The sequence below is a fragment of the Podarcis melisellensis genome, assembly GCF_964234715.1.
Source record: "Podarcis melisellensis genome assembly, chromosome: 8".
Lineage (NCBI taxonomy): Eukaryota > Metazoa > Chordata > Lepidosauria > Squamata > Lacertidae > Podarcis > Podarcis melisellensis.
In genome coordinates, this window is record NC_138540.1 from 7,358,849 (window position 1) to 7,593,432 (window position 234,584).

At 48.8% G+C, this 234,584-nt stretch overlaps 10 protein-coding genes, 1 long non-coding RNA gene and 1 pseudogene across 31 annotated transcripts; 5 read left to right on the plus strand and 7 right to left on the minus strand.

Moving 5' to 3' along the window:
• Positions 1-7,653: 7,653 nt before the first annotated feature.
• MRPS24 (mitochondrial ribosomal protein S24) lies at positions 7,654-12,471 on the minus strand (the record flags this gene model as incomplete). Its single annotated transcript, XM_081921718.1, has 4 exons — positions 7,654-8,212; positions 9,779-9,890; positions 10,945-11,043; positions 12,355-12,471. 4 exons carry the CDS (start codon positions 12,469-12,471, stop codon positions 7,929-7,931), a joined length of 612 nt encoding a protein of 203 aa, XP_081777844.1. The 3' UTR covers positions 7,654-7,928.
• A 5,602-nt stretch (positions 12,472-18,073) lies between these two features.
• Positions 18,074-52,232, minus strand: NPC1L1 (NPC1 like intracellular cholesterol transporter 1). Its single transcript, XM_081922944.1, has 19 exons — positions 52,108-52,232; positions 47,726-49,269; positions 43,543-43,643; positions 41,430-41,602; positions 39,503-39,631; positions 38,993-39,175; positions 37,595-37,709; positions 35,473-35,600; positions 35,183-35,320; positions 34,031-34,120; positions 32,605-32,795; positions 30,586-30,713; positions 29,596-29,725; positions 28,323-28,378; positions 27,879-28,029; positions 26,892-27,123; positions 23,334-23,447; positions 22,542-22,704; positions 18,074-18,839 (listed from the first exon to the last, which is right to left on the minus strand). The coding sequence occupies exons 1-19, from the start codon at positions 52,159-52,161 to the stop codon at positions 18,643-18,645; spliced, it is 4,017 nt and encodes a 1,338-aa protein (XP_081779070.1). The 5' UTR covers positions 52,162-52,232; the 3' UTR covers positions 18,074-18,642.
• Positions 52,233-52,709: 477 nt separating this feature from the next.
• Positions 52,710-53,783, plus strand: LOC309375704 (ATP synthase F(0) complex subunit B1, mitochondrial-like; annotated as a pseudogene). Its single transcript, XR_014173501.1, has 2 exons — positions 52,710-53,333; positions 53,569-53,783. The product of XR_014173501.1 is annotated as an ATP synthase F(0) complex subunit B1, mitochondrial-like (transcript).
• Positions 53,784-56,390: 2,607 nt separating this feature from the next.
• On the minus strand, positions 56,391-67,759 carry DDX56 (DEAD-box helicase 56). Its single transcript, XM_081922978.1, has 14 exons — positions 67,673-67,759; positions 67,418-67,579; positions 66,334-66,494; positions 64,673-64,843; positions 63,741-63,831; positions 62,637-62,881; positions 62,255-62,383; positions 60,000-60,113; positions 59,497-59,594; positions 59,211-59,284; positions 58,070-58,159; positions 57,842-57,947; positions 57,338-57,417; positions 56,391-56,709 (listed from the first exon to the last, which is right to left on the minus strand). The coding sequence occupies exons 1-14, from the start codon at positions 67,727-67,729 to the stop codon at positions 56,605-56,607; spliced, it is 1,683 nt and encodes a 560-aa protein (XP_081779104.1). The 5' UTR covers positions 67,730-67,759; the 3' UTR covers positions 56,391-56,604.
• Positions 67,760-68,684: 925 nt separating this feature from the next.
• TMED4 (transmembrane p24 trafficking protein 4) lies at positions 68,685-73,026 on the minus strand (the record flags this gene model as incomplete). The annotated part of the gene is made up of 5 exons (XM_081923017.1): positions 68,685-69,964; positions 70,843-70,989; positions 71,271-71,396; positions 72,608-72,708; positions 72,834-73,026. The coding sequence occupies 5 exons, from the start codon at positions 73,024-73,026 to the stop codon at positions 69,815-69,817; spliced, it is 717 nt and encodes a 238-aa protein (XP_081779143.1). The 3' UTR covers positions 68,685-69,814.
• On the plus strand, positions 73,025-80,833 carry LOC309376576 (interleukin-36 receptor antagonist protein-like; the record flags this gene model as incomplete). Of its 2 annotated transcripts, none has more annotated exons than XM_081923028.1 (5): positions 73,025-73,106; positions 77,105-77,150; positions 77,997-78,085; positions 79,250-79,374; positions 80,580-80,833. In XM_081923028.1, 5 exons carry the CDS (start codon positions 73,025-73,027, stop codon positions 80,790-80,792), a joined length of 555 nt encoding a protein of 184 aa, XP_081779154.1. In that variant the 3' UTR covers positions 80,793-80,833. The 2 variants fall into 2 exon arrangements, with proteins under 2 accessions (XP_081779154.1, XP_081779155.1); XM_081923029.1 differs by lacking the exon at positions 73,025-73,106 and adding an exon at positions 76,157-76,383.
• A 6,273-nt stretch (positions 80,834-87,106) lies between these two features.
• Positions 87,107-116,692, plus strand: LOC309376543 (uncharacterized protein). 3 transcript variants are annotated; one of them, XM_081922962.1, is made up of 16 exons: positions 87,107-87,227; positions 90,216-91,406; positions 91,928-92,000; positions 94,155-94,578; positions 99,799-100,005; positions 102,460-102,540; positions 103,545-103,657; positions 106,710-106,768; positions 106,969-107,061; positions 108,039-108,082; positions 109,536-109,705; positions 109,958-110,028; positions 110,900-111,045; positions 113,118-113,262; positions 113,462-113,605; positions 116,014-116,692. In XM_081922962.1, the coding sequence occupies exons 2-16, from the start codon at positions 90,321-90,323 to the stop codon at positions 116,275-116,277; spliced, it is 3,120 nt and encodes a 1,039-aa protein (XP_081779088.1). In that variant the 5' UTR covers positions 87,107-87,227; positions 90,216-90,320; the 3' UTR covers positions 116,278-116,692. The 3 variants fall into 3 exon arrangements, with proteins under 3 accessions (XP_081779088.1, XP_081779087.1, XP_081779086.1); XM_081922961.1 differs by lacking the exon at positions 87,107-87,227 and adding an exon at positions 87,863-88,016; XM_081922960.1 differs by lacking the exon at positions 87,107-87,227 and adding an exon at positions 88,143-88,294.
• Positions 116,693-125,642: 8,950 nt separating this feature from the next.
• PAX8 (paired box 8) lies at positions 125,643-161,609 on the minus strand. 6 transcript variants are annotated; one of them, XM_081922990.1, is made up of 11 exons: positions 161,526-161,609; positions 161,132-161,236; positions 143,713-143,878; positions 141,857-142,057; positions 141,572-141,660; positions 137,122-137,250; positions 134,905-135,071; positions 133,462-133,585; positions 132,452-132,553; positions 127,784-127,873; positions 125,643-126,016 (listed from the first exon to the last, which is right to left on the minus strand). In XM_081922990.1, exons 2-11 carry the CDS (start codon positions 161,154-161,156, stop codon positions 125,946-125,948), a joined length of 1,164 nt encoding a protein of 387 aa, XP_081779116.1. In that variant the 5' UTR covers positions 161,157-161,236; positions 161,526-161,609; the 3' UTR covers positions 125,643-125,945. The 6 variants fall into 6 exon arrangements, with proteins under 6 accessions (XP_081779116.1, XP_081779117.1, XP_081779115.1 ...); XM_081922991.1 differs by having other exon boundaries at positions 161,132-161,233; positions 161,526-161,575; XM_081922989.1 differs by lacking the exons at positions 161,132-161,236; positions 161,526-161,609 and adding an exon at positions 146,241-146,358 and having other exon boundaries at positions 134,905-135,068; positions 141,857-142,054.
• A 17,798-nt stretch (positions 161,610-179,407) lies between these two features.
• Positions 179,408-181,801, plus strand: LOC309376582. Of its 2 annotated transcripts, XR_014171242.1 has the most exons (3): positions 179,408-179,534; positions 180,637-180,766; positions 180,817-181,801. It is a non-coding gene; the product is annotated as an uncharacterized lncRNA (long non-coding RNA). The 2 variants fall into 2 exon arrangements; XR_014171241.1 differs by having other exon boundaries at positions 180,637-181,801.
• A 1,224-nt stretch (positions 181,802-183,025) lies between these two features.
• Positions 183,026-190,073, minus strand: VPS29 (VPS29 retromer complex component). Of its 3 annotated transcripts, XM_081923023.1 has the most exons (5): positions 189,972-190,073; positions 186,114-186,125; positions 184,711-184,902; positions 184,175-184,410; positions 183,026-183,441 (listed from the first exon to the last, which is right to left on the minus strand). In XM_081923023.1, the coding sequence occupies exons 1-5, from the start codon at positions 189,972-189,974 to the stop codon at positions 183,324-183,326; spliced, it is 561 nt and encodes a 186-aa protein (XP_081779149.1). In that variant the 5' UTR covers positions 189,975-190,073; the 3' UTR covers positions 183,026-183,323. The 3 variants fall into 3 exon arrangements, with proteins under 3 accessions (XP_081779149.1, XP_081779150.1, XP_081779148.1); XM_081923024.1 differs by lacking the exon at positions 186,114-186,125 and having other exon boundaries at positions 189,972-190,061; XM_081923022.1 differs by lacking the exon at positions 189,972-190,073 and having other exon boundaries at positions 186,114-187,551.
• Positions 190,074-190,179: 106 nt separating this feature from the next.
• RAD9B (RAD9 checkpoint clamp component B) lies at positions 190,180-206,554 on the plus strand. Of its 9 annotated transcripts, none has more exons than XM_081923005.1 (11): positions 190,180-190,200; positions 192,260-192,330; positions 193,166-193,229; positions 193,645-193,759; positions 195,224-195,323; positions 196,556-196,662; positions 198,498-198,604; positions 198,977-199,041; positions 199,869-199,991; positions 202,268-202,406; positions 204,120-206,554. In XM_081923005.1, the coding sequence occupies exons 2-11, from the start codon at positions 192,299-192,301 to the stop codon at positions 204,243-204,245; spliced, it is 978 nt and encodes a 325-aa protein (XP_081779131.1). In that variant the 5' UTR covers positions 190,180-190,200; positions 192,260-192,298; the 3' UTR covers positions 204,246-206,554. The 9 variants fall into 9 exon arrangements, with proteins under 9 accessions (XP_081779131.1, XP_081779126.1, XP_081779127.1 ...); XM_081923000.1 differs by lacking the exon at positions 190,180-190,200 and adding an exon at positions 190,378-190,405 and having other exon boundaries at positions 193,080-193,229; XM_081922998.1 differs by lacking the exon at positions 190,180-190,200 and adding an exon at positions 190,418-190,637 and having other exon boundaries at positions 193,080-193,229.
• Positions 206,555-208,866: 2,312 nt separating this feature from the next.
• On the minus strand, positions 208,867-228,885 carry PPTC7 (protein phosphatase targeting COQ7). The gene is made up of 8 exons (XM_081922995.1): positions 228,840-228,885; positions 228,297-228,535; positions 227,104-227,332; positions 217,217-217,396; positions 214,286-214,484; positions 212,691-212,814; positions 210,587-210,716; positions 208,867-209,159 (listed from the first exon to the last, which is right to left on the minus strand). Exons 1-8 carry the CDS (start codon positions 228,868-228,870, stop codon positions 209,101-209,103), a joined length of 1,191 nt encoding a protein of 396 aa, XP_081779121.1. The 5' UTR covers positions 228,871-228,885; the 3' UTR covers positions 208,867-209,100.
• Positions 228,886-234,584: the final 5,699 nt, after the last annotated feature.

Sequence of the window (234,584 nt, forward strand, 5' to 3'; positions counted from 1 at the left end):
GAGGGTTTGCTGGGGAGGGGGGAAAGGGGGGAAATAATGAAGATGATTTATTTTGATAATTTGTTATGTTGAAATTGTTAATTTTTTTTTTTTTAAAAAAGAAGAGACATATCCCTATCTAAACACAACCAAGTAGACGGAAAGAAAAAGAGCCCTGCTGAATCTAGCCCACTTCCTCTTCTATCCATGGCCAGCTAGATGCCCCAATGGCAAGACCATAAGCAGGTAAAGGTAAGGGGACCCCTGACCATTAGGTCCAGTCGTGGACGACTCTGGGGTTGTGGCGCTCATCTCGCTTTACTGGCTGAGGGAGCTGGTGTACAGCTTCCGGGTCATGTGGCCAGCAGGACTAAGCCGCTTCTGGCGAACCAGAGCAGTGCATGGAAACGCCATTTACCTTCCTGCCAGAGTGGTACCTATTTATCTACTTGCACTTTGACATGCTTTCGAACTGCTAGCTTGGCAGGAGCAGGGACCAAGCAACGGGAGCTCACCCCGTCGCAGGGATTTGAACCGCCAACCTTCTGATCGGCAAGTCCTAGGCTCTGTGGTTTAACCCACAGCGCCACCCATGTCCCAAGCAGGACATGAGTGCAAACATGGCACCCTCCCCACTGGTGATCCCCAGGAACTGGAATTCAGAACCAGACCACCACTTAAAGCAAAATCATGGTGACTATTAGCCACCCACTTCCAGAACACCAAGCAGTGAATGCACGTCAAACATGGTGCGTTCAGATTCCGCCGCCCCTGACCTTCTTGCTTCTTCTTCCACACCACAATTTTAAAATAACACTGTGCCTGGCATAACAAGCCCTGGAGTGAAGATTCTCACCCTCAAAGAATGTTGCTTTTAACACACACATAATGGCAAGAAGAGTCATGCAGGAAACACTGAATTTATTTAGATGTAACCCGACATTTAAACTGTCTGAGCTTAGAGAGCTGCAGAGAGGATTGCAACGGCCACAAAGCCTGAATCTCTCTGCTCATGCACCCAAGCTGAATCGGACACCATGAGGCCTGTCAGGCTCAAAGGCAAGAGAGGATTGGGTTTGGGGTGTGTGTGTGGAGGGTGGCTGCTTGCTTAAGCCTTGTTGGGTCTGCCTCAGGACCAACCAGTGACAAAACGTGAACCTGGGTCTTCTGTGTCCCACCATTCCAGACGCTGCAGTATGTCCAGTTGAGCCAGCATGCCTGGTGAGGATGACCCAGTGGCCAAAGGGCTAGTAGAGACCAAAGAGGCTTGCCAAAGCTACCTTAGCCTTGGCATGTTCTGCAACCTTGTCCTTTCTCTGCATGGGCTTCCATAGTTTGCCAAGCGGGAAGAGGCACCAGCCACCCAATGAAATTTTGCTGGGAGGAGAGAAGCAATCTTAAGGCGCACCAGTCATGATTCTGAATACCAGTTGCGAGAGACCACAGGAAAAGAGTGTTATTGTGCTTTGAGTCCTGCATGCAAGCTGGAGCCAGTGTGGTGTAGTGGTTAAGAGCAGTGGACTCGTAATCTGGTGAACTGGGTTCGATTCCCTGCTCCTCCACATGCAGCTGCTGGGTGAGCTTGGGCCAGTCACACTTCTTTGAAGTCTCTCAGCCCCACTCACCTCACAGAATGTTTGTTGTGGGGGTGGAAGGGAAAGGAGAATGTTTGCCGCTTTGAGACTCCTTCGGGTAGTGATAAAGCGGGATATCAAATCCAAACTCTTCTTCTTCTTCCCACAGGCATCTGGTTGGCCACTGTGAGAACAGGGCGCTGGGCTGGATGGGCTCTTGGCCTCATCCAGTAGTTCTTCTTCTGTTCTCAGGCAAAAGAGCATCTACAGAGGACTTTTCATGAGACCACTGAATGTTCGAGAATATGGTTCATGAGGAAGCTTGACACAGAAATTCCTTTTAGTCAGTAAGGGAAATGGGTTTGTTTATTTATTAGTTTCTTCTGTTTACATCTTGATGATCTTAGAGCAGGTTACATTTTAACACACTACTATAAAACAATACAGTGCTATTTTTAAAAGATAAAGTAGAACAAACATATCTGCAGTGATAAGATTGCAGCGGAACAGCACTAGCAGCCAGTGGAACATTTGCTTGGCTCTCCCCTCTTTGCATATGATGATAAAAATATCTTTTGGGGGGAGGGTTTTGCATCATATTCAAAGCAAGTTCCATGGAAGAAAGGAAGGAAAAACTTATTGGCAGCTTTGTGGGAATGCCTGGGGCCAAACTACAAGTTGAGTCTTTTTCAGAAAAGCAGCCACCGGAGGGAGCAAGTTTGGATTGGAAGGACGATTTAACCCAGGGCTAGGCAACCTAAGGCCCGGGGGCCGGATGCGGCCCAATCACCTTCTCGGGAATCAATGTGTTTTTACATGAGTAGAATGTGTCTTTATTTAAAATGCATCTTTGAGTTATTTGTGGGGCCTGCCTGGTGTTTCTACATGAGCAGAATGTGTGCTTTTATTTGAAATGCATCTCTGGGTTATTTGTGGGGCATAGGAATTAGTTCTCCCCCCCAAAAAATTAAATATAGTCCGCCCCCCCCCCCAAGGTCTGAGGGACTGTGGACCAGCCCCCTGCTGAAAAAGTTTGCTGGTCCCTGATCTAACCATTTGCCCCAACGCAAATCCTCTTCCCTTGCCAACTGCTATAACATGTGTAGGAGGAAAAGTACAGTTTTAAGAGGTCTGGGTTGGGAGAGAATTTTGGCCAGGGCTGTGGCACAGAGGTTAGGCTGCTTCCCCTGTTCCCCCACAGCATGGCCAGGATCCAAATTGTCTCTTCCAGTGGGTTGCTTTTGAAAACAGAATACAGTATTGCAATATGCAGTTGTGGAGCTTCCAATACCATGTGTGGTTTGTCCTTGAGATTTCGTGGGTTATAAAATATAAAAGCACAAAACCCAAAAGTTACAACAAAGTGCTACTCTCATTCTAAGAGAGTAATACTGGCTGCTCCCCAACCAACCTGTGGTGGCAAAAAGACTGCCTTTCCTCTAGTTCACTTCTGGGTTGCAGACCTGTGAATTTCAGTTCTGCCTCCTGTGACAGCCATGCTGTATTGGAAGAAGCGCTGCTGCTGGTGGAATAAATGAAAGTAAAGAACCCCATGTGCACATCAAATTGTGGCATAGCTGTCAACCTTCCCTTTTTTGGCGGGAAATTCCCTTATTCCAGCGCCGTTTCCCGCTGCTATCCCAGATTGTTAAGACATCCCGTAGGCTGTCCCCAGGACAGGTGAGGCTGCTGATCCCTTATTTTCAAATCTGAAAGTTGACAGCTATGAATTGTGGTCTTTGCAATCTGAATTCCTGCAGAATCTGGTAAGCTTATGTTTTGATCAGAAGCCCAGTAAGATAAGCAAATTTTGTTGTTGGATTGCCTTGTGCCTGCTGGAATTTGTGTGTTTTAAAAGCCTGCTCTAGATGGATGTTTGTACCCTCTTAAGCAAGAGCACATGCTCAGGATAAAAGATTTGCTTACTCTAACAATGATATTCAGGATATGGACTCATGTTCTAAGTTTGTAACACACATCAGTGGGTCTCAAGGAGCCGTGATTCCTGCCTCGCAGGGGGTTGAATTACGGAGTTGGGTCCTTTCCAACTCTGTAGTTCCGATTCTATTCCCCCGCCCCCTACAACAAAGAGGGCCTGCCAATTTTGCCACAGGGATGAATTCCCACTGGCAGCTGAGAAATCATTGCAAGCAACACAAGGCCTCCTTTGACCTCTCCTGTGCACATTTGCCAATTCGCTTGACGGGTTTCCACCTCTGTGAGGTCAGAAGCTGGGCATCATTCGAGGAAATCCAAAGGTGCCAGAGTTACTTCTGTTCAGCGGAAGCCAGGCAACCCACCTAAAGCCAAGATAATTATCCATACACAACCGCTCCAACAACCCACTGCTTGCAGACCTCGTCCTGGAAGATGACAGGTGGTATGCTGATGGGGGGGGGTGTTCTGTGCTCCTGTTTGCCCGACTTTCCTTTGGGGCACATGGGTGGCTGCTGTGAGAACAGGATGCTAGTCTAGATGTGCCCCCATTAGGCTGATCCAGCTGGTACTGGGCTCTTCTTCAAATTCCCCCTATTTGAGTTTGTGGGTACCCATGATTTGCTAAACATCAGATTACTCCGCCAGGAGGGAGGCAAAAAGAGAAGCAACGGGACTACCAGGGGCTCAAGCACTCCTGGCATTCCTAAACTGCTTTGATGTAGTCGGTGGGCTGCAGAGGGTCAGATCTCATTGACGTTAATGAGCAGGCTTTGGATTGCAGTCTGAAAGTCAAAAATGTCCCTGCACACCGATGCAGAGGAGATATGAAGGAGGAAGCGCAAAAATACCCCACTGTGGGCGAGGGTCTGCTTACATGTGGAAAGGGATGGATCAGTGGGAGAGGACTAGACTGGCATACAGGTCCCAGCTTTCATCCCAAATGGATTCTCCTGTTGGGGCTGGGCGTGTCCCCTCCCTCAAACCTTGGAGTGTCAGTCACCAATGGCCAATGTGGAAAAAAAACAACAACACTGAGCTTGATGGAGTCAGGTCACTTCTGCCTGAAACCCTAGATGGACAAATGGTTTGATTCAGTATTAAGGCAGCTTCTATGCTATGCTCAGAGGACCAGCTTCTCCACAGGATTGGTGGGGGGCTGATATGATGGTGCAGAATGTCCAGACCTGTCACGAGGAACTAGGGGGCAGAGCTGAACAGCCTCTGAAAACTGAGGGGGGGGGGCTGGCTCCCTCAAAAACTAAATGGGGGGGGGGTAATTGTCTCGGCCCCCAGGAGTCAGCGTCTATGGCTATGCTATTATGTACAGGTAACATAAATGTGTATTTTCTTGCCGGGGGGGCGGAGCTGGTTACAAATTTGCTGAGTTCCCCTTACTCTGCTGAGAAAGTTCCCACCCAGGCCTGAGAAAATTGTCCACACTCTTCTGAGAGGAACAATTTGTTGCTAGGCCTGTAATCCATCAGGACAGGAGGACGCTGGTGGTGGTTGTTCCCACTTTTAGGAATATCAGTCGCCACAGACTGAACCAAAGCACAATGAGCAAGTGGCCATTCAGGCTTCCTCGGCTGATCCAAACCTCCTTCATCCACAGATCTGGAATCATCCATCCATCTGAACCATTTCCCTGTTCCAAAATCAGTGTTTGTGAATACTTCAGTGCTGGTTGGCAGACCCTCCTGCTTTTGGAGGTGAGCTTTTGACAGCCATAGGGCTGCAGTCAGCATGACTCTCTCCACATGCTCTCTGTCCAGGTATGTTCAAGCCAAGGAAGCCCATGCCAAGAGTGACCAGCTTCCGCACTTGCCCACCTGTCAATGATTGACTCTCTGCAACTGCCTCAAGCCAGTTTCCTGGCTGCCACCTGCCCTCCATTGGCACCCAGCCTGGCCAGTCACTGAGGGCAGCTGTTGAGATGGTGGAGAAACGGAGGCCAAAGCTCATATTCAAGGCCCTCCATCGACCCACATCCAATCGGGGCTAATGCGGAACATGCAACTCAAGCTCAGGCACAGTCCCCTGGATCCCTTGGCTGTCAGGGCTCTGCCCACAAACCTCTCAAATAACACACAAGAGGATCTGAGCATGTGCAAAGCGACCTGCCTCCTGGATATAGCAGCAGGGAGGCATCATTACGGCAGGAGTGACAAGATAAGATCTGATGGGCCTCTTCAAATACAGTGGTACCTCGGGTTACATACGCTTCAGGTTGCAGACTCCGCTAACCCAGAAATAATACCTCGGGTTAAGAACTTTGCTTCAGGATGAGAACAGAAATCGCGCGGTAGCGGCGCAGCAACAGTGGGAGACCCCATTAGCTAAAGTGGTGCTTCAAGTTAAGAACAGTTTCAGGTTAAGAATGGACCTCTGGAACGAATTAAGTACTTAACCAGAGGTACCACTGTACCTAAAGGGCTGTCACATGGAAGACCGAGCAAGATTGCTTTCCACTGCTCCAGAGGGGAGCCAATGGATACAAATTATAATAAAAGAAATCCTGACTAAACATTAAGAAAAACTTTCTGAAGTTAAGAACAGCTTGACAGTGGAACTGAATCCCTTAAGTGGTGGTGGACAACCTTTCACTGGAGGCTTTTAAACAGAGGTTGGAAGGCCATCTGAGAGTGATTCTTTGGCTGTGGTTCTTGCTTGAGGGGTTCTATTAGATAGCTCATGGGTCCCTTCTAATTTTTCTATGATTCTATGACCTTCTTCATTGTGAGGACAGGATGCCCCCAGGAGTATCCACAACCAGTAGGTGCAGTGGAAAAAGCACAAAGTAGGTGAGGTCTAACCCCGCCCCCTCAAAATGCCGCCTCCCCCCTCCCCCAGCTGGCAAGGAAGGAAGAAGCCTCTCTTCCACCACACCCAGCACAGAAAACAGGCAGTGATGTGGGCCTACAAGCCAACTGCTTGCATCGTTCTTTCAGCTCCCTAATTTTTAACAAGGTCAGTGGCTGGGCACTTGCCCTATTTACCACTCCGGCACAAAAGTGACGGCATAATCCAGACCGTTCTCCCTCTCTTTTACGGAGGAGAGCCAAGGACAATTGCTTTATAGCGCATCAAAGACAGTTATTACTCATTTGCTGCCCAGGACCCAGCTGCCTTATTCTGCTCCGGGCAGTTTACATTTCCTGTATCTGTTCTGGGAAAGTACAATTCTCTGCTGTGTTGGTGCTGGCTGCACAAGTATGAGTGGCCCCAAGCAAAGAGTGATGTCACCGTCACTGATGACAAAGGACAAGGTCCACAACCCATCTATCAGAAGAGCAGGGTGGGGGGGACCTCTCCAGGGTGCAAGTGTGTATGGAGGTCGTTTGCTGTCCAAATGACAAGACCACCCCCCTCAGCCTCACTGATGTGGTCCAAAGGAAAGCAGAGAAGTACATTTGGCACCAGCTTGGCTGCAGGAGTTGCCCGAAGGAGGCGTACAAGGTGCCATAAAACCGTCTTAGGAACTCCGCTTCAGATTTGTATAGGGTTTACTCCTTAGCCTTTTCTTCTCCCAAAGAAAAGCGGCCCAGTTCTCTGAACAGTAAAGTTATCCCCTGCAGAAGGAATTCACTGCCACCCACTGCCTGTGTGAGCCAGATATTCTGTAAAGGTAAAGGGACCCCTGACCATTAGGTGGAGTCGTGGCCAACTCTGGGGTTGCGGAGCTCATCTCGCTTTATTGGCTGAGGGAGCCGGCGTACAGCTTCCAGAGCAGTGCACGGAAACGCCGTTTACCTTCCCGGCGGAGTGCTACCTATTTATCTATTTGCACTTTGACATGCTTTCAAACTGCTATGTTGGCAGGAGCAGGGACCGAGCAACGGGAGCTCACCCCATCACGGGAATTTGAACCGCCAATCTTCTGATCAGCAAGTCCTAGGCTATGTGGTTTAACCCACAGCGCCACCCACGTCCCTAATATTCTGTAATTGGCACCAAACAGAAACCTGCAGGACCACCGCAAAGAGGCTGCCATATAGGAGGGGATGCTTTGAGCAGTTTCTTCACCAAGGCTGCTATAGCCACAAAGATACTTCAATCCCCTGCCTGGAAGCAGGGCTAAGCCCAATGGATGTCAACAGCTTCTGGGATGCTCCTGGCATATAAGTCAGGAGTCCAGGAAAACAGATCTGGAAAGAGCCACGAATAAGGGGCACAAACATTCTGTGTTTGGATTTCAACAAAAAAACCCCAAACCCCAACTCCTTTCACAGCAAGAGTCCAGGGCTCAGTCATTCTCTGAGCCTTCAAAAGCAAACTGAGTGTCTTCCTTACAAGGTGGCTACCAAGCAGAAGTTCCCAGGTGCCCCTAACTCCCTCTGAAGTCCCTGGCTAGAAGGCTCCTGTTCCTGGCTCAAGAAGCAGGAGGCCCAGCTGGGTCTTGGCTCAAAGACAAGCTCTCCCCAGCAGGGGCGGCCGGAACTAAATATACTTGTAGACCACCTTCTCACGAACCGTCTGCACTTCCATCTTGACGGGGCACTTGTACAGGAAGGAGAGCAACGTCTCTGTGTAGCCAATCAGGAAGTAGAACTTGGAAGGCCGCAGCTTCTGCAGGAAAATGGCGCAGATGATCAGCGTGTTGGCACGGCGCTTCAACACAATATCGCTGGCCAGGCAGCCATGGAAGGTGCCGTAGATTAACTTGCGGATGAAGACATCCTCCACAGAGCGTTCAGCTGCTCCTCCTTCGCCACTCAGGTTACCTACAGGGCAGACAACAAGACAAGGGGAAGGGGGGAGGTCATTAATTCGTTAATTATTGTATTTCGATCCCACTTTTTCCTCCAAGGAGCTCAAGGTGGTATACATAGTTCTCATCCTCCCCATTTCATCCTTACTGTGAGGTAGGTTAGGCTAGTGTGACTAGCCCAACATCACCCAGTGGACTTCATGGCTGAGTGGGGATTCAAACCCTGGTCTCCCAGGTCTAACACTCTAACCACTATACCACACTGACTTTCTGTATCAGGGAGCACCATCCTCACTGTGCTCTGCATTCAGGAGGGTCATAGCTAGCGCTGGTGGTTTCAACCAGCCCTTTGGTTCACAACTTCACTGGGTGGCAAAATGGCCGAGCCAATGAGGACACGGCTCACAGCCTAGGTCAATTCCAGGGGAAATTATTATGCCTTTATTGAATTGCATTAATTGTTTTGATGAATTGGTGGTTGTCTTTTTGCTTTATTTATATGCTGCTGTGTTCAAATATGATCGTGACTGCAATGTATGTTTGTGATTTAAGGCTCTTGTGGTTGTTGTGAGCTGCTTTGAGCTCAGCATCTGTTGCTGGAAAAGCAGAATTACAAATATTAAATCAAATCAAAGTGACTGAGTACCCTTCCAAGGAGGCCAGGTTTGGAAGAACTTTGTATGCAGCTCATAACAAGTCCCAAGGGAGTATCTATACCTACCAAGAAAACCACCCATTGCAGACAAGAACACCGAATGAGTTTCTCTTTTCAAGACACAAGCAGTGTGGAAGATGTCAGGAGTGATGACCCCCCCCCACCTCCTTTCCCCAACAATAGTGTCCTAGGCCCTGTTTGATGACAACAGCCCCAAACCCAAAACCTTCCAGGAAGGAGTGGCGGCAGACCACTTGCACATCTCCACCTTTTCCAAATTTTTAAAAAAAAAAATTCTTCCAGTAACACCTTAGAGACCAACTAAGTTAGTTCTTGGTATGAGCTTTCATGTGCATGCACACTTCTTCAGATACACTGAAACAGAAGTCACCAGACCCTTCTATATAGTGAGAAGGTGGGGAGGGGTATTACTCAGAAGGGTGGTGGGAATGGGTGATTGGCAGATAGCTGTGATGAGCCTGTTGACGACTCTTAACGACTGCAATAGGTCTTACAGGAAAAAGCAAGGGGTGAGAAGGTGAAAAATGGCTTTGTCATGTATAATGAGATAAGAATCCAATGTCTTTGTTCAGACCAGGTCTCTCCATGGTTTTAAGTTTGGTAATAAGTTGCTATTCAGCAGCTTCTCTTTCCAGTCTATTTCTGAAATTCCTTTGTAGTAAAACAGCTACTTTGAGATCTTGTATAGAATGTCCTGGGAGATTGAAGTGTTCTCCTATGCACACGAAAGCTCATACCAAGAACTAACTTAGTTGGTCTTTAAGGTGGTACTGGAAGGAATTTTTTTTTGTTTTGACTATGGCAGACCAACACGGCTACCTATCTGTAACTCAAATTAAAAAAGTTTTGATTCAAGTGTCAGAACAGCCCATTCCCTCCCCCCCCCACTGCCCCCCAACTCACTTGTGTGCTGGGAGAGCCAGCCCTTGCGGTGTGCAATGAAGTGGGGCGGGTGGGCTTCCTCATAGGTTACGGGCTTGTCTCCTTTCCCAACACGAACCCGAGCTGCTCGGTTCTGCAAGAGAGATGTTGCAGGAGGTGTTTACCTCTCTCACACAAGCAGCGTGTGTGCGCACAGGAGAATCCTATGCCATCTTTGTAATAATGGAAGGCATCTTGCCCTTGCCTGCAGTGCCACAATACACAGGAAGGCAGGGGTGGGCAGAGCCTCACAGCCCTCTGGGTGATTTACAATACATCCACAAGGACCTTTGACTCTGGATTTGGCACCAGAGGGAGTGTTTTTTTTCTAATGCAGATTGCTGTACAAGGAACATTTATACAAGAGAAAGAAGACTCTTGGGGAAAGAAGACCCAACCCCCACCCCTGCTTGAATGCTGTGGTGCTGATTATGATCCCTTTCCTGACCTGGCCTTTCTATTGAAAGGTCCTGACAGGGGTGGGGGGTAGAGGCTCCCTTGAACCCAACTCAGCTGTGGCATGCTCAGAGCCCCTCACAGGCCTAAAAGGAAAGGTAAAGGGACTCCTGACCATTAGGTCCAGTCGTGACCGACTCTGGGGTTGTGGCGCACATCTCGCTTTATTGGCCGAGAGAGCCCGTGTACAGCTTCCGGGTCATGTGGCCAGCATGACCAAGTTGCTTCTAGCGAACCAGAGCAGCGCAAGGAAACGCCGTTGACGTTCCCGCCAGAGCGGTACCTATTTATCTACTTGCACTTTGACGTACTTTCGAACTGCTAGGTTGGCAGGAGCTGGGACCAAGCAACGAGAGCTCACCCCGTCGTGGGGATTCGAACCGCTGACCTTCTGATCGGCAAGTCCTAGGCTCTGGTTTAACACACAGCGCCACCCGCGTCCCTGGCCTAAATGTAAGGGGACCTAATTCATGCAGAAAAATCCTTCTGCATATAAAATGAAAGGTGCTCCCAACACCTTTTAGCATGGTATGTGGTTAGCTTTCTGCAGCAAGCAAAGTCAGAGAACCCCATTTGAAACCCTGGCCCTAGAAGGAAAAAAAACCAGTCTTTCCTGCAAAAAGGCAGAGTGCTCCACAGCATTCCCAGGACAGCAGCCACCCAAGTATCTTTTGGATCTCTCAGGCTCTTACCTTACAGCAGGCAACACTGGTCCGGAAATCCCGCCTTGCACAGAGGTGCCAGGAAGTAGTGCCAGGACTCCCTACAAAGGCCTGAGAACAGAATGACAATCAGCTATTCATCTGACACAATGGAGAACCAAACCAAGCACTTCTATGCATATTTTTAGGTTAGCTCAACAGCTCCCCTGTAGTGTAGGGGACACAAGCACACACCACACTTTCTAGGTCCCTTGCTCCCACTACTCAGAGATGCTGTTGGCTCTGAACAAAGAGGTGCCATTTAGTTATCAAGAACTAACAATTTTGGCAGTACTCAGCCTCCAAGAAGGTTATGTCCTCAAAAAAAGAGAGAGAAGAAAACTAGAATTAAGGGACTGGCTACAGAGATGGTGGAAAGGTTTGAATTGTTTGAGAAATAAAGAGGATGGACTCAAAATCTAAAAACAGGAAAGCAATGCTGCTCAATAGCCATTACTGAAACCTGGTGGAATGAGATTCATGAATGGAATGGAGGAACTGAAGGGCTTAGATTATTTTAAAAGAACAGATCATTAAAAGGATGCATACACAAATGAAGAAATCTACAAACCTAAACACTTGGGTAAATTTTTTTATAAAGAGGGAAATAACAGCTACATCTTTGTGGGAGCATGCTGCAGACTGTCATGTCAAAAAGACGACTTGAATGATGCCTTGCTAGATCTAGAATCATAGGACCCTCAGGGTTATCTAGTCCAACTGTCTGAAATGCAGGAATCTTTTATCCAAGGTAGGGCTTCTGTTCGAGGACCCTGAGATTAAAAGTCTCATGCTCTACCGACTGAGCTATCACAGCCAGATGAGCACATTTTCAAAGAAGAGATTTCAACTATCCTGATATATACCGGAAGGCAAGCTTTGCTGAATCTAAAATTCCTGATGCCAGGCTGACAACTTCATCTTCCAGAAGCACTGGAAGCTGCTTGCATGTGGGCAAGACAATACGGGCTATTTTTAGGTGATGGACTGTACCAAAGAGTGGCTTCTGGAGAGAAGAGGCAAGTTGGATGCCACAGGGTTCCATTCTGGGCCTGGCATAGTTGAGCATATTCCTCTATGGCTTAGATGGAGGATGCTCATTAAATCTGCAGAAGACACCAGACTGTGAGGGGTAATGAATACCTTTGAAGACAGAAGAAGGATGCAAGATTTATACTGACAGGAGAAGAACAGGATGGGTGACACCTGGCTTAGCAGGAGCACGTGTGAAAAGGAACTAGGGGTCTTAATAGAACACAAACTAAACAGGAATCAGGAGTGCACTGTGGAGTAGCTTAAAAGGCTAATGCAATTCTATGTTGTACCACCAGGAATCATACAGCGTTTAGACTGTGAGAAGCAATGGTTCCAAAGCTCTGCTCTCCTTTGGGCAGATCTCACCTGGAGTGCCCAATTCTGGGCCACACACAGTTTAAGGATGATGTTGACAAAGTGGGACATGCCCAGGAGAGGAGGAACAGAGATGGTGAAGGTGCTATGAGGAAAAGTTGAAGGCATTGCGCATGTGCAACTTACAGAGACAATTAGGAGACATAAAGGTCACCTTTATGTCTAGACAGCGTCTTAAAAAGCAGAGACATCACCTTGCCAACAAAGGTCTGTATAGTAAAAGCTATGGTTTTCCCAGTAGTGATGTATGGAAGTGAGAGCTGGACCATCAAGAAGGCTGATCGCCGAAGAATTGATGCTTTTGAATTATGGTGCTGGAGGAGACTCTTGAGAGTCCCATGGACTGCAAGAAGATCAAACCTCTCCATTCTGAAGGAAATCAGCCCTGAGTGCTCACTGGAAGGACAGATCCTGAAGCTGAGGCTCCAAGACTTTGGCCACCTCATGAGAAGAGAAGACTCCCTGGAAAAGACCCTGATGTTGGGAAAGATGGAGGGCACAAGGCGAAGGGGACAACAGAGGACAAGATGGTTGGATAGTGTTCGTGAAGCTACCAGCATGAGTTTGGCCAAACTGCGGGAGGCAGTGGAAGACAGGAGTGCCTGGCATGCTCTGGTCCAGGGGGTCACGAAGAGGCGGACAACAACAAAAGGTCACCTAGCTGGGTCTGATGGCTGTTGCAGCCCAACATCTGCCGGCCACCACCCTAGCTGCCCCTGACGCACATGAAGTTGGGCAGGGCCGGAACTGAAGGTAAAGAGATTTAGACTGAACTTCAGGAAGAACTTCCTGATGGTGAAAAGCAGCTAAAGTTTCCCCGCGCCTGTTCCAGGCTTCGTTGGAGGCTTTTAAGCGAAGGCCTCTTCAACGTAATTTGTCACGTTTATATCCCGCCTTTTTCCCTCCAAGGAGCTCAGGGTGGCGCGCATGGCTCTCCCCACTTCCCTCAATTAATCCCACAACAACAACAACCCTGCGAGGTAGGCTGAGAGGCAGCGACGGCCCCCCCCCCAAGGTCACACGCTTCCTGGCCGAGTGGGGGCATTTGAACCCTCCGCGGTAGCGCGTGAAGCCCCTTCCAGCCCCCCCCCAAAAAAACGACTTCCTGACCGCCCCCAGACTCGCCTCCAGGCCCCGCCGAGCAGCCACCGCCGCCCTCCACCAGGGGGCCGCCATCTTGGGACGCGACGTAGGGAAGAAGGATGAAACGGCCAAGTCTCGCGAGAAGAGGGCGAATGTGCCCGGATGTACTCAGAGACTAGAGCGGGGGGGGGAACCCACGTTATGGGTCGTGTCCAAAGAGAGAAGCCGAGCACGTGCCGCCTCACAACTTCCGGTCGCAGTGCGACACCTCCTGGACCTTGCCAGCCCTGAATTCCAGTGACTTCATCTAGATTTAAAACGGGCATCCAGTCTCTCAGTGACTATTCCAAGGGTGATCGGAGCTGATGCGATTTCACCCGCAAGTTGCAGGAAAAAATATTTTGTCCAGAGATCTGTCTGGGAAGGATGGCTATATCCAGAGAGGAAAGGGGCTCTTGTTTTTTTGTAATTTAAAAAAGAAATCCAATCGAACAGCAGAATATATACAGTGGTGCTCCGCAAGACGAACGCCTCGCAAAACGAAAAACTCGCAAGACGAAAGAGTTTTCCGTTTTTGAGTCGTTCCGCAAGATGAATTTCCCTATGGGCTTGCTTCGCAAGAAGAAAGCCGATAGGGAAATCTCCGGGGACCTCTTTTAAATGCTGGCGGTGGGGAGCAAAGCCTTTCGCCCCCCTCCGGCCTTCAGAAGAGGTCCAGGAAGGCCGGCGGGGGCCGAAAGGCTTTGCTCCCCACCGCCAGCATTTTAAAAGCAGTCTGGGATAGCAGGGAATTGCGCTGCGCTTTCCCGCTATCCCGGACCGCTTTTAAAATGCTGGCCGTCGGGAAGGCTTCGCTGCCCCCCGCCAGCATTTTAAGATCGCCCGGGACAGCGGAGGCTTCGCTGCCGCCCGTCAGCATTTTAAAATCGCCCCGGGACAGCGGAGGCTTCGCTGCCGCCCGCCAGCATTTTAAAATCGCCCCGGGACAGCGGAGGCTTCGCTGCCGCCCGCCAGCATTTTAAAATCGCCCCAGGACAGCGGAGGCTTCGCTGCCGCCCGCCAGCATTTTAAAATCCGCTGTCCCGGGGGCTTTTAAAATGCTGGCGGTCGGTAGCAAAGCCCTCCTGTCCCCGGAGCTTGCGGGGCGGGAGGTGGGGAGAAGGGCTTTTCTTCCCATCGCCAGCCTTCAGAACAGCCTTCTTAAGGCTGGAGGTGGGGAAAAAAGCCCTTGTCCCCCCCCCCCAGCCTTCAGAAGAGGTCGGGGGACAGACTGTCCCCGGACCTGGTCTGAAGGCGGTTTCCATAGGAATGCATTGATTGATTTTCAATGCATTCCTATGGGAAACCGTGCTTCACAAGACGAAAAACTCGCAAGACGAAAAAACTTGCGGAACGAATTAATTTCGTCTTGCGAGGCACCACTGTAACTTGGAACCACAGAATTGTATACAGTGGTACCCCGCAAGACGAACGCCTCGCGAGACGAAAAACTCGCAAAACGAAAGGTTTTTTCGTTTTCGAGTTGCCTCGCAAGACGAATTTCCCTATGGGCTTGCTTCGCAAAACGAAGCTTGCCCCGGGGACAGCGGGTCTTCTCTTTTGAAGCAAGGGGCGGCGGGGAGATCGCTTCTCCCCACCGCCCCTTGCTTCAAAAGAGGTCCGGGGGCAGCTCTTCCCGCTGCCCCCGGACCTCTTTTGAAGCAAGCGGCTGCGGGGAGATCGCTTCTCTCTGCAGCCGCTTGCTTCAAAAGAGATCCCGGACCTCTTTTGAAGCAAGCGGCTGCGGGGAGATCGCGTCTCTCCGCAGCCGCTTGCTTCAAAAGAGATCCCGGACCTCTTTTGAAGCAAGCGGCTGCGGGGAGATCGCGTCTCTCCTCAGCCGCTTGCTTCAAAAGAGATCCCGGACCTCTTTTGAAGCAAGCGGCTGCGGGGAGATCGCGTCTCTCCGCAGCCGCTTGCTTCAAAAGAGATCCCGGACCTCTTTTGAAGCAAGCGGCTGCGGGGAGATCGCGTCTCTCCGCAGCCGCTTGCTTCAAAAGAGATCCCGGACACCTGCCCCAGCCGCTGGGCTTCGTAGCGCTGCTGCGAAGCCGGGCGGGAACACCTGCCCCAGCCACCCCACTTCGGAACGCTGCTCCGAAGCGGGGTGGGGGGGCGGGAACACCTGCCCCAGCCGCCGGGCTTCGTAGCGCTGCTGCGAAGCCGGGCGGGGGGCGGGAACACCTGCCCCAGCCACCCCGCTTCGGAACGCTGCTCCGAAGCGGGGTGGGGGGGCGGGAACACCTGCCCCAGCCGCCGGGCTTCGTAGCGCTGCTGCGAAGCCCGCGCCCCCCAGCCTTCAGAAGAGGTCGGGGGACAGACTGTCCCCGGACCTGGTCTGAAGGCGGTTTCCCTAGGAACGCATTAATTGATTTTCAATGCATTCCTATGGGAAACCGTGCATCGCAAGACGAAAAAACCGCAAGACGAAGAGACTTGCGGAACGAATTAATTTCGTCTTGCGAGGCACCACTGTAGTTGGAAGGGACCGTGAGGGTCATCTAGTCCGACCCCCTGTAATGCGGGAATGTTTTGCCCAACTTGGGACTTGAACCTGTGACCTTGAGATTAAGAGTCCCGTGTTCTACGGACAGAGCTATCAGTTGTTAAAACAAGAGGGAAAAGGTTGTGTAATTTTCTCAATTGGAATTCTTGTATGGGTAAAGAACATAAGAGGAGCCTTCTGGATCAGGCCAAAGTCCAGCCTCTGGTTCTCACTGTGGAGAATCTCATAAGTAGAACCTGAGCACAAGAGCACTCTCTGCAACTGGGATTCAGAAGCATTATTTCTGCCTCTGACTGTGGAGGTAGAGCATAGCCATGCCGGCTAGTACCCATTAATGGCCCTCTCCTCCCTGAATTTGTCCAGCCCTCTTTGGAAGCCATCCAGCTTATTGGTCATCACTCTCTCCTGTGGCAGTGAGTTCCATAGTTTAACTGCACTGCATGAAGGACTTTCTCTTACCTGTCCTGCTTCTTCCAGCATTCAGTTTCATTGGACGTCCGTGGGTTCTAGTGTTATGAGTTTCATATTCATCTTTATGCCCCCACCCCACCCTCAGATGTAAGATGGGGCAGCTGCTGAGGGCCGGCCTGGTGGTAGCATATGTTCTGTCCCCAGGCCCAGACGGGGGGGGGGGCATATGGACCACTTGGCCCAGGCCTCCGATTCCAAAGTGAACCTCGGTCAGCATATTCACAATTGCTAGGAAAGCATTTTTAAATGTAAATACTTAAAATAATCCTTTTCCCTATGTATTTTTAAAAAGCACTGTTGTATAGCTATATTTTCCATTTTGTCTTTATATGCAGATACAGTTCAAGCCTTGAAAGAAAACTACTTGTCAGCATAACTTTTGTGAAAATTATTTATATACTTATTTATATGACTTCGGTTATCCCCAGGGTAAAAAGGAGGGAGCACATTATCTATCTGGCCCGGGCCTCTGCCTGGCTCTGCAAGGCCCTGTCTGTCCCTTCCTCATGGGCTTGATGTCTAGTGCCCAGTTTTTGACACGTTGGCACGTTGACATCAAATGGTTCCTTTGCAAGCCCCATCAATCAGCCAGTAATCAGCCTTGCCTTCCAGCCCAGCCATATTGAAAATGAAAACGACCCCAGCACTACCCAAGACACCCGATGTTGGGCAAGCAGGTGTTGTTCTGCGGGCCTGATTAGCCCATGGCTGCTGTCTATACACACCCTGGATCCACCATATAGAAAGGGGGGGGGTGGAATCACTAAAGCAAAATAATATTTTATTTTGTGGAGGAGAGAGTAAAACAGGGGAAGAGGGGTCTCTATGTCTTCTCCTGTGTTCTGGAGGAAAGAAGGCACGGTGACATCTTAGCAAAAGCCCTGTTTGCTGCCCTTGGAGCAGTTAGCCATTTCCCTCCCTCCTCCATACCTGCCCTGTTTTATATGGGGTTATGCCAAGTTCTGATGGCACCAGATGCTTCTGACTAAACCAACCAGTCCACAGAAGCTTGTGACTCAAGGTCACCCTTTGCTCTCGGTTGCCCCAGGGAGGCAGACTAAGGTGAAATCTATTTGGTAGGTTATGGGATGCGGGTGGTGCTGTGGGTTAAACCACAGAGCCTAGGACTTGCCGATCAGAAGGTCGGCGGTTCGAATCCCCGCGACGGTGTGAGCTCCCGTTGCTCGGTCCCTGCTCCTTCCAACCTAGCAGTTCGAAAGCACGTCAAAGTGCAAGTAGATAAATAGGTATCGCTCTGGTGGGAAGGTAAACGGCGTTTCCGTGCGCTGCTCTGGTTCACCAGAAGCGGCTTAGTCATGCTGGCCACATGACCCGGAAGCTGTACGCCGGCTCCCTCGGCCAGTAAAGCGAGATGAGCACCGCAACCCCAGAATCGGCCACGACTGGACCTAATGGTCAGGGGCCCCTTTACCTTTACTTGGTAGAGTGGCTTCAATAGGAGGGGGTCAAAAACGGGTGTTGGGGACGGCACATTATTATTCCCCCTCCCGCCTAGAGCCACAGCTCTGCAACTCTGTGCAACCTCTGAAGCCCCCATCGTTAGAGGGAAGGGCAGCTTTGACCAAGAGACAAACCACCAGAGAATTGCCGAAGAACACAAAGAAATGTGTTTGTGCTGCTTTTGATCTTTATTCCATTTCCACCCCATCTTTCGCACACGGAACTCAAGGGAACGTCCATGGGGTTCTCAGACAGGCCCCAACCACCAGAAGCGCAGAAGCATTGGCAAGGCGGCCCCATCGCACATCTGTCCCAGTCTTATGTCCTGGTTCTCCTTCCTCTTCAGAGGAGCATCTTGTGGAGGAAGAAACACCTGGAATCACATCCTCCACCAGGTTGGTGGCTGCAGAAAGTGGGGGACCACAGGCGACCAGTTCGTGGGGTTGTCCAGCTCTTCTTGGTAGGCTGGGACAAGGCCAGAACTCTGGTTTACAAATCTACCCACATTCGGCAGATTCTTGCAGTTAGGAACCAGGTTCTTACAGATAACACTGTATTGTTGCCCTCTTGCTCGCAGGGATGCGGGCTGGAGAATAATTATTATTTGGGGTGTGCGCACAATCACGCACACACACGGCACTCGCTTGCGGGGGCTGCTGTGGTTGCTCCCCGGACTGGCCAGCATCCTTGCTTGCCCAGAGCCTCTCTCCTGTGTCTGCCTAGATGCCCGCTCCTTCTGGGCAGCTGCCACCCACTCCTTCAGATCCCTCCTGCTTGGGCCTGTCCTTTGGAGCTTCACTGCAGCCACTAAAGGCTTGGTTCTGAATCCCATTGCTGCTTTCAAGAGCAAGGCTGTTGGCGATGACCAGGCTGCTTTTTGTCTTCTGCTGCACATTCAAGTGGATGCTATCAGGCCCTAGTGGGGTGGGAGAGAAAGAGGTAAAGTCAACCACTAGACTCCTTAACCTCACATGAAGCACCCACACCACAAGTGAAGGAGAAAGCGGGGGGGGGGGGAGTCAGCATGCAGACCCTTTCTCTGAACGAAGAGGGGCTCATAGAATCATAATATGGTAGAGCTGGAGCAAATCCCAAGGGATGTCTAGTCAAACCCCTTGCAATACCAGCATCACAGCTAAAGAATCCCAGGCAGGCAGCCACCCAACCTCTGTTTAAAAACCTCCGGTGAAAGAGAGTCCACCGCCTTCTCAATCTTCTCCTGTGGGAACCTGCTCCAACAGGAGGCTGGGATGGCCACCGACTTGGATGGCTTTAAAAGGGAATTCACCAAATTCATGGAGGAGCAGGCTATCAATGGTGACCAGCTATGATGGCTCCATTCTGCCTCCACAATCAGAGACAGTGATACTTCTGAATGCCAGTTGCTGGAAATGACAAGAGGGGAGTTGGCTCTTGTGCTCAAGTTCTACTTTTGGCTTCTCAGAAGAGACATCTGGTTGACTACTGCAGGAACTGGATGCTGAAGTAGATAGGTCCATTGGCCTGATCCAGCTGGCTCGTCTGATGTTCTTATTTTCTTATGACTTCCACAGAAACCCTCTCAGCACCTCTGAACAGGCTCAGAACCACCAGCATTAAAATAACTAAGCAAGTAATAGACATCACCCCAGAACTGGTCCTACTAAACATCTTCCAAGACAACAATGCCCATTTACACCACAAAGAACTCATAACCCACCTACTCTCAGCAGCCAGAAACACCATAACCAGACACTGGAGAGACCTGTCAGGAGTAAGCATGGACCAATGGTACCAAATAGTATGGGAAACAGCTCTACTAGAAAAATTAACCAATAAACTTAAACTGACACGGCGACAAACAGAAGAAGACGCCTTCACCCTGGTATGGCCTCCCTTTATCACATACACAGCCCAACAAGACAATGACAATAATCCACTAACAGCATGCAAATCAATATGGCTAACCTGATCCAAAACACCCACCCACCCCTAGTGGGGTGGGGACAAAAAGAGGTAAAGTCAACCACCAGGCTCCCTAACTTCACATGAAGCACCCACACCTACATGGCAGGTGTTATGTATTGAAGTGCTTACCCTGACCACCAGGGGTATTGTGTATACAGTGGTACCTCTGGATGCGAACAGGATCTGTTCTGGAGCCCCGTTCGCATCCTGAAGCGAACACAATCTGCGTCCGTGTGGATCACGATTCACCGCTTCTGCGCATGCGTGTGATGTCGTTTTGAGCGTCTGCGCATGCGCAAGCAGCAAAACCTGGAAGTAACGCACTCCGTTACTTCCGGGTCGCTGCGGAGCACAACCCAAAAATACTCATCCTGAAGCTACTTCAACCCGAGATATGACTGTATAGTTTTCACTCAGGTCCACATCAGTTAATTTATGCGGGATTTATGTTGTTGTTATAATGTTGACAGCCGGCTGCCTATAAAAGCAGGCCGGCTGAGCTGTTCAGTTCAGTTCAGTTCCAGTTTACTATAAAGAACCACTTGGAGAAATCTCTGTGCCGTCTGCTTTGTCAACCCACTACAGTGGTACCTCGGGTTAAGCACTTAATTCGTTCCGTAGGTCCGTACTTAACTTGAAACTGTTCTTAACCTGAAGCACCACTTTAGCTAATGGGGCCTCCTGCTGCCGCCGTGCCTCTGCAGCCGGATTTCTGTTCTCATCCTGAAGCAAAGTTCTTAACCCGAGGTACTATTTCTGGGTTAGCGGAGTCTGTAACCTCAAGCGTATGTAACCCGAGGTACCACTGTACTTAATAGCAGCCATTCTGGAGGACAGTTGCTGTCTCGGTCAAGGAAAATGCACAGAAGAGATGCGCTGACCGCCATGATTTGTTCATAGCTGTGGTCTGATTGCTGGGAAGAAGGGAGCTCATAAGAATATAAGAAGAGTCTGCTGGATCATGGCCCATCTAGTCCAGCCTCTTATGCTTACAGTGACCACCCCAGATGCCTCTTTTGGGAGACCAGCATGTAGGATCTGAGCACAAGAGACCTCTTTCCTCTTGTGGTTTCCAGCAACTGGGATCCAGAAGCATTGCTGCCTTCAACCATGTAGGCAGAGCAGAGCCATTGTGGCTAGCAGCCATCGATAGCCCTCTCCTCTGTGAACTTGTCTTTTAAAGCGATCTGAGTTGGGGACCATCACCAAGTTGGACAACCATTGCTGCCTCCTGTAGGAGCAAGTTCCATAGTTTAACTCTGTGTGTGTGGCATTGGGGGGGGGCTTAATAATAATAATAATAATAATAATAATAATAATAATAATAATAATAATAATAATTTCTACCCGACCCATCTGGCTGGGTTTCCCCAGCCACCCTGGGTGGCTTCCAACAAAAAATACAAATACATTAAAATGTCACACATTAAAAACTTCCCTGAACAGGGCCACCTTCATATGTCTTCTAAATGTCAGGTAGTTTATCTCTTTGACATCTGGTGGGAGGGTGTTCCACAGGGCAGGTGCCACCACCAAGAAGGCCCTCGGCCTGGTTCCCTGTAACTTGGCTTCTCACAGTGAGGGAACCGCCAGAAGGCCCTCAGCACTGGACCTCAGCGTCCAGACTGAATGGTGGAGGTGGAGATGCTCCTTCAGGTATACTGGGCCGAGGCCATTTAGGGCTTTAAAGGCCAGCACCAACACTTTGAACTGTGCTCGGAAACGTACAGACAGGCACTGTGCTGAGCGAGTGGGGACTTGGTACAGAGCAGTGCTGCCAACTCTTCCAAAGTGGGGTGTATTCTAAATAAGCAAGTTAAAGCAGGCACTTAATCCATTAAACTGGATTAAACAGCTTACATGTGTTGTGCTGTGCTATTAGGAAATTCTTTTTGCACGGTTTGGTTTTGAAATGCATTGTTTTCTTTGCTGCAAGCCACTCTGAACATCTTTTTGTGTGGGTGTGAGAAAGTGACATTTAAAAAAGGGGGAATGAATGAAAGCTCAGCTGGATTTGCATCTTTCCGAAACCCTGGAGAAGAGAGGAAGAGATGGGCCTGCTCGACAGGAACGAGAAACCAGAGTGAGGTCTCATGGAGAGAGGAACCCCCTGCAACAAGCCTAGAGTCCTTCACGAAAGAGCAGTCCTTTCCCACCCCACCCCACAAGCAATGGTGGGCACCCACCCCCTCCTGTCGCAGGCAGCCTGAACTGTGCCTCCATCCCTCTGTGCCCCTGTCCTCTTTGCCCCTCATTACAGGCTGTCTCGGGACGCAGGTGGCGCTGTGGGTTAAAGCCTAGAACTTGCCGATCAGAAGGTCGGCGGTTCAAATCCCCACAACGGGGTGAGCTCCCGTTGCCCGGTCCCTGCTCCTGCCAACCTAGCAGTTCGGGAGTGCATCAAAGTGCAAGTAGATAAATAGGTACCACTCCAGCGGGAAGGTAAACGGCGTTTCTGTGCGCTGCTCTGGTTCGCCAGAAGTGGCTTAGTCATGCTGGCCACATGACCCGGAAGCTGTACACCGGCTCCCTCGGCCAATAAAGCGAGATGAGCGCCGCAACCCCAGAGTCGGCCACGACTGGACCTAATGGTCAGGGGTCCGTTTTACAGGCTGCCTCAGCAATGGCCCCTCTTTGTAGGGGTCCGGCTTGGGAAGACAAACTGGCTCACCGAAATAACTGAGGGCCACAGGCAGGAAGACGAGTCCATGGAGCATCCCCAGCAGTGTGATGATGAGGTTGAGACGGAAAAAGAAGATCTGTATCAGCTGGGCTTTGGCAAAGGCCAGGACCACGATGCCCGGGAGGTTGGTCATGGCCACGCCAGCAAACACCTGGAGGGAGAGCAAGCAGAGAGCACAGGCTGGTTATACCCAGAAATCTCCAAATGGGGGAGAAGGGGCAGAGATGGCTCACACAGCAGGGACTGCCTCTGCAGGCAGGCGAGGAGTGCTATGGCCTTGGCAGCCTCACCAACACAGCCCAGTGCCCAGATGGGCATAAACAGCTCCCAAGAGTGGAAGTTGGAAAGTGGAGGGAGAGGCTGAGGAGCTCTCGTGCCAATTTGGAGCTGGTTCTGGATGACCAAAAGCAGTGTGTTCATTTGTGGGGGTGTGTGTGTGAGAGAGAGAAGAGCACAACTGATTCTGGAGAGGGGGAGCAGAGCTTGGACAGCCATCCCTTGGATTTTTTAGCTGTGATACCTGCAACGCGGGTGGCGCTGTGGTCTAAACCACTGAGCCTAGGACTTGCCGATCAGAAGGTCGGCGGTTCGAATCCCCGCGACGGGGTGAGCTCCCGTTGCTCGGTCCCTGCTCCTGCCAACCTAGCAGTTCGAAAACACGTCAAAGTGCAAGTAGATAAATAGGTACCACTCCAGCGGGAAGGTAAACAGCGTTTCCGTGCGCTGCTCTGGTTCGCCAGAAGCGGCTTTGTCATGCTGGCCCCTCTCCCCACGACTCACCGCACTCCCCATGTTGACTGTGGCCTCTCTGGCTCTCTCCACTTTGGTGGGCTCCGTGCTGATAGCGAAGGAGCGGGTGATGTGGGAGACAAACTCCACCGAAATGCCCACAGCCTGCCGGGAGGAACAGAGCCCTTGTCAGAAGAATGAGCAGCTTTATAATTATTATTAAATTATTTGCTGGGCCAAAAAGCCCCAGTTGTTGTTTTTTGTACCGTGTGTGGCAATTTCAACGTGATCAGCACAAAAATTGCACCTTGCTTCTGTTGCAACTGAAGGAGAAATATGGTCTAACCTAACCTGGGCATCAGCTCCGTTTTGTCCAGTCGTTACAATGCTCGTAGATTAATTGGTAAAGGAAATCGTTGTAATCAGGAAAATGGAGAGGGGGAAGAGAAGCAGCAGCAGGTTTTCCCACCATTACCCTTCAAGCTGCTGTGTCTCTGCCAGAACAGGCACACAGCTTTGCAACTCAGGACCAAGGCTGTCTAGGGTGAAGTGCCACAAAGCTTCTCCTGAATGCTAGGAAATAAACCCAGCTCCCTGATAGTTTTTGTTATGGTGGACAGAAACCTCTGTTTCGATGCAGTCCAACAGAGCTCTCTTTCAGGTGTCTAGGGTTTGGCACCCCCTTCAGGAAATTCTGAACAGAGAGCTATTTGGAGTTTTATTTCAGAACACCCATTCGCAGGTAAGTCCCTTTTTTCGCAATGACTTATAGAACTCAGGTGGGCATCAGGTGCTCGTGGGCATCATCCAATAATGGGCATCTGGCTGGCATCTTTGAGAGCAGGGTGCTGGACTAGATGGGCGCCCTCTGGCTTGATCCAGCAGCAGAGCTCTTCTTATGTTCTTAGTTAATAGCCAACTGACCTGAATTGGATAGTCTTTTTATGGTGGAAGTCCAGAATCAATAGGGAGGTGGAATCAACCTTTAAATAAATTTCTGTTTGGCTACCTCAAAGGCTTAGCAGTGATGGAGCTTCTCCTACCATTGGTCTCAAAACCAATCAATTGCCATCAAATGATCCCCTTAAATTTATGCAATCTATCACAATCACCTTAGAACCATCTAAATCAATGCTCTCTCAGAACATTTCCCCCCTGAAAGTGCTGCATTGCCCCAAGTTCTGTGCAATCAGGTAAAATATAAGTGACGAAGTTCCTTTCCTTTATTCCCAAACAAATATTCTTACATATAAGAACCTCCTGGCTTCCTTGTTTTCTCACTAAAATCTGTGCAACTTGCCATAATGTATTATGTCTACCTCTTTGTGTTCTAAGGATACTGCACGAATGTGTTGTTGAGTTCTGTGTCCTATGGGCTCTGGGGGAAGAAAACCAAAGTTCCTTACGGCTTAATATTTCTAGAGCTGGCCTCAAAGGGAGGGGTCCTTGCTAGTTGTGCTTAAAAATCCCCCTTTATTTAGGATGATTCATAGACTACTGAGAAAACTCAGTGGTGTACATGATAAAATTATCAATAAAACACCTAAATTTAACAAAACTGTTTGAAAAAATATGTGTGTATAAGATAACGTGTAAAGGAAACAGAAAAATATTTTTAAACAAATATGGATAACGACATTAAATTTCTGGGTAGGCTTGCTGAAATAAAGTGTTCGGCAAGTATCAGGAACAATATAATGAGGGCACCTGCCTAATGTCAATAGGCAGGGAGTTCCAAAGCATAGATGCTGCCTATCAGATTTGCAGCTCTCTTGGGAAAATGCAATAAGGAGCATTGCTTTCTTCACTTGGCCGATGCTCATCTCTCCCCATGATCTTCATTTCCTGTTCTGCACCCCACAAACCTGTCGCCCCAACTACTTCTCATCCATCCAGAACTCCCAATTTGGTTGCCGTGGATGGAATTCCTTAAAAAAAAACTGTGATGGAAAGCAAATATTAGCATATGTGTTTGACAAAGCACGTGTGCAAGCTGGATAATGTGTGCAAATAAGAATGTGCTTCCATGTGCCTCACATCAAATTGCATTATTATTATTAGTATTAGTATTATTATTATTATTGATTTATACCCAGCACATCCAGCTGGGCCTCCACAACCACTCTGGGCAGTTCCCAACAGAATATTAAAAACACAATAAAACATCAAACATTAAAAACTTCCCTAAACAGGGCTGCCTTCAGATGCCTTCTAAAAGTCAGATAGTTGTTTATTTCCTTGGCATCTGATGAGAGGGCGTTCCACAGGGTGGGTGCCACCAGTGGCGTAGCATGGGGGGTGCAGGGGGGGCCGGCCGCACCGGGCGCAACATCTGGGGGTTAGGGTTAGGGGGCGCAAATCCACAGGTTAGGGGGCGCAAATTACTTGCCTTGCCCCGGGTGCTGACAACTCACGCTACGCCACTGGGTGCCACTACCGAGAAGGCCCTCTGCCTGGTTCCCTGTAACCTCACTTCTCGCAGGGAGGGAACCGCCAGAAGGACCTTAGAGCTGGACCTCAGTGTCAAGGTAGAACAATGGGGGTGGAGACGTTCCTTCAGGTATTCTGGACTGAGGCCATTTAGGGCTTTAAAGGCCAGCACCAACTCTTGGAATTGTGCTCGGAAATGTACTGGGAGCCAATGTAGGTCTTTCAGGATAAGTGTTTATTCTGTGGGGTGGGGAGGATTTTGTGTAGAATTTGCAGACTCACAAAGTCAGAAGGCGGAATCCCGTTTTGAGGCTAGACACCTTGGAAGGAACTCCACGATGACCCTTGGAAAACAACCCCCAAGTTGGGAGATTCTGGGGTGCCCTCTCCTGCCGCCCCCACCCCCCAAAGCCAGAGCTGGGTCCCAGAGCGATTTACTTGTCTCAACTGTGTATGACACTGTTACTATATACATTATTGGCAGAGTTGTGCACTAGTTGACTGTATGTCTATAAGTATCTCCAGGCTTTGCTATGCACGTTGCAGTGGCGTAGCGTGGGGGGTGCAGGGGGGGCCAGCCGCACCGGGTGCAACATCTGGGGGTTAGAGTTAGGGGGCGCAAATCCACGGGTTAGGGGGCGCAAATTACTTGCCTTGCCCCGGGTGCTGGCAACCCACGCTACGCCACTGGCACGTTGCACTTTAATTTGCTGAACTGTCAAATTTTGGTGCTGGAGGAGACTCTTGAGAGTCCCATGGACACATGGGAGAGAGAACACATGGACTGCAAGGAGATCAAACGTATCCATTCTGAAGGAAATCAGCCCTGAGTGCTCACTGGAAGGACAGATCGTGAAGCTGAGGCTCCAAGACTTTGGCCACCTCATGAGAAGAGAAGACTCCCTGGAAAAGACCCTGATGTTGGGAAAGATGGAGGGCACAAGCAGAAGGGGATGACAGAGGACGAGATGCTGGGACAGTGTTCTTGAAGCTACCAGCATGAGTTTGACCAAACTGCGGGAGGCAGTGGAAGACAGGAGTGCCTGGCGTGCTCTGGTCCATGGGGTCACGAAGAGTCGGACACAACTAAACGACTAAACAACAACAAGTCAAATTGCCCTTTATATTTGCAAGCCGGTTTGGTGTTTTGGTTTTGTTGCATGACCGGGGCTGGCTTACCGTCACCAGGTTGATGAGGGAGATGGCGTTGAAGGAAATGCCCCAGAGAGTCATAGCTCCCTGGGTGTCCACCAGGATCATGATGATGGTGAACAGGTTGATGAGTCCTGAGCGCAGGTCCATGCCCAGCAGCACACAGCAGACCAGGAAGGTGGGGAGCAAGCAGACGGCCAGGTTGATGACTCCCGCGAGGGCGATGCTCAGGAACTGCTCGTAAAACACGTAGGTGATCCTGCAGAAAAACCACAGCGGCCGTGGGAACACCAGCGAGGCACAGAGACTCACTTTGCCGCTCTCTCTGGAGCCTCGCTGACCCCAGGGGTGAAGAGCCAGGAAACGAGAGACAGTTCCTCCCAAAAAAGGACAATATGCCATTCTTAATCGGGATCTGCCATTATGAGACAGACTAAGTTGCGAGACTGATAGTCAGAGGGGGAGGTGAGCCATTGCTTTGTTATCATGTTTGTATTGTGTGTTTGAGTGGGCAAACCCTCCTCTGGAAAGACTGATTTATGGTGCAACTGGTCTGGGAAAATTAATGAGCAGACGCTTAGACTTTATTACATCGGAACAGACTAAAATGCCGCCTGCCGCTTGAGCAGGACTGTTGGATCAGCGTGTTGTGATTTAAGGAGAGCCTGACAAAGTTCACACAGAAAAATAACAATGTTTGGTTTAACTTGCCTGCGGAAACAACTTGGAGGTTATTAAGAAGAAAAATGATAACAACTAGAATACTGGAAGGTGGGATTTGTGAACATCAAAAGCAGCAGAAATATGAGATGATTGGACCCTCACATGGGAACCCCCAACAAAATTTAAAATTTGGCAAAATATTCGGACTACATAATATGTATTGGTATAATTCGGAATAATTAATCTGATATGATTGGATTGTTAAATGGAAAACTTAATAAAAATTATTATATATTAAAAAAGGACAAGATGCCCTTTCCGGTCCCTCCCCAGCCTCTCCCCACATCTTACGTGTAGGGGAAGACCGTGAAGTCGGGGTCCGTTCCTGGCACCTGCCGCATGGCAGCGGTGATGTTGGCCGCCAGTTCCCGGGCCGCCTTCAGGGCTGCTGTGTACTCCTGGGAGTTTTTGAGGGGCGTGTGGTATGCCATGAAGCGGGATGCTGTGGAGAGAGGAGACAGGCACTGCAGTGGCCCAGCCACCCAGAGGGGCTGCAAACCTTCGGAGGGGCATTAACTACCTCCCTACTCCTGCAGCCTCCCACCTCTGAAGTGGTGCACCAGGGGAGATGGCTCTGGACTGTATACGAAGCCAGAAGCCCACCTCCCCGTCTGCATATCCCTCCACCCACCCTGGTTGCCACAGCAAGAGAGTCGCTGCCCTCCTGGCAGGGCAGCAGAATTCGCACCTGGAGCTTCTTCTTATTCTGGGGGATGGGAGGGGGGAAACACTCACCTATGACTTCCCCATCTGGCCCCAGACGCACAGACGTGTCATAGGCACCACGACCCCTGGAGAAAAAGATGGGGGGGGCACGTTGAGTGTCAGAGAGAAGCACTCCCCATGGCAGACCCAATGCAGCAGGTGCAAACTGGAAATGGCCCCAGAGGCCTTTTTATTTTATTGATTTATTTATTGCGATTATTATCCCGCCTCCTTTCCCCCAAGGAGCTCAAGGTGGTATACATACTTCTCGCCCCCATCCCGGCATTTTAGTCTCACCACAACAACAGCTTTCCTGTAAGGCAGGCTAGGCTAAGAGACACTGTGACTGGTCCAAGGTTACCCAGCGAGCCTCATGGTAGAGTGGGGAGATTCGAACCCTGGTCTCTCTCGGGTCTTAAATCCAGCACTTGAATCACTACACCACACTGGCTCAAAGCCCAGGATAGGAAAGACTTAGGGCATCCCAGCTGGCTAGCAGGCAGCCAAGCTGTTTGCTGCCTACAGTTCCCCAAACGGCTTGGAAACAGCCAGCCCCATGGATGTCTCACACATCAAGACCTTCCTCAGAGGTCCCTCCCTCAGGGCCTGGATTTGGAGCTCTCTCCCCACTGAAACGCGGGTGGCGCTGTGGGTTAAACCACAGAGCCTAGGACTTGCCAATCAGAAGGTCGGCAGTTCAAGATGGGGTGAGCTCCCGTTGCTCTGTCCCTGCTCCTGCCAACCTAGCAGTTTGAAAGCACGTCAAAGTGCAAGTAGATAAATAGGTACTGCTCCGGCGGGAAGGTAGACAGCGTTTCCGTGTGCTGCTCTGGTCCGCCAGAAGTGGCTTAGTCATGCTGGCCACAAGACCCAGAAGCTGTACACCGGCTCCCTCGGCCAGTAAAGCGAGATGAGCGCCGCAAACCCAGAGTCGGCCACGACTGGACCTAATGGTCAGGGGTCCCTTTACCTTTTACCCCACAGAGGTCCAGCTGCCCCCAGGAAAAAACTATGGGCTCCATACCAATCTCCAACCTCCTTGTGTACCATTTCCTGCAAAGTCCACCTGCAGCCTGCCTACTCTGGCCTGGCCTCGTGGGCTCCAGTGGCTCAATCCGGCTGCTCCTCAGCCTCGGATCACCAGCTGGCCCCCCCTTCCGGAAGGGGTGCCTCGGCAATGCACAACCAGGCAAGAAGACCCTCTCTGGGAGGGGGGAATAATTCCCTGCTGTAGGAACAATCACCCAGACCCGAATCCTGACCCACACACATACACACACACCCTGGTGCTTGCAGTACTCACGCCTTGGGGCATTTCAGGTTGGGCATGTCGTGGAGGAACCAGGGCAGGAACCGGTGGAACTCCTCGACACTTGGCCGGAGGGTCCCGCTCATCAGAGGCATGCACTTTTTCAACAGGCAGGACAGGGAAGCTGGGGGAGAGAGAGGCAGAGGAGAGGCTGAGCCCCAGGTCCAGGCAGGAATCTCTGGTCCCCTCCAGCTGCAACCTTGTTGTGGTTCTGGACAGGACAGCGTTCTTATTCACGGGGCGCATTGCCCACATGAACCTGGGCATTTTCCTTTGATCTGCGCTCTCTGGGGGCTGCAGAGAGCAGTCTGTCTGAGAATGTGAGCAGGGTAATTTCGTTTTTGTTAGAGACAGAACGCTGCGGACACGCAGCTAGATTCTGTAGGTTTTCTTTTCTGTTTGTTGTGCTTCTAAATAAAGAGTGTTAGATTAGAAGCACTGGTGTCGAGCTGAGTTATTGAAGACACCACGTCGACACAGACAAGCCAGTGGCGTAGCGTGGGTTGTCAGCACCCGGGGCAAGGCAAGTAATTTGCGCCCCCTAACCCGTGGATTTGCGCCCCCTAACCCTAACCCCCAGATGTTGCGCCCGGTGCGGCAGGCCCCCCCTGCACCCCCCATGCTACGCCACTGAGACAAGCCATTTTATGCTGTGTGTGAACTCTACTATCATCCAGCAACTGAGAAGCATGGCAGCGCGTGAGTGGAAGCGTGTAGGCGCCACTGAAGTGTCGGATTGCTCGTAAATCAGATATATTGCAGTGCCAATGCAGCAGACCCGTGGGTCAAAGGATTTACGACCCACAAACTTTAACAAACCTTGGGCAGGGAACCCACCCCCCCAGGGGATGTCCCACCACCCCCTATACTTTCATAGAATGATAAAGCTGTAGAGTTAAAAGGGCTCCCCAAGGGTCATCCAGCCCCACCCCCTGCAATGCAAGAATCGCAGCTGAAGAATCTCTGGCGGGTTTCTCTGCTTACTGTCGGTGGAGGGGCAGAACTGGTCCTTGTCTGGGCCGAAGCTGTGGATGCGGCAGCAGCTAGAAAAGGGGCTCAGCCAGTCAATGAAGTCGTCCACCCAGGAAGAGGCAGGGATGGCCAGGAAGGACCTGGGGGGAGAGACAGCGGCATGGAGGGGGGCCAAAGAGAGAGCGCAAGGCTCAAAGAGCAATAATAATAATAATAATAATTTATTATTTGTACCCCGCCCATCTGGCTGGGTTTCCCCAGCCACTCTGGGCGGCTTCCACAGAGACCACAAATACACTAAAATGTCGCACATTAAAAACTTCCCTGAACTGGGCTATCTTCAGATGTCTTCTAAATATCAGGTAGTTGTTTATCGCTTTGACATCTGACGGGAGGGCGTTCCACAGGGAGGGCGCCACTACCAAGAAGGCCCTCTGCCTGGTTCCCTGTAGCTTTGCTCCTCGCAATGGGGGAACCACCAGAAGGCCCTCAGCGCTGGACCTCAGCGTCCAGGCAGAAAGATGGAGGTGGAGATGCTCCTTCAAGTATACTGGGCCAAGGCCGTTTAGGGCTTTAAAGCTCAACACCAACACTTTGAATTGTGCCTGGAAATGTACTGGGAGCCAATGTAGGTCTTTCAAGTCTGGTGTTATGTGGTCTCGGCGGCTGCCCCCAGTCACCAGTCTAGCTGCCGCATTCTGGATTAATTGTAGTTTCCGGGTCACCTTCAAAGGTAGCCCCACGTAGAGCGCATTGCAGTAGTCCAAGTGGGAGATAACTAGAGCATGCGCCACTCTGGTGAGACAGTCCAAGAGACTGGCAAGAGAGCAGGAGGCAGGCACAGGGCACTTGCTCCTCCTGGGCTGCCTCGGCCGTCTTCCAGGCCTTAGGCCCCTCCAGGAGCACCACCTGTGGTCTACGGGGTGGGGGCAAAATGAAAAGCCGCAGCGGCACTCGTGGACTGGCTTGCCAAGCCCAGCCTGAGGTGCCACTGGTGAGGTGAAACGAGGAGGGATGGAGCTGATCTTGCAGTGATCAAATGCAGCAAGGTGGGCTCATCCTGCCAGGCACCTGATCCTGGACCCGATGCTGAACCTCAAAATATCAGGAGAAGCTGCTCAATGTTTGTCTGGTCCTCAGATGGTTGGGGGCTGCCTTGGTTTTGAGCTTATTGCCCTCTGGAGCCCCACAGACCACTAAGAATCTCCTGTGCCTCTTCTAGAGCCTGGAGGGCCAGACCACACTACCTTTCCTGTATGAATAATAATAATAATAATAATAATAATAATAATAATAATAATAATAATAATAATAAATTATTTGTACCCCGCCTCTGATTGTGGAGGCAGAACATAGATGCTGTGACTAGTAGCCATCAATAGCCATCTCCTCCATGACTTGGTCTGTTCTCCTCTGAGGTCTTAATAATTATTATTAATTATTATTATTATTATTATTATTAACTTATTATTTCTACCCTGCCCATCTGGCTGGGTTTCCCCAGCCACTCTGGGCGGCTTCCAACAAAGATTAAAAATACATTAAAATGTCACACATTAAAAACTTCCCTGAACAGGGCAGATGTTTTCTAAATGTCAGGTAGTTTTTTATCTCTTTGACATCTGATGGGAGGACGTTCCACAGGGCGGGCACCAGCACCAAGAAGGCCCTGTGCCTGGTTCCCTGGTATGAAGCAAACTCCAGGCTGCTTTCTAGTATCTGCCTGGGGGTCTGCTGCTCCTTCTCCCCCAGGAAGAGTCAGGGCAAAAGAGCTTCAGCAACTGCTCTTTTACCACCATGCCCTCCCCAGTCAAAGCATTTTTTTCTCTGCCCCTCTAAGACGAACCCTCCAGGAACCCTTCCTCTCTCTATTTTTTCTTATGTTTCCTGGCAGGTATGTGGAGGAAAGAGCATGCAATAATATTCTGGCATGTTTGAGGGCAAAACTGGGGAGGGGGGGTGCTTTTGTACACCCACCCACCCACCCACCCCCTTTTTACAGGAGCAGAACGGCTCCTCCGAGCGACTTACACATTTGGGAACTGCACGGCGGACTGGATCTTCTGCGTCAGGGAGTTGTCATCGCAGCCTGAGCTGGAGCAGACACCATTCATCCCTTCCACCGTGGAGAAGTTGTAGCCTGGCGTGGTGACAAAGTAAGTTGGGGCCCCCACCATGAAGTACGTGTTCAGGTACTGGAAGTACTGCAGCATGTAGGAGTCCTGGGGAGAGCAGAGCATGAGAACATAAGAACTGTTAAGTTGTGGACGAACATATCAGACGACACAGCGATTCTTCAAACAGCTCTTCTTTATTCAGAGGCCAGATCAGAACTGAACTGAGGAGCTCAGTCAGCCTGCTTATATAGAGCTCCAGTACAATGTAACTGTAGCAACGTTCTAAAACTATCCAATCACTGAACGTCACTTTTCGATCCTTCATTTGCATACAAACTATCCAATCACTGAACGTCACTTTCGATCCTTCATTTGCATAACTATCTACAGTATCCCCCTGCTGGCCCAGGGTGAGTACATAACAAGAACCACCTAGGACATGTGATAAAATGAAGGGGGGAAAATTGGGAACTGATCTATAATGAATTAAAAAAGATGCTTAAATATACTTTCCCCAAAAGGCCTGAAGCTTTTTTGCTAGGCTTGATGGGGGAAGATATTAAGAAAGTAGATCAAAGATTATTCATGTATGCTACGACTGCTGCCAGAATCTTGATAGCCCAAAAATGGAAAACACAGGAATTACCAACTGTGAAGGAATGGCAGACAATGATGGTCGAATATGCGGAATTAGCAAAACAGACCCACAGGATTCGCAATCAGGGGTAAACAAAGTACCAAAAAGAATGGAGTAAATTTATGGATTGTATGAGTGAGAACTGTAGAAATTTGAAGGCGTTAGCAGGACTGAAATAAATCTTATGACATGGCTTAGATATTACTAAGGAAGTGTGGATTTGAGACTGGAATAAGAAAACCTTCGGAAGGGAAGGAGGGAAGTTAAATCGCTCTATGGAGCGTAAAGTAAGACAGATGTATAAAGATATGAAATATTTATACTTCATTAAACAGGAAATACTATTTTTAATGTTGCCGTCATTTTGCTTGCTTGCTGTACGATAGAACTGTTGCTCATTGGACCTGTTTATATTGTCATTTTTTTTGTATTCATGTTTTTCTGTTTCTTTTTATTACTCCGTCCCCTGCTCTGGGACTGAAAACATTCTATGAAGAGCGAGCTATAAATCCTGCAAATAATTTAATTAACAAAGCTACTGGAGGAAGCCAGGTGGAATTAAGCAGCTCCCTTCGTTAAGGTGCAGCGCACCCAGACTCAGCCAAGTCCTCAAGTTCCCTGAAGGAACTTCCTCGTGGAGAAGCCCCTTGGGGAACCATCATCATCACTGCCCCAGAAGACCAGCAAGCCAGCCAGCTCTTACCGTGGGCATGGCGAGCTCCTGATTAAGCCCCACTTCAACATGCAACATCAGGAAGATTCCAGCGCAGAACATGAAAATGAAGATCAGCATCTGAAGATAAGAACACAAGAAGGTCTCTGTAGGTGAAGCAGCAGGATCAGGCCAAAGTGTCTAGTTCAGAATGCCCAGGGACCAACTAGAGGCTCCCAGGAAGCACACAAGTCTCACCTGAAGGCCATTATTTTATGTGTTAGATGGATTTTTCCCCCTCTCTCCATTCACTCCACCCGTCATGGGTGGGTCTGTGGGCTTCCCAGGTGGTGTCTCATCCTGACCACGGCCTGCTTAGTGGTGGCCCCCCTGGACCTTCAAGTCACACCCTCTCCCACCTCTGATCCTGGAGGAGGTAGATATGGACTACAATAGCTTGGACTACTGCAATACGCTCTACGTGGGGCTACCTTTGAAGGTGACTCGGAAACTGCAATAAATCCAGAAAGCGGCAGCTAGACTGGTGACTGGGAGTGGCCGCCGGGACCACATAACACCAGTCTGAAAGATCTGCATTGGCTCCCAGTACGTTTCCGAGCACAATTCAAAGTGTTGGTGCTGACCTTTAAAGCCCTAAACGGCCTCGGTCTAGTATATCTGAAGGAGCGTCTCCACCCCCATCGTTCTGCCCGGACACTGAGGTCCAGCACTGAGGGCCTCCTGGTGCTTCCCTCCCTGCAAGAAGTGAGGTTACAGGGAACCAGGCAGAGGGCCTTCTCGGTAGTGGCACCTGCCCTGTGGAAGCCCTCCCAGCAAATGTCAAGGCAATAAACAACTATTTTACTTTTAAAAGACACCTGAAGGCGGCCCTGTTTAGGGATGTTTTTAATGTCTGACGCTGTATTATTTCTGATATTTGGTTGGAAGCCACCCAGAGTGGCTGGGGAGACCCAGTCAGACGGGCGGGGTATAAATAATAAATTATCATTATTATATTAGATATGGCTTCCAAGACTAACAGCCACCGAGGGGGAGTTGGTTAAGAAGGCTCAGAAAGAAGGATTCTTCTCCCTGCACCCTGTGTTCTCTCCTGCCTCCTTCTTGCCACCTTGCCTGCTCTCCACCTTGGATTCACACACACACCAGAAGACCACCCTCTGCCACCTAGCCAGCAGCACTCACCACCATGAACCGGACGAAGCTGTTGAGCAAGAAGGGAGCATAGAAGCGTTCTATGAATGTGCGGAGGAGGCTTCTTTGCTTCTTCTCTGGGCTCTTCTCCTCCAGTTGGACGCAGCAACACAGGTCAAAGCGAGAGGCCTGTGGGAAAAAGGGGCGCCAGCTGAGGACCCCGTTGGAGTGTGGGGCTGGGGAGGAGGAGGAGGAGGGGTGGTTGTGGAAGCCTGCAACCCCAGTCAGTAAGGAAACCCTTCCGCCTCAAAAATCCACTTTAAAAGAAAGGCCCCACCCACCTTCTGCCTGCGGGCATCCAGAGACAGCAAGGCCACAAACATGGACACCTGGAGCAAGAAGTCAAAGAGGACGGCCAGGGCAGCGTTCAAGGCAAAGGTCCGGACAGCCGGCATCTCCGACAGGCCACCTAGAAGCAGGAGGAGAGGCGTAAGGTCCAGCAGCAGATCCTGGCTGCTGGATCAGGCCAAAGGCAGAGGTCTATCCTGCCCTCACAGTGGCCAACGAGCTGCCCTATTGGGAAACCCATGAGGGCCCTGCCCCCAACTGTGGCTTCCAGTAACTGGGATTCAGAATACACTCGGAGTCGAGAGTGGATTGCATGCTCTTTATTCAGCTCATAGTGGCGAGGAGGAATGGAAGTTCCCCCACAATGTCTGCTTTATATACATTATTTACACAATGGGCCCCATGTGATTGGCTAATTCCAGGATTCACCTGTAGGCCAATCAGGTTACGGATTCATTTCCACCTGGAGCTGGATTGGGTGGCTCCTGTGGACCAATCAGACTGCTGCTTCTGGATCCTATTGTTCTAGGACCAATCAGACTGCTGCATTCTGAATCCTATTGTTCTAGGACAGTCTGATTGGACTGCTGCTTCTGGATCCTATTGTTCTAGGACCAATCAGACTGCTGTATTCTGAATCCTATTGTTCTAGGACCAGTCAGACTGCTGCTTCTGGATCCTATTGTTCTAGGACCAATCAGACTGCTGCATTCTGAATCCTATTGTTCTAGGACCAATCAGACTGCTGCATTCTGAATCCTATTGTTCTAGGACCAATCAGACTGCTGCCTTTTGGATCCTATTCAACTCAGTACGTAACACTGCCCCTGACTGCGGAGGCAGAACAGAGCCATCCTGGCCAGTTGCCATCAACAGCCCTCACTTCCTCCATGAATTTATCTCATTCACTTTTACCTCCATCCAGATTGGGAGCCATCACTTCCATCCTTGAGAGGGAGACCCACTGTTTGGCTATGCACTGCATGAAAGTCCTAGCTTTTACCTCTTCTGAATCTTCCAACATTCAGCTCCATTGGAGGTCCATGAAAAAAAGGCACAGGGTGGACCTCCTGGACTCTCTGGCCACAGGGTGAGTCAGCATCAGCTTTAAGCTTTGGGTTACTGCCACTGCCTTGTTTTCTTCTTTTCATCTCTCAGGGCTGAGCCCACATTGGGTTCTCCTGGATTTTCAGGACCCCAATCCCCTTGCAGCTTTGACTGCTCACTCCCAGGCAGGCAGGCCTTGTCACAAGGCTGGGATGAGGGCATCCCTACAAGGAAGCCTCTGGCCCATTCAGCAGTCCTGCCGCCATCACAGCCTGAGTTGCGGTCTCTGTCCATGCAGCTAGACAGCTGCCGCCAGTCAAAGGGCCACAAAGCAGCTCTGCATTCTAGAGACTCCCAGGCTCGAAGCTTTGCAAAATCAGATTAGTCAGGCATTTCCCAAAGCCTAACTGAGGGACACGGGTGGCGCTGTGGGTTAAACCACAGAGCCTAGGACTTGCCGATCAGAAGGTCGGCGGTTTGAATCCCCATGACGGGGTGAGCTCCCGTTGCTCAGTCCCTGCTCCTGCCAACCTAGCAGTTCAAAAGCACGTCCAAGTGCAAGTAGATAAATAGGTACCACTCCAGCGGGAAGGTAAACGGCGTTTCCGTGCGCTGCTCTGGTTTGCCAGAAGCAGCTTTGCCATGCTGGCCACATGACCCGGAAGCTGTATGCCGGCTTCCTCGGCCAATAAAGCGAGATGAGTGCCGCAACCCCAGAGTCGATCATGACTGGACCTAATGGTCAGGGGTCCCTTTACCTTTAACTGAGGGATCGTCACATTTCCACATTCTATGCAGTTTTCTATCAGCCCTGCTCTTTCCCCAGCAAAACCTGCTCTTTAGCACTGAATCAGTGCAAACATCCATCTGCAGAAAACCTGCAGATTGACATTTGCTCTGAGATTGAAAAGCAAAGATGGGCTTTTTCCGGAGAGAAGTGGCAGGATGAGCAGAAATCTAGGTGAGCCCCGAGAGCCCTGCCACCCTTCTCTGCCCAAACCTGGCTGCATTTGGCCACCAGGGTTTTGTACCCGACTCCATCCTTGGAGAAGGAGTGGCTTTGCTCACCCAGGAAGAAGCAGATGACTTCGGAGAGGCTGCAAAGGAGCATGCTGGGCGCCACGTCACCCAAAACCCGACCGATGTGTTGCTCCGTCGACTCCCCAGGCCGGGGCTCACACCGCTGCAGTGGGAGGCAGAGGAAGGGGGTCTGAGAAACGGGGGGTCCTCACCCACAGAGCAGCAAGACAGAGAAGTCGAGGTGTCTTCCGGGGTTCTCAAACAGGGGTGGTCTGGCCTCAGCTGTGTGCAAAGGTGTCCCTGCAATCTGGGCTCTGTTAGACCCCCCTTCTCCTTCCCCAAGGCCCAGCAGTCCTGAAGTAGGGGAGCTGCTCTGTTCCGGACAGGACCAGCCTACCCAGAAACTCCAGCGGGTGCAGAATGCCGCGGCGAGACTCCTTACGGGGTCCTCGCTGTGAGATCACATTCACCCGGTGCTATACCAGCTGCACTGGCTCCCGGTGGAGTACAGGATCAGGTTTAAGGTGCTGGTTTTAACCTTTAAAGCCCTATATGGCCTAGGACCCTCGTACCTACGGGCAGTGGCGTAGCGTGGGGGGTGCAGGGGGGGCCGGCCGCACCGGGCGCAACATCTGGGGGTTAGGGTTAGGGGGCGCAAATCCACGGGTTAGGGGGCGCAAATCCACGGGTTAGGGGGTGCAAATTACTTGCCTTGCCCCGGGTGCTGACAACCCACGCTACGCCACTGCCTACGGGACCGCCTCTCCTGGTATGTCCCACGGAGAACCTTATGCTCTTCAAACAAAAACATCTTGGAGGTCCTGGGCCACAGAGAGGTTAGGCTGGCCTCAACCAGAGCCAGGGCTTTCTCAGCTGTGGCCCCAATCTGGTGGAACGCTCTGTCACAAGAGACTAGGGTTCTGCAGGACTTGACATCTTTCTGCAGGACCTGCAAGACGGAGCTGTTTCACCAGGCCTTTGGCCAAGGCACAGTCTGACCCCCTCCTTTGGTAATCCTCACAGAACTCTAGCCCTATTGATTCGATTTGAATTAATTTTATAATGAACTGATTTTAGAATGTTGTATTATTTTGTTGTTGTTAGCTGCCCTGAGCCCGGCTTTGGCTGGGGAGGGCGGGATATAAATAAAATTTATTTTATTATTATAAATTTATTACCCATGAGGCTGGGTGAGGCAGTTGCCTTGGGCAGCAGGCTGGGGACAGTTGGTAGGGGTGGAATATCTGGCCCCCCAAGCAGCATGCTGCTTGCCGCTTCTTGCCCCCGTTGCCTGTGGCTGCTGCCTAACAAGAGCAGGCCCATGGCTGCCTCTGTTTGTGCCTCTTTAGCCTCCGTTGCTCTTCCCGCTCAAGCAGCAAAAACACCTTTGTTCTGGCCATGCCAAGCCTTGGGAGCCAAGGGCACCCCTCCCGGCATTTCTCGCACCTGGTACTCCAACACAAAGATGAAGATGTTGTCCGCACCGACCGCCAGCACCAGGAAGGGGACGACCTCGATGATGATGAGGGAGGAGGGCAGCCCTATGTAGGAGTAGAAGCCCAGGGACGACAGCACAGCCCCCAGGACCACCAGGATTCCTCCGAAGCCCAGCGTCACCTTGGAGTCCACCTGAAAAGATGAGGCAAGGCGTGGTGACGAGAGGATGCTCCTCAGCACAGAGACGCACGGAGGCAAGCCCAGTCTTTGCACCTGCTTCTACACCCAGAGAGGCATGAAGCCGCTTCCGGTTGTTGTGCTGGGTCCAGGAGAAGAGCAGGGCTCTCTCCGTGGTGGCACCAAACTCCTGAAGCACTCGGAAAGCAGCTGCTCTTTAAGTATTGGAAGCCTTGATGCTGCAGGAGGGACTGGAGCTCCTCTGTCCCCCCCCCCGCTCCTCCTCCTCCTCTTGGGTCTGGCCACCTCCACCCGCCTTGCCGTGGGGCAGCCCCTTCATACCAGGATGCGCTTCCAGCTGGAGTACTCGCCCAAGGCCAGTGCAATGTACACAAAGATCACCAGGTAGCTGACAGCAAAGATGGGGAGGTCCTCCCAGGTGGTGCGGTTGATCTCGTCCTCCAGTGAACGCTGCAGGTATTGTTGGGGGGGAATAAGAGGGCCTTAGAGTCTATAGGGAAGACTTTCCACCTGCCTTCCGCACTCCCTTCCTGGCGGATGGGGGCAGATATTGCTTTTGCTGCTATTTGGATGTTTGCATTTTATTGTTTTTAGTGTTTATTAGCATGAGATGTTTGCCCTAATGATATTAGGCATGACTTTTTGGTTCAATCGTGCTCTGTTCCGTAACTGTTAATGCATTATCTTGAAATGTATTTACCGTATATTTACGTTGTACGCCCTCCATAATATTCTTAAGAGGGTCCCTTCTCCAGTCTTCAGAGAGCAGCTGGAAGTGGGGAGGCAGAAAAAAGTCCTCCTTTCCTTCCACTCTGCAGTTTTAATCCGAAATCTCAGGGGCAGCACTGCGCCCAGAGCTCGTGCTAATGAAATTCCCTGTCGCAAAACAATGGGAGTTTCGAATACTGCACCTTGAGCATGGAAAAGCAGTGGGGGAAGGACAACCAATGGGAAAGGCCAGCTCAGCATTGGCTTCTCGGGCACATAAGATACTCAAAGCGCAGTGGCGTAGCGTGGGTTGTCAGCACCCGGGGCAAGGCAAGTAATTTGCGCCCCCTAACCCTGAGTGAGCCAGGTAGAGGCAGAGAGATGCGAGCGCCCCCCAAAATGTTGCGCCCGGTGTGGCCAGCCCCCCCTGCACCCCACGCTACGCCACTGTCAAAGCGCATAACTCAGGCCAGCCCTTCTCATTCCTTGCACCACCCGAGAGATGCCCCTGATTCTGTGCCCGCTCAGCTCAAGCTCTCCAGGCACACAGGAATGAGAGGGACATACAGTGGTATCTGGGGTTAAGAACTTAATTCGTTCTGGAGGTCCGTTCTTAACCTGAAACTGTTCTTAACCTGAAGCACCACTTTAGCTAATGGGGCCTCCCGCAGCCGCCGTGCGATTTCTGTTCTCATCCTGAGGTAAAGTTCTTAACCCGAGGTACTATTTCTGGGTTAGCGGAGTCTGTAACCTGAAGCGTCTGTAACCTGAAGCGTCTGTAACCCGAGGTACCACTGTACTACTTGAAAAATCCCAAAGTTTAAAAATGATGAACATCAGGCTGTCCTGGAAAATTTTTCTCCTCTCCTCCAACACCGACCTGACTGATTTGGGCAGCGAGGCCAAAATAATAAGAATAAAGTAGGCACAGCACAGGAGGGGAGTGGGGATGGAATATAACCCTCTCCAATCAGCCTAGCTTGGGACGCGGGTGCTGCTGTGGGTTAAACCACAGAGCCTAGGGCTTGCCGATCAGAAGGCCGGCGGTTCGAATCCCCGCGACAGGGTGAGCTCCCATTGCTCGGTCCCTGCTCCTGCCGACCTAGCAGTTCGAAAGCACCTCAAAGTGCAAGTAGATAAATAGGTACCACAGTGGCGGGAAGGTAAATGGCGTTTCCGTGCGCTGCTCTGGTTCACGAGAAGCGGCTTAGTCATGCTGGCCACATGACCCGGAAGCTGTACGCCGGCTCCTTCGGCCAATAAAGTGAGATGAGCACAGCAACCTCAGAGTCGGTCACGACTGGACCTAATGGTCAGAGGTCCCTTTACCTTTTAATCAGCCTAGCAGGTCACTTTAGGGCTGGCTGGACACCTGGGGTCCACTGGTCAGTGGAATGGGCTGGTTCTGGCCGGCAGATGTTGGGCACCGCTGACCGCAGTGGTGTGTGGTGATCCCTGCCAGTAGCCCCAGCCCCCAATGGCAAATGGGAGGAATGAGGGTCCTCAGTAGGGACGCTGGTGGGGCAGTAGCAACACCCACCTCTGCCATGTAGGCGACTGTGTAGCTGTCTTCATGTTTCCGCTGGAATTCCTGCACGATCTCCAGGAACTGCTTCTCCCACAACATGGCAAAGTCAAATCGAGGGTCACTGGGAGGGAAGTTGTTCAAGGAGAATGTCAGGATGAGGGCCTGGCCTTCCGAGTACTCCTCCTCTGTCAGGCAGAGAAGAAGGAGGTCACAGAGAGGCAGGTTGGGGGTGGCACATCCGCAAGGCTGCAAGACCCCCCCCCCGAAAGCCACAGTTCCCTCACACACAGCCCCCCCTTTCTCCCTCAAACCACAGGTATGGTGCTTTCGCCAGGCCCCTCAGGTGCCACTGCTGTACCTGACTAGGTGGGGCATCTTGAGGCCCTCAGGAATTTCCTCTTTGGATAAGTATAATGATAGAGGGCCTTCTTGGTGGTGGCACCCGCCCTGTGGAACGCCCTCCCACCAGATGTCAAAGAGTAAAATAACTACCAAACTTTTAGAAGACATCTGAAGGCAGCCCTGTTTAGGGAATCTTTCAATGTTTAATAGGTTGTTGTATTTTAGTGTTCTTGTTGGAAGCCGCCCAGAATGGCTGGGGAAACCCAGCCAGGTGGGTGGGGTATAAATAATAAATTATTATTATTATTATTATTATTATTATTATTATTATTATTATTATTATTTTATTACAGTACTTGGAATGAGTTTATACATAATATATTAGGTGATGGATAAAGATACACATCTGGATACAAATGTGCAGAAATGTAATTTCTTTTATTTTCATTTTCATTTGTGTTTTTTCTCTCTCTCCCCCCCCCCCCATCCCTCATTTCTAAAAAAGGAAGGAAGGGGGAAAGAAAAAAAAGGAAAAAATGTGAACAAGTTATTTTCTTTCTTTTTTCTTTCTTTTTTAGAAAGGAGCATGGGTGTGGTGCTAGAACTTGTGGACGTCCAATGCAGCTGAATGCTGGAAAATTCGGAATAGATAAAAGGAAGTCCTTGACGCCCTGCAAAGTTGAAATGTGGAACTTGGTGTATGTGAAGAGTTGAAAGAATATATTTAAACAAACTTTTTTATAAAGAAACCAGAAGCTTTCCTATTGGGCATATTAGATTCAGATACCCCAAATGAAAATAAGAGCATATTCTTATACGCAACAATGGCAGCAAGAATAGTAATAGCTAAACATTGGAAAAGTGAAATAGTACCAACAAAAAAAGAGTAGGAGGACAGACTATTTGAATATTTTGACATGGCAAAACTGACGGATACAATTAGGGGGCAGTCTAACCAAAGGTTCCCAAAAGTGGGGGGAGTGTATAGAGATTACCTTAAAAAAAAACCAGTGTCCTCAAATCAAAACCTGGACTTGCATTGAGTAATTTTCGCAAACCACAATATGGTCTATAACTAAGTACAGTAGATGGAGAAGGGTAGGAAGGATGAAATGGGAAAGAAACAGATTAACAAACAGGAAAATGACCCGCTTTGAGGAGGACAGAAGTAATACCAGAAAAGAATAAGAATGTGCAAGAGCATACGGATTTATGCTTATATGAAGAAGAAGAAGGAGGAGGAGGAGGAGGAGGAGGAGTTTAGATTTGATATCCCGCTTTATCACTACCCGAAGGAGTCTCAAAGCGGCTAACATTCTCCTTTCCCTTCCTCCCCCACAACAAACACTCTGTGAGGTGAGTGGGGCTGAGAGACTTCAGAGAAGTGTGACTGGCCCAAAGTCACCCAGCAGCTGCATGTGGAGGAGCGGGGAAGCGAACCCGGTTCACCAGATTACGAGTCCACCGCTCTTAACCACTACACCACACTGGCTCTCTTCTTTTTAGTTTGTTTCTTAATTGTCCTTACATGTTAGTGTGTGTGTTTATGTGTTGTAACAAAAAGTTAATAAAAAGCATTTTTTTAAAAAAACGTAAGCTGTGGTGGTTGCCACAGTACCAAAATAGCACATGTGCATGTACACACACACCTTGCACCGACCTTAAAAAATGTCTAAATACCACTTATAACCACAGCCCCTTGCGGCCTGGACAGCCCAATCTGTGCATGACCCAAAAGAAAAGACCCAATTATTTCTTCCCAGGGGGTGGGCATGCCTCTTACCTGGATACCCCCCCACGGCCAGGAAAGGGAAGACAGGCCCTCCGTACTCTGCCATGCAGCTCAGCTCCAGCGAAGTGATGTCTTGGAAAGAGAGAGGTGAGCTGCGAAGGCAAAGGAATTGAGCGCCCAGTGAGAAATCGGCGTTAAGGACCCTCCTGATTTCAGAGGAAAAGAGCCGCTTCGTTCAGCAGGGACAGCAGAGGACGCTGCCTTTGCCAGAACCGGCCCATCAAGCTCTGCCCTGTCTGCTTCAGGCGTGGAGAACCTCCTGCCCACAAGCCAAAATTGCCCCACCAGGAGTTCAGCTGTGGCCCCCCAAATGCAGTCACTTGCCCCACACCTGAAATTGCAGGTGGAGCGGGAAGAGAAGCAGCAGGCAGAGCACAACTAGGAGCCCTAAACTGCTGAAGGATGGGAGGGCCAAAGCCTGCTGAATCAGCTGCACACACAGGGAACTCGCTTGAGCAGCCACTGTCTGAAAAAAGAAGGGTCACTGGCTGAGGTGGAGATGTGGGGCTTGCAAGGTGCTTTGCGGCAGACCCTGTTTCCCATTGCCAGTCCTGGATTTACAGAAGCCATCATCCCAGTTCCTCATTTGATCCCAGAATGTCCCACTTTTCCTTAAAGGTAAAGGTACCCTTGACCATTAGGTCCAGTCGTGGCCGACTCTGGGGTTGCAGCACTCATCTCGTTTTATTGGCCGAGGGAGCTGGCGTACAGCTTCCGGGTCATGTGGCCAGCATGACTAAGCCGCTTCTGGCGAACCAGAGCAGCGCACAGAAATGCCATTTACCTTCCCGCTGGAGTGGTACCTATTTATCTACTTGCACTTTGACGTGCTTTCGAACTGCTAGGTTGGCAGGAGCAGGGACCAAGCAACAGGGGCTCACCCCGTCGCAGGGATTCGAACCACTGACCTTCTGATCAGCAAGTCCTATGCTCTGTGGTTTAACCCACAGCACCACCTGTGTGCTTTGCAAGGTGCTTTGCGCCAGACCCTATTTCCCAGGGCTAGTCCCAGATTTACAGAAGCCATCATCCCAGTTCCTCATTTAATCCCGGAATATCCCGCTTTTCCTTAGGACGTCCCTATTCCATTGGAGAAATGCTGGAGGTTATGGAGTTACGCCACCACCGAGCCAAGGAGGTAAGTAACTATACAGTGGAACCTCAGTTTTCGAGCGTGTCAGAAGCCAGACATTTTGAACGCCAGACGCCAAAAACCTGGAAGTACCTGTAATTGCTTCCGTTTTTGAACGTGCCTCGGAAAACAGACGGCTTCAGCTGCGTGTTTTTCTTTTTTTCTCAATGGATTTTGCCCACCGCCAGTTACTCCTCAGTTTTTGAATGTTTCGGAAGTCGGACAGTCTTCCGGAACGGATTACATTCGAAAACTGAGGTTCCACTGTACAACCTTCAGAAGATATCTGAAGTCAGCTTGTATAAGGAAGTTTTTTAATGTTCACATATGTTTTTAAAGGGGCCGCGGGTAGCACTGTGGGTTAAACCACAGAGCCTAGGACTTGCCAATCAGAAGGTCGGTGGTTCGAATCCCCATGACGGGGTGAGCTCCCGTTGCTCGGTCCCTGCTCCTGCCAACCTAGCAGTTGAAAAGCACATCAAAATGCAAGTAAATAAATAGGTACCGCTCCGGCGGGGAGGTAAACAGCGTTTCCATGCTGTCAGGGTTTCAGGGAGAGAAGAGCAGATGGGGGAGGAGACAGAGAGCGAGGGGGAAGAATCCCAGAGAGATGAGGAGGAGGATGACGATGACCAAAGGTCGTCCATGAGTCTGTCCAGTGAGTCAGAGGACTCCCAAAAGGGGGCCCCCCTGGTCAGACCAAGGGGAGGCCAAGGGGGAAGCAGTCAGGAGCAGGGGAGCGAAGGGAGAACCCCCAGTGGGAGTTGGACACCGGAGCCGGCTTCTCAGCCGGAACGGAGTGAGGGGGGTGGAGTTACCAGTGTGTCAGAGGGAGCAGAGCAAGAAGGAGACAGGGGGAGGAGATCGGAGCAGGACGCTCTGCCAGAAGGGGCGGAGAGTAGCACCGGGAGCAGTGTAGCGGTCGAGAGAAAGGTCAGAAGCAATGTACGCGCGCCAAGTTCAAATGTGGAGGCGCGCGGAAGTGAGGAGAGCCCTGGGGAGGAGCCCGGCCCCAAAGCGAGAAGGAGGGGGGCAGAGGCGTCAGAGGATTCAGCCTCGGGCGAGTCCCGGCGGGGGGGAACCCAGGGGGGCAGAAAGACCCTGCGGAAAAGGAAGGAGAGGAAGAGGTGGTCCAGCACAAGCCTCTTAAACTGGTGTAGGGGCGGTACGGATTCAGAGGGGACTTCAGCGGTCTAATGTTACAGACGTGGAGCCACGGAGATGGAATGTAAAAGGAGCAATGATCTTCAATAAAGACTTTTGTAAATAAACTGGATTGGACTTGGGTCTCTTGTGAGCTGGGACCAACGGGTGGCTCTGACACATGCGCTGCTCTGGTTCACCAGAAGTGGCTTTGTTATGCTGGCCACGTGACCCGGAAGCTGTACACTGGCTCCCTCGGCCAATAAAGCGAGATGAGCGCCGCAACCCCAGAGTCGGGCACGACTGGACCTAATGGTCAGGGGTCCCTTTACCTTTATGGTTTTATATGTGTTGGAAGCCGCCCAGAGTGGCTGGAGCTACCCAGTCAAATGGGTGGGGTATAAAAGAGAATATCATTATTATGGAATAGGACATCCCTATTTTCATGCTGTGTTCTGATTGGTCTCACCACCTGTCCACGTTGGCATGGAGGGGTGGGGGCCACAGAGCCAAAACGTCGTCCCCCAGTCAACCTCAGTTTGCAGCGGCTCTCCAGGTTCCCAGGCCTTTCTCAACCCTATCTAGAGATGAAGCTGGGACGAACAGAGGACCTTCCACTTGCCAATCAGGGGCTCTAAGCCTGAGCCACAGGCAAAGGGGCAATGGCACTTGTGGGAGGAAGGACTCTGCTGTTGCTGGACTGCATGAGCAGAGACTCGGAGCCAGCAGGAGGTTGCCAACCCTCCACTCTGAAGGCCACCCCTGGGCGCTGCCAACAAAACCAGGCTCCCGGGAAGGCCCAGCCTCACCTCCCGCCTCGAGGGCTGTGCCAAGATGGCGCAGGAGGTACCATATTTTTTGCTCCATAACACTCACTTTTTTCCTCCTAGAAAGTAAGGGGAAATGTCTGTGCGTGTTATGGAGCGAATGCCTACGGATGGCGGGGGGATCTGTTGCAGTCGTGAGCAGAGGATCCCTGGTTCCCCTTCCTTCCCTCCTCCGTGGCTCGCTTTGACACAGCAAAGCGGGAGAAGAGCCGCTGAGTGGGGAGGAGAGAGGGACAGAAAGCCTGCTTGCTTTAAAGGAGCAAAGCAGGAGAGGAGAGGAGCTGCTTACACGAGTGTAAGCGGCCACTGTCCAGTTGGCTCCTTTAAAGCAAGCAGGCTCTCTGTCCCTCTCTCCTCCCCACTCTGCTCGCTAAATAGCAGCAAAGTTTTTCAGCTCGCTAAGCCGGGAAGGTGAGAGAGAAGCAGAACCTGCTTTCTTTAAAGGAGCAAAGGAGGAGCCTTCTCCCCTTATACCCAACTTCTGCATTATTAGCAGCATCCTTTCTCCACACACCCCACGCGTGCTCCTTGTCCCTTGAGTGTTTTTCCTTCCCTCCCCACTTAAAACGTGGTTACAAAGCACGGATCCACATGGATCCTCAGGAGTTTTGCACTGGGTCACCCCAAATTCACCATCAGATCGCATAACATGTCCACGGCTACAGCTTGCACCAAAAAAATCACGCACCCACTGTTGCCTGGGGCCTCAGTGGTGCAAAAATGTGGTTTCAAAGCATGGATCCACATGGATCCTCAGGATTTTTGCATTGGGCTACCCCAAACTCACCGTCAGATCACATGTCTGTGGCCACAGCATGAGCCACAAAAATCATATATCCACTGTTTTGTTTAGAATATTTTTTTTCTTGTTTTCCTCCTCTAAAAACTATGAGCGTGTTATGGTCTGGTGCGTGTTATAGAGCAAAAAATACGGTAGTTTGTTCCTGACTCCAAACATAGGACTCAGCCAGATGCACACCCCCTGCTCCAGCTCAGCCTGATCAAAACAAAGGCCGCTGTCCCACTAAAGTGTATATTCAAAAAAGGGGGTCCCCTGGGGACCAGGGCTTACTTGACGCAATAGAGGAAGTGGTCCCGCCAGTCCACAGTGCCATTCTTGCCCCTCATCGTCTGGTTGGCCGTCATATTTAGGCGGGTCACGTTGTTCTGAAAATACTGCAACAGGCTGTTGACGCAGCAGTCAGAGAGGGTAGAATTCTCAGGGTTCAGGGGGGCATAGCAGATGTCCTTCAGAGAGATGTTCCTGCCATACTCCGCAGACCAGACCTCGATGGCTTGCAGCCTCTGCTGCAGGTCCAGCAGATCCAGTAGAACCTCCATGGAGAGGATGCCGCTGAAACTCTTATTGCCCAGGACGAGGGAGTCATAGGTGTAGCTGGGACGGTCCTTGGCGGTCATGATGACCTGATTAGTCCTGAAGAAGGGCCCAAAGTTCTCATCATAGAAGGTCTTCTCCTTCCGGGCCTGACTGTCGGGTTTGGACCACAGCTCCACAGGGTCTGTGGTCAGCTGGATAAAGACCAGCCCGCTGGAGAGCCCTATCACCACCACCACCGAGATGGCGATCACCTGGATGGGATAGGAGGCCACCAGTGTGCCCCACCAGCTGAATATCCTGGCCAGGAAGTCATGGGTGGCCTGGCTCACTTTCTGAGAACAGGTTGGCTTGGGCATGGCTTTCTTGGGACCTTTGTCCTTCTGTTTCCGACACGAGCAGGAGCACCCTCGCTGGATCAGGAAGGCCACAAACAGCACCATCAGGAGGCAGAAGAGGAAGATGCACAGGAACAGGACCCCACCCATTCCCCCCACTTGGAAGGGCTTCTGGGCAGGGTGAGGGTCCAGGGCTGCAGGACATGCCTGGGAACAGTCCTGGCAGGAACACCTCTCCTTGGTCCCGTTGCCCACTGCCTCGCTGCACTTCCAGGCCGTTCCGTTGAAGGGCACGATGCCACCCTGAATTGGGGCAGAGCCTTCGGGCACCAGCTGGAAGGAGATGGCCAAAGGGGCCACCCCATTGCTTATGTCCCCCTGGAAATCCAGCCACCTCTGACTGTTGCACAAGGTGGCCCCATATTTGCCACACATGGCGCTGATGGCGTAGCCGCCCGTCGCCGGCATCCTCACCCCTTTGCAAGAGTCGAAGGACTCCTGAGCAAAGCGCTGGCTGTAGTAGCACTGGTACTCCAGTACCCCTTGCTTCTCTTCCCCCTCGATCGTGCGGTTGAAATAGCGGGTGATGTTGGTGAAGAGGCTCTGGTCCGGGCTGCAAGTGCTCTGGCAGTAGATGCTGGCAAAGTTCTCCGAACAGGACGGGCAGCGAGACAGAATCGCCTGGGACATGGACAGGCTGGTCTGCAGGTCTCGCAGCTGAGCCTCGGAGCAGCAGGCGAAGGTGTCATTGGCCCCCGTGAACAGCATCGGGCAGATGGTCTGGAGGAGGTTGAGGTGGGAGCCGTTGACTTTCCGGGCCGGTGTGTTGGAGATGCAAGGGACAACTGCTGGGAGAAGACTGGAACTGATTTCGGGGTTCTTGCCGCACACTCCGTAGAAGGAACAGTATTTTGCCTGATGGATTGGTGTGAGGGCAGCCGCCTTGGTCCCATAGGAGGGGGAGGGAGAGATGTCATACAGAACCGATCATTTCTTAGTATTTATTTTGTCAATTAGGTCTAGACTTTTTGGTCACCACTATTGTGCTTCAATTCCTCAAACTTCCTTCCTGTCAAAGTCTCTTCTATTGTGAAGACAGAAGCAGAGAATTCATTCTGCTTCTCTGCAGTCACCTTATTCTCCTTTGGTACAAATTTCACCCCCTCATCACCCAGACACTCCACTGCCTCCCTAACTGGCTGGCTGGTAAAAAGGTAAAGGTAAAGGGACCCCTGACCATTAGGTCTAGTCGTGGCTGACTCTGGGGTTGCGGCGCTCATCTCGCTTTACTGGCCGAGGGAGCCGGCATACAGCTTCCGGGTCATGTGGCCAGCATGACTAAGCCGCTTCTGGCGAACCAGAGCAGCGCACAGAAACGCCATTTACCTTCCCGCCTGAGCGGTACCTATTTATCTACTTGCACTTTGACGTGCTTTCAAACTGCTAGGTTGGCAGTACCTTGGGTTAAGTACTTAATTCGTTCTTAACCTGAAACTGTTCTTAACCTGATGCACCACTTTAGCTAATGGGGCCTCCTGCTGCTGCTGCGCCGCCAGAGCACAATTTCTGTTCTCATCCTGAAGCAAAGTTCTTAACCTGAAGCACTATTTCGGGGTTAGCGGAGTCTGTAACCTGAAGCGTATGTAACCTGAAGCGTATGTAACCCGAGGTACCACTGTACCTGAGAGCTTTCATTGCTTGTGGTCTCTCTGTTTTTAGCAATTTGCTCCTCCAATACTTATCTTCTTCTTTTTTGCATTCCTTATTGTCTGCTTACTTTTCTATGCATTTTCGTGTTCCTTTTTGGTCTCATTTGAACAAGACTTCCATTTTCTAATGGAAATCTTCTTGCCTCTCTAACAGTTTATTTGACCACATTGACACACTGGCAGTACCTCGTTTGATCTGCAGTGCATACGTCCTATCTAATACTGTAGTTTTAAACAACAACAACCCCAAATATTTGGAGAGAATTGACCCTCTTGACTTGACCTTTGCAACTTCCTTTTTGTCACAGTCCTCTCCGTTTTGAGAAGTTTCAAATGTGACCGCTGGATTTTCTTTGCAATTGTCTACTTGCACATACACTGAATCAGATAGCACTATGGTCGCTGTTCCCAGTTGGTTCAAGAATACTTGCACCATGTTCTGGTGCCACTTAAGATTAAGTCCCGGGCACCCTGCTTTGTGCAACTGTTCCTGGGGCACAGACATTGAGGGCATCTAGAAATGCCATCTCTACGTGTGATGTGTACCCAACAGCCTAGACCAGGGGTCAGCAACCTTTTTTCAGCAGGGGGCCGGTCCACCGTCCCTCAGACCATGTGGTGGGCCAGACTATATTTAAAAAATATATATATGAACCAATTCCTATGCCCCACAAATAACCCAGAGATGCATTCTAGGACACATTCTACTCATGTAAAAACACACCGATTCCTGTACCGTCCATGGGCCGGATTGAGAAGGCGATTGGGCCGCATCTGGTCTAGCCCTGGTCTAGACAAGCGTAACTGAAGTTGGCTATTACTACAGCATTTCCTCTTTCGGATGTTTCCTTGATTTTGTTCTCCATCCGAATACCTCCCTGAGCATTTTTGCCAAGGGGATAACATGTCCCCAATACAAAGTTACTCTTGGGACCCAGCATTACCACACACAACGATTATTCGGAGCGATGATTGTCTGTGTCCTCTTTGACACAGTGCAAGACCTCCTCCAGAAAACCCTCTGCCCTATTCTTCCTATTATGTTTGCATCCATAGATAATTGTGTCTCACCGGCCCTCTCTGTTCCACTACGTTTCCCCTTGGCTGTGAGAATCCACACTAAAATCCCTGTTTCCTCTCAAAACACACACATTAAAATCAGTGGCGTAGCGTGGGTTGTCAGCACCCGGGGCAAAGCAAGTAATTTGCACCCCCAACCCGTGGATTTGCGCCCCCTAACCCCCAGATGTTGCGCCTGGTGCGGCCGGCCCCCCCTGCACCCCCCACGCTACGCCACTGATTAAAATATATTTGGAGGCCTTGTTTTTGAGCCAAGAACTGCACTGGAACTGTGGGGAACTGTGAAAGTACAACTGAATTCTGATCCGTCCAGGAGGGTGGATTTCATCAGACTGATTTGGAATTTGCAAGAACTCAGACTCCTCAAGATGGGGGAGGCACCTCTTCCACAAGGCTGTCAATATTGCTTGCTGTATTGTCTCCTATGTATCTGCAATGATATTTTGTTACTGATGGTGGAAGCTGGTTTTCCACCGCTCTGGACGGCAGGACCCAAACCAGTGGATTCCAGTGACAAGAAAAGAGATTCCAGCTAAACCTTTCTGACAGTAATAGCTGTTTGACAGCACAACAGACTCCCTTGGAAGGTGACAGACACCACTGGCGATTTTAAAGCAGACATTGAATAGCCATCTGCCAGGGATACTTTAGCTGCAATTCCTGCCCTGCAAGGATTTGGACTAGATGACCCTTGGGGTCATTCCCAACTGTATGATTTCTGCCTTCGTAAACCAGTGTGAACGTCTTAGGAAAGCAAAGTTGAACAAGGTCTGTCTGTTGTTCCCTGGCAGTCCAGAGATATAGGACCCATTTTCTGTGGGCAGCTGAAACAGGACAGAGATGGACTTGGGCTGCCCGTTTAGTTCCATCTCATCCTGCTCCCCTAAGAAACAGCTCGGTTGCCCGAGGACCTTCGAAGGCTGTTGTCTCCTGAAGCCCTCTTGCCCTTCCCTCCATCATCCACCCCCACCAGGCCCCTGACTTCACTCACCAGGCCCAGCCCGGCCCTGGAAAGCACCAAGGCAAGCAGGATGGCGCTCAGCATCCTGGCAGCTTGTCCTCAGTCCCAAACAGAAGCTTCAGAAAGGAGGGAGTGCCCAGGACTTGATCTGCCAAGGTGCCTGTCTGGAGTCCACCCGACGCCCAGTTATTAGCAGACCTGGTCTGACATCTGAGGAGCCAATCAGGCTGCGCCAAGGCTGTAAAACCCCTGCTATCATTAACCTGAAAGTGGAGCTGAGGTTCTTCGGACTTGCTTCGGGGAGACCTACCTGTTGTACGCTCTTCAGTCATAAGAATATAAGAAAAGCCTGCTGGATCAGGCCCATGGCCCATCTAGTCCCAACATCCTGTCCTCGCAGTGGCTGGATTGGCACACCAGAACCCTCCCATCCTGTGGCTTCCAGCAACTGGGATCCAGAAGTATGGCTGCCTCGCCGAGCCATCAAGGCCAGCAGCCATGGATGGCTCTCTCCTTCTCCATGAATTTGTCCAACCTTCTTTTAAAGCCATCCAAGTTGGTGGCCATCATTGCCTCCTGTAGGGGCAAGCTCCACACTTCAACTGTGTAGGGCGTTGACGAGACCTCCTCCATGGAGGCTGCCATCTTGAGTTCTCTTCGCCGGGAGGGTGACAGGGATGGAGAGGGCGGTGGCAGCAGCAGCAGCAGCAGTGATGTTGTCTCATTTGGCCGTGCGTGCCCTGGCCCTGGCTGGTGGCCTGAAGAGCTTGGCACCCGCTCTGCCCGTGGGGGCAGTGCAAATATGAAGACCACTTCACACAAGTCAGCAACGCTTCGCTCCTGTGCCACCTCTTCCAGAGACAGGAGGAAAAGTCCGCCATGGAATATTCCCTGAAGAAATTTTCCAATTCTTATACCCTGAAACATGAGTCACAGGACCCTGTAGGCTTGGGACTGGAATTCTGCTCTATATGGTCTCTAAGGAACTTTACATAGTTAACCATGAAAACAATAGCTGGAGGTGTTGTGGAAGGAATTCCCATCTACATAATAAATAAGTAAGGTGCAGATGTAGCAGCTTTTGCTGACAAGCTCAATGAGGATGCTATAGCACAAGCAACATCTGTGAAAAATGTGATGATGGAAAGAGCAGTGGAGAGTTGAGGGTTGTCACTATCTCTTTGATACCAAGCAGAACAATGTTGCTATAATGCTTGAGGCAAACTACAGAGAGAGGCTGTTTACTGTATACAGTGGTACCATATGCTTCAGGTTACATACGCTTCAGGTTACACACTCCACTAAGCCAGAAATAGTGCTTCAGGTTAAGAACTTTGCTTCAGGATAAGAACAGAAATTGTGCTCCAGCGGCGCGGCGGCAGCAGGAGACCCCATTAGCTAAAATAGTGCTTCAGGTTAAGAACAGTTTCAGGTTAAGAACGGACCTCCGGAACGAATTAAGTACTTAACCGGAGGTACCACTGTACACAGAAGTGAAGAAGTGCCTGGATTATCACGTGGCAGTACAGCATCTCAAGCGGAATATGGAACAAAATCACATGATCAACTAGGTTGAGCAAACCGTTAGGCAGAGTATTACAGCCCAACCGGAGGAGAAGAGCATTGCTAAGCGCATCTTGGACCTGAAAGCATTGTCAAAGTCTGCACAAGCAACTGTTTAAAAACAATTGTGACCTCTAAAACCATATGATGACAAATCTTAAATAAAACATATATACCTTAAAAAAAACAGAACTGTGCAGGATGTTAAGGACTTCCTTTTATATATCCCAATTCTTCCAACTTTCAGCTGCACTGGATGGTTCTAGCATTGTGAGAGGTGATAAACTTCTCTCTCCATTTTATCCATGCTGTGCATTATTTTACAAATATACATTATGCTGCATCTTTACCTTTTCGCTAAACTAAAATGTCCGAAAAGGTACATTTCCTTGCAGGCGAGTCGCTCCAACCCTTTGATCATTTGGGTTGGCCATTTTGGATTCTCCTCCAGCTCCACAATATCCTTATTAAGGTGAGGCGACCCACACTACATATAGTATCCTAAATGCAGTTGCACCAGATTTGGTATACTGGCATTGAAACAGGCGAGCTATAAGCTGCCTAACACCCCCCACAGCATCCTGGCTGCCCAGAACTCCCCACCACGGCCCCTCCAGACTGACGGTGCTCTTCAGGTAAGATGGAACACCTGGTGGACTCTGCCCCACCACCCAGCACCCGCTCAATTCTCCCTCCAGAATCCCCTGCCTCAAGCATTTCACTACAGTCATACCTCGGGTTGAGATTGAGTGCTTTTGGGTTGCGCTCTGCGGCGACCCAGAAGTAACAGAACATGTTACTTTCGGGTTTCGCCGCTCACACAGACGGTCAAAATGACATCACGCGCATGCGCGGAAGCGGCGAGTTGCAACCCGCGCAGACATGGGTTGTGTTCGCTTCAGGATGCGAACAGGGCTCTGGAACGGATAATAATTTATTATTTATACTCCGCCCATCTGGCTGGGTTTCCCCAGCCACTCTGGACGGCTTCCAACAAAACACTAAAATACAATAACCTATTAAACATTAAAAGCTTCCCTAAACAGGGCTGCCTTCAGATGTCTTCTAAAAGTTTGGTAGTTATTTTTCTCTTTGACATCTGGCGGGAGGGCGTTCAACAGGGCAGGTGCCACTACCGAGAAGGCCCTCTGCCTGGTTCCCTGTAACTTGGCTTCTCGCAGTGAGGGAACCGCCAGAAGGCCCTCAGCGCTGGACCTCAGTGTCCGGGTAGAACGATGGAGGTGGAGACTCTCCTTCAGGTATACTGGACCGAGGCTGTTTAGGGCTTTAAAGGTCAGCACCAACACTTTGAATTGTACTGGGAGCCAGTGTAGCTCTTTCAAGACCGGTGTTATATTGTCTTGGCGGCCGCTCCCAGTCACCAGTCTAGCTCCCGCATTCTGGATTAATTGCTGTTTCCGGGTACCCTTCAAAGGTAGCCCCACATAGAGCGCATTGCAGTAGTCCAAGCGAGGGATAACCAGAGCATGAACCGCTCTGGCAAGACAGTCTGCGGGCAGGTAGGGTCTCAGCCTACATACCAGATGGAGCTGGTAAACAGCTGCTCTGGACACAGAACTCACCTGTGCCTCCATGGACAGTTGTGAGTCCCGTTCGTATCCAGAAGTACCACTGTATTTAAAACAACTGCAGAAGGTGCTATTTCCCCCTTCTGGGGTCACAGCCCCCCAATACACTGTAAAAAACAATACAACCCTTCAGGGTTGGTGGGGTGGGTGGGTGATATTCTCAGGAACAGCTGAGCTTTAACAGGAAATGGTGTACCCAGCTGAGGGGTGAAGAAGGCAGGCGTGGAACCTCTTTGGAACCAAACTGCTGTTGCAGCCCAGATGGGGCTCATTCGTTTTGCCACATGGCAACAAAGAAGGTGCCCGTCTCCCTCCCTCCCTGTGGAAAGAGCAGGCCTAGTAGCCCGCTCAACCTGCCAACCCACTCAAGGCAAAGCCACTTGATTTGCCATGTCACACCACGCCTGGCTTTGACCCTTGCAAGTGCAAAGCCACGTAAGCTTCTTGGGGAAACATGCGAGGAGGAAGCAGTGCGGTTGAAGGCAAGGAAAGCCAGGGGTGGGGGGTTGAGGAACAGGACAGGGAGTTGCATGTTTGTTGCTTATGGTCCAAGAGGCTCTGTCTGCTGCCTCCACCTTGAGCTGCTTATCTTCCTTCCTCCTCAAGGTTTACAAGCCTGGCCTTGACGCCTGATAAGGCCAAGGGAGCCCGGGCAATAGTCCATTAGTTGCCATTATTGGCAGCTGCTGGCACAGGTAGCCACAAGCAGAACAAGGGCCACAGGACGCACCACGGAGGCGGGGGCCCGTGCTGTGAGCAGACCTGCTATCACCCTGGAAGAGCCTTGCTCTAGACCCGGGGAGCAAAGGGCTGGGGTGGGGCGCAGCTGGCGAGGGCAAAGGAGTGCGATACAAGAGAACAACTCGGTTTACAGAAACCAGGTGAGAAGGAATTGCAGACGGGGCATTTGGCACATCCAAAAGCAGGGGGTGTGATTGAAGGCAAAGGATGTTTACAGAGTTTCAGGAATCTCCACAGGAGAAACCCGGCTTCCAAGACAAAGCACCTTCCCCCACACAAGGAAGCCAATGGGAAGGGGGACCCTGCACCACCCACCACCTGGCCCAGAGAGGCAGGCGCAAGGGGCCCAGAGCTACTCCCCAGGCAGTGTCTCCAGGACAGAGGAGGCAGCTCAAAGACAAAGAAAAAACCCACAAAGACTTGAGACTGCAGGAGAAGTTGCTCCTGGCCTTAAGGCACTGCAATGGCCACGGGAGGTCAACCCCTTTAATGTTCTTCTGAGGAAGGCCTCCGGACCCGACAAGACGGTGGCCGAGCACAAACACCTGTCCTTTATTTACATCAAATATCCTGGCCCCAAAACAGGGGCCCAGCACCAGCCTCCTCCCCGACACAGTTCAGCTATAAGTGGCGGTCAGGATCCAGGCGTTCCAGCGGCCGTCCGGTGCTTGGCTGACCGGTGCTTGGCTCCCGACCTCTGCTTCGTGCACCTGAAGCTCCGCAGGGGGTTCCGCTGGCCCTATTGGGGGGGGGAGAGACAGTGTAGAAGTGGATCTCACAGGGGGAGGGAGGTTGCCTGACCACTGGGCTGCTGGGTCCCTCGCCCTGCCGCCACAATCACAGATCCTAAGGGGCTCTGGCAAAGACTCCTGAGCTTTCCGCTTGGGGATTGGGTCTGCAAAGCCCACCCGTCCACGGGCCGCACCATTTGTCCTCAGCACTTGGACTCCCCCCATGAAGCACCACAGAAAGGGGCAGAAGAACTGCCCAAGGCCCCCCATGGCAGGTCCCAATCTCAACCCACACCCTACGTAGCCAGGAGTGGAGATCCCGGGAAACAGCAGAGGTGAGATTTTTGCTCTTGCACCCCAAGGAGTAAGGGGGTGAAGGAACAAACACAGAGGAGGGGGTCGAAATAGGGCCTCTGGAGGAGCACAGAAGGTCCCCCAACTTTACAGGACCCAGCGCATGATCGACAGCAGCTCCACAAACTTCCCAAGCAGAGGCTGGAAAACAGGGAGCCGTGCCCGGTTCCGTAAAGTTTTGCCAAGAAACCTCCCCTGGGCCCGTGCCAGGGTGTGAGGAACGGCAGGCCAGTCCCCGCTCCCCCTCCAATTTGAGGTCAGCAGCAGGGGAGCAAGACATACCCTGGTTTTGGGTTGCAGCGGCTTCCGTCGTCTGCGCTTGCTGCCCAGGGGCTGCGCCACAGCCCGGAGGGTGGGAGGCACTGGGGAGAGAAGAGGAGCGGACGCTGGTGGTTACTGGCCCAAACAGGAGGCGGAAGAGCCCTCTCTTGCAGCCCATTCTCAAGAGGCCTGCAATGATTTTGCACTAGCTCTCTCGCCCCCCCCCCGATACCCGGCCCCCTTTGCTGCACTTTTTCTTCCGCCCCACAGCTGAGAAGCAAGAGCTTGCCCTCGCACAGCTTAAGAAGCCTTGGAGATTTGCATGGACAGTGGCGTGTGGACTCCAAGGTAAGGACTCTGCAGAAGAACCAGGGCTCCCTCTCTTTTCCCCTCAGAGGAGGGAAGCCCAAGTCCCGCCCCAGAGCTCATCTACAGGGCCTGCTGCTGTTCGCCATCCCCTCAAGACACGGTGAAGATGCAGCATTGAGCCCCCCTGCTGAGGCCACAAATGCCGCCCCCTCCTACCCAGGTACGCTGGTACGTTCCGCAAGTGGGGCTTGACAATGGCTGGGTGAAGAGGCTTGTCGTGGCGCAGGAGGTCCAGGTCCCGAGGATTGTCCTCAAAGTACGTCTGGCAGGAGAGAAATGGAGGTCAGCAGCAGCTCCTCAGCAGCCGCCCCTCCCTGACGGCCCCCTCCCACTCTCTCGGGTCCCCCTCCCCTCCCCACGCCCAGGTGCTGCGCAGGCGAATACCTTCAGCTTTTCAGAGTTGAGCAGCTCCTCCTTAATCTCCCGGAGGCGAGCTTCCTTGATGGCCTGCTTGGTGACGGACCGCATGGCGTCCTGAGAGCAAAGAGCAAAGGACCCAACTGAGGTGGGCGGGTGGTTTAAAAGCAATGGGGAGGGGGGCACAGGATTTACTCCATCCCCATGATTACCAAAAGCAGCAGCTGAGTCGGGAGAAAACAAGAAATAGCGGGAGGAGGCAACACCTCCGAATCACGCTGTGGCATCCAGAGAACTGGATCCGGTGCTTTACAATTCCTTGCCAAACGTTCCTGCCGCCTCTGAGATTTTCCCTCTCTAGCGCCTGGCAAAACCGCTCAGGGAAGGGTATATCAGGGGGCTCCCTGAAGTAGGCTTGTCAACACTGAGAACCCGAGATCTGCCTGAAACAGCTGCCTTTTAATAATAATAAAATTTATTTATACCCAACCCTCCCCAGCCAAGACCGGGCTTAGGGCATCTAACAACCAATAATAAAAACAAGTTGATTAAAATACAACTTAAAAAACAAGATTAAAATACAACATTAAAACATTAAAATGCAGCCTCTTCGCAGAAGAAGAAAGGAAAAAAGAGGGGGAGGGGATCAAGTTGATTCCAAGCCAAAGGCCAGTTGGAACAACTCTGTCTCACAGGCCCTGCGGAAAGAAATCAGATCCTGCAGGGCCCTGGTCTCATGAGACAGAGCATTCCACCAGGCCGGAGCCAGTGTTGAGAAGGCCCTGGCTCTGATAGAGGCTAATCTGACTTCCTTAGGGACCTCTAGGGTGTTGCTATTTATGGACCTTAAGGTCCTCCGTGGGGGATACCGGGAGAGGAGGTCCCGTAGGTATGAGGGTCCTAGGCCGTGAAGGGCTTTAAAGGTCAAAACCAGCACCTTAAATCTGACCCTGTACTCCACCGGGAGCCAGTGCAGCTGGAAAAGCACCAGACCCATGCCAACCTCGCCCCCAACTTGCAGTCTGCCCTGCCAAGGATGGCTCTGAAGCACCACCTGTAACAGCTGCCTCCACCGCCCCGCCCCCCTTTGCCCCCGTGCAGGGAGAGGGCAAGAGGAGGTGGTGCGGCCGCAGCCGCCTCCCAGTGCAGCCAGGCCGTGCCCACTCACCCGACAACGGTACCGGAGGCCCTCAATCTCCTCCATCCGGAACAGGTAGGGCCGCAAGGGAGTGTCGTCGCTGCCTGGTGGGGGAGAATCAGGACCGATTGGAGTGATGGAAAGTCAAGCAGCCACTGCACGGGGCAACTCTCGAATTGGGCAATTCTGCGCCCAGAGCCAAGCCAGTGCCCCGTGCTGACCTCACCGCCCCTGCGCCCCCGGGGGGAGGTGTTCCCTCTGCCCATTTGGAAGACATCCAGAGGGCAGCAACTCCCTGCCTCGCGAGCAAACCTACCTCCTCCTGTGAGAGCCGCCTCAATCTCAGCCAGGACAGCCTTCTCAGAGGGCAGCACGAAGGTCAGGGCAGTGCCCGGGTTGTCCGCACGGGCAGTCCTTCAAGGGAGGAAGGGGTGAGAAGGTCAGGGAAGAGGAGCGCCACAGCTGGAAGGCAAGGAGGGGCTCAGGAGAGGCAAAAAGGCTGCGCGGGGGAAAGGCACGCTCTGTGAAAAGGGAGGAAGGACCTAAACACTGTTGGCCCCTTCCCCCTGAATCACCTTCATTAAAATGACCAGCAAATCAGAGAAATGGGTCTTTGAGAACCGACTCAAGAGGAAATTCAGAGAAGGCTGGGTTCTGTGCCAGGCAGCTTGCAAAAAAAAAACAACTCCCAGATGACACAGAAACATCAGGTGACCTTTGATAAGTCCCTGTTCTTAGAAAACCAAGCATAGCTTGGATGCCTCATCCCGGGAATGTGGAATCCGCGGTTCTGTACATTCAAGGCCACCTGCTGCTCACCTTCCTGCTCGGTGAATGTAGGACTCCACTGAGGGAGGGAAGTCAAAGTTCAGGACAGCAGAGACGTTCTGGAAGTCGATCCCACGCGATACTCCGTATTCCTGGTCTTTGCCCCTGCAAGGGAAGCAGCAGAAGAGAGCACTGAGGGCAAGGGGGCGACTCTCTCCCTCTCCGAGGCAGCAGGAAAAGGAAGAGGCCACTCAGAAGCAACTGGGACTCTGCCAACCAAGCCACCTGGATGCATCCTGCAGCCCTACTTAACCCACTTATATACCACTTAGTAAAGGTAAAGGGAGCCCTGACCATTAGGTCCAGTCGTGACCGAGTCTGGGGTTGCTGCGCTCATCTGGCTTTACTGGCCGAGGGAGCCGGCGTACAGCTTCCGGGTCATGTGGCCAGCATAACGAAGCCGCTTCTGGCGAACCAGAGCAGCGCACAGAAACGCTGTTTACCTTCCCGCTGGAGTGGTACCTATTTATCTACTTGCACTTTTACGTGCTTTCAAACTGCTAGGTTGGCAGGAGCAGGGACCAAGCAACGGGAGCTCACCCCGTCGCAGGGATTCGAACCACCGACCTTCTGATCGGCAAGTCCTAGGCTCTGTGGTTTAACCCACAGCGCCACCTGCGTCCCATATACCACTTAACTGCAACCAAAACCTCTAAGCTGCTTATCAAAGAGCATTAAAAAATGCATTGTCAACAAAAACCAACATTTAAAAACAAATTTCATAACCAAAGTCAATAAAATCAACACTTAAAAGCATACGATATGAACTCAAGTCACCATGCAAAACAAACGCCAGCTTCTCGGAAGAAATCACCTTTAAAGTTGCATTTACTCAGAAAGGGTTTGTTTTATACGCAAGGTGTTAGGGAAGTGTTGTGTTTCAATACTGAATCCCCTGTGGGTTCAGCTCAAACGGCCAGCAAGTATTTGAGGGGGTGGCACACCAAATATGAAAAAAGCACAAGTCACAAGGTAAAAGGGAGCTATGTCCACGTATGGCAGTATTTCCTTCTACTTGCCTCTGCCGATTGAATCACGAGGCATATAAACTTCCTTATCTTTCCCTCCTTCCTTTGTCCTCAACAGTCACAGCAGTTGCTCTTGCGTACCTGTCATTCCGCACTTCTCTCATGGTTCTCTTGTGAAAACAACCTGGCTCAGCCTTTCCTCACGTGCATTTCATTTTTATTTAATTCCTTCATAATTTTATTCTCTTTCCACAAAGATATTAGAGTTTACTTTAAAGCCCTAAATGGCCTCGGCCCAGCATACCTGAAGGAGCGTCTCCACCCCCATCATTCTGCCCGGTCACTGAGGTCCATCGCCGGGGGCCTTCTGGCGGTTCCCTCATTGCGAGAAGCAAAGCTACAGGGAACCAGGCAGAGGGCCTTCTCGGTAGTGGCGCCCACCCTGTGGAACACCCTCCCATCAGATGTCAAGGAAATAAACAACTATCTGGCTTTTAGAAGACATCTGAAGGCAGCCCTGTTCAGGGAAGTTTTAAATGCGTGACATTTTAGTGTATTTTTGGTCTCTGTGGAAGCCGCCCAGAGTGGCTGGGGAAACCCAGCCAGATGGGCAGGGTACAAAAAATAAATTATTATTATTACTGCTTAGGCAGGGTTATTAGAAAAAAGCACAAATCTCCAGTTGGTGGCTGTCAGCTGCCAGTTGCTTAATTGCAAGAGGCTGCTATTTATGCTGCGCTAGGAGGTTTGTAAAATTCACTTCGGACTGGCCAGCTGAGTAGATGTCATTGGATCATTCACTGGATGGAAAAAAGTGGTCTGAGGTGAGGAGAGAATTCTATGCCACCCAAATCGGATTGGCTTAAGGGTAGGCCGACTGGAACATAAATAGGCCACCTCTGCCACCACAGATGGAACCAGTTACCCGCCATGATTCAAATTCAGCTTATTTCCTTGTGGCGCAGTGGGACTGTGCATCTGTCTGTTAACCAGAAGGTTGGCGGTTCTAGCCCAACCAGGGGCTGGTGTGGGCAGGATTCCTGCACAGCAGGGAGTTAAACTAGACGATCCTTGGCATCCCTTCCAACGCTACAACTCTATGATCTACCCCACCAATTATTCCAGGCCCTAGTCCAGGGCCCGCATGGCATTTCCTGATTGTGAAGAAGTAGACCTGAGGGTCAGCTGCACACCTATGGCACCTAGCCCCCAAGTCTCCTATTTCACACCATCCGTTGTCAAACAGAACGCTATTTGTGGCTCTTAAGCCAAACCTACTTTCCTGCTTTGTTGCCCTTCCTCTTCCTCTTCCCTCTCGTCGGTCCTTCTTTCTCTCCCAGGTCCTGTTCGTCGGTGGCGATGATGTAATCACAGAAGCCCCGATTGAACTGGCTAATGATGTGGCATCTGGAACAGATCAATCGATGGAAACTGTGGTTTCACCAGGGGAATTCACCTCCGGATATGGCAGGCAGTGCCTGGGGCTGCATCGTGGCCAGGCATGGATGCCACGGCTCACCAGTTTGTTCCTCTCCTCCTACGTGCCCCCCTTCAAGGCCAAAGCCCCATACCTGCAGCTCCTTTTTCGCATCTCCCAGGATGGCAGCAGCTGCTGCTGCTGCCTCCAACACTGCCCCCACACCTACCTAGCAAGGCTCACCTGGACTGAACAGGCAGCTCCGAGTTCAGGACACAAGCTGGGATGCTGAACTGCTCCAGGAAGAGCTTGAGGCGGTAGCAGCGGTCGATGGTGCTGACAAAGAGGATGACTTTCCCCTTCACCAGCGAAAGCTTCAGCAGTGCATAGAGCAGCAGGAACTTGTCGTCCTCCGTCTCGCACCGGATCTGGAACTGGCTCAGCTTGGAGCTGTCTGGCAGCTGCGATTCCTGCAGCTTCAGGGTCACCTGTGCAGGAGATGAAAAGAGGCTTCGTTTTATTTTGGAATATTTATATGCTGCCTACCAACCAACGTTGTTGAGGCAGCTTAAGCTATTACTGCAGCGGGGCCAAGGCATATGAGAAGAAAAAATACCAGAAGAAATACCAACGAAAGAACAATGGCAAGGGAAACTTATGGAAATGGCAGAACTGGCAAAACTAACAGAAAATTACCTGAAAGGGACAACAAAGACTTTAAAAGAGAATGGGAACCATTTACAACAAATATGAAGAGGCAACATAAAGAAATGGACTCATTGGAAGGGTTTGAGTAAACAAGCACAGCTGTATACAACAAAAAAATAAGACTATACGTATTGGGGAAATTTGGGGGAAACAATACACAGGGTGAACAATATGGAAATAAATATGGAAGTCCAGGGGAGGAGGGTGGAAATATGTAAAATTGTTAAAGATATATTGTTAGAAGAAGCATACATGGAAAAATCAGTAATATATATATATATTTTAAAGGCATATGTGAATCCCTTCCCGGCAGGGGGCTGCCTCAGTGGGACCCTGATGCTGCTGTTTCCTCTTGTAGGGCAGAGCTTGGCAAGGCCATGTGGAGGGACTCAGGGAGGGAGGCCTGCTCTTAATTGGTCCCTTTCTGTGCCACGGATTGCTAGGAGACCACCAGAACCAACTCAACGCCCGCAGGTTGCAAGAGGCAGACAGACACAAGACCATTACTATCTGTGAAGAGCATTTCCACCACCACCACAACCCCAGAGAAATGGGACAAGGAAATCCCAGCCCTTCACCTTGCCTCCTTTGAATCCAAAACCATTCCCACAACCTTTGACCCATTTCCCACAAACTTACAGGGTTGTGGAGCACCAGCTCCTTCAGGGCCTCGACATCCGCATTGAAGGTAGCTGACATGAGGAAAGTCTGGTAGATCTTGGGCAAGTGGCTGGAGAGGAAACAAGAGCCCAACATTTGTAAGGTCGCTCCAAAACCCCCTTGCCCAGCACTCAGCACCCAAAGGCAGCGAACCAGATGCCTCCAGGATGAGAGTAAACCAGAGCATTGCAGGCACAACAGCGCCAACCTATCCCTCTGCTTCCATAACCTCCACTATAAATATGCTGAGCTTCTTTTCCTAGTGTGATGGCACCAACTTTTTCCAACCTGAAAACTGATTTCAACTCAGGATTTCTGCTTATGCTACACAATTTCCCAAATAAAATATGCCACAAAACCAAACAAAATGGATCCAACAAGCCTCAAAATGGATTCTAGGTAAAGGTAAAGGGACCCCTGACCATTAGGTCCAGTCATGGCCGACTCTGGGGTTGCGGTGCTCATCTCGCTTTATTGGCCGAGGGAGCCGACGTACAGCTTCCGGTTCATGTGGCCAGCATGACTGAGCCACTTCTGGCGAACCAGAGCAGCACACGAAAACGCCGTTTACCTTCCCACCGGAGTGGTACCTATTTATCTACTTGCACTTTGATGTGCTTTCGAACTGCTTGGTTGGCAGAAGCTGGGACAGAGCAATGGGATCTCACCCTGTCGTGGGGATTAAAACCGCCTTCTGATCGGCAAGTCCTAGGCTCTGTGGTTTAACCCTCAGTGCCACCCGCATCCAAATGGATTCTAGCTGGATACAAAAAGCATTTATCTAGCTCCAGGACTATCCCCACTTCCCCCCTTGGCATAGCATCCTCCTAGGCCCCCTCCACCCTCCTACGGAACCACAGGCTGGCCCCAGGCCTTTCAAAGCCAACAACCCAGGGCCAGAATAAACTCACCACAATAGACTTTTCAAATCTTCCTCAAAGCCAAAGGAGAAAAGGAGGTCAGCTTCATCCAACACTAGGATTTCCAAGGAATCCTGCAGGCTCAGGCTGCCAGCCCTCAAGTGAGCCAGGACCCGTGATGGCGTCCCCACCACCACATCTGGCTTCTCCATCAAGATGGGCCTTGAAGGAAGAGAATACACAACACGCAGAAACCTCAGTCAGAGATGGGAAGGCCCAGTCTCTGTGAAACTACAACATACACTTGCCTGACCTTGAATGAAAGCTTTGGGTCTGCAATGTAACCATAACCACAGGTTGCTGATGGGAAGAGGCTGCCACCCTTGACTGGGCTATGGAGGATCTCCCCACGAGGGAAGTGTCAACTGCAGAAAAGGACCCCCATTCATTGTTTCCACTTAGAAAGCAACCAGAGGCCACAGGCAAAATGTGAGACTACAAGAGTCTCCAGGGAGGCTCTGGAATGCTTTAGAGAGGCCAGCCTGTCTTCCATCTCCAAAGCCCCCTTGAAAGAACCACCATCACAACTTGCCAATGAGGAAGGACCCATTTACAGTGGTGCCTCACAAGACGAAAAGAATCCGTTCCACGAGTCTCTTCGTCTTGCGGTTTTTTCGTCTTGCGAAGCAAGCCCATTAGCGGCTTAGCGCTATTAGCGGCTTAGCGGATCAGCTGATAAGTGGCTTAGCGGATCAGCTGTTAAGCGGCTTAGCGGCTTGGGAAAAAGGGGGGGGGGGAACCCCACAGGAACTCGCAAGACATTTTCGTCTTGCGAAGCAAGCCCATAGGAAATTCATTTTGCGAAGCACCTCCAAAACGGAAAACCCTTTTGTCTAGCAGGTTTTCCATCTTGCGAGGCATTCGTCTTGCGGGGCACCACTATACAGAAATTATTATTATTTATTCAGCCAGCTAGCCCTGGGGATTATCTAACTGATTTTTTATTTTTATTGTTATTCATGCTTTTATACTGTATTTTATGCTGCTTTTATAATTGTTTTTAAGTGTTTTAAATTTGTTGTGAGCTGCCCTGAGCCCGGTTTTTGAACTGGGAAGGGCAGGGTATAAATAAAAATTTATCATTATTATTATTATTATTATTAAATTTGTATACCATCCCTCATCCAAAGATCACAGGGCGGTTCATAACATTAAAATACAAAATGAGAATACAAAGGACATAATGAAGCAAAAACAAACATCTCCCCCTCTACAAAGACATTTAAATGGCCATAGAATGTTTAATCAGCCCAAGGCCTGGTTGAAAAGAAAAGTTTTCACCTGGAGCCTAAATATATGTAGCATAGGTGTCAGGCGAGCCTCCCTGGGGAGAGCTTTTCAAACAGGCAGTCACTGCATAAAAGGACTGTTCTTGTGTTGCCGCCCTCCAGACCTCTCATGGACGAGACAGACAAAGAAGGGCCTCAGATGATGATTGTGGGTCTGGGTCAGTTCATATGGGGAGAGCAGTCCTTGAGGTATTGCGGTTATGAGCTCCTTACAGCTTTATAGGTCAAGATGAGCATTTCGAATTGGGCAGGGAAACAAATCAGCAGCCAGTGCAGTTGGGCCAGGAATCAGAAAGCATTTTGGGGTTGGGGACTTCATTAACATGGCCAGCCCAAGAGGCAGCCATGCTGCCCACCACTCACCTCTGAGCCGCCAAGTCCGCCTGGCCAGAGATGTCAACGAGGTGCAGGTCTCGGGAGCAGTAGGAGGTCAGCTGCCGGAGCATCTGCAGCACCTGCTGGCCCAGCTCCTTGGTGGGGACCAGGATGAGTCCCCGAACGGCCTGCTCCGCCACCAGCGCTGACTAAAGAGGCAAGAAGAGACCCGGTCAGAAGAGTCCCGCCCTCCCCAGGCCATCACAAAAGGGGCTCTTTAGGTGCGACCCCTACACTGTGGGAGCCTGGGTTAGATGGCCGGGGGTTTGGGGTCCCTTCCAACTCTACAGCTCCACATTCCAGTTCTTCCGGAAGTACCATCTCCAACCCCAACGTTCAACCCGGACACTGAGGTCCAGCGCCGAGGGCCTTCTGGTGGTTCCTTCACTGCGAGAAGTGAAGTTGCAGGGAACCAGGCAGAGTGGCGTCTGCCCTGTGGAACGCCCTTCCATCAGATGTCAAAGAAATAAACAACTATCCAACACAGGCATCCCCAAATTCGGCCCTCCAGATGTTTTGGGACTACAAAAGAGGCAGTATGGTGTAGTGGTTAAGAGCGGTAGTCTTGTAATCTGGGGAACCGGGTTCGAGTCTCCGCTCCTCCACATGCAGCTGCTGGGTGACCTTGGGCCACTCACACTTCTCTGACGTCTCTCAGCCCCACTCACCTCACAGAGTGTTTGTTGTGGGGGAGGAAGGGAAAGGAGAATGTTAGCCGCTTTGAGACTCCTTCGGGTAGTGACAAAGCGGGATATCAAATCCAAACTCTTCTTCTTCAATTCCCATCATCCCTAACCACTGGTCCTGTTAGCTAGAGATGATGGGAGTTGTAGTCCCAAAACATCTGGAGGGCCAAGTTTGAGGATGTCTGATTTAACGTTTAGAAGACATCTGAAGGCAGACCTGTTTAGGGAAGCTTTTCGTGACTTATGTTTCAATGTATTTTTAATCTTTTGTTGGAAACCGCCTAGAGTGGCTGGGGAGACCCGGCCAGATGGGCGGGGTATAAATGATGATGATGATGATGATGATGATGGACGGAGGGAGCCGCAAGGGGCCCCGGATCGCTCACCGCTTTCCCCCGGAGCAGGTGCTGGAGGAGGGGCAGGGCGTAGGCGCCCGTCTTGCCGGAGCCCGTCTTGGCCCGCGCCAGCAGGTCTTTGCCCTCCAGGGCCAGCGGGATGGCCTTCTCCTGGATCAGCGTCGGCTTCGCCCAGCCCAGCTCCGCCGTCGCCTGCCGGGCAGAGAGAACGAGAGACAGTAAGTCAGGCCCGGAGGAGGCGACGGAGGCCGCAGCTCCCCCCTTCCCCCGCCTCGCCCGCGTTACCTGCAGGAGCCGCGCGTCCAGCCCGAGGTGCGCGAAGCTGCCCGCTTCTCCCTCCATGCTGCTCCTGTCCGCGCGGCCGCCGCTTCCGCTTCCCCCAGCCGGAAGCAGCCGCTCTAGCCGGCCATGCCGAGCAGCGAGACGCGGCCCCGACGGCGCCCCCTGCAGGCCTTGGCAGCTCGAGCGGCGCTTGCTTCGCTGGCTGGTATTGCAGCGTGGAGGCTCGGAGCCAAACGCGACTGGCTGGCTGGCTGCCTGTCTTAGCGCGCACCGGCGGAACTCCTTGCCGGGAGCCCTTTCAGTACTGGCGACCTGCTCCATAGCCTAGGCGGGGGGAATGTGGGCCAAGCGAGCAGCCTCCTCTGGGTCCCGGGAGTGAAGGGGGCACCGCCAGCCAGGCAGAGAGGTGCAGGCATAGCTGTCAACTTTCAGATTTGAAAATAAGGGATCAGCAGCCTCGAAAATAAGGGATCAGCAGCCTCACCTGTCCCGGGGACAGTCTATGGGATATCTAACAATCCAGGAAAGCAGCGGGAAGCAGCACTGGAATAAGGGAATTTCCCGCAAAAAAAGGGAAGGTTGACAGCTATGGGTGCAAGGCAATCAACCCAACATTGGTCTTTATTAGCCTAAATCTGGTTCAGCTGGCCAACCCTATTTGGGTTTAGAGCAGCTACCAAGGATCCGAACCCATCACCCCAGAAATAGGCTGGCTGAAGTCTGTTGCGTCTGTTTGGCCACTGGGAGGGGGAAACTGGGCCTTTCTCACCTGCATTGAAGCAATCTGTTATCATGCTCTAGGATCCTTTGCCTTCTCTAGAGAGCCTGGCCCACCTTACTCCTTCCCCACAAAAAAAAAACTTTGAAGCTGCTGGTTGTGGGGGGCACCTTTGCCAAGAAGAAGCTTGCAGGAGGAGCCTAGTCCCAGAGCCAATTATATTTTCCTCTTGAGCTCAGACCCCCTTATCCCCGTACCCCCACCCAAACCCCAAATCAATAACACAAGGAAGAGAAAGCCTTTTGCAGGAAATTTTATTTCACTCCAGAACTGTAACAAGGAACATTATTAAGAATTTACCGTAGTGGGCAGGAAATAAAACACAGGGAAGAGGAGGGGGAGATAACTGCATTTCAAATTCTCCACCATTCCATGCTCCGGCTCTGCTGTCACCCACAAATCATCAGGCATACTTTTGCATAGGTAGGGGCCTCTCTTTCCAAACTCAAGAAAGGCTGTTAAGGAGCTCCATGGTACATAAATGACAACTCACTTAATGTTGTCTCCTAGGAAGCTTCTTGCCATCCACACTAGAGGCATTAGCAGGGCCGTAAAAAAAAACACCCTACTCATCCAAGTGGAAACTCCTCTCTGTGCAATTAAAAGATACTACCTGTGGGTATCCTTAAACCAGGCTCATTTGCAGAAGTCTAGAGAGCCCATCTGTGCTAGCACTTGAAAAACACCTGGAGCCTAAAGTTTTGCTAACCCCTTGTTCACAATGGTTATCTAGACCCTCTGCTGGAAACTGGGAAGGGGTTACAAGAGGAGATGCTGCCAGAACCCTGTAGGCAACCACTGCTGTTGTCCTAAGCAGCCCCTGCCCCAAGTTCCAGTAGGTATCAGGCCACCCCCACCCCACCCCAGCAAGAAAAAAACCCAGTTTTAGTATAAATGTTATTCCACCCCTCCCATTTCCTCTTCCAGGCCGTTCTCCACTACAAGGGCTGCCCCCACAAACCTCATGTGTTAAGAGCAAAGAATGACACGGAACCACCAGAACAGAACAACCCAGAAGTCACTCCCACCAATCGGGATCCAGAAACAGGAAAGCACTTTTTTTTAAAAAGAGCCTACTCAGTCTCCTAGAAAGCAATTTTCTCTTCCTTTGGATCTGCACAAGGGCACTGCCCACAGAGGCTTTTCCAGCTGCTGCAACACAGCACAGCAAAGAACGGGGTGGCACGTGAGAGACTTCTGTGGGCAGGGCACCCCCTTCATCAGGGAAGAGGAAGTATGCAAATGCTGGTCCAAAGATGTTTCACATGCTGTGCTTCCATCTGTCCTTTCAGTTGTGCCAAATCCAGGAGGGTCAAGAAGTGCTCAGTGGAACCAGAAGAACAACGGTGCCTGTGCTGTCAGAAGGGCTACACCAATTTTTTAGCCTCAAAGAAGCTCTTGAGGTGCCTCATCTGCCAAATGCCTGTGAGGATGAGAATGATGGTCTGGGCTATGGACCACCACAGCACTCGCTGGTTGGTGCTCTCGCTGGTCATGCGGAATCTCTCCTCTCGGTACTGGAAAGTGAACATGGTGGCGAGAGTCAGAGAAGGTACTTCCCTCTCCCCTTCCCCACACCAGACCTATACAACCCAACTTCTCCATCTATGCAGGTGGGTCCTTCTTGCAGATGTAGGACCTTTCCAATACTATCCCCCTCTGAACAACTCCTGCCAATCTTGTTCTATTGCAGGTACACCACCTGTAAACCCGCTGCTATTTACCTGCAACAAACGCCACCCTAACTCCAGTCGGGCTGCACCAACGGAGCTTGAATGCCCCCCTCCCAAAGAAGTTCCTAGGATTTGGCAAGTGCTTCTCTGAACTTTCAGATGAGCAAAGCTTTTCAAGATGATGCTCCTTAAGTCCTTAGTGATTAGGTAAAGGTAAAGGGACCCCTGACCATTAGGTCCAGTTGTGACCGTCTCTGGGGTTGCGGCACTCATCTTGCTTTATTGGCCAAGGGAGCCGGCGTACAGCTTCTGGGTCACGTGGCCAGCATGACTAAGCCACTTCTGGCGAACCAGAGCAGTGCACGGAAACACCATTTACCTTCCTGCCGGAGTGGTACCTATTTATCTACTTGCACTTTGACGTGCTTTCAAACTGCTAGGTTGGCAGGAGCAGGGACTGAGCAATGGGCGCTCACCCCGTCGAAGGGATTCGAACTGCCGACCTTCTGATTCGTAAGTCCTAGGCTCTGTGGTTTAACCCACAACGCCACCCGTGTGTAATTAGGTAGGAACCATTTAAACATTGAGGTCTGACAAGTTCCTCACAAACCATGGACAGGGTAGATCCCTCCCCCCCAATAATGCCATTCAAGATCCTGCGCCTCCTCCTGAATGGCATTACAGTAAAAAAAAGAAAGAAATCCGTTGTGGGTGTTACTTACTCTTTGGTAGTTCTGCTCCTTCTGGATCTGCTCCACCTGGTCTAAGAGCTGCCTGGCTCTTAGCTGGAGTTCAGTCAGTTTGTCCTTGGCTGCAATCTCTGGGTAATTGTTGGCGTGCTCCCCGACTTGGATATCCAAGTGCACCCGCTGAACACAACACAGCAACACACAGACCAATTCAAGAGCCACCACTGCAGTTCAACCCACTCCCCACCCCTGTCTCTTTCCTCCTCCCTTCCACCTCAGTTGCTCAGCAAATGTAGAAAGAGCTCTGGCCTTCTATACCAGCTTCTCTCTTGCCTTACACAAGCAATAACCAGGGTGAGGTGGGGTCCAGTTCATGAGGGCAGAGCACCTGAAGAGCAGCCCCCACCATCTCGGCTGGAGCAAGGTGGACAGAGGGAAAGGGCACATAGAAACCTGCTTACCAGTTTCCCGCCTGCAAAAAGGGCCATGCGGGTGGAGTTGGAGTGGAGGCAGATCTGGTGCTCTCCTGGGGTGTGCGAAGTGAAGGTGAAGCGGCCTTCAGAGCCGTACTGCCTGGAGAGGACCATCTGAAACCATCAAGCAGCAGCAAAGTCAGGCCGGTAGGGGTGTGGGGGTATCTCACCTTCTGCTTCCATTTCTGCTCACAGAGCCTAGGGCTTGTCGATCAGAAGGTCGGCGGTTGGAATCTCCACGACGGGGTGAGCTCCCGTTGCTCAGTCCCTGCTCCTGCCAACCTAGCAGTTCGAAAGCACGTCAAAGTGCAAGTAGATAAATAGGTACCACTTTGGCGGGAAGCTAAACAGCGTTTCTTTGCGCTGCTCTGGTTTGCCAGAAGCGGCTTAGTCATGCTGGCCACATGACCCGGAAGCTGTACGCCGGCTCCCTCGGCCAATAAAGCAAGATGAGCGCCACAACCCCAGAGTCGTCCGCGACTGGACCTAACGATCAGGGGTCCCTTTACCTTTTATGTAAAGGGCTTCGCCAGGGCTGAAGACCCCAGACCATCACCACCCCCACCAAGGAGTTGCCTGGCTCTTTCAGGGGCTTTTAATCCTCTCCCTCACCCCTGATGCAGAGGTGGGGAAGCAACAGGCATGTTGCCTCCCTGCACACATACACCCCGCCCCCAAACTATTGAAAGGCCCCAGGGAGGAGAGGGTGGCGGGCAGGGTGAGATTTCACCCCTCCCATATCCAAGAATCTCCTGATGATCTCTGCTGACTCTCCAGAGAGGAGGAGGCGTGTTCTGCTATCTACTTATTCTACTCCAGCAAAGAGTCAGTCAGTTAGTGTGTCGGAGAGAGAGAGACTGAGTGTTACAGATCGTGTGTATAGATAAGGTTGCTGCTAAGAGCAGCTGCAGACACTCAGTGAAGTGCAGCATTCTTTATACTTAGAACCCATTAAGCTCTGTATATAGTTGTATAGTAGTTGTAGACAGAATAAAGAAGATATTCTACAGAGCTGCTCTCCGAGTTGTTTATATACTCTGCTAGACTCTGCTACACTCTGCTGTGCGACGACTGTCTTCTTGTGGAAGTGAATCCGGTGCTCACAACTCTAAGCTGTGAGTCCACAGCACCTTGACCTGTTCCTGTGCAGAAGGTGGTCTCTGGAAGTGCTACCCAGCTCGCCTAGCCCAGTTGGGGCTGAAGTGCATGAGTCCAGTTGGTGGCACTGGCTCAAGGGCGATGCTGACACAGGGTCTCCTTGCTCAGCACCCCCTTGGCTGCTGCTGTCAGGCCAAGAAGCATCAGCTCCTGCTCCTGCTGCTCACCTTCCCATAGGGATCCTTGACCTCCACGAACATGCCCAGGCCCGGCGTGGAGGGCAGGAAGGCCTCGGACTGTTTGTCCCACAGCTGCGTCCGGTAGTTCCCTGCGGAGGGGAGGAACAGGCGCGCCACCGTCAACAAGGGACAGGGGACAGGTGAGCCGGTGCGCGCGCACCCCCCGCGCTCTCCCCCACCCCCGCCCCTCTCTCCCCTCCTCGCGCATGCGCACCGATAACCATGGTCTCGTCAGGGATCTCCTCGATGAAGCAGCGCTTCTCCGTCTCCCCGATGTGGAAGTAGAGCGCCTGCGCCCCGCGGCCCGCCGCCAGCAGCACCAGCAGCGCCGCCGACGCCGCGAGCCGCCACCCCGGCGGCCGGGCCGAGAAGGCCGCGGGATCCCCCGAGCGACACCCGCCTGCCATGGACGACGCTGTCAACTGCCGCGCATGCGCCGAGGCTGCCCTCCCCACCACCCGCCGGAGGTGGAAACAGCGCCGGTCAGGTGACTCGGCCCGACGGAGGAGGCTGCGCGTGCGCAGAAAGCCTGGGGAGGCTTGCCCTTCCCGGAAGCCCGAGCGGAAGAGGCCGCAAGAAGGAAGGGCTCCCGCGTGGTCATCGAGCCCAACCCCAAGGCTGGGAAGGAGCCTCCTCGGGGCCCTTTTAACCCCTGCAGGGAGGAGGAGGAGGACTGAGGCCTCTCGATGGGAGAACTAAACGGGCATCTGGTCATAGCTGTCAACTTTCCCCTTTTCTCGCGAGGAATCCTATTCGGAATAAAGGAATTTCCATTAAAAAATGGGGAAAGTTGACAGCTATTCATCCGGTCCGGCATTTCCTCCTGCTCCCCTTTTGTCTGAGCAGGACTGAGCGAGAGGCGCAGCCGCCCAGTGCGAGGCAGATGCCATCAGCTGCTTTGGACTTTACTGATCATTTACTAGCAGAAAAATAACATTGAATCCCATAATATTTAATTTTTTTCGGGGGAGTGGGGGCGGGGAACACACATTCCCCACCAGGCACGCATATATTCCGGCATTTGAAGCCCGCTGTCTTCTGTTAATTGGGGCTTCTCCGGCAGTTTTTCCTGCATTGCAGGAGGTTGGCCCAGGTGGCCCTTTGGAGTGCGTTCCAGCTCTGCAATTATTTGATTCTCCAGATTAAGGCGAAGGTGGCTCCTTCCAACCATTCCGCCTGGTTTTCTAGCCACCCCCCCTCACTCTCCTGGCTGCCCTCTTATGTACATGCTGCAGTGGACCCAGTAGGTTCTTGAAACGTGGCACTCGGAAGGTGTACTCCAGATGCGGCCAGAGCAATGTGGAATTGAGTAGGACTGGTTTCTTCCTGTTATCTAAAAGCCTCCGTTTCTGTTAACACGATTAGCATAACCACTGCTGGTTCGTGTTCAGCTGGTGACACACACCAAAAGTGACCACAGGCGTGCATAATTTTTTTATGGGGGCTGGACATGCGTTGCACAACATCTTGCAGCCATGCGTTCCTGAATACGGACAAGTCTTATTGGAAATGATCTCATTTCCTCATACCTCAGCTTGTGTCCATAGGAGACCATTTCCTACATGATTCTGGTGTATGAGTAAGCATCATGTACCCTTTCAACGTAAGCCAATCTGAAGTTCCTTTTTTCTCAGAATAGCAGCTTCCTCTTCACATGAGACAAGCTGTCCTGGGTAAACATACTTTGCTTCAGTCGTTTATATATCAAACTACAGAAAGCTTAAAAAATAGCTGTATTTTGGAAGTGGTCTAGTACTGCCAGAGAGTCCAAGCCTGGCAGAGGAGACTCAATGATGCACACTGTGTCCTTAGTCACCCAGTCGATGCACGCTGCCCACCACACACAGCCAGTCACAGATGGATGTACACAAAAAGTGCCAACAGAGAATGATGCTGTAAACAAGCCCATATGAAGCTGCTGATTCCTCCCAAGGACCCCAAATTCAGAATCAGTATTGTGCAATGCAGGAATCTCAACTAAAGCATCCATAACAAATGACCAACCTCTGCTACAAGCCTCCCAGGAAGGAAAGTCCACCACCGTTCCACTGATAGCTCTTACTGTCAGAAAGTTCTTCCTAAGGCTTAGTTGGAATTTCCTTTCTTGTAACTTGAATCCATTGGTTCGAGTCCCACCCTCCAGAACAGGTTTGCTCCATCTTTCGTGTGACAGCCCTTTAGCATAGCTGTCAACTTACAGATTTGAAAATAAGGGACCAGCAGCCTTGAAAATAAGGGACCAGCAGCCAAAATAAGGGACCTGCAGCCTCACCTGTTCCAGGCACTCCAGTCTTCCTGTCCTCCTGCAGTCTGGTCAAACTCATGCTGGTAGCTTCGAGAACACTGTCCAACCAACTTTGTAACCAGAGGTTCAACTGAATAGAATCTGAATCACATGCACCACAAGGCCTATGCAGCCTCAACTTAAGATGGCTCCCCGGCCTGGCTTTGCACTGCAAAGTTTGCAGCAGCACGTGCAACAAAATGGCGTCCAGCATCCAAAAAACCCCTCAGCTTGCATTAACTAGCCACACACAAGGCATGCAAGCTCCACCCCCCAGTCGTTCTTAGACTTCTTATTGGGTGAGCAACACAGCCAAGCAATAGAGTTGGAGCCTCCCTCCTCCCTGGCCAGCAGGGAGGGAAGGAGAGGAGCTGCTTCCTTTGAAATTTAAGGGACATCATTTAAGGGACATTTAAGGGAAATCCATCAATAAGGGACAGCAGTGGGACATGGTGCTGGAATAAGGGACTGTCCCTTCAAATAAGGGACACTTGACAGCTATGCTCTTTAGGCATTTGTCTATAATATCTTATTGGTCCCTGTAATATCTTATTATGTGCCAAACACACTTAGCTGGCACCAGCACCCCTACATCCATACACAGAGCAAGGAACAACCATCACACTGGGAGATGCTGAAGGAAGATTTCTTGCAAGCATGGAAGGAGACACAGATACAAACAGCAGAGCAGTTCAGAGCAGAGACAGAATACCCCCTTTCTCCCTAAAACAGCCTCATCAAGCTCTACCATGAACAGCAGGCAACTCCTCCACTGCTGGATTTAGGTGATCTGGGCAATTCCCCCCATAAAGGTTGCAGAGCTGGAGGGGTGCAAAATTGAGAAGATCCATAATTGAGCAGCAGTTCCTAACACTGCAAAAGACCACTCAATGTTTGGGGAATGACTCCAGAGAGCTTTGTCTCAAGATGCAAATAGATTCTAGGTAAAGGTAAAGGGACCCCTGACCATTAGGTCCAGTCATGACCGACTCTGGGGTTGCAGCACTCATCTTGCTTTATTGGCCGAGGGAGCCGGTGTACAGCTTTTGGGTCATGTGGCCAGCATGACTAAGCTGCTTCTGGCGAACCAGAGCAGCGCACGGAAACGCCGTTTACCTTCCCACTGGAGCAGTACCCATTGATCTACTTGTACTTTGATGTGCTTTTGAACTGCTAGGTGGGCAGGAGCAGGGACCGAAAAACAGGAGCTCACCCCGTTGCGGGGATTTGAACCTCCAACCTTCTGACTGGCAAGCCCTAGGCTCTGTGGTTTAACCCACAGCGCCACCCGTGTCCCTTCAAAATGCAATTATCTCTTGCATATTTCATGATTACACTTTTCTGTCGACACCATCCGAAGCCTGGCCACGCCTCCGAAAAGTGCACCATAAATAGCTGGGGTGAGGTCCACAAGGCCACCCAGGCACCAGGATTGAAACCATGTGTGACCAGCAGACGCAGGAACCCTCCAACTTTGCTGGTACAGTATAGCGTGCTTTAGTGTACTCAAGTGTTGCCTCTTTTTAAACTTTGGTCATTTGCAAGACACCAAGTCAAGGGAGCAAGACCAACAGCTTCTCATGCTCGCTTTGTGGTGAATTGGTTCATTCTGTAAGCGGAAATGCCGGAACAGGGTGGTTGGGTAGCCGAGTGCAGAAACTGGGACCTTCGGTGAGCCTATTTTAAACAAAGAGAGACCAGCTGTTGCTTTGAGATTTGAGATAATGCTCTGCTCAAATGGGGTTGCTGGCTGCAGCCCTTATTGGGGAATTGAGTCTTTGCTTTCTTTTGAAGAGTGAAGCATTTGGAATATCTGTATTCCCTGCTATGGGCGTAATTTAAAAATGCGTCAGGGTTTCTTGTCACTCTGTTTATGTGTTACTCTTTCCTCCCCTTTGCACGTAGCAAGAGGAAAGAGCTTCTGTTGTCATTTTAGGGAACTTTAGTTTCAGCGTCCAAAGTTGCGACATGAATTGCAACATGCAAAAGAGCTGCTGGAAATCCTGGGACCCAACCACAGAATTAATTACAGTGTCTAGCAATCATGTACATTCCCACCCAGTGGTTGTCGAGGGATCTATAAAAAGGGATCAGCCTCACTGGTCAAGCAGAGCTACCAGGTAATGCCTGATTTAGAATGGAGTCTCACAAATACCCTGGAAGTCACATTCTCCTCTTCCTCCTTTCTGTTCTCTGTCCAGATGGGGAGAAAAAGGTCTTTGCCCAGGCAGCCGTCTTCAGGTCCAGGTAAGTGCCCTGGGCCCAGTTGTGTTCAGGTGATTTCCATGGCAGAGTGGGTGCTGCTTCGTAAGTGGCAAATGTAACCTGGGAGGGAGAGGGTGCTAACTGGATGCTTGTGAGAATACAGAAACTTCTGTGCCCACCAAAAAAACTTCTCTGTCCTGGGACTTCCTAGTCAAGGCTGTTCCAGCCTCGCAAACTGGATAGAAACAGCAGATCCTGCACATTTGACAATGCCCGATTTCTGCTTTTTTGCCTGCAGTCAGGTGTCTCTCTTAAGACCAAACAAGCTTCTCATCAAAGTCGATGACTATTGAGTCTTGCAGCTAGTGAAGAGTGTGAAAGGGAATCTCTCGTCTCATGGGAGGGATTGACAACACACCTTCCCTCCCCATTCACACTGCCCAATGCAAGAATCCAACTCTATTTTATCACATTATGAATGCAGGGTGTTTCTTTTCAGTCCAGTTTTGCATCTGATTTTCTTTTGGCGAGTTTGAGGTTGCCTGGCAATGCTGTCAGTACAAGGGGTTGGGGAGTCAAAGGGGAGAGGAGTTGCTGGGGGTGATGAACCGCTGCCACTCTGCCTAGAAAGGGACAAGCATCGCCCTGGCCAGGGTCTTTGGCATTGCCAGTGCTGGTGGGTTTTGTAAATGGCAGGCTGTGCCTGTGGAGCCTGGTATGGGTAATGAGGTGTCCATACTGATTGGTCAAGTCCGAGGCAGCTCAGTCCTCTGTGCATGCACGCACACCTAAAGATCTGGATAATGCTGAGGATTATACTAACAGTTTTGTGGCAGGTGAGGGAAAAGGAAAAGATTTTTCTTGTAAAGGCAGCCTTGTTGTTTTCAGAATCTGGGATGTCAACCAGAAGTCCCTCTACCTCCAGAACAATGAGCTGGTAGCTGGATACCTGCAAGGCTCCGATTCTGCCCTGGAAGGTGAGTCTGCAGAGTTTTGCTTTCCTGAAGCTTACAGGCTGGTGGGGGAAGAACTATTCCTCATGGGTTGGATATGACCCATATTGTGGACACAACCAATGCCTCTTTCCCACCGGACAGATAGGACCTGGGGTTGGACCACTTGAGGAGCCTGGAACATAACTGTGATTCCTGCATTGCAAGGGCTTGAATCAGTGGGGTCCCTTTATATTCTATGATATCTCAAAGGGAGGCATGCAGATTTCTCCTTCCATCAGCACAGCCTGTTCTTTCCCTTCTGCGTTGGTGCTGCCCTCAATTGCCTGCCTGGCACTGAACGTGTTTGTGTGTGTGCCCATGTGTGCACCACTGAGTGCTCCTGCCTCCACCATTGCTTCCCTCTCCTGCAGACTTTCTCCTGCTCATTCTCACACACTTGTTCTGCCTCTTCACTGCTTCTGCCGTCCCCAACTTCTATCAGCTCTGGATTTCTCTTATGGGCTCCCGTGTCTTGGCATCAGTTGCCGGGAAAGGAAACTGGACGCCCTTCTTTTCCCTGGTTGTGGCCCTCTAAGCTAGAGGCAGGTTGTGTATGCAAGGCCACCAACTTCCTGGGCTTGAAGGTCGTCCCCCCCACCTCCCTCCAGGTCAGCAAAAGAGGCAAGGGTAGAACACGCCCTCGTCCTCTGGCTGCTAAAAGGTAAAGGGACCCCTGACCATTAGGTCCAGTCGCGGACGACTCTGCGGTTGCGGCGCTCATCTTGCTTTATTGGCCGAGGGAGCTGGTGTGCAGTTTGCGGGTCATGTGGCCAGCATGACTAAGCCGCTTCTGGCGAACCAGAGCAGCGCATGGAAATGCCGTTTACCTTCCCGCCAGAGTGGTACCTATTTATCTACTTGCCCTTTGACGTGCTTTCGAACTGCTAGGTTGGCAGGAGCAGGGACCGAGCAACGGGAGCTCACCCCCTTGCGGGGATTCGAACCGCCGACCTTCTGATTGGCAAGTCCTAGGCTTTGTGGTTTAACCCACAGCCCCACCCGTGTCCCTCCTCTGCTACTGAGCCCCTAACCCTGACATCACCTACCAGTATGACCCCTGGGAATGCCCTCACACCTCCAACCTCTCTACTGGGATTCCCCACAGGATGCCAACAGACTCTCTCACCTACTCTTTCCCATCCCTAGAGAAGATCTACTGGATTCACAACCGGGCCTTTGACCACGAGAAGTTCTCCATCATCTTGAGCATTCAGGACGGGAAGAGGTGCCTGGCCTGCTCCTCTGGCGCCTGGCCTGCGCTGCAGCTTGAGGTGAGGAGAGGCAGTTTGGCATCCCCATAGGATGTGCTCGCGGAGGGGACTGGAAGCCTCACCGTAATCCTCCCTCTGCCACGTGCCAGCTTAAGAGCAGAGAGCCAGGGATGGGTGGCGGGAGCAGGAAGGGCTCTACTCTTCAGCGGCAGGCGGGCCTTGGAAAGAGTCTGGGTAGCTGCTACCTGACAAGTCCATGACTTTAAATCAGGCACCCCCAAACTCGTCCCTCCAGATGTTTTGGGACTACAACCCCCATCACCCCTAGCTAACAGGACCAGTGGTCAGGGATGATGGGAATTGTAGTCCCAAGACACCTGGAGGGCGGAGTTTAGGGATGCCTGCTTTACATGGAGGAGAGGGCCATTGCGGCAGCTAGACTGGTGACTGGGAGTGGCCGCCGGGACCACATCACACCGGTCCTGAGAGATCTGCATTGGCTCCCAGGATGTTTCCGAGCACAATTCAAAGTGTTGGTGTTGACCTTCAAAGCCCTAAACGGCCTCGGTCCAGTATACCTGAAGGAGCATCTCCACCCCCATCGTTCAGCCCGGACACTGAGGTCCAGCTCCGAGGGCCTTCTGCCGGTTCCCTCATTGCGAGAAGTGAGGTTACAGGGAACCAGACAGAGGGCCTTCTCGGTAGTGGCGCCCGCCCTGTGGAACGCCCTCCCTTCAGATGTGAAGGAAATAAGTAGCTATCTTGTCTTTAAAAGACATCTGAAGGCAGCCCTGTTTAGGGAAGTTTTTAATATTTAATGCTGTATTGTTTTTAACACTTGATTGGAAGCCGCCCAGAGTGGCTGGGGAAACTCAGCCAGATGGGCGGGGTATAAATAATGAATTATTATTATTATTACTATTATTATTATTAAGGGCTACTAGCCATGATAGGCCTGCTCTGCCTCCACAGTCGGAGGCAAAAATGCTCCTGAATTACTATTTGCTGGAAACCACAGGATGGGAGAGGGCGCTTGCAGTCGAATCCTGCTTGCGGGATTCAATTGAGGCACCTGGTTGGCCTCTGCGAGAACAGGATGCTGGGCCACGAGGGACACGGGCCTGATCCAGCAGGTTCTTCTTATGCTCTCTCTTGCCCCTCACTAGTCATGGGGACACTAGCCCAAAGCAGACAGGGGTCAGCCTCCTCCCTTTGCCTGCGTCCCTCCCTCACCAGATCGCTCCCTATTCTCTCCTCCTCCTCAGACCGTCAACATCACAGATCTGCCCAAAGGCGGCAGGAAGGAGTCCAGCCGCTTCACGTTCTTCTCCTCTAACAAAGACGGGGCTTGGCGGTTTGAGTCGGCGGCCCATCCTGGCTGGTTCCTGTGCACCTCTTCCAGAGCCAACGAACCTCTGGGCCTCACGCAGCTCCCGGGACCTTCTCATGTGGTGGACTTTTATTTCCAACCCTGCTGAGCCTTGAGGGGCACACCCCCCTGCCCCCAGACCTGCCCAAGTGCCTATAAAGGAGGCAGAGGGTGGAGAGGCCCACCGGACATCCCTCTCCGCCATCATGGGGTCCACTCCAGGCAGGTCATTAAGGGCAAACAAGTTGCCTCACAAGATCCAGCACTTCGTATCCCGGTAGATATCCCTGAGACAAAGCCTCAGGCTGTGTGTGAATAGCCCCGCTCCCCCCAGCTGATTGTGTCCAGCACTAATCCTGCCACCCCTGAACATGCACATTCCCTTCTGAAGCCACACTGCCATGCCACCATGCCATGGTTTCTGTGGCATGGCTGAGATCTCTAGTGAGGTCAGTGCGGGTCTTCAAATTTTCTGCCTTCAAATTCCCCTCCACTGGACTCATGAGAAAAGATCTGGGGTGTCAGGGCTTGAACATATTTGTTTCAAAAGAAATTAGCAGAACGTGAAGAACTCAGGTAAAATGAAAGGGTGGGCCTTCTGCTGGGCTTGTGACCCCACCCCCACCCCCAATCGTGCCACTGAGCAGCGTTTGGGCACACAGATCACCTGTGGACACAGCCCTAAGCAGATTCTGCATGTCTTCTTAAGATGCCAAAAGATGCTGCCTCTCTGGAAATTTTGCTCTCGTTTTTATTATGTTTAATGTGTTTATATACAATCTTGCAGTCGTATGTTTTGAACTGCCCTGAGATCTACAATATGAAGGGTGTTGTACAAATTTTATTAATAATTAAATAAATAATATAAATGAAGGAATCTGGTATTATTTATCTACAAGTTGCTGGTGGGTGGGGGGGCGACACTGCAGGACAGCCATAAATTAGAACCACTGCAAGGAAGTTGAAGCCCCCCACCTCACAACAACAGCAGGAGTCTGAAATATATTTCCCGGGGCACCTGAAAATGGGTAGCTATGACATTTTAACTGTTGATGATGCACGCACATCTTTGATTTCCTTCTTTTGTGACTTTTTAAAACATTAGATTGATTATCATGGATCATGGATACAATCCATCTGTGATGCTTGGCGATGGTTCTTTAATGTTCTTGTGTGTGTTGTGTCGCTTGGAGAAATGGAAGCATGGCTAACCATTCATTCATAATTTTATTTGTATGCTACTTTACTACACGCATCATGCTCAAAGCGGCTTACAACCCCAAAAATGCATTTCGAAATCAAGCAATGCAGAAAACAATGTCGTTATAATGGAATAAAACAACACAAGAAGAAATAGAACAACATTCCAACGCTGTTACACCATTACATCAACACCCAACAGCAAAAATAACAAAAATAACTGTGTTTCACCTCCGTCCTACCAGCCCCTTGGCTTCCCAGGGCTCTCCTCATCCAGAAAACACAGCAACCCTATTTTCCACTCTCCTGGATCTCAGCAACCTTTCTGCTGCAACCTGTTCCTGCCCTCCCAGCCTTTGGCTCCGGAGCTCTGGCCAAGAGCAAAGCCTCCTCTTGCGCCTGGGGAATCCACTGCCGTCAAACCTGTCCTGCCGCCTGACATGCTCCTCCTTCCTCCGCGGCAGCTTTCTGCATTCCTTCTCGCTCCATCTTCAGCAGTCCTGGGGGGGGGGGGTGTGTGCTTCCTCACAGCACACCTGACCCTGTTGAGACTCCAAACTCCACCTGGATGTTCCCAACATGGCATTGGGACTCTGCCGTGTCTCGCCATGAAATAATGGGTAAGGAGGAGAATTGGGGTGGTGGGGGTGGTCCTTGCTTGGGTCCCTGGTAAAGAAAGGGGGAGGGGGCTTCCTGATTCAAAGGAAGGGGGAGTGAGGGTCCCCCTGCTGCCTAAAGCTGGCTCCCTGAGCAAAACCCTCCTTAAGGGCAAGGGAGTCTGGGTCCTCTTCCTGTTTACCTGAGTGGAAGGTTCAAATGAGCCTGGTCAGCCTTCCTTGCCCTGATGGGGCAGCAATACTTGAGACAGAACCCCTCCCTTTGAAAACATCCCCCTGCCCCCCACTGTTAGCTGTAATACAGTGGTACCTCGGGTTCCATACGCTTCAGGTTACAGACTCCGTTAACCCAGAAATAGTACCTCGGGTTAAGAACTTTACTTCAGGATGAGAACAGAAATCGTGCTCCGGCAGCACAGCGGCAGCAGGAGGCTCCATTAGCTAAAGTGGTGCTTCAGGTTCAGAACAGTTTCAGGTTAAGAACGGACCTCCGGAACGAATTAAGTTCTTAACCCGAGGTACCACTGTATATGCAAAGAAGGGAAGTGAACAAATATGCTCGGTCCTTGCTCCTGCCAACCTAGCAGTTCGAAAGCAGGTCAAAGTGCAGCTACAGTGGTAACTCAGGTTACATACGCTTCAGGTTACAAACGCTTCAGGTTACAGACTCTGCTAACCCAGAAATAGTGCTTCAGGATGAGAACTGTAATTAAAAACTTTGCTTCAGGATGAGAACAGAAATCGTGTGGCTGCGACCAGGGGCGCCGACTTATAAAAAATATTGGGGGGGGGCGGGGGCCCATACCGACTTATAAAAAATATTGGGGGGGCCCAAGACCTCCAAACCGCTGCTGCTGGGGGAACGAAAGGGCGAGCCCCGGGCTGCCCCGACCTTAAGTGAACCTGTGAGGGCCAGCCCTTTGCGGCAGCCGATTGGCTGCCGCCGTGGGCGGTGAATATTAATGAGCTAGGGGGAATCCCCGCTTCTCGCAGGGCTGACGCCAGCCCCGCGAGATTGTTGATGGGTCGAGAGCCCGCAACCCCACCCCCTCTCTAGATCGGGAGTGGCTTTGTTTTAACTCATTACTGAATGTATTTTAAAAGGTAACTATCGTCAAACAAGGAAAATAAAAAATACCAACATAATTTTGTGATTTTACAAAGCATAATATAACTAATAATTTTCTTAAATTATTGGGGGGCAGAGCCCCCCCAAACGAATTTTTGAGGGGGCTCGGGCCCCCTCAGGCCCCATGGAGTCGGCGCCTATGGCTGCGACAGCGGCAGAGGGAGGCCCCATTAGCTAAAGTGGTACCTCAGAACAGTTTCAGGTTAAGAGCGGACCTCCGGAACGAATTAAGTACTTAACCCGAGGTACCACTGTACTTCTCTTTCATTTCCTGTGAGAAGAAGCAGAGGCCTTGTATGACGGACTAAGTAGAAGGGCCACTGTCGGCTGCTGCCTAGAAGTCTAGGGGGTGGGATCTCCCCTTGCAGGGGACAGTCTCAGATTTTAGGGGGGCAGCCACCAAGTTCTAGGCTTACACAGCCCAGGAAAGGAAAATAAAAATAATCAGAAACAGGAGAAAAAGCAACAACAGCACACAAACCCACGACATCCCTGGAAAGACCCCCACAGCCCACCAACTGGGGGATGTGCTGGCAATGACACCCACATGCCAGAGGGTGTCCTGCCACTTCCCAAAGCTGGTGGATTTGGAGTACAGTGGTACCTCAGGTTAAGTACTTAATTCGTTCCGGAGGGCCAGTGTGGTGTAGTGGTTAAGAGCAGTAGTCTCGTAATCTGGGGAACCGGGTTCGCGTCTCCGCTCCTCCACATGCAGCTGCTGGGTGACCTTGGGCCAGTCACACTTCTCTGAAGTCTCTCAGCCCCACTCACCTCACAGAGTGTTTGTTGTGGGGGAGGAAGGGAAAGGAGAATGTTAGCTGCTTTGAGACTCCTGAAGGGGAGTGAGAAAGCGGGATATCAAATCCAAACTCTTCTTCTTCCGGGTCATGTGGCCAGCATGACTAAGCCGCTTCTGGTGAAACAGAGCAGCGCAAGGAAACGCCATTTACCTTCCCGCCAGAGTGGTACCTATTTATCTATTTGCACTTTGATGTGCTTTTGAACTGCTAGGTTGGCAGGAGCTGGGAGAGAGCAACAAGAGCTCACCCCGTCATGGGGATTCGAACCGCCGATGTTCTGATTGGCAAGTCCTAAGTTCTGTGGTTTAATCCACAGTGCCACCCGCGTCCCATCCACGGTAGAGATTTTTGATTTTATTAATCTCTTATTTATCCACGGTAGAGATTAATAAAATTAAAAAGCATTACCGCAAAAAGCTCAGCATTAGAAGCCAGCAAGATAAAATCGCATTCCTGATTCTTATTGCCCTGGTGTCCCCTGCTTTTCCTCCTCCCAGGCTTAGACCCCATTCTTGCCTCATTGGGGGGGGGGAGAGCTTGAGCCTGCTTAAGAGGGAGGGGCTCTGGCCTCCATCCCTCTTCCTCCCCTGCTGGCTCCACTGACAGTGAGAAAGACCCTTTGTTCATTATTAATCTTTGCCCACAGCACTGGCAAGCAGGGAGGGCTTGTGGGGGCCCAGCTCAGCCGTGCCACTCACCACCTGGCAAAGGCCCCCTGGCAGCGGCAGCAGCCACTCAGCTTCTCTGCCCAATGCTTCTTTCTCGAAGGTGGGAAGAGAGGTCACCATGGACTGTGCTTCTTCTGTTGCGCCTTCCCAGCTGCGGTTTCCTCTGGAGACCACAGCAGCTGCACGCTTGTGGCGAGAGCGATGCCAGGATCCTGCCATAGATGAGAAATCGCCAACATCCTTCCCTGTCCTGTTCTCTTCTTTCGTAGCATTGCAGGTACTCTGTGAGAGGGAAGATACTACAAAGCTCATTCAAAAGAGGCGAAACAGGATCAAATGACCGAGTGTGAACAAGGGGACAGGAGAGTCTTGTGGAAAGGCAAACCATCTGTAGGGGAAACATTCAAGGGGGGCTATATGTACCACCTCCTGCTGTGAATTTTGCCCCAGGCCTATCTGACCCATCTGGACCATCTAAGACCTGGACGGAGGAACTCGGCTGGCGAAACGGGAGGTGAGTAAAGGGGAGTTGGCAGGGCACCAGCCAAGTTTTTTTTGGGGGGGGGCAAGTCTTGCTTTTGGCTGCAGACCATCTTTTAAGAGCATCAGATTACTACACTCGCTGTCTCCCCTGCCAAACTTGCCTTGCTGTGACTGTCAAACTTGGATACTTCCCAAAATGAAAAACAGGCGGGTTTAAGCAAAAGGTGCAACTACTCTGTCAGGCCTGCGTTGGCATCAATGGATGAATCTCTCCCGCAATACACAGCACCTGCAAGGACTCTCCGATCCCAATCAGAACCACGCGGTTTGCGTGCGAGTTCAAAGCCTCCTTTCCCCTCGCAATGCAACCCAATCTGGGTCCCAAGGCTGCTAGCCAGGGGGAAAAAACAAAGCTGCAACACGGCCCGTCACGTGATCTGTGCACTTTGTCCCTGAGCGTGTGGTGCGGTTTGGCTTAACGCTAAGCAGGTTGCGTGAGGGCCTTAGGAAGCCCAGTGCCAGCCCAGCAGGACCCTCCCTTTCTGCAAAGGCAATTGGTATGCTGACCGTTTTAATAGGGGGACGGCCATATAGATCACTGCCTTGCAGGCAAAAGGTTTCAGGTTCATTCTCCAGTGGCATTTCCGGGGCGGGGGGCTAGGTCTGAAACCCTGGAGAGCAGCTGCCAATTAGTGTAGGCAACACTGAGCTGGATGGACCAGTGGTTTGGTTCAGTATAAAGGCACCTTCCTATGTTCCTTTCGTTGTTCTACGGCTTCTTAGTGCAGCTGCTCACATGAGATGTGACCACTGCAAACAAAAACTTAAAGCCAAAGCTTGTTTCTGCTGCCCACCCCCTCACTTCCACTTGGGGGCTGTAAGGCCTGGGCCACCTGCAGCAGGGACTTTGGTGGGAGGGTGGCCGGCCACTGCATGGTACCCATGTTGTTTTTCCGGGGTGACTCAGTCTGCTGTTTTCCAGTGTAGGGAGATCTGTGAGCACCCTGGAGGCGGTTTTTCCCCTGTGCAATTGGAAAGAGTGGAGGGCAACCATGAATCAGTTGCTTGCCTTCCCCTCTGGACGCCCTTTTCTCACTGGGTGACCTTGGCAGAGGATGAAAAGGCACATCCTTCGGGCCAACATTTTTGTTGTTGTGTCCCTGCAAGGAGGAGGGCCCCTCAGCCCCCCAAAGGAGCAGTCTGACAGTTACTTCCTGAGACGGGTGCTGACGGTGAGTGTAGACTTGCAGGCAAACAGGAAGCAGCAAGTTTGCCCCATCTTTCTTGCTCAGGAAATGGACACAAGCCCTGGGCAACAGGCAGCTGTTGGGTAAGTCTGTGTTGAAACTTCCCCATCCGTTACCTAGAGCTGGGGGGTGCGGGGTGGGAAAGCAGCTCTGATGGCTGAAGCCCTCCCAGGGCAGGTCCGGGGCTGAGCCCCACTGCGGGGAGCTGGGACCACTGTCCTTGAGATCTGAAGGACAGGTCATTCTGCTCCTCCCAGGGTCAGGTCTACATCCTTCCCACTGGCCTGCTGTTGTGCAGTGACAGAGTGGGTGCAAAGTGCTTCTGGGGCACCCCATAGCGGAGGCAGCCTGAAGGATTCAGCTGGATCTGGTTCCATGCCAGCGGGCAATGAACACGGAGGTGAGTGACCCCCACCCAGCCCCTCTTCACAGGCGCACCTGGAAAACATCTCAATGAGAACAAAATTTGGCAAAACCTCTCTTAATATTATTAATAAATCATTTTGGTACAGCGGCTTTTTTAACGGATCTTCTCAATAAGCTATCTGAAACTTCACATTATTGAGAAAATTATTATTATTATTATTATTATTATTATTATTATTATTATTAGCTCCCCTCGGCTTGGCACCCTGTTGTGGGGGGCGGACTGGCCACACCACCCTAAACCCTGTGCTGCTGTCCGGGATCCCTGCTGAAACAGCTGCCCAGAACCTGCCCCACTTCGCTCAAGGGGGAAAAGGCCAGGCTGGGATCTGGACCAGGCAAAACGGTTGCATCCTGACTACTCTATCGGGAAAGGGCAGAGGGGGGCTTCCTAGGCTGCCTCGAGCCCTGCTGATGTGGAGGGGGCGGACGCTGTGCCAAAAGCCGCCCCGCGGAGTCAGCTCGGGCGCAAGAGGCCACCTGCTCCGGGCTTGCTCCTTGGCGCAAAGGGCCCGTCCCCAGCCTCGGCCCGCGGCGCGCCATCGTGCGCAAAGGTGCCCTCGGGTCGGGGCCGCGAAGCCTCCGCGGGGTGAGAGCAACCGAGCTCGGCCGACGCCGCCTCTGGGAGGCAGGAAGGCCAGGCAACCGGGCGCGCGGGGAATGCGGCTGCGGCCCTGGCTCTGGCCCGGCGGCGGGGAGGGCTCCCGTCGCCAGTCCCGCCCGACGAGCAGGAAAGGCGGAGCGGAGCCGGGCGCGCGGTCGGGTAAGTGCGGCCGGGCGCGGGGCTCCGGCCGGTGGGAAGGGGCCGCTCGGATCGGACGGCCCCGGAAGGGAAGCGGGCCGGGCGGACTCCCTTGGCGGGGCTGGGAGCGGCCTTGGCCGAGGGAAGGAGACGCTGCGCGCTGGCGGCCCCGACGGAGGGGGACTTTGCCCGGGGAGCAGCTGCCGCCTCCGCGGCGCCCCCGAGCGCGGCCCGGGGGGAGGCAGCTGGAGGGCGGAGGCTCCTCGCAGGTAGACTATTCCTGCCCTGGGAAGCCCGAGGTGAGGACTCGGAGCCCAGTTTCTTTTCCAAAAGCCGCTTCCGGAACCGAGCAGCTTGGAAACGGGGTCCCCCCCCTACCCTTCGGGCAGCCGGTTTCCAAGCGCCAGCCTACCTGCCTGGTTTTCCCTGGTGGGAAGGCCACCTGCGCCGCGGGTCGAGTCGTGCCAATTCCCCGCCTGGGTGGGAATGCCCGCCTGCCTGCCTCCCTTCCCGGCGCCCCTGGCCCCTTTCCCACGTGCTCCCTTCCGCAATCGGAGGAGACGCCGCCCTTCTTAAAGAACAAGGAGGCTGGCCGGGCAGGGTCACCCAGCTGGGCCTCGCCAGGTGTTTTGGAGCGCAAGCGGCCAGAAGAGCATCATGGGGCGGGGGGCGATGGGAGTTGTGGTCCGAAACACCGGGGAGGGCGCCAGCTTGGGGGGAAAAGGGGGTTGTTTATTTGGAAATCGCTCTTTTACGAGACAGAAGGAAACAGAACAACAAAGGCAGCTGCTGTGTGCCAAACACCCGAAAACCAAAAACGACCAAATTAAAGCAAACTCGTAAAGTTCAGAAGAATGGGTTACATAATAGGCAAGGCTGGCTAACATTGCCTGCTGGAATCTCAGGGCGAACAAACAGGTGCTTGCCTGGCACTGAAATGTCACAGTTGATGCCTGGCAAGCCTTCCTGAGGAGGGTCTTTGATAGTGAGCCCCCTCCCCAGTGGCGTAGCGTGGGTTGTCAGCACCCGGGGCAAGGCAAGTAATTTGCGCCCCCTAACCCGTGGATTTGCGCCCCCTAACCCGTAGATTTGCGCCCCCTAACCCCCAGATCTTTCGCCCGGTGCGGCCGGCCCCCCCTGCACCCCCCACACTACGCCACTGCCCCTCCCTGCTCCCCACTCACTTAAGGTTGTGCGCCAGGGAGGTTTGGCCTTGAGGCTGGCTGCTGGGATGAAAGGTGGCCCTCCACAGACCAGAGTGATTAGCCGTCCAGGACCCCCTAGTTATCCGCCAGCTCTTTGAACTGTGCCCAGAAATGGATCTGCACTCGGTGCCGTGCTTTAAGAACTGCTGGGATGTGATCTGTATAGCTAGTCCCCATTGGCAACCTAATTTGGGGCAGAGATATGGTATATAAATTATTAAAATACTGAAGAGAAACCTAGTTTCTTTTTACAGATAGGTAGCCGTGTTGGTCTGCCATAGTCAAAACAAAAAAAATTCCTTCCAGTAGCACCTTAAAGACCAACTAAGTCAGTTCTTAGTATGAGCTTTCGTGTGCGTGCACACTTCTTCAGATACACTGATACACTGTGTGTATCTGAAGAAGTGTGCATGCACACGAAAGCTCATACCAAGAACTAACTTAGTTGGTCTTTAAGGTGCTACTGGAAGGATTTTTTTTTTGTTTTGACTAGTTTCTTTTTGGCAGCAAAGACATTCCTTTGGGCTAGGCTGCTCGTTTGGTCAGTCGGCACCTGCCGCTGCCTCATCTGATCTGTCCTGATGGGAGCCCCAGAGCTGGTGAGTCTCTCTCTTCCACCCCACTGCCACCAATCAGTTCCTCCTCCTCTAGCCCAAGATTATTAGGGCTGTGGTGGCGGGGGGCTGCACTTCATGCCAATGGATTGGTGGGGGGAGATTTGGGCCCCTTGGACGCTGCGATTGGCTTCCACCAGCTGAAACGATGCTTTCTCGCATGATGATTTGTGGTCCATTGATACGAGAAGAGTGTCCTTTCCCACCATGAACCTGTGGGGAGAGACCGCTGATAATGTTGAAAATGAAATGATGGACAATTTAAGCACCCCCAATTTAAACCTGGTGATACCTGCAGGGCCCTTTCCAGGTGACCTTTTGGCCAGGTTCTGTTTGCAGCAGCTTCTCCCTCCCAGACTTCTGTTTCGTGATAACGTCAACGTTTGCTTTCTCTTTCCCAGCGACAGCAGGAGAGGCATGGATCCCACCCGCAGGAGGCCTGCGTTGCTCAACCCTTTACAAACAAGATGAGGGCTTAGCCTAACTGGACCTTTTTGGACGTTTTCATGGTGAACGCCAGAATGGAGCCTTCTGGATCCTCCAGTCCTTCGGACCTAATAGACTTTCTGACTGATTTAGGAATAAGAGATGTGACCTGTGAAACTGGAGACAGCTTAGGAGGGGCGGGTGACCTGCTGACACCTTCAGAAACCCCCCAGACTGAAACCATGACTCCCCTTCCATTCTTGGGCCTGGAAGACATAGACCTCCTCCAGGGTAGCTTGGAGGGCCTTGGCTGGAGCAGAGGTGAAACGTCCTCTGAGAAACCATCCCCGCCGCTGGCTCCGAGCCGTGCTGAGGAACTCCACCCTGGAACTTGCCCTGCTTCAGAGCGTCTGGAGATTGCGCAGCCTGGGAGGGAAGCATCTCAGCAGCCGCCGGAAAATCCGAAGAGCCTGGATGACTACAGCAATGATGCCACCAAAGCTCTCTTCTCGGCCAGCATCCTTCAAGCTGAGCTATGCTTCCTGGACCTGCAAGGGGCAATTGACCGGCAGAAGGAGCCACTGAGGAGTTCCTCCCCTAGCCTTGAGAAGGTTCTGGGGATGCCCCCCTCGCAGGACTCAGCCACCTCCCACGAGCCTTTGCTCCTGGAGAGCGATAGTGGGGAGGAGCCGGAGGAGGACTCAGAGAGGCAGGAGGAGGAGGAGGATGAAGGCTCACTGGAGGAGGAAGAGGAAGAAGAGGAGGAGGTGGAATGCTTGTTTTACGACAACCCGCTCTTTTGTGCGAGTCCAAGAACCACCAGCTCCGAAGGACCAGCTCTCTTGGGCTGTATGGAAGAAAAGGCCTTCAAGGAAGATGGAGAAGGAATCCCCACCTGCGGTCTGACCTCTACGGATTGTGCCCACAGCCTGCCGTGCCAGACAGGTGTGGCAATGAGCCTTGCGGCCACGGACTCCGAGCCTGCGCCTGAGCCAGATCCTGGTGGAAACCCGTCCCCAGGCCCTTACCCAAGCTACGTGCCTCATTACCGCTCCTTGTCTCCCCTGGTGATCACGGAAGGCGAGCTGGAAAGTGCCTGCCCGGTGGAAGAGGAGGAGAGGGAGCTGCCTCGTTGCCTTGCTCCCTTGTCGGACGCGTCAAAGGAGGTGAGTCCTGAGCATCCAGCCCAGTGTGGCTGCTGCTTCCCTGGGCCAGGCTGCAGGGAAAGGTGGCCGTAGCCCAGAGCTCAGCCTGGCCTTCGAAAGGTCAGCCAGCTGATGTTAGATTTCTGCATAGCCTGCCTTGGGAACGAAGGAGACCTGCTGGCTGCAGGAAGGGTGCTTAACAATTCCCCATCTTCAAAGACAGCTTAGTGTAGTATGGAGGCTGCTTCTCTATCACAGCCTGGCCGCCCACCCTCCCTCCAGTGCAGTAGCCTTCCCTACAAGCAGACGTGCTTCAGGATGGGCTGCAAGGCCCCTTCGGAAGCCCCCACCATCGTTTGCTCCCCTCCCTCCCTGGTCCAGCGGCTCACAGGCTGCCATTCTCTCCCCCCGCAGGTGCTTAGCAAACATTGCCCATTGACTGGGCTGGCAGGAGGCTCCATAGGCAGGCAGGGTCTTCCCAGGGTGGGGTGAGGGGGCCTGGGCTGCCCTGCCCTTCTCTGACCTCTGCCTTTGTCTTCCAGGTCCAAGGCTTCTTCCCGGACCAGCCGGACCACACACCCTCCAGCAGTGATTTGGACCAGATGACTCCCCCAGGTGAGTCCTAATAATAATAATATATTTATTGTTTATACCCCACCCATCTGACTGGGTTTCCCCAGCCACTCTGGGCAGCTTCCAGTTTCAAGAGCCAGTGTGGTGTAGTGGTTAAGAGCGGTGGACTCGTAATCTGGTGAACCGGGTTCACGTCTCCGCTCCTCCACATGCAGCTACTGGGTGACCTTGGGCCAGTCACACTTCTCTGAAGTCTCTCAGCCCCACTCACCTCGCAGAGTGTTTGTTGTGGGGGAGGAAGGGAAAGGAGATTGTTAGCTGCTTTGAGACTCCTTCGGGTAGTGATGAAGCAGGATATCAAATCCCAACTCTTCTTCTTCCAACCAAATATCAAAAACAATACAGCGTCAGGCATTAAAAACTCCCTAAACAGGTGTCTTTTAAAAGTAAAATAGTTGTTTATTACCTTGACATCTGCTGGGAGGGCGTTCCACAGGGCAGGTGCCACCACCGAGAAGGCCCTCTGCCTGGTTCCCTATAACCTCACTTCTTGCAGCGAGGGAACCACCAGAAGCCCCTAGCTGCTGGATCTCAGTGCCTGGGCTGAACGATGGGTGTGGAGATGCTCCTTCAGGTATACAGGACCGAGGCCGTGGGCTGCAGACCATCTTTTAAGAGCACCAGGTTACTACACTCACGGTCTCCCCTGCTAATCTCCTGCGGTTTGCCAAGAGCACCAAAGGTTCAGCTATTCCCAGAAAGCTGGACTTTTCCTTTGTGACTGCCACCCCACCCCCACACCTAAGAGGCCTGCTGCCCTTTATCTTCCCAATAACCTTTGAGATCAGGTAATCTCAGGCTGCTTGTTGTTTATTTATGGTTTCTGTTGGCTTTAATTGGTCTTGAAGATTTTAAAGGGAGGTCATGGTGATATGGACTTTTGATGAAAAGTGGTATGGAACATATAAAAATTATGAAATTATGGAACATATGGAAATTAATTAAACGAAGTGGAGCCCTCTGGCTTGCTTGTTCAGCCCCAGTGATTGGGGGAAGAGAGATTCTGTGATCCAAAAGCCTTTGGCTTAAGAGAACACACGCACACATGCAGTTTCACTCCCGCTGCAAGAAATGCTAAGGCTCTTTAGCTTCTTCACTGTCGAAATGTCCTTGCACTCATGTGCAGGGTCACTCTCCTGCACCCACACTTTTTCTCCCCCCCCTTTTACATTTTAAAAAGATTTTAAACATCTTTATTGAAAGTTCAAAAAGTATGCAATTATATGTGCACTAAACATTGTGAGATGTAAAAGAAAGCAAAAGAGAAACAGAATATAGAAGGGAAGATGTGGGGGGGACCCCAAACTGTATTCTTTACAAGGTTGTTATTGTACTTCACCAGATCTTAACCTATTACAGTATTTGTAAGAATGGCACTGTGGGTTAAACCACAGAGCCTAGGACTTGCCGATCAGAAGGTCGGCGGTTCGAATCGCGTTGCTCAATCCCTGCTCCTGCCAACCTAGCAGTTCCAAAGCACGTCAAAGTGCAAGTAGATAAATAGGTACCACTCAAGTGGGAAGGTAAACGGCGTTTCCGTGCGCTGCTCTGGTTCGCCAGAAGCAGCTTAGTCATGCTGGCCACATGACCCAGAAGCTGTACGCCGGCTCCCTCGGCCAATACAGCGAGGTGAGCGCCACAACCCCAGAGACGGTCATGAGGATATTTTCAAGAGGATATTTTGCTCTGTAAATGTAAGGTTGCTCTGTACTGTTCTGTTGATTGTTTGTTACCTTCTGCCAAAAACCTTTCAATATAGGACAATGAAAGAACAAATGTTTTAGAGAAGCATTATCCCTATTGCATCTCCAACAGTTAGATACCTTAGATAGCCATTTTTTAAACAAATGTATTGGGGTCCAGTGAGGGGCGCGGGTGGCGCTGTGGGTTAAACCACAGAGCCTAGGGCTTGCCGATCAGAAGGTCGGTGGTTCGAATCCCCGTGACGGGGTGAGCTCCTGTTGCTCGGTCCTAGCTCCTGCCAACCTAGCAGTTCGAAAGCACATCAAAGTGCAAGTAGATAAATAGGTACCACTCCAGCGGGAAGGTAAACGGCGTTTCCGTGCGCTGCTCTGGTTTGCCAGAAGCGGCTTAGTCATGCATGTCCCATCCATTCCTCCCTCCCTTCCCGCCCAGGTGTTGACTTGCCAGCCCAGGAAGGCCTGCTGTTTTCCGTCTGCAGCACCTCCCTGGTGACCGCTCTGCTGCAAGAGCCTTTGGAGAGCCACCCTGCCCCAGAACCTCCGTCTCCTGCAGAGATCAGCTGGGCTTCTTCCAGCTTCCGGGCTGCAGAGCAGAGTCGGTGGCAGGAGGAGCACAAGCCACAAGCCCCATCCCGTGGCCACCCACTGCCTTCGTGCGCATGGGTGGAGGAGCCCAGAAGGACTTCCTGCCTGCAGGAGGAAGTTGCTGCGGCAGATTTGCACTTGGCCTCCCTCGGTGGTGTGGAAGGGAAGCTGGAGAGCTCAGCAGAGGGTCTCAAGATGGTGCCCGTCGTGGATGGAGATGAAACCTTGGAAGAGGAGGAGGACGAGGAGGAAGAAGCAGCACCGGCCGTACAGTAAGTTTGTTCCCTTGGGTGTCTCCTGGGGCCTTTCGCCTTGGTTCATCTGCTAGACGCCCACAACATCCTCCTGGTGTGGTTAGAGGCTGGGCCTGGGTAGATGCAACCCAGCAGCAGCCTCCATGTGTGGGGAAGTGTCTCCTTTGCAGAGGCAGCAACTGCCTCACTAGCAGCTTTGAGGAGCCTCAGCTGTCCTCTGCTGCTTCCTCCTTTCCTCCTTCTGCCGGATCCGCCACCCTTATGAAGACTTGACGTTTTCATTTCCCCAAATTTTTTTGATTTGAGTTTCCATTGAAATGAGGCTGTTTTTTAATGTTTTAATGTTGTAATCCTGTTTTTAAGTTGTATTTCAATCAATTTGTTTTTATATCAGGTGTTCGCCACCCTGAGCCTGGTCTTGGCTGGGGAGGGTGGGGTATAAATAAATAAATTATTATTATTATTATTATTATTATGGCTTGTGGCTCTCAGGATCTCTTTCCTTCAGGGCTGCTCCAGCTCTAAAGCCGTGTGGGGCAGGGAAGGGCACCATGTTGCAACACCCATCTGAACAGAAGCATTGCTCCGTACATCCTAGAGGGAGAAGGGCAGTGGGGCAGCCCACCGCTCGCCCACACACAGACCCACAGAGATAGTGTGATACTGCCAGGCAGTATCCACCCCCATCGTTCTGCCCGGACACTGAGGTCCAGCGCCGAGGGCCTTCTGGCGGTTCCCTCACTACGAGAAGCCAAATTACAGGGAACCAGGCAGAGGGTCTTCTCGGTAGTGGTGCCCGCCCTGTGGAACGCCCTCCCACCAGATGTCAAAGAGAAAAATAACTACCAAACTTTTAGAAGACATCTGAAGGCAGCCCTGTTTAGGGAAGCTTTAAATGTTTAATAGGTTATTGTAATATATATATATATATATATATATATATATATATATATATATATATGCTTTCGTAGATTTTCACGGGTACAGGAATGCAGGTTTTGGTGTCCTCGGGTGTCTTCCCGTGTAAAAGTTGGGGTGTCTAGGCGACGTTTCGACGAGGTCTCACTCGTCATCTTCAGGCTGGTGCTTTCGGCTTCTTGTTACTGGAACAGAGCAGGATCTCAGTGTTTGAGTTCCTATAAATACTGTTGAGGGGGTGTGGTGTATAACCTCCAATGTTCTGGGCAGAGAGGAAGTTCCCAGGCTAGTGTGCCTTTTCTTCTTTTGTTCCTTAATTACTTGAGGGATATCTTGAGTGATTTTTTGAGTGATATCCTGAGTACCACTTAGGTGGGTCATTAGGTGTGGATTAGTTGCTAAAGTCTTTGTGTCTTGACCTCTTGAACTTTGTGAAGAGTTTTTCTGAGAAGATGGCTGTACTGCACTTAGTTGTGCTCTGGCTTGGCTTCGTGTATAGGGGCGAGCTGTGGTTTTGTGGCCTGTGTCAGCCAGATCTGTGTAGGGATTGCAGGGGGGTGCAGCATCCGGAGGTGCCACCATGGTTTGGCTACTGGATGGTGTCTGTAATTTATCTGTGGAGAGGGTCTGAGGGTCTACAGACACCATCCAGTAGCCAAACCATGGTGGCACCTCCGGATGCTGCACCCCCCTGCAATCCCTACACAGATCTGGCTGACACAGGCCACAAAACCACAGCTCGCCCCTATACACGAAGCCAAGCCAGAGCACAACTAAGTGCAGTACAGCCATCTTCTCAGAAAAACTCTTCACAAAGTTCAAGAGGTCAAGACACAAAGACTTTAGCAACTAATCCACACCTAATGACCCACCTAAGTGGTACTCAGGATATCACTCAAAAAATCACTCAAGATATCCCTCAAGTAATTAAGGAACAAAAGAAGAAAAGGCACACTAGCCTGGGAACTTCCTCTCTGCCCAGAACATTGGAGGTTATACACCACACCCCCTCAACAGTATTTATAGGAACTCAAACACTGAGATCCTGCTCTGTTCCAGTAACAAGAAGCCGAAAGCACCAGCCTGAAGATGACGAGTGAGACCTCGTCGAAACGTCGCCTAGACACCCCAACTTTTACACGGGAAGACACCCGAGGACACCAAAACCTGCATATATATATATATATATATATAATTTTTATTAATTTTAACATATAAATTATAATGTGTACCACAAAACTTATCACTTATACAATCTTTTTAGACTTCCAGTAGCACCTCTGATGATCCACCGTTTTAACCACTTCTTATGCATTTCTTAACTTTATATTGCCTTTACATCTCTTAACAAATCATCCTCCCCCTTCTCCATTTTTACAATACTTCTAATAATACTCCTCATAAAACTTCTTGCAACCCTACAAACGTCGTCTGTTCTTCACAATTACTTTTCAAATAGTCCGTAAATTTACTCCAGTGTTCCGTGAATTTCTGGTCTCGCCGGTTTCGAATCCTTCCTGTTAGTTTATCTAATTCTGCATAGTCCATTAACTTCATCCTGCATTCTTCAATCGCCGGTAACTCTTCTTGCTTCCATTTCTGGGCCAATAATATTCTTGCTGCTGTTATTGCATATAAAAAGAGCTTACATTCCTTTCTATTTATGTCACTCCCCACAATGCCCAATAAAAATGCTGCTGGTTTCTTTATAAATGTATATTTCAACATTTTTTTCAACTCATTATATATCATCTCCCAGAAGCATTTCACCTTTTTACATTCCCACCACATGTGATAAAATGTTCCCTCTTTTTCTTTACATTTCCAACATTTATTACTGACTTTATACATTTTCGCTAACTTGACTGTCCAGGGTCTTTCAGGGTCTCTTTTATGCCTCCCTGGCTGCACCTCCTTTTAGTTCCAGGGACCTCATTCCCTCAAGACTTCCTGTCAGTTCAGACCAGACCACTTTCAAGGGAGGGGGCACCCCTGGCTTTGGATTGCTGGCAGTCTCTTTTTATTATTATTATTTTTTATTGAATTTTCCATTTTGTGATATTTAGACACATCATCTTTATCCATTTTACTTCTTTAGCTCTTAAGAGCCTGCGGCTTCCCTCCCGCCTCACGGTTTTCAAAGTTAACCTTTATCTCAAAGCATTTATACCTTTTCCAATTTACGTTTCACTCCTTCAAAATATCACATTTTTAAAATAAACCTAAACAGAGAAAGAACAATTTTCTTTTTACAACCTTTTTACAGCCCTGCTAATGTTGTTAATTGCTTACAATGGTCCTTCAAATATTGTATAAATTTACTCCAATCTTTTTGGAATGCTTGATCATGCTGGTTTCGGATTTTTTCCCGTCAGCTTCGCCGATTCCACAAAGTCCACCATCTTCATCTGCCACTCTTCTTTCGTTTGGACTTTTTGTTGCTTCCATTTTTGAGCTAAAAGAATTCTTGCTGCAGTTGTTGCATACATAAAGAGGTTTTTTTTATCTACCTTTGGTATCTCTTCCCCTACTATACCCAGTAAAACGCTTCTGGTTTTTTAATGAAAGTATTTTTATACATTTTCTTTCAACTCATTATATATTTTTCCCCTAAATTGATTTTTGAATTCTGAATTTATTGTTATTCAATTTTTATACTGTATGCTGTTTTTTGTTGCATCAATTAAGTGTTTTAATTTGTTGTTAGCCGCCCTGAGCCTGGTTTTCTGAACCGGGAAGGGCGGGGCATAAATAAAAAAATATTTATTTATTATTTTATATCATTTCCCAGTAAGCTTTTAAAGGTAAAGGTAAAGGTACCCCTGCCCGTACGGGCCAGTCTTGACAGACTCTGGGGTTGTGCGCCCATCTCACTTAAGAGGCCAGGGGCCAGCGCTGTCCGGAGACACTTCCGGGTCACGTGGCCAGCGTGACATCGCTGCTCTGGTGAGCCAGAGCCGCACACGGAAACACCGTTTACCTTCCCGCTGGTAAGCGGTCCCTATTTATCTACTTGCACCCGGAGGTGCTTTCGAACTGCTAGGTTGGCAGGCGCTGGGACCGAGCAGCGGGAGCGCACCCCACCGCAGGGATTCGAACCGCGACCTTTCGATCGGCAAGTCCTAGGCACTGAGGCTTTAACCCACAGCGCCACCTGCGTTTTACCTCCTTACAAATCCACCACATGTGATAGAAACTACCTTCCTTTTCTTTACATTTCCAACACTCCTTAGCTCTTGTCCTATACATTTACCGCATGCAGTGCATTAAAAGAAAATGTTACGAAAATGATGTATAGATGGATTGCTGGCAGTCCCAGCCTGAAAGCACCGGGGGCATCACCCTAGACTGGACCATGTGAATTGGCCACTACTCAGCCACAGAGACAAGGGGCAGCAGCTTCGGTGTTTTCCCATGGGACGCGGCCGCTAGCCCTTCCCATGAAAGCTCCCTGCTTTGCAACTGGCCTCTCGCTTTCCTTTCTTTTTTTTCCTTTTTAAAATTTTATTATTTCAAAACCAAAAAAATATACAAACATCAAATTCAAAATCCATATTCATTTTCTAACATAAGCCTATTACATAGATTACCTAAATTAAAATATATCTAATTGCTCTAGGCTTCCCTTTGCTATATGTAAACACAATGCAATTAACAAATTATATTATAAATGATGTTGTTGTTGTTGTTTAGTCGTGTCCGACTCTTCGTGGCCCCATGGACCAGAGCAGGCCAGGCACTCCTGTCTTCCACTGCCTCCTGCAGTTTGGTCAAACTCGTGCTGGTAGCTTCGAGAACACTGCCAATCATTTCGTCCTCTGTCGTCCCCTTCTCCTTGTGCCCTCCATCTTTCCCAACATCAGGGTCTTTTCCAGGGAGTCTTCTCTTCTCATGAGGTGGCCAAAGTCTTGGAGCCTCAGCTTCAAGATCTGTCCTTCCAGTGAGCACTCAGGGCTGATTTCCTTCAGAATGGAGAGGTTTGATCTTCTTGCAGTCCATGGGACTCTCAAGAGTCTCCTCCAGCACCATAATTCAAAAGCATCCATTCTTCGGCGATCAGCCTTCTTTAAGGTCCAGCTCTCACTTCCATACATCATAGCTTTGACTATAAGGACCTTTGTTGGCAAGGTGATGTCTCTGCTTTTTAAGATGCTGACTAGGTTTGTCATTGCTTTTCTCCCAAAAAGCAGGCGTCTTTTAATTTCGTGCCTGCTGCCAGGTTTCCATATACCCCCCACTCCCCTTCACCCATGTGTGATCTCAATATTTCACTTCTTCCATCTTGTTGTGTGTTGCTATAATCGCTTTCCTTTCTTGCAGCCGCCCTGAAGAGCCACCCTCTGGGAATGGCACCAATTCAGGGGAGGAGACGCCACCCGCCAAGGAGCAGGCAGAGCCCAACGGCATCCTCCACGCCAACGGCAGTGCCCCCCCTGCGGACCAGGCTGCCGCGACGAGGCTGGCAACACGGCTCTACCACCTGGACGGCTTCAAGAGGTCGCAGGTGGCCTCTTTTCTCCGGAAGAAGTAAGGGGGTCTTGGGTCAGGAACAGAGGCAGGGGCTTCTCTCCCGGTTGGAATGGTGTGACTCAGATCACCTTCCTGCCCAGCTGGCTTATTTCGGCTCAGTTCCCTTTTTCTTTTGTGAGGTGTTCACAAAGGAAAGGAAGGATTGAACTCTGATTAATAAAAATACACCCAGAGGCTTGAACCAGCAAGACTCTGGCAAGGGTGCGTATAATAATCTCTGTCCCTCCACCCCTCGGCCCAGGTCGTTTTATTCACAAAAGAACTTTTACAGAGTGTTCGTAAGAACCAATCAGATTTCTTCTGAGCATTTCAACAAACCCCACGTGGGGACAAAGTTAAACTACAAACACTAGTTAGGCATGCATACTTTTGGGTAAACGAATGAAAACTATAAAGGAGCGCACTCAGCAACCCCAGAGGTCATAAACAATCAGTACACATGATAAGAAGGATGGCCAGGAGGACAGCAATCATGATCACCTTTATGTGAAACCTGTTTCCTGGCCCTAAGATTAACATCCTAAGATGAACATATCAGAAAAGCTACATCAAAGAAACTGCCCACTGTCTTTGATGACCCAGGACGCCTGCCTGTCTAAGTGGGTACCTGACTTGTGAAGAAAGAGAAATGGAACAGGGATGCAGAGGTGTGGATTGATCAAGAATCATATCAAAATAGTTTAAACCCAGTCAACGCAATGCTTTCATTGCTGACACAGATGGCTTACCCTATATTTGTTATAATTCCTCATATCAGTCCCACCTGATCACTACACTTTTGCTCTCCTAGCTAGACACGGCTGCGGCCTCTTGGGGCACGTGGTTAACCTGTGGAACTCACTCCCACAGGAGGCAGGCTTGGGCCAGCAACTTGGATGGCATTAAACGAGCACCGGGCAAATTCACGGAGGAGGAGAGGGATATTGAGGGTTGCTAGCTAGCCTCTGCCTCCACAGCCGGAGGCAAAAATGCTTCTGAATGCCTCCTGCTGGGAACCACAGGAGGGGAGAGATGCTCTTGTACTTGAATCCTGATTCTGAGCTTCTCACGGGCACCTGGTTGGCCACATTGAGAACAGGATGCTGGGCCTGATCCTCCTTGGCCTGATCCAGCAAGCTCTTCTTAGTATGTTCTTATGCTCTTGCAATGAGCCAGAGGGCAGGAACTTTAAACAAGCCAGGCCTTCCTGATGGCACCCTCTCTGGGCTGTAAAGTCATCCTGACACTGGAGTGGATTTGCATGGGCAAATGATGGCCAGTAGCTCCCTGGTGCCTGGGGTAGCAGAAGGGCAGATACAGTGGTCCCTCAGGTTACAGACACTTCAGGTTACAAGATGCTTCAGGTTACAGACACTTCAGGTTACAGACTCTGCTAACCCAGAAATACAGTGGTACCTCTGGTTACATACTTAATTCGTTCCGGAGGTCTGTTCTTAACCTGAGGTACCACTTTAGCTAATGGGGCCTCCCGCTGCCACCACGCATTTCTGTTCTCATCCTGAAGCAAAGTTCTTAACCCGAGGTACTATTTCTGGGTTAGCGGAGTCTGTAACCTGAAGCGTATGTAACCTGAAGCGTATGTAACCCGAGGTACCACTGTAGTACCTCAGGTTAAGAACTTTGCTTCAGAATGAGAACAGAAATTGTGCTCTAGCGGCACGGCAGCAGCAGGAGGCCCCATTAGCTAAAGTGTTACCTCAGGTTAAGAACAGTTTCAGGTTAAGAACGGACCTCCAGAATGAATTAAGTTCTTCTTTATTTAAAATAATATTTATTAACAGTTTAAAGATTACAAAAAGAAGAAAAATAAATTAAACAAGACAATACGATACATTACAAAAACAAAAACACTACATAAAACATTGAATTAACAAAACAAAACAATTAAAAACACATCCAATAATTTCAGTATCTTATCTTTCATTCACTTGTTTCAGTGACCTCATCACACCTCCCTTTTCGTATTCCACTTCAGTTAACTGTTTCAGCAATTCCTTTCCATCTTCCTTAGTTTTCTGTCCTGTAATTTATCTTAACCTATTCTAACCTTATTTTTCCCTTTAATGCATTAACAATCTATTTGTACTTAATTCCTTATAACATTTCTGCTAAAGCCATATAACTTCATTCCAACATTTTTCTAACATTCACAGAACGAATTAAGTTCTTAACCCGAGGTACCACTGTACCTGCTACCTGATGCAACCCCTTCACTGTTCCTAGAAGTGCAGGAAAGGGGCTGCCCCCTTTTTGCACCTGGCCAGGCTTGTGGGAGGAATACGAGGGCTGGGCTGAGGAGCCCATGGGGAGAACTGGGAGTCCCTCTACAGGCTGGGGGGGGGGCAGGAGCTGATCCTGGAGAAACCAGGGTGGTGGTATGTGAGTTCCCCATAAGGCTGCTCCCCGATTCCTTTGGGGGGTCCTGAGCTTCTCCTATGTCTTTGTCCACAGCAACGATTTTAGCCGGCTGGTGAGAGAAGCTTACCTCTCTTTCTTCCAATTCAGCGGACAGACTCTGGACCAAGCCCTGAGGTGACGCTCCTTACTGTGGGGTCGTGTGTGTTTTTCTACCTTGCTCTTGAATGGGAAGGCGGGTGGCCGTGTCCCCCACCCTGGGAAGTACGCTAAACCAGAGTAGGAGGAGGTCTTGGCCTCCCAGGGAACAGCCCAGCGGGAGAGGCAGGGAGCTGGCCTAGGTTTCTACACACTTTGGATCAGCCTCAAACGGGCCCCATTTCAGGTTACAACCAGAAACTTACATTGTATTGTATTAATGAGGGAAAAGAGAGAGCAGTAATTTTTAAAATATAGCATCCAAGTAAAGCAGAGAGGAAGCTTTGTGGGAGGGGGGTGGAATTCCTGTTTTGGCTCTTCTAGGAGGGCAGAAAGGGACACGGGTGGCGCTGTGGGTTAAACCACAGAGCCTAGAACTTGCCGATAAGAAGGTCGGCGGTTTGAATCCCGGCGACGGGGTGAGCTCCCGTTGCTCGGTCCCTGCTCCTGCCAACCTAGCAGTTCAAAAGCACGTCAAAGTGCAAGTAGATAAATAGGTACCACTCCGGCGGGAAGGTAAACAGTGATTTCCATGCAATTCTCTGGTTCGCCAAAAGCGGCTTAGTCATGCTGGCCACATGACCCGGAAGCTGTACGCCGGCTCCCTCGATGAATAAAGCGAGATGAGTCAGGGGTCCCTCTACCTTTACATTTAGGAGAGCAGAAACAGGCCTCACCCAGCAGGGGTCCTTGATAATTTGAGGGAGGAGAGGGGAGAGAGAGCAGGATTCTGGCTGAAGGTCCTGCTGACATGGGCAAGGAATTGGGCAGGTGAGGCATAATCCTGTCTCCCCTACTGTCCCTGGACCATTGCCACCTGTGTGTGCTGAGCTCCACCCTTGGGAATGATGCAGAAGCTGTTGGGAGGTCCCAAATTCCTTCCAGCTTCGTGGAGTGATGTAGTTGGCACTGGGAGCCGGCGGAGGAGGGCAGTTGCCTCAGGGCTGCCTCTCCTCATGCACTTCTCTCTCTCCTCTTTGCAGGTCCTTCCTGAAGGCGTTTGTGCTCACCGGGGAGACTCAGGAGCGGGAGCGGATCCTGCGGCATTTCTCCGAGCGCTATCACAGCTGCAATCCCGATGTCTATTTCAGCGCAGGTAAGGCAGCCAGCAAGGTCAGCTCTTCACCTGCAGCCCCGGACAGGGCTTAAATGAAGTAGGGAGGGATCCCTCCTCTCATGCAGTTGGGCATCAGTGTGCAAACGGTCCCAGGTGGCCCATGTGTATCCTGAACTACGCAGGATCCTTTCCACTTGGAAGGTTTAGTGGCTTTAAAATAAATTTTATTCACCTTTAGCTTTAATGTTTACCGTATTTTTCGCTCTATAAGACACACCTTTTCCCTCCTAAAAAGTAAGGGGAAATGTGTGTGCATCTTATGGAGCGAATGCAGTGATGGGCTGCCCTTCTCCCTCCTCGGGGAAAAGACTGCAAGTGCCGCACACACGCTCCACGAGGCTCGTGAAAGGGAGCTCTGAGCAGATCCTGGGATGCATACAGGCTATGCTCAGCACTCCCTTTAAAAATACTTTTTTTCTTGCATTCCCCCTCTAAAAGCTAGGTGCGTCTTATGGAGCGAAAAATACAGTATTGTCACAAATAAGTCATTACAGGATTCTCTGAATTCCTGAACTTTCCTCCGCCCCTATGTGGTTTCCACAGTTATTATTTTCCAACTGCATCATATAATGTTCTCCATATTTTCTTAATGCTCAATTCTCACCATAGTTCTCATTACATTGCAAGTGTTTTTTTTTAGAATCCCTCCGATGTTTTTAATTGTTTACAGTGTTCTTTTAAGTAACTTATAACTTTCCCACATTCTTTATTGAAATTTTTATCCTCTTGATCTCTGATCTTCCCTTTCATTTTTGCCACTTCGGCATAGTCCATCATCTTTGTCAGCTATTCTTCTTTCGTAGGTACTTTATGTTCCTTCCATCTTTGGGCTAATAACATTCGTGCAGCTGTCGTAGCATACATAAGCAATCTTTTCTGCTCCTTTAGTATTTCTGGACCTAGAATTCCTAATAAAAAAGCTTTCACAAAGTTATTATTATTATTATTTTAAATCAACTCATTATAAATCATTTCCCAACATGCTTTTGTCATCTTGCACGTCCACCACATATGGTAGAATGTGCTGGAAGGTTTTGTGGCTTTTGCTTTCGACGTCACCGCCGACAAGCCTACACACTTTGGGGTTGAAGGCACCGTGATTTCTCTGGAGGGTGTGAGCTGTCCTCTTGCTTCTGTAGCAAGGTCACATCTGGGCAGAGGTGTGTGTGTGTGTGTGAGAGAGAGAGAGAGAGAGAGAGAGAGAACAGCTATCCCTCCCTGCCCCCCCGCTCCTGCCCCTTGTCAAAACATCATCATCATCATTTTATTAGTATACCGCCTTTCCATAGTTAACACAACATGACAAGATTTATATAATTGCCAACGTAACAAAAGTCATAAACAATAAATAAAACACATCCAAAAGTACACAACCAAATGGGAAACGATTTCCACATAAATCATAAAATCTAAAACTGAGTGTGGCGATCACACAGGGTCCCCAGACGTTTAACGGTCTATTGATCCCTGTGCCACCACTGTGCTCCCTTCCCCGCTGCCATCAACCCGTTACTCTCGGGTAAAACACTGAGTCCAGACAGTTGTTAAAATTGTACCAAATAAACAAGTTTATTTTATAAGCATTAATAAGTTTATGGTTTCTCAGATAATATTCCTGTCAGTAGCTTAACTTTAGTTTCTTTACCGGCCTATACCTTCCTAATACCTTCTGACTCTCAATTGTTTGACTGACTCCTCTTAACAAATTCTCTCCATCTCTCACATCAGACTAGCCCAACCCACAGACTTATCCTCTCTGTCTCTTCTAACTCCAGACTGACTTCTCAACCACCCTAACTCTAACTCTTAACTCCTCCCCTTGGGTTCCCATTGGTTAGTCATTTTATAATTAGTTAACCCTTTCCTTATGAACCCAGTATGATGTCATACACCTAGGAGGGAAAACGCCTCACTGAGAATATAGCATAAGTATCAGTTACAATTTAAAATGACATAGATAAAAAACAAAAGCAATTTAAAAAACAAAAACGGAGCCCTCTCTGCCCAGATGGAAGGAGGCCAGGCAATGTCCTTCAGGCCCTCAGCAGCAGGTGAGTCCCTCTCTGGGCAGCAGCAAACAGCCACAGTCCTTAAAGAGCCCTCCAGGCACACAGAAGGATGACATCATGGTGCATTTTCAGTTATGGTGGGCATAGAAGGAGCAAGTCTCTTGTGATGTATGTCTTACCCAGCAAAAAAATGAGCTTTGCAGGAAAAAAAGAGAGTTTGGATTTGATACCCCACTTTATTACTACCCCAAGGAGTCTCAAAGCTGCTAACAATCTCCTTTCCCTTCCTCCCCCACAACAAACACTCTGTGAGGTGAGTGGGGCTGAGAGACTTCAGAGAAGTGTAACTGGCCCAAGGTCACCCAGCAGCTGCATGTGGAGGAGCAGGGAAGCGAACCCGGTTCACCAGATCACGAGTCTACCACTCTTAACCCCTACACCATGCTGGCTCTCTAAGCCAAGCAAAGGGTAGTCCTCACAGCTGCGGGCTTCTTCTTCCCGCGTAGCTAAGAGACCTGCCCTTCAGCCCACCCAGCTCACAGGTCCTCCCCAAACTGCACTGCACCTCTCAGGACATCGCTTCCTGCCCTCCCAATTAACCTGAGTTCGAAAGTTCTGGGTTGGCCAGAAGGACAAGGTGGGTGGGGTGGGGTCAGGAGCTGTGCCCCCTCTTGCCTTCCCGGGCAGTTGGGCCTGCCCAGTTTGCATGTCTTTAGGGGGTCTCAGAACCTGGGTCTGCTGGCTGCAGACTTTAATAGGGGATTGAAAATGTCCAGGCCCAAAAGAGGTTCTGCTGCACCTCTAATCCGGCCTGGGACATTGTGCTCCTGTTAAGAGCAGGAACTGCAGGCAGGAAGATTTGTTTTCATTCCTTGAGCTCCAGCCCAAGGCTCCTTGCCCTGGTCCTAAGCCCCTTTTCTGAGTAAGGGGGTTTGCTGGTGTTCTGGGAGCCTGGGTCCTGGGTCCTTTGAGCCTGTGGGCCTCTCCTGACCTTCTCCTCGGTCTCCTCCCTCCCTCTGCAGATGCTGTTCACACCCTCACCTGTGCCATCATGCTCCTCAACACTGACCTGCACGGGCAGGTAAGACCATGGGGGATGGGGGAGTGGCTTTTGTATGCAGGGGGCCTAATGGAAAGAGGGCTTGCCTCCCACCTTGGGTCTAACTGTGCGTGTAGGGAAGGGAAACGGGAGGGGGGGCTTTGGGGGAAGCACAATCTGGACGTTGTGTTACCTTTGGCCTGATGTGCACCTTTTCTCCCTTCCCTGCTTGTGGCACGCAGAATATCGGGCGGAGCATGACCTGCCAGGCTTTCCTCACCAATCTCGATGGGCTGAACGATGGTGGCACGAACTTCCCAAAAGAACAGCTGAAGGTACAAAGGAGAGGGAGCCTGTTCCCCTCGTCCTTGGGGGGGGGGAGTCTGGGGGCTTAGCTTTGTTGGGCAGTGTCAGGGAACTGCCATCAGCTCAGAGGCGAGAGATGGAAGGGCAGTTGTGGTATAGGGAGCCTCTGAAAATCTTGCAAAGCAGTTCCTCTTCCGGCAAGTAGGGAAGCCCCAAATCCAGTGGAGAAAAGGTGCAGGGACCAGGGGATGCTAGCGAGAGCCTCAACCCTGAGGCTGAGCAAACCAGAGAGGCGGGAAGTATGCCCCTGCCAGCGCTCAGGGAGGGGCGGAAAAGGCTGGGGGTGACGCGACTTTTATGCTGGGGGAGGTACAAAAACCGACCGCTCCCAGATTCTGCTAGCGATTGAGCCAGACATGAACTTAGGACGCTCTTCACTGCAAATAGTTTGCACCAAGAATAAAGCCTGGAAAAGACAGGTCGGAGTCCTGCCTGGTTACTCTCGAGGAACCGCCACACCCTGTGACAGACAGCCTTACTTAGGCCTTCTTTGTACAGAGGTGGGCAGCCTTCTGCCACTTAAGGTGCCAGCCAGGGGGACGACGGGCAGCTGTCCGCTTGGAAATTCCCCCATACAAAAAAATTGTCTCTGTGTTGGGAACTTGGGACACAGAAGGGGAGACGCTCCTGGGTTCACGTTCTCCTGGACGACGGGCCAGACCTTTTTAAGACGTGGAAATGTCTTTTCAAGCGTTCTGTCTCGCCCAGCCGAAAGCGTGACTCTGAGCACCTCTGGCATCTTGCTTTGTTTGAGCTTCTTGTCCCCAAGGGATCAGGTGCTCGGTTTGGGAGGGGGAGGGGAAATCCTGACAGACTTGCTCTGCCAGACTCCTTTGACTCCTCGGGGGTGTGGCGGGTCCTGGGGGGACAAGTGGCAGGGTGGGGCCTGGATATGAAGAGGGAAACATAGACTGATGGTTCTCTTTTGCGCTTTCTCTCTCTCTAGGAGCTATATCATTCCATCCGCCAAGAGAAATTAGAATGGGCTGCGTAAGTAAAGATGGTGGCAACGACGTTGGGGGGTGGGTGGGTGTCAGAATTTCTGAGTGGACAGAAGATAGGCCCATGGCTGCTCCTGCATGGAGCCCTCCAGCCCCAAATGCCCTGGGGGCAGAGAGAGAGAGAGAATTGAGGGGCCACAAACTGACTGGGAAATAATCTTCAGCCAGTCTGCTCCGAAAGGTGTCTCACAGCCAGGACTTCAGGTGAAGGACGGAGGCTGAGGCTGGGGGCAGCTGCCTTTGCGGTTTCTCCCACCATGGGGACCATAAAATTGTGGGAATGTTGTGGATAGAAGGAGAGGATATATTGATTAATATTATCCTTCCTCGCTCACGCAAGTGAGTCAGTTGTAGAGTACATTCCCCAGTATATAGCAGGAAGCTAGTTGATAGATTCATTTGAATCTCTTGAGTTAAGCAGTCCTGTCTGGCTTGTCCAGATTGGGTTTGATCCTGGTGAATTCCTCTTTTATCCCTCTTAAAAAGAGTAAAGACACAACAGTCTTCTTTTAAAAGTAATGATAAGACGTATACTTACATTCAATTCACAGTAGGTTCCCTACTGGGACGCGGGTGGCGCTGTGGCCTTGTCAGTTTGCATTTCTTAGTACAGAAAGTATTGATCTGTTGTGTAGAGCTCTTTCCTGTTCTACTTAAATCAATAGGGTTCTGGAAGGTTTCTTTCTATGTGAAAGGAACAGGAAGAAGGTTCTTGTTTGGGTTATTCCTTCCGAGAAGCTGAGAACAGCTGGTTTAAACTATTCTGTTATCTTTCTGTCATGGTCATGCTGACTATAATAGTAAGGCCAGAAGGAGCCACAGCTTACTTTCTCTTTCTACCTCTTAGTTCTGGTGTGGTGTTCTGTTCTGTGTGCTATAGTGTTAACAACAACAACAACAATAAATTTTATTTATATCCCACCCTCCCCAGCCGAAGCCGGGCTCAGGGCGGCTAACAATAATAAAACAGTACAACAGTACAACACAACACTCTAAAATCATTCATTATAAAATTAATTCAAAACAAACCACTGGCAACCACGTATTGGATTTGTGGCCATTATGCTCATTTGCCTTCAGTAGCAGTAAAGTTCTGCTGGATGAGATACAATTGCCTCTGGTCTGTTTTTGGGAACTCCGAAATGTGTTTAAGTCGTCCTCCTCCACAGATGAGAGATGCCTTTCCCCTCTGCTGCTCCATCTCCAATGTTGACATCAGATTCAGCTTCCAGTTGGATCAGCTTCTGTTTGTGGGAGGGGAGGGGAGGGCAGCCCAATGCCTTGGGGGGGGTCACCCTTAGCAGTCATGTCAGCTTTCAGAAAAGGAGGAGTTTACTGCAGTGGCTGATTCAGGAGCTGTTGCTCACCCTGTCCTCTGTGCCCCCGAAAGGCCTTTTCAGACAGACCCTCACGAAGCCTCTTTCTCCTTCTGTCCGGTGCAGGGATGATGATGAGGAGGAGAAGTCGCTCAGCGCCGCGCTTCTCTCACCCTCAGCATCCGGCCAGAAGAAAGCCAACCCTTTCCTGACTCTTTCGCACGACCCCGAGGCGAAAACCTACCGGCAGGGCCTACTGGCGCGCAAGGTCCACGCGGAGGCCGATGGCAAGAAGAGTGAGTCCTGGGCCAGGGGGCACGCAGCCCACAGGGACCTGGGCCTTCAAGAGATATCAGCTGTCTCACATGTATGCCAGGCCTGTGGGCAAGCCGGGTGGGAGTGGGCAGTGGTTGGGGCACTCTTGTGCCACAGGGGTCCTAAGCAACCTTCAGTCCTATGGGGACATCAGCCCCTCCTGGGCAGCCCTGGAGCACCAAGGTGCAGGCGGCGGACCCAACTTGACCGCTCCCCATCTCACTCTTTTGCAGCACCCTGGGGCAAGAGAGGCTGGAAGATGTTTCATACGGTGTTGAAAGGGATGATCCTCTACTTCTCCAAGGTAACCAGGAGCAGGCCAGACCACCACGGAAACCAAAGGACTTGCGCTCCTAGGCCACCCTCCCTGCGGGAAACCAGGGCTGTGCTGCACCCCAGCAGAGCCAATAGAGCAATTCTGCGCTGCCTCCCCAGCTGGTTTTGCAGTGCTTGGCCCTTCTCTCTCTTCTGTCTCCTTTACTTTCCACCCACCCTTTCTGCTGACCCCTGGAGTCTCACAGTTGCAGGTAGAGAGCCCTGCTTTGCATGCAGAAAGTCCCAGGTTCAGTTCCATACGGCTGGGCTGGGAATGCCCTCCACCTCCACCATGAGAGCCAGTGTGGTGTAGTGGTTAAGAGCAGTAGTCTCGTAATCTGGGGAACCGGGTTCGCGTCCCTGCTCCTCCACATGCAGCTGCTGGGTGACCTTGGGCCAGTCACACTTCTCTGAAGTTGCTCAGCCCCACTCACCTCACGGAGGGTTTGTTGTGGGGGAGGAAGGGAAAGGAGAATGTTAGCCGCTTTGAGACTCCTTAAAGGGAGTGAAAGGCGGGATATCAAATCCAAACTCTTCTTCTTCTTCACCTGAGACCCTGGAGAGCTTCTGCTCATCTGGGTTAGGGCGTCCTGAGCTTAGAAGGACCATTGTGTGTCTCTTTAACCATGGGCTTCTTCCCAGGCCGGCTGAGTGGGACCCTCTGCCCTGACTGCCGGCTCAGTTCCACCCAGGACCCTGCATGTGGCTCTGTGCATTTTATCCTGGGTCTGGCCTCCTGCCCGCCTAGCCTGGCTGGCCTCGGGCGCCTCTCAGCTCATCTACCTGGGGTTAGCGCTGCAGGCAAAATCTGTGCTCTGCCCCCGCACCCCCAATTCAGCTTGCCCCTGCTGTTCTCGCAGGATGAGAGCCGGCCAGACGCCTCTGCCTCAGAGGAGCCCATCGGGGTTCACCACGCCCTGGCCGAGAAGGCCAGCAAGTACACCAAGCGGCCTCACGTCTTCCGGCTGCAGACGGCCGACTGGCGCATCTTCCTCTTCCAAGCCCCGTGAGTATTTGCAGACCTCTGTTGCGGGCAGCAACAGAATTTCTTTTTGACTTCCTCTGAGGCAGAAGCACACCTGTCATGGATGGATCCAAAGGAGGTAGCCTCCCCAAGCCACTGCCGCTTCCTCCTTACCTGAGTGATTCGTAAGTTTCACAGATCCCTCCCAAAAAGCAACAATGGCTGGCTTTGGGCAGGTAGCAGTAAATCCCTTTCGGAAAGACGGAGTCACTTCAGTTCTTGTGGTATTAGCGATGCAGCAGCAACATTCTTCATCAGCAAGCGTTGAACAAACAGTTTTAGTTTTTTAAGGGTGTATTCAAAACGGAGAAACAGGCTTTGGTTTCTGGCGTGCCTCAAAATCTGTCCCTGTCACTTAACGTTGTCCATTAAAATGCTGACTATAGTCTTTGTCGGCAGTCCTGGGGAGTCGTGTTTTCTGCTGTTCCCGTTTAACTGGGTGAAGAGGCCCGACAGTAAACAAATTCTTGCAGGAGGAGGAGAGGTATGGGACCCAATCCTGCTCGGCTGAAGCCCAGATCTGCCTGCTGGGATGTGATGGCTCTTGGGATACGGCTGTAGACAGTGTTACCTCGGGTTACATACACCTCGGGTTACAAACACTTTGGGTTACAGACTCCGCTAACCCAGAAGTAGTACCTCCAGTTAAGAATTTTGTCCCAGGATGAGAACGCAGGTGGCACGGCAGCAGCAGGAGGCCACATTAGTTAAAGTGGTACCTCAGGTTAAGAACAATTTCAGGTTAAGAACGGACCTCCAGAATGAATTAAGTTTGTAACCAGAGGTACCACTGTATAAAGGTAAATGTAAAGGGACCCCTGACCGTTAAGTCCAGTCATGGACGACTCTGGGGTTGTGGCGCTCATCTTGCTTTACTGGCCGAGGGAGCCGGCGTTTGTCCGCAGGCAGCTTCCAGGTCATGTGGCCAGCATGACTAAGCCGTTTCTGGCAAACCAGAACAGCGCACGAAAATGCCATTTACCTTCCCACCGGAGTGGTACCTATTTATCAACTTGCAATCTGAGGTGCTTTCGAACTGCTAGGTTGGCAGAAGTAGGGACCAAACAATAGGAGCTCACCCTGGTGCAGGGATTTGAACCGCCAACCTTCTGATCAGCAAGCCCTAGGCTCTGTGGTTTAGACCACAGCGCCACCAGCATCCAACCACTGTATAGGATTTTATTATTTAACAACCACAATTCTGTTTCTGCATTGCAATTTGAAACGTAGCTAAACTTGGTGATGTGTGTGTAACTCTTGGGAGCAGGAAACATGCATTCAATTGGAACCTTCTACCATATGTGGTGGACATGTCCAGAGATCAGAAAGTTCTGGTGCATGATCCATGAAGAAATAAAAAAGTTACCGTACTAAGAACTTCACATAGTAAAAGACCAGAAACATATCTTTTGGGAATATTGAACAGTGATATTCCAAAAGAAAAAACTTAATTTTTTTCTGTATGCGGTGAGAATCAGCGGTGAGAATTCTGCTGGCTAAGTAACTGGAAGGGTAACCAGATACTGACCAAAGAGTAATGGTTATGTAAATTATGTGAATATTTGAAACTGGCCAAATTCACGGATATAATAAGACTAAAGCCAATGAATTCAGTCAAGAAGGAATGGAATAGCTTGAATGACTATTTAGAAAGACAAGGTTCAAATGTAAAAATTTGGCTGTGTCCAGAATGACCTCGTGAATGGAAAAGGGGAAATATACATATACACACATCTGTATATTAAGATGAAAATAATACTGAAATACAGATAAAATATGAAAGGTGGAAGGAATTGTGAGAGTGACGGAAGTCTATTATTATTATTATTATTTTGTAAAATATTGTTTATTATACTTTTCTTTATTCTTTTACTGTACTTTTCTTTGCATTTTTTCTCTTTCTTCTTTACTTTTTCTTTCTGTTTTATTGGATATGATTCTTTATGGTTTTGTTTTGATGTATTTACTTTGCAATATACCAAGATTTAAATTAAAAGGGAAAAAAAAGAAACGTGCATTCATATAACTCTCCCTGCCCTCTCCCATTTCCCTAGGACCGCAGCGGAAATGAGTTCCTGGGTTTCCCGGATAAACCTGGTGGCTGCCATGTTCTCCTCACCACCCTTCCCAGCAGCTGTGGGCTCCCAGAGGAAGTTCATTCGGCCAGTTCTTCCGACGGCGCCTTCCAAGAACTCCCTGGTGTGTGCCCTGGGGCTCCCTCAGCAGGCTGCTTTGCGGCTGGTGCACAGAAATGGCAGGATGGGGGAATCTGGGGTGTGGCATCAGAGCGCAGCCCGTGGGCTGCCCCAAACCCTTCTGTGGCTCGCTCCCCAGCTGCAACCTCCTGCCACATCCTGGGCAGGTAAGGCTGAGCAACAACCTGTTCCTCTTGCTGCAGGAGGACCAGCACTTTTCCCATGAATCCTGGATGGACCAGGTGTCAGACGACCTCTTGGAGCACCAGCGGAACCTGCCCAGCAAGCGAGGCCGGGGCCGGGACCTGGAAGAGTATCAGCTCAAGAAGGAATATTTGCTCTACGAGGTGGGCAAGGACCAGGCCTGTCTTTTGCAGGGGGCGGTGGGATGCTCCCACTGTACTCCTCCCCACTTTCAATGGTCAGAACACCTACCGTATTTTTCGCTCTATAAGACACACTTTCCTCCTCCTAAAAGGTAAGGGGAAATGTGTGTGCGTCTTATGGAGCGAATGCAGGCAGGAGGCTCTGCTCAGCGCTCCCTTTAAAGAGTCGCACACATGCTCCACATGCTCTTTAAAGGGAGTGCGGCTCTTCGGGGAGCCTTAGCTGCGCACAGCCTCTCCCTATGAAGGCTCCCCCTGCCCGGGAGAGGCTGCGCGCGGCTATCCCATAAGCCAGGACAGCAAGCGGGATCACTGCGCAGTGATCCCTCTTGCTGTCCTGGCTTCTGGGATTCAGAATTTTTTCTTTCTTGTTTTCCTCTTCCAAAAACTAGGTGCGTCTTATGGTCTGGTGCGTCTTATAGAGCGAAAAATACGGAACTTGTAAAAATATACAGTGGTACCTTGGGTTACATATGCTTCAGGTTACACACTCCACTAACCAAGAAATAGTGCTTCAGGATAAGAACAGAAATCGGGCTCTGGCGGCGCGGCGGCAGCAGGAGGCCCCATTAGCTAAAGTGGTGCTTCAGGTTAAGAACAGTTTCACGTTAAGAACAGACCTCCAGAATGAATTAAGTACTTAACCCGAGGTACCACTATGCATAACTTCTCCAGGGCAAGGTTTTTACGAACAGAGAGTTTGCATGTTGTTGAGGTCTTTGCTGGCTGGTTTGCTCTCAGGCTGCCAGCTCTGAGCTTTTCCTTATCCAAATATCTCCTCACAGTCCTGCGGTCTTTTGCAACCTTCCCCAGTGAGTACAACACATCTGTCGCAATAAATCTGACTACTGCTCCTTTAAAAGAAAGAAAAATCTGCCGTAACCTGCCACTTTTGCATGCGGTTATGTACCCTGACCGTAAGAGCAGTTTAGAACGGACTCCCTCGAAAAGTGTTGGACACTCCTTTGTTGGAGGCTTTTAAGCGGAAAGAAATAACTAGCTATCTCATCTTTAAAAGATATCCAAAGGCAGCCCTGTTTAGGGAAGTTTTTAATATTTAATGCTGTATTGTTTTTAACACTGGATTGGAAGCCTCCCAGAGTGGCTGGGGAAACTCAGCCAGATGGGTGGAGTATAAAAAATTATTATTATTATTATTATTATTATTATTATTATTATTATTATTATAGATTTGGGGGGAGCCAGTGTGGTGTAGTGGTTAAGAGCGGTGGCCTCGTAATGTGGTGAACCGGGTTCGCTTCCCTGCTCCTCCACATGCAGCTGCTGGGTGACCTTGGCCAGTCACACTTCTCTGAAGTCTCTCAGCCCCACTCACCTCACAGAGTGTTTGTTGGGGGGGAGGAAGGGAAAGGAGAATGTTAGCCGCTTTGAGACTCCTGAAGGGGAGTGACAAAGCGGGATATCAAACCCAAACTCTTCTTCTTTTTGGAGGGCCACCTGCCAGATTCTCCAGTTGTGATTCCTGCATCGCAGAGGGTTGGGCCAGACGACTCTTTTGCGGTGTCTTCAAGCTCTAAAGCTTTGATAATTACAGTGGTACCTCAGTTTACAGACCCTTCAGGTTAACAGACTCTGCTAACCCATAAATATTACCTCAGGTTAAGAACTTTGCTTCAGGATGAGAACAAAAATTGTGCGGTAGCAGCAGGAGGCCCCATTAGCTAAAGTGGTTCTTCAGGTTAAGAACAGTTTCAGGTTAAGAACGGACCTTCGGAACGAATTACCGTATTTTTCGCCCCATAAGGTGCACCGGCCCATAGGACGCACCTAGGTTTTTGGGGGGAGAAATAAAGAAAAAAAATTATTCCTCCCCTCCAGGCGCGGGGCTGGGGCGGGAAGCTGTCCCCCGAGCTTGCGGGGCTGGCGGCAGGGAGGAGCAAGCTTCTCCCCGCCGACAGCCTCCAAACCAGGTCGGGGGGCAGCGGGATGGCGGCGTTCCGCCTCCCCGCTGTCCCCCGAGCTTGTGGGGCTGGCAGTGGGGCTCTCCAGGCTTCAGCGAAAGCCTGCATTCGCCCCATAGGACGCACACACATTTCCCCTTCATTTTTGGAGGGGGAAAAGTGCGTCCTATAGGGCGAAAAATACGGTAAGTTCTTAACCCAAGGTACCAATGTACGTGATTTTAGACTACAGAAACATTAACTATGGACATCTTTTGCATCCTTAATCCTGGGTAAGAAAGAGAAGCTGGGGAGAAATACTCCGTTAACAGGATGAACCTTCTCCCTGGTCCCTGTGTGTGAGGGGCGCCTGCCCTAGTTGACTCCCTCAGGTGCTGCCGGCCAGAGGCGGCCTTCCCCTCCCCACCCCCCGTATGACGCCCTGCCATCTTTTGTCCCTTTGTGCAGAAGCGCCGCTATGAGACCTACGTGAGGCTGCTGGAGGTGAAGCTGGCCGGAGAAGACACGGAGGACCTTGAGCAGTGGGAGGTCCGGCTGGGGGAGGCGGGCGAGTTGCCGGCCGAGGAGGCTTGCTCGTCCCTGCAGAAGTCCCACTCCAGCCCCTCCCTGAATGTGGACGGGCTGCCTGCGGGGGTCAAGGTGAAGCGGAACATTTCTGAGCGCCGGACAGTACGCAAAATCATCCCCAGGCGCAATAAGCACTTGCTGTGAGGGGTGTGTCCCTGCCCTCCAGTGCTGCTGCCTCCGCCGCCCTCACTGGAGAAGGGAGGCCCTTCTGTCTTTCCCTCACCCATCCCTTTGGGTGCCAGCCTTCGAAGCCCAAAGCGGACACACGGTACGAAAGGAGGAGCGCTGCCCTCTGAATCGGCACTTGCAGAATTTGGACTCCAGGTGGCGCAACGTCTCAAGAAACAGATGGGCAGAGGCTGTTGCGGGCACAGTCTCCAGGGCATCGCCCACACCACCCGCCTTCAACGCAGAGACTCAGGGAATTGTCCTGTCTGCTGCTGCTGGGCTCCGCTTTCGGGGGCTCAGCCTTCTGCTGCCTTAATCCCCGTCCCTCATTCCTCAATCGCTGCCACTGGGCAGCTGTGACCTTTGTGCAATAAACAGAGATATGCAGGGACTCAGACTGGATGTTGAGGGCCGGTGGGGAGGTGGAGCGGCTCCCAGGACCCTTTTGCCCCAGAGGGAGAGAGGGTGCCTGGGGAGAATTGAAGGCCTCTCACCCCAAAACTCCTAATACAGTGGAACCTCGGCTCCCAAACACCTTGGGAGCCGAACGTTCTGGCTCCCGAACGATCGAAAAGCAGAAGGGATTGTTCCAGTTTTCGAACGTTCTTTGGAAGCTGAACGTCCAGTGCGGCTTCCACTTGGCTGCAGGAAGTTGCACTTTGGTTCTCGAACCGTTTTGGGAATCAAATGGACTCCCGGAACGGATTACGATTCCACTGTAACTGATCCCAGTGTCTTCATGTAGATACCAAATACAGGGGTACCTTGGATTACATACGCTTCAGGTTACAGACTCCGCTAACCCAGAAATATTACCTCAGGTTAAGAACTTTGCTTCAGGATGAGAATAGAAATCGTGCTCCAGCGGCGCAACAGCAGCAGGAGGCCCCATTAGCTAAAGTGGTGCTTCAGGTTAAAAACAGTTTCATGTTAAGAACAGACCTCCAGAACGAAGTAAGTTCTTAACCCGAGGTACTACTGTAGAACTGTGATTAGTCCCCCACAGCGCCCCATAGCAGAGCTGCCACGGGGATCCAACAGGCACTATCCCAGTGCTCCTCTCTGGACTTTGCCCTGAAGATAGGATTGCTCTCCTCTTGTCCCACTCTCTGCAGAAGTCATCCATCAGGGTGACCAAGGCTGGCTTGGTTCCGTGGCCAGATCCAGACCCAGATTGGAATGGATCTAAATAATTGGTGTCCTCCGTGAATGTTTGCAGCTGCCCCCCTTGCCCCCCCTCCACCACCTTTGCCTAAAACGGGGTGTTTGCAGCTAGTCGATAGTTGCTCCCATCCAACAGTCCAGAACCGGTTTCTTTAGGCAAAGTCACACTATGGCCGCTTTCAGTGCAGCAGGGACTACTGAAGAGTTAGCCACGCTCTGGAACCAACCAGTCAGCCCCTCTGTGCTAGATTTAATGAACCAGGAGGGGTGAGAGGGCACACGGTCACATTGCCGCCAGCACCTTGCCCACACTAGCTGATTGCATAAGGTGAAAGTGGTACCACGAAACACCCGCAACAGCTGCACTGGGTATTTTAACCGCAGGTGCGACAAGTGCAGAGCCAAGATCACTCCAAAGCAATCTTTATCCTCAAAGTGTGTAGCTGGTTGGTCGCAGCGGGTCTCCGAGCCTTCCCCACAATAGGAATCAGAAACCTCCGGAATGTCCAAAATAGGTCCACTGGCCGGCTGCAAGAGGATGCAATAAAAAAGGGACGCCTGACCATTAGGTCCAGTCGCCGACGACTCTGGAGTTGCGGCGCTCATCTCGCTTTACTGGCCGAGGGAGCCGGCGTACAGCTTCCGGGTCGTGTGTCCAGCATGACTAAGCCGCTTCTGGCGAACCAGAACGTTTGAAAACTGGAACAATCACTTCCGGTTTTCGATCGTACAGGAGCCGGAACGTTCAGCTCCCAAGGCGTTCCGAAGTAGCAGCAGCACTGATTGGTTCCCCTGGCAAGGGCTGTAGGGTTCACAAAGGCAGAACTGGCCTTTCCTTTGACTGGAGGGAGGGAGAAACCTTTCAGCAGCGCACAGAAACACCGCTTACCTTCCCGCCAGAGCGGTACCTATTTATCTACTTGCACTTGGTGCTTTCGAACTGCTAGGTTGGCAGGAGTAGAGACCAAGCAATGGGAGCTCACCCCGTCGTGGAGATTCGAACTGCCGACCTTCTGATCGGCAAGTCCTAGGCTCTGTGGTTTAACCCACAGCGCCATCCGTGTCACAAGAGGATGCAATGCAATGCAAGCTGCCAAATGAGCCTTTTGTTTTGCAGCCTGCACTGCCTACCAGAATGAAAGGCCCTGAACCTAGGAGCAACCTCAAATAGTTGAGAACGGTGGTGACCCTTTCCCCATACCCCTTCCCGCCCCCCCAGCTTTGGGGAAGAGGCCTGGTGCTTGTACCCCTCGTGTGTGGCACAGAGGGGCCAGAGCAGCTGCTGTTGGGGGCGGGCACAGGTACGTCCTCCAGTGGCAAAGTGGCTGGCTAGCTGGCTCCAGGATCGCCATTGCAATGGGGGGCAGGAGTGGCGCCCCCTCCCTGTTCTATCAAAGTCTACTATGAGTGGGTGGACGAGGGGCATCTCACAGAGGTGACTGTTAGGAGGAGTGGCTCAGCGGGAGAAGGAGCGACTGGGGGGGGCACTAAGAGTCTGCTTAGAGACCCCCGATCTCTGCCTCGGATTGGTTACTCGTGGGATCCAAAGCAGCAGCAGCAACACTGATTGGTTCCCCTGGCAAGGGCTGTAGGGTTCACAAAGGCAGAACTGGCCTTTCCTTTGACTGGAGGGAGAAACCTTTCAGGCCCCCCAGGGCAGGAAAAAGAAAGCAAAAGAATTGCAGGACGGAATCGGACCCCCCCCCCCCAACAGCCACAAAACCCGGAAACGCAGACTGCCAGTGGCGTAGCGTGGGTTGTCAGTACCCGGGGCAAGGCAAGTAATTTGCGCCCCCTAACCCGTGGATTTGCGCCCCCTAACCCTAACCTAACCCTAACCCCCAGATGTTGCGCCCGGTGCGGCTGGGCCCCCCCCTGCACCCCCCACCCTACGCCACTGCAGACTGCCACTTATAACTTTCAGAAGCAAAGCTCCGCTGTTTCCTTCAAGGGTTCCCCACAGAAGACAGGCGCTTCGGTAGCCATTGGCTACATAAAGCAAGTCAGGAGAGCAGAAGAGGGTCTCTGAGCCTGTGCAGAGTACCCCCCCCCCCCGCGGAAGGAGCGCCTTCTAGGCAGCCGCGGCCGCCCTCCTCGAGGGGCTTTTCTCAGGCGCGCCGGGCACAGAGCGAGGGCAGCGGCGCCGTCGAACCTCTGCCGCCGCCACTGGGAGCGCCTGTGCGCCCAGGGCGCAGCTGCTGCCCGGACGCGCCCCGGGAAGCCCAGCGCAGGGCGCGGTCGCCGGTGCCGTCGGGGGACAGTCCTGGCCCGGCAGGCTCCGCTGCCTTCGCCTTCTCCTCCTCCTCCTCCTCCTGCCCTCGGCGGGCGGCGCGGCAATTCCAGCTGCCGCCGTTGCAACGAGGACGGAGGCAATGATCCTTCAAATTGCCACATCTGTATAATCTGCCTTTGATTTTCTGCTCCATGAAGTTTTATTTCCGATTGTTCCTCTCCCCGGCCGCGGGGGCTTCTTCCGCTCTCGGCCGACGGGGCGTCGCCTTCGCGCCCCGCTCCCGCCAAGCTCTTTTCCCCGGGGGCCGCCCGGCAAGGCTAAGAGAGGGGTCGCCCCCGGCCCAGGCTCCCGGGTCGCGGTACCTTCCGCAAGCCCCCCGGCCCGGTTCTATAGACAGCCTCACGGAAGCCACGATCTCAACCTCTCTCCTGCCTGCAGTTTGGGTGCCTGGCGGAGGGTGCCTGTTTCTAGCCCACAAAGGGCCGGATTTAGAAATCATAGAATAGAATAGAATCATAGAGTTGGAAGAGACCACAAGGGCCATCGAGTCCAACCCCCTGCCAAGCAGGAAACACCATCAGAGCACTCCTGACATATACAGATAGGTAGCCGTGTTGGTCTGCCATAGTCAAAACAAAACAAAATTCCTTCCAGTAGCACCTTAAAGACCAACTAAGTTAGTTCTTGGTATGAGCTTTCGTGTGCATGCACACTTCTTCAGAACGAAAGCTCATACCAAGAACTAACTTAGTTGGTCTTTAAGGTGCTACTGGAAGGTTCTGAAGAAGTGTGCATGCACACGAAAGCTCATACCAAGAACTAACTTAGTTGGTCTTTAAAGGTACTACTGGAAGGATTTTTTGTTTGTTTGTTTTGACTCCTGACATATGGTTGTCAAGCCTCTGCTTAAAGACCTCCAAAGAAGGAGACTCCACCACACTCCTTGGCAGGAAATTGCACTGTCGAACAGCTCGTACTGTCAGGAAGTTCTTCCTAATGTTTAGGTGGAATCTTCTTTCTTGTAGTTTGGATCCATTGCTCCGTGTCCGCTTCTCTGGAGCAGCAGAAAACAACCTTTCTCCCTCCTCTATCCTTTTATATATTTGAACATGGCTATCATATCACCCCTTAACCTCCTCTTCTCCAGGCTAAACATGCCCAGCTCCCTTAGCCGTTCCTCATAGGGCATCGTTTCCAGGCCTTTGACCATTTTGGTTGCCCTCCTCTGGGCAGCCAGCCAGCCGCTGACTCTTCCTTGTTCCAGTGGCGCAGGTGACCCCGACAGCTCCTCCTGCTCCAGTCGCGTTTCCCGCAGGGAAGCTGATTCCCTTGGCAGCTGCTGACTCGGAGGTTTCCAAAGCACATTAAAGCAGCGTTCCAAACTGCTTGAAAACAGGTCAGATCACCAGCCCACCGAGCTCAGTTCTGTCTGCAATGGCTTTCAGCGGCTCTCCAGAGCCTTACCTGGAATGGAAATGCCACCTGGGACCGCCTACATGCGATCTATCACTGAGGCTCCACCTGAGTGTACAAGGTCAAGCTAAACCTGGGTGGCTTGGATAGCACCTTCTCATCTAGAATTCACAGACTCCAGCTCTCTCGCTGTGACATCTAAATTCTTAGGTCCCAGGGGTGATATCCTTCCAGTTCCCAGCAGAAACCTGATATGACCAACCATGATAAAACAGCTAGCATATTTGCTACAGCTAAGCAGGGTCTGATCTGGTTTCAAATTGGATGGGGGACCCCAATGAAATTCCTGCATTGCAGGGGTTTGGACTAGATGGGCCCTTGATTGTGTGATCAAGAGTGGGGTTGCTAATCCACAGAGCCAAATGTCTTTAAAAAAGTTTATTCACTCACTTCCTTTGAAAGCACTTTTGGCTTCTTTAAAAAGCTGAATCTTTAGAAGTTGCAAGTTTGTTTTACAAAGCATTGGCTTAAAAAAACCACCATGCTTTTTTCATTAAAAAGAATAGAAGTGCCAGTGGTGTAGCGTGGGGGCTGCAGGGGGGGCCGGCTGCACCAGGCACAACATCTGGGGGTTAGGGTTAGGGGGCGCAAATCCACGGGTTAGGGGGCACAAATTACTTGCCTTGCCCCGGGTGCTGACAACCCACGCTACGCCACTAAGAAGTGCAGATACTTTGAAGTTTTGGGAGTTTTTACCAGAACACCTTTTGCATTATCACCACCCCACATGGGCATAGCCAGGATTTATGTTGGGGGGGGGGCAGAACCTCAGTTAAGTACTTTTTTATTTGATATAGGGGCTATGTCCATACCACCCCAGGATCCTAGAGCAGGTGTAGAGAACTTTTGGCCCTCCATAAGTTGCTGAACTACAACTCCCATGAGCCTCAGCAAACATGGCTCAGGAATGATGGGAGCTGTAGTTCAGCAACATCCAGAGTGCCAGATGTTCCCCACACCTGGGCTAGGGACAAAAAAGGTCTCCAGTTGCAAACAGCAGTCTTTGAAGAGTTCCTAAAGGGAAGGTCAGGAGTCTTATCCAGCGGTGCATTGCAAGAGAGCTAAACCTACTAGAGAGTGGAGGTTGTGGCCCGGCCAGTCCCTGCCGTACATTGATCTGTTGCAGCTGATCCATGTCTACTCCATCAGGGAACTGCTGCTTGCTGGGATTCTTTCAACTGCCACTTGAACCTGGGATCATAAAGCATGGTTCTTCTTCCCTCAGCTGGTCCCCATCTTCTTTTGCTGACAGATGGAAAGAGAAGGGTTTCTTTTTTCTCTATTTCCCCAAATTGAAGGCTGAGGACCACGAGCCTCTTGGATACTTAAAATGCAGTCAAAACCAACCATTCGTGGTTGCTAAATAGACACAGGACAGGACAGCCGCAGCTCAAGAGTCCTGTAAGTTTCTAGTTTGGCTTATTGCCACACCAAAGAGATGACTGTTGATATCCTGACCAAGCGTCTACCAAGAGACAGCTTCCAGAACAACCGTTCCTTACACCCCACAACAGAACTCGGTAGCTGAAAGAAAGTTCAGATCCACCATGGAGCTGGCAAGGTGCGTGTTACAAAGATGCATCTTTACCCCAACGCATGTGGGGAGGCGCAGCAGCAACTGTGCTGTATCTCCAGAGCAGACTGCTGCTAACAAAGGAAGCTAAATGCACACCTTTTGAGCTTTGGTAATCTGTCTCCCAGGGACGCGGATGGCGCTGTGGTCTAAACCACAGAGCCTAGGGCTTGCTGATCAGGTCGTCAGCAGTTCGAATCCTCGCGACGGGGTGAGCTCCCGTTGCTCGGTCCCTGCTCCTGCCAACCTAGCAGTTCGAAAGCACATCAAAGTGCAAGTAGATAAATAGGTACCACTCCGGCGGGAAGGTAAACGGCGTTTCCGTGCGCTGCTCTGGTTCGCCAGAAGCAGCTTAGTCATGCTGGCCACATGACATGGAAGCTGTCTGCAGACAAACGCCGGCTCCCTCAGCCTATAGAGCGAGATGAGCGCCGCAACCCCAGAGTCATCCACGACTGGACCTAAAGGTCAGGGGTCCCTTTACCCTTTAATCTGTCTCCCATCTGAGCACAACAAAGCTGAGACAAGGAATAGTGTGGTGGACTTTTCTGAGAAATCAGAAGCAGCCAAAAACCTTATACAGTGGTACCTTGGGTTACAGACGCTTCGGGTTACAGACTCCGCTAACCCAGAAATAGTAACTCGGGTTAAGAACTTTGCTTCAGGATGAGAACAGAAATCATGTGGCGGTGGCACGGCAGCAGTGGGAGGCCCCATTAGCTAAAGTGGTACCTCAGGTTAAGAACAGTTTCAGGTTAAGAACGGACCTCTAGAATGAATTAAGTTCTTAACCCGAGGTACCACTGTATGCAATGTCCAGATCTGCCTTCTAGTGTCATGGCTCCCTCTGCAAGCGATGCACAAGAAGAAGACGTAGAGGACCAGACTCCTGGCAGCAGCACTAGAGGTGAAGGGGGGCAGCTCAATGGAGATAAGCCTCCCCTGGAGGAGGAGGAAGCCGATGGGACCACCAGTCCAGGACCACAGGTCAGACGCTTATCCAGAACCCTACTTTGCAGGGTCGGCGTTACCTCAGGGGACCTTCCACGTGGGAAAAGATAGAGGAAATGCCAACTGTGGAAGTCAGTCTATGGAGGGAGGCTGTACAGGAGGAGATATGGATGCATTGCATCAAAACAACACTTGAATCCTTACTGACCTGCCTCCTGGGAAGAAGGTCATAGGAAGTAAGTGGGGCCTAGAGCTGTCCCAGAGTGAGAAATTCCATGAAAGGTCAAAGCACATCGGGATGAAGTATCACTATGTACATGAGGCCATCCAAGACGGACTTGTGTTGGCTTATTGGCACATCAAAGAGATGACTGCTGATATCCTGACCAAGCGTCTACCAAGAGACAGCTTCCAAAACCTTTGAGTCAAAATGGGACTCTGGGTGGTTTCATAAAAGAGTGTGTGTGTTGTTTCGCCTGAGAATGGGTACATGGGATATTTGCAGTGCAGTCAAACCAACAATGCATGTTTGCTAGATAGGCACCAGATAGGAGCTGAAGCTAATAGAGTCCTGTAAATTTCCTAGAGAGGGCTCTGAGAGACATGCCCAGGTGCCCCGTCAGGGGAAGGGTCTATGCATATGTAACATCTCACCTGGCTTGGTGCTTGCTCTTTGCTCTCACCTCCATTCCAGCAACGTGACTAATTTTAAACTAAAGTAACTGGGTTATGATTTTAAGCCAGCTTGAACAAAACTGCTGTATCTGTTACTCTTCAACAAGTATTCTGAATGAGTAAATGTTATTCTTTTTTAAACTTTTACAAGACTGTTTGTATGATTATTGTTTTAAGGGGAGAAAAGGGGGAAACACCAGAAGAAACCAGTCTGCCTTAAAGCATCCTGGATTCTTAAACTAAAAGGCTAAAACTAGCCTATTAAAGCTTCCCTTTTAAGGGGCAAAGGGATGGCACTCTGCTTTCTCAACATAAGGAAAGAAAGATAATATCTAATAAATATCTCCTCTTCTAGCATCTACACACACCCCTACAGAGCCAAGGGTTCCGTGTCATTAATACAAACTGCTTTTATTCAAAGGGATGCAGGGGAGGAGACTGTTCTGTGCTGATGGAGGCAGGGCGAAAACCCACATCCATTTCCCAGGGATGCAGCTTGTGTGAAGTACTGTCTATACAGCATGAAACAAAGGCATATAGACGTGGACACACAGCGCAACTCGACACCTACCACGTTCCAGCAGCTCTGCTTCAGTTTCCACTAGTTAAAGGAACAGCTCAACCCCTCAAAAAGGACAAGGCCCTCAACATCTTGCCTTGGCAACTTTGCAGGTACCCTGCCAACGCTGAAATGAGATCAGGTCTGCAAATGTTGGCAAGAGCAGTTTGCTGGCCGGATCTGGCCCCTGTATTAGAGCAAGCCAGTAAAAGAGGAAGAGGGGGAAAGAGCCCACCAGGAGAGGAACTGTGAGATTTAACTTGCAGGCTGAGAATCCTCCACTGGGAAATTTCCCACCAGCTGTTTCTTGTGCCCCACTCCTTCTGAGCGAGAGACACTCAGCCCATCTGTCCTCGCCCCATCCGTAACTGAATCAGCTGCATCTGCCTTCGCCCACAAAAGTTGCATTTGGGGTCCTTATCTCTGAGGTTGCACTTGTGCCTTCCTTTTCCTGCTGTTCAAACATGGCAAGAACGAAACAGGAACAGCCAGAAATAAGGGACGGTGCGATCTGCACAAGCAAGCAACTTAAACTGCAGCCAGGATCCCCTAGGGTGAGGAGAGAAGCAGCCCTGCCGTTCAAGCCCCAAGCCTGCTCTTCTCCCAACTTCTCCCTCTGCCCCTCTCCAAGTGTCCAGTCCTTTCAAAGACCCACAGTTTGCACAAAGCACCTTCACCCGCCTTCGTGCAAGAGAGAACAGTAGTATAGTGACTTCATAAAGCATCACTCGATTTCATTGGTTTGAGTTCCTCGATTTCAAGGGGTTTAGACTGTCCTCACTTTCGGAGTCCAGGGACGCAAGCACATTCATGCCACCTGCTCCTCCATCCTTCCCAGCTTCATGGGTAACAGGGTGGCCTTGCATGCTTGCAATTGCTGCAACTGCTTGTGTGGATTCCATTGCCCACTGGGGCACTCTGTAGATTGAACCAGTCCACCTCCCTCTTCCTTGCCGCTGGGCTATAAACAGAGTGGCCCAGGAGAGCTGGCCTGGCTCCCCGAGGGACTGGATCATCTACAGGTGGTCGTAGGTGGTGTTGGGAGGTATAGGGCCCCGTGAAGATGAGCTGTAGTAATAGGGGGAACCTGGAGGGAGGGAGGGAGAGAGAGAGAGAGAGAGAGAGAGAGAGAGAGAGAGAGAGAGAGAGAGAGAGAGAGAGAGAGGCTATTAGCAAATAACCTGCCCGGGTTAACCATTCACTCCAGCTCAACACACATTAATCATCTCGTACCCACAGCCTTTGCAGACCTCAGCAGGGTTCATGTTAAGATGCCATCAAAACAGCCCGGGGGATGATTGACTTCCCTTCCCCCTATTCTGAGACAGGGCCAGGCTACTTCCTTCCTGTGCAGGACTTTGGTCAAATGGCTTCCTTCCCGCAAGAGAAGCCGAAAGTTATCTGGCATCTGTGCAAGGCGTGTGACTGGCTGCAGGAGCGGAGGTGGGGCTTTGGTCACTTTGGGTTTCAAAATATTTGGGCAGAGCTGTGGGCCTCTGGGAAAAGGAGAGTCTCAGTCAGACCTCTCTGCGTGGTCACTTGTGGCAAGGAAATGGGGTTGGAAGGAAGCCCACCTACAAGGGATATGGAGTCCTGTAACGGACAGTTTATTTTGTCTAACTCCCCACCGCCACCACCCCTCCAAAAATTTGGGGATCCCATTCAAATTCTTTCATCAGATAATCACTGTTCTTAGCCTTTGTCACAAGGGTTCATCATCTTGTACCTGCTTTCCACTGGAGAAAGCACCTCTTCTAATCCAGAATGCGGCAGCTAGACTGGTGACTGGGTGTGGCCGCCGAGACCACATGACACCGGTCCTGAAAGACCTACATTGGCTCCCAGTACATTTTCAAAGCAAAATTCAATGTGTTGGTGCTGACCTTTAAAGCCCTAAACGGCCTCAGTCCAGTATACCTGAAGGAGCATCTCCAACCCCATCGTTCTGCCCGGACACTGAGGACCAGCTCCGAGGGCCTTTGGCCATAGCTGTCAACTTTTCCCTTTTCTTGCGAGGAATCCTATTTGGAATAAGGGAATTTCCCTTTAAAAAAGGGAAACATTGACAGCTATGCCTTTGGCGGTTCCCTCCCTGCGAGAAGTGAAGTTACAGGGAACCAGGCAGAAGGCCTTCTCGGTGGTGGCGCCCTCCCCGTGGAACACCCTCCCACCAGATGTCAAGGAAATAAACAACTATCTGACTTTTAGAAGATATCTGAAGGCAGCCCTGTTTAAGGAAGCTTTTAATATTTCATGAATTACTGTATTTTAATATTTTGCTGGAAGCCGCAGGCAGTGACTGCATTCATAACTCCACCAAGAGAAGGTCACGTTGGAGCTGGGAGCTTGCAAAGAGCAATCTTCAATTTGGAAGCGGGAAACAAGGGTCATCTAGAGCAACCCCCTTCAATGCAGGAATCTCATGAGAAGTGCAACAAGTAAACAGTTCTACTTTCCAGCATTCGTAGCGGGTCAGGTCAGCACAGTCAGGCTCCTTGTTGGTGGCTAGTTGCAGTGGCATAGCGTGGGGGGTGCAGGGGGGGCCGGCCGCACCGGGCGCAACATCTGGGGGTTAGGGTTAGGGGGCGCAAATCCACGGGTTAGGGGGTGCTAATTACTTGCCTTGCCCCGGGTGCTGACAACCCACGCTATGCCACTGGCTAGTTGCAAGGACTGATGTGCCTCCTTTCTGTGTCGGAGAGCACCAGAAACAGTCCTCACCTGCCTAAGCCCTCAGCTTTGGCCCTCAAGGTCCCAGGAGACCTGACACACAAACTGCCAGGCCAAGCTGTGAAAGACCCCCACCCCCCACCCCCTACCCCCTACCCTTGCAGCCCCTGAGGAAGAGACTCACCCAGCAGTCCAGAGTTGGGGAATCGCCAGGGCTCTCCATAGCTGGTGTAAGGGCCGTGGCTGTAGGCGCCTCCGGAATAATCACTCCCTGCTGGAGACAAAGAGAAGGGAACACGCGTCACAGGCAGCTGGGGGAGGCTCTATGGTGGGGCTGCAAGTGGGGACATCTCCACAACAGCTAAATGCAAGGTTGATGTGGTGTTAAGGCTTCATATTTGTTTTATCGCGCACTACAAAAATCAATATGCCAAACCTGGTTGTCGCCATCATCATTGCCATCTTCCTCCTGTTGCCTTCTAAGAGTATGTGGGATGTGATACACAAATAGCAATCAAGTACTGTACAACATTCCTTGTTTTCGTAGAGTGGACATGCAGGGGAATGTTTGGTCCAGCCAGTCGAAAACTTCCTGTTTCCTCCTGGCTGGAGCATCCTTCCTTTTGCATGTGACTAGTGGTGGGCATGACCTTACCTGCCCAGGTAACGAAAGGGCAAGGCACACAGCACACCTCTCTCTTTTTCACTTCCTCTTTTTCACCTTCCTTTCGTCGTGTGAACTGCAGTGACTGCCAGTCTGCAGTCACTGGGATTAACCCCCATACGGGGTAGATCCACATGTACATATTTGTATCTAAGTCTGCCTTCAGGGATCCAACTGTGAACTGATGATGTGAGTAAACTTTTTTATATACTTTACTCAAGGTTGTTGATTCTTTTAAGAGGGATGACAGATAAGTAATAATCCGCAGAAGTCCGGATGCGATTTTCGGCCGCACCCAAACCTTAAAGCACTATTTTATCACTTTAACAGACATGGCTCCCCCCCTCCCAAAAAAATAGCATCCTGGGAAATGTAGGTTTTAAAGAAGTGTGCCAAGAGATGTTAGAACTACAATTCGCAGAATTCCCTAGGAGGAAGGATTGAATGTTTCATATCCTCCAACCGATGAAGATAGGGACATCCTATTCCATAATAATAATTTACTATTTATACCCCAGCCACTCTGGGCGGCTTCTAACGTATATAAAAACATAATAAAGCATTAAACATTTTTTTAAAAAACCACTTCTCTATACAGGGCTGCTTTCAGCTGGCTCAAGAGTTGGGTAACTCCGTACCCTCCAACATTTCTCGGATGAAAATAGGGATGTCCTAAGGAAAAGCAAGACATTCAGGGATCAAATCAGAAACTGGGATGGCTTCTCTAAATCGGGGCCGTCCCAGGAAAATAAGGATACTTGGAGGGGCTGCTTTTTCACCACTCTGAAGTGTGATGTGGCCTTAACCCAGTGTACTACAGAAGCCAGCAACAGGACTCCCGTTTTCCAGAATGGTGCTTCCCCCTTCTTCTCCCCACACACGTCCCTCAAATCTTCTCTGGAGTCCCAGAAGAGTGGAGGTGGGGCAGGGGGGGAGATTGTTTCATCTGGCAGGCGGAAACGTCTGCACAGATTGCTTGTATCAGCACAATGTTTTATTCCACGCATAATTCTTTTTCTAGTACTTCCTCCAAGTACTCCAAATGTGTCACTTACACTAATCTTGGTGGTCCTAAACAATGACCCTACAAGGTAGGGTTATATGCTTAACCTCAAATCCCATGTAGGGTTTAGCCCAGGGGTCAGCAACCTTTTTCAGCAGGGGGCCAGTCCACTGTCCCTCAGACCTTGTGGGGGGCCAGACTATATTTTGAAAAAATAATACAGTGGTACCTTGTGTTACATATCCTTCAGGTTACAGACTCCACTAACCCTCAGGTTAAGAACTTTGCTTCAGGATGAGAACAGAAATCGCGCAGCCCCATTAGCTAAAGTGGTACCTCAGGTTAAGAACGGATCACCAGAACAAATCAAGCTCTTAACCTGAGGTACTACTGTATAGGGAAAGTGGATTTTTTAATATAAAATGTTTAATGTTTTATATATGTTGGAAGCTGCCCAGAGTGGCTGGGGCAACCCAGTAAGATGTGTGGGATATAAACAGTAAAATTATCCTTATGGAATGGGACGTCCCTATTTTCATCGGAGAAATGTTGGAGGGTGTGCTTGACGGGTGGAGCAAGTTCAATGGGGCAAAAGTTTTCCTCCACGAAACCTGATCCTAGCCATTAACGTGTTTGAAAAATGAGCTCAGAAACGATTTGGCCCCTCCTCCAACTGGAAAGTCAGATAGGTATAAGAGGATCTGACTTCCAGTGGTCATTTTGCAGCCTCTAAGGCAGGGGTCAGCAAACTTTTTCAGCAGGGGGCCGGTCCCCTGTCCTTCAGACCTTGGGGGGGGGCAGATTATATATTTTTTGGGGGGGGAATGAACGAATTCCTATGCCCCACAAATAACCCAGAGATGCATTTTAAATAAAAGCACAGTTCTACTCATGTGAAACACCAGGCAGGCCCCACAAATAACCCAGGGATGCATTTTAAATCAAAGGACACATTCTACTCTGTAAAAACATGCTGATTCCCGGTCCATCTGTGGTCTGGACTGAGAAGGCGATTGGGCCGCATCCGGCTCCCGGGCCTTAGGTTGCCTACCCCTGATTTAGCGGATAGAGGTGTCTTTGTATTTCTCTTTAGGTTGTCTTCAGGTGTGTGTGTGTGTGTGTGTGTGTGTGTGTGTGTGTGTGCAGGGGGGGTGTCAGTTAGAGCAGGTTCTCAAAGCGTTTGGATGCTGGTGTTGGCGAGGGGGGTGGGGCTGGAGCCTGACTGCGAGGGAGGGGAACAAGATTTCAAGGGGCATTTGATTGAGTGCTCTCATTACAAGCGGTGTAAAAACAGCCCCCAATCTCTCCTTTCTTCTCCTGACCAATCTCATTTCACGCTTGAGGGGAGGGAGCGCGCAAGGGAGAAGATTCTGTATTCTCAACGCTGCATTAACCACATCTCCTAGGTAACCCAGGGACACACCAGCTCAGCACGTCCGCCAAGCCAAAGGGAACGGCGGCACCAGCTTGCCAGCTTCTCCCGCCTCAGCGGGCAAGGCCGTCCTCCTGACAGCAGAATTCGAGGCTTGCAAAGTTCAGGCGCAGCTTAGGCTGGCAACCAAAACATGCTTCCAAGGGAGCAAGCACCACTGAACAGATTTGCGTTTACTTCAGAGCCCACATGCACAGGATTTGGCCTTAGAGCATGGGTAGGCAAACTAAGGCCCGGGAGCCGGATCCGACCCAATTGCCTTCTCAATCCGGCCCGCAGATGGTCTGCGAATCAGTGTGTTTTGACATGAGTAAAATGTGTCCTTTTATTTAAAATGCACCTCTGGGTTATTTGTGGGGCCTGCCTGGTGTTTTGACATGAGTAGAATGTGTGCTTTTATTTAAAATGCATCTCTGGGTTATTTGTGGGGCATAGGAATTTGTTCATTCCCCTCCCCTCAAAAATATAGTCCAGCCCCCCCCCCAAGGTCTGAGGTACAGTGGACAGGCCCCCTGCTGAAAAAGAGTAGGAAAATGAGCTTGAGCAGAGTAGGAAAATGAGCTTGAAATAACCCAAAGAAACGAGGGAGGAAGGTGGGGCAGTGGGATGGATGGTCCCAGTGGGCAGAGGAGGCCTAATGCCAACTGGGGGAAGGAGGACCAACAGAAGCTGCCCCCCTTAAGGGGGGCAGATGGGGCTGGGTGGCCTCAGGCTTGTGGGTTGCAGTGGGGGGTGTGTGCTTCCTGGCTGCTCTGGAAGGGGAGATGTGCTGCATAACTCCAGGTGTTTGATGCGTCTCAGTGGCTCAGAAAGACCCCAGGAGGAGGCATTTTCTCTATTCTCTAAAAATGCCACATCCATTTTTAAGTGACAGGGTTGTGTTGAATGGGTGAAGAGCGGGGCAGGACAAGACCCACCACATGTTACATTATTGTAACTCGCTCTACGTGGGGCTGCCCTTGAGACTGACCCAGAAACTCCAGCGGGTGCAGAATGCCGCAGCGAGACTCCTTACAGGGTCTTCGCTGCGAGATCACATTCACCCGGTGCTATACCAGCTGCACCGCCTCCCAGTGGGGTACAGGATCAGGTTTAAGGTGCTGGTTTTAACCTTCAAAGCCCTATACGGCCTAGGACCCTCGTACCTACGGGACCGCCTCTCCTGGTATGCCCCGCGGAGGACCTTACGGTCTTCAAACAAAAACATCTTGGAGGTCCTGGGCCACAGAGAAGTTAGGCTGGCCTCAACTAGAGCCAGGGCTTTTTCGGCTGCGGCTCCAACCTGGTGGAACGCTCTGTCACAAGAGACAAGGGCCCTGCAGGACTTGACATCTTTCCGCAGGGCCTGCAAGACAGAGCTGTTCCACCAGGCCTTTGGTCAGGGCGCAGCCTGACTCCCTCCTTTGGCAATCTTTACAAAACTTTAGTTTATGGTTGCCATCAATTTTGATTTTAATTAATTTTTATAATGTTTTTATAATGTTGCACTGTTTTAGTGTTATTAGCCGCCCTGAGCCCGGCTTCAGGTGGGGAGGGTGGGATATAAATAAAATTTATTATTATTATTATTGTTGTTGTTGTTGTTGTTGTTGTTGTTGTTGTATTTCCCTGCAATCTGGGGAGGTGGCAAAGCCTGAGACTGCGGGCAAAGTGTGTGGGAGGGGCATAGCCAACCATGGCTAATCCTCACTGCCCTGAGTCCCATCCCTTCTGCTTCCTCCTCCCCTGAAGCTTTTCCCAGGGAGCTCCTTACCTGCCACCATGCCAGCAATTGCAGATGAGCTATAGCTTCCCTGCCCCCCAGTTGGGATGTGGGGAGGATAGCCTGGAAGGGTGGAGCCAACCACTTCGCGCCCTAAGAGAGGGAGAGAGACAGAAGACAGGGACAGAGGAAACCAGAATCAACAGACATGCCAGGAAACACCTTTAGCAGCCGAGGTGCTCAAGAATCTACAAACTGCATTGAACCTTGGTGTGTCTTTGCCTGCCTCCCGAAGCACCAGCCAATACCTACTGGCGCTGTGGGTTAAACCCCAGAGCCCAGGACTTGCCGATCAGAAGGTCGGCGGTTCGAATCCCCACGACGGGGTGAGCTCCCGTTGCTCGGTCCCTGCTCCTGCCAACCTAGCAGTTCGAAAGCACGTCAAAGTGCAAGTAGATAAATAGGTACCACTCCGGTGGGAAGGTAAACGGCATTTCCGTGTGGTGCTCTGGTTCGCCAGAAGCGGCTTAGTCATGCTGGCCACATGACCCGGAAGCTGTACGCCGGCTCCCTCGGTCAATAAAGTGAGATGAGAGTCAGCCACGACTGAACATAATGGTCAGGGGTCCCTTTACCCTTACCTGTACCTAACTGATGTGCCACCCCACATTTCACCTCTCCAAATGACCCCCTGACCACTCGGGGAAAGCCCATTGCTCTCCTCCTGATATAGCTGTCAACTTTCAGATTTGAAAATAAGCAGCCTCACCTGTCCCGGGGACAGTCTACGGGATATCTAACAATCCGGGATAGCAACAGGAAACGGCGCTGGAATAAGGGAATTTCCCGCAAAGAAAGGGAAGGTTGACAGCTATGCCTCCTGACATTCGGGCTAAGGCTTTGACAAAGACCTCTCCACAAACCACAGGCCCTTGTGTGACCAACTTGCTACAAATATGCACACCCTGCCCGCTTCTCCTTCGGAGCTGTTGTGGGGCCTGGAGCACCCACAGGTGTGCTCGTCTTGGGTGCCTAGACGTCCCTGAATGGGCAGCCCTTACCTGTCACAGCAGAGTATGTCTGATGGGCCGCCAGGTTACGACTCAGCGATGGGTTGGAAGGCGTGAGCATAGATTTCCCGTCGTCCATGGGTGTGTTGAGCAGGGGCACGGCATAGATACCTGCCTGAGAAAGGGGTGGGGGCAGCAGGAGATCAAGGATGTGAGCACAGTCCTCGGCCCCCTGGTTTTCCCCACACACGGGACTCCCTACTTGTTCCCTACATCCCTTCGGTGTCAACGAGCCCTGAATCCCTTCACAATATGATGGGATTCCTGCGTAGTTGAGATTCCTGCATTGCAGGGGGTTGCACGGTGGAGTCCCTTCTAACTCTATGGTTCTATGAATATATTCATCATACCTCTAACTCAGCCTTGTAGCTTCTCCCCCACCTCCATCCATGTCCCCCCCCCCGCCTGCCGGTTAGGGAGTCACCTTATTATGAGTTGGACCACTGGTGTATCAACATCATGTGGGGTGTGAAACACAGAGCAGTCAAATACAACATTCCTAGAGTGGACATGTTTAGATATGAAGAGGGATGTTTGTCCAGCCAGTAGATAAACTTCCTGTTTCCTCCTGTGCTGGGATAAGCTTCCTCTACGTGTGACCAGAGGTGGGTGTGACCTTACCTGTGCAGGTAACAAAATAGCACAGGGCAGGCAGCCATCTCTCTCTCTGACTCTATTCCTCAAAGAAGCAAAATCTCCTTAGCCAGAGATGCTCTCTGGGCTTCCAAGAGAGGACAAAGGAACTACAGTACCTCGGGTTAAGAACTTAATTTGTTCTGGGGGTCTGTTCTTAACCTGAAACTGTTCTTAACCTGAGGTACCACTTTATCTAACGGGGCCTCCCGCTGCCACCGTGCCACTGCTGTGCAATTTCTGTTCTCATCCTGAAGCAAAGTTCTTAACCCAAGGTGCTATTTCTGGGTTAGCGGAGTTTGTAATCTGAAGTGTCTGTAACCTGAAGCATCTGTAACCCAAGGTACCACTGTATCCCCTTATGGGATAGAGTCCATGTGTATGTATTTTGTGACTTAAGTCTGCCTTCTGGGATCCATTTGTGAACAGAAAGTGTGAGTAAACTCTACTTTTATACAAGACTGTGTCGTGTCTATTCTTTTTAGGAGGGAATAAAAGGGGAATAACCAGGAAACTTATTTTGGAGACTTATGCAACCCTGGCAAACCTATCCGCTGTGTAAATTTAAAAGGGGAATGTTACTCTGCTAAATCACAGAACTTGTCAACACAAGTTGGGAAGGCTATAATTAAACAATATATCCTCTTCTGCCTCCCTGAACATTACACACATTAGAGGTGCCAGGGATGGATCCTGGAACCTCTTGTATCTAAAACGTACATCTACCACTGAGTTCCAGCCCCCCCGACCCTCCACCCCCACCTCAAGGCTGCCATGGCGGCCTTTGGCTCCAGCACACACCTGTTCTCCCTTGGCATGGCTAGGGGAAGCGTAAGCCTCTGGGAAGTGCTGTCTCTCGAAAGGGCACTCCAGCAGGTGCTGCCCGTACGCCTCGCTGCGCAGGTGCTTGTGGGGGGTGCTGCTGCCTTGAGAGTCTGTGCTGAGCTGGCAGCTCTCCTGGTCACCTGCTGAGGGAAGCCGCAATCAGCCCGACTTGGAGAAGCCTCTGCCCAGCCAACCTGCCGGGATTTAACCTGTGGGAAAGGATGCCTCTCTCTCTCTCTCTCTCCCCCAAGCCCACGGCATTTTCGCGCAGGGGGGTTCAGGATGTGGTTTTGTTCCACGCTCTCTTCCTGCTCAGCCCTCCTGGATGCAAAGGGGCAGGTGTGGGTCACTCAGGGATGGCAAGGATCGTTTCGGTAAATGGGCCTCTTGTAACTGTTCCGTGCTATATACATAAATATAGATCCATGTGCACGTGTACGCACGTGCGCCCAGGACTGTGCCCCTCCTTGTTCCACTCCCCAACCCTTCCCCCAGCACCCCTTAGACCTTGCCAAACCGCCTTGCAGCTCACCTGTCCCCCCATCTGTATCCTCTTGCAGTTCCCTCATTGTCTAGTGAATAGAATTTTCAGACAGTTACACCCACCATTTCTGTCATGCCTCATCACTCGGTGGACCAATCAGGACGGGACAATTTGGGGAGGGGGGATTCTTTCCTTCCCCTAAGGGGCTTTGAGGCTCCCTCCCTCTTCCCCACCCCCACCCATATAATGTTTGTTTCATAAAATCATCCTTTTTTTAAAAAATCTTCTTTTTTTGCAGTGATAGTAGCAAAGAAATCTGATTTTGCAGCCACCCCTTGATACGGTTCCGTGAGTCAGCATCTACTTTCACCTGTGGGGAGTTTAAGGCAGCGAGTTTGAGCCATGCAAAGGGCAGGGGGGGGACTTGTTGCTATTTTATCAATATTCCACTCATACAATTGCCCTAGCCAAATGAAATCTAAGCCAGACTGAATGAAACTTTGGTTGGCTTTAACTTTTTGCATTGTCTTTATCCATTCTGCATACTGTATAGTTGTTCTTCAATTTTTGTCCATGAAATGTCTGTAAACAAATAAATCTTTCTATATATACAATTCTTGTTATCTGTCTATATTCATTTACAAATACTGTTCAACGTTGGTCATAATATACATTTTTAATTCATGTTGATATTATTGTCCAATAAATTTCTTTGTATTTTCTGATTATGAGGTTTATTTCAGTTCTACTGGTTTCCCTATTTCACATCATCTTCTCTATATATAACATATATATATATATGAGAGCAAGAATAAATGTAAAATGTAATATAATATGTGTCTGTATAGTATGTAATTATAAAAAAACCAATAAACATCAACTTTTTTTAAAAAAAAGAAACTTTGTTTGGCTTACAGGAACATTTCCGCCCCCACCGTAACATGCAACAGAGTTATTGTGAGCAAGTGAGGTGTCCAAAGTTAAACAGGCACAATGTGAGACTATGGAACACCATTGCTGGTTACGAAGCAAACTTAGAACCAAACAGAAATCCGTCTGGAGCCTTAGCTTGCGGTTTCCGTCCTTTTTGGCACAAAACAAGTGGCTGTATAAGAGTCCCCTCATCAACCACAGCACTTCTGAACCTACACTCACAACCTGGAGAAACTACCGTATTTTTCGCCCTATAGGACGCACTTTTCCCCCTCCAAAAATGAAGGGGAAATGTGTGTGCGTCCTATGGAGCGAATGCAGGCTTTCGCTGAAGCCTGGAGAGCGAGAGGGGTCTGTGCGCGCCGACCCCTCTCGCTCTCCAGGCTTCAGGAAGCTATCCGCTAGCCGTGCGAGACGCAGCTCTCCCATGGCTAGCGGAGACCTTGCCGGCACCCAGAAGCTTGGGGTGCGCTGAGCTCAGCACGCCCCAAGCTTCGGGCTTTGCGCAGTGCTCCGCTAGCCGTGGGAGAGCTGGGCGAAATCACGCGGCTCCCCCACGGCTAGCGGATAGCAGCCTGTTCTGGGGGCTGGGGTCAGGGGAAGCTCAGGCTTCCCCCGCCCCAGCCCCGCACCTGGGGAGGAAAAAAATTTTGTTTTCTTTATTTCCCCCCCAAAAAACTAGGTGCGTCCTATGGGGCGAAAAATACGGTACATGTTAGCAACAGAGGTGCCCAGAGTCGGACCCTGCCACACCCTCCCAGCCCAACGTCACTTACTGTCCTGGATTTTTCTCTTGTGGTCGCTGCTGGGGGAACCGATCCCTAGAAGGCCGTTGATGGAGTAGGTGGAGGAGCCCAGAGAGTCTGACTGGGGCGACTCAGGAGGAGTCACAGCTGAGCTGGGGACTGGAGGAGACACAGCAGGGGATGGTCAGTGGAGAAATGTCAGCAGGCCCTCCCAGGAAAACACACCCAAACCCTCTTCCAGGGCACACTGGATTGTGGAGGTGAAGAGCAGTTAGGAGGACTGGCCAAGTGGGGAACTCGCCCCCATGGCAAAGGGCAAGGGTGGCCTAGGTGCCCAGCTTGGGAACGCTCCTCTCCAGCTATAATAATAATAATAATAATAATAATTTATTATTTATACCCCGCCCATCTGGCTGAGTTTCCCCAGCCACTCTGGGCGGCTCCCAATCAAGGTTAAAAACAGTACAGCATTACATATTAAAAACTTCCCTGAACAGGGCTGCCTTAAGATGTTTTCTGAATGTCAGGTAATTCTTTATCTCTTTGACATCTGATGGGAGGGCGTTCCACAGGGCGGGCGCCACTACCGAGAAGGCCCTCTGTCTGGTTCCCTGTAGCCTCACTTCTCGCAATGAGGGAACCGCCAGAAGGCCCTCGGCGCTGGATCTCAGTGTCCGGGCTGAACGATGGGGGTGGAGACGCTCCTTCAGGTATACAGGACCGAGGCCGTTTAGGGCTTTAAAGGTCAGCACCAACACTTTGAATCGTGCTCGGAAACGTACTGGGAGCCAGTGCAGATCTCTCAGAACCGGTGTTATGTGGTCCCGGCGGCCACTCCCAGTCACCAGTCTAGCTGCCGCATTCTGGATTAATTGCAGTTTCCGGGTCACCTTCAAAGGTAGCCCCACGTAGAGCGTGTTGCAGTAGTCCAAGCGTGAGATAACTAGAGCATGCACCACTCTGGCGAGACAGTCCGCGGGGAGGTAGGGTCTTAGCCTGCGTACCAGGTGGAGCTGGTAGACAGCTGCCCTGGACACAGAGTTAACCTGCGCCTCCATGGACAGCTGTGAGTCCAAAATGACTCCCAGGCTGCGCACCTGGTCCTTCAGGGGCACAGTTACCCCATTCAGGACCAGGGAATCCTCCACACCTGCCCGCCTCCTGTCCCCCAAAAACAGTACTTCTGTCTTGTCAGGATTCAACCTCAAGCTAGGACTGAAGGATGCAGTTTCACTATGCTGTCATGGAACAACGGCAGAGATTCCAAGCTAGCTATCAGATGTTTCTATCACTCTTCGGGAGAAGGGTGGGAAATCACTTTAACAAACAAACAACATCAGTAGGGCTATTTACAAAAAATCACAATTACAAGCTTTGGGGAAAAGATATCCACTTGTACTGTGACTTGGCATTGTATAGAAATTAACGGCCATATTGGTCTAGAAATGTTTAAACTTTGAAATACCAACTGTAGATGAAGAGGTTGGACTTTTTGGAGCTGGCCGACCTGACTGGAAGAATCCGCGACCAGAAAGAGGAGGCAAACCAAGAAGATTGGAAGAAATTTAAAGATTATTTAGCTAAATATTATAATATAAGGTAATTAGAAGATACTTGAAAGTATCTGATAGGCCTAGGACTAGAATAAGAACGTTGTATAGTAATATGGATTTAAGCCAAAAGAAAAGAGAGGAAGATACGGTAGTTAATTGAAGGTGTTAATTGTATTAGAAAGATGATTTTGGAAAACTGTTACAAAGGTGTTACAATGAAAGTCAGTTAGCGGGGAATCGAGGAAGTCAGATTACAATGAAAGTTAACTTGGATTCTAGAAGTAATAAGTGGTTTTTTTCCTTTTTCCTTTTTCCTTTTCTCCCCCCCCCCTTTTTTTCTTTCTTTTAGTATTGTAAGGTGTTCTGTTTTGTGTTTGTATATGTCATTTTTGTTACAAATGCTGGCCACATGACCCGGAAGCTGTACGCCGGCTCCCTCGGCCAATAAAGCGAGATGAGAGCCGCAACCCCAGAGTCGGTCATGACTGGACCTAATGGTCAGGGATACCTTTACCTATGTCAACAGGTAACCAAATACCTGCAGGCAGTGGCGGATTTACATATGGGCCGAACAGGCTGCAGCCCAGGGCCTCATAATCTACGGAGGCCTCGACCTCTTGCCAAAAATGCAGGCAGATTTTGCTATCTAGGCCCAGTTGCTTAGGAACAGAGGAGAAAAGAACAAGGTTCTATTTCTCAGGATCAGATGCTATTCAGTTTGGGCCTCCCAAGGTCTCCTAGTCCAGGGCCTCCAGTTGGTTTAATGCCTGCCTGCCTGCCCACATGTGCCTTGTCCCTTGCAGGAACAAGGGCTCTCTTGGTCTCCCTGCTGCTGGCATTTCCTGCAGCCCAACATTCTTTGATCTTCAAAGCCTACACTCCTTCGCTACAGCAATGCTGGACTCCATGTGAAGGTTGGCAAGTGGTAGAACATTGGAAGCAGACATTTCCTGGGTCTGACCACTGGGCCATCAGTATTTGTCGGCACTTGGCTAGCAGTGGCTCTCCAAGATTCCAGGCTGGGGTTCCTCCCAGCCCTGCCAGGAGATGTTGAGGACGGAACCCAGGACGTTCTGTATGCAAAGTATGGACCTCATGGGAGTTATAGTCAAAAACACCTGGAGAGCCCAGGCTGGGGGAGGCTGCTGTATGCGCTCTCTCTCTCTCTCTCTCTCTCTCTCTCTCTCTCTCTCTCTCTCTCTCTCTCGTACCAACTGTAAAGGTAAAGGGACCCCTGACCATTAGGTCCAGTCATTGCCGACTCTAGGGTTGCAGCGTTCATCTCGCTTTATTGGCCGAGGGAGCCGGCGTACAGCTTCCGGGTCATGTGGCCAGCATGACTAAGCCGCTTCTGGCGAACCAGAGCAGTGCACGGAAACGCCGTTTACCTTCCCGCCTGAGCGGTACCTATTTATCTACTTGCAGTTTGACGTGCAAGTCAAAGTGTAGTACCAACTGTAGGATGTAACATAAGTAGTCAAGTACAACACTTCCTGTTTGCCCAGAGTGGACACACAGGGGGATGTTACTCCAGCCAGGAGGACTTCCTGTCACACCTGTCAACAGCAGGGGTAGGCAACCTGAGGCCCGGGGGCAGATGCAGCCCAATTGCCTTCTCAATCCGGCCCACGGACAGTCTGGGAATCAGCATGTTTTTACATGAGTAGAATGTGTCCTTTTATTGAAAATGCATCTCTGGGTTATTTGTGAGGCATAGGAATTTGTTCATTCCCCCCCCCCCCCCGAAAAAAAATATAGTCCGGCCCTCCACAAGGTCTGAGGGACGGTGGACTGGCCCACGACTGAAAAAGGTTGCTGACCCCTGGTCTACAGCATCCTCCCCCTGCGTGTGACCAGCTAATGGGTGTGACCCTGTGAGACCCCATAAAAGGGCTGGTCAGGCAGCCATCTCCCCTTCCTCTTCGTTTTATTCCATCTTGATGTATTTTGCTGTCTGCTGGCTCCCAGCCAGCAGCACATGGGTTCAAATCCCTACATGGGATGAACCCACTCTCTAGTCTGTAACTCCAAGCTAAAGCCTGCCTTCACGGAACCTACTGTGAACTGAATGTAAGTAAACTTCTTAAGAAAAGACTGTTGTGTCATTATTCCTTTTAATAGGGAACAAAGGGGATTTACCAGGAACAAGCCCAATCTGTACAAGCCAGCTTGGATTGCTTAAGTAAAGAGATTCAAACGATTCTACCAACTGGCTTCCTGCTATATACTGGGGAATGTACTCTGCTACTGATTCACTAGCGTGAGTGAGGAAGGATAATATTTAATCAATATATCCTCTCCTACTATCCACAACATTCCCACACCAACTAGCCAGAATGCGGCAGCTAGACTGGTGACGGAGTAGCCGCCGGGACAACATAACATCGGTTCTGAGAGATCTGCATTGGCTCCCAGGATGTTTCCGAGCACAATTCAAAGTGCTGGTGATGACCTTGAAAGCCCTAAACGGCCTCGGTCCTGTATACCTGAAGGAGCGTCTCCACCCCCATCGTTCAGCCCGGACACTGAGGTCCAGCGCCGAGGGCCTTCTGGCGGTTCCCTCATTGCAAGAAGTGAGGTTACAGGGAACCAAGCAGAGGGCCTTCTTGGTAGTGGCGCCCACCCTGTGGAACGCCCTCCCTTCAGATGTCAAGGAAATAAGCAGCTATCTTATCTTTAAAAGACACCTGAAGGCAGCCCTGTTTAGGGAAGTTTTTAATATTTAATGCTGTATTGTTTTTAACACTCGATTGGAAGCTGCCCAGAGTGGCTGGGGAAACTCAGCCAGATAGGTGGGGTATAAATATATTATTATTATTATTATTATTATTATTATTATTATTATTATTATTATTATATTCAGTTGAACCCAGAGAGTGGAGCCAAGTGGGTGCAGATCAGGAGGGAGCCATCCAAGGAGGACTTACTGAGGTTATGGCCAGGGCTCAATGTTTTGGGCACCATGCAGTTCTCCATCGGGAGGTTGAACGGCTGCTGAACTTTTGTGCGAATGATCCTGGAGAGAAAAGAAGACAAGAGCTGGGAGAGGGTGTCTGTGGAAGAATGCAAGGTCCTGTGTCTGCTAGCAGCATTGCTGAGATCAGAAGCTGGTCCTGGCCATTGTTAGAAGCTCAGATATATAAGCTAGTCGCCCAATGGCCCCATAAACCCAGGTTACCGTCGCCACAATGGAATGCGGTGAGTGCTCTCACCTGTTGATGGAGCTGACACTGGGAACAGTGTCGTTGTCACAGACGCCCTCTGCCAACAGCCGGTCCCGGATTTCCCAAGCAAACATGGTGGGATTCTGCCGCTTATAATCCCCAATCTTCTCCACCACCTTGGGGGTTGCCACCTTGGGCTTGGAGCCCCCGATCACCCCTGGCCGTATACTGCCCGTCTCGTAGTACCTACTCCAATAGACAAAGTAATAGGATTACCACACTCACAACAAGAAATGTTCTTGGCATTGCCTAGAGTTTTATCATCCCTCCAGCTGAAATCTCGCTGCAAACATGGAGATGGGCTCCTGCCGAGAGTGGAAATTTCAAAATGGGTTCCTTGCGGAGTAAAAAATAACAATCTGCTTTCTCACATCTAATTATTTATTTTTAGGATTAGGATTATTATATTTATTTACATCCCAGCTTTTTCAAAACAGTTTACGGTTAAAGCAGAAACAGCTAAAAACATTGGGGGAGGGGCAATTTTTTGAAAATAAAACTTGAATAACACACAAACACAGTACTTTTTAAAACATACAGATTGTTACTACTGAAAACTTCACAGCCCCAGCACTTTGCCTAAAAACAGTCAGTTCCCAAAACCGTGTTGGAACAAGGAAGTCTTCACTTGCTGACAGAAGGACAGCAAGGCGGGGGCCAGTCTGGCTTCTCCAGGGAGGGAGAGCCAAAGTCTGGGAGCAGCCACCAAGAAGGCCCTCCAAGAAGGTGGTGGGACCGAGAAGACTCCCCCCAAAAAACTCAGGGCCCAGGCAGGTTTGCATGACGGAATAGGGCCTTTCAGACAGCTTGGGCCTAAGTCACGTAGGGCTTTATAGGTCCATAACCACCATTTTGAATTGTGCTCAAAAACAGGTTAATAGTCAGTGGAGTTGTTCCAGCAAGGTAATCATCTGTTTCCTATAACCTGCCCTCGTCTCGCTGCAGCTCTTTGAGCCAGTTGAAGTTTCTGAGCACTTTTCAGAGGCAGCCTCACATAACTGGCCGTCCATCTCACTTCACTAGCTCAAACATCCATGTAGGAAGGTGAATACTTTCAAAAAGTATTGCGTTAAGCAATTGCACTGTAGGCAACCAGGAAAACCCACAGTATACAGCAGATTTCTTTCTTACACCTCAAGCACAGGGTGTTTCTTCAGGCAAAAGGGGACCCTTCCACTTGAAGAAAACACAATAAGAGGATTACATGGCGTCCTATATTTACAAAGCCCCAATAGTACAACACTTAGTCACTTAACATTCCCAGCTTGCAAAACTATCGTTTAGCTGAAACGACAGAAGCTCATTTGGAGGCGGCCTAAGATCGTGGTTAGTAAACCGGGGTTAAGCCACAGTTCCTTGCTTTGGACATCAGTGTCTGCTGCGTCGACAACACCACTCTAAGGGCTGAACAGTCATGGTCAGGCTCTGTAATGTGGTTGATATCCAGAGCTTTTGATACAGGTGAAATGAGCTTTCTGAAAGATCTCCTTCCTTGAGAGAGGAAATGGGCAAGCCTGGAACGCTCGTGAAACAGCAACACAATAAAATTGCAGGAGAAGCCAAGCAAAAACTTCTGCCACAATATGATTTAAATTTGTTTGGTCCATAGCAAATTGTTCCATGGAGCCCACAGCCCTCCAGCTGGCCACCCGTGACCTCTGGAACACTCCTGGGATGAGGCTTTTGAAAATGGCCACAGGAAAAATTTACTCTCAGCCTCCCTGGCTACAGCTCCTTCTTGATGCCACAGTTGGATTCTCGGAGCGAGAGGCCAATCCGTCTTCCGGCACGCTCATTACTCACCCAAGCTCTGCAAAGCCCTGAGTGGCCACCTTCATGCTTACCTGCCAAGGATTTTGCTGACACAACCGTGACTGACCCGCAGCTGTCGAGAGATGTCGCAGGGCCTCACGCCCTGGTGTGCCAGGTCTACAATGCGCTGCCGCACCACCTCTGGCAAGGGTCGGCCATTCACAAAGGCCCCGCCCAGCTGGTTCAATCCTCCGTGTCCTGCTAAGACACAAACCCAGTCCCGAGAGGGATGGGGAGAGCTGGTCTCAGTGCTGTTGCCACTGCTGTTATTTTTGTTAACAAAAGGTTCTAGATCATGGGTAGGCAAACTAAAGCCCGGGGGCCGGATCCGGCCCAATCGCCTTCTAAATCCGACCCGCGGACGGTCCAGGAATCAGCGTGTTTTTACATGAGTTGAATGTGTGCTTTTACAGTGGTACCTCAGGTTACATACCCTTCAGGCTACAAACGCTTCAGGTTACATACTCCGCTAACCCAGAAATAGTACCTCGGGTTAAGAAATTTGCTTCAGGATGAGAACAGAAACTGTGCTGTGGCGGCGTGGCAGCAGCAGGAGGCCCCATTAGCTAAAGTGGTGCTTCAGGTTAAGAACAGTTTCAGGTTAAGAATGGACCTCCGGAACGAATTAAGTACTTAACCCGAGGTACCACTGTTTTTCAAATGCATCTCCGGGTTATTTGTGGGGCACGGGAGTTTGTACATTTCCCCCCCCCCCAAAAAAATATATTCTGGCCCCCCACAAGGTCTGAGGGATGGTGGACCAGCCCCCTGCTGAAAAAGTTTGCTGACCCCTGTTCTAGATGGAGCATGGGGGCTCTGTTAATTGAAGTGTGAAGGGTTTCTATTCCTTTCGTTGGAGTACTTTACTCCACCACCACACCAATAGTTGCACCACCACCCCAATAGTTGTGGGTGGTGGAGCTTATTTTCTTTCAAAGTGAAAGGTTGATCATAGGGAAACATTTTTTACATTATTTACAATAGAAAACAGCAGAACAATTCAAGGAAGGCTGTGCTTCTTGCTGGCATTTGGGAGAAATTTCCCGGCCTTGGGGGGAAAGAAGAGGAAAGTTAGATGCCACCTAGAGCTGCCATTGTTTGGGGACGGGCTACAGGTAGAGGACAAAGGCACCCACCTTTTGTGGGGCAGCGGTTTGTGTGTGGGATCGCATGATTGCTAGACAGCTGCAAACAGGATCTATGGCCCACAGAGATTCAGAACCTGTATTGAAGGGACTCTATGATGTCTGACTGGGGTAATCAGTCATAATAGTTACACCCCACTTGTGGGATGTAAACACAGGAGCAGTCAATGACAACATTCCTAGAGTGTACATGTTAGAACATGGGGAGGGATGTCTGTCCAGCAAGCAGGTAAACTTCCTGGGGACGGACTTCCTCCGCATGTGACCAGAGGTGGGTGTGGCCTCACCTGTGCAGGTAAATGATAAAAGCACAGGGCAGGCAGCCATTCTCTCTCTTGCCTCTTGCCTCTCATCTTCATCTTTCGAAGAAGCAGGGTGCCCTCTTGGCACTCAGCCAAGAGAGGAGGATAGGACTATCTTGCTATAAGATAGATTCTGAATGTATGTAACCTTTTAAAGCTGTCTGCCTTCTGGGATCATATTGTGAACAGAACGTGAGTGAGTAAACTCTTTTATACTTTTATAAAGACTGTGTCGTGTCTTGTATTTTAAGAGGGATCAAAAAGGGGATATTACCAGGGTAATTATTATAGAGGTTCTAGCGAACCTGTGCAGACGTTACCGTTGCAAACTTAAAGGGGAATGTTATAAACTCTGCTGATATTTTGGGAACTTTTTAGCACAAGTTGGATTAGGATATAATCTCACAATATATCCTCTCCTGCACCCCTGAACATTCCCACACCACTCAGATAAGTGGAGTATAACAACAACAACAATTATACCCCCAAACCTGGTGACAGGAAAAACACAATGGGTTGATCCAGTGCTTTTCCCCTCTATAAAAATAGGTGCCAATACTCACCATGAAGTGTTACACTTTTTAAGAACAACAAAAAAGAGGTGCCAGTACTGCGTATCCTTGAGTAGCCCGTGAAGAAAAAGCACTGGGTTTTTTATATATATATATATATATATATATATATATATATATATATATATATATATATGCTTTCGTAGATTTTCACGGGTACAGGAATGCAGGTTTTGGTGTCCTCGGGTGTCTTCCCGTGTAAAAGTTGGGGTGTCTAGGCGACGTTTCGACGAGGTCTCACTCGTCATCTTCATTGAAGATGACGAGTGAGACCTCGTCGAAACGTCGCCTAGACACCCCAACTTTTACACGGGAAGACACCCGAGGACACCAAAACCTGCATATATATATATATATATATATATATATATATATATATATATATATATATATATATATATTAATACACACACACACTTATTTATACCCCGCCCATCTGGCTGGGTTTCCCCAGCCACTCTGGGCGGCTTCCAACAAAAGATTAAAAATACATGAATCCCTATCTCTTCCTTCCTGTCACTACACACTCTTTTTTTCCTACCTGCAATGGGGAAAGACGTTTCTTTGCTCTCCTCCAGAGAAGAATATCCATTTTGAACTGGACCGTGGATATTTGTAACATTGGTGAAGACTTGACGTTTCATCCCCCAAAAAGTTTTTTATTTGAGTTTCCACTGAAAGGCGGCTGCATTTTAACGTTTCAATGTTGTATTTTAATCTTGTTTTTTAAGTTGTATTTTGATCAATTGTTTTATATCGGGTGTTAGCTGCCCTGAGCCCGGTCTTGGCTGGGGAGGGCGGGGTATAAATAAAATTTATTATTGTTTATTATTATTATTACTATTATTATAGTGCAGGGAATCTAACCCTGTGGCCCCCCCCCAACACCACAGCTCTAGTTCAAATGCCTGTCCCCCAAAGTTTCAATTACCTGTTGGGGGGGAATAACAGCTGGGAGCTAGATTAGGGCCATGATGGAGGAGCAAATAGTTAAGAAACCCCTATTCTCGTGTCTGTCTGGTCTGGGGCTCAGAAGTAAGTTTGGTTCCAGTCCCAGACTGATATTTACTGAGTATCCAAAATGCCGCAGTCTGATTGGTCCTAAAAAAAATAGGATCCAAAATGCAGCTGTCTGATTGGTCCTAGAACAATAGGATCCAAAATGCAGCCGTCTGGTCCTAGAACAATAGGATTCAGAATGCAGCAGTCTGATTGGTCCTAGAACAATGCAGCAGTCTGATTGGTCCGCAGGAGCCACCCAATCCAGCTCCAGGTGGAAGTGAATCCGCAACCTGATTGGCCTACAGGAGAATCCTGGAATTAGCCAATCACGTGGGGCCCATTGTGTAAATAATGTATATAAAGCAGACATTCTGAGGGAACTTCCATTCCTCCTCACCACTATGAGCTGAATAAAGAGCATGAAATCCACTCTCGACTCCGAGTATATTTCACAGACCTTTCATCTCGCATGCAGTCTGACTCTCAGCATCCAAGGATGATTGACAGGCTCAACTTCTGAATGTCACTCTGCTGGGGATGAACTGCCAGGAGACTTGAGAAAATCGTACAGATGTTCCCAAAGGTGGAATGGGGAGGTGAATGAGCCTGTTCCCGGAGCTGACTGTGATGCCAGCAGGGCAGGGCATATCCCTTCCCCCCCCCCTCCTGTGGGCTCCAGCCTGCCTCCCAACCCTCTTGTCTGCCATTGCTGCCTCCAGCCACAGTGTGCTGGACCTGTGGGTTACCCGAGAGACGAGGTCCAAGTCTGGTCCGTGGTCAAAGGTGCATGTGGAGGCAGTCCATAGTAGCGGAAGCTGGGTGCAGGGCAGGGAGTCGGGTGAAGTTAGGAACAGGCTTGCAAGCAGGGAGCCAGGGCGGGTCAGGAGCTCAGGCAGGAAAGCAGGACAGGGTTCAGGCAGGAATTAGCAACCAACAATGTTGCTCCCACAACTTGGGACTATGGCTGGCCGGCTTTTAACTGCCCCAAGGCATAGGGCGACCCCGATCCTCTGGTGACTCGCCTCTCCTGGCCTGGAGGCGAGCACTCCTCCTGCAGGAACTTAGTTCCCTCCGCCTCTCTGCCCTGAGCCTCTGCAGCTCAGGAGAGGCTGGAGGGTTACCGGACCCAGAGGCAACCTCAGCTTCCTCTGACGGGGCTGAGAGTGGAGCACCTGCAGGCAATGGGTCCTCCATCACCTCAGGAGCCAGAGCAGACTCAGCTGATGCCTGCACCTGAGGACCCAGCACAGGTGAGGACCCTTCAGGCTCATGCCCCAGCCCCGGCTCAGCTGGTTCTGGAGGCGGGGAATCCTGTGCAGGCTGGGATCGCTCAGGTTCAGCATCCGAGTCTGAATCCCAGGCCATCACACCCAGTACAACAGGTTGTTATCCTGACCGTTTTTGTTTCCCTTGAATCATAATGAGCAATGGCATCACCAGGCTTGTGTTTCGCAGGTACAGCTAGTCCTAGTCAAGACGTTTAACATTCTTGACCTCTGGCCACTCAGTTCCCTTCCCCGCTCCCAGGGAACGCGGCCAAGAGTTAAAACTGACGCATCAGAGGCACAGCTTAGATTCCAGGAAATGCAGCCGCCTCTGCCAGGAGGACATGACCTGCCTACAAGGCCAGTTCCAAGCATCACACAGAGACCACATAAGCCTGAGATCCTGCCCACCCCACCAACACAGAATGCACAAGTGTAGGGTTGCCATATTTCAAAATTGGTTCTCTTTTTTTTTAAGGAAACTAACAAAATTGTTGAGGTTTTCTGGGGAAACCTGTCCCCAAAATAATGATTTTTTGCAGCTGTTTCCACTGCTTTTTCCGTCGCGTTGACATACATCCAGGTTTTCCCTTACATTTTGCTGATTCAGAAGAATTTCTCCCCACCCCACACCATTTTTACACCTGAAAATCAGGACTTGTCAGGAATTTTCCTGACCTATAGTAAGCAGGAAGCAATAGAGTCCAGCCCTCTCTCTCTCCCTCCCTCCCTCACTCACTCCCTCACTCTCCCTCGCTTCCTGGTAGCTGAACTTATTTCTGTCCAGTCACACTCCCAACTGCTCTATTCTAGAAGACAAGCAACAAGACTGAAACTAAATCCACAAAATGCCCTCCTTGCCAGAGTGGCTGCATTCAGCGTTCCAGGTCTTCCTGCAGGCCTTTCCCCTCCCCAGTTACCATGATTTATTTTCTAACTGGGTAAAGGTAAAGGGACCCCTGACCATCAGGTCCAGTCGTGGCAGACTCTGGGGTTGCGGCGCTCATGTCGTTTTATTGGCTGAGGGAGCCGGCGTACAGCTTCCAGGTCATGTGGCCAGCATGACTAAGCCGCTTCTGGTGAACCAGAGCAGCGCACGGAAACATCGTTTACCTTCCCACTGGAGCGGTACCTATTTATCTACTTGCACCGGTGTGCTTTCAAACTGCTAGGTTGTCAGGAGCAGGGACCAAGCAACGGGAGCTCACCCCATCACGGGAATTCGAACTGCCAACCTTCTGATCGGCAAGCCCAAGAGGCTCTGTGGTGGTTACTGAGCACTGGGCAGTAGGGGAGAGGGGAAGGCACCTCCTTAATTTTTGAAAAAGTTTTTCTGTACTTCTCCAAAACTCAGGTATCCCCTGAACATGCCCAGTATTTCCTTTCTGTTTATTTATGGCTGCATTTTGCCTCCATTTATGTTGGAACAAACTCCTGATTTCACAATACTATAGTGAAAAGAGTGAATTTTTTTTAAAACCCTGTACAGGCAGTGTACCTTAGACACCTTCTCACTTAAATCTAAGTAGCAAACTAAAATCTCTTCCCACTTCCTTCTTCTCCAGGGATATACCTGTGCATTTGTTTTTGGGGGTGTGTGGGGCTGCTTGCCATCCCTGTCTCAGCTGGTTGTCAACTACGGTACTGGAGTTAAGCCTTTGCTATGGACTGCAAGGCTTACTCAGATATTTGATCAATGCATTCACATCATACCAAGAGTTCAAGACTGTCTGAAGTCCTGCCCCACATATTATCATGCCAATGGGGTGACCTAAGTGGGGGCAATATGGGAAACCAAAAAAAATTGAAAACCTCAGATGTTGGAATGCAATATTTCTCATAAAAAGTTAAAGGGACCCCTGACCATTTAGGTCCAGTTGTGACCAACTCTGGGGTTGTGGTGCTCAACTCGCTTTATTGGCCAAGGGAGCCAGCGTACAGCTTCCGGGTCAAGTGGCCAGCATGACTAAGCTGCTTCTGGTGAACCAGAGCAGCGCACAGAAATGCCATTTACCTTCCCGCCAGAGTGGTACCTATTTATCTACTTCCATTTTACATGCTTTCAAACTGCTAGGTTGGCAGGAGCAGGGACCAAGCAACGGGAGCTCACCCTGTTGTGGGGATTCAAACTGCCGACCTTCTGATTGGCAATTCCAAGGCTCTGTGGTTTAACCCCACAGCGCCACCCGCGTCCCTTTTAATATTTCTCATATGGTAGTTTTATTTTTATTTTTTAGTAATCCTCAAATGGAGCTTGTGTGATTACTGACATGAACCAATAGGTTTCCTTGATACCTGCTCCTTGATACAGTACCTATCAAGGGCAAATCATGTTTCTATGAAGCAGCATATTTTAAGTCCTGGGGAAATGCAACATCTCCACAACAGACATGTTGCCAAGAGGAAGGAGGTCTGGATCCTCTGAAGAAAAGGAGTAAACGCCTCTTTGCACAAAGGAAGCGTTGCCTGCCGAGGGTCCTGTACCCAGCCCCGCAGGTGTAACACACAGATGCTGCCAATGAGACTCTTTTTCTCACCGAAGCACAATTATTGGTGCTGACCTTTAAAGCCCTAAATGGCCTCGGTCCAGTATATCTGAAGGAGCGTCTCCTCCCCCATCGTTCTGCCCGGACACTGAGGTCCAGCTCCGAGGGCCTTCTGGCGGTTCCCTCCCTGCGAGAGGCCAAGTTGCAGGGAACCAGGCAGAGGGCCTTCTCAGTGGTGGCGCCCGCCCTGTGGAATGCCCTCCCACCGGATGTCAAGGCGATGGACAACTACCTGACATTCAGAAGACATCTGAAGGCAGCCCTGTTCAGGGAAGTTTTTAATATGTGACATTTTAGTGTATTTTTCATTTCTGTTGGAAGCCGCCCAGAGTGGCTGGGGAAACCCAGCCAGATGGGCGGGGTACAAATAATAAATTATTATTATTATTATTATTATTGTCCAAGTGCTTTTGGGCTTTGCTTAGAGCTACAGGTGATTTCTCGAGCCTGAGCGGCAAAACTGCAAAAAGCCACCTATCAGGGATCTGAGCAGAAGGAGGGCAGCGAGGAGTTAACGGGAAGATTTGCGGGGTTGGAAGGAAGAAGGAAGGAAGGTTGGGTACCATTAACAGAGAAACCCATTAGAAAGACCAAAAGGAAAAGAATCAGGAGAGCGCAATAGAGAGGCAAATCTAATATCAACTAGGGAAAAATAAATAGAGATTAGGGTGAACAAATTAGCTTTAATGGGCTCAGCACTAATACAAGAATAACGACAGAATTGCGAATGCCTCTGAGGGGAGATGGAATATGAGGCCAGAGCAATCATGCAGAGGGCAATAACAATTATGGAGGAAAGAAGGAAAGAAGGTAAAAAAAAAAAGAAAGAAAGAAAGAAAGAAAGAAAGAAAGAAAGAAAGAAAGAAAGAAAGAAAGAAGAGAGAGAGAGAGAGAGAGAGAGAGAGAGAGAGAGAGAGAGAGAGAGAGAGAGACTGTTTCCAAATGCTTTACATTTTTTGAAAGGTGGGTTTTCAGCTTATTAATATGTCTCCCACTTCATAATATGTTGAACTGAAGACTAAAGAATTCTGTCCTTCTGCCAACATCTCTTGAAAATACTTCCTGGTGCTTGTTGTGTCACTATTTGGACCTTGGTGTGGAAGTAATGCAGTCCGAAGGGCAGACAATAGATCCCAGTTCTCTTCTTGAATACCGAAAGGATTTGCCAATACCGCTTGTGAAATTATTTATCTATCTGAAATGCTACCCTAAATCATGAATCCAGGGAAGTGCATGGGGTTTGGGAGGGCATCCAGCACAACCCCTTGCTCAAAGAAATGAATCCAGAGGTAAAGGTAAAGGTAAAGGACCCCTGACCATTAGGTCCAGTCGTGGCCAACTCTGGGGTTGCGGCACTCATCTCGCTTTATTGGCCGAGGGAGCTGGCGTACAGCTTCTGGGTCATGTGGCCAGCATGACTAAGCCACTTCTGGCGAACCAGAGCAGCACACGGAAACGCCGTTTACCTTCCCGCCGGAGTGGTACCTATTTATCTATTTGCACCGGTGTGCTTTCAAATTGCTAGGTTGGCAGGAGCAGGGACCGAGCAACAGGAGCTCACCCCGTTGTGGGGATTTGAACAGCAGACCTTCTGATCGGCAGGTCCTAGGCTCTGTGGTTTAACCCACAGCGCCACCCGCGTCTTGGGAATCCAGAGGTAGAGCCTCCCCAATAACACTCAGAAAAGGGCAAGCAAAACAATGAAGGGGGTGGAGTGACTCCCCTACATGAAAGATTGCATCATTTGGGACTTTTTAGCTTAAGAGAAAAGGTCACTAAGTTTGGTGACATGACTGAAGTTTATAAAATGTACTCATTTACACAGCACATAGTTAAACTGTGGAACTTCCTGCCACTGGAGACAGTCGTAGCCACCAACTTGGATGGCTTCAAAAGAGAATTAGACAAATTCATGGAGGAGAGAGCTATCAATCCACTAGTGCCCTCCAAGTGAGAGGCAGAAGTACCTCTGAATACCCATTTCTGGAAGCTCCAGAAAGGGAGAGTCCTGGTTGTAGGTCACTCTCAGACATATGGCTGGCCACAATGAGAGCAGGATGACTGGCCTGATCCAGCAAAGAAGAAGAAGAAGAGTTTGGATTTGATATCCCGCTTTATCACTATCCTAAGGAGTCTCAAAGCGGCTAACATTCTCCTTTCCCTTCCTCCCCCACAACAAACACTCTGTGAGGAGAGTGGGGCTGAGAGACTTCAGAGAAGTGTGACTGGCCCAAAGTCACCCAGCAGCTGCATGTGGAGGAGCGGGGAAGCGAACCCGGTTCACCAGATTACGAGTCCACCGCTCTTGACCACTACACCACACTGGCTCGCCTATGTTCTTAATAAATGACTGCCCACCCTCTCCATGGAGAAAAAGTCCATCACTACTCCTCTCAGTTAATTGGTGTCAGGATCAAACCACACTTGTTATCAAGAGATTGCTCCTAATGTTCAAACAAAATCTAACCTCCTGTACTCCTGTAATCTCTACTCTTGCCCTCTGCAGCAAACACCTTAAGATTAACCCTTTTTCAGCTCATAGGTCATATTCCTGCAGGGACAACCACACCAGTGATGGGGTGGGACTCAGAGCAGGGGAGCAGGTGTCACTTATGCAGTAGGCTACGTGCCAGTCATGCAAAAACAGAGCTTTCTTCACACACAAACTCCTCCATCCAGACAAGCAAAAGTGCTCTGCCACTTTCCTCCAGCCAAGACTTAGGATAGCTTGTGAGTACCAAACCAAAACTTAACCTTACAATCAGAAGCAATTACCTGGCTTTCTCTCTGCACACCACTTAAATATATCTACTGTTCTCCAACAACAAAGAGGTCTGGAGAGGCATGTTTGACCCCTAGGTCCAAGGCATGGGTCGGCAAACTAAGGCCTGGGGGGGCTGGATCTGGCCCAATTGCTTTCTGGATCCAGCCCACGGATGGTCTGGGAATCACTGCATGGATCAGCATGGATCTGATTCTGATCAGCGCCTCCTCCCTCCCTCCTCCTGGCTTCTCCCTGCCCTGCCCAGAGGAGGAAGGGGGCTGGGCTTTGTTGGTGTCAGCCCCTCTCCAGAGCCCTTTCGCATGCAACTCATTGTCCTTCTGCCAGCCCTTGTCACTCGCAAGACACAGGAGCCGCAGTTGGCTGAGCGCCCCTCTCAAGTGGCCCCCATTTAAAGCAGCCCCTCTACGGAGCCCTTTTGCATGCCACTCATCATCCCTTGTTCATCCCCCCCCAAAAAAAAACATAGTCCGGCCCCCCACAAGGTCTGAGGGACACTGAACCAGCCCTCTGCCGACCCCTAGTCTAAGGTTTCTGACCCCTCCTCAATCTTCTCTTCCCTTCTCCAGGCTAAACATATAGTGTAGCGGTGCCCGCCCTGTGGAACACCCTCCCATCAGATGTCAAGGAAATAAACAACTATCTGACTTTTAGAAGACATCTGAAGGCAGCCCTGGTTAGGGAAGTTTTTAATGTTTGATGTTTAATCACTTTTTTATTATTATTAATACTCTGTTGGGAGCCACCCAGAGTGGCTGAGGAAACCCAACCAGATGGGCGGAGTATAAATAATAAATTATTATTATTATACAATGCCTTAAATAATTATTAACAGGACTTGTTTTTTGTGAGAGAGATGTGCAGCCAAAATCAGAAATGCATGGCTGCTGGATAGTCACAGACAGGGGGCTCTATGATGTCATATCCTCTAAACTTGTGTGACAGGAAGGGGAACAATAGAAAAGAAGTCTTTCCTTCTTCCTGTCACCGCACACACTTTTTCTTACCCACAATGGGATAGGATGTCTGTAAACTCTCGTCCAGAGAGCATACTCCATTTTGGACTATAACTTTTAAGGATGATTGCCTGTCTGATTTGCATCACTGATTTTCATCACTGTATGCGTTGAATCCTGCCAAGACTTTTGATGTGAGTAAATCTAACAATTTATTTATTGAAACAGTCTGAGAGTGATTTATTTGTTAAGAGGGAAACATAAACCAGGGAGAATATAATCCAAGTCTGCCTAAAGCATCCTTGGATACCATAATTGCTACAGAAGCCTGTGCAACCTTATCCGAATAGCTTATAGAGATAAGCAAACTCGGCTGGAATTGGTATTTGCCTTCTCACACAAGCAGTGCATTTTTTAAAGGAAAAAAGTGCCAGTACTCACCAACAAGCAGGGGGAGGGGCCAGCACATGGGGGAGGGGTGTGGCCTGATGCCAAGGCTGGGCAGAGAGGGCGGGTTAGCTGAATGACACTCCTTTGCCTGCCCACCTACTGAGGTGCTGCCGCCCAGGTGAAGAGGCTTTCACTGCCTGGCTTTGAGAAGGAGGCAGCAGGAGTCCAGGATCCTGTCAGAGCACCACACCTCCTTCCCTAAATTGGGCAAACACTTCCTGGGCTTTGAAGACACTCGAACTCAGGACACAAGGGAGAAACGTGCTAAGAGGAAGGCAAGCTTGGCAAACTCTCGCCGTGACCAACTCCTGCCCGGAAACCTATGTCCCCACTGTGGAAGGATGTGTGGATCCAGAATTGGCCTCCACAGTCACTTACGGACTCACTGTTAAAACTGTGTTTATGGAAGACAATCTTAAGGTAAAAGGTAAAGGGGCCCCTGACCATTAGGTCCAGTCGTGCCCAACTCCAGGGTTGCGGCGCTCATCTTGCTTTACTGGCTGAGGGAACCAGCGTACATCTTCCGGGTCATGTGCCCAGCATGACTAAGCTGCTTCTGGCGAACCAGAGCTGTGCATGGAAGCGCTGTTTACCTTCCCGCCAGAGTGGTACCTATTTATCTACTTGAACTGTGCTTTCGAACTGCTTGGTTGGCAGGAACAGGGACCGAACAACTGAAGCTCACCCCATCATGGGGATTCAAACCGCCCACCTTCTGATTGGCAAGTCCTAGGCTCTGTGGTTTAACCCACAGCGCCACCCGTGTCCCTCACTCATCTACAAATGATCACCAAAGAAGAAGACACAACATGGAAACTGAGGGCCCTTCCAGAGCCTGGTATTTTACTGTAGTAGATATTTTCTGCAACATGTTTTTGACACAAGAATAGTGCATTAGTGGTGCACTTATTCCGTGTTATTAGTTGGTCTCGGTGGAAGCTGACCCAACAGGGCAAAGAAGAACAGATAACGCAGAATCACTCCAGATGTTGCGATGGTCCCAATTCTGCTCAGGCAGTCAGCATAGCCAGGAAGGACAGTGGGAGCTGCGGTTCAGCAACAACTGAGGGTTCTTTCACCTACTTTTTCAGTTCATAGAATCATAGAATTGCAGAGTTGGAAAGGACCGTGAGGATCGCATCTGCTTCAGCACCATGGATGGGGCTGCAAAGAGCACGAAGACTGCGGCGCTTTGGGTACAAGTAGGAGAACCTCACTTCCCATCCCCGCCTGAAGAATTATATTTGTGGATGCTCTTGAAAATAGCAGCATAGGGACTCGAGGACGGGTCTTGCAATTGGTGGGTCTGTGCATCTACGGGATGAACACGACAGAATTGTGTCGGCTTTGTTGTTCCCTCCCCCCCCCCAATATTTTGTTATGCTTCTCTTCACCACGTTAGCACCCCCGCTGTACGTGATTTCCCCTGATTGCTCCTTGCACTAGCCTAGCCCAGCAGAACTGTAAAAAGTTAACTTTCAAAGCAGCGCCCGCGGTATCCCTGGGCTGGCGGGAGACCTTTCAGGTCCAGCCCCTGCACACCTGCACTTGGAAGGGAGGGCTGCCGTTTCCTGCTAATCCAATAGCTAATTGCAGTCTTAATTAATTTCTTCCTGGAATGAGGTTTCTTAAGTCAGCGAGCCAAGTGACAAGAATGCGGGCATGAAGTGGCTCCCAAACGGGAAATGCGCAGCAAAATCCTCCAGCTGCCGGACTCTTGCAATCGGCTTCCATCTAGACGCAAAACTGCATGAAGGATATTCGAAGTCTCGTCTGGAAGCGCCCAGCGCCTCGCAGCGCCAGGTAGGAATTTGGCCTCGCCGGCCTCTCCAGCTGCGAGCTGGAGGTCCCGGAGTTGTTTCTCATAGTCTTCGTCCCAGCAGGTTACTTTCTCTGCTCTGACACCGCGCGAAATGCAGCAAATTTCGCGGGATCTCAGAAGATCCGGAAACAGCAGAGAGGAAAAGAAGTTTGATCAAGCCCGATCGCTTCTCACTTGGTTTTTCCTCCTGGTGACGGACTTCCAGATCAGATTTCCTCGGCTGCCCCAGACCCCAACCAACATAACTGATCACAAGACGTAGCACATGCACACCATTTGAATAGCAGTACCCATCAACTTGGGGTTCGGGGCGGCGACCCCCTCAAATATTTTATTGGGAGGGAGAAGGGACCCCAGCCCCTAGGAGTTGGTTCTTATGGCACCCGTCCTCCACCCCGTCCCCCGCCAGCTGGCTGCAAGCAAGCCATTTCCATGGAGCAGCAGTTGGGGGGCAAACAGCTGGCGCCGCAAAACCGGGGAGTCCGCCTGGAGAAGACCGGGCATCGCAGGGAAAGTAAGGGCGGCCTCGCTTGCCTGCACAGCCAAAGCCAACATCCCGGCCCCGTTGCCCTCTGGGCTGGAAACCAGCGGGTCATCCTGCACGTGTGTACCGTACCCGCCTCCCAGGAGCTGCCAGGTCTTACGCGCCCTCCGCAGTGTCTCCCCGTGGAGCTCCGGTTCCGTTCTCTGTTCCATCGAGCACCGTTGTTGTTGTTTAGTCCTTTAGTCGTGTCCGACCCATCGTGACCCCCTGGACCAGAGCACGCCAGGCACTCCTGTCTTCCACTGCCTCCCGCAGTTTGGCCAAACTCATGCTGGTAGCTTCGAGAACACTGTCCAACCATCTCGTCCTCTGTCGTCCCCTTCTTCTTGTGCCCTCCATCTTTCCCAACATCAGGGTCTTCTCCAGGGAGTCTTCTCTTCTCATGAGGTGGCCAAAGTCTTGGAGCCTCAGCTTCAAGATCTGTCCTTCCAGTGAGCACTCAGGGCTGATTTCCTTCAGAATGGAGAGGTGTGATCTTCTTGCAGTCCATGGGACTCTCAAGAGTCTCCTCCAGCACCAAAATTCAAAAGCATCAATTCTTCGGCGATCAGCCTTCTTTATGGTCCAGCTCTCACTTCCATACATCACGACTGGGAAAACCATAGCTTTAACTATACGGACCTTTGTTGGCAAGGTGATGTCTCTACGAGCACGGTAGCCGCGCCTGTTGCTCTTTGATAAGTTTCGCTCACATTCCCTCTTCGCCAGTTTTTTAAATAAATAAATAAAGACAGACAGTGGATCTGGCGCCACGAACTTCCGAGGGCATTTTCTCCCTCCTTATTCCCACACGGGGTGGAATCAAGACGTGCTCGACTCCGTCTTAAAAGTCAGAAAAGCAAATTCGCCCCAGCGCGCCGGTCATCACCAACCTGGGACCATGAGTGCCCTGGCACCGGAATCTGTGGGTGCCCTGTCCCGTCATGGGGAATTTTGTTGGGGCTCCAGCACCCAGGGCCCCAGGGAGTTGGCACCTATGTCACCAAAGGTTATGTAAAAGCCGAATCTTGTCAGAACCCGAAGTGCGGCAGACAGGAGCCCGAAGGTGGTCGCTGTCGAGGCAAGAGGGCGACGCAGCCTCCCCATTTCATGTCGGCTCTTTTACCTATTTTGTCATTGAACCATTTTGGGTGCAGAGGTTGCCTCAGAGGAAGATGGAAACACACCGGGCACCTTTCCATTCAAGCTGCTTGCGAGGCCCACGAGAGAAACACGACGAGACCCATCCAAAATAAAAGGGTTGCGCCTCGCTCCCAGTCTCACCAGCGCCTTCCCGCCCCTTGGACATGGGAGCAGCCAAGCCGAGCCAAAGAACCGAGTCCCGGGGACTGATCCGTCTCCTCTGCAAGGGGGTTGGCGGGGTCTTGAAGAGATGTTAGGGTTGTCCGGATGCCCCAGCGAGAATCTTGTACAAATGCCCCATTTGCGCCTGGGGCAGAAGGAGCGCTTGAGAATGTATGGCGAAGAAATGCGCCATAAGAACTCCTGCAATATACCGACAGTCTTCAGAGGAGACTTCGACGTGGGCAGCGGGGACCATTCAGATGATCTTGTTATATATTTAATTGATAGTTTGATTCTACTTCCGCTGTGGCCAAACTAGGTCTGCAAAAGGGCCCCGCCTGAGCGTTTCCTTCATGCAGAAATATTCCGAGTGGGACAAGATAGTTTGGGTCAATTGGAGGCAGCAATTATTCCGAATGCCAGCTGCTAGAAACCGCAGCAAGGGAGAGGGCGCTTGTGGTCGAATCCTGCCGTCGGGTTTCTCCACCTGCTAGGCCTCTGCAAGAACACGTGCTGGACTCGATGGGTCTCTGGCCGGATCCAGAATGCAGGCACTTCTTATGCTTTTACGTCTCCAAGAAAACGGCCGCTGAAATTGCGAGACGGAATTGTGGAGATGGAAGCGGCACCTCGACGGCTCTCCATGTTTGGGGGGAAAGGGAAAAAATGAGCCCTTAAAAGGGAAGGGAAGTGGGGCGGGACGGAGCGATGGTCGACGAGAAGGCAGGCCTGGGGCTGCAAAACCGACGTGGCGGGCCGGACGGAGCGTCCCGCCGATCCCTTCGCAGCCGGTGCGGTGGCACTGGAGGCCCCGGAGCACCGGGGGACTGTCGCTGCCAGCCGCCGCCGGTCTCGCTGCTTCTCCCCACGGGAGGGAGGGGGCCTCGGCCCGCCCAGAAGCCTCCCGGGGAGAAGCGGGACTTGCTTCGGATTCGAAAGAGGCACCGGCGAGCGCGCGAACCGGAGCACGTGTCCCGAAGCAGCCGGTGGATGGGATTCGGAACGCCCCGCGACCCAGTGTGGAAGGGCTGGAGACTTGGCCCAGGGCATCAGACGCGCCTCAGTCCGAAGAGGCCGACACGTGGCAGCGGCTGGACTCCTTTGAACCTGCTTTTTCTGAAACGTAATGTTTGGCCCAGCATTCACTCGAATATGAACTTCTTTAAGGAAAAAAAGTCTGTTGCTCAGCGGGCAACGGACGCTGAATTAGCTGGGCGACCCAGTGCTACAGTGAGTTGCCATATTGTGGCAACCCTGAGAGTTTTTGCAGCGCCGAGAAAGATGGATAATTTTGACATCTAAAAGCCTAAATGGTTGCACAGATGGTGGGCAACAACAACAACAACAACAAATAGTAATAAATAGTAATAAATAATAATAATAATAATAATAATAATAATAATAATAATAATAATAATAATAATAATAATAATATTGGAGAACCGTGCAGCAGAAGCAGCAATACCCCACATCCAAATTTCACGCTAACGGGAACTGAATTTTCCCTTTTCTTTCCAACCCGCCGGTGGCAATTCTCCTGTTCTCTGCCTGCTGAGAAATCTCACGGTTGCTCTCCGAGAAGAAGAAAATGCAAATACGGAAATTAATGACCAGTGGAGATCTCGGTCACCTGCATGGGCGTAGCCAGGATTTATGTTGGGGGGGGCAGAATCTCAGTTAGTAAAGTATACTTACTTGATTTAGGGGGCGGCTATCCCCCTGCCCCACGTTGCCTACGCCCATGGGCACCTGCCCAGTTGAATATCGGCTCAGGATGAAACGAAAATACTGCGTTGGCCCCACCTGGTTGGCCAGGGAGCCACAGACCTGACTTTCAGCCGGCAAAGGCCTCGCGGTGGCCTTTCTGCCTCCAACCCCGCAAAGGTCTGGACAACTTGGAAAAGGGGCCCCGCGCTGGCCAGGTGGGGGGGCTGTGACTCTCCCCGCGCGCTCAGAGGTGTGCGCGGGGCGCGCCAGACCCCGCTGATCCCGATCCACGTCTCCCGCACGTCGAAACTTTGCAAGGGTGAGAAGAAGGAGGTGCGCTTCGTGTAGCAGCCCAGCTCCCTCTACGCCCCACATGGAGTGAAAAAGCGGCTGCTTTGCGCAACAGCTTCACCCCCCAAAAAATCAGGGGATCTGGAGGTGGCTACGTGGGAGCCCCAGGGGAGTTTGAAGGGCAGGCGAGCACTTCACTCCAAGCTTGTGCATTTGTGGGGCAGGGGCTGGAGGAGGCTTTCCCCGGTGCCCCTGGGTGGGGGGAGCCGGTCAGCAGCGACCCCCTCTCCGGCCACAGAGGACGCCTTTGCCTCCCTCCGCAAGCGCACCAAGGCCGGCCCAGAGGCGGATTCTTGCGCCCCGCTTGGCGAGGCGGGTGAGAGCCCAGCGACTCGCTCGGGCTGCTCGCCATGGGGCTCAGCCGCCCCCCTTGTGTGGGCCCTCCCCGCAAGCCTGGCTGGCCGCGGCAGGGGGGCGCCCGGGCTGGCCTGGGGCGCGCGCAACTTCCGCGCAGGAGGGCCGGGAATGCCCTGCCTTCTCGTGCGCGGCGTCGCCCTCCCGGACCTCCTTCCCCAACGCGCGTGGGGCGAGGGGGCTGGAAGAGACCGGCAGCCCAGCTGGGGGGGGGCAGCGGCAGTTGGGGCGCCAGTTGGGAGTGGAAGGCATGCAGCCTGGGGGGGGGAGGCTCTTCTCTCACCCGCCGTACAGGTTGGGAGTGGGCGAGTGGCTCCCCCACTCCCTCCCACCCTGCTCCCTCTGCCCCACCGCCACGGGAAAGCTTACCTGGGCGGATGGAGTTATGGGGCATGGCTTGGCCGGCTCGTCGGGGGGCGGGCGAGAGGCCGCCGGGTCCTTTTCCTGGAGGGATCCGAAGCCCTGCTCTTGCTGCTGGGGGAGAGAAAGCGAGAGGCCTGAGGAAAGGTGGGGGGGCCACCCCAGCAAAGGGCACTTTTCTGGGCACCTGCTGGCCCTGACTTGGACGCGCGTGTCTCAGTGCGCAGACCTCGGAAGCACCCAAGGCGAGAAGGGCCGAGGGTTCTTGGAAGGGCCCCTCCGTACCCATTTCTCGACGACCCTAGGCTTTGCGAAGCTTCCCGGGAAGCTGGTGGCCCTGGCACCTCTCCACCCCACCCCCGCGCGGGTCTCCTGCCTCTGGCGCCCCAGGAGGACCCTTTACCTGGTCGCCTCCACCGGGGCCAGCCGGAGAAAGGAGCTGCTGGTCCTGGGCGGCTTCTCCGGCCGTTTTGTCCCCAGGAAAAGAGACATGGCAAGCTGGTTTTATCCACACAGCCCCCTCGCAGCTCTGCCTCGGCAAGCGAAGAGGCGCTGGATTGGCTGCCTGGGGTTTTGGAGGGGGAGAGAAAGCAGGGGGGTCATGGCTGAGTGCTTTTAAGAGTTAAAAAGAACTGCTCAGGAGCTGTTGTGAAAGAAACCAGGCAGGAGGGGAGGAAAGGAAAGCAAGGCCTGGCCTGGCCTGGTGGGGAGATCTCCTTCCTGGGTCCACATCACCAGGCCTGGACTGCTAGGCCCAGCTGTGGCCCCCACTGACAGCCGGCCCAGGCCAGGCTGGGGCAGCAGAGAGTGCCTGTTATGGTGGGACTCCTACTTGTGCCCTTACATAACACAGGGAACCACCTCACACAGTATTGCTTGCACTGGCTCCCCCTGGGTTTCCAGCCACCAGTAGTGGACCCTTTTCAGGAAAAGCAGACACTCTGCCATCGCACTGCGGCCCTTTGCAGAGGATTTGTTAGTTCCGAGGGCCTCATCCTGTAAACTTGTTCAGGTGGGGCAGCTACACTGCAGAAGGCCTGGTGAAAAATCCCCACTTGGAGCAAGAGTTTGTTTCAATGGAAGGGCGAGGAGCAGACACACGTACCTAGAACTGTAGAATTGTAGAGTTGGAAGATGACAAAGGTCATCTTGTCCAACCGCCGGCAATGCAGGGATCTTTCACCCAACGTGGGGCTCAAACCTGGAATGAAGAGTCTCATGCTCTGCTGACTGAGGTTCAGTCCTGGCAAGAAGAAGAAGAAGAGTTTGGATTTGATATCCCGCTTTATCACTACCCTAAGGAGTCTCAAAGCGGCTAACATTCTCCTTTCCCTTCCTCCCCCACAACGAACACTCTGTGAGGTGAGTGAGGCTGAGAGATTTCAGAGAAGTGTGACTGGCCCAAGGTCACCCAGCAGCTGCATGCGGAGGAGCAGGGAAGCGAACCCAGTTCACCAGATTACAAGTCCACCGCTCTTAACCACTACACCACACTGGCTCTCAGGAGATGCAAGGAGATGTTGGCTACCCAGAACAGCCTGGGGAGCTCGCAGACAGGCAGGTAAGCTCCCAGCCACTCTGAGTCCTTGATGGGGGCCAACCCCCCTGGTGAGGAGGGGTAAAAGTCCGTCAGGTTCTACTGCTAGATTGCTGCCACATCTGCTGAATCAGTAAAGGATTTCGGATTCCCTCTAGAAACCAGAAGAAGCTGTTATCAGTTAGGTGTCTGGGGCCCCAGATCTGCAGCAACTCACATGTAGCTTTCGTTCTGGTACGTGGAGGTGTGTGACTCAGGGACGCAGTCTGTGCTTGGCTCCACCCTTTGAGCATCTGCCCTCAAGCTACTATTTTGCAGCTGTCACCAGCTGGTGGACCACTCCATTCTGGTTAATATAATAAGTGTGAAGTCTGCAGAACAGAAAGGATGAGAGAAATGGCAGCAGATGAGTTGAGGTCACATAACACAGCAGAACATGGACCAGGGTACTTTTAGCGAAATCACTGGGGGGGAAACTGTGCTATGAAATGCAGAATAGCTCTGTAATTTTTTTGGAGAAAAGATAAATTTCTGTATCACTTGATTGTAACAAAACCTCTAAAGAATTTACAATAAATTGCTGTAAATACAGTGTACCTCAGGTTACATACGCTTCAGGTTACAGACTCCGCTAACCCAGAAATAGTACCTCAGGTTAAGAACTTTGCTTCAGGATGAGAACAGAAATCGTGCTCCGGCGGCACGGCAGCAGCAGGAGGCCCCATTAGCTAAAGCGGTGCTTCAGGTTAAGAACAGTTTCAGGTTAAGAACAGACGTCCAGAATGAATTAAGTATGTAACCAGAGGTACCACTGTACAATGAATATGCTGTGCCCTAGCTGCATTTTCTGGATCAAGCAAAAGGGAAGCCCCACACGGCACATATTACAGTAATATAATCTTGAATTAGGGACGCAGGTGATGTTGTGCTATGAGACTGGGGATGATACAACCATGGTGGGCATCATTTTTGGTCTCTACACTGGAGTCTGTTTTACAGCTTACTGGAATTTGGTGCAGCTCTTTTTATTTAAATGAGACCTTCCAAATATAATTGGCTGTTGTTGTTGTTGTTGCTGCTGCTGCTGCCCCTGGAAAACTAAGCAGAGCTATTTATTTAAAATGTTTCTACCCACCATTTAGGGACACGGGTGGTGCTGTGGGTTAAACCACAGAACCTAGGACTTGCCGATCAGAAGGTCGGCGGTTCGAATCCCCGCGACAGGGTGAGCTCCCGTTGCTCCTGTCAACCTAGCAGTTCGAAAGCACATCAAGTGCAAGTAGATAAATAGGTACCACTCTGGTGGGAAGGTAAACGGTGTTTCCGTGTGCTGTTCTGGTTCGCCAGAAGTGGCTTAGTCATGCTGGCCACATGACCCGGAAGCTGTACGCCGGCTCCCTTGGCCAGTAAAGCGAGATGAGCGCTGTAACCCCAGAGTCTGCCATGACTGGATCTAATGGTCAGGGGTCCCTTTACCTTTACTTTACCCACCATTTACCAGTAGCTAAAAATGATCCCAGTGCAGCTTACAAAAATTAGTAAGACTTGCAGTTGAAGAAGACACAAGGTAAAGCGAAGAGGAGGGAGAAATCCGGGTCAAGCAGCAGTTCTCTTACCACAGTCATGCAGTCTGCACAGATTCTGGCCACGTAGGAGAGCAATTCTCCCTGAAAATGCTCTCCACTGGATCCAGGAGCAGAGCAGATGACCAAGGCCAGGCCAGGAAGACAGGGGCGCTCCTATCACACACTTCCTTCCTCAGACAGTTGGCAATGGCAGTAGGGCTCCTCACAAGAGAGGGCGTCATGGAGTTGCTCTCTCTCTCTTTTTGACATCCCCTGGTGGTTTGGTCTTAGCAAAGAGCAATCCCTTCCTAAAAGCACTCAGTCCAGCAGAGAAGGCAACAACATCCAGGCCAGAAAGACAAGGCTGATCCTACCAAACAGTTATTTCCTAGACAACTGAGATAATTAGGGGAAGCTTGCAAGGCAGTATAAACATAAGGGGATTCCCAGCTGATGAATTGTCTCAGCTGCAGGTGACAAGAAGGTTAGGCACCTGTGCAATTTTGGCAACAGGGTGAGTAAGGCAGCAAACCCTCCTCCTTATTAGTCTCACAAATCTCAAGTTTCCAAGTAATAGTTATTATTGTTGTTATCATTAATGATTTTCAATTTTATACATTTCAATAATTTTATTATCATTTTAGCATTTCAAAACTTGACTTCCTTCCTCCTCTTTCTGCGGTTCCATACATTTATTTTTAATATTTTCTGCATATCCAAATTAAGTTAATTTACTCATTTATTCATCTACTTTAAATATATACTCTTATAAAACTGCAGGTTATTACAGTAATCCTGCCAATCTTCTTATCTGTTTACAATCTATTTGTAAATATTCAATAAAGTTCCATTATTTTATTTTTAAAAGTTTGTTATCTTGATTTCTGATTTTTTTTCCGGCACGTTTCGCCATTTCTGCATATTCCATAAGTTTTTGCATCCATTCTTCTTTTGCTGGGACTTCTTATTTTTTCCATTTTGGGGTGAGGAACATTTTTGCCACTGTAGTTGCATACATGAATAAATTTCTGTACAGTTTGGGTAGTTCTGTCCCTGTAATTCCCAAAAGTTTCCAAGTAATATAGCTTGGAATATACTACCTGGAATAGGTATACAGGTAAAAAATAAAATAAACCAGCAGGGGGGTGGGGCTATATTCAGCATATTGTAGAGAATGCCTCACAGTTCACCTTGATTGCAATGCCATCAGCTGTTCCGTTCCTGTTGCTTAACCATTTCCTTAAGCTCTTCATGCACCTGGTGGTATTACAGTGCAGTCCTAACCAGTTATTTATTTATGTGAAAATATTTATAGACTGGTGGCTTCAGGGAGACTTTAAACAGCATTGGGGATAAAATGGTGTCCAGTGCAGTGGCGTAGCGTGGGTTGTCAGCACCCGGGGCAAGGCAAGTAATTTGCGCCCCCTAACCCGTGGATTTGCGCCCCCTAACCCTAACCCCCAAATGTTGTGCCCGGTGCGGCCGGGCCCCCCTGCACCCCCCACGCTACGCCACTGGTCCAGTGGAACCTCACAACACATGCTCCAGGGAGTCAAAGCACACTCCACAGAGCTACTCTGGACTCAACTGCACAGGTAGGAACGAAACCACCACAGTCTGGTGCTTGTGATACGCACCCCAGGAGTATGCCAGAGTCAGTGGTACCCAAATCCACTGAGAGATTGAGTAAGGGCAACAGGGGCTCACTCCATCACCCAACTTTTGATAAAGTTCATTCATGCAGAGACAGTTCCCAAATCAGGTCTGACCCTCAAGATACCAGGCCACTCCCCTTTATCCAGTGGAGTAGCGTGGGGGGTGAGGGGGGCCGGCCGCACCGGGCGCAACATCTGGGGGTTAGGGTTAGGGGGCGCAAATCCACAGGTTAGGGAGCGCAAATCCACGGGTTAGGGGGTGCAAATTACTTGCCTTGCCCCGGGTGCTGACAACCCACGCTACGCCACTGCCTTTATCACATACACAGCCCAACAAGACAATGACAAGAATCCACCAACAGCATACAAATCAATATGGCTAACCTGATCCAAAACACCCACCCACCCAACTCACACACGAAAACAAAGATCACCACAGCCAATCACAAACAAACAACCACAACCCCTAGGCCAACCCCAACCTCTCTCACCACCAAAGGAACGCAAGTGAACAGCACAAGCAACGTCGACACCAAACCCTACACACATTAAGCATAATAGAAACATCGCCACCCGACCCCCCAATCCTCCCCCCCTCTTTCTCCCTTTCCTTCCTAATGTCTCAACAAATGAAACTGATTTGTAAACATGTTACATGGGGTGGGGGGACAAGAGAGAGAGAGACACGGCACATACTTTTGTAAATCAAGAAAATCTTTAATAAAAATACATTATTAAAAAAGGGATACCAGGTCACTCCTAAAGAAAGCTTCCCTGGACCTCTTGGATGGGAATAACTGCCAACCAATGGCAAATGCCTCCTTCTCGGGGAAGATGTTGGAGGGAGGAGCAGCGGGGCAGCTGCAAGCATCCTTGGATGACACAAAATATCTCGATCCATTCCAACCTGGGCTCCACCTGGTCATGGGACTGAGTCTTCCTTGGTGGCCTAGATGCCTGCTTCTTGGTCTCACTGTAGCTTTTGATACCTCCTGGACCAGCTCTGTGGCCTGGAATTTGGGGACACTGTATTCCAGACCTGCTTACGGGATCAAATCCAGTAAGTAACATTGGGAGGGTGCTTTTCGGCCCCCTGCTGGTTACGCTATGGAGTGCCACAGACCATTATTTTAGCCCCAGTGCTGTTTAATATCTACAAGAAGCTGCTGGGAGCAGTGGCATAGAGTGGGTTGTCAGCACCTGGAGCAAGGCAAGTAATTTGCGCCCCCTAACCCGTGGATTTGCGCCCCCTAACCCTAACCCCCAGATGTTGTGCCCGGTGCGGCCGGGCCCCCCTGCACCCCCCACGCTACACCACTGATCCCCAGTGCTGTTTAATATCTACAAGAAGCTGCTGGGAGCTGTCATTAGGAGTTGTGGGGGCCGGGGAGACACCATCAGCATGCTGACGATACTTAGCTCTGTTTCCATGTAACATCAGAATCTTGAGAGTCCCCAGTCTCATGGCACAGAATTAATCAGCACACTCCCCAAATGAGGGACATTCCTGTGACATCTGTGAGCTCACCCTCAGCTTCAATCATGCTCTTCATGTTCTGTGATAACATTCGATTTGTACAATGAAGTAAAAGTTTTAGTTATGTTGTCTGTTCCCCCCACAGTGGATCATAGCCTGGAGAAGAGGAGGTTAAGGGGTGATATGATAGCCATGTTCAAATATAGAAAAGGATGTCACATAGAGGAGGGAGAAAGGTTGTTTTCTGCTGCTCCAGAGAAGCGGACACAAAGCAATGGATCCAAACTACAAGAAAGAAGATTCCACCTAAACATTAGGAAGAACTTCCTGACAGGAAGAGCTGTTCGACAGTGGAATTTGCTGCCAAGGAGTGTGGTGGAGTCTCCTTCTTTGGAGGTCTTTAAGCGGAGGCTTGACAACCATATGTCAGGAGTGCTCTGATGGTGTTTCCTGCTTGGCAGGGGGTTGGACTCGATGGCCCTTGTTGTCTCTTCCAACTCTATGATTCTATGATTCTATGAAATAGTAGTTGCATTGCTGAACCTTCACCTTCCGTGCTGCCGTTTGTATTCCCCGGTCATTAGCCATCAGGAAAAAAAATCTGTTGTCTGTTTGCCATATCTTCTGTCAGCGCCTGCAAATTCTATGTGCTATTCTGAACATGCCAGATCTCCTCTGCTATTATTTTATACGGTCTGCATGCTGTGTCCATCATGCAGGGAGACCGTAAGAGTGTGTGAACGCAACTTTATTACCCTCATCTTGATAGGCAGAGAAGCATTTCACATTTATTTATTTCTTATTTGTTTTGTAGCTGGTTGGCGTTCCTTTCCCCAAAAGTGCTCAGTAGTGGCTCCTCATCAGCATAGACTGTGTGGGCGGGCACAAGCTTCTGTCTTGCCCTGGTGGTTCATAGAATCATAGACCTGTGGAACCGGAAGGGACCACAAGGGTTGTCTAGTTTAACCCCTTGCAATAATATATAATAATAATAATAATTTATTATTTATACCCCACAGATCTGGCTGAGTTTCCCCAGCCACTCTGGGCAGCTCCCAATCGAGTTTTAAAAACAATACAGCATTAAATATTAAAAACTTTCCTAAACAGGGCTGCCTTCAGATGTCTTTTAAAGATAGGATAACTGCTTATTTCCTTCACATCTGAAGGGAGGGCGTTCCACAGGGCGGGCGCCACTACCGAGAAGGCCCTCTGTCTGGTTCCCTGTAACCTTACTTCTCGCAGTGAGGGAACGGCCAGAAGGCCCTCGGCATTGGATCTCAGGCTGAATGATAGGGGTAGAGATGCTCCTTCAGGTATACAGGACCGAGGCCATTTAGGGCTTTAAAGGTCAGCACCAACACTTTGAATTGTGCTCAGAAATGTACTGGGAGCCAATGCAGATCTCTCAGGACCGGTGTTATGTGGTCCTGGTAGCCACTCCCAGTCACCAGTCTAGCTGCCGCATTCTGGATTAATTGCAGTTTCCGGGTCACCTTCAAAGGTAGCCCCACTTAGAGCGCATGGCAGTAGTCCAAGTGGGAGATAACTAGAGCATGCACCACTCTGGCAAGACAGTCTGCGGGCAGGGAGGGTCTTAGCCTGCATACCAGGCGGAGCTGGTAGACAGCTGCCCTGGATACAGAAATGTCCAAAATGACTCCCAGGCTGCTCACCTGGTCCTTCAAGGGCACAGTTACCCCATTCAGGACCAGGGAGTCCCCCACATCCGCCCGCCCCCTGTCCCCCCAAAGCAGTACTTCTGTCTTGTCAGGATTCAACCTCAATCTGTTAGCCGCCATCCATCCTCCAACCGCCTCCAGGCCAGTGGCGTAGCGTGGGGGTGCAGGGGGGGCCGGCCGCACCGGGCGCAACATCTGGGGGTTAGGGTTAGGGGGCGCAAATCCACAGGTTAGGGGTGCAAATTACTTGCCTTGCCCCGGGTGCTGACAACCCACGCTACGCCACTGCTCCAGGCACTCACACAGGACCTTCACCACCTTCACTGGTTCTGATTTAAAAGAGAGGTAGAGCTGGGTGTCAAAACAGGAATCTTTTGCTTTTAACATCTTTGATCACAGAGTGCCTCAAATTTGCAGGTGGCATCAACCTGGGAAAGTTCGCTAATGCCTTAGAAGACAGAAACGGGATTTAATATTGTCACCACCCACATTCTCTGTCCAGTGATAGCAAGCTTCCAGGGGGTTCCAGAAACTCCCCCAGGGCCTGTGCTCCTTTGGAGAATTGAAGACGCAGTGGAGACCACCGTAGCTTTAAGAAATATGATTTATTCACATATTTACACCTTCAGTCTGCGTGGAGGGAGTCCAGATCTGACGACACGGTCATATCAAGCAGGGCATCTTCCCCGCAACAATGGAGCGCTGGAGTCAAAGGCATCTCTCTCACCCAGCCTTCAGCCATCCTGCCCAAGATGGATTTCAATCTTTCTTCTCCCCTTCTTCCCAAAACACCTTGCTAAAGGCACTCTTTCCCTGTCACCTCTCTCTCAAACACCCCAGTCACCTTGGCAACCTCTGTCTGCCCAAGCCTAAGATCCCTCTTAGATGGGCCACCAACATCTTTAGTCATGTGCCGATGATGGCATTAAATTATTTTGTTCTTCTTCAATAAAGGAGAAAAAGGAGACCAAATTGTGTCAAAGGTATCTCTCCTTTTTTTGAGATTTTTGTTATCTGACGGTTTGTTTTTAAAAAATATAAAACACTCTGAAGGTCTTGTGAGAGCCAAAAAGTGGCATGAAGTGTTTGTAATTTTATCAACATAATTAAAAGAAAGATCTTGCTGGTCACCTGCCGGTGCTGACCTCAGTAGGTCAAGGTTGGGGGACTGGGTTCAGGTGGGGGGGCAGATTGTTCTCTTCCCCACCCCATGGGCCAAGTTTGACAAATGGGCAGGCGGGCCGCAGGCCAGCTAGATGCCAATCACCTGATGTCACCATGACTTTGGGCAACATTGCTTTTGTCCACAGGGTTTTTAATCAATCAATGTGGACAAAGACAGAGTCTGCAAAGTGCCAACGACCAGCTGCTGATCCGCACCTGGGTGGCCCAGTTGGGCTGGCACGGTAGCAATCCCGCCCCCCCCTGTCCCCCACTACTGCAGGCAAATGAGCTGCTGTTCCTCTCTCACTTCATTTGCATGACCTGAATTTCTGTGGTGAAATCATCAGGCTGACAGGGTTTTCTCTTCTGTGGAATCTTACTGGAGGTAAAGACACCCCTCCCACAGCCCTGGCATCCTCAGTTACGCCAAGGCCCTAAATGGCTTCAGTCCAGTATAGTTGAAGGAGCGTCTCTGTTATGTAGTGAAGTTTCACCCTGGGCCAGCAGGGGGATACTGTAGATAGTTTTCACTCAGGTCCACGTCAGTTATTTTAGCCGGGAAACTCTGGGTTGTTGTTGCTACAATGTTGACAGCCGGCTGCCTATAAAAGCAGGCCGGCTGAGCTGTTTGCTGTTCAGTTCTGTCCAGCTTACAAGTAAAAAGCTGCTCTGGAGAAATCGCTGTGTCGTCTGCTATGTTCGCCCACAACATAACAGTCTCCACCCCCATCATTCTGCCTGGACACTGAGGTCCAGCTCCGAGCGCCTTCTGGCAGTTCCCTCACTGCGAGAAGCCAAGTTACAGGGAACCAGGCAGAGGGCCTTCTCGGTAGTGGCACCTGCCCTTTGGAATGCCCTCCCACCAGATGTCAAAGAGAAAAACAACTACCGGACTTTTAGAAGACATCTGAAGGCAGCCCTGTTTAGGGAAGCTTTTAATGTTTAATAGGTTATTGTATTTTAATATTCCATTGGAAGCCGCCCAGAGTGGCTGGAGAAACCCAGCCAGTGAGTGACAAGGCTCAGAACCACTTAGTCTTTGAGAAAGGTTTTCTTGAAATTCTGGGCTGCCATTTTGGTGTTTTGACAAAGCGCCCTGTGTTCCTATGGTGATTTTCCTTGGTATCAGAATAAACGAGGTTACTCTTAATTCCCTTCAGGTGTGTGAGGGAAAGTACTTGCCCAGATTTTCCAACTGGAATCTCGGGGTGTTTGGGTGTGAGGTGGGAGCAGCAATGTTAACAAAAGGAAAGGAAGTGCTGCGGAATTTTTAAAAGCCAGTTTGTGGTTCCGGAACACAAGGCTGTATCTGAATGAGTTGGGAATGCATGCACAGGTAGATCAGCAGCTTCTGTGTGCGTAGTGGGTTTGTATCGAACTGCAGCAGCAGGCCTTCCATTCTTCAAAGCACAACATCCTTCCTGCGTGTGTGGGGGGGGAGTGCCCCTCAGATCCCAAACAACGCAGCAGCCTTAAGGGGCATTTGCCCCTGGAGCTTCAATCCCACCCAGCCAGTTACTCGATGGCAGTGGGGCTTCAGATGAATTTAAGCAGTTTAAGCAGACGGTATTAATGTTTATATGATAGGTCTTGACAGGTAAAGAGATCTGGGTTGATGAATTATGCTCTGTGACTCAGCAACATCAGGCCTTAGTTAACCATTACCTTCCCGATAAACACTAAGATGAAGTTGCCTAACGGTTAGGATTTTCTAAAGTGAAGTCTCCCCCAGGTTCAAAGGCACTTTCTTGGTGGGTTAAAAATTGCAATGTGGTTTTAAAAAAAGGAGGAGGAGGTGGGTGTGTCCGTAACAACACATTGACTTGGCAGTCGATTCCTTTCAGCTGATAAATGTGGCAGAAAGGCAGCTATAGCATCATTGACTAAGCAAGTCACATCTTTCACTAATGGCTGACAATTTGCCAGTTTCGAACATTCGAGTTTTCTACAAATATATGTGACTCAACTTTCCTTAAGTGTCTGACATGGAGTGGAGAAATGAAGTATACTGTGTCTGTTTTGGAGCATCACAATTTAAGGAGGATATTGACAAGCTGGAATGTGTGCAGAGAAGGGCGACCAAGATGATCAAGGGCCTGGAAACCAAGCCTTATGAGGAACAGTCAAGGGAGTTGGGGATGTTTAGACTGGGAGGAAATATGATAGCCATCTTCAGATCTCTAAAGGGCTGCAACATGGAAGATGGAGCAAGTTTGTTTTCTCCTGCTCTTGAAGCCAATGGATTCAAGAGCAGGAGATTCTGATTAAACACCAGGAAGCATAATTGCAAAACCGATTCCCCCCCCCCCTCTAAAGCAAGGGTCAACAACCTTTTCAGCCATGGGCCAGTCCACTGTCCCTCAGACCTTGTGAGGGGCCAGAATATATTTTGAAGGAAAATAATGAACAAATTCCTATGCCCCACAAATAACCCAGAGATGCATTTTCAATAAAAGCACACATTCTACTCATGTAAAAACATGCTGATTCCTGGACCACCTGCGGGCTGGATTTAGAAGGCGATTGGGACACATCCGGCCCCTGGGCCTTAGGTTGCCGCTGGTCTAAAGCACATGGTATCCCAAGCAGCACCACCAGCAGTGCCCACCCATAGCATGGCCAGTCATGGGTGAACAAACACACAGTGTGTGCCCAAGGGTAACAATGCAAGCACACGGCACTGTGAAAGCCATGATCACAGTCCCTACAAACACCCCAAGCACTCAGAGAGGGTGTCAACAAGAAACAAACAATACACACAGGGAGATTTATTGCCAGCATGGAAGGGTTCAGTCGGAGCACAGGGAAGAGTCCTGTGGGGGCTGGGATCTGAACCCCCCTGGAGCCTCACACCCTGCATCCTTCCCAGGGAGAGGCCAACCATCATCTCTCCTCTCCTCTATCCTGGGTGCTACTTGGCCCTTCCTGCTGGGGCCTGGGCATCTCTGGGCCTGAAAGGCACAAGACAGACACTACCAAGGGTTGGGAACTGCTGATAGCTTGTTGGCATAAGACCTAGTGGTGGCTGTCTGCTCCTCCAGGGACGTCTTCAGAAGCCCTTGAAGAAGAGTTTGGATTTGAAGAGTTTGGATTTGATATCCCGCTTTATCACTACCCTAACGAGTCTCAAAGCGGCTAACATTTCCCTTTCCCTTCCTCCCCCACAACAAACACTCTGTGAGGTGAGTGAGGCTGAGAAGTGTGACTGGCCCAAGGTCACCCAGCAGCTGCATGTGGAGGAGCGGAGACTCGAACCCGGTTCCCCAGATTACGAGACTACCGCTCTTAACCACTACACCACACTGGCTCTCACGAGCCTTGAGGCTCATGTAGTCCAAGCCCTTCCTGGATGCATGACATCCAGTACTAAAGCACCTGGGGTTGGTAGCCACCCAGACTGTGCTTAACAACCTCTACCAAAGGTTTGCCACCTTCTAAGGCAGGTTCCCCCACCGTACTGAAATCCGAATCTTTTTTTCTATACGAACTCCTCTTTCTTGCAATTTCACGCCATGCTTACTGGAGCAACAGGAAATGAATTCACTCCAGCATATTGGCTGCAGGTTAAACATACCCATCCTTCCATCTTTGCTCATCGGACTTTGGGGTCTCCAGGCCCCTTACTGTATCTGTGGTTCCTGTGGGGGTGTCCCAACTTTGTCAATATCCCCCTTTAAACCGTGTGGCCCAGTACCTAAGCAGAACTTAGGTACCATTACTTCTCACGTTCTGGATGCTATATGAATTCCATCAGTGCAGCCTAGACTTGCATTAACCTTCTTGGCTATCACAATGCACTCCTGGTTCCTGGTTAGTTTGTGACCCCCAGTTCCTCTTCACGTGTACTTCAGGTCAAGAGTGGATCCCAGTGGCTCAACAGTGCCAGGCAGAAAGGACAACCCAGGATATAATTCAGAGGGTTTTAGCTTAGTTGTTTACATGCTGTGTTACATGCTGGGTTTTGAACAGCACCAAGGTTCCCACGGAAGACACAGCAGATGGAATAAGGGCTCAGGATTCTGATAGCACCAGTGAGTGCCACAGACTTAAGAGAAGGGAAGGTCAGGATGGGACCAGGTGGGCACTGCTGTTCCACAGTACAGACAATACAAATCCCTGCCTTCACATCCCATGATGCCCTAGGAGCCTGGGAACAAGGAGGGAGGCACAAGGCTCAGCTGAGGAGGGCAGGATTTAATTCTATGCATCATTAAGTAGTCCTCTCACTGCAGTGTCCCCCTATACATCATCCATGCTGAGTACCCTGCACACTGACATTACATTAGTGTCTGGAAATGAATTTCCTCTTTTATAGGGAAATTGAGAATTCACCAAGAAGAAAGGAGGGAAGGGGGGCAAAAAACCCTTAAAAACCAATTATTGGAGCGTTTATGAGTCTCCCTGCTTCCCCCGCCCCCACGCTGCTTTCACAACACTCCTGGTGCCCAGATGCAAAGGAGCGTTTTATAGCTAATAGATTAAGAAAAGAAAGAAACGTTGATAGATTAGGAAACAGTGCAGCATTTGCCACCTATTCCATTCCACAGACGCTTTGCATGTTGGAGAGTGAATATGCACCTTGCTCATCCCAGCTGCCAGAGGTTTCCACCTACCGCACCTGGGCTCAGTATAGAGGAGGGTACAGATCCTTGCCTCGGCAAAAGGGAATGACTCAACTATGCAATGATGCACATGCAGAAATATGCATCGCGGGGCATGATCCTGCATTAAAGATCTGCTAACTAGCAAGGGTGCTACTAGCCGAAAGATGGAAAGAACCAACAAGTTCCAATCAGGGAAGAATGGCAAGCCCAACTGCTAGACTATGCTGAAATGGCAAAACTGACTTGGAGACTCAGGAATCCGGAAGATAATGACTTTTAAAAAGAATGGGGGAGATTTATAATTTACCATTGTAAACAAATAAAAACATTAGCTGGACTGTAAAAATAACTTGTAGAGAAACGAAAAATATGGATAATTTGGAGAAACGAAAACTGTGGAGAATGTAGTTTTAGAAAAATTATTTTAAGGACCCGTGCAGGGGAAAGTCGTGAGATTCAGAGAATCTCATATGGATATGGTAAAAGTTTTTTTCATTTTGAATTTGTTCTTGTAAAAACTGATAAAAATAAAAAGACCTGCTAACTAAGGAGCCACAGGAAGAAGCGTGAGTTCTGTTCTGGCGGTGTAGCTGTGTTGGCAGAACACAATTTACACCGTATGAAACTCCTCCAGTACGTGTGGCAGAATACTCCCCAAAAACAGAGCAGAAACCCATGTGGACCTAGTGTAGCAATGCGGTATCCTAAGCCCCATCATTCCAGCAACATGCCCACAGCAACCCTCACATCTTCACAACAGGCCTGGGACTGGAGTTATTTCCCCTCCCATTGAAGTTGGTGGAATGGGGGGGGGGTGCTTCAGGAAATGAGAAAATAGTTGCTCCATCTTTGCCCCTGGTGCGGTAAACTCAGCACTCAGTAAAAGTCACAGAAGCTGCCCCATATCAAGTCAGGCTATTGGTCTCTCTAGGTATGTACTGCCCACACTGACCGGCTGCCCTTGGAAATGCCCCTGGGGCCTCCTGTGTGCAAAAGACCGTGCCCTGCCTCTGAGCTGTAGCCTTTCCTCCCAGAGAGGGCTGGGTTTGGAGCAGGGGACTCTCTCCCTGGCCTCACGGGACACACAGGGTTAGCGCTGGCCAGGATCCTGAGGGAGAGGACAACACAGGGAAGGGGGAAGAGACTGCAGAAAGCTGCCTTCTTTCAGTTTTGCAGGCAACCGTGGGGCAAAGGTGCAGAGCATCCAGGTGGGAACAAAACAGAAAAGGGAAATGGGGAAGACTGCCAGGGCTTTGCGATTAGAGGGCTGACTGTCTGCTAGGAAGGCAGTGAATGCTGCAAATAAACAGAGAAGGCATGTTTCAAAATATACAATTGAAAGAGCTTAGGGTTGTATTCCAAGCAGTGCCAGCAGCCCTCCTGCCACCCAGATCTTCTCAGGAAGGTTCCCCAACCCTCCAAAACGGATTTGAGGGTTCAGAAGGGGCTGCAAGTTGGCCCACGTGCCTTGTACTTTAAACCACACTGCAACCATTTTCAAGCTAGGAGCCTGAGGCTCCCAACCTCCACATGGGGCTTCTCCTTCCTAGAAGAGACCCTGATTTTATTAGTTTTCCGTAGCAGAGTTTTTAGCATTGGGGAGGAAGGGCAGGATAGAGCAAACAGTTAAATGATGTTATGCATTCTCTGGGACGCCGGTGGCGCTGTGGGTAAAAGCCTCAGCGCCTAGGGCTTGCCGATCGAAAGGTCGGCGGTTCGAATCCCCGCGGCGGGGTGCGCTCCCGTTGCTCGGTCCCAGCGCCTGCCAACCTAGCAATTCGAAAGCACCCTCGGGTGCAAGTAGATAAATAGGGACCGCTTTCTAGCGGGAAGGTAAACGGCGTTTCCGTGTGCAGCTCTGGCTTGCCAGAGCAGCTTTGTCACGCTGGCCACGTGACCCGGAAGTGTCTTCGGACAGCGCTGGCCCCTGGCCTCTTAAGAGAGATGGGCGCGCAACCCCAGAGTCGGACACGACTGGCCCGTACGGGCAGGGGTACCTTTACCTTTACCTTTATGCATTCTCTGGGTCATTCCCACTTTGCAGGTGAGACTTCCTTCCATGTCATGAGTCTAGGGCGAGGTTGCTTCAACTGTTTGCATCTGTGTTTCAGCAAACACAACTTTTCCCATAGTATGTTTCATGGTAATTGCTTGTATGAGACATCACCTTGCCAACAAAGGTCCGTATAGTTAAAACTATGGTTTTCCCAGTAGTGATGTATGGAAGTGAGAGCTGGACCATAAAGAAGGGAGATCGCCGAAGAATTGATGCTTTTGAATTCTGGTGCTGGAGGAGACTCTTGAGAGTCCCATGGACTGCAAGAAGATCAAACCTCTCCATTCTGAAGGAAATCAGCCCTGAGTGCTCACTGGAAGGACAGATCGTGAAGCTGAGGCTCCAATACTTTGGCCACCTCATGAGAAGAGAAGACTCCCTGGAAAAGACCCTGATGTTGGGAAAGATGGAGGGCATAAGGAGAAGGGGACGACAGAGGACGAGATGGTTGGACAGTGTTCTCGAAGCTACCAGCATGAGTTTGACCAAACTGCGGGAGGCAGTGGAAGACAGAAGTGCCTGGCGTGCTCTGGTCCAGGGGGTCAAAAAGAGTCGGACACGACTAAACAATAACAAACAAAAAGAGAGGCAGTGTGGTGTAGTGGTTAGAGTAGGAACCTAGGAGGTACCTAGTTCAAATCCCCATTTGGGCATTAAACTCATTTGGTGACCTTGAGAGCCGATCTCAGCCTAACCTACTTCACAGGGTTGTTGTGAGGACAAGATGGAGAACTGTGCATGGCACCTTGAGTTTCTTAGTGTAACAATAAAAATAGCAGAACATGTGACAGAAAAAGAGAAGCTATCCTGTTTGCATTTAAACAGATGCCCCAGTTAGCTGGTCTGGAGTTGAGCAGCCCCATGACAACTTGGCCTTCCTTGGAAATGGATGGGCTATTTATTAGTACAGTATTATTTATTCCTGCATGGTAGGAGGTTGGGACTAGATGAGCCTTGCGGGTACTTTACAACTCTACAATTGTAGGACTACCTGCCCTTCACCTGAAGGTCTTAGGGTGACTTACAACATTAAAACAGAATCCTATAAACTGTTTAAAGCAGATGGCAATTTACATTTGTCATCCACTATCTAGACAGGCCTGGTAGGAGCAAAAGCCCCAGGTTTGCCCCTTCCCCTTGTGATCTTCACCTGCCTGTTTGATGCCATGGCAAGGAGAGATACCATAGGAACCACAGCAGCCCCCATGGGACTCTCTTTCCTCTCTGCCCAATGGCTCCCGGGCGAGTTCAAAGCGCCTTTGCAAACCCTCAAGAAGTCCAAGAAGCCACCAGCTTGGCTGGCGTTAAAAGATAATTGGACAAATTCGTGAAGGAGAGAGCTATCAATGGCTACTAGCTGCAATGGCTATGCTCTGCGCCTCCACATTCAGTTTGCAGGCTTCTCGCACGCAGCTGGCTGTCCACTGTGAGAAAAGGATGCTAGCCTGGATGGCCTCATCCAGCAGGACTATTATTCTATTCTTTAAAAGGTCACGGAAAAGAGCAAGACAGGAACTGGATCCAAGTGTGTTCCCCCCATAAACTGGGGATTTGGTGCAGTGGGAAAGCAGGCTGTGAAGAGTCGGGATGTTAGCAGCATGGGGACAAGTGTGCGGGGAGACAAGGCTGAACTGGCCTCTTCCCTCCTCTTTAAGCCCCTTATGAGTGGCACAATCCAGCCCAAGGAAAAATACCCAGCAGGGAGGAGCTGGAGGTGCCTCTGGGCAGAGTACCTCTGGACCAGGCATAGGCAAACTCGGCCCTCCAGATGTTTTACGACTACAACTCCCATCACCCCCAGCTAACAGGATCAGTGGTCAGGGATGATGGGAACTGTAGTCCCAAAACAGCTGAAGGGCCGAGTTTGCCTATGCCTGCTCTGGACTCAGAACCGGAGGGTTGGGCTGCAGCGCTGCTTGTTCCTGAACTCCTGCCATCCCAAACGCATAGACTGCGCTGAGCCATGGAGGCTCTGCAGAGCCCTTCCAAAAGAGCAACCTGCAGGGACTGATGGGGGGGGCGGGAAGAAGTCGGAGAGGGTGTTAAATTAAATTAACTGAAAACAGCTTGCAGATATTTAATCGGATTAGGATTTTATGTGATGAATTAATATGTTTAATTTCATAATTTGAAGATTTAAGGATGTCAATGTTTAAGTTAAAATTTATAAGAGTTGTGCTTTGGAAAAGCGTTAAAAGGGTAGGCAATGAAATTCAACCAAGGGGAAGCGAGGAAGTCACTTAAAGTTAATAAGTGTAATTTTCAATAAGGCTATGATTTATGATTGTTTGTCTTATGTGTTTGTTTGTTTATAAAATTGTGAAAACCAATAATTTTTTTAATTCCTTTTTTTAAGAAGTCGGAGAGGGTGTCGCGGCGCCCTTCTGCACATGCTCTATGGCTCCTGAAAAGCTAAAACTCGCCGCGCGCCGCCCGCTGCCCTCCAGCAGCCGCGCACGTTCCTCCGCTGTCGCCGCCATCTTGGGAGAGGCGGAAGTGGCTGGGAAGGAAGGGCGGAAGCGCCGCCATCTTGGAGGCGGCACGGGACGAGAGACGACGATCGTGGGCGCCATCTTGAGAGAGGCACTGCAGGCGGAAGTGGCGGTTGTTGTTGGTTACGTTTATTCTATCGTTCCCTTTCCCTCGTTTAACCGCCACAGCAACCCTGCGAGGTAGGTCCGGCTGAGAGTGAGCTACTGCCCAATTCACCCTGCGAGTTGCATATGGCCGAGTGGGGATTTGAACTGTTGGCTCCCAAGATGTACAGTTGTCAGTACTCTGGGATTTGGACATCTAGGGGTTAATATACCCACCCACCCAAACAAGCAAAATATAGCAAGCCAATTTTATAACCCTTTGTGTGTAAGCTGACCAAAACTTAACCTCTCCACATTAGGCAAAACTGCAGAAATGTGTTCTTTATGGAGAATACTGTGGTTTTGCCAAATGCCCTGCTCTCCTTTATGGGTCCTGTGCCAATTGTTAAAGATCCCCATTAAAAGGTAAAGAGACCCCTGACCGACTCTGGGGTTGCGGCGCTCATCTCGCTTTATTGGCCGAGGGAGCCGGCGTACAGCTTCCGGGTCATGTGGCCAGCATGACTAAGCCGCTTCTGGTGAACCAGAGCAGCACAGGAAACGCCGTTTACCTTCCTGCCGGAGTGGTACCTATTTCTCTACTTGCACTTTGACATGCTTTCAAACTGCTAGGTTGGCAGGAGCAGGGACCGAGCAACGAGAGTTCACCCCGTTGCGGGGATTCGAACCGCCGACCTTCTCATCGGCAAGTCCAAGGCTCTGTGGTTTAACCCACAGCACCACCCATGTCCCAAGGATCCCCATTACTCCATCTCAAATTCTGACTACATCTAAAGGCAGCTTGTACCCGCTGTGCAATATGAGCTATTGAAACAATTGGGCTTGAAACTTATAAACAACAAACCACTTTCCAGGCCTTAAAATACAGAGTCAAATTTTAAAGCACATTTGGGGACTTGATCTCCCTAGCTGTGTCTCCCTAGCTGCAGCCTATTATCGATTTAACTGTTTGAGTTCTTCCTAAATGGCTTTTCCACCCAGCCTTCTATTTTTTCAGCATGTAGCAAGAGTGCTATCTCACTTTTACAGTCTCTTTCACTCTCTAAACTTTTTGTATTTAACAGTAAGAGTTAAGAGACTGATCCAACAAAGGCATTTGTCTAAAGGAGATGTTTGCAATGTCAAATGATTCAAAAAGAGAGTTCTCCAAAGTAGCAGGTATTTCTGTTCTCAACAGATGCAAACATGACAGTTCGCCGAAGGAGCATGTTTCTGGCGCCAACTGATTTTTAAAAAGCATTTTGTCTGAAGGAGCAGATGTTTGCAAAGTGAACCAATCCAAAAAAAGGATGCTCTCCAAAGGAGATGTTTGCAATGTCAACTGATCCAAAGAAGACAGTCCTCTGAAGGAGCAGAGGTTTGCGAAGTCAACTGCTCCAAAAAGATGCTCTCCGAAGGAGCAATGTCTGCGAAGATCCAACTGATCCAAAAAAAGACAGTTTTCTCAAGAAGCAAATTGAGCTCCTCTGTGATAAGGTCTATAAAGAAAGGCAGGTCTTCTGGCTGAGCTCCATGAGCCAAATATTTCTGATATCAACTCATCCAAAGAAGACAGTTCTACAAAAGCGCAGATGTTTCTGATGCCAACTGATGCAAATGCAGTTCTCTGAAGGGGCAGATGTTTCTGATGTCAACAAATCCAAAAAAAGACAGCTCTCCGAAGGTAGATGGTTGCAATACCGACTGATCCAAAAGAGACAGTTCTCTAAAGCAGCAGGGTATTTCTCATGTCATCTGATCCAAAAAACACATTTCTCTGGAACTAGTTTTTGCAGTGCCAACTGATAAAAAAGATAATTCTCTGAAAATGTTTCCATTGTCAACTTATGCAAAGAAGAACAGTTTTCACAAAGAGCAGATGTTTGTAATTGTTCCAAAATAGTTTCCCCAACCTTGCAACAAACCAGGGCAGCCTCCAGATGTTTCTTTGGGCTCCCTTCAGCCCCCCACTGGCCCAAAATGGTATCAGGGAGATTATTGGGGGTCTTATTGCAGTTCTGCATACATCTGGTGAATTGTGTTTCTTCTACAACAGCTGGCTGGTTGCCATTTATGTTTTTCTCATTGATTTGGGATGGGGAACTGGGACCATAATAAATAAATAGGTATCTCAAGTTCACCCTTTTTGGACAAAACAGACAAAGACGCAGTTGACTTTCTCATAACCTGTGGACCTAACCAGATTAACTCTTCCACTGCTTTGCAGAATAGATGTCAGATTCGAGACTACATCACAAATGAGAGGTGTGAAGAGTTGTAAGCACAGAATGCTTTCCATCATTGAAGTTACAAGAGATGCATTCTGACAGAATTAAAAGCTGGGTACAAAAACCTGTAAAAAATGGTCAAGTTTCATTTTGTGGTAGGAGGAGCTAATCCTACTTTCCCCCACTACCATACACATCTTGTTCCATATGAATTGTTGGGTAAAAATAGAGTGGATAATAAATATTCCACCTTCAGAGCAATTTACCAAAACCAAGTCCCATTCTATCATGTGGTACATATCAAGTTGACTGTGCAACCTGTGCACCAAACTCTGCATTGCTGTCTGTAAACATACCGTACCTCTTTCAGAAATCACATTTCAGTCCTTGGTATGCCAACTTGTAACTTTTCCCCCACCCTACCAAAAAAGACCCCTACAGATATTATGATTTTAGGAAAACACGTTCCTCTTCGGTCAATATGCATTTTTAATTTTTTGCATAGTTCAGATATATTGAGATGTTTTCTGCTAATCACTGTGTGTACATCTTTTGTAAAGGATGGATGATGCAGCAGCCCTAAATAACAGAGTATTTTAAGATAATCTAGAACAACTCTTCCAGAGGACAATGTATCTTGTGAAGCTGATAAAACCAAAACCCAACCCCACCATTAACTTTCCTGAAGTGACTCCTGGGACCCAAACTAATGGATTCAAATTACAAGAAAGGGGATTCTGACTAAACAATAGGATCAGTTTTTGAGGGTCAGAGCCATTCAACAGTGGAACGGACCACCTTGAACGGAGGTGAACTCTCTTTCACCGGAGGTTTTTTAGCAGAAGCTGGATGGCCACCTGTTAGGGATTCTTTGGCTGCGATTCCTGCATTACAGGGTGTTCCCTTCCAACTCTCTGATTCTATATTTATTAATTTTGTATCCCAACCTTCCTCCCAAAGGAGCTTAGAGCTGAACAAGGTCCAGTAGTTTTAGCTGAAACTTTTTAGGCCATATTTTGAATACATTACAGTAAACAGTACTGTCAGTCTGGAAATTAGGATTCAGTAACAAATAATTCTGAACACTTGATATAAATGCTACTTTTTTCCTCCTCCAGAGGTATTTCAGTGAGCCGGCATAGTAGCCTTGCCATTACTACTAGAAAAACAAGCAACACCTTTTTTATCTTCTAGAAGTTGTTTCTTACTGAATCATTGTATTACACTATGACATAGTATACTCATTTGGTATTCCTACACAAAAGCAGTGTAATGAGTAAAACAAAAGACCTGTATTTATTTTGGGGTTTTGTTTCTTGATTTGTGATATATTTTATAAATAATGTTAGCTTAATCAAATTAAAGTTAAACAAGTGTTTATTACAATACTGGGAATAGTTCATATGAACAGACAGAGTTTTGCTGTGCACTTGGAACGGTATTTACAGATATGAATAATTTTTAGGCAAAAGAAAAGAGTTAAGCCAAGGCAGACTTTTAGTAAGTCAGGTGCTGTAAAACATTTCTGTCTACAATAGGGGAAGAGGACTCATTTCCTAAGTTAACAATATTGGAAACACTGTGGACTCTTGAGTGTATATTGTCCGTCCCCCCAAAAAAGAAACCCACAGAGAAAAGCCAAATAGAGCAATTTGCTTTAAGATTTCTTGTATTCAATCCTTTCTACTTTCACGTCATCGCCAATCAGCTGATAAACGTAAGTAACGACAGTGGAAGCTTGGATGTCCATCAGCACAAATGAAGGAATGATGTTGCTGTGGAAAAAAAATATGTGAGTGTTATTTTAATGACTGCATCTGATCTTTGAAAGCTAAAGTTACCAATCCTCTGCCCCTTTGTTTAAGAGAACGCCCCACTGAACTCACTGGGGGATAGTGACCCCATGGTCTTCTAGCTGTTTGTTGGACCCCTATCAGTGCCAATCAGCACCCCCAATGGTCAGGGATGATGTGAGGTGTAGTTCAAGAACATGTGGAGGGCCCACAGGTTTACAATCTCTGTACTAGATGGTCTTGAGGGAATCCCACTAGCATCCTTAAATAACCACTTGACGTCAGCTGAAATTTCTGCAGCCTTGGTCAGGAAATATAATTCAGGAGACAGTTCTAATATCTCCTGCTTTATCCTCTAGCACCAAACACCTCTTAAGTTGCATCAAGCAAAATACAAACCAACTCAGTACTCCTACTGAAATACAAACAAACTATTTTATTATTTTATTTTATTTATTGGTTAAGACATTAAAAGTGATCAAAATTTTGAGAAAAGTTCAACTGTGCGTAGTCCCTTATGTGCTTTGATATGAAAATAATATTCCAAACTGCAAAGAAATTCTAAGACTAGATTCAGGAATGTTTCCTGTACCCAAATCTACAATAAATTTATGCAATAATTCAACTTGATAGCAAAGAACAAGCAGCCATGAGTACCTCAGTTAACTAACTGTAGTTAGCAATGACAAGCACATTGTGGTATATAGCAACTCACTTTTCCAAAGCACTGTAGGCTCCTGTTGCTGATCCAGGGTTGATATAGAACTTATTTTCATGTTCAAATGCTTCAAATTTGTGTGTGTGCCCTGAAATTAGGATGTCCACGTCAAACTGCCTTTGAAGTAACGCCAGGCTGGCCATGTCGCCCCATGGAATAACTTGATGGCCATGGATCAGTCCAATCTTAAACTGTCCGACAGTTACAACTTTCTGTTCAGGATAATTCAAGTTCTAGAATTAAAGCGACAGCACAAAAATCACATAAGCACCAAGAGTCCATTCACCCTTTCTGTTTTATCAATTCCAAAGAAAAATGCCATTTTGTATTCTTAAGAATAAGAGCATGGCAGCACGTTAATTGGTGGACTAAAAGGGTACTATTGTCAGACGCAAAATACACGCATCCCATTTACTCAAGAGAATCCACGTGATATCAAACAGACTTGCAAGGTCAATAGTAATTAAACTAAAAAAGAACAGCACAACACAAACAGAAATCTACCATCTTCCCCCACCCAGCAGTTGAGTTACCTCATCAAAATCCCCTCTAACGACATGAACATCACCAGCCAAGGTCTTGAGGTAGTCATAGCTTTCCTTTGTGCAGAGGTTTCCAGTGCAGAGAATGTGTTGAATTTTTCCAGGAACCAGCAGCTTCTTGAATTTAGCTGGCAGGCTGTTGCAGCGGTGCGGGATATGAAGGTCTCCCAACACTAGAACCAACTTACAAAGGAGTAAAAGGAAAGACAACACATTTAAGTCTCCAGCAACATGTCACGAAACTTTCAGAGTTCCCAATCTTGTCCATGATTCCTTCACTTACAAAGTGATAAAAGTTTCCCTACAACGAAGGCAGCCCCATTAAATTTCGGTGGGATTACCGCATCCTTATTGCACTTTGTAATTCCTTCCAAATCCTGTGACACTCGGATATTAAGGCTGTTTTAAAATGATTTTGAATCCACTGCAGTTAAATCTGGCACTAAGCCCAAACATGGCAACCACAGTTTTTCCTCCTTGAAAAGTGAGGGCTTCACCCATCCAAGTAATTCAATTTTTATCTCAAGACAAAGGCGCCAACTCCCCAATAAAATATTGGAGGGGTCTGGGCCCCTCCCAAAGTTGATGGGCACTGCCATTCAAATGGTTTGGGTGTGTCATGTCTTGTGATCCATTATTCAGGGCAGGGCTCACCTGTCCCCCCATATTTTATTCAAGTTGGCACCCCGTCTCAAGATGACAGAGTCATCTCGCCCCCAGATACATTTTTTTTCCCAGCACGCAAGCAGACAATTCTGTAGTAACACTTCCAGGCTCTGGGCTGTTGCTTTGGTGCAGTGACACCACACAATGCCTTGCACAAGTCAGAAGAAGGTAATGGGGTGTGTCATAAACAGGACAGGCAGTGGTAATACAGAGCATTAAACCGCCCCTGATGTTGGCAAAAGGAGCTGAGGACACTTAACTACAGCCACAAAATGCTTATCAGCTTAAGCTCACCACTGCATCAAGCTCCAAACCCCGATCCCTGGCAATGAGAGTGCCAACTTACTTTTGCCAAAGTATGCGCAGAACTCACATGTAGTGCTGGCCAAGCCTACAGGGTCTCATCCTCATACTGTGTTGTAGAGCACACCCCAAACTCCCCTGTTGCTGCAGTCAGCAGCGAAGAACTTGTCTGCCATTATCGATCTTCTCACTTAGAAACAGCTGATAGGGTCCTCTAAACTGAGACAGTGGTTTACAAAGTCATCACAATGAAGCACCATGATGCAAGAGCTTGAGCACACCCCAAAACTGTAGTTGCAGCATCATCTGCAGCTAGCAAGACATTGCTCTGGAATCTGTATAAATTTATGCATTCTAAGAGCCACTAAGTGGGTTGTCACCTACCACCACCAACGTTAGCAACAGGCCAAGATGAACAAACTTACTCTGTGCCCAGCCTTATTTGGATGAAGAAGTTGATTGCAGACAGGGGGCGGGGAATGGAAAAAAACAGGGTGAGACATGAACAATGTTAAATAAAAAGGATGCAACAGAAAAGGAAACATCTCAAGCCAAATTAATAGGCAAATCATCAACTAAATTTGAATGTTAGGAAAGGAAATGTTAAAATAAAATTGATTTATGCAACTGATTTCATAAAGCAGGGCTGGGAAATTTCATGCCACCACTCCTTCAATGGTTCTGCTTCATGTCCTCTTTGAGTGCTTTTGCCTGGTTGAAATGCGTCCCTGAATTGTGAAGATGCCCCTTGTTTGCCAGAGTGGAGAATGGAGAGATGTGGGCAGGTGCAGAAACCTCCTACATTTTCATGGCTGGAAAGCAGCCTACTGTATAAAGGTAAGTCTACTCACATTTGCTTCTTGCCCCACCCACCACTTGCAATGTGCCCCCACTGGACTGTGTTCCCCATGAGAGAATGTGACCCTCTGCCTGAAAAAGGTCCCCATCCCTAACATTCATGGAAGGGTTTTCTTAAGTCTTCCCTGAACAGATCCTAATCTCTTGCAGTCCCCATGGAACCTGTGACCCTCTGTGCATTTGTTGGATTCCACCTCCCATCATCCCTGACTATTAGCCATGCTGGCTAGGACAGATGGGAGCTACAGTTCAATCATAACTGGAATGCCACAGGTTCTCCACTAAGGCCTTTTACATGCAACACAATTCACCATGCAGATGGAGGAGTCCACTGCCCATATTGGCTCCCCCATTCACTTCTGTGGAAGGGAGAGCTCTATATGCTTGGTGATGTGAAAAGGAGCTAACCCTTATATTGAACAAATGCAGAGAAATGGGTGTCACAGCAGTATAAATCAGATACAGGATTTTTGGCATTAGCTCATGAATGACTCTCCATAGACCCACTTCATTTTAGTTTACAATGAGGAGTAAGAACCAAGTTTTTATTCACAAAATCCTCTTTCTTGCCATATTGCTATAGTAGATCCCTTTGGGTTTGAGGTTGATGCTATTTGATCAGTGATACAAAAGGGCTGTATCCAATGCTCAGAGCCTCCAATAGTGTAAAGAGAGCCTCTCCCCTCAAATGCTTTGAGGCTCTGGCTTCTGGTCCCACTTCAGAAAGGCTCTTATGAACAGGGCTCTGTACTGTCAAATTTTGCAGCCTGTACAAATTATTCAGAACTAAATGATTTCTCTTGAGTGATTCCAAATTTATTTACTGACGCATTGCACCTTATCATAGCCAAAACTTACTGTTTTTACATAATTTATTCTGGTTTTGCTAACCATGGGCAGGGTGAAAGAGTTGTGGAGGAAGCTGAAGTCCCTTTCCTAACTACTGAAAATCTCATTCAGCCAACCTTTTGGGTCACAGAGATGTCATCAGGCATTGCTCCAAGATTTTCAAGCATATACGCTCTACGTGGGGCTGCCCTTGAGACTGACCCAGAAACTCCAGCGGGTGCAGAATGCCGCGGCGAGACTCCTTATGGGGTCTTCGCTGCGAGATCATATTCATCCAGTACTATACAAGCTGCACTGGCTCCCAGTGGAGTACAGGATCAGGTTTAAGGTGCTGGTTTTAACCTTTAAAGCCCTATATGGCCTAGGACCCTCGTACCTACGGGACCGCCTCTCCTGGTATGTCCCACAGAGAAATTTACGGTCTGCAAATAAAAACATCCTAAAGATCCCAGGCCACAGAGAGGTTAGGCTGCCCTCAACTAGAGCCAGGGCTTTCTCGGCCGCGGCTCCAATCTGGTGGAACGCTCTGTCACACGAGACTAGGGCCCTGCGGGACCTGACATCTTTCCACAGGGCCTGCAAGACAGAGCTGTTCCACCAGACCTTTGGTCAGGGCGCAGCCTGACCCCCTCCTCTGGCAACCTGCACAGAATTTTGCTTGATGGTTGCCATTAATTTGATTTTAATTTGATTTTAATTAATTTTATAATGAATGTTTTTAGAATGTTGAACTATTTTGATTGTTGTTAGCCGCCCTGAGCCCAGCTTCGGCTGGGGAGGGCGGGATATAAATAAAATTTATTATTATTATTATTATTATTATTATTATTGCAGCCAGATAGGCTGAAGTGAAAGCAAGTGCTCTCAAGGAGTTGAAATTCCCACCCCCACCATCTTTGCAGACACAGACCTGCATCTGAGCACTACAGGAGCTGTCCAGCTCTGTTTACTTTCACAAGATGCTTCCATAGCTGTTTCGGTGCAATGGGGGGGGGGGGGGAGAGGAATCAAGCTGCTTGTCTGGAACCAAGCAATTTCTACTAGGGATAAAATTCCTTGTAGCAGCAAGCATTGTCACTTATTCACAACCTGCCCCCCCCACCCCTGGTTCCTAACTATCCCCATCAGTATGTTTCATGTTATACTGACACACAGCACAAGATGGCTCAGTTCATGGCTTCGTAATGCATCTAAGGGGGTTAGCCAAGCATAATTATGAGAGAAAAGTTATTGCCATAAACACCATGAATGTACAGTGGTACCTCTGGTGACGAACTTAATTCGTTCCAGAAGTCTGTTCTCAACCTGAAACCATTCTTAACCTGAGGTACAACTTTAGCTAATGTAGCCTCCTGCTGCTGCCATGCTGCTAGCAAGCAATTTCTGTTCTCATCCTGGGGCAAAGTTCTTAACCCGAGGTACTACTTCCGGGTTAGCGGGGTCTGTAACCTGAAGTGTTTGTAACCCGAGGTGTTTGTAACCCGAGGTACCACTGTATGTGAGTATTGCAGGAAGGGAATCAAAACTTGTTAATTTAAAGCAGGACAAAACTCAGCAAATCTTCAGGGAAGCTTACTGGCTGCAAAATGAATCTGGAAATTGCCTTTGACAAGCAAACCCATTGAGATAATATCACAACACTGTCATTTTCTCAAACCATTTTGCATATATCACTGAATTTCAGATTTATTTCTCTTGTATAAAATTCAGCCGTACTCTATACGTAAGCAGAGTAAGCTCCACTGAAAACAACGAGATTTGTAATTTAGAAAGAAAATACTTTTTTGGGGGGGGCAGCGAACTATCCTTCACTCCCTCCCACTTTTGCTCCACTAAAAAGTGCTACCACACTAATGGTGCTATACTGATATAAGCAAAACAAGAACTGCAGGGATAAAGACAGAGGGAGTGTTCTGACTGGGAGTGAAATTATCCGGGCTGAGCGTGGCAGGTTAATCCTTAGCTCTTCAGGATCTTCATAACGGTGGCAGGGCAATGATCATGCCACAGGAAGAACGTTGTCCGTCTTTTGAGGACCAACAGACGCTTTGTTATTTAAGAACACCCCCCCAAACACACACACACACCCCCCTGAACCTAACGTAAGGTCTGAAGGCACCACCCCGATGCCGATCACGAGGCCAGCCTGGGAATCCTGGGCGTTCAACATGGGAGGAACCATTTAACGAAGTGAAATATACTCTGATGTTAAATAGCATCGAGCCAAATTCACCCCCGACCTCGCTGGCTGCGGCTGTTGGGAGCCGGGTGCCCAGCAGCGTCCGGAGGGCCCACAGGGCAGCCGGCCCGGCCGTTGGCAGCCCAGCAGCTGCCCCTCACCCGCGGCCCCCCCTGCACTGCCGGGCTCCGCCTCTCACCAGCCCGGCCGGCAAGGAGGAGGGCAGCCGTGAGCACGGCAAGACCTCGAGGGGCGCCAGGCCGAGGCCACGAAGACGGACAGCTCCGTCCCTCAGTCACCGAGGGAAGAGGAAGAGACGGAGCGGCTCCGGGAGCGGGGCCTGGTGGGCCTCTGCGCCGGCCTTTCTCGCCGCCCTCGCCCTCTCAGGGCAACTCACCATCTTGGGGGGCTCTCCGTGCCGCTCCTGCAGCGCCTTCCTGCCTGCCTTCCGCCGCTTCCGGTGTGCCAAGCCGGAAGTTAGGCCTACGGAAGCCGAGGCGGGACAATAAAAAGCGCACACGCAAAAAACAGCCACAAGCAAAGAGACAGCACGGTTTGCGGAGGCCGCTGCCAGTCAGAGCCGAAGAGGCGGGGCCCGTTCTTTTCCGAATCAAAATAGGGCAAAGGTGGGCGGGGGGGGGGAGAAAAGAGAAGGCGGGAGGTTTTACATCCGGGCACCGGCGAGGCCAAAGGGAGGCAGGTTCCGCAAAGAGGACCGATAGACACTTTCGGTTCCCAGTTGCGCACCTGCCAATGCGCAAGGGCACCATGTAAGAGGCGGAGTGGGCGGCTATTCCTCCAACTGCGTCGTCGTCGGAATGAGAGCCGGAAGTGAGATGGCTGTCGCCCACCTCGTGACCTCTACGCCTTCCCCGTTTTTTCTGGCTCCGTCTTCCCTCAGGGTGGTTTTCCCGCCTTTTTTGCGGGCGGCTCGTGAGGCGCCGCTGAGGGAGGCGAGGCGGGAAAGGCGCTTTTGCTCCGCTTTTTTGCGGTCGCCGCCATCGCCTCGCTATGAAGTGCGGCTTCGGGGCTGCGGGTGTTCGAGGTAGCGCCGCCCCGGATGGTGACAGAAACTGCGAACGTTAACAATAGTCATCATTTTGGGTCCCTCAGACTCTTATCCCGCGTGCCTCACGAGACGCCGCAGAAACAATGTCGATTAAATCCCACGCTATTCTCCCACGTTTCCGCTTTTGGATCCTTCAGCTGCTTAGATGCGAAAAATAAAATAAAAGTTTAGCCGAGTTCCCCCGCCCTAAAATGGGTGTAGAGAGTTTCCACCTGAGGCAATTATGAATAATACCGCTCCTGAAATGTAAAGTCCAACGTATTAAAAACCGCACAAGGCAGGGAGAGAATAATAGGAGCATAAGCCAGAAACCCTTTGAGGCACTTTTCATTTACGCAGTAGTTTGCTTTTGTAAATTTTAAGAGAGCATCTCTTGATTACAGAAAGTTAATTTCAAATCACCTCATACTGGATCAGTGTGTTAAAATATTTATTTTCTTAAAATTTGCCGAGTTGTATGCCTGCCATAGAGCCCCTGAGTAGAAAGAAGGGACTGAAATACAACCAGCTAGTCGTTTGCCCTTACTACAGTATTTCTTTCCAATATATATATATATATATATTTTGCATTGCCTATTGTGTGGCATTTGTCGCTGGTGCTGAATTTTACTCACACGTATATTCAGAACAAGTCATAGGCAGAGGCTGACATCTACATCAAGCCATTGGTGTTAAAATACATATTTTATATACTGTCTCAAGTCCTTGGCCATTTAGAGACTCCCCTCAAAAGCAGCTGGATGCCAACAACTAACCAACACACAAACACATATTCATAACATGCATATTTTGCCATGTTACTATATTTTGGATACATGGTTTAACATTGCTATGTATCAGGTTGAGCCAAGAGTTAATCGCACTAAAGCATTTGTAAGAGGGTTTTGAGCCATGTCAATTGAAGCTTTAAATGATACTAGTAGTGGCGAGAAATTAAGTAAATAGACACGAATGACCTCAGTCGTTTCGCAGGGACTAACAAATCATTACAAATTATGAGATGGATGCCCTGCTGTGAAGTGGTAATTAAACTTCCATTTTGAATCAAAAAAATGGGGCTGCAAAGGAAGGTCCTGGAGCCTGTTTAAATATTGGTTGCAGATGCTCACATCTTTCTGCTCCAAATTAAATGATCCAGGCTAAAAGCTACCTCCTGTTCTTGAACTTGCAATCAAAATTCCAGCCTTTTAATTATTGTCTCAATTGTTGATGCCAATATTTCAGTTTCCTGACTTTGTAGAGTATGGGAGGGCAAGCTTATAAAGGATGCACATGCTGGGAATTAAAATGAACAGGCTGAATGCTTTCATTGAGAGTTCTAATGGGAAAATGAGTGTTTCTCACTCCATAATAGCACACAATTGGGTCTAAATCCCTGTTTTTCTCCTTTTTGTTTGTTTCTGATTCAGGTGCTTTCTCTTAGTGACCCTAATTTATTTTGGGTTTCTTATATAGCTAATGATCATTTCAGAAGTAAGTCCTGTTTTGCTCAAAGTGACTTGTTCCCAGCAAGTCAGTATGTCTACTTGGGTCTACTTCTGAACCAACACATATAAGATTGCATTGCATATTGAAATGTGAAAACACTAATGCATCTTTTAAAATCTCCTCTACAGTATTTGGAAGGGCCATACATGCCATAGCACGTATCAGTGATGAATTTTGGTTTGATCCTACTGAAAAAGGAGTAAGTAAACATTCAAAATTTTGAAAAAAATGAATATGGAATTAAACTTATTTATTTAATATATTTATATACTACTTAAGACAGTCTTACAAAATAGTTTACAAAACAGGAAATACAATGTGTATATATAGTATAACAACTTAAAACAAATTAAACTGAGAAAATACAACACAATACGGTACAGTGGAATACAAGAATAAAATATCTCCCCCAAAAATATAGCATATTTTGAAGCATCTTTAGAGCCAGGGATCCTCCTGCCAAGACATCCTAAGAATAGCAATAGCCAGGAGGAATTCCAGGAGGATTGCTATGTAGGGTACAAAGAAAAAAGATGGGTTTGAGTAGAGATTTGAAGTATGAGAAGCGGCATCACACACCTGTTGTGTCAGTAAATTCCAGGTGTAAGGGGTAGCAAGGTTAAAAGCATGGTGTTTATTATCTACATATACAAATTGCATATACATATACAAATAATGATAATAAATATTAATTAAATATTATTTAATGGTGTTTAAAATTAATATTAAGTGCAAACTTACACATATCATATATACCGTATACGCATAGCTACAAAGATCTACAGATGCAAAGGGTCCTCAGTATCTGCAGTGTCTAGAAAATTTTAGATGCTTAAGAGAGTTTTTAATAATAATAACACCTAATGCTCTAAATACTACCATAGGATAAACATTTTGTTTGTTTGTTATTTCAAGTTGTGGTTTCATGCTGATTTTGTCTATTCATAGCTTTCCCTCAGGTCGGTGAATTCTTCCCAGTCAGCCTATGCCTGTGTCTTTTTTTCATCCATCTTCTTTCATCACTATTCCTGTAGAAATACGCCTGAATTGGGTTTGAATAAAAATCACACACACCTTGCATACAAATTAGTAATAAAGGTAAGTCTCAGTGGATGAGAAAATATATACTATTTTATACCACAAAACCACAGTTCTATTTTATGTATTGTGGTGTGTTGGTGGGATTTCACAACACACAACTTTCCACTAAAAATAGTTTTTGAACTTCATGTAGTTTTTCTTCCAGTAATAAATTGTTTCTATTGAAGCTGCTAGAATGTTTGAAAAAATGTATTTTGTTTCCCAACATTATTAGCACACAATAATAACAAACAGTGCCATCAAAAACTAGCACACCCATCTAGGTCTTCCTTATGTACTTCCTAATGAACTTTTATTTAATCCTGTTTATTTAAATGCTAGTAGCCAAACTTTTTACCATATATAATCTTGTTTTTAAGGGCTAGTTCTGCTCTGATCTCTCCATTAATTCTTTCTTTTTAAAAAATTTCAGGCTGTCCTGCCTATATTTCGGTGCTTAAACACAGTGGAAAGGAACATAGAGAAATGCAACATCTATACAAACTTTAATGACTGCCATGTTGTTTTTCAGCTTTTCTGCAAACATGGTAGGTCAGTAGTTGTGTTGTAAATAAAAATATGCCCTTTTCCCTTATGGGGTATCCAAGAGCCCATATAGAGTCCTTACATAGGTTCCCTATTGGTAGGAGAAAATAACAGAGGCCAACCAGAGAATATTGAGAAGCGGTAGCAGCTAGTAAGCTTGATCTTTATTGATCTGTTGCAACAGGGTGCTCCCCTCACATGCAGGAAAGGAGGAGGACCCACAAAAATGCTGTGCAAGGGCTTATAAAGACTTCTGAAATTCCCATCCTGTAGATCAAGACCACCCCCAGAAACATTATACATACATCACAGAAGGGGTGTAACCTAAGACCACCCCTCAGATACATCACAGAAAAGGTGGTCTAAAACAGAACATTTGCATGTTGTTTTTCTCCTGTCCCTTGTTTATTTCCTGTCTGGCAGTTTACTTGATTGGATTGCCTGAGGAGAATGGCCAGTCTTTTGTAATGATAAGGCTCACCCTTATTCAAACACAGACATGCCCTTAAGACAGGATTTGTGAAGGAAAAGACAATGGGGAGGCTTTTCCATTTTGACCTTGCAGAGAAAACATTTGGCCAGTTTAGGAATCAAAATGGTTCCAGGTTGGTCTTCCTGTGCTGATCTATGTATGTTCGGTTATGAACATTACCATATATCTAAGACCATAAAATTCGTATCACAGTTGGCACATTATGTTTTAAGTCTTATGGGCTGAAAGGCAGGTTTTAAAAAAAAATCTAGGTCAGGATCCAAACAATAACACAACTTAGTTCTGTTTGCTGACAGACTTTGGACTTGCATTTCTTAGACCTGGAACTTTCCAAAACAGCACCTGATATCTGCAGAATAAGTTTTCAGGTTCCAGCACAAATAAATTAATAAAGTAAATAATAAAAATATGTGTACTCAAGTCCATCAAAGTGCATGCCAAAAGAATTTCATTAGCAGCCTTAAAACATTTTAACTGTAAAATGTTTTACTGCAACAGACTAAAATGGCTGTACCTCTGGAAATACCGTATTTTTCCGGTATTAGACTAGGTTTTTTCCCTTTAAAATAATGTCCAAAATTTGGGGGGTGTCTTATTCACGGATAGATCTTGCCCCATTTTCTTAAATCAGAGTCCCCCCAAATAGGGGGTGTCTTATAGAGGTATGTCTAATGAATCTTTTCCACACTGTAGAAAAAAAATGATGTGCTTCCGTTATTGCATCAATAATTGTTGTTAGAGATACAGTATGTAACAAAATGGCCTAGTCAAAGTAATACTGTTTCTTAACTCCAAAGAGAACCTTACACATACTTTTTATTAAAAAGTTGTTGAGCTCTCAGTGACCACCAGAGGGCACTATTGGTTGGCATCCAGTGGAAGAGTGCTCCTTCAGGGGTGAAGTCAAACTGTTGGAGATTTACAATGCTAATATGCAGGCTTGCTCATTTCCATCCTTATCCTCTCTCCTCAGGTGTTGTGAAAACTCATAACCTAGCTTTTCAAGAATGTGAACCTTTGCAAGCTGTGTTTGCAAAGCATTTGTGCCCCAATGCAATGAAGATTCAATCAAGGTAACAGAGCTAACATACTACCAGCACACCTAATTTTAAAATATATTACTAGTGATGACTGCCTGGTGCTGCCCAAGTATTTTTAAAAGCTAAATGATGTTGTGATTTTGAAAATGGATGGTACAGTTTGTGAGTTTGGACCAGTTACACCAAAATTCAGACAAAGTCAATCCAAGTCACATTTTGGTCTGCTACCTTGATTCAAAATGGCAGCTAGCATCCAAACATTGACAGAGAGTGCCACCTCCACCTCAGAAACCCTCATGCCACATTAGGTGATGATATCTCAAGAGCTGACTCGTGTTCATAGAGAATGAGCAAACAGACAGACAGTGTGCATGCACACGAAAGCTCATGCCAATAACAAACTTAGTTGGTCTCTAAGGTGCTACTGGAAGGAATTTTTAAATTTTTTTTAACTAATACATAAATAACCCCAGTGCTTTTTTCAGGGGGTACTCAAGGGTATGCAGTTTCGGCACCTTTTTTGTTGTTGTTAAGTGTGGCACTTCTAGAAAAAAACACTGAGTAACCCTCTTTTTAAAAAGTACTGAAAGCACTTAAAACTATTTAAAAGTGCCCATACACAAAAAGTACAATACCAAACCACAGAAGACTATTCCATAATAGTCAGTGTTAAGTTGTGGGTGAACATATCAGACGACACAGCGATTCTTCAAACAGCTCCTGTTTATTCACAGGCCAGGACAGAACTGAACTGAAGGGTTCAGTCAGCCTGCTTATATAGAGCTCCAGTACAACATTACTGTAGCAACTTTCTAAAACTATCCACTCACTGAACGTCACTTTCAACAACTTATTTGCATAACCATGTACAGTATCCCCCTGCTGGCACAGGGTGAGAACTTCAGTACATAACAGTCAGTTAGTGGTCAAAGGCCTGTGTTTGCCTGCAGGCTAAAAAAAACCTGACAGGGCCAGTCTAGCCTCCTGTGAAAGGGAGTTTCACAATCTTTAAAATATAGATATAGACAAATATAAAAACAATACCTGGAGGCCATCAGATTCTCCATTCCTGCCTTAAGCACTATTGGGATTCCCCAATCTCAAGAGAACAGATTGAACAAGGAAATAAATTAGCCAAAGTTAGATAAAGGGAATATCAATATGCTATGGATTAAGTGAGATTGAGCTGCCAATTTTTATTACTCATGAGAAGCATAGAGAGCTGTTTGTAATATGAAACACTATTACCCCTTTAAACTTCTCAGGCAGCTGTCTGATATACTGATTCATTTTCCAACCTGTCAAAATGAAGTAACTGTAGCTGTAACTCCAGTAAAAGTTTGTTTCAAGACTTACACTGATGAGGAAATGGGTAAGAATTGAACTTTCATTGTATGGTTAAGAAATAAGTCAATAAAGTGATAATTAAGAATGTTCAGACTACAATAATGTTTTATCAGGAAAAGTGTATTGTACATTATATGACCTAAAATTATTATTTAGCAGTCATGGCAAACAAATATGTTGGTATTTTTTAATATAACCATCAGAATTTTATAGCAAGCCAGAATAACAAGAAAGAGTAACTTTTAAAAAATTCAGTAATGATCTGTGAAGTTGTGATTGCATTCTGTGTTCCTGTTTATTTATAATCAATTAATAAGCAATAAGTAAGTACTAGAAGTCAATTAATGCCAGAAATTGATAATATATCAACATTCCCCACATTAGGGTGTTTCAGCTAAGTTATAACCTATTATGTCTGCTCACGTATACTAAAAAAGGAGTCCATTTTGAAATATCTGCCTGGCTGGCATAAATGTATTATCTATCTGGGGTTTGTCAACCTTTTTAGATCCATAGGCACATTTGGAGCAAATGCCATGGTTGCTATCCCCTCTGTCTGGCTATTTCTCAATCCCCACTCCCCCCCATTCCCCCCACACAGAAAGAAAGTGCACCAGTGTACACACTTTGCTTTTCCAAATGAGTTGGGTATATACTGGAAGCAGAATTAATTTGAGCTTTGAAAATATCTGAAAGAGCTACAGTGGTACCTCTGGTTATGTACTTAATTAGTTCTGGAGGTCTGTTCTTAACCTGAAACTGTTCTGAACCTGAAGCACCACTTTAGCTAATGGGGCCTCCCACTGCTGCTGCTGCACCGCCGCACAATTTCTGTTCTCATCCTGAAGCAAAGTTCTTAACCCGAGGTACTATTTCTGGGTTAGCGGAGTCTGTAACCTGAAGCGTATGTAACTCGAGGTACCACTGTAATGAGAAAGAGCTCAAGGAGGAAGTTGGAAGAGAGACTTTCTATGTACTTTTCAAGGGAGAAATAGGTAACCCTCACCCTCCATTAGTTTCCTCAGTCTGTCTTCAATTGGATGCTTTTTGTGGGCAGAGGCTTGCTTGTGGTGGCCGTTTCTCCCATGGTTCACAGCCTCTGCCACCAAAACCATGTGGTGCTGCAGGTGAACAGGGTGGCTACTCTGGAAATCATTGTTACAATCAGTGCCACCTGCTTGAAGACAAGAAAAATGTGAGCACAGCAACAGCTCACTGTGGAAGGGCTTGCAGGCCATGCAGTGGGGCGCACGAGGGAGAGAGGAGCAGTTCTGGCACCTTTTTTCCTAGAAAAAAAGCTGCTGCCCTTAACTAACAGCTGCCTTCAGCCCTCTTGCAAGAGGAGGCAGGATTGGTTAAGTCCCATAAATGGATGCTTCCCTCTCACTGGACAGAGAATGGAACATTGGCCACTTTCTGCGACTGTTGCATCTGGTCCAGGATGAGGGAGGCATTCCGCTCCAACCTTCCTTTAGGTTGCTTTGCTGTGTAAAAATGGTCACATAATGACTTCTGTTACGATCGCCCATCTGTGCCAGGTCTTCTCAAAGGAGGCTCCCATTTTCTGTTTCTTTAACATTTTTTCCTTCAGTGTCTTTATTTACTCACTGTTATTGGTTCAGTCATGGGGCAAAGCCTGCTGAGCCAGCCTAGGTCTTAAAAGTCACATCACATGGCTCTGCCATGGAGGTAAGGAACAGGAGGAGGAGGTCACCCAGTATCTGGATGTCTCTCTTACATTGGATCAGAACGAATATTCACTATAAATGACCAATGTTTAATTTTCAAAGGCTTGGATACATTTGTAATGGTTGGGGCTCCATTGTTTTTAATTTCTGCCATTGTCATGATTTTGAACAGATTTTGCAAAGGCAATGCACACTGAGATACATATCAATCCAGAAGAATTTGAATACTTTCAGGTTGGAGTAGACACTGAAGTCACATTTTGCCTTAAAGAGCTAAGGGTAATATTGCTAATTATATTTCCTTGATGTATCTCAATATTACACAGTTATGCTCTTCCATGGGCACCTGGTTCAAAGTCTTGTTTAGGTGGTTTGCTGAAGGGCATAGCGGGTGGTGAAATAATGGGGAAATGACTGTCAAACACTGGCATCTGTAAACACAGTAGGCATAAGAGTCCTTCTGGATCAGACCAAGCATCCTTGTAATCTAACATCCTATTGCTGTCATTGGTCAGCTGGAAGCCTCAAAGTTGCCCATGGTCAAGTAATAAAAAAATAGCTAGTTACATTGCAACACAAATGTAAAACAAGACTCTGATGCTCCATAGTGTGTCATATTTGAGCTAATTGACATCTTTCACTTGCATTTAGGGACTTCTGACTTTTGCAGAAGCAATCACTGCTCCAGTCTCTATTCATCTTGATGTTTCTGGAAAGTAGGTTGACGGGTACTTTGGTATATAGCATTTTAGTATCAGCTTTCCTTTGAACTTCCGTAATCGCTACTCTTGTACAGTAATTAAGATTGCTTAAACTTGTTAAGTAGGGACGTGGGTGGCGCTGTGGGTAAAACCTCAGTGCCTAGGAGTTGCCGATCGCATGGTCAGTGGTTTGAATCCCCGCGGCGGGGTGAGCTCCCGTCTTTCGGTCCCAGCTCCTGCCCACCTAGCAGTTCGAAAGCACCCCTAAGTGCAAGTAGATAAATAGATACCACTTTATAGCGGGAAGGTAAACAGCGTTTCCGTGTTCTGCGCTGGTGCTGGCTCACCAGAGCAGCTTCGTCATGCTGGCCACGTGACCCGGAAGTGTCTCCAGAGAGCGCTGGCCCCCGGCCTCTTAAGTGAGATGGGCGCACAACCCTAGAGTCGGACACGACTGGCCCGTATGGGCAGGGGTACCTTTACCTTTACCTTAAACTTGTTAAACTAGCAGTGAACATGCAATTCACACATAAATGCACAACCAAATTTATATCCAAGTTATGGAATATAAATTGTTCTCATCATATGACAACATAAACATGTCCCAGAATCTGACACACAGCTAAGAGTGCTTAAGCTCATTGATTATTATTTTTTGGAGGGGATATTAACTGTGTTCTGTAATGCTACAAGACAAAGCCAAATAATACTTTAGTAACTCTTTTTAAGAGCAGAGGACAGTATCAGTAGCCACCTCACTTTTCTGTATAGATGTATGGATATGCAACCTATTCTTATATGTGCCTGTAGCTCTCAGCTCAACCTTATTCTTACATATATAGGCCAGTTGTTTTCAGCATTGAGGATATGCTCATAGAAGCCAGTTTTGTTTTGGCTACCTTAGCAGATACTGAAGGCAGGACACCGTCTCATGAATCGCCTTTGCTTTCCCAATGCCAGAAAAGGTAATTGATTTTTAAATAACTTAATGCTTGCAAAATGCTAGACTTCAAGAGCAAACTATGTTACATTAGTCTTTGGCAGAGGGCTTAAAATAAAAATAAATATCATTTCTATCAATTGGAGGGACTGATAACCCACAGAATCAGAGCAGGTGTGGAGGAGGAATTCCTCCTTTGCTGTGGTCCTGAGGAAAATCCCAGTTCTAAAGCTGGCAGTTGCACTGTGGTGGGAAGGGAATTCCCCTTGGGCACCAATGGCGTGTCCCCGCCCCCAGCAAATACTAGCTATAGTTGAGGGATTTTCCTCAGCCTAGGTAGAAAGGGTTGAACTCTCCCCTGCACCTTCTCTAATTGCATGGATTATCAGCTCCTCCAACTGATGCAAAGCATATTCTTTAAAATAAATTCTGCTGGTTGTGATGCAGAGAGACATGGAAAGTCATGAGTCATTTGGCCTTCAGATGAAGCCAGGTGAGGTCTCTTTAAATTCAGGAGAGGATACAGCTTGTGCTTTTGCATTTGCTCACAGTTAAGATTTGCTGAGCCATGGAAACTGGGTGCTAGTTAGGGGAAATTATGGAACCATTTCAAGTTTGAAGGACAGAATTATTTTAGAGGAAATAGTTTTTTGTCTGTTAATTTCTGTTGTTAGTCACAAGTTTTACACCAGTTGGTATAGTACTGCCATGCAGTGGAAGCTAGTTTTATTGTTGTTATTGCAGTATGTGGCTGTATTGGAATGCTTATGTTTGATTATATTAACTGATACATTTTAATGCTAATATAACATTTCAGATCATTGTAAAATAAACTATCAAAGTGAATTATTTGGGTTGTCATATTTTGTATTGATATGACCTAGTCGTTGCAAGTTACTTAATGATGTGCTGATTTGCATATTTGTTGTGTTGTAATCTGCTTTGGGCATATTTATATGAAGCAACATACAAGTTGAAATAATACACTAATTGCCCTTGTCAGTCGTCAAAGCAACATTTGTAGACTATTGTACATTTCTCTGGTTTTGTTCATATGCCAAACAGAATCCCAAATCCTGAGGGTGGGGAGACTTGAAATCCTTCATGATAGAATTAGGTCTAAGGGGGGGGGGGAATACTTGGGCACCCATTCCTATGCATTTATGTGTTCCTAGCTAATGTACACAACATATATGTACTTAAGAACATAGGAAGTTCCTTCTAGCGAGTCAGCCCACTGGTTCATCTGGCTCTGTATTTATCTATAATGATTGACAGGGTTCTCCAAGCTCAGACTGTGATGTTTCCCAGCCCTACCCACAGAGTCCATGGACTGAACTTAGGAACTTCTGTATGTCTTCTGTCATTGAGCCATCCTAACTCCCAAAAAACTGTTTCCATGTCACTCAGTGCTGTCCTCAAATGGGTTGTTTCTGTGTCCTCTTTCAAAGGAGGTTATCACCTGATAATTTAGTAATTGTAATTGCTCAGTGGGTGTACTTACAAGCTTTGGCAACACCCCACAGAGTGGGAGCCTGGAACCCATGGCCCTGCAGATGTTGCTGGACTTCCAATCCCCCCCCCCCCCGCCTTCATGGCTAATAATCAGTGATGTTGGAAGCTGTAGTTAAGCAACTCCTGAAGGGCCACAGCTTTTCCACCCCTGCCATAGAGCTTAGATTGGAGTGGGAAAAATTGGTAGGCATAGCCATGCTCAAAAACTTTATTTCAATTCTATTTCTAATAATCTTTGCTGTCCCTGTGGCAAGCTGCTCTAAAGCAAATTAACCAGGACTCATGGTGACACATGTAGGAAAGAGGGCAAAAAGTTACCACAGACACCTAGCTTTGCAAACAGAGTATCATTAGCTCTATGCCAGAAGCTGCTTATTTTCCAATGCTCCCAGCCTCTTCACTGCCATTGGTGCTTTTCACTCGTATTTGACGTAAGGAACCATACCTGTGACCATCTTGTGGCTTGTTCTCTACACATGGTCACAAACGAGTACCTGCTTCCTTCCTTAAGACAAAAAGGCGCTGGATTGTAAATAATCTATCCCCTCCTTTGAAAATGAGGGAACATCTATCAAATCCTACCAGCCTCCTGCCCCAGAGAAGGGTACATATCATCACATTAAGGGTATCCTCCACTGTTGCAGCAGTGGAAGAGGCCTGACAAGAATAGTATGAGATTCACCTTGACAAAGGTCCTGGTCACAAATGCTGCAGAGAGTAGCTGTGCAGTAAGAGTTTTGCTGGAATGGAAAGGCACATAACTCTTTTGATTCTGTGGCATTTTAGGAACTCTGCACTAAAGAGGAGCAATAAAGACCCCATAATCTCCAGCAGAAACACTAGCAAGACAGAAACAGCCACAGCTACAGCAAATGGCTTCACCATTACGGAGGAAGAAGCAGTGCCACCTGATCTGGATTATAAGGTAAAAGCTGAAGACATATAGAAATTATTTGTAAAAGTGAAGTCAGCTTGACACTCCCCAAAAAGAAAAAAAACATTTCTGTTGGGATTAAATTGGTAATTTGATATGTTTGTAGTGCTCCATTCAGAAGTATTCCACCCTATGCACCCTATACACCCTTGCTAGTATTTATCCCATTACTAGCAAGCAGTGCCTGCTGCTGCCTGGGAATTTTTAGAAACCCCAAAATATTACGATTTTAAAAATGGATAGTGTAATTTGTGTTTTTCACTCCAAAAATCAGGTGAGGTCATGTTTTGGTCCATCATCTTGATTCAAAATGGTGTCCAGCATTTAAATGTCAATAAAGACTGCTTCCCCCACCTGGGAAACAGTCTTGCTGAATTTGGCAATTACATTTTGAGAAGTGACCAAACCAATGACCTAAAATGGGATAAGTCACACCAAAGTGACATTTTGGTCCACCATCATGAATCAAGTGACGTCCAGCATTCCAGCATTGATGGAAGACTGCTGCCTCCAGTTCAGGAACCCTGGTGCAGAGTTTGGCAATGGTATCTCAAGAGGTGCCAAGCCTATAGAAAACAGACAGATGCACAAACCACTTTGCAAAATACGCAGGATATGTAGGATCAACAGCTGAATAGTAGAGGGCCCATTGATTACTGCGTGAAACAGTATTTTGTCCCTCCCAAGAGCAACTGTACAGTAGTTTATAATGGAAGATTATCTATTCCATAAGCCTTAAGCTGCTTAACTTTTTTGTTTACATTGAGGAAAAATAACTTAGACCTACTTGGAATTCAGCAGACTCTTCCTACACCCAGCCATTTTGGTAGCAAAAAAAAGGTTGGGATTGAAAAGGGTACTTTTAGATACTTCATGGGAGTCAACTGTTCCTTCAAACAGACCCCAACCATGTACATACGTCACACCTGTTTTAAAGGCAGCATAGCATGTGGTATGAGGGACTGTCTAGCAAAGGAAGAGTAAAAGGATGCCCAGACACATGGAAAGTCTTGTAGTTTTTTGGATCTTGGTCAAAATTTGTATACATTAATGCTAAAACGAACATGACAGAAGAACAACCAAATATGGGGCATGCCACATCTCTAGAGTGCAGGCTCATAAATTGAGGCTGAGTGGAAGAGCTGAACCTTTCTGCCCTCCCTCCCCCTCAAAAAACCCCCACCCTTATTTATTCCAGTGGATATTATTTCCAGTTGTGGAATCTCACCAGAAAAAAAAAAAATAGGAGGAAAGAAGTCTATAATTTAAAGCATTTTAACCCCACTATTCCTAGAGGGGCTTACATAAGACTGATAAAAAGACAATTCATTCTGCTCAGGAAAAAGGGATCTGGACGGAAGAGAAAAATGAGCAAATGCAGACACTAGTTTTTTACGTTACATAGTTCTTGTAATAACCAATTTGAATGGAAACAGTTCACAGAAGTCTCTCCCTCCCATACAGCTGGATAGAATGAGTAAGTTATATAGAAAGAATTTCAGGCATATTAAGGCTTTAACTTGCTGCCAGCTCCTGCCGTACCTTAAAGATATGCCACTCTTCCCACTTTAGAGATTCAGCTACAAATAGTTTTAATACCTAGCTCCGCTGCCATCACATCTCATTTGGCCCTAATATATATGTGCAGTATTTCAAGGGTTTTGGCTGATGCAATGCAGTTAACTTCCTTTATTGCCTTTTTAGTTCCATTCCCTATTCTTTGGGGCAGTTTCATCCAAGGAACAAGATGTAACTCGTGTTTTCCACACTTTGGCAACAGCAAGTGACACAGAAGATTTTAGCAATGAACAACTCTCCCCAACTTTTTAGTAGTGACAAAGTATCAATCTGTCAACTCTGATGGTCGCCAAGAATGTGTGTATGTTCAGCGTTCAGGCAAGCTGAGCTTCTGCTCATTTTAGGTGTTTTTGTGTACTCTGTTGTAGTCCACTGTTTCATAATGCAGGCAATGGCAGTTTTGCACGGGGGTTATGTTCCTGACCCCCACATGTGTCTGTGGAGTGCATGTAAGCCCGCTCCACCACCATTCCCCCTTTCCAGCCACTTCTGGGTTGTGACAATGTACGTTTGCATGGTCATGCATACATTGAACGCACTTAAAATGCCTATATTTTTAAAAAACTAGAAGCTTTTGGATAAATTTTTCTTCAAGTTATCACAACTGTAATTTTATGAGATTTACTTCTCAGTTAAGCCAAGCAAGAGGGAACCAAAGCCAGTTAGTACACACACATATTGCATTAATGTTGATGTTTGATTGATTTATGACACAGGAGAACTTAAGACAAATGACTGGTTGCAAAATGGCATACATCCAGTTTCGTTCTCCTGCTCCTTCTAAACGAAATTGTGCAAGATTAACTAGCAATAAACTGGTTTTAGCTCAAGTCTATTAGAAGAACATCTCAGTAGTGTTGAAGTTTGCATAGTATGTTATGCCAGTAAATTTAAATGCCTTAGAAGCCTCCCTCATTTTATAAGCATGTGTTGTGTCAGAGTGATACTCCTTTCAGAGCAGTGAAGTCAGAATGCATTTGGCCGTTTCAGCCCTGGTAACAGGCAGTTACCCACAGCAACCTAACAAAGAGCAACTAGTCACACGGCTCCCTAGTCTGCTTTTCTTTAAGATTCACTTTCTTTCAACTCCCACAGTGAAGGACAATGGGAACTGAACTGCTGTTGAAATTTCACTGTACTGAAAAACAGTCCAACTAGTTCAAGTAGCAAATTCAGGTCATTTCTCTAGCACATTTGTTTACTACATGCTTCAAACCCTCAAACTGTTTTTGCTTTTTGCAGTAAAAATATTTGGTTCTTTGCCTTCTTAATCAAATTCCCCATTATGTAAGGTTTTTCTATCAGTGCTTATTGCTCAGTGTCTCCCTTTGCATCTCACCTTAAGAAATCACCAGCTGCATAACCATCTGCAACTTGTCCTTCACAAGCCCCCAAATGAGCGGAACTTGTACAAGGACACAAATGTGTTACAATGAGATTCCATTTTATTGTGGTTGAAGTTATGCAAGAGGAATTCCTTATGGATAGTCAATATTTTCTGTTTTGACTTCTGCATTTGAAAGGACAGCCCATATTACTGCAGGATTTGAGGGACAGTTGTTTGAAGTCTACACACTGCATGCAATAATAGAAAATTCAGGTGTTAGTGTTTTGCACCTATTTCCTTCTTGGGCAGTATGAAATAAATTCTTCCCCTTAAGCAATAAAACTGAAGTCATATGCTATTAAACAATACAGATCATGGTATTATGGGACAACATAAAATACTATTAACCTTGTTCAGATGACCTGAAGACTGAGTAAAGTTCCCCTAGAATGGGGGGGGGGGGAGGGAGCTGAGTCAGTAGTGGGGAGGGTGAGTTAAAAGACCCTGGGCCCAAGCACACATGCATATTGTATAAATACTTTATTTATTAAATATCTTTACAGTTCATTAAAATGTATTTACAGATACTATTCTTGCACAAATTATATACTTCAAACATCCAATTCACATAATTGCCTTTTAGGTAAGCACAGGTAATGATAGTCTCATTTAACAAGAAGGCATCCTCATTATATCAGCTTTGTCAAATAAAAGAAAAAGTCAGTGTCTACATTTAGCCTGGCTTCCCATGGAAAAGCAATCCATTACAAAGAGTAATTCCATTCACAGTGTCTTCATCTTTTCTTGCTTTTACTATGGACAGTTTTGTCTATATCCAATCTGGTCCCAATTTTCAAAGTTTTCCCCACTTGTTGTGGAAATAGCAAATTGAGGGAAAGCCATGGACTTACGTTTCCTTCATTAATATGGGTATTTCACATTAGCCTAGCCCTTCATATCAACAAACTCAGTAACACAATTACAGGCATTCCCGTATAGCAAGCCCTGCAGCTGCAACTGTATTACTGGGTGAAGCAGGTTGATGCTATGCCAAGTAATTTCTTTCAGATTCTTTATAAAGCAATTCTGCAGGTAACATCCCCCAGGCTCCACCCATGCATTTCAGATTTAAGAAAACACAAAATGGAATGTCTTCTCTGTGCCAAACCAAAACACTAAACAAGTTGTTAGGAAACACTACTGCTTTGAGGATTGGTAAATGTTATTTTCACAAGTACATGAGTCCTGCCTTTTTCTTTTGTAAAAGATATTTGTGCGCAAACAGCTTAAGTTCATAGGAAGAAATTAGGTTCAGATATGTTTGAGTGCACATCTTAAAATGGAAAAAGGACAAGCATGTAATAGAAATATTAATTCTTTATAATACAGTATTGCTCTAAAAACAGATGGCAAAAAGCTATAAACTGTACTGGTCTTTGGCGTCTGGAGAGGGGAAGGGGGAACTTAGTATCTGAAAGTTTAAAAACTCAATTTGATCGTCATAAAAAACATTGGAAGAGACAAATGGCTTTATACATACTGCTTGACTAAAAACTGTTCTAAGCAAAGCAAGGCCAGCAATCCCAACAGATGTTACAGTTCTGCTACTCAGAACAAGATCCAAGAACAGTGGCAAAGGGCTCCAGGTCATGACCATCTGGGCACAAGAAGCACCTTCTTTTCCACATTTGTTTTAATTGATGGGTCATCCTTTGTAGTTGCAGAAAGGCAGGAAGAGAAAATATGAAGCAGGGAAACTGTCCTGCTCTATGGAGGCACCAAGTCAGGGCCAAGGCCAAAAGGAAGGGCAAGTGGGTGAGGCCAGTCAATCACTAATCAGGGCTTGTTCTAATAAACAATAGCAAATACTGGTGATTAAAAATGCAAAGAAAGTCCAATGAAAGGATAACTGCTCCTCTAGCAAAGCAGGAAAGTCTGGAACTGCAGCATTAATACATTCCTTCTAGTTGAATATTGATAGTTATAACTTGTTCAGCTAAAGTAGCGTAAGGGATTGAAATGATTTGTGCAAAGTTATTTGCCACATTTCTGAATTATAGCACTATGATTTTCTTTATTTCATTTTATTCCACCCTGTATCCATGCTGGGGAAAAAAATCATTTTGTTAAGTTAAGTGGTTAAGGCATTTTGACAAAAAAAAGAAGAATGTTTTAAGAAAAATCAAGATGCCAATTTCACAAAAAGTAATTTAAACAGCTTCCAAATGATTCTGCCCATTCTCATGGTAAATGAAATGCCTGTTAAAAGTAGGATGCATTGAAATAGTGACATGTACATGGTACATGTCACATAATTATAAATAAAAGCTTGACGTAATTATGCAAATATACAGTACAACCACAAAAAATATTTAAAACAGGCTGAGGTAACCTCAATCTTACAGTTTTAACACAACAAACCTGGTAGTAAAAAAACCCTTTCATCTTAAAAAGGTTGCTTTACTGGCCAAGCTCAGAATCTAAACATCCACATTACCCAACTGCTATATAAAACATGGCTTTTCATTTCTAAGTACTTTTCTACTAGCAAAAAAGTTATGAAAAACTGACCAATATATATCTTTATAGCGATTGGTTTTTACATGAGCTTAAAAAAGGAGGGAGGAGATTGCAGCTACTGAAGAATAAACTAGATCGAGTGGATGTAAATGAAAGGAAATGCTATATTGCAAAATGGCTATTAGATACCTGTAAACATCATTAAAGTTCATTCTGGAAATCCTGTACACCAAGCTACTAAAATGTAAATGTTGCTCATTCAGCGTTTTGCATGTGTGCAACTTCAATTGCTGTGGGAGCACAAGCAGAAGTACATACATTGAAACACCATCAAATTCCTCAAACCCAAAAGAGAAGACTATCCACTTTAATGCCTCTATCATTCCTAGCTACCTATGGCATACAAAGCAAGATCAGATGATTCGTGCTCAGGCAGCATGCCATTCCAAACTCTCAACACCCTGGCTTCTTCAAACTTTAGTGCAACTGAAATATCTTTAGAAAATCTTTTTCTCTAAAAGAAAGATCCAGCCAGCACAGGGCTCCTTGCAAATAAATGATATGCCAAATTTCCATCTGCACGATAACAGGCACCTTCACACATACACACACACACACTCTCTCTCTCTCATAGACACACAATACTTTTCATGAACTAATCTTGTGTTTCAAATTAGTAACAGACAAAAACTCCTGCGCTAAACCATATATATCTTGAGGCTCACTGCACTTGGAAGCCTCCAGAGAATTCATATCGACACAAATCTCAACTATCGTTTTAACAAACTATGCTAGTTACGGAACGATTTGTGACCTCTCAAATTAAAAATGGGCTTTTTTCTAACAAAACAATTTTGTTTGTCCTCATGGAGGTTTTCTATCAGTGTCAAACTGCACATCTAGTTCTGAATTATGAATAGCCAATTCTACTTATTTCTTTCAGAGCCATAATCATGATTCATAACCATAATCACACACACCCTCCCCACTATGAAGTAATTACTACTAAAGTTTGAAAAGACAAGCTTCAAGTATTGAAATTCTTCATTTCTTGCTGGCAGATGCACCCCAGTGTACTCCAGTAGTGGTTCATGACAGAGACCTCGACTGCGTTTTAAAACAGGCAATGGACGTAACATGTAAGAGCCACTGAGATCAGCTGCAGAGAAAGGCATCCTGCCAGCAGGAAAAAGTCCGTGTGAAGTAGGGAACGGCAGGAAACACTCAAGTCAGTTGTCAAAAGTTTATGCTGTCAGCCAGTCAGTCTGTATATTCAGCTACTATTGAAAGGAGGACGGTGATGTCATCTGGTTTTCCACCTGCAAAGCAAGACATTGACATATTTTCATTGGGAGAAAATAGCCAAGGAACTGGGGAAAGTGGGCACCCTTCCCTGGTTCCCTTCTCAATTCTAATTTCCTCTGAAACCACATCATTTACAATAATTTTCACTTTTTGTTCTAGATAGATCGCTTTGATACCATTTAAAAAATCCTGACCTATCCCCATACTCTCTAAATTACGTAACATAAAACTCCAAGAAACATTGTCAAAGGCTTTCTCTGCATCAATAAACATTAACATTGATTTACACCTCTTTCTTGCTTCTAACTTTTCCAAAATGTCCACAACATTTCTAATGTTGTCTTTCATAGGTCTTCCAGGCAGAAATCCTGGAATATACTCAGATAAAACCTTTAACCTGTTGGCCAATATATTTGCAAAAATTTTATAATCCACATTGAGTAGGGAGATTGGTCTGTAGTTTTTAACGTTGGATCTATCCAGATCCTGTTTAGGAATCAGAGTAATATAAGCTTGCTACCAGGTTTCAAAGAAACTGCCATTAAAAGCAGGTCACAAAGCAGAGCAGAGGGCAAGCACTTTCCAGCAAACCCAACACATACCGTATTTTTCGCTCTATAAGACGCACCAGACCACAAGACGCACCTAGTTTTTGGTGGAGGAAAACAAGAAAAAAAATCTGAATCTCAGAAGCCAGAACAGCAAGAGGGATCGCTGTGCAGTGAAAGCAGCAATCCCTCTTGCTGTTCTGGCTTCTGGGATAGCTGCACATCCTGCATTTGCTCCATAAGACGCACACACATTTCCCCTTACTTTTTAGGAGGGAAAAAGTGAGTCTTATAGAGCAAAAAATACGGTACGTCTGGCAGACATAGAATCATAGAGATTCATCTAGTCTAACCCCCTGCAATGCAGGAATCTCAACTAAAGCATCCACAACAGATGGCCATCTAACCTCTGCTTTAAAACCTCCAACGAAGGAGAGTTGACCACCTTCCATATTCCAGATACACTTAGTACCATAAGTTAAGAGCCACGAGTTCCAACGGGTGCCCTGTTGCTATCCAGGGAAATCTAAAAGCTGATGCTCTAAATAGAAATGTTTGTGCTTGCCTTCGACATACTTCACTGAATCGTGCCGGAAAATTTAAAAAACCCTTTTCCCCCTGGACTGCAGTATAGCTGGCTTATATGCAGTAGTTATGGAAAATAATCAGGTTTGTTAAGTATGCAAAGTGGCTTGCATGATGAAAACCGAAATTATTCAGCAAGTCAGCAGCAAACCTGGGAACAGGTCATCTCACTCTTTGTAAAACACCACCCCAATTACTAGCCAGTCTCTCATTCTAGTACAAAGTCTTCTTGCCAGTTCAGAATTTGGAACAAATGCTAGCCTGCAGAGTCATTGTTAAGCTTCCCACACGAAAATGGTAAAACTTACCTCTTACATTCAATCCATTATCACAAGCAAACTGTGCAAAGGGAGACATGTAATTTGGGTCATACGCCAGTTCATGAGCTTGCTCGGCAATACTTCTTGCTGTCTGTTGTATACTTTCGTAATTTGAATTCTGAATCAATTGTATGAGAGAAATAATAATGCTATTTTTTTTACCAAGGTTACACATTTCATATGCCACAAATAAGTGCACATAATAGAAGAATATTGTTTACTCCCTTATTCCAAGTTACATATTAACAGTGGCTAACCCAAAAGGATCTGTTTTGAGTTAAAGACGAATATATTTAAGTATGCCATGTATGGAAATACATCTTCCTACTCTCCACAGCAGCACAAGTTTTGGGAAGCTGCACTTGACTTGAAGAGCATATCTGAAGCCCTCTGCTTTCAGAGGGTGCTGGTATCTGGCTGGCTGGAAATCACAGCTTGCCCCTGACTTCAACTCATCTAACTTTTACTCAGTTTTTATCTGACTCCTTACTGCATAGGCAAACACCAAGAAATAGCTAAACTGTGGGGGAGACGGGACCAAAACCAAACAGCAGAATTCAAGACTGATTAATAATTTCTTCCCAAATTTGCTTTCCTCAGTCTTAATTCCTTTGAAATGCTGAGCTTAACAAGAGAAAGCCATCACTGACGATTTCAACAGAAGTTGCCGTTCTGACTCCATAGGGATTAATGCCGGGAACCCTATCTGTAGGGCATAGTACAGGAGCCAAATTTAAGGTTGCCTGTGGGTGGCACTCAATACCACATGAACCCACACATCCACAAGGGCAATAGCATGTTATCTCCGGCAAATGCATTCCTAACCCTTCCCATCAGCACCAGAGGACTTAGATAAGCAAAGAAAGCCACTACAAATGGAACAGTATTTTCGGAAAGGAGGAGGAGGAAGAAGAAACAACTTCCCTTGGAGACCCATTTGGCACAGCTTGTCTTCCTTAGCAGACATGGCCAATGGAGGAGACCAAACTCAAACCAGGCTGGGATCAAACAGGCCCTTTGGGAGAGTGTGGCTGAAAAGGAGGAGCCTCCTCCACCTCATCAGTCTAACTCAACTAAGGAGATTTCCCTTTTACAGTGGTACCTTGGGTTACAAACTTAATTTGTTCCGGAGATCCATTCTTAACCTGAAACCGTTCTTAACTTGAGGCGCGCTTTTGTTAATGGGGCCTCCTCCTGTTGCCACCGCGCCGTCGGTGCACAATTTCCATTCTCATCCTGGGGCAAATTTTGTAACCCGAGGTACTACTAGTTAGCAGAGTTTGTAACCCGAGATACCACTGTAGTCCAATTTCAAATGAGTCATTTTTAGCAACTACTTTTCGAAGATTTTTGGGAGTGTCTGGGAAGTTCAATATTAAAACATTTTCCGGAATCAAGCTTTCTGAAACATATCCTTTCTGATTAACTGAAATTGCAAAAGGTGGGGAGCACCTTCTAAATAGCCTCCATTTTTTCCTGCTCTCCACCTCTCTTCCCTACTGTCTCCCCAATCCAGATCAAAATATCTGGAGCTGAAGCTCTGAGGCCAGCAGGAGGACCTATGGGAAAGTGGTGGCTGTGTCAGTTCCCCTGTGTCAGTTCCGCTGCGCCTCTCTTTGAGACTTCCTCTGCCCCCACTGACGTCCTCTTAAGGCTCCAGGGAGGGTCTCATCATGAGCCACGAGGGCTCTCCTGCTCTCTCACCATTTCCATGTTTAAATTAAATGATTTAATTATTTTCCAGTGTCATGCATATACACATTCACGCATAAGTGCAGGACATTGTATTTAACTCTCATGCATTCAAAATTCAGCTTATTGGAGGGGCACTCTGGTAATCAGAGTTCCACCATCATCAGAAAGACAGCCAGTCTGTTTCATTTCCTACATAAATGATGTAGCGAGGGGCAGATCTGCTACAAAACTAATTAAGCTTAAGCTTCAGGGTCTCTAATCTTGAAGGGGCCCCAGAAGCGATTTTAGTCCACCTTGCTTAAAAACTTTGGGTCAAGTAGACTAACATAATATGCAAATAGTTACATGAACTCGTCTCTTTTTAAATATTTCACCCAACTCTATGCATACTGCTTACCTTTAGCTTCTTAAGCTCCTGTAGGATCATGTAGTCAGGCATGTTGTCAAAAAGCCCATCTGTGGCTGTCAGAATGATGTCTCCTAGCTGGACATCAAACGTAGTACTGTCCGCAGCATCTGGGCTGTGAAAACAACGATCACAAATAGCTACATATATTTGAATGGCTCCCACATCAGAGTTTAGTTTAATCTGTAAAATGGGGAGAACACTACATTCAGCTTACCTGAAATAGCTATTGTGATGATGTTTAAGCACTAGTGGGGCAACCCTATTTATCCGGCTTTGCTTTCTTAAATCACTATTACACAAACTTTCATTTCACGAGCAAAGAATTTGCACTGCTGAACAAGCTGCTCATTAGACACAACAGACTGGGACTCTTGTGACTGATAGTTTGAAGAGGTAAAAGGAACCTTACACAGTAAAGGAGCATGGGATAGATCCCATGATCTCTCCCCTGCACTAGTATTTTTGAGTGACTCCTGCTTTGACCTGTGCACTTGCAGTGCAGTGCTGGTGGGAAGGGAGTAATCTTGCTTCAAGTCCTTTGCTAAGGTACCCTTTTTAAGCCGCTAGTTCCCATTGAACAGAATGTGCTTTTCCAACACTCCCATCGTGGACCTTGGTGTTCTGCCAAATGGGAGTTTTGCTCATTTTGATTGGGCACAGCACACGGCTGGAAGCTTTTAACCGTACTGAAATACAAGCTGCAGTCACATGCTTCCCTCTCTGTTCTTCAAGCATTTGCTACCTCACTGCCAGAGTATGCAAAATTAGCAGATTCCCAATCCAAGTCCCAAGAGTGAGAAGGAGGTCCCCGAAATGAACAGGACAGCATGACAGCATTTGCATGCTGGGCGAACACAGAGCTATTTTGGACACAAGTGAATGCACTCAGTGGGACAAGGCTTTTTCCACATCTCCATTCGAATCTTGCTGCAAGTGCAGAGCAGCCACAAAGAACGAACTTTTAGCACCCATTCCAGGAATTCAACTTGGAAGAGCAGCTTGATTCACTCTTAAGCCAAATTCACTCTTATAGCCAAAAAAAAATTTCCAACGGCAAGACATAAAACAGTAGTATTCCTTGGCAAACAAGTCAGGAGGAGGGAAATTTTAAAATGTGGCATTTGAGGCCCTGGCAAATGTGGCCACACATGAAAGTCAAACTGAAGCAGGGATCTGGAGGCATAAAAGGAACCTAACACCACACCCTAGCCATCTTTATGCCAAAGCTCTGTTTTGTAAAGTGGAGTTTTGTAACATGCAACTATCAGAGAGATGAGGAATACTCCATACATAACCCTTGCACAGCCTCATGCAAGGAGGAGACACCTTTGCCTCTAATGATCACTGTAAATGAGTGTAGCCAGGCTAGTGAGAGGAGAAAAGCCCCTTTAGGGCAACCATAAAACCCCTGAGCAGAAAAAGACCATCTCCCATACTTCTCCTTTGTTTGGAAAAAGGGAGTTACACATTCTGGGACATGGGGTGTGAGCACACCTTCCCCTCACAATTCACTGGGGATGCACCCAACATAATTGTTTTGTGGAATTTAGATCTGATTTAGATCTCATACTTAAAAATCTCACCTGTCACTGAAGACGACCCCTTCAGCTTCAGGTGGTGCTATTGACAGCTGGAACGGAGTGTTGAAGTAGTGCTGTTGTTCATCAGATCGGTGTACTACCTCTCCACCTCTGACTACCAAAAAGCCTGAGTCCCCCAAGTTTGCTGTATGTAAACGATGACTTGTCCGATCCAGAACTACAATGCAAGCTGTGCTGCTCCCTGGAAATAAAATTAAATATTTTTTAGATAATGACATATAAATGCAGCTGCTTTTACTTTAAGTGGGGTCCACTGGCTGCAGGAAGGACAAGAACCTGAGAGAGATAAACTACATGGAAATGAGCTGAACAGAATTTCTATTGTTTTCCAACTACTGCGAGAAGCTATTTCTAATTAGCAGAAACAGACTTCCAGTGCTGTTCTCTTGGTAAGTCAACACAGCTCTTCTTAAAGGTAGCACATCAGACCTCTAAAAGCAATGCCATCATTATTCTGAAACTTAATAAGCAGCTATTTGGATTCTTACCAACTCTAAGCACTTTCTTCAACCAAGATTTGTGGAGGTAGACATGTTACATGCATTCATTTCAGCAGACCCCCAAAGAAGTGCTGAGGAGGTTGGACAGCAGTTAGCAGCACTAGGAAAACATGTACTCTACTATCTCATCACTGGTCCATTGAATACATGTGAGCAACTGACACATTGGCTCTTATATTGGCATTCATAACAAGGAATGCTTAACAAAGCATTCAAGATAAGGGGGAAATTTACAGCAGTTAAAAGAAGGAAGAAAATCTAGAAGTGTTGGATAAGGAGTCAGGCTGATCAGAAATGCACTGCAACTAGAAATTCAAGTGCCAAACATGGAGCTGATGTGCTCTTGTGAACTGAGAAGGTCAAGATGAATGGGACAGGCACTCACAGCACGAGGCCACCTTGGCAACATTCAGTTAAGTCAGGACTTTTCCACAAAACTAGTTATGATGTAAGTTGAAACTGGAGCTCATTTAAGCAGTTCCAGCAACGTCTGAACTGAAGGGAAAATGCTGCAGCCAATGCCTGTTCTTTAGGTGTGTAATGAAAAAGGGATGACTCTTCCTGAGCTCAGCAGAGGCTAGCTAAATATAGCTTACATACTTACAGAGACCTCTTGGCAGAGCAGCTGAGGTCAGGTGAGAAGCATGTGCGGTGCGAAAAGTAACTTGCACTTAGTGTGCTAAAGGTTGTCCGTTTCCATTAGTGTGGCTGGTTCTCAACACAGCAAAATCCTGCTCCTTCAAGACCCCCAACATCACTCCCTCTAACATCAAACTCGCCCCCTTAAGTGCTCACAGGGCTGTGGGTGAAATGGGGCTATTGAGGAACAAGAAAGAGGTGTCAGCATGCCATAGGGATCTTCCAAGGTACTTTTTTTTTTTTGGACTCCTGACCATTAGGTCCAGTCGTCGCCGACTCTGGGGTTGCGGCGCTCATCTCGCTTTATTGGCCGAGGGAGCCGGCGTACAGCTTCCGGGTCATGTGGCCAGCATGACTAAGCCGCTTCTGGCGAACCAGAGCAGCACACGGAAATGCTGTTTACCTTCCCACCGGAGCGGTACCTATTTATCTACTTGCACTTTGACGTGCTTTCGAACTCCTAGGTTGGCAGGAACAGGGACCGAGCAACGGGAGCTCACCCCGTCGCGGGGATTCGAACCACCGACCTTCTGATCGGCAAGTCCTAGGCTCTGCGGTTTAACCCACAGTGCCACCCGTGTCCCTTCCAAGGTACACAGAAGTACAAATAATCTTTAGGAGAAACTACCTATGGGGCAACAGCCCCCCCAAAAAGCCTGCTGAATGAGGACGGGGTGTGCTCAGTGATCACAGTTTCTTGGGGGGCGAGAGTAGAGAGTGGGGTCATTGGGTTATCTGGAAGACCTGGCTGATTGGCTGGCAGGAACAGTAAACTGGCACATTCCACACTGCAATGTTCTGTTGCAAGACCCACTTGCGTTCATGAGTTCAAGAGAGTGGCATGAATGTAAAATGTAAACAGCAATTTTATTTTTTAACTTATATTTTTTTTAAAAAATTATAGACCGCAATCTCAAAAAATAAAATGAAAGCAACTGATAATAAAATAAAATAGACATGAATTAGCCATTGTGGAAAGATGGCTAATTGCCTCCTTAAGGCTGGAGAAATAGAAAAGTTTTCAGCAGGTGTTTAAAGTTAAAGCACATACTGCAAATACCCACCGCTAGACTTCTCTTAAACTGACACCCAGCTGGAATGTATTCCCAGTGGGGAAGTTAAATCTGAAACCAATAACGGCAACTCCATATTGCTTTTAGACAACCAAAAATAAAAGGTAGGAGCAACAAAGTACAAGTGATGCATCATCCTGCAAAAAGAAGGGCTCAGATTCGAAGGAGAATGGGACTTCAACTGAAAGCGTTGGCAGTTTATTTTCCTAAATAAACATATATCTGCCTGCATCAGCAACCAGTTCTGAAAGAGCAGGAATGCCATCAAAGTGTTTTTGTTTGCTTGCTTATTTAATGCGGTACCAAACCATGGTCACTTCCCCTTTGTGGCCAAATGCCACAAAACTCTTTATTTTAGAAGCATTTGTTGGAAGATGGCATGTGTCGTGAGAGTCTTACAAGACGGCTTGCCTCGGCCAGGGGTACCCAACGTGATGCCCTTCACTTGTTCTTGTACTACCACACTCATAATCCCTGAGAATTGGATATGCTGGCTGGGGCTGATGGAAGCTGTAGTCCAATAACATCTGGAGGGTCACTGGTTCCCCACTCCTGACCTAGGCCAAACAAGGAGTTCCTGTCAGGAGGTGATAACTGAAGAACTTCCCAGCTTAACTACTGGACAGCGCTATAGGTATGGCTGGCTAAGAATACACCCCAGTGGACTGATGTGAGAAAGAGGAGAGACCGTTTATGCTTACCAAGCAAAGGGACTTTGTTCTGCAGCAGCTCACAGTAGCTCGTGGTGAGAATCCCCACAGGATTGCTTGGTATAAACCGTCCTTCCTTGACCAAGCGTTCACAAGTGCGCATGAGAGTCCCTGAGAACTGAGAAGGGTCAACACCGTAGTCCCGCCAGCCTCCAACACCATCTGCAACCCCTAAAAAAGAAAATATATATACACACATATTATGAATACATTCCTCAGCATTAATGAAGATGAAATTTACATTAAACATGCAAAGCTGGTGAGGTTTAATTAAATATTCTCCATATCTGCTAATATTTCTAAAGAAGACTTTCTAAACTAATCACTTTCCTAATTCAATATGCCATGCAGAAAGCACAGAGGTATATAATCACTTCTGATTGCTGAAAGCCCAAAATAAGGGCTTATTATGCAACTAGCTTAAGACAGACAGGGGAGGGGGAAGTTATGCAGAAGTCAACAGGACCAAGGACGGTCACCTTTACTTCCTTTCTGGTATTATTCAGGGGTAGTTTCTTCATCTCTAAATGGGCCAACACTCTCATGTGAAGGAGCACCCTAGATCTGCATAACGGAACAGTGATCTGCCAGTTTTAACCAAAAGTGATTGTGCCCCTTTGGATGCATTAAGAAACTCAGGGCATAGATAGGATTACCTCTGAACAGAATCAATTATGAGCTGGTGGTCACCTATATTTCTTGAAGATGAGCACCTCACCTCATCTTAACCAGTTTCAGCACCAAAATGTAAGCAAAAGGGAAAAGAACGGGTTAGGCAGGCTAGCTGCAGTGATACAGTTTTAGTCATGAATTCACATGCACATTTCAACTTCAGCTGATTTTGAGCCTGAGGAGATGCTAACACTATTTGAGATATCAAACATGAGCCAGCCACGTAACCATGAACATAGGCAGGAGAGAAGAATGGTGCATTTCTACACATTTACCAGGAGAAAGTGGTCGGCTGATCAGCTAGTAAAGCTATGGGCTCCCAGAATGGTTGGACAGTGTGGAGCCCATTTCTCTCAAACATTGTTATCCAACACCATCAGGCATCAAGATCAAGAATGGCCCTTTGCCGTAAACTTTCTGCAGTAGTTTTGCAGTTGCAGAAGGGTTTGAAGGGTAAAGTAATAAGAGGCAAAGTCGTTTAGCAAAAGCAAAGTCCTGAGAATTTTGCCATGGTCAAATAAGAGTAAGAAATATTTTCAGGGGTACTGCTGAGTATCTACAGCCTCTACACACACAACACACACATACAACACTCTCTCTCTCTAATAACATTCAACTTATTTGGTTCAGAAACTCTCTTCAGCCTGCTAATGTCAACATTTGGTATTTTATGGAATGCATGAAGCTCATGTTAAATGATTCAGGATGCAGTGTGAGTCACTGTCTCAACTATCAGGGAGTGAGTCAAAGGAAGATAAATCTCACAGAATTGAAGGGTTGGGACGGCTCCCAAGGGTCACCTAGTCCAACCCTCTGCAATGCAGCAATCTTTTTACCCAACGTGTGGTATGAACCTATGACTCTGAGATTAAGAGTCTCATGCTCTACCTACTGAGCTATCTCTGCTGCCCAAGGCTGCAAGCCTCTATCCTAGAATTGAAAACACATGAATAAAAATGTGCTAATCTGTAAAATGTCCTTCACTTAGGATGCCAGCTGAACTGGAGATTTTACAGCTGACCTTGGCATGAACTATGTTATCTGTCGGCATGTTACCGCCAGACTCTGAACAGACTATCAGCATTAATCAGATTTCTCCCCAAAATAGTCCATAACCTTTTAGAACCATTTTTAAAGGATTTGTATTTTTTAAAAAAAAACACACACCCAAACAATACAATACCAGAAGGCAAGCATTATGACCACCTCCCTCTTGTAACACCACAAGGAGTACAAAGCACAACTTGGATACCATAACCCTGAATACCAAAGAACACCCTTCCTTTCTTCTTTAGGAAATGCACATGAATCCTCTAAACCAGTGGTTCCCAATTAGCAAAGTATTGGCAATGACTGTTTGGAGTCATGCACGACCATGCGTGTGCACTTTGCTGCACACCCGGAAGTGGTAGAAAAAGTGGGCGAAACGGCGAGCTTATATGTGCTCCACCATTGTACACACATGACCTGGAACGCAACCCCCACAGAAATCAGGGGTTGCCTATACTACACCCTGTTTTTAAAAAACAAGCCATGGCCCCTCTGCTTTTGAAAATGTTGGTATCTCTATGGTAGTTTTTATGTGAATGGTGCCACAGACCTCCTGGGTCAGTTATGGTGGCCTCTTGGAGTCCACAGACCACCATTTGGGAACCACTGCTCTAAGCAATATGTTAAAAGTTAATATTAGATTAACCATTTGATTTCTCTATCAGTGGTTTAAAAAATCAGTGTCCCCATCTGATTAATTGATTTGGGGTGGGGATCAGGAATTTTCTTATATGCCTACATTAGATATGAAAGGGTCATTTGACAGAACGTGGGCAAGTTCATTGCAGGTCTTGCAGCTTAAACACAATGGGCCTTGATTGGTAAGCCATACAAGAAGCAGAAACACACAACTACAAGTAAATTGAAAGTGTGCCTGTGCATAAGCCTCTGGAGACTGCAATCGTGCCAGCACATTAGCTAAAGAAAACATATTTGAGCAACCTTGTATGTATGCCTTGCGGTTGCCTCATCAACTTCCCCTTCCTCTAAATGCTGCTTAACATTTGATCAGTCTTCCCACAACGTCTGGACAAGCATCCTAGAATTCCATCACCCCCAGACTCCTCAGTTCTGAAACCCAGCAAGTCACTCTCAGCATCAAGTCAGAAAGTGTTGAACAGTGTATTCTGCAGAGACAGTCAGCTGGGAGACCAGGAATCCCAACCTGCACTCTTTATAGATCACCAACTCAGCCACAACACACTGTAAAAGAAGTGCCTTCATGCATGTACAAAAAGGCAACTCCTACTTCCCCAACTGTTCAAGTCTTCTATAACTTCCCATGCTCAAGGTCAACCCCGAGGCCTGTACTTTGTTGCATTGGAAATATTAAGTTATGTTACTGTAATTTTGTTAGTTTACCTTATGATAAAATTGTTCAGTTGTTTATTGGTCTTGTTTATATGATTTTGTAAAGTTTGTATATTATTTTTAATAATATTTTTCTCCTGTTTCCTTTTATTAATTTCGTTCCTGCTTTGGGATTGAGGACATTCAATGAAAAGCATTGTAACTAATTAATACAATAAAGTTCTCTTTGGATATCATAGAAAAGAGACTTACATCTGTTCCTGTTTTCAGAACTGGGCATCAAAGGGGATTTGGGGACTGGGTAGGGCCAAAATGTTTAGTTTACAGTTAAAGATCAATTTTAAAAACTTCTGATCGACTAAATGATTCACCTGATTTAAAAATTAAAGACCTGCTTCATGGTTAACTGTTAAGTATTGGAGGGAGGAAAAAACCTACAGAGGGCAAACTCCATCTTAAAAGAGGCATTCCAGTTCCTTCTCTCTTATGTAGGAAAGAACATGTCTTATCAAAGATTATGCCTGTGCATCTAAAAACAAAGCAGACTTAGGTCAGAACTCTTCATTTTACACTTAGGCAAATTCAGTCCATTAATCAACTAAGATTTCTGTAATTGGGCAACAGACCTAGCTTTATTCACTGTGTTGAAATCACCAGCAGTAGCATCATTTCATCAGAACTAACCAAGGACAGTTCCACAGGAACAGTGTCCGTATAAATTCCCTGGCTGTATGGTGTATCAATATATTTTCCTTCTTGCACTAAAAAACTAGTTTGATTAAAAACTAATGGAAACCCATGGCCACAAAAAAATTCTCAAATATCTGAAGCATGGGATTTAAAGACTGAACATGGCTGGATAAGTTAACCCTATTTATTTCATAAAATCTATACACCATTTGATTGTAAAAAAGAGAAAGAAATCCTTCAAAGCAGTTTACAAAATTTAGTTTATTTGTATATCACTGAACATACTAAATTAACCTTTGTTTCTGTTAGTCAGTTCTTTACCATAACTCTTAACCACTCTGATTCTCTGCTTCCTTGGTGAGGGCAGAAAGACATCATTCCACCAGCATTGGTAAGCAGTACAGTTACACAGTTCTTCTGACTATATGGAGGACAGTCCCCAGAGTTACTGCCTGGTTACATGCTGTGCATGCATCACTTACAGATACTCAAGGAAGCAAGCACAAAATCAAATGGTAGTTGAGGTAGCAGTGAACTTCTTTGTAGGCTATAGGGGAGGGCAGGTGTATGCTGTGCTGGCAGCAAGCAGGGCATTTCTGGTACAACCACTTATTCAAACTCCAGAGGATCAGATCCAAGTTTTACTTTCCCACTTGCACAAACTATTCTAAAAGATGCAGTTTTATTTTGGCCAACAACAAACCACACCTTTGGCCAAAAACAGTTACAAGCAGGCAGTTACAAGAATTCCTTCACCTGTCAGTGATCAGAGACCAAAACACCTGTGTGCTGCCCTCTACACCAGCTAAAGACATTTACTTGTAAGTGTTAAATCTTAAGATACTAGAAAACATGGCCATGCCAAAAGCATTTTTTTTAACTAAAAATGCAAGTAATATTGCAAAACGTCCACCGCCTGCATTCTTCCCTCCTGAAGTGGCCACCTTAGGACATTCTGCATTAGTTCCTTGTGTGTGCCTTTCTTTACTCTGTCTACCCATCCAGCATTCTCAAAGCAGAATAATTATGCAATAGCATGGTTCAAATGAGATCCCTGGATGCAAGCCTCTTTTTATGCTAACAAAATAATCCCTTAGCTCATCACCTACCATTTTCACAGACTGTCCTTCAGCCTAAACTGGGATTACACTGGTGAATATTTTTTTCCACTAAGCAGAGTTGTTTTGGTTATGCTTTGGAGGAGCTGTCTTTCCAAGGAGGAGATTTGAGTTATAAGAAGAATTAAGACTGATAGATGCCTTGAGGGGGGATGAAATTAATAAGAACCTCAGCATCATTCATATTGAGAGACCGACAGAACAATTTCAATCCCTGTTTTGGATAGGGCAGGGAAGCTCTGCTGGTGAACAACATCCCAATGCACAAGCCTAAAAGGTGGGTGGGTGGAAGTTACTGCTAGCAGGATCCCTGCCAGGAATAGTCAAAACAGTATGTTGTTGGGGTGCAGCTGGGCCGACAGGATTAGCTGACCCTCCTGCCACCCACAAGATGGCAAAGGCCACTTTGCTATGTCAGCTTGAGGGCTGATGCAGCAAAACTGCATTTTCCCCACCCCTTACCTTTCCAGTGCAAGGAGCAAGGCTGTGGATGCAGCAATGGCTATCTATCTGCCAAGAGCTTGGAATGCTTCTGAGCCTGCAGTCCTATACTCAGTTACTTGGGAGTAGGCGCCATTTAGTTTAATGAGGCTTGCTTCTGAGTAGCTATGACTGCAAACTTGACTGCAAGATAGAACAAGCTTGTTTTCCCCTGCTCCGGAGGGTAGTTACAAGAAAGGAGATTCTGACCAAACATCAGGAAGCCCTTTCTGATGGCAAGAGCAGTTTGATAGGGCAACACACTCCCCACAAGAGGTGGTGGACTCCACCTTGGTGTCACGGACTGGCTGGATGCCGAGGAGTGGTGGGAAGTATACAGGCTGGGGGAACCCAAAGGGTATCCCCAGGGAAAGAAGGCTCAGAGACAGGGAAGTGGTGGAGGGACAACAATGAGTGGACAGAGGGAGAAGAAGGAGCAGACCGGGAGGAGGAAGAGGAAACAGAAGAGGCAACAGGCCCTCCTACTGCAGCCAGATACCCACCCCCCTTATCTCCTAGAATATGCAGAGAAATGAAACATGCAGAGCAGAGATTGGTTGTGTGTAGTTTGCAACTGCTTGGGAAAGACCCTGAAAAAGAGGAGCCTTAGAAAGTGATGGGAAGATGGAGGCCTGTAGTCCTCACAGCTGCCTCATTGGGGCAAGATTTAGTGGTCAGTTGCTGGGATCACTAGGCCTGTGCTGTTTTGAATCCTTGAATAAAGAGTGAACTTCAATAACAGTGTCTTTTATTGCTGACCTATGCTTGGAGATTTTTAAGCAGAGGTTGGCGGACCACCTGCCATGTATGATCTAGTTGAGATTCCTCTATTGTGTGGGGTTGGGCTAGATGATCCTAACTCTACAATTCTATGATCTTCCAAGAAATATTTGAAATGTCTTTGATTTCATATTTATCTATTGCTTTTCAACAGTACCGTTGAACAGTACTTATTAAAATGATTAAAAGGTTTGGAATGCCATCTCTCATAAAACGCCCAGCCTAGGATTTGTCAACAGTGTAAGAGCCAAAAAGGAAAACCCAAGCAATGTGTGCCTGTCTGTACGCTGTTAACTCTGGCCAAATTGCACAGAAACCCAGGACCTGGTGTTCTGACAAACCTGCAAGTCTCTAGTTTCAGTATTTTATTTTATAAAAAACCCACACATTTTCCTTGTGGCTGCAGAAAACAGCTTGGAAACACAGGAATCTACAGAAAGCTTCCTGTAATCCTCGCTTCAATCTCCCAAGCTCTTTCCTCACCCTAGCAATGTACTCCTTACGAAGTATCTATGACAATCTAATTGAAGAATAAACGATCCAAATTATCCCCATATATGTAAACATGCTTGATGCATTTTCAGTGTGGCTTTTGCTTCATTGTAAACTGCTGTCGACTACTATCCCAAACAAGGTGCTAAGGAAGGGAATAAGGAGGATCCTTCAACTTCTGCAACAAAATCATGTTTCGTGCTCTTTTTACGTAAGCCTTTCAGAGTTAAAATTTTCATCACCACAGACCCTGATCTCTCCTGAATTCCTATGGAGGATCTTTTACAATAACTGCCATGAAAGGAAAGCTAGCGAAGCAGTTACAGGTGAAAGGACAGAACATGTACAGTAACCAATAGCTGGCACCAAACCTTCATACCCCAGGCAGCCAAGGCACTGGTATCTGCAGGAAGTCGCCATGTAGCCCCAGAAAATATTAGCGTTTATAAAGATAGTGTACTGCAAGTGTTCAAAGCACTTCTTCACAACTTCTCTATTAATGTAGGAATTTCAGCAGAATGTCAACTGCTGACAACCCCTTCCCTTTTACAAGAAAGGCCATTATTACCTTTCCCACAATGCAGTAGAGTGCCTGAAGCTGGGCAAATATTTTGCCTTAATCCACTTGCTAAGATAGTACAATAGGTGAGATTTGAAGTGAGGGCTTCCTGGCTCACAGCTGACACAGTTGCTGTGAGCCCCCTTGATTGCAACAGTGCACAGGACAGCAGCAGTAACCACGGAGCTGCAAAGGATGTGGCTATTGGTCATAATAGCTCCAGTATCAGATGCAGTATGTCTCTGAATACCAACCGCTGCGAATCATAAGCAGAAAGAGACAGGTCTTTGGTCTGATTCAGCAGGGCTGCTCTTCAGATCTAGTAATTGCACAACAGAAAAAGGCCATGTGTAGGGGTGTGTTTTTTTAAAACTGTGGTCAAACAGGGACTTGGAAGTTGGGCAGATTCCAAGTGCTCTTGCAAATTTTTTTCCCACTGGATGGGAGCAGCTCATGTGGCTACTCCACACCCACACCCAGCCCACAAAGACTCTCAAAACTGAAGGCAGAGATCTTCTTGGCATGCTTATATCCGCGAATGAGTAATATATAAAGCTAATCTGGACCGAATGAAAAGTGAAACACATTTAAAACTCATTCTTTGGCTAAATCATTCTACACCGTTATTTATATAAAAAAATTTAATTGTGCCAAGCTCATCTGCATTTTATTTTATAGGTTATATAAAATTAATTAAGATAATCCAGAACAGTGAAGCTGCATAAGTGTCTGAAGACATTTGAAATTTAGAACAAAAGATGCAGGCAGAGCACAGGACACCAAGCAGAGAAAAGCTAACATGGTTACCAAGCATGCAGGGAAAGAAGGGCAAACTGAGGGAAAGAAGGGCAAAATATCCAATTATATAGCCTAATAAAAGTATCTTTTAAAAAAAATTAAAATGGAGAACTAAGAACAAAGAGAAAATTTTATTTCATCCACTGTGGATTGGGCTAAGGAACCAATAGAAAAATGACATCAAGAGGTTAATCTTTGTCGCCAGCAAGCCTGAGTTCACCTATAGCTCCTTCTCCAGGAAAGAGTCTGGAACCTGTGTATTTTCATGGGCCAGAAGAGACGGAACACAGAGAGCGCACACAAAAACACAAACACACACAAAAATGTGTGGTGGATTTCAACTGTAAGCTGCTTTAAGGAGTCAGTCTGAACTGACTGAAGAGGGCATAAACACCTAAATCAAAATTAAGTGGGGGGCTGTTAGAACAGTCATCCAAAGAATACTAAGCCACAAAAATCACTTTCTGAAGAATTAGGAAAAAATTACAATGGAGAAAACTACATATGACACATTGAACTCTTTGGAGGAAAAGTGGGATATAAATGTAATACATAAAATAAAATCTGCTTGCTGTAACAGTAATAAAGTACAGGAAACAAAGTATTTAAAAATGAAAATAACAAGGATTTAATCCCTGCATCACTTCAGTGACACTACAAGGCTGCTTACATAGGACTACTGCAACATAATGACACAGCATCATCAAATCCTGCCATACAATTCACTGTAATCCAACCAAAATAAGGGCCAGAGGAAAAAATGCCCAGCTATACTATTAAAGAGCAATGCAGAACCAAGGAAACTCCAATCAGTCTTTCATTTGATAGAAATCCATCACTGCCTCCCTTTCCATTAACAGTGCAAGAAATTCTATTGACAGAAAGGAAGAACTCTACTGACCTTCCCTTCAACATGGATCATATGCTAGATAAGACACTTGAACAGCCAAACTGCATTGTGGGTTATGGCCTAAGAACAAAGATGAACTGCGCTGCAAGACCAAGGTTGATATATTTTTCTTTGTCCTCCATATACAGAACTACAGCATGGGCATCTGACAAGATTCTTTTAAATGTACTATTCAAAACATTGTTTCAAAGCCAACTAACATTTTTTAAAAAAATAAATCACTCATTACAACAGATATGAAGCTACCATGGCAACACCAAGTTTCACTAACATAATATGTTTAGACACAAGAGCAATCTTCAACTCTAAATAAGCCATGCACCAAGGAGTGTTTAGCAATCTACATTCATATTGCTGCTGCTCAGCAAGCAAAAGGGCATTTGAGAAGTAACATCCCCCACAAAGGGCCTGCACTCAGGAGGTTTCCCCCTTTTGCTCCTGTGACATCTGACACAGCACAGCTGCACTGCACTGAAGATCTGCAGGGAGCTCTGAAACCACAGGAAAGTGGGTGTGGGGAGTGAAGCTTGACATCTGAAACCGCTTTCAATGTCACTTTGCTTTTCACCTGACAAGGACACAAGGTGCGCTAAAGACAGGAAGTGTTTGCTTCCCACAGCTTGTTTCATTTGCAGGGTTAGAAGGGAGGGGGGACACCTTAAGAGTTTAAGTTCAAGCTATTTAAAAAGATGGGGAAACCTAAAATGCTTTTTTAAAAAAGTAGCAGCCACCTTGGAACTGCAGGGGAGCTATTAGGGACAGGTCCTGATGAGCAAAGCAACACAGCAACCCACACAGGAACTTAGACTGGGCAAGATCAGTTCTGGAGCCCCCCACAATCATGGAGTCTACTTCACTGTCTCCCTGGCACACTTTGCTCTCAGACAGCAGCCTGCAGATATGCAATTATAAGGCCTTTTCAAATACTACCTAGGGGTGCTATTTTAGAACATTCAAACATGAGGAGGAAGACAGGCAAGTCAGAAAAACACAAAGACCAGCCTCAGCCATCACTCACCTAGAACATCTGCAGATCGGTGCCGGGCCACAAAGCAGGCGTCATCCCCGTAGCACATGCCTTTCTTCAAGATGCCCTTGCGGAAGTCCTTGCCAAAGCCACAGCTGGCAGTCACCAGGCTGTAATCTCGAGAGTCTGTTTGAGAAAGGCCACCTAGGACTGCCCGGGCTACCAGTCTGCCATAGGAGAGGACTGAGAACATGGTGTGCGGAGCCCAGCAGCCGACCGCCTGCAAGGAGGGAAACCGTGGGCAGATGTGCCACCGGAGCCAACGTAGTCCGCTCTGAACTAGGGCCACCCCAAGACCCAGGGTTCCCAGTGGGGACCCCTCCAAAAAGTGGGGGGCCCTTGTTTGAACTCTTCTCTGACAAAAGGTTATTTCAACCTTGAAATAGAGCCCTTTCCTTTTCGTGTGTGTGTGTGTATATATATATATATTTATTTATGTGTGTGTATAGATAGATATTGATATAGATATATAGATGTTCTATACCTATATTCAGTCTCCACCACTTTTACCCACCCTCTCCAAAAAAAAACAACTCAGCTCTTAGGTCTCTTTCTGGAAGAGGCCTCTATACTAACTACATTACCTATCCTTCCCACCCAAATGAGAGATAAAAGACAGAAGCAATGCCTTAAGTTTCAAGACGGCTCCAGGCTGAGGCCGCTTTTTCCTTCCTGTGAGCACGCTTAGGTCCCCGTGACCTGCGTTCCTCCTAAACGGGACCCCTTCTCCCCCTGGTGCACATTTCCCGAGGCCCTCCAAGTGCGTCAAAGTTCACCGGCGGGAGTTCCAGCTCCTCCTCGGAATAAGGCCCTAGCCTAAAGGCCAGGGGTCAAGGACCCCACCCCCTGCCCCTCCTCCTCCCCACGAGGCTCGCTTCAGAACTACAATAAAACACGGGCGAGGGAGTCAGCCCCCCACTGAAAGGAGCCCCTCTTCAGACCGGAATGGGGCTCTGAGGTGGGGGCGCTCAGCCCCCCCTCCCCGAAAAGAGACCGCCAATTTCTCCTCAGTTAAGGGCCTCCCTTCTGACGAGGGAGGGCGGCCCCCCTGAGGGAGGGGGATGCCCGGCGCCCCTCAGAGCGACGACCCCCGTTCCCAGCCCCTCTTTCTCTTCAGGAGGCGCCCGAAAATGACAGAAAGAAGTGCCGGCCTCCCCCCTCCCGGGAGGGCCCTGGACCCCCACCTCAGGCTGAGGCGCCTGGGCGCGAGGCGGCCCCTGAGGTCGGGGGCTGGGCTCTGCCCACAGCCGCTCTTGGCCTCCCTTCTTCTTCTTCTTCCTCGGTCGCCGGCTCCCCTTGCCCTCCTCGTCCTCCTTTCCCCCTTCACAGCCGGCGGCGTGTCTCCCGCGTCCGGCAGCCGGGCTCTCCAGCCGCCATCTTCCGCCCCGTCGCGTGCTTCGGGCCCGCGTTCCGCCGGCGGCTCCTCAAGGAGAGAGAAAGGGAGGGAGGGAGGGAGGGGGGAAAGGGAGGGAGACGCGCGAGGTCAGCCCCGCCTCTTCGCCGGCGAGGAGAAAGAGAGGCGGGGCGGAGAGGGTGGGTGGGTGGGAAAACCCCTCTGAGCTCCCTCACATCCGGGCCTCCGGCGCCAGCCCAGCCCCGCCATTGGCTGCGCGGCTTTGCCCTCATTTGCATAGCCCGCCCCTCCCTCCGTTCGCCGCTCGCGAAGGTCAGCTGCGCGCAAGTGCGCTTGCGCGGGAAGGAGGGGGACGGACGTTGTGGCGTCCTACCGTTCGGAGCCTGGACTGCGACTCCCGGCATGCAGCGCGCTCCCCCAAAGCGGTTGTTCTGCTACTCTATGGCCGGCGCCGGGCGAGCGCGGCATTGCCGGGAATTGTAGTTCTTGGCCCTACAAGACCATGTGCGGCTCTTCCTAGGTAGTTTCCCTTCCCGCTCGCTCTCTTGTAGAAGCAAAAGGGGGCTGAGCAGCAGAGGGCCGGGTGGCAGCCCCCCTCGGAGACAGACCCTCCCCCTGCTGGGGCCTTCACGTTTTCGTTATTCGTTTCCTTTGTTTTCTAGTGAGGAGGACTATTGTGACGCCTCTTCCGAGGTGCCGCCATGCAAATCCCCGCAGAAGACGCTCCTGCGAGCCTCACTGCAAGGTCACAAAAGGGCAACGGCGGCGTCACGGCGTGGAGGGGGAGGGCGTGGAGGAAGTGTTCGCAGATTCCCAGATCCACAACCAGATCCCTCCTTCCTTCCCTGGACGGATTGTCCAGACACGTGAAACCCTTCAGACGGCTGCAGAAAAAGGGGGGGGGGAGCAACGGAGGCGGGTTTAGCCTGGAATAAGCCCCACAGTGAAGGTTTTGTTGTTGTTTAGTCGTTTAGTCGTCTCCGACTCTTCGTGACCCCCTGGACCAGAGAACGCCAGGCACCTCTGTCCTCCACTGCCTCCCGCAGTTTGGTCAAACTCGTGCTGGTAACCTCGAAAACACTATCCAACCATCTCGTCCTCTGTCGTCCCCTTCTCCTTGTGCCCTCCATCTTTCCCAGCATCACGGTCTTTTCCAGGGAGTCTTCTCTTCTCATGAGGTGGCCAAAGTATTAGAGCCTCAGCTTCAGGATCTGTCCTTCCAGTGAGCACTCAGGGCTGATTTCCTTCAGAATGGAGAGGTTTGATCTTCTTGCAGTCCATGGGACTCTCCAGAGTCTCCTCCAGCACCAGAATTCAAAAGCATCAATTCTTCGGCGATCAGCCTTCTTGATGGTCCAGCTCTCACATCCATACATCACTACTGGGAAAACCATAGCTTTAACTATACGAACCTTTGTTGGCAAGGTGATGTCTCTACTTCTCAAGATGCTATCTAGACCTGTCATTGCCCTTCTCCCAAGAAGCAAGCGTCTTTTAATTTCGTGGCTGCTGTCACCATCTGCAGTGATCATGGAGCCCAAGAAAGTAAAATCTCTCACCGCCTCCATTTCCTCCCCTTCTATTTGCCAGGAGGTGATGGGACCAGTGGCCATGATCTTCGTTTATTTTATGTTGAGCTTCAGACCATATTTTGCGCTCTCCACTTTCACCCTCATTAAAAGGTTCTTTAATTCCTCCTCACTTTCTGCCATCAAGGTTGTGTCATCTCCATATCTGAGGTTGTTGATATTTCTTCCGGCAATTCCGGCTAGGGATTCATCCAGCCCAGCCTTTCGCATGATGAATTCTGCATATAAGTTAAATAAGCAGGGAGACAAAATACAGCCTTGTCGTACTCCTTTCCCAGTGAAGGTTTACTCTCCCGCAAGTGTGTGTAAGATTGCAGCTGCATGAGTGCAGTCCTCTCTGCACCCTTAAGCTGTAGGCCCTGTAAAGTTCAGTAGCTTACATATCTAATTGAGCAATGGGGGATCATGACACTTCTGGAATAGTTCAGTCTTGTCCAAGAGAATTTCACTCAATTTTTTCCTCTCCTTTGACAGTCTTTTGAATGAAATCTAGAGTTTGTATCCAACAGAAGAAGTTACCTTTAGTGAAATGCATCTTTGCTTTGAGCACACCTTTCATTGGAAGGCGTTCAGAATGAAATCTTAGGGGAGTGCATTCTTGATAGGAAACTGATTGGAGAAGCAAAGAAGTCATGATTGCCCCTTTGTTCTCCAAGATGACATTGCCACTCGAGATTCAGAGAAAACGTGAGAGGAGATGTAGAAGTGAAAGAGGATGCCACTTAATGCAAATCAGTTTGACTTCAAAGTGCAGCTCAGCACAGAGATCAAAGGGACAGAGACAGTTTAGGAATCAGGAGGCCTCCCACTCTATTTGTCAACCTCATGCAGACTCTTCTGAGCAACCTTCAACAATTTATTTGTTCATTAATTGAAGGAGAATGTTTGGGGGAGATAATGGAAGACATTATCACCATGGTACCAGTGCAAAATACCCTTGCCTTTTCAATTGTCAACATTTTGCCTGTGACTTTCGTTGGAGCTAAAACCGTGAATAATAAAGTGTCCATGGAATTAAATCTAGGTAAAACTGTACAGTGAAGGATCCTAAGCGCATGGGGGGGGGGGGCGCGAGTACAGTTTTCATCTTACTTGAGATGAGTACGTTTGTTTTAATCTCACAGGCACACATACAAGCCAGTTATAGCTGCCATGAATACAGTGGTGCCCTGCAAGACGAACAACCCGCTAGACGAAAGGGTTTTCCATTTTTCGATGCGCTTCGCAAGACGAATTTCCCTATGGGCTTGCTTCGCAAGACGAAAATGTCCTGCGAGTCTTGTGATTTTTTTCGCTTTCCCCCCCTTTTTCTAAGCCGCTAAGCCGCTAAGCCTTTAATAGCCGCTAAACTGCTAATAGCGCTAATCCTCTAAGCTGCTAAAAAGGTTGCTTCACAAGACGAAAAAACCGCTAGACGAAGAGACTCGCGGAACAGATTATTTTCGTCTTGCGAGGCACCACTGTAAACTTGTTTTACACCAAATGTTCTATTTTAATTAAATAAAAAATGGTATAAGCTTTGGCAGAGGTTTGATCCTTCTTGCAAAGTATTCCGCTGGCATGGCAGGTTCCATTTCTTAAACCCAAATCCCAAGGAGGTGTCAGTTTGTATTCAATGTCAGGCCCCCTTCTGATTTCCCAAGGGGCTACTGTGCAGCTGCTAGGAATCTTAAAAAAATAATAATAACACTTTTCTTACTCTGCATGGCTCATTTGAGTTAAATTCCCAGCAAGGCTTTGTTTTGCAATTTAAATTGATTGGGTAGAAAGGGCATGTGGACTTTGAGTGGGGAGGATTCAGCTCACGCATAGTCACCAAGGAGATGAACTTTGATCTCCTGTTGGTGCCAATTTGGGACTTTTAAAGAACATTTTAGACTAGACTAGTTTGTTTTTCAAGGGAACATCACAATTTGTTTATACATTTGTCATCAGTGCATGGGCACTTTGCAGCAGAAGTGGGACAGGACCCTGCCCCTAGAAGCTTATAGTGTATATCAGGGCTGGGGACCCTGAGACCCCGGGGCCACATGTTTCTCTCCAGGGTGCTCTATCTGGCCCTTGGGGTGCTCCCTAGACAACACCCTCTTTACCCAGGTCACACCCTTCGCCAGATATGCTTTGCAGTTTCCTTAAGCACTTTTGCCAATCTGGAGTGCACCCTTGCAATTTGATACTGTAATGCTTCCTGCTTGCCTGGATAGAGAATAGAGGTGTGTGTTTGTGTTGAAACTAGACTACTTCACAGTGGTAAACTTTCCAGTTGCTGCTTTGTCCATTTCTACCTCTGGCCCCTGCCTGTCCAATGGGCAGCCCCTTGAACATTGTTCGTAGAAGAAAAGGCAACTCTCCGGATGCAAAAAAGTTAATGATCTCTGGCCTATACAACTTCTAGTGTTATGAGAGGAGAAAAAAACTATTATTTTAAAACCCTCGAACTATGTCACCCTTGGTCACCTTTTCTCTAAACTAAAAAGTCCCAAGATGCTGCATTGTAGGGGGAATTTCTTCATCTGCTTGATCACTGTGGTTGCTGTTGCTTAGGTGCAATTATCTTGCCCTCCTTTTGAAGAGTACAAGAACCCAGAGATGCATTTTAAATAAAAGCACACATTCTACTCATGTAAAAACACCAGGCAGGCCCCACAAATAACCCAGAGATGCATTTTAAATAAAAGCACACATTCTACTCATGTAAAAACATGCTGGTTCCCAGACCATCCGCAGGCCGGATTGAGAAGGCGATTGGGCCGCATCCAGCTCCTGGGCCTTAGGTTGCCTACCCCTGTGTTAGACACATGATGATGTTGGCTGTGGTATCTGAAAGTGGCCAACAGTTTCAACAGAGAGAAAAGACTTGCACCATTGAAGAGCGATCCTTCTTGGGTTAGGTCAGGTGTGAGTCACACTGGCAATGGGCAGTATGAGTAATAATCAGCTCACACTGCTGTCCTCTGCCAGCTTGGGACTTCTGGAAAATATTATACTCTCACGCAAACAGAATTAACTATAAACTGGAAGTTTTGCTATTTAGATGTTATTCGAAGTCTCCTGTGAATGAACAAAACATACTCCAGTGCGCCCTCTGCTGCTCAGATACTGAAGTGGCTGAGCATTTATAATGGGGGGGTGGACTTCATCAGTGAGGTGGAGCAGGAAGGAAGCCATCTGCAGGGATATAATAAATTTCTTCCATAATCATAAAAAGAAGTTTCTATATTCTCAGTATGTAGAAACTCACATTTCCTGCACACCGCCGGCATCAGACAGAGAATGATAGGAAAAGAGGTAGTAAGGGAATACCTAGCTACTTTAAATGAATTCAGATCTCCAGGACCTGATGAGCTGCACCCAAGATTACTAAAGGAGTTTGTGGATGTAATCCAAGAGCCTCTGTCTATAATCTCTGTGAATCCTTGGAGAACAGGTGAGGTCCCTACAGATTGGAGGCAGGCAAATATTTTCCCCATCTTCAAAAAGGGGGGGGGGGAGACCCAGGCAACTACTAACCAGTGAGTTTTCCTGGTTCTAGGACCAGGAAGGATCCTAGAACAGATAATTCAACAGTCTGTCAGCACTTAGAAAAGGATGCTTTGATTGCTAAGACCCAGCATGGGTTTCTCAAAAATATGTCATGCCACACAGATCTCATTTCCCTTTTTGATAGAATTATAGGTTTGGTGGACCGGGGGAATGCTGAGGACATAGTTTATCTGGATTCCAGTAAGGCTTTTGACAAAGTCCCCCATGATATTCTTGTGGAAAAAGCGGGTAAAATGTGGGCTGGATAGGGTAACGGGTCGAATTGTAACTGGTTGACTGACTTAAAGTGCTCATTACTGGTTCCTCGTCATCCTGGGGAAAAATGACAAGTGGGTTGCCGCTGGGCTCTGTCCTGGGCCTGTCGTTCAATGTATTTATAAAAGACTTGGACGAAGGAAGTGAGAGGGTACACATCAACTTTGCAAATGACACCAAACTGGGAACGTTAGTTAATGCCGCAGAATACAGAATCGGGATTCAAAATGGCCTTAACAAATTGGAGAACTGGGCTCAAACTGACAAAATGAACTTCAGTAGGGACAGTTGTAAGGTTCTGCACTTAGGCAGGAAGAACCAGATGTGCCAATATAAGATGGGGGACACCTAGCTTGCCAGAAGTACATGTAAAAAGGATTTAAGGGTCAAGTCAACATTAAAAGACCACAAGCTTAACGTGAGTCAAACCGTGTGATGCAACATCACAAAAATCTAACGCTATTCTAGGCTGCATCAGGGTCAAGAGAAGTAATTGTACCACTCTTTTCTGCTTGGTTAGACAACATCTGGAATACTGTACCCAGTTCTGGGCACCACAATGTAAGGATATTGGCAAGCTGGAATGGTGCACAGGAGGGTGACCAAGATGATAAAGGGTCTGAAGCAAAGCCTTATTAGAACGGTTGAGAGAGTTGGGTATGTTTTGCCTTGAGAAGAGGAGAATGAGATATGATAGTCATCTTCAAATACCTAAAGTGCTGCCCCATGGA

Excerpts from the sequence above, each read along its gene's own strand:
- NPC1L1 (XM_081922944.1), bottom strand. The coding sequence starts at position 52,161 with ATGCTGAGCGCCATCCTGCTTGCCTTGGTGCTTTCCAGGGCCGGGCTG. Across the intron at positions 35,321-35,472 it reads TGGATGCCCGCAGGCAGAAG|GCCTCTCGCTTTGACCTGTG; the intron begins GTGGGTGGGGCC and ends TTTTTCCCACAG. Across the intron at positions 22,705-23,333 it reads CAGTCAACATGGGGAGTGCG|GTGTTTGCTGGCGTGGCCAT; the intron begins GTGAGTCGTGGG and ends CTCTCCCTCCAG.
- DDX56 (XM_081922978.1), bottom strand. The coding sequence starts at position 67,729 with ATGGAGGGAGAAGCGGGCAGCTTCGCGCACCTCGGGCTGGACGCGCGG. Across the intron at positions 57,948-58,069 it reads TCAACTCTGAAAAGCTGAAG|ACGTACTTTGAGGACAATCC; the intron begins GTATTCGCCTGC and ends CTCTCCTGCCAG. Across the intron at positions 56,710-57,337 it reads CGCTGCAACCCAAAACCAGG|GGCCAGCGGAACCCCCTGCG; the intron begins GTATGTCTTGCT and ends CCCCCCCAATAG.
- LOC309376543 (XM_081922962.1), top strand. The coding sequence starts at position 90,321 with ATGGTGAACGCCAGAATGGAGCCTTCTGGATCCTCCAGTCCTTCGGAC. Across the intron at positions 92,001-94,154 it reads GGACCAGATGACTCCCCCAG|GTGTTGACTTGCCAGCCCAG; the intron begins GTGAGTCCTAAT and ends CTTCCCGCCCAG. Across the intron at positions 108,083-109,535 it reads GAGAAATTAGAATGGGCTGC|GGATGATGATGAGGAGGAGA; the intron begins GTAAGTAAAGAT and ends TGTCCGGTGCAG.
- PAX8 (XM_081922986.1), bottom strand. The coding sequence starts at position 146,343 with ATGAAACGTCAAGTCTTCACCAATGTTACAAATATCCACGGTCCAGTT. Across the intron at positions 132,554-133,461 it reads GACATACTCTGCTGTGACAG|GGCGCGAAGTGGTTGGCTCC; the intron begins GTAAGGGCTGCC and ends TCCCTCTCTTAG. Across the intron at positions 127,874-132,451 it reads AATTGCTGGCATGGTGGCAG|CAGGGAGTGATTATTCCGGA; the intron begins GTAAGGAGCTCC and ends CTTTGTCTCCAG.
- VPS29 (XM_081923022.1), bottom strand. The coding sequence starts at position 186,260 with ATGATTTGCCTATTAATTTGGCTTGAGATGTTTCCTTTTCTGTTGCAT. Across the intron at positions 184,411-184,710 it reads TTAGAGGGGATTTTGATGAG|AACTTGAATTATCCTGAACA; the intron begins GTAACTCAACTG and ends CTTTAATTCTAG. Across the intron at positions 183,442-184,174 it reads GCCTACAGTGCTTTGGAAAA|CAACATCATTCCTTCATTTG; the intron begins GTGAGTTGCTAT and ends TTTTTTCCACAG.
- RAD9B (XM_081922998.1), top strand. The coding sequence starts at position 190,586 with ATGAAGTGCGGCTTCGGGGCTGCGGGTGTTCGAGGTAGCGCCGCCCCG. Across the intron at positions 190,638-192,259 it reads AGGTAGCGCCGCCCCGGATG|TATTTGGAAGGGCCATACAT; the intron begins GTGACAGAAACT and ends TCTCCTCTACAG. Across the intron at positions 192,331-193,079 it reads TTGATCCTACTGAAAAAGGA|CTTTCCCTCAGGTCGGTGAA; the intron begins GTAAGTAAACAT and ends GTCTATTCATAG.
- PPTC7 (XM_081922995.1), bottom strand. The coding sequence starts at position 228,870 with ATGCCGGGAGTCGCAGTCCAGGCTCCGAACG. Across the intron at positions 212,815-214,285 it reads GGGGTCGTCTTCAGTGACAG|CCCAGATGCTGCGGACAGTA; the intron begins GTGAGATTTTTA and ends TTGTTTTCACAG. Across the intron at positions 209,160-210,586 it reads TAATGGATTGAATGTAAGAG|GTGGAAAACCAGATGACATC; the intron begins GTAAGTTTTACC and ends CTTGCTTTGCAG.